General features: G+C 50.4%; 10 protein-coding genes, 2 long non-coding RNA genes and 1 other non-coding gene across 38 annotated transcripts; 2 read left to right on the top strand and 11 right to left on the bottom strand.

The window, feature by feature from the left end:
* Nucleotides 1-1865: 1865 nt before the first annotated feature.
* PRRT1B (proline rich transmembrane protein 1B) lies at nt 1866-3845 on the bottom strand. Its single transcript, XM_054220384.1, has 4 exons — nt 3720-3845; nt 3203-3512; nt 2910-3050; nt 1866-2810 (listed from the first exon to the last, which is right to left on the bottom strand). The coding sequence occupies exons 2-4, from the start codon at nt 3497-3499 to the stop codon at nt 2664-2666; spliced, it is 585 nt and encodes a 194-aa protein (XP_054076359.1). The 5' UTR covers nt 3500-3512; nt 3720-3845; the 3' UTR covers nt 1866-2663.
* Nucleotides 3846-4859: 1014 nt separating this feature from the next.
* On the top strand, nt 4860-11570 carry UCK1 (uridine-cytidine kinase 1). The gene is made up of 7 exons (XM_054221089.1): nt 4860-4977; nt 5091-5250; nt 6122-6218; nt 6344-6486; nt 6585-6679; nt 7806-7854; nt 8255-11570. The coding sequence occupies exons 1-7, from the start codon at nt 4891-4893 to the stop codon at nt 8440-8442; spliced, it is 819 nt and encodes a 272-aa protein (XP_054077064.1). The 5' UTR covers nt 4860-4890; the 3' UTR covers nt 8443-11570.
* A 27-nt stretch (nt 11571-11597) lies between these two features.
* On the bottom strand, nt 11598-25445 carry POMT1 (protein O-mannosyltransferase 1). 7 transcript variants are annotated; one of them, XM_054221084.1, is made up of 21 exons: nt 25326-25445; nt 24493-24617; nt 23662-23805; nt 23260-23366; nt 22620-22670; nt 22140-22286; nt 21041-21152; nt 20266-20331; nt 19540-19633; nt 18941-19096; nt 18199-18329; nt 17853-17948; nt 16388-16480; nt 15296-15392; nt 15112-15204; nt 14500-14620; nt 14122-14219; nt 13500-13613; nt 12863-12989; nt 12010-12187; nt 11598-11780 (listed from the first exon to the last, which is right to left on the bottom strand). In XM_054221084.1, the coding sequence occupies exons 3-21, from the start codon at nt 23781-23783 to the stop codon at nt 11606-11608; spliced, it is 2178 nt and encodes a 725-aa protein (XP_054077059.1). In that variant the 5' UTR covers nt 23784-23805; nt 24493-24617; nt 25326-25445; the 3' UTR covers nt 11598-11605. The 7 variants fall into 7 exon arrangements, with proteins under 7 accessions (XP_054077059.1, XP_054077062.1, XP_054077060.1 ...); XM_054221087.1 differs by having other exon boundaries at nt 24493-24613; nt 25326-25388; XM_054221085.1 differs by having other exon boundaries at nt 25247-25383.
* A 301-nt stretch (nt 25446-25746) lies between these two features.
* On the bottom strand, nt 25747-78148 carry PRRC2B (proline rich coiled-coil 2B). Of its 11 annotated transcripts, none has more exons than XM_054221070.1 (32): nt 77937-78148; nt 63857-64024; nt 62692-62869; nt 62368-62470; nt 61292-61364; nt 56938-57081; nt 56033-56274; nt 55508-55629; nt 54913-55055; nt 54213-54303; nt 53608-53800; nt 52904-53219; nt 52067-52257; nt 49337-49544; nt 48373-48589; nt 45658-47721; nt 43920-44119; nt 42943-43088; nt 41545-41686; nt 40839-40921; nt 39939-40130; nt 39605-39799; nt 39084-39170; nt 38031-38135; nt 37354-37546; nt 35978-36075; nt 35203-35330; nt 34096-34336; nt 32449-32625; nt 31674-31765; nt 30970-31090; nt 25747-30578 (listed from the first exon to the last, which is right to left on the bottom strand). In XM_054221070.1, the coding sequence occupies exons 2-32, from the start codon at nt 63969-63971 to the stop codon at nt 30438-30440; spliced, it is 6741 nt and encodes a 2246-aa protein (XP_054077045.1). In that variant the 5' UTR covers nt 63972-64024; nt 77937-78148; the 3' UTR covers nt 25747-30437. The 11 variants fall into 11 exon arrangements, 9 of the variants coding, with proteins under 9 accessions (XP_054077045.1, XP_054077051.1, XP_054077050.1 ...); XM_054221076.1 differs by having other exon boundaries at nt 30970-31051; XM_054221075.1 differs by having other exon boundaries at nt 39939-40127.
* LOC128917742 (small nucleolar RNA SNORD62) lies at nt 37015-37102 on the bottom strand. The gene has a single exon (XR_008469347.1). It is a non-coding gene; the product is annotated as a small nucleolar RNA SNORD62 (small nucleolar RNA).
* Nucleotides 78149-78595: 447 nt separating the features above from the next.
* Nucleotides 78596-87563, bottom strand: LOC128917627 (uncharacterized). Its single transcript, XM_054220972.1, has 5 exons — nt 87501-87563; nt 84767-85076; nt 82464-82571; nt 80521-80622; nt 78596-80277 (listed from the first exon to the last, which is right to left on the bottom strand). Exons 1-5 carry the CDS (start codon nt 87561-87563, stop codon nt 80156-80158), a joined length of 705 nt encoding a protein of 234 aa, XP_054076947.1. The 3' UTR covers nt 78596-80155.
* A 606-nt stretch (nt 87564-88169) lies between these two features.
* LOC128917673 (uncharacterized) lies at nt 88170-94973 on the bottom strand. The gene is made up of 3 exons (XR_008469321.1): nt 94438-94973; nt 93687-93788; nt 88170-89153 (listed from the first exon to the last, which is right to left on the bottom strand). It is a non-coding gene; the product is annotated as an uncharacterized LOC128917673 (long non-coding RNA).
* Nucleotides 94974-95418: 445 nt separating this feature from the next.
* Nucleotides 95419-109582, bottom strand: PLPP7 (phospholipid phosphatase 7 (inactive)). 2 transcript variants are annotated; one of them, XR_008469320.1, is made up of 3 exons: nt 108976-109582; nt 98753-98969; nt 96131-96268 (listed from the first exon to the last, which is right to left on the bottom strand). XR_008469320.1 is itself a non-coding variant. In XM_054221027.1 (2 exons), exons 1-2 carry the CDS (start codon nt 109424-109426, stop codon nt 95904-95906), a joined length of 816 nt encoding a protein of 271 aa, XP_054077002.1. In that variant the 5' UTR covers nt 109427-109582; the 3' UTR covers nt 95419-95903. The 2 variants fall into 2 exon arrangements, 1 of the variants encoding a protein (XP_054077002.1); XM_054221027.1 differs by lacking the exon at nt 98753-98969 and having other exon boundaries at nt 95419-96268.
* A 5028-nt stretch (nt 109583-114610) lies between these two features.
* FAM78A (family with sequence similarity 78 member A) lies at nt 114611-128962 on the top strand. The gene is made up of 2 exons (XM_054221028.1): nt 114611-116492; nt 124496-128962. Exons 1-2 carry the CDS (start codon nt 116230-116232, stop codon nt 125022-125024), a joined length of 792 nt encoding a protein of 263 aa, XP_054077003.1. The 5' UTR covers nt 114611-116229; the 3' UTR covers nt 125025-128962.
* LOC128917674 (uncharacterized) lies at nt 116413-118924 on the bottom strand. The gene is made up of 3 exons (XR_008469322.1): nt 118629-118924; nt 118117-118262; nt 116413-117610 (listed from the first exon to the last, which is right to left on the bottom strand). It is a non-coding gene; the product is annotated as an uncharacterized LOC128917674 (long non-coding RNA).
* Nucleotides 128963-135480: 6518 nt separating the features above from the next.
* NUP214 (nucleoporin 214) lies at nt 135481-180130 on the bottom strand. Of its 8 annotated transcripts, none has more exons than XR_008469314.1 (37): nt 179994-180130; nt 178400-178595; nt 177435-177586; nt 176980-177184; nt 176417-176487; nt 176014-176077; nt 175186-175289; nt 174485-174591; nt 173790-173856; nt 173083-173206; nt 171035-171196; nt 169475-169931; nt 167899-168074; nt 167091-167182; nt 166407-166496; nt 165885-166034; nt 165482-165640; nt 163196-163299; nt 162483-162665; nt 161906-161991; nt 161720-161803; nt 161138-161383; nt 160189-160350; nt 159126-159234; nt 155741-155816; nt 154936-155044; nt 153574-153679; nt 151446-151516; nt 147888-149633; nt 146538-146611; nt 145865-146021; nt 143616-143765; nt 141366-141724; nt 140660-140831; nt 137062-137204; nt 136297-136321; nt 135481-135636 (listed from the first exon to the last, which is right to left on the bottom strand). XR_008469314.1 is itself a non-coding variant. In XM_054221025.1 (36 exons), the coding sequence occupies exons 1-36, from the start codon at nt 180033-180035 to the stop codon at nt 135603-135605; spliced, it is 6255 nt and encodes a 2084-aa protein (XP_054077000.1). In that variant the 5' UTR covers nt 180036-180130; the 3' UTR covers nt 135481-135602. The 8 variants fall into 8 exon arrangements, 2 of the variants coding, with proteins under 2 accessions (XP_054077000.1, XP_054077001.1); XR_008469316.1 differs by having other exon boundaries at nt 145865-146018; XR_008469315.1 differs by having other exon boundaries at nt 146538-146608.
* A 1421-nt stretch (nt 180131-181551) lies between these two features.
* AIF1L (allograft inflammatory factor 1 like) lies at nt 181552-194303 on the bottom strand. 2 transcript variants are annotated; one of them, XM_054221030.1, is made up of 5 exons: nt 194164-194303; nt 189157-189223; nt 186103-186144; nt 184771-184933; nt 181552-183095 (listed from the first exon to the last, which is right to left on the bottom strand). In XM_054221030.1, the coding sequence occupies exons 1-5, from the start codon at nt 194239-194241 to the stop codon at nt 183008-183010; spliced, it is 438 nt and encodes a 145-aa protein (XP_054077005.1). In that variant the 5' UTR covers nt 194242-194303; the 3' UTR covers nt 181552-183007. The 2 variants fall into 2 exon arrangements, with proteins under 2 accessions (XP_054077005.1, XP_054077006.1); XM_054221031.1 differs by lacking the exons at nt 186103-186144; nt 189157-189223; nt 194164-194303 and adding an exon at nt 185034-185588 and having other exon boundaries at nt 184771-184956.
* A 1152-nt stretch (nt 194304-195455) lies between these two features.
* LAMC3 (laminin subunit gamma 3) lies at nt 195456-215304 on the bottom strand. The gene is made up of 28 exons (XM_054221124.1): nt 214926-215304; nt 211016-211320; nt 210694-210824; nt 209647-209813; nt 209078-209266; nt 208787-208904; nt 208608-208706; nt 208144-208280; nt 206544-206660; nt 206055-206253; nt 205721-205833; nt 205238-205456; nt 203188-203376; nt 202859-203104; nt 202364-202517; nt 202104-202246; nt 201845-202023; nt 201617-201755; nt 200971-201176; nt 200596-200672; nt 200336-200470; nt 199879-200023; nt 199596-199754; nt 199153-199255; nt 198847-199046; nt 198440-198586; nt 198137-198236; nt 195456-197493 (listed from the first exon to the last, which is right to left on the bottom strand). The coding sequence occupies exons 1-28, from the start codon at nt 215296-215298 to the stop codon at nt 197249-197251; spliced, it is 4734 nt and encodes a 1577-aa protein (XP_054077099.1). The 5' UTR covers nt 215299-215304; the 3' UTR covers nt 195456-197248.
* Nucleotides 215305-219974: the final 4670 nt, after the last annotated feature.

The following is a 219974-nucleotide window of genomic DNA, read 5'->3' as shown; positions in this document are numbered from 1 at the left end:
CTGTGCCGAAACGCAGCGTCCGAGCCAGAACTCTTCAAAACCGGTTTATTTTTGTGGCACGAAGAGCATTGGAGCCGTGTGTTGTGTCCGGCCAAGGCTTTGCAATCCCCAAAGGTTTCCCAGCCTTCCACGCAGGAAGTAATGCTTGTGTTTTCCTTTGTAAATAAGATTTTTTTAAAAACCTAACCCAATATGACAAGACTATGAAAAGGCAAATACAGGCGGTATCTGGCACAGGTTTCCCCCCGCCGGCTCCGAGCAGCTCCCTCGGTGCTGGGCCGTGCCCTCGGCTCTCTAGGAGTGCCGTGTGCTGGTGGCACTGAAACCCCGGCCCGTGGCCCCGCTTGCCCCGTGCGGGGGCCATGGGGGTGCAGCGCTCGTGGGGCTGGATGCCACGGGGGCCAGGGGGGTGCGCCTTGTCCCAGCCCTGCCGGGGGGCTCGCCCCCCCTCTCCCTGGTCCAGTTCTTGCCTGCGTGTGGAACCACGAGCCCTCTTACCAGCAAAGGGGGGTCTCGCTCTCCCTCAGCCCCCCCGAGCCGGCGGCTCGGCCCGTGGCGTGGGGACGGGAGGGCTGCGCGGCCGCAGCACCTCGTCCAGCGCGGTGGGGCCGAGCCCCCTGGCTCCCCCCCTTCTCCCCATTGCTCTGCCGTCATCCCCAGCCGAGCGGGGTGTCCCAGCCATGGCTCCTGGCCCGTGTCCCTACCTTGGCCGGGCTTGCAGGGCTGGAGGGGCCCTAACGAAGGTTCCCCTCCCCCAGAGCAGCTTCAGGTTTGCTGACCAGAGACCCCCCCTCCAGGAGCAGCACCCCTGGGGAGCAGAAGCCCCGAACAGCAGCCCTTGGCAAGACCGGCCCTGAGCGTGCTCCCATGTCTTGCAGGCAGCATCCCTGAGGCCGTCACCTCCCTTTTTGGGGGGAGAGAGGGGTCTCGATCCCCTCCGCGCGTGGGGCAGAAGCGATGCTCCCGGTCACCAGCCCCCTGCCCCGCTCCCAGGCCTCCCCCCCAGCCGTGCGGTTGTGTTACGTATTTACCACTAACCCGGTCCTGATGGTGGCATCTTCCTGCGAACATTTCAGACCTGTAACTTTTATATTGAAGACAAATAAACGCCAATAACAAACCCGCCTGATCATCCTGTTTACAGTGCATGCAGCAGTCTGTGGATTAAAGTGACAATCGAATCCGCTTCTGGCGCTGGTGTGGCCTCGTGTTTTCTCATGTGCCCCTCGGGGTTTTCCTCTGCCCGTGGCCCTTCTCCCTTTTATTTTTCCCCTATAAACCTCTTCCTCGCCTCCCAGCGAGATGGTCTCGCCCCAGTACAAGCCCTGCACTGGCCGGGGGGAGGGATGCCTGCTCCTGTCACCTTCCTCCGGGCACCCGCGTCCCCCATCTCGGGGGGCTTCCGCTCCCCAAAGCCCACATTGGCAGGCTCGTGCCCGGCCACAGCCCAGCCCGTGCAGCGGCCGAGGGCCGGGTGGCCAAGGGCTATAAATAGCCCCTGCGGTGGCCTGGGCGGCTGAGCACGCTCCTGCACTATTTCAGTCCTGGACGGGGTTCAAAATTCCTCTGGAAATAATCGGCGTGGGCCAGCTCGGGAGGAGGATGCCCAGACACGGACCGAGCACACGCTCCCTCGCTGGGGCTGCACCGCGGTGCCGCGTCCCCCTGCCCCGGCGTTGTGGGGTGTCACGGCCCCCTGGGAGGCCGACAGGAGGGCAGTCCTCACACGGGGCACATCCGCATCCCCGCTCGGCTCAGAGACCCAGGGGCTCGTCCTCCCCTTCCCCGCAGCAGCTCAGTGGGGCACCCCCACTCCTGGGGCCGCTGCCTCCCCTTCGGCTGTGGGCTCCCCTTCCCCAGGGTCTCCTGGAGCCCTGGCACCTGCCTGCTGGGGCGGGAAACCCTGATTTGACCGATTCTAGGAGAACTTGCCCTGAATTTTGTGGTGGACAAAAGCCACATGGAGGCGGGGTTTGGAAGAAGGTCTTTGGTGTGCACAGAAAACAGGAGCTTTGGCTACGCCTGTATTTTATTTCAATCTGGAAGCAGCAAGAAGGTGGCGATACAGCATGTGTGTGTATTTGTGTGTGCAAAATTACCGTAGAAGCTAAATGAGTGGTTTTATATTTTCTCACATTATTTATTACTGGCGTCTTGCAGGCCTGGAGCTCTGCACGCCTCGGCCTCCCCGTTCTGCCTCGGGCGCTTGCTCCGTCTCCAGCCCCGACTGCAGGATGCTCCCCCTGCGACACCGTCCCCTTTGCAGTGACAGTTCGTGCCAACGGGATTCAACACCCCGCAGCAGAGCCGGGTGCCGTACGTGGTGCTGCTGCTCCCACGCGGCTCCATGTCCAGAGCCGGCTCCAGCAGGGCATGGGACCGGCACCACCATCGCTTCGGTTTGGGTTCATCCTGCCCGTGCTGCAGTTCGTGGGGCTGAGAGCCGGTGGGCAAAGGCACGTACGGCTCTGGAGCGATTCCTCATCCCGCCAGGAAGGACGGATGCTGCCCCTCAGCCCCGAGAACACTTCGTGGTGTGGTCACCTGTTTCCCGCAGCAGCCCTGGTGATGCCACACGGGGGCTGCAGCCTGCCCATGTCCCCCTGGCCGTGGTGAGCCACCAGGAGCCCCCAGCACAGTGTCCCTGGGGCTGGGAGTCCCTGTCATAGGTACAGGGCCACCAGGACATAGATGACCCAGCTGATGGAGGCAAACAACCCGAAGAGGAGGCTGAAGAGCACCAGTGACTGGGCCTTTTTGGATGACACGTTTGCCTGGGCCATGTCCCCGCGGCCGATCGCAGCCCGGGTCTGGCGCGGGGGGAGAAGGGGAGAGGTTAGAGGAGACCCGCGGCACCGGGAGGGGGGTCGAGGTGGGTTCGGTGTGAACCAGGACCGCACCGTCCCTACCTCGTAGGAGTAGACGAGGGCGATGACGCCGGTCAGGAGGCAGCAGAAGATGGTCACCAGCACCGACTCCACCATGTAGTCCTTGGGCAGGGGCTGCCCGTGGCCGGCGGGCGATGGCCCCGTGCTCGGTTGCCCGTCGTACTGCGACACGGAGCGGGGGTTAGAGCTGCACAACCCCCGCCGTGTGTCCCCCAGGGCTGTGGTGCTCCAGCATCGCTCGAGGCGCTGCTTGGGACCCCACGAACCCGGGGTTGGGGGGATGACGGGTGACCCGTCGGGGTGGGGGTACGTACGGTGGTGTAGGGCAGGGGTGCGGGCGGGACGCCGGGGGGCGGGAAGGGCCCCTGCCCCGGCCCCGGCTGGTAGATGACGGGCACTTGCTGGGAGAAGCCGGCCGGGAACGGCGGGTAGAGGAGGTGAACGCTCTTGGGGTCCGGGGGCGAGTAGGGCGGCGGGTCCCCCTCGAAGGCCACGTTGGTGACCGCCGCCACCACCACGGGCCCGTCCCCGCGCTGCCGGGGGGTCCCGGCCGCGGGCAGCCCCCGCTCCGCCCCCTGGGCTGCGGGCCCGGCCGCTGCGTGTCCCGCCATCCCGCGGAGCGGCCTGCGGGGACAGGGAGGCGCTGGGCTGCCCCGTGTCCCCCCCCGGCGGCGGCGCGGGCCCGGGCCCAACCGGCCCCGAGCGACCCCCGTAATTCGGGCCGAGTTCGGGGCTGGGACGGGCCCTCCCCGCCACCACCTTTACCCCCCTCCCTCCCGCCGCGGGACCGCCGAGCCCCCCCCCAGCGCCACCCCCCGTGTCCCCACTCACGTCGGTGCCGGGGGTCCCCCCCGCCGGTGTCTCGGGGCTCCCGCCGCTGCGGCCCCGCCGCGGCCCCGGAGCGCGGCGCCGGCGGCGGGTTAATGATTGACCGGGCGCTGTTTGCCCAGGGCCCGGCCGGGCGGGGGCCGCTCCCGGCGGGGGGACTCGGGGGGGACGGGGACCGGGGGTGTCACCGGGACCCCGCGGGGCCACCGCGGGCGGGGGCGGTGTCCGGCGCCGCGTGCGTCGTGCTGCAGCCTCCAGAAGCGGCGCGCGGCTCAGCTGCGCCTTTACACGTGGTTAAACGTATTTTTGTGTGTGTGGCGTTAGGCTTTATTGTAAAGTATCGTGTTTACATGTAGAAAGTGCCATATATGTATTCTGTCCTCACCTATCGATATACAAAAAGTGGGTTAAAATGTATCGTAGCTGTATCTATTAACGTTTAATGTGTGTGTGCATATTGGGGCAGATGATCCTTGTGGTCCCTTCCAACCTGGCATTCTACGATTCTCTTATTATATAGAGATAGATATTTAAAGATATCCCCATACACATAGTGTGTGTGCGCACTCTATATATGTCTTATACGTGTTTGTATGTCCTTATCTGCTGTGCGTTCATGTTTCTTCACATACATATTTCTGTACAGACACGTATTCGCACACCCCGCCGCGCGCCCACACGTTGGCAGCCGTACGTCCACGGGCACAGCCGTGTGTCACTGGGGATAGAATGAGAATCACAGAATCGTCTGGGTTGGAGGGGACCTCTAAGCTCACCGAGCCCAACCATGAACCCAACACTGCCCAAACCACCACTACACCATGTGCCTCAGCACCGCGTCTGCCCATCTTTTAAATGTCTCCGGAGATGGCGACTCCGCCACTTCCCTCGGCAGCCCGTTCCAATGCTCCACAACCGTTTTGGTGTAGAAGTTTTTTCCTGATATCCGTCCTAAGCCTCGCCCGGCGCACCTCGAGGCCGTCTCCTCTTGCCCTGGCCGCACAGCTGCCCGCGCCCAGGGGTCTCTGGCCGGGTGCAGCCGCCCGCGCCCGCCCCCGCCCCCGCCGTTGCCCGCCTGGGCTGAGGCCGGCCGCGCTCAGCGCACGTGTGCCCGCCCCGGCCCCGCCCCCGGACTACAGCTCCCGTCGTGCCCCGCGCAGCGCCGCCGCCCGCCATGGCCTCCGCCGGCGGCGCCGAGCCCGAGCGGCCGCGGCCCAGGCCCTTCCTCATCGGCGTCAGCGGCGGCACCGCCAGCGGCAAGGTGAGACCCGCCGGCCCGGGCAGCCCGCGGGGCCGGGGGGGAGCCGAGCGGGGCCGGGGGGGCGGCGGCGGCGGGTGGCGCCGGCCCCGTCTGACCCCCCCCGGCCCGCTCAGTCCACAGTGTGCGAGAAGATCATGGAGCTGCTGGGGCAGAAGGAGGTGGACCAGCGGCAGCGGAAGGTCCTCATCCTCAGCCAGGACAGCTTCTACAAGGTGCTGACCGCCGAGCAGAAGGCCAAGGCGCTGAAGGGACAGTACAACTTCGACCACCCGGGTGAGGCCCCGCCGGCCGCGGCCGGAGCCCGGCGGCGTCCCCCCGCTTTACGGCCGGTGGCTGGAGTCGGGGGTTCGCTGGGAGGGCGTGCGGGAAACGACGAGCGTCGGGTAACGGAACGCGCCTTCCCGCCGCCAGACGCGCGGTGGGCTGGGCGGCCTTGGGCTTGGGGTTGGATGATCTTAACGGTCTTTTCCAAGCGAAGTGATTCAGTGCGCGACTGACGCTCGTGCACGTTCCCACCATGAACGCGGCCGGTGGTAACCGCACCTTGGCAGAGAGCGATGCTGGAGAGCATCCCGCTTCCACGGTGCTGCCTCCTCATCCCCGGCCGACGAGAGGCTCTGGAATAAACTGCATCCATCCCCAATCCTTTCCTGATGCGCCTCTTCCACATGAAGAGCTGCTCCCCTTGCGCGGGGGGCTGCTGCGCGTTGCAGTGGGACAGGGACCTGCCCTTGCCTGAAGTCCGGAGCCCGCCGCGGCTTCAAGCAGAGCGGATAATGAAAAGCATGAAAGATGTCTGAGGTTTTCTAAATTACTCTTAGCTAACAGGCTAAAAGAGTTGCACAAATTTATACAATTACCAAGTGGTTTGGTAAAATTATACAATTACCAGCTTCCCATTGGGTTCTTAATTTCGTTGTGTTGTAGTTGCTTAGGAACAGCAAATTCTCTCTTCCTTATCTCTCTAACGAAGTGCAGCAATTATAGCTTGGGCAGGGAGTGTTAGATTGCTGCTGGTAGGAAGGAATAAAGCATAAATTCCCCTTTTCCTGCTGTAATACCAGGAAGAGAGATTTCCCTTCAGGTCTAGAAAATCTGAGGAGAACACTTGATACAGCAGCATCTGAACGCCTTCCTTTTGCAGACGCTTTTGATAACGATTTGATGCATACAACCCTGAAAAACATCGTTGAGGGGAAAACGGTTGAGGTACCAACCTATGACTTCGTGACGCATTCTAGGTAGGTTTCGGATTTGTGTGAAGTCTTGGGGTGTGTGTGGGTGTCCCCAGCCCAGCCTGGGGACGGATGGCTTGACTGGTGTGAGACCCATTTAGCGACGAGCTCTGGGTGTGTTTTCCTGGCAGGCTGGCAGAGACGACGGTGGTCTATCCTGCTGACGTTGTCCTCTTCGAGGGGATCCTGGTTTTCTACAGCCAGGACATTCGGGACATGTTCCATCTCCGGCTCTTTGTCGACACGGATTCCGACGTCCGGCTGTCCCGCAGGGGTAATGCTCGGCCGTCACGGGCAGCCTCAGCCTGCTCGCGTTCCTCACCCACCCTCGGCCAGGTGGTAGAACTCAGGGGCTTTATCTTCCCATCCCAGTTCTGCGAGACATGAAACGCGGGAGGGACCTTGAGCAGATCCTCACCCAGTACACCACCTTCGTCAAGCCTGCTTTTGAGGAGTTCTGCTTACCGGTACGAAACCATTTCACTAATTTGGTTTGTGGTTTTCTGGGGGGAGGGAAGGAGCAGGGACACCTGGGGATTAGCTGCACTGGTGGCTCTTGATATTTGTTTTTCATGAGTCCCATGCTCTCCCCTCTGCCTCAGCTATTTAACCGTTACAAGCTGCTTGTCTAAGGAATGTAAATGGTTGTGTTGCATGAGAAACCCATGGTTCCTTGTGTTGCAGCCATGGAAATCCCTAGAGGCTGTGCTCCTTTTCTCGCTGCTGGCTGCCATAGCTGTTTTGCCGTGGGTCCCTTTGACTCAGACACTCCCACTCTGCATTTATTCTTCAGTCTCGCAGGAAGACGGAAGAGAAGAGCTGGGTTTCCAGCAGATTCGCTCTCAACAGGGAACCCGGGTGAAAGGCTGGGGCCGACCATTAGAGCGTCTGCCTGCTAGGCCGTATAATGCGGGGCCAATTTAGGTGCTCATGTAATCAAATTAATTTGTAAAAAAAACCAAGCCTTTGAGAACAAAATCCTGTACGTGGATTAAAAAATGGAAAAGGCTAACTCAGGCGCCTCTTGCTCTAGATCAAAGCAGTTCTGGGATTGTAAAAGTACTCGTTAGAAATGCTGAATTTTCCAGCCTTTTTATAAGTAGGGGAAAAGAAACAGCAGGGGCCCCTACGGTGGTAAAAATCAATAAAGCGTCATCAGAGGCGGGAAGGAATTTCACACGCACATTGGGTGCTTCGGCTCTCGGCAGAGATTTAGCAGTGGCTTGTGAAATGCCGATCAGAAGCAGCTCTGGGCAAACGGAGCTCAGCCTGGCAGCGGGTGAGCCGTCTGAAGGCAGCGTTCTCTTCAGAAGCGTGAAAACGAGCACTCCACGCGTGACCTGCTGCTGCTACCTGCTGATGCTCTGCCAAGGGGCAGCAAGAACAGCCCCTGACCTTAAATCCAGGGCACGTCAGCCAGTATGACTTCTCAATTCGCGTAGGTGTTACCTAGACTGAGAGCTTTAACTTACGGTCCCGGAGCATGGAACCCCCTCCATCTTTGCTCTCATCTTCCTGGCGTTTGGTAGCTTCTTCCTAGAATACAGCTGGCTTTTCCCATTAACAGTCTCCACAACTGTTTGTGTTTTGCAGACAAAGAAGTATGCGGATGTGATCATCCCCCGAGGAGTTGACAACATGGGTAAAAGGGAGCTGGGTTTTCCGTCTGATTTCTCTGGGGACACCACCCGTGGGGTTGGGGAGGGAGGAGGTGGCACACCACAGCCTTGTTTGCGTCTTCTAAGGAGAGGTGTTCTGCTGGGGGGCTGCAGGGAGGGAGCTGCTCGGAGCCTGACCGGGATGAGCAACTTCAGCCTGGGGAGGGCTGGAAAAAGTGACACGCGATTGGAGATGCAGAGCAGGACGCCAGGGTTAAAGCTGGTGTTAGTGTCGCGGTCTGACCTCACTGCAGAGGGCCGGCGTAGCTTCATTTAAGGGCTTGTTGCTAAAACTTGAGTTGAACAGGGCTGGATGCTCCCCATTTTCCAGATAGCTCGGCCAAGAAAGCCTACATGTCCTCTCTTTCCCGTTCCTCTCTGCAGTTGCGATAAACCTCATCGTGCAGCACATTCAAGACATCCTAAACGGGGACATCTGCAAGTGGCAGCGAGGGGCAATGAACGGACACGGTCGGACCTACAAGCGCCCGTTCCCTGAACAAACAGAGAGCAGCAGCGTGCTGGCGGCCGGCAAACGCTCCCACCTGGAGTCCAGCAGCCGCCCGCACTAACCCCTCGGCATCTGAAGGATTTGCCTCTGGTCCAGCCCAACACTGAAGACCGCTTTGGGAAAGAAGGACTTCAACAGAATGGTTGGTGAAGTGCCCTTTAAATCGTCCTAGCAGCGGAGGGGATACTGGTGTTGAAACTTCTCACAGAGGGGAGAGGAGGGAGTTGGCCTAACGCCCCTCTCCCCTCCAAGACCCCTTCCTTTTCTCCTGGCGATGTCTGGAGTTATGCTGTTACTTGATGAACTGGTTAAAGGCAGTGCTACTTGCCGTTTTTTTAATTTTCAAAATTAGATGTAATGCTGAAGTCTCCCCTGAACATTAAGCGCTACCAGGTGACTGGCAAGATGATACCCCATTTCCCTGATGATGGTCTTCCTTAGCAGGAATATTATCTGCCTGTTTCTTAGAAAGAAAAGCCAGTCTCTTTATCCAAGACTAGCTCACACCCTGTTAACTTCAACAAGCAGGTGCTGTTCTTACTCTTTGCCACCGTGCGTTCTGGCATTGCTCTCCTGCTGGGCAGCCTCCTTTTTAGCAGGGGGGGTTGACCTGTAGAGGAGTCTCTCCCCTGAGCTAGAGATGAAACAGAGACTGGGACAAACGGGAACTTGCAGTTCATCGGGGGGACAGGCCCAAGCAGTTGTGTGATTTTGGTTCCTAATTTCTTCCTTTCTGGGCCCCCAAACAGTTGCTACACTGTATGATTGTTTTTTGTACCCAAATAGTCTCCTTTACCCCAGTTACTGAATGTGTGAGCTCCAACTGGATTGAGTTGCTCATGGAAACAGAAACCTGACCTTGTCAGTATTAGTGTCTTTTGGGGCATGTCCGTACTGCTGGTTGCAGATTCTGCTGGGCGGAATCCGTCCGCTTCCAGAGCCGGGTGGAAAGATCAGCCAGGGGGAAAGCTGTGAAGTGCAAGACCCTCCTGCTGCTGGCACACAGCTCTCTGGCCACGCTTCTGCCCTCACACGGGGCAGATCTTGAGTTTAAACTCAAGAATGTCTGGTTTTCTAAAAAGAGCAGACAAGAGGCTGGAAGTATAAACAGTGATAGCCCAGTTTCTATAGTTTACCCCAGATAAGTGATACTGCAGCAACATGAAGTTTCTGGGGAAAAAAATTTCTGAAATGAAGTGCTGGTTGGTCCTTTGACAACGTCCGTGTGGTGTCCGTCTTGAGTCTGGACTTACAGTGTCATTTTAAGAATGGGGGTGGGGGGAAACATTATTATGAGGAATTTTTTTCATATTTGCTAGTCTTCTAAAAGCCAGGGTCTGGCTGTGTTGGTTGTGGGTGTATTACTTCTTTGGCTAATAATAAACAAACAAACAAACAGTGAGCAGAAATGACCATTTTATATAAAAGATATTTGTGCTGCTTGCACTCCACCAGCACAAAGGTACAGAAAGGAACATTTCTGGAGATAGTTTTATACTCAATAGGTCTTTGTCCCCTTAACTCAGAATTGTTAGCTTTAGTTCTGTAAGGGCTGAAGCTTTAGAGGAAAAAAAGCCCTAAAAAAAAATAAAATCAGTCTGCGCTGTCATCCCTACAGTCTTTTCAACACTGGAACTCGGTAATGGTTCATGCTCTGTGCATGATCAGCGCGGTTCAGGGGCAGGTCAGTGGCACACTGCTGTAGGGCTGAGGAGAAAGCCGTTCCTTCCCAGGGGCTGCTGGGTGCTGCTTAGCTCAGGGTGACGGACTTAGACTATGAGCTACTGCACTGAAGCATTAGCTATCGGGGCTGATTTAAGTAGGAGCAACACAGTCACTAAACCCTACTTTGAATGACTGTGGTGTTTGATCATACCTTCCTCTGGGGGAGGCGGGAGCTCAGAGCCGCCGTGAATAGCGTTCATGAGAGCAGTACGCAACTCTCCAGTGGAACGCACCCTGCTCTGCCCAGGACTGGTCTTGGTCAGCTTCGAGCTGTATTGCAAGATCCTGCTGCTGCAGCCATGTGAAAGAAAACCTCAAAGGTGGCGTAGGTACTATAACCCTTGCTGAATCCCTGTACAGCGCTATTGCAAATCCCCCACTGAGCGCTCCCGGTCCTTTGCTTGCGCCTCCTCCGATCCTGTGAATTCCTCTGGTGGTGCAGGCCCCGGCACGGGCTGCGCTACCTACAGTGTTTGTACCCTGCACCCGCGTGTACGAGTCAGAGCAGGTTTCTTTGTCGGCATGATCAGTTCTACCTTGCTCGGAGTTCCTCCTCCTATGAGGCCTGGGCTGTAACCCCACAGGCCGGTAAATACAATACTGCCATCGCTACTAACAGGCCACAGGCTTCACGTGAACACCGCAGGGCCAAAGGATTCTTCTGGTGTTGGCTGACTTCTTGGCCTGCCTAAAGCTTTGTTTTAGCTTGTTTAGCTGTAACAGCGATATTTTTAATGTCTATTTGTTTTATTTTTGCTTAGCTTCATAAAAATTATGGTTATGCCAAATGATTATACATAGATAATAGTAACAAGTCATTATTCTATGCAGAATGAACTATTTATAAACTTAGCTTAATGCTGCAATGCAATGACAGGGATGATAGCAGAGCATTGAAAGTGCGGGCAAATAATGCATTGTTGAGGAATATCGTCATGGGATGATGCTAAAGACTGCAGGGCCAATTACTGATAAAGATGTGTAAGCTTTAGAGGTGGGAAAACTCAGTTTTTAGGAGTAACAAAGAAACCAGAGAAGAGTATCCGGTATGTTGGAAAGAACCTATAGTAACTTGTAACGTGGAATTGCAGACCAAGATGCTAGGGACCATACAAAACAGCCCCAAGTGCAATGCAGTGCAAGGAAGACCCGCTCAACATCACACTCCCAGGAAAGAAGACAAAGAAACCCTTGCAGCATTCTCTTCCCAGCAAAGGACCTGGGATGCTGTTGACTGAAGTCAGCAATCTTCAGAGCCTGAGAGGCAGTGGAAGGGTGAACGTAACAGGGGTAGAGATGGAGAACTGTGCTCATAACAGCTGTATTACTGTCGAGACCTTTTCTGTAACAGTATTCTTTTATTTTCTCTTTCTGTAACAATTAGATCTGGACAACTCTCAATTATTTGATCAGACTGTTAAGATTTCAATTATACTAACAATAAATTCTTGGCTTTGCATAAAAGGCGTTTCCTTTTGCCTGTAACAAGACTGTAATTGTTACTGTTTTTGGATAAGGATGTTCCAGCTGTCCTTCCAGCGCAAGTCCTTGAGTTCAGTAACGGACAGTGAGGGCTCCCCATAGGTCACAGGGCTGAATGTGCGATAGACAAGGTAAACCGAAGAGAACCAGGCTACGACCAATGCACTGAACATGCTCTTGAGAAGCAGAGATCTGGTACGAGAGAGGGAAAGAGCAGTCAAGTTACATCAAGGCTGGCCACACACTTCATCCAAAAGGAAGCCCTAAATCTGGCCTATCTTTTCTAAAGGCAAACGCCAAAGTATGGCCGTTGCTGGAAAAATCACTGCTTTCCCTGCAGCAGCTTGGCAAGGTGAGAAGCCTGGAGAAAAGAACTGCGGCACTTCTCTTGTGTGTCTATCTAGCTGTTAAAGCCAAATACCTGCAGAGATGATTGCCAAGATGCTGTAATACGATGGGAATCAGGAGAATCTGGAAGGTGAGGGCAGGCAGGTAGTGGTACAGGAAAAGTGTTTTCTCCATCAGGAAGAAGGGCAGGTAATTCACAGCCCAGCCTCCAACACAGATCCCCCCGGCTGACACCCACAGCTGCCATGCATCTGCAGGAGACAGGAGAGACCTCAAAGCACAGGCCCTGGAAACGTAAAGTCTCTAAGAGGTTGCCAACTTGCATGATTTGGTGTGTTCCCCCCCGGCTACCGTTTGTGCTAATATGACGTTTAACTTGACCACACTCACCTGAGGGAAATGGTTAAATTTTGTCACACTTTTATGAAGGACCCATCGAGACAGATTACAGCCAACGTGAAGCAGCTTCACCGCAGGACAACAAAATGTACTGCCAGAAGGGTCAGCGTAAAACTGCCCGGCCACGCAGAGGAGATGGTACCTTGGTTGGAACGAACACATCTAAAATAAACCCCTCCCTACACAGCCAGTACCTACCTCTTTTAAATCATCACAAAAGGGCTCATTAGGATCCAAATCTGATGCCTGGAGATTTCTTAGATCCAGGGAATGATTCAAATATTATGCTGGCTACTATATTGTCTCATAAGGTGATGGTCATGTTACGATAACCATAATCAGTCTCTTCGTGGGCTACTCTAGATGTTTGTGTGTCCCTAATAAAAATTTCAGGGTTAGTGGGCAGGAAAAAGCACTAGCGTAGCCAAGTACAAAGTTGCAAAAATGTGACTTTGGGGCCATTAAAGTATAGCAGACCCACTGACAACCCCCCTACCTCAACACACACATATATAACGGAATCAGACCTTCAGGAATGTCATAAATTTTTCTCCTTCGTCGTATCAAGTACCACAAGGACAGACACGTGTAGACCAGAGCAGCAACATTAGCTGAAGCCCAGGTGACAACATTCCCAAGGAGGTGGATCTGGGCCTGCAGAACAGAAGACGGTCTAAGCCAGAAGCAGGAACATGCTGCAGTTCTTTTAGGTTAGTTTAAATACTGCTTACACAGATTTGCTAAATTAAACTTCAGCATGTGCCTGGCCAGTAACCTCATCTTTCCTGGAACAAAGCAAGCTGATCAAATGTGCTGCTTCAAGACTCTTTTGCAATGATGTAAGGCATTTAAAAGATGCTATTGAAGATGAACTCATCTTCTAAATGGAATCAATAATGAAACCGATTAAATAGCAGTTTTCCTTTACAAAAAAAATCTGCAAGAAAACATGATTTAATTAAAAGCAACTACTGTCAAAGCTGTATCACATGCCAAAAAAATCCCCAACCCTCAGGGAAAATAAATTCTTAATACAGGAAGAGTCCATCCTGGAGCAGCTCCTGGTTGGAACTGCAGCCCTGCTCTCACTCACACTCGTGGAACTCACATCTGAAGTCTGTTTTCTTCACCAGGTTCACATTTACTTCTACCTCTCGTACTTACACCAGAGGTCGGGTGGAGCCAGTAGGCAATATTAGTGTCCATTGTGATCCAGTCAAGAGCAGAGGAGCTGTACTTATGTTCTGTGTCTTCGTTTTTTAATGTGAGTATTTTCCACTAGAAAAAAAAAAAAGTAAACAGAAGACTTTCAGAATTGGAACAATAAGTGGGATAACACAGGTGAACAGCTCCAGATGTAAGATGGCCCGTTCTTAATCTGGGAGTGGAGAAAGATTTTGCGTATCTCATACTGGATACTGAGCAATCCAATGGTTTTATTTTGTTCTCATAGAACACACCTTCCTTAGTGAATTTCTACAATTGGTAGTAAGGGGCATCAACACTACTGACTGCATATACAACACACTACAGTTCAGTTTCAGACAGCTGCTGGGTGCCGAACTGATCTTCCCCCCCTTCTTTTTTTACACAACCACTTTGGTATTCGTTACTGAAGGTAGCACGGGTCTCTAATGCCCTTCTAAGTGCACTCAGAAATACTTTATTTCAGTGAGGAAGCCAATCTACTCTATCAGGAAGGACTAAACAAAGGAGCCTCAGAGTTGCAGAAATGCTCAGGTTCCTGCTCTGTAGCAGGAAAGATGAAGGGAGTAAGAAGACACACCTGCAATTCCGTGAACTTTGCCATGAAGCTGAGGTTTTTACTTATATCCATCTGCGTGGGAGAGTGGAGTTCCACTTCCCTCTCTTTTTGCTCTTGGCCTGGAAGAAAACAGCATAGCTCAGAAATAACCACGTAAAAGGTAGAAAGCTAGAAAGGGGAGAGAGCACGTATGATACACCCCTGGCTCCTCATGCTCCTGGGAGCCCTTCTCCAATACACAGTCCAACTGCAAGAGTGCTCTAAGAGGATTTGTAAGGATTCTGACATCATGAGAAAGCCAGAGCCTGCTGAACACACATACACACGATACCACCTTCCATCTACATGAAGCCTCCCCCAGTCACAGAAACGTGCTTTGAGAACACGGCTGAGACGTACTTTTCCCATATCTGTGCTCTTCCACATTCCACACCATGCTCTGGTGGTAGCCTTTGGACAGCTTCTCTCCAACCACCTCCAGCTGCCGGTATCCCCACTCGGGTAAAGACGCTCCACTGAGCTGAAAGTGAAAGATGACTGTAAACTGAGAGTCCTGCCAATTTGAACCTCAGGCTGGAAGTTCATAGGCCTGCCTGGGCAATGAACTGCTAGAAAGGACGTGAAGAGCCACCACGCAATACTGTCTCAACAAACGCTACAGCCATAAAAAGTCAGTGATTCTGGCAAACTCTGTGAAGAGATTCTGAACTATTCCAGCCACTGCCACATACCACACACAGACTCAGCATCAGGTTCTGAGGCAGTATTTAAGGCCCAGTTGTGCACATTGGACACAACCTCCTGCACAGCTCTGCATGCTGAAAAGGAATAAAGTATGAGTGTGACTACCTGAAACACACACATACCTTTTAACACACTGAGCAAGTTTATTGTTTCCTTTTATTTATTTATTTGGTTTAGACATTTCAGAGCAGAAAGATTAGTAGTTTATGAGATTACGAGAGCTGCATGGAGGAAAAGCTATAGGCAAATAAACAAAAATCCACTTGCCTTTAGCACTGCAGAGGTGTTCACATGAACAAACCTCACTTCTGACAGAATTGTCTTCCACACATCCGTGTCCGACTCCCGATTTACAATTTCCTACAACAGAAAGATGTCTTTTGATCGTCACATTTTCTCAGCTGTCTCTGCTGGAACACGATGAGCTCCTCCATTCTCTTTGACCACTCACCACTCTCCAGAGGTTCTGTGCTGGCATGGAGATGTTATAATCAATATAGCAGGAAACTTCTTGGGAGTGGGGGCTAAGAGGGGCAGCAACATCATGCCTAGAAGACAAGTAAAGTAAGAAAAATCATTTCCCAAAACACTGTTTCCCCTGTTCATATAAAACCAAACCCATAAAGGTATTGAATTGGCTTAGACCAGATTCAGAAATAAAGCAAACCCTAGTAACTCATTTATACAGATTGCACTGTTTACTCTGAAAGAGAACACTCCCCACTACCAAGAGCTGCCAGGAACAGGCTCCGAGGAAGCCAACAACGATGCCTGCTATGCCAGGCTGAAGAACAAGCACTGATTGTGACAAACAGAGACGCTGTTCACTGGGGTTTCCAATAATGAACAAATTAGGTTTGGAAGGCACATAGCAAAAACCTAAGCTCAAAACACCCCGCTCCCTAATCTGAGTACACGCAGACGCCCTTCGGGAAGCAATCAGGAGGCAATTTCATTGCAAAACAGGCAAGAATCCGTGGCAATCAGCCACAGCACACTGTATTCTCCAACACATCTTCCTAACTTTCAGAGCACATCCTTCACACAGGACTATGCCATCGAAGTCAGTGGACCTGACACGCACACAAAATACTAAATATCTTCCTGGAGCAGAGGCAGCGAAGGGGCAAGGATGAAGACTCACCAAGGGGACTATGTATTTAGGAATCTGCGGAATGATTATGAATTGTGAACACGGGTGTAACCATCAGTAGCCCCTCTACAGGCCACTAGCAGGAAGACCAGAAACAGCTAGCAGCCACAACAGTTCGTGATTAGCATCAAATCCCACTGCCAAGTCAACTGCAAAAAATAAATAAGCATACAGCATCCTTTCTCTGGGCCACAGGGATGGCTTGTGCAACTAACCACATGAGGTCCCTCCTAGCCCCACCGTTTTAAAAATCCATGAGTAACAGGCAGTTTATAATATATCTGAATGCAAGGGTCACTGCGCTTCAACTCCTTAATAGTTATTCTGAGAGACACAAAAGTAGAATGAGCCAGCAGGCTCATCAGAGCAGAGGACGAGGACAGGACTTACGTGTTGAGGTACCGAGTCGTAATGCCGTGGACCAGCTGCACGATGTGTCCGTGCCTGACAGGACGGGGTGGGTTACTCACCACCAGCTGCTGCCTAGGGGAGTGACACCCAAGAGGAAGTGGTTAAATTCTTCTTTCTATATAATGCAACCTCGTCATGACCAAACCGTTAGGTTAAGGAGCTGCAGGCAGGGACAGACATTTAGGCAGCAACATGAGAAATTCAAGCCATCTATAGATTACACCAGAATGGAAACGAAGCTCATCAAGGCAAAGGTGAGATAAGGACAGAATGCCTCAGAGAACTGGTAATGGGATACTGATATTGCGGCCATTAGGTCAGTGGTCTGAATCCAGGTCAGTCAGGAGTGAGTTCAGACTATTCCCATCGCACGGGTGTTCGCTGGCTTCTGTGAAATAACTGCTTCCGTGAGGTCTGCCAGGTGTTCGTACTACACTTTTGGCAGAATTATACAAGAGATCAATGGCTATCACCACCATGAAGACCAAACTCTCATCTTGCTTCCGGACAGGGCTACGGCATGTTCCCTCCTTGGCAAGGGGGAACACTGCAGTTCACCTAACTGCTGCCTGTATTTTACTGTTCTACAGCAGGACTTTATATCCTCCAGGGCTCATGCTAGTCTTGAGTTTGAAGAATTTCAAGAATATACTCAGTTTCTGTGGTTCTGGTAGAGTCCCTGTTTGAAAGGTTTGCACTATGGACAAACCTTTCCAATGTGGGTATGATTTATAAAGGCACACAGTCTTTCTGGTAGGACTGCTTATACAGTTGCCAGAGCAATATAAGAAACGTGCAAAAGCAACGTACTTTTTGATCAGTATGAAATATCACACAAGAGCTCTTACTGGCAAAACTGCAAGAACAAAGAGTCCTGCTCTCCACTGACAGTTAAAATGGCAAAACAGTTCAGCACGAACTAGGCCTCTCAGGCATAGGCACCCACCTGGAATCTCTCCCCATGTGGCAGATTCTACAGCTCATCCCACGCTTTAAACACAAAGAAATACTCTTTCTGCAAAAGTGATTTCTACTCTCTTCTGAGACCATTCAAGTTTGACAAAACTCGTCAAGGCACTCTAACGCCATGGCTCACACACTTCAAAAAGCAGAACTTCCCTTTCATGCAAAGCACCTGAAGAGTTCCCACCGGTCTCATGAGTCTTTAAAGTTCCCCTTGGGCACAGCACAGCCCACACTCTGGCAGGAGCGGTTCAGACAGAATTTCGGAGTCCTCGATAATGCTTTTACCATATTGAGGAGGACTGTGCAAACAGCCACCCCTACCAACCCCGGAGCTGAAATTACTTGCTCAGGATCACACATGGCCTCTACGTCCATAAGCAGAGAAGAGTTATTTCCAATCCAAGCCCTGGTTAGGGTATGGAAGCATACAGAAGCTATACTTGCATCAGCTTGGCATTTAAATCTCTTGCATACTCACGTGCCAGGATCTTTGACAATCCACCAGTTGTTCACATCCTTGAAGGGATAACAGGTCACCTGCTGTTGATGGGAACTACCTCGGCCATTCTCATACCTGTACAGAAGGTTAAAAAAAACCCACCGGTGTTTGACAGTACATTTCTGTGCTCAGCAGAGTCACAGCAATACAAACCAGCACCAGATCGCTGGCTCCATTCCTATAGAGCACAGAGAATTTGTTCATCTGCACTGTGCTCTGAAGGATTAAGAGATTGCCAGGGCCCAAACTAAGATATTTGGACTGGCAGGTGAAGAACCAGAGCACACTCTCACCCTAACAGTACAGACCCAAGCAGATTCCTCACCTGATGGGATAAGTATTTGTGTGAGAATGGAGCCAACACTGCACGGGCTTGCCCAACACGTTCCGCAGAGTAATCTGAGAGCCGTAGGCCACCTCTAAGGGCTGACCCTGAGTGATTCGAGCCAGCCCACCCTGAGAAGTATAATGATAGGATAAGTAGAAAGAAGAAGAAACAACCCAGAGGCTGTTTAAATTCTATTAAGAATCAGCTGTCACTTTAGCATAGCAGTATCTTAGCACCATGCTTTCTCATTTGGCTGTATCTACAAAAATCAAGTCTTGTAGCACCATACTCAGTAAATACTCCAATCCCTGAAAGACTACATGATCTTAGGGAATATCCCTAAATCCATGCTATTCTAAAAGACTCTTCTAAAAGACTATGCACTCTTCTACAGAAAATTATACTATCATCCTGTAGTATACAACATCATCACTTAAGAGTTCAGTACTGTATCTACTTCCGTGGGGTTTCCTGTAGGAAGGGACAAACCCTCACCACAAGAGTGAACATATTGTTCTTGGTTCACTGGGATAAGCTTTTCATCCGTTATTAGGATTTCAGTCATTATTGCTTCATCTTAAAGCAGTACTACGGCAGCAGAGTAGTTAAATGGCATAAAAGCAACAAATATACCGGATCAAAGGACAAGACTGCACACCTTTCTTCTAATAGTGAACACAAGACAAATTTCCCCCTCTTCTCCCCTAATAAATCAGTTTCATGACCACTTTTCCTTTACCTCTAAACTGGCTTGAAAAGCACTTGTCATAATCTGGTCATGAGGCCCAGAGCGATACAGAAAAGTCAAGTGAACATAGAAGAAGGACAAGTACATTGCCACTGGGATGATGACGAGGGCCAGTCCCCTAGCTAGAAAATGGCACATCAAGGAAACCTAGAAGAACACAGAGAACTCATTGGTTTCATGCTCCACATATTAAATATATTAAAAATACCAGTGCACTTGGCTTGTTTTGCTTGTCTTTTTTTCAGTTTCCGCAACCACCCTTATTCAGCTATAACTTCGTGGACAGCTGGATAACTTCCACTGAGGATTTGAACTGGAGCCAGCGGGAGGTATGTGAAACAGTATAGGTTTTGAGCCACAAATCACCAAGCCATGGATAAGAGCAGAAAAGCCAGTCACACACACATGCTTATCTTAAATTTAACTCCACCTTCTCCAGCAGCTGAGCTGGGAAACTGCAGACTATGACAAGGAATTTAGTACAAAAAACAGCTACAGACAACACGGTTATCTGTGGGCTTGCAAGGCTCCTAGCTGGCTCCTGTACTGAAAAGTTACACATAATATTTTTCATATATTGTGCTACCTACATTTGACAAGTTTCGGTCTCCTATCATGTGCCAGAAGTGGACTCCTGCGATGGTCAAGAGCAACATATAGGTAAACAGGCCCATATATTTCACTCTGAGAAGCAAGTGCATAAAAAAAGAACATGGTTAAAAATTACACAATTACCTAATACAAGATATAAACATTCAAACTTTCTCTTGAACAGGATGCATTAACAGGATGCATTTGACGGTTGGACTCAATGATCTGAAAGGTCCCTTCCAACCTAGACAATTCTATGATTCTCTGATTAAAGTCCAAGGACTTAGCTCCATGACAAGTTTAGTACAACAACACAAATAAGCCTCAAGGCTTTGACACTAGAAGAAATCATTTGTTTGCCAATTACGTTACAGACACAGTGACAGAGAACCTTCTTGATAACAAGGTGGTAGATCACAGAGTCCCTAAATTTCGACTTAGTGAGGCTTGAAGCAACTAGGAGGGAGGGGTGAAATGCTGATGCTAATTTCTAACATAAAGCCATCTCTGCGAAACACGTTTTGTTCTTCCCAGGACAGTACCCTCTAATGCCTGGTACTGCCCACTGGGAATTGACATCCTCTCTATAGGAACGATCTAAGTCACTAAAAAGTCATGGGGAGGTCTGCTCAGAACAGCACTTCAAAATTCAAAGCCCCCCTGATACCTCTGATGGCAGGCAGGAAAGTCAGTTTATTAAACCAAAGTAAGATGTCATCACTTACCCAACTGCACAAGAACAAGCTACTCCGGTCAACAGAAGCCAAAACCACCAGCTTCCAGAGAAGAAACTTAAATAAAAGGACAAAGGAAAGGATGCTATGGTGAGATCTGGGCACCTTCTTAGAATCCTGAATTCAGGTAATTTAACTTGAAAGAAACTTGCAGGATTCTACTATTCCTTATTCTGCTCAGGGGTAACTCATTTTGAACCTCCCATGCCACCACTCTCAGCCCTGACCTACAGGGTGTTGTTAGTTGTACTTCCCTGTATGCAAAACTGAATGCTACCTGCCTTCTCATACTATAGATAAAATACATGTGTTAAATCACTTGCTGGGCTCAGTTTGAAGATAATTTTATTTCACTAAAGATTATTTTATCCTCTGCAAGGATCAGAGAACATTTGAAGTCAGAAGAAAAGAAACAAAAATCTCTAAATTCAGTGCCTGTAAACAGTAACAAAAGAGTGTTTCTGTGCACAGACGGAAACCTTCCCATAAAAAATCTGGGTGGGCAAAGGAGTGCTCCCAAGGGATTTTATGTTTATTCTAAAATAGAAAAGACAATCTTGCTACCAGTAAAATAGTCTTTAACACTGCTCAGAAGAGCAAACTTCTGGGGCGGCCATATGAGGGGTCAAAGCATTCGATTTTACAGACAGATTAAATGAGTTGCAGAATGGTAAATTGTATTACAGAAAAAAACCCCACACAGTCTGTGACAAAAAAAGAATCACCAAAAGAATATCCAAAAGGATGGGAGACAATCCAGCTTTACCTGTCTCTTTGCAAATTGTAGAACTTCAGGTAGGACAAAACTGCAAGTAGGATAAAAAAAATCAATATCGATTCCAGAAGCATGAACCTTGACTGAGTGATCAAAGAGTTCTCTGTTGGAAAAGAGAGACAGACACAAAATTAGAGAAACTTATCTGTTGGCAAGTGCTACCTCAGACAATCACATCACTATCCACCAGAAGTACCTGCCCCTTTAAGAACAGCAAATTCACTTGCAATCTTCCTGGCTGTAATAGGGAGGTGTTTGGTTTAAAGGGACAAAATCCTTCCAGGAGGAGCAAAGTACATGTCTGTAACTGTTTCCAAGGACAAAGAGGTGGGCAAGTAGTAAAGTCTGGCAGATAAAGGTACTGTGCTTGCCTACAAAGGCAAAAGAAATCAATGCTGGGCTTCTTAAGGCAAGGAGTGTCAAGGCAGTGACCCTGGGAAGCAATGAGCACGATGACAAATCTTCAAGAGAGCAACGAGCTGCTTTGTGCAGGATTCCCTGAGACAGAATCAGGGCAGCTGGTAGCAAGGAGAGGTTTCTCTTATCAGACTGCTAAAGGGCTGTTGAGAGGCCCTTTCCCTTTCAGGCAGCTGCCAGCAGACCCTCAGAGAAAAAAACCACAACTGAGTTATACACACTAGAACAGTGTCAAATCATGGTGCTAAGGACACAGACTGGTTTGCTGCAGATGGATATGAAGAAATTTGATGAGCTCTAACTGTAAGTACGGTCGTCCTGCTGTTAAAAAAATGAGTATGTTGTAACTCATCCTGTAAAACTCTGAGGAAGAGAGTACAGGTCTCCCTGGATACCAGAAACATGTTTTTCTGTGAGGCTGATAAGGCTGCCCACTTTGCTCAATAATAAAATGAACTTCTATGAAGACTCAGCCTAGAACGGCAGCCCCCTGCAGAGCTGTAAGAGAGGAACCGCAGAGACTGACACAGGCCAGGGCTGAAAGTGGGCTCTGCCATGTTGTTAGCATTCTGTGGGGAGATGCTACTCCAGCCTTTTATGCGCCCTAAAAATTCAGAAGGGGAAAAGGGACCTTCCCCTGTGTGAAGAATGGGGCCCAGGGGAATAACCTTACCTAAGAGAATCAGAAGAGCAGCTCCAAGTGCAGCACAGTGGGAAAACTGCAGTTCTATCAAGATCTGGTATGCTAAAGGCACACAGAGAGCACCAGCCAGTGCAGGCAGAAGTCGCAAGGACCAAACAGGAACATTCATGCTATATTCTGAAATAGGAGGCAACAGTGCTGCATAAATTTGGAAACTATTAATTGCAGAGAGTATGGATCAATACAGAACTCCTCATGACTACAAGAAGTTGTCGAATCTAACTCCTATTGTCTGTCTTGTACTCCTTAAACTGTTTTAACCCATTAAAAAATCTGTGCTATGGAATCATAATGCCTTAAACTTCTGTTAAAGATCTGCAGAAGACTTATTTAAGAAGTGAAGGTCTCAGATAAAGTATTATTTCCACTACTTAGGCAAAAGGAATCTGTCAGTCACTGAAATACTGCTTATTTTCTCAGAAGAATGAGACAGTTAAAATCAGCTCTTACCGGCTCCAATCCTGTTCCATAAGAAGTTTCCATCAAAGCCTCCTAAGTAACCTACAACATAAGCAACAACTCATAATTTCCAGTCTCAAAACAAGTATAAAAACTGGTGCTAAATCGGTCCTGGAACCATTTCCCAAACACATAGCTTTTCCACGCATGACAGCCCTCTTTCCCAAAAGGTTCCTCTTTCATACTGTTTTGCCTGCAGCAGTGCTTGATAAGGTGCAGAGGCACGAGGAATATAAATTGGGAACAACAGATTCCCAGTGACAAAGTTACATGTATATTTAATCTCTCCCATACAGATACTTTTATGTTGTGCGTATCTCAGCTACAGAAAGGAACTCAGGCCTGAAAGTCTGCTTGTTGCCTACTATTTCTCATCTTGCCTTTCTCTTTATCCAAAGGATTGGATAACAATGAGGTAACAGATATACGGCTCCATCACCTCCTCAGTACTCAAGCAACAGCCCCCTAACAATACTAAATAAGGGAAATCCTAATTCTTGCTACATAAGAATCTCTCAGCTATCTCGTGCTTTTCACCAGACACAGGATCTGACAACTCATTTCTAACCAGCACTTCTCTTTTCCACAGCAACAGGCAACAGAGACTTCCCAACTTCAGGAGCCGCCCTACCTCCCAAAGCCAGGAGCATATGGCCAAAAGGTGGGCCGCTGTCATCCACAAAGAAGATCCTCTTCATGTAGAGAGAAACAAATTGGCCATAGTAAACTTCATCAAAACTGAAACACAAGAGGCAGAAATATGTCAAATCTAACTGGAAGTATCCTGGAGGCTACAGAGATACTAAGAAAGGAAACACTGATGTGTTGGCAGAAAGCTAAGAACACAGCGAAGCACAGTGACTTTGCCCCTTCACCCTCCCCTTGGGAGTTCCTATTAGGGAAACACTATCACCGTCTTTACAGAGGTTAACATCAGGCAAGCTCTGCTCTTCCGCTCCTGCATTCTTACTCACAAATGTTTAAAAAACAAAAGTCTGTGCTATTCAAGTAGAAAATAAACTATTCTACTCACACTACAGCCCGTGGATAGGAAAGCCCCCAAAGACGGCTTATTAATCCAATCACAGTCAATGCCACAAGGTTCATATTTATCTCCACAGTAACCACAATGGGATTCTTCAGACATCGCAACATCCTGTCAAAGGTCTGTCCAAACCTCCAAGGGCAAAGAGAGAGAAACGCAGCAGTCACCCCTTTGCTCAAAGCTGGCTGAAGATCATTTGACAGAAAGCATGCACCACTATTTGCTGCTACAGTCAGCTCACGGTAACTGATCTTCCAAAGTTCTCTCACCTTCCACGTTTATGTGTTTTCTGCTGTATTTACAGGAATAACTGTAAAAATGAAGTTACTAAAATAACACACGTAACTTTTCATCTGCCCTGCTTCTACATGTGTATGGTTCTCTGTCACCAACAGTAAGCTAGAAACTTTTGTTTATTCTTACACTGGTTCTGCAGAAACACAATAGCTTAATTCAATCAAAATTCCGCTTTGCACTAAGCAAACCCCCCAGCCCAAATTCTGATGTTAGTGACAGGCAAACCACATGCTCAGGCACCAGGCTGCTCAGGTACCAGGCCGCTCAGGTAGCTTTGAAAAAAAAAACAAAGTTACTTCTTTGCAAACCGAGCGTATTTCTTGGTGGGGTCAGCGGGCAGAACCTGTAAACATCCTGTGTCTTAAAAAGCTGGCTACTGGAGCATGGGTGTAAGTGCTGTGGGGCTCTAGCACAGCCTAGGGGGGAGCGCTGCAGGAAGCAGGGCCGAACTCTACTCCTCCAGTTAGAATTGCTAAAAGCTAGGTCAGAAAATAGTAGGGCATCAGTGTTGTATCTCCTCACCTCAATATGACTGAAAGTTACCAGAATAAATCCATCTGCATGGCTTTGATCAGGGGAGAACAAAGCAAGACAGAAAGCACATCACCACCATCAAGCGCGGTGCCACCGTCCTTGTTTCTCACTACCTACAAAACACAAGTGCTGTTCAGCTGTGCACTGCGCCGTGAAACACTTTTGTAAGAAGCCCCTTGGCAAAGCAATGCTCTCCACTGGCACTGGGGACACCACACCACTGCCCCACCTGCCTTCGGGCAATGGCAGGCCACCTCTTGCGCTATGCCATCCCCTTGCATGCCCTGGAACCCCAAAGAACACCCTGCTGGAGAGGACCCTGCTTCTCCCTGCAGCACAGGCACACCTTGAACCCTGGGGCAGGACTGCAGCACCACCTGCCCCCCAAGACCTCATACGCCTCCTCAAGGATGCATTAAGCTCTCTACCAGGCTTTGCATCCCATCCCGTGAGCCTTATGAGGGGGTGGTAGGACCACTAACCACTCCCCGGGCCTTGTTCCCTCTTTTGAGATTTATGAGGGGCAGCAGGACCACGGACCCCACACCCAGGCCTCACCCTTGAGGCTTACAGAGTCAATACGACCCACCGGCCACCCTGTATCCAGCCCTGTACCCTCCCTTGAGCCTTTTTTTGGGGGGGCATAGGACCACCACTAGCCCGCCCCCAGGCCTCCCACCCTCCCCTCGAGGCTTATGGGAGACGCGGGGCCACCAGCCACCCCCCATACCAGGCCTCGTACCCCGTTTCGAGCCTCGGGGTGGTGGCAGCGGCGCCACTAACCCCGCCATCAGGCCTCGCCCCACGCCCTTGAGCCTTACGGAGGGTGGCAGCAGGACGCCCGGCCCGCCCGTGCCCCGGGGGAGGGAGCGGGACGGGGAGCCCCGGCCCCGAGAGGATGGCGAGCCCCGCCCCGCTCACCGGGAGGGCGGAGCCTGGCGCCGCCGGATGTGGCGTCAGGCGCACGCAGCGCCAGGAGGAGCCCCGTCGCGTTGCTATGGCAACGCCCGCGTGTGACCGCCGGGCCCCGCCATGGCGGCCGTGAGGGACCCGCCGCGGCCACCAGAGCCCCGGGGCCGGGCCACAGCCCCAGCGTCCCGCTGTGCCCCCGCCAGAGCACGGCCACGAGCATTGCTGCCGTGGCCACCTCCGGTCAAGAAAGAATTTTTTAAAAAATAATTAAAAAAAAAAACCTTTAAAATCAAGTCTTTCACTGAAAGAACCAGACAAGGTACAAGTGAATTTGAGAAAAGCATAATCTGCCTTAATTTTTTTTATTTTTTTTATTTAAATAAGGAGAATTCTTTCATATGGAAAGAGCTAATACAATCACATATTTGAAAGGAGAAACAATAGGTACTGAAACGAGGAAAAAGGGCAATAAAGAGTGTGCCGCAACTGGCCTGGTGATTCCGTGATTCGAGTTCCGGTCCAAGTAAAAGTTTCCAAAAAATATAAACAGGTTGCACGTTACACAATTATCCATCGTCTGCCCTTTCAAATATCTGGTCTACATGAAAAGACAAAGAGAGGAAAGGCCAAAAAAAATTTACTATACATGTCATGAGGTTAAAAGCTTTAAGGAGTACAGTATCCCCTTGAGAAACAACAAATGCAATTTATACAGAACCAGAGGAAGGATTCCAGCTAAGGACAACGCCTGGAGACATGCTAAAGGGCGAGCGCCTCACTGCCGCTGCTGTGATTCCCAGGGGAACGTCCAAGTTGTGGCTGCAGACATCTTGAGGAGCCGGGACGGGCCACTAAACCCAAGGGGGTGGCTGTGGCCACCAGAAAAATCTGGTGGTCTTTGGATTAAAACAAACAACAACAAAAAGAAAAGCAGTTGGACTGCTGCTGTCTCTTCACAGTCAGCAGTTCCACTGCTTCTGCAAAACGCACCTTTTCTGTCGATGGGCCACAACTAAGTATCCTGATGCCTGTTATAAATTAATTCTTATTCACAAATGCGTCTTCTTACAAGGAAACTGGGCTACTGTATGTCAAAAATAACCTGCGCTACAAGGAATTAACCTGTGCTTAACCAGTCAGAAGCAAAAGGGAAGGTTAACAAAACGCAACAGAACAAGATCTTGGCATGCAGTGGTGCTCGCCTGAAAGTGAATATAGCAGCCTGCCAAAAGGTGAGACGTAGCAAAAATGCTAGGCTTTTTTTTTTTCTTTTTTTTTAATATATATCTATAAATACACAGGAACCACAGAGCAGCTTGTAGCTTTGCAGCATTCTTGCAAGGAAACCGTTAAATGGAGTGCCTCTGCATGAACACAAACACGTATGCAGTCCAATGGGCTGCAAACACATTCAGAGTTACCGACCGCTGCACGGCTGCCACACGGCAGCGCCAGGAGCGGATTATGGAAGATCAACATTAATACCTGTTTCACTGGTGACCGTGCTGCCTCCACTTGTCATTTAAAAATATACTGGAGCACTCTTTCTTTTTTTCCTTCCTTTTTTATTTCCCTAACCTTTTCTTTTTTTTTAATTAAAAGCTAAAAGCAGGGTGGAGAGGAAAGCAGCACTGACTGCAGCTGCTTAGGCCACGAATCACTGCGTGCTAAGAGAACTGATTATACACATGCTTCAGACCTGCAGCTGAACAAAAAGCAGCAAAGTCAGCCTCTGAATATTTCTGCTTCACCCATTGTTGCTGAAAATATGGATTCCACCTCTCCCTCCCCCTGCACCTTTCCTAGCAGAAGGAGCCTGCAATTTGGTAGCTGATTTCCAGTCAAAGCAAAAGCAACTCGCAAAGGAATAGATCATTAGGGCCCAACCGTTCAGCAGTGGAGACGTCAAGCAGAATTATCCCCGTATAAACCGTATCCACATTCTATACATCTCCATTCTCCTCTTCCCCAAGCTGAACTAGTATCAGCACCCCTGGCATTTCTGCACCTTGAAGATCAGAGACTACTTTGAGTCAAGAGCACCACAAACTGCACTAGCCTTCTACTAGCTTTAAACAAACAAACAAAAATATAAGCTAGAGAAGAAGGATATTGCACCTAAGAAACCTGGGCTCTAAAACTGCTTTCCATCACACAAAACTCCATTAAGTGAAAGAGAGTCTTGCCAACTGCAGCTGACAGTCACGCAAAGGTGAGGAATGGAATGAAGCTCACATGCATTTCTTGGCCTTTCCTGCACAGAATAATTCAGACATAATATATAAATAGAGCAGTGAAACAATTACTTTTTCACCTAGACCTACAACATCAAATACGTATAAATAAATTCTAGTGTTTTATTCTGTTGGGGGAAGGAACAGAGGGGTTAAAAGAGAAAGAAGGGTGACCTTTTTCAACAGGAAGTAGTTCTGATGGCATTTACACCAGAGGGACTGCAATAACTCTTATCTAGCAATAACCCAGTTTCTCCAACACATGTGACCATTTTAAAGTCATATAGGTGGGAGGAAAGAGGTTAGTGTCTTTGTAAAGCTTAAGTAGTGTGTCTAGGGTAGGAAAGAGATGAGAAGAGGGGGGCTCGGATAAGTCTCTTTAGCCATTACAGTTAGATTCTGGGCTGATATTAACTAGGGCCAGCTGGGCAGAAGGATAATAAAGAAAAAACAGACAATTCTGTTGTTCATGGTATTCCAAGGAAGAAAACAGAAAGGGAGATGGGATGACTTACTGGTGGAGCAATCTTTGGAAAATGTTGGGAGCAGGACTAGCAGATGAGGATGCAGGTCTGGGAGATGTCTGAAGGCCGGGGAAATATTTGTTGCTAAATCTCAAACCCTGTACTTTAAGGAGGACGCTAGAGAGATGCTGGCACACTCTGCTCTGAAGTTAAAAATCCCTAAAACATGAAGAAAAAAAGAGCTTTTATTTTTCTTAAAGTACCATCCTATCCCTTTCCCTTCGGGTTCTCTGCCATGGTCAATGGGGACACCTGTGGAGAGGGGACATTACTATGTCTAAGTTAGTTTAGGTTTCTAAGCTCTTTAAAGCTACTGTATAAAATTCTTATTTATACTTAGCTTAAAACCTCAAAAGCATCCCTAGAAATTTATGAAGGATCTTTCCTAGAAAGGGGGGGGGGGAAAGCAAACGAAGAAACAAGAACACCTTTCAGATCCCTTCCCAAATACATTCTTTGTTCAAAATATCTTCTTTGGAACCACCAACAAATGACTTGCTGCCACCTAGCAGATGCAGACGGCACAGCCAGTAGCAAGCTATCATGTCTCACAGAAATGAAGTTTTCTTTCCCTCACTTCAGAGTGACCAGCCTACTTTACATTTTGAAACAGCTAAACAACACAAACCAAGTTAGCTGAAAGTAGCTGAGTATACTTAAGACTACTGTCAGCTGAAGGACTCCAAGCACTTTCAGGAACTTGTAAGTCCATCCTAAAATCTACACACACACGCGCGCACACACACGCACATAAACCAAAACCAAACAACCAAAGAAATAAAACCCCAACCCCCTCCCACTGGGACCTTCCTTTCATAGATCATCGAGTATTGGTAAGAAAGCATAAGGTGATGACGCTGTATACACACTATATGCAACTGCGTCAAAAGTAAAGAATCCTTTGCTGCTCATCTGGGGAAGGAGCGTAAAAGGATGATTCCAAATTGCCTCTGTAACCATGCGCTTCCAACACAAAAAAGGAGGTTCCAAGTGTGCTAAAACAGCTGCTTCGCAGAGGGGCTCCCTTACCAATGCGTTTCTACGCAAATTTTACAAAAGGCCATGACTTAGAGGAACAGAAAGCAAGATCTAGGGAAAAAGGAGAAGAGCAAAGCTTAGGAGAGCAGCCCCAAGGGACAAACACAATATAGAACAAGTCTCAGGAGACACAGAGAATTAGAGCGGCCAAGGTAGGGAGCATAAGAGCATCACAACTACAAAAAGTAGTCCATACAGACCCATTGGCTCTAGCCAACTCTTCTGACCCATGTGTGGTAAAGAGATTTTTTCTTAACAGATTCTACAGTTCGTAAATCTATGATTCACATTTTGTTGTGTGTTTGGCAGTCACTAAAAAATCCCAAACCCACAAACAAAACCAAAACCTAGATCCAGATGGGCTTGCAACAGAAATTTGGTGGGTTTTTTTCCTTAAAACAAAAATGCCACTTTTGGTTGTGCACAGGGCACCCCAAAGCTACAGTTAAAGTGGTGCAAGTTACAAGATTAATCCACTGATCTACTATATACCTTTAGTACACATTTACTTCTAATGCAAGCGCTGCTCCTAGCTTAAAACAAAAACACTGAAAAATTAATGAATGCCATAACCGTCCTGTTTTTTAAAATCAAATAATCCGAAAGGCTAAACCATCTGGGGAAAAAATATACCCAAATTCACTCAATTTAGAAGGGTCAAGATTCTCAACGTAGCGCAGAACCATATATAAAACTAAGCAGAGTTTTGTCAGAACATAACTTTAGCTGAAGGAAATTCTTTTCTGGAAGCAGAAAGAAGGGGGTGGGAAATAAGAGAACATATAAAAGTTCTGCTATAAACAAAGATACAGCTTTTTCGTAAAAACCTCAGCTGCCTTTAAAATGAAAAACCTCAAACTAACCCCTCTCCCCTAGTTGCCACTCTGCTGAGACAGAAGTAGGGAAGGAGAAGGATGGGCTTTGCCAAGTGAACGATCACAGCTACCTGTGGATGGGGCTGGAGGGGTGGGGGGGGGGGTGGGAAAAATAAAATGGCTCGAGCCACTTAGAAGTCACACGGTTGGTTTGTTTTAAAGCAAGCAGGTCAATGTCATATCCACTGTTTCAAGCTGCTTTGCTGGGAGAGGGGCTTGGATGATGTCACTGTAGTCAGTCAATGTGGGGCAGGGAGTAATCTGGTGAGATTTTCAGGAGATCCAGCGGGCTCCAGTCTAAGCTGCAGTGCCTCTCAGGCAGCAGGACCAGCTGGGCATCAGACGTGCTCCTAGGCCTTGCTTTCCTCCACTTTGACTGCCTGAGGTTTGATCGCTCCTGTGCGCACTGGCTTCATCTGGTTTGTGGAAGCTGTTTCTTGCAGCTTTACTGCTCCCAGGTTGGCTTTATTTTCATCCACCCGCTGCTTTGCCTTTTGACATACAGAAACAAAGCATTAGCTAGCACAGAGACCTCAAGGCAGATATAAAAAACAAACTGTGACCATCATTCATGCAAGACCTCAAACTTGCTCCAAAAATCAGGTATTTCTTCTATTCTGTCACACTTTGCTGTCCTAAAACACCTCATAAAGCGTCTCACAGGTCCGGCAATGCAAATAACCCATAAAAACAACAAACAACAGGTAGTCCTCTAATCTCTCAGTATAACACCCACCCACCCCCACTGCAGGGAAAATAACAGCTCCCACATACAGCTTCAGTACACATGCCTTTCTGCCACCCCTCTTAAGTCCAAGGCACATGCCTGACAGTATAGAAGAGCAGATATGTTGGGTCAAACAAAGCACTGATCTACAGTACCTGCTGTACATAGTGTCCTTGCACAGAGCCCATACTAACTGCTGGTCCAGCCGGCTTCCCGCTTGGGCTGGCAGAGCTAGGCCTGGAAATCGAAGAGTCGACAATATTCATGGAGTAAATTCTACAATGGAATGAGAACCTTATTCATGTGTGAAAGAAAAAAAAAGAGAGCAGAAAGCAGCAGTAGACAGGGCATGAGTCTGTGCTGTGCAGACCAGTGGGCTCCCCAGACCAAAAGACAACACATAGATTGGTTAGGAGAAAAAATAAAGTAATTCCACGTCCCAAAAAGCTCAATGACCTGAAGGTTTGGTATCTCTTGACATTAGCACCTCTCATCTTGAGAGGACCATGCTGGAAACTAAAACCTTTATTCAATGACCCTCAAATTTTCCACCTTAACAAGGAACACTCAAAAGCACAGACCAATTTCAATTTCTCTTTCAGACTCAGTAAACAAATAACTTCATGCACTTCCCACAAGCACAAAGGCCCAAGTCAGATACACACTAGCCCACACCCAAAAATGAAAGCCATGATCATGGATTTTGATACAAGTATTTGGACTACAGTAAGCACATTCTACACATGAAAACCCAAGTGAATCTTGTACAGGGATGATGCGTGCACCATGTCACTGCAGATGGGGAACACTACTTCTTCCCCATTCTGACTACAGAGGCCAAGTTCTGTAAACATTTTACCTGTACGTATGTGGTGCTGGTACAGACCCTCCGGAGGACATATTCTGTTTACCGTCGGAGAAATGAAACCCTTTCATTTCCATTTGGGAGGACTACAGAGAAAAATGAGAGAGAGAGAGTATCGTTGTTGCATTCACAAATCACTCACTACTTCATATAAACACTTAAACCAAATCTTTGCCCTTCTACCCATTAATGGGCACCCGTTAAAAGAAGAAACATTTTTCAGGTGAAGAAAGTGAGGCTTCTAAGTGAGATAATCTGCTTGTATTAAATCAACAAGCCAGCAGCACAAGCAAATACAGAACCTGGAAATTAACTGCTGTGCTCTCTCTCCTCTATTATAGACAAACTTATGATACAAATCCATCAAACCAGACATGACATTAATATACCTACTCAAATGGACAAGCTTCACAACAGTGTGAAATATCTGGGCAGTATTCCAACTGTGTCTGGAGCTCACCACCCCTCAAGCACTCTGGGGAAACCTGTGTAAACATGTAATAAAACTGGAGACTCCAAACTGGATGAAGGCAGGATGTGGCTCCCTGGAAACAGAATGATGACCAGCAGCAAAACCTGAAAAACTGCTGGCCTCCACTTTGGAGATGAGGGGAAGAGGGCTCCTTCAATTTAACACCAGTCCTTAGCTTTGATATTTAAGGATCCCAAACGAGCCAGTCTCCCCTTTAACAAGCAAGATCAAGGGGCAGAACTTCAATGCAGGAGGGTTAACGAATGCCAAGACGAGCACACAGGAGTTGATCCTTACCTCCCTGCTGGTAGCAAGAACAGAAGGCTGGGATCCAGGAGGGAGGATTCTTCGGGGAGCTCCTACAGGAAGGTTTTGCCCCTGAGGGAGCTGGATGGACTGTGGTAGAATTAGGGGCTGCTGGCCAGAGCCGTAGCGGGGCAGAGGAAGCTGGGAGCCAGGCACAGGCATTGTTAGCTGTGTGATAAGGACACGCAGTTACTTAATGGCAATAAGAGTCTTGTGTTTGACACGTCATCTCCCAACACCCTGAAAGCACAGCATTGCTAAAGGAAGCTCACAAACAGTGCAGTCTGGCACAGAATAAATGCAAATCAGTGTAACAGAGGGACTTTCACACTGAAACGCATCTTCTGGTAATGTTGCCAATACCCTATCAGCTGGGCTTCTCACATGGCAAATTAACTTAACTGCACTCAAGACACAGGGCCGTTCTCCTTGCCTAGAACCTTCACCCAGTTCTTCAGTCCTCCTCATGGTCACTGCATGAGCGCGTTTTCTCTTTATATGATGGCAACGTCAGATAGCTCAGTGTCAGGCATTTTGTTCGCAGCTTTGATACCCAAATCAGAAAGTCTGCTACACATTCATGCCAAAGCATTTTGGGGACTGGAACCTCCAGAGAAAGCGATAGAGACCTCAGACGTATGTCCTGCAGTGAGCTTCAAACTGATGATGGTAATAATTAAGAATACTTTAAAAAAAGTGCAGCTCGGGACTCATGAGCCTCCTGTTCCCTCCGATTCATCTGACAGTTCTCACAGTTTGGGAAGTTCTATGATAACGCTTTGTAATAAATAAAAAAGATAAATCTAAGGGTGACACAAGAGACCAAGTTACTAGTTTATGACAGATAAAACATTTCTTCAGATATTTAGTTTGCCTCTGTATTTTCCTCAGCTAAGTTACTTTCAGGATTAACTCTTTATTTTTAAGTCAGTCACAATGTAAAAATCCCGCTTTAAACAAAAAATAAACCTTAACATGTTGCACAAAATAAATGTAAGATGAGTTTAATGAAAGTATCAAACTTCTCCAGAGACTCAGAACACAGGTCCACACATACAGCTATGCTCACAGTAGGATTCAGTGTCTTTATCTGAACCATGCTTTACAAAAACTTTTTCACACAATGAAATTCTTGCTACAATGACGCCAAACGGATCAGCACAAGTTGTAAGTAAGGCCTGGATAACAAATGAATTGAGAAGACTTATGAGCTTTTTAGTAAGAGGTCCTAGTTACCCTGGAAGCCAAGTTAAACCTGGAGACAATTGTGATTCGGCTCTCAGAAGAGGTACTTTTAGGACAACTATTGCATCACAGCCTCTTATGCATGAAGCACTGCAAGGTTTGATCTGCACAAAACATGTACATCGAGGGCAAGGACTTCCAAGTTACAACATGACATCTCAGCAGGGACAGACAAGTAATTAGCAAGAATCTCATTAAATAAGGTGCTGCACGTTTGAAACATTGCTCCCCAAGAGAACAGAGCCTCTTGGGGAATTCTTTTGCCTCTTTACAAAGAGCTTAGTTTACACAAACACATGACTCGGCACAAATACTAGTTTCAACCCAGTCTCAGAAACAAGTGGCTGTGAAACAGCCTGGACAAGGGGGTGGCTTGCAAGCCCTGCTCCTAACCTGTGTAAGCTGAGAGTCCATCATCTGGGAAGCTCCCATACCAGCCGCCTGGTTTATCTGGCCTTCATAAACCAGCGTCTGGCTTCCATTCATGGGCTGATAGGGGGACCCAGACTGGGTTTTCACCACCTCCAAGGGCTGCATGCCTGGGAAGGCGGAATACGGAGGCTTCAGAGCAGTGCCTCCGGTCAGGACCATGGTGCTGGGTTGAGACAGACTGGGGTGCATATACACCTGAGACCTGGAGAAGAAAGATACACTCAAGTCATTATGCAGAAAACCTTTGGAGACTATAGACACACACACTCTGCCAAACCATATCAGCAAGCAGTTCTCAGACTCTACTAAATTGACAGCTTAGAGGTAAACTGTGATGCCACTTTCCATTTTAGTTACAGCGGTTTTTACTTCCACTCTTAAGCTCTTACAACCAGCCCCTTGTGTTGTAGAAATATTCAACAGAATGACATTGTGTCATATCCAAAATGTATATATCAATATCCTGCACAATAAGCTCTGGGTTCGTAGTAAGGGAGGATTCAGGTTACCAGAAGTCTGCAGCAGTTTTGCAAAGCAAAAAAGAATAAGAAGTTACATATTCAAACAGCTCTAGCAAAATAAGGGGTTTTTTTTAAACCTCAGTGTCTAGGTTTTTGTGGCCTTGAAGGACTATTCTGATCACTCACTCTCATCTCATGCAGGAAAGGGGGTACAGAGTATGATTCCCACAGTCAGCACAACTCTGAAGTGGATGTCTCATTCCTTCAATTCTAGTAAGCAGTTCCTGTAACCAAGTACTGTTGCTGTTAGACTTGTGTTTGATTTCCTAATTTGAATTTGTCAATTTTTTTTCCAAAGTGCAGGTACTTATTCTGTTCTGGTCTTCTGGTTTGTATCTAATAAAAAAAGTTATTTAATTTTGCTATGCAGGTACTCATGCCCCGGGGTACTTATGTGCCCCGATATCTTTGCTCTCCACCTCGGCAACGTTACTAGGGGAAGCAGGATGTCAACAAAGGGGGAAGAGATGAGTGTGGAGTATCTGATCAATGTACATGGCCATCAGGAACAGAAGAGTTCAGACCAGAAGGCAATGGAAGCAGTTACCTGAAGGGCTGTATAGAGCTGTACATCTCCTGGGACTGGGAAACAGGCAGACCACCCCTCAGCCCAAGCTGAGCTTGGGCCTGTAAGGATGTGTGGAGGGAAATGGGAATCTGTTGAGCAGCAGCAGCCTGCAGAAGAAAATAAGATGACTGAGAGGTACAAGAGGAGCCAGAAGCTCTCCCAGGCTGTTAAAAATCCATCAGTTTCCTCCATTAGTCACTCTGTCATGACAATTAGCTGTTCTGCATCTTTACCAAGCCCCTGCATCTTTCGACAGAACAGCAGACACTGGCAGGGGAAGATACTGCATAAACACCCAAGAACGAAGACCAACGCCTGCAAGAGGCATTTGATGGACACATGAGGGGACCAACGTGCTCCACACAGAACAGGCACTGCACTGACAATCCCACCCCTCACTTGCCTGCACTCTTACCTTGAAGGGGCTCTCCCCGACCTTATTAACAACCTATTTACTAAGGCTAGTGAAATTGCTCATCAGTATTGACTGGCTGTGGAATTTACTGAAAGTCACTACCTCATACAGACGCCTCAGCATCTGCTTCAGTTAAGCCCAGTCCAAAAGGGAAAATCCCCCTCAACTCCCTTCAGTTTCACTAACCTGTGACACCCACTGGGAAGGAGCATTCAAGGAACCTAAAGGGAGCCACACCTAAGCTCCTTTGGGCCATCAGAGAAATGAATGACTCCTCATTTCTTAATGCCACCCTGAAGGCTCCTTGAGAAACCACTAGCTAGTTGTACTTTCTCTTACCTGTTGGTAGCTTTGCTGCTGAGGTATTGTCTGAGGGACCAGGCGGGGCTGACTTGCAAACACATGGCCATCCAGATACAGGGGTGGAATATGGTTACCTAAACACCAGAGAAAGCAGGCTGTAAATTCAAGGTACAGGGGAGATACAGACACAGTATGCTGCACAGACCTGCAGGTCAAGACTATGTCCTACTTCTCACAGTGACCATTTCAGCAAGTCAACACAAACATAGTACCCATTCAAAAGAGCCTGTAAAGCTCATGAGTGCACATACCAAAGCCAGCAGCCCACTTACAGCAGCAGGCTTATTAAGAATTAATCACACCTTTCTGTAAGGGGCTACATGTAAACCCAGATTTTCCAGCTCCACAAAGAGAGACAGATACACTAACAGTTCAGGAACCGGTATGCTGCACTCCAAACTGTTCCTAAACACCAGAAACCTGCTCTGCAATCACCTCATCTTTGCAGCTAGGAGGGACAGAAAGCACAAACATGATGTTTGAGACCTTCACTCAAGAGACCATATTCACCCCAAGGGTGGCAACAATTAGAAAGTGCTGTGCTGCTCCTGTGGTTCTGTGCAGATCTGATCTGAACCACGGGATTTACAAGCAAAATTGGGTGTGTGGGGGGGAGATCAGCTGACTCGGAACAAACTGTTTTCCAAGTGGAAGCTACTAAGAGTCACTACAGTGGCCAACTCACTATCGCTTCTGCCCGGTGTATTCCACTCCATCCTTGAATTGGGGAGTGAGAAGGACAGCGCATGCACAAGAGGTTCTTCGGGATCCAGGAGTCAGAGAATCCAAATATATTTGCTTTTTCCAAATGCTCTCCTTAATTATACACACTATCTAACATGACTGAGCTTAAGCTTTCCCTCTAACTGAAGGATAGCCACACCTTCCCATCTCCCAGAGTTTTGCAAACTGTAAGCAAGTTTTTATTCTGCACAAAAAGCAGAAGGTGCTCAGAACCTGCGACTTAAATAGCAAAATGAGCAGAGGTATGGTTGATATTGGGGCTTTTGAAGTCTCTCAGCCATCGGTTTCTTCACTTCCCTTCTATTCTATTGAGCGCACAGTGAAGGGTAAGCAGGATCTATTGAGACATCACAGAGACTTGCTGCTACTACACAGAAAGTTGTCCTCGTGCTAAGTTTATATCAGTCACACTCAAGTAACATTCTCCAAAGCGGGCAGACGGTCCCTCTTTCTATCTTGCCTCAATTGCTGTTAAGAATCTGTTAGATACCAGCCAGACAGTTACTTCACTTGGAAGCCCTTCTCACCATGCTCTTCGTCTACTAGAATCTGAGGATCCTAGATACCAACCAGACAACGCAAACACTGCTGCTGCAGTTTGCAGGTACCTGGAATAGATGCAGAAGGTGCTACGGACGCCACAGGCATAGGAGGCATAGAAACTCCACCAAAAGAGCTGTAGCTGACACCGTTGGAAGCTCCAACACTGGAAGGAGGCTGGATGCCTGAGCCTGCACCTCCTGGGGAGTTCTGTTCTGGTAAACTAGGAGAGTTTTCCCAAGCTTTACGAGCAGACTCCATCTATGGAAACGAAGGACAATAACTACAGACAGTTCAAATAGGGAGGACAATACTGAAGCCTACAGTTGCTCATCTGTGACCTGTTAGTTGAAATTCAATCTAGTCTAGTCATAGCAGAAAGCCGGCAGGTCTCAGGTCAAGGGGTTTCACACCAATTTCCAATGGGCAAGCATCCTTCGCAAACACTCAGTCCCCTTTCGGATTTGCTGAGCTTTTGGGGTGGTGGTGTTTTTTGTTTTGGTTTAGTTTGTTTCTTTTTGTTGTTGCTGTTTGTATGTTTGGGTTCTTTCATTTGTTCTGGGGCCTTTTTGCCCATGTTAAACAGCATATATGCACAACTTTTACAGAAGCTAATTAAAGATTTAGCAGTACTTAACAGAACACTCTGGGAAAGATCTCTCCATCCTCACTACTCTCTCCATACCCCACTACACGGAGACATGGCATCCACACCTAGGACAAACACGCATGCCAGTTTGCTTACCTTAAGGGTAAGGTCTGCAGTGGGGAAGGACATCGGGTTCAGGCCAATGCACCGCTGGAGGTGATGATCTCTTCGTAGAATGGGAATGGACTGCGTTAACCCTGCCTGAGGGGAGATTCGTAAATGGTGAATACTTTATAAACTCTTCCGAGAATGCCATGAGCTACTAAGGCTGAGAGACTCAGCTGGTAGCTCTAGTAACTACACCTCAAAGGATTTAATCCTCAGTGGTACTGCAGGTGTTAACCATGATCCATTCTGCTGTTGGAGTAAGTGAAGCTTCGGTGATGTGCAATGACAACTTCTATGTTGAGTTACACCAGCTTCCACTTAAGCATCAATTTGACCCAGTAACTTCAATTTGCAGAAGAGTTCCCCCTCCTGTCCCATACTTGGAACCTACCTAAATTTCAGACAAAACTTGTTTCTGAAAGAGCACTTCTGAAAAGAAACACCTTTTAAGACAAACCTCCAAAATCAAACAGCCTACAAAGACATTTCAAAAGCAGCTTTGTGAGTTTTCTCACATTGCCATCCACAGCTGAACCACAAGCTGGGCTTTCAGTGTGGTCGCTCTTTCACATATTATAATGAAATACTCAAATGGCTGGAAGAAGCTAGGAAACCTCCCAAAGGACCTGACTAACAAGTTCTCTGCCTTGCTGTGGCAGATGAGACCTTCTGAGGAAGCCATCAGTCTGGGCCCAAACACACCACTATTTGCATCATGTCCATTACCAGTACTCTTTCGTGTCTCACAGGAGGAGAATGGTGATCTCGGAGATCTGCAATACCTCTTGGTTTACACAGGTCACTGAATGATAATGGAGCTAGTCCCCATGTCATTTCTGAGCTAGTGATGCTCATTCTATCACGGTACCTTGAGGGCACAGATTTCCATTATGGATTTCAGTCACATGTGCTGCCTAAGCTTTAAGTGTGAAGTCAACTGCAAAGAAATATGCTTGCTCTCTTTGGAAGCATCTGAGGTTTAACTAAGGAGCATTTCCAATTAATCAATGCCAACAAAACAAAAAAAAAATAAATACTTACATTACTGGCCAAGGCATCCTGCAATTTGGTGACTGGGTTAGCTGCAGTGCCAGAGGCAGAACCAGGTGGCAAGCTGAAGTCAGAGTCCTGAAAAATCAAAACACACAAAATTCAAATCCAGGGCCAAGGGCCACCCGTCTGCTTCTCATGGTTAATGACTTTAGCCTGAATCATGACACTAGAAACTAAAGATTGTCCTCCAGTAAGCCTTGCTGAAAAGAACAAAAAGACACTTCTCAGCACGCAGCAGCAGGCAAACCCCAGAGGCACACAAAGGCTTAGATGGCCATATTTTTGTCCCTCACCTCTGTTACCACCCCAGCTGGTCCCTAGGATAATATTTCCAAAAGGGTATTACACGTTTGCCAAGACATCTTGAGTACCCGGTTTGTGTCAGTAACAAAATCTAAGGCAAATCTACAGCTGGAAGCTTCCTCTAAATAATCCTTCTGCCTCAACCCACCTTTCATATCTCAACAAGCTCAAATCACCAAGAAGATAAAATTAAATTCAATCCTCACTTTAGGATTTACTCCAAATTCAATGGGTGGCACAGGAAGTACAGAATCCACGTGAATTTCCACCCCGTTAACAGGGGGAATATTCCCTTCCAGCCGTTCCGTTCCCTCCGAACCCTTTCTGTTTTTCAGGGAGCGTTCGTTGCCGATTGGTCCAGGCTTGTGTTCCTTGTTCTGTCCTGAGCCTTGATCTGAATCCTTAACAGGAAAGCAGAGAGGCTGAGACACAAAGACTGAATAACCCAATCTCAAGCCTTAAAAACGCTATCAAGAACAGCACAACCACTTCACAAGATCTCTCACTATGTGCTCTGGCTTGGCTGCAAATCCAGATTACCTTTTTATCAGATTGCTTCTGCACTTGCTCCTTCTGGCAGTCAGGCTTTGGGTCGACCAGGCCAGCCCCATTCATCTCCTCTGGTTTGAGGGTGCCATATGGAGAACTGCGCTGAGAGGAGGTAGCGGAGGATTCCCGAGACTCCGCGCTCAAGTCAATGCCACTATCCCCCTGGCTGCCTTTAAAACCCTGCTATGCAAAGCACGAAATGTGTTAAAGCCCCGGACTCCGACCCAGCTCCACAAAGGAGGAAAAAAAATCCCAGAAAACAGCAAGACCATGTCCCCTTTTCAAATCGCATTCTTGGTTAACTGCAAAGGAGTTGGGCCTGACCTGCAGCATCCCTGGGCTGCTGCTTCAGCTCTACACAACTCTGAGACAGGTTAACCAGTGCGCCAACCACACCATGGCTTTAGAATAAGGAAAAAGTGTCCCACACAGCAACCAGGCTGAGATTGCCAACCTCATTTCACTTGTGACCCAAACCAGATTTGAATGCTGGTCTCCAGAGGTGAAGCATTCAGGAACCTCCTCCGCCCTCCCTGCATTAAGGCTACAGCTACACACTGCTCACAGGCATCAGGCACACAAACATGACCTATGGGATTCCACCATCCTCAACCACACTCTGCGTCCAGGTCGGAGCATAACCCTGGAATAGCTCTAGCAGACAGTTACTCCAGATTTATACCCACATGTAACACCAAGCAGCGCTTGGCTCCCTAGGTCAAGATTTGAGCAGCATCAAGCTAAAAGATCAGAATTGCAAAGAGACAGTTTAAAATTGCACAAGCAGAGCTGAGAGTCGCTAGGCACAGATGGAGCAATGAGAAGCATAAGCCACCTATGTTAATATTTTATACACACAATACCTGAAATGGCATACTGGGTGCCACTTACCTCAGTGGTGCTAGATTCAGTACCATTGAAGGTATTTACAGGCTTGCTCCAGGAGTCACTGCCAGGAGACTGAACGGAAAGAGCTGGAAGACAACAGAGAGCAGGGTGCTTAGAACACAACTGTGAGCACATCTTGTATGCTGTGCATGTTACACTATTAACTTTCCATTTCTTGACTTGAGATAGGACATTTTCACCATTGCAGAAAGCTAGTGTTGCCTAATCAGCTGAGACATGATACAACAGAGAGAACACAGGGTATGGAGAGCGAGAATAGAGAGCAGCGAAGAGATTTCTTTGGGAACATGAAAACAACAGGAGAAAGAAAGGGCAGAGATAGAAATGAGGGAAGTACTAGCTATTCAGTGCTAGACGATGAGAAAACAGAGGAAGGCAAAATAAGAAAATGGCTGAAGTAGATCCAGCCCAACAGGCTAGAAAATGCTATACAGTAGGATCTCAATGTTACACAAAGATTCAAGAAATAGATTAGGAGACTGACATGGTCAACAACAGGAGGAGGCTGATTGAACAGTGTAGCTTTGAACAGATGTTACTCCAGATGCCTGCTAGCTCCCCTCCCACTTACAGCATCAACCAAGAGAAGGTTGTCTCCTCTTAAGCACGGACACCCTGTCCTTCCTGCACACACCAGAGGATTCCCTAGCTCTGCAAAACACTTCGGAACAGACAGACCCAAACTCACCTGGACTGTTGCTCTCCCAGATCTCTGTGCCCAGGCTGTTTCCAGACACTGTTACATCACTTTGCTCCAAGCACAAGCCGTTCTGCTTCTTAGCAAATCGAGGAGGAATGCGAGACTGAAGGACACGGGCCTTAGCTGGTGCCTGAGAGAGAAAAGGCACAGGCTGTAAGACCTGTCACTGCACTGGGGTAACACGGCCTGTTCTGGCAAGTTCAAACACTGGATTTCTACATGGTGTAATGTGAGAAGCCCCTAACTCATGTAACAGAACAATACAAAGTAATTCCGACTGCCCCCCCGGCCTTTTTTTTTTTAATGGACCCTGTGGCTACAGGGAGATTCCCCCAGTCAGTGAAAAAAGCTGCCTTCAGCAGCATCAGGTTTTTGTCTTTTGGGGAGTTGAGAGGATAGGATACAAAGCAAAGCAAAATTAACACTACAACAGACTTGCTCTGCTTAATTCCTCTCTTTTACTCCAGCTACAGCAAAATCAATTAATAATTTCACAATACAGAGATGGCTCTTTCACAGAGCCAAGATCTGAACAGAAAGAGAAGCACATACCTGCAACTGCAAGACCTTTCCCACTGCACGTTCTCACATTGTCTTCAGCTGAATTTTAAATATGCCAAGCAACCAGGCTTTTGTAACTTTGCTTGTGAGACTCTCTGAACCAACCACAAGCTCTCCTTGTCAGGAAGACATTTCCAAACAAAGCTTTTCATTTGCATTTAGTCCTCCAGATTTCACTAAGTCTCCCTTCACGTCAAAATATTCTCGTATCCCCCTAGAATTTGCAGTCTTCCCAATATGTGTAGATAAATGCACCCTTCTTAAACATTACTTAACTAAGCTATCGACACTGCAGTCTTAAATTTTTTCTTGTAAATCAACTCCTTTATCCTGTTACGAACATTAAATTGTCAGCGCTGCTTCCAGTTTGTTAAATGCTTTCTGGTCAGGTGCCCAGACACAAACATGACACCTCCGGCAAGGAAGCTACCACACCCTGCTCTACCAATAACCCGTTGTTGACACAGCAAGGGCGCAGAGGTCCTCCACTGCTCACGCTGCCCAATATCCCACCAACTACAGCCAACCACTTGGCTTAGCGAGCCCAGTTGCTTTGGATGAGGATCGCTTTAGAAAACCCTCCTTAACTCACAAGTAACAATTCTGCTAGAAAACAAGAACAGTCAGAAATTTAACCATCCATCCTTTTCAAACCAATGGCCCCTGCCTATCAAAGCCAAAATGTGTTTCCTGGGCCTAATACAGGATTTATCCTGCTTTGGGCAACTGCATGTTTTTCTGATTATCCACTCCTGGGGGCCTGTTCCTCTGGCTGCACTCCAAATAGCTTATCATGTTAAGATTTTTCTGCCTCCCACTCCTCACCTGAGCAGCCTGTTCCTTCTTCCTTCGCTCCTCTTCCAGCAGACGACGCTGCTTTTTAGTAAGAACCTCAATGAAGCCTTCACCTGCCAAAGAACCTACTTCATTCTCTTCCGCTGTGTTCGACACCCGATTATCGATGATGGTACCTGAACAAAGCATATACCAGGAAGAAACTGTGCATATGTGAACGCATATAAAGCTTTATAATTGCACTAATTTAAAGAATGCATTCCAAATGGGATCCATGCTACAGGCAAACCAGTTCAGCCGGCAGCACTGCACCTAAGCTTTGAAAACTAAGCCAGGGTAGTCTGTTGACATGTACCAGTCACTTTATCCTGCAGAGCTTTGCTCTCCTCTGCCTCAATATAAGCATGCTCCAGCTGGGAGAGCTTAGGAACATGAGCTGTGTGGTAACTCGGGTAACTTTGGGTATAGTATCAGTTGAAACAAACCTCACACCTTTCCAAATGCTACTACTAAGGACAAAGCAGGTACAAGTACTTTTGAAAACATACCCATCACCTCTGGATGTAAAACCTCAGTCCTACAAATGTCAAAAAGCTGAGCTGGCCTAATGCTAGCGGTTTCAGACTCATTTCTTGCCTTCTTGCCATGAGCTCAGACTCAAATTCACCACTCCGGATGCTCTTTCAACTTCCTTTGTGCTACATAAGGTATTTTGGGCTTGAAATTTAACACTTTAGAAATGTGGAAAAATCTTACTTTCTCCCTAAAACCAAACTTTCTATAGAAGAGACATTAGAGAGACTGCCGGATCTGGCTGATAGTTTGCGTTTAAAATTTAAAGCCATCTTTGTCTTCCCTGTTTAGATACACTTCAGTTTCTTGCTTGTGTAAATTAATGGAAAATAATCTAACCTGATAGTTAACATTATACTGGATTGAATGAGCCTTGCTCAAAGTTGTCACAATGTACTATCCCTTTTAAAAAACAAATGAACTAAGGCACTCACTTCCGTAGCTCAGTTCAAACTGTGACAAGGCCTCTCCCTTCTCGCTTGCTCTCTGCGCAGTGGATTTGGGCTCCTTCTCTGTCTTTTTACCTGGCCCCTCAGCACTCTCCGAGTTGCCATGGGAAGCCCTATCCAAGCTGTAAATGGAGTGGCTGCTCCCACCACTGGCGTTGCCAAGGCCCCCTCCTTCTTCTGGAGATCTACGAGGAAAGAAGGGAAAGGAATTAGATTTGTCACTAGAAGATGAGTAAAAGTAGCAAGAAGAAAACATATGGGCTGTGTTTTCTTTGCCAGGTTTCTAATCACATCTCATCCTTCCCTAGCTTTTGCTCAACTGAAGCAGACATTAAATTCTGAGCACAAAACCCATTACAAGGATGTTACTGGGCAAGTGGGATGGAAACAGAACAATACCTGTACTCATGAGTCAACCAACGTGCTGCCCCCGCAACAATATATTACCCTAGCTTGTCCCCACAGGGAGAGCTCTGTGCTTCTATACAGTGTCTCCTACCCTCCTATGACTCCGCTCTAACAGATCCCCTGCCCCTCCTTGCAATTAACACGCATTTATTCACAAGCGCCAGGTGAGGGGAAAGGAGACGGCGAGAGCCTGACGACATTGAGAAAATAAAAAAAGTTTTATTTTGTTTCTCCCGTGTTTTTTTTGCTCCTTTGACCACCATCCACCCATAGCTCCCCAGCATGCAACTCACAAGACAGACAGGTTGCGGGGGGAAGCTTCCCCCTTCCTTTACTTTCCCTTTCTACCTGCATGCATCTTTCCATACATCAGCTCTCCTCTCCTTTAATTCCACATAAACTACTATTACTTACTACATCAAGGAATTGGGGGACATGGGTCATAAGAGGACAGAAAAAAAAAACCCAAACAAGTTGGCTATTTCTCAGTGCTTTAAACCCAATACAAAAAGACCCTTTTTTCTTCTTTGCCTGTTAGAGGATAACAAGGAAGCTGTCAAACTGGCCCAGAACCAAGGCCCACCTAACCCAGCACCCTGTTGATCATCAGATTCTTCACAAGACACTTGCAAGGAAACACTTAAATCCCTGGTGTCACAGCTGTTTTAAAATACTCTGAGGAGGAACTCCTCCTACCAGGCTAGGAACACACAGCACTGCTTGCCATCTATCACTGGTCTCCACTAAGGTCTAAGAAAATATTTGCTCAGGCAAAGCTAGGGCTGGCAATGTCACACACTGCACTCATGCCAGAAACACGCTACTAGGAATCCAGGATAGTGATGCTCAGTCTGCACAGCTCACAGCAACTCATCCCAGGAAAACCCAGCCCTCACTTCTGTGCGCTGCTACACTCCACTAGGGACCCATGATAGCAGTGGAAGGACACAACAGCTTTAGAGTAAACGAAGGAAATCCTGGTCCTTATCTTTCATGCCTCTAATGAGAGGCAGTCAAGAGAGTAGAGAGCTGCCTTGGCACAAAACTTATGTCGACAAGAGCAGCACACGTCAAGCCCACAGTGTCTCAGCAACTTCCATAAACCTGAATTCCCAGCACTGAAGCAAAGGCATCACTTGTTTGTAAAACTGACAACGATGAAGCCCTTGGGTGTCATAAGGCTGGATTAACAGTGCTGGAAGTCACCCGCACTACATAAAAAGAAACACAGCCAACAGCTCCTCACCCACAGCCCAGCCCTTCTGCAATCCTCCGATAACAGATGAGGTATCTGTACATCAGAATGCAACTCTACCTTTTGCTTTTAATCAGTGTCCCGTTCTGCTGGCTGTCGTATCTGGAAGCTGCTCCTACACCAGTCCTGACAGACTGCTCCACAAACCCTGTTGGCTCGGTCTTGCGGCTCTGCCTGTCAACAATCGGCCTTTGGCTTGAGAAGCTCCTCTTTGCTAGCTCCCTCTTCTCTCCCAGGCTTCCGTTCCCGAGGCCACTCTCTAGCTGGCCTTCGCTCTCTGCAACTCCATCTCGCCTCTCCCGCCGCTCGCTGAAGTCGCTGCTTTCAGATGCTGTCTCCCACTCCTCATTGGCGTGGTCGGATGAGTTCTGGTAGGACAGCTCAGGAGACCGTCTGCCCGAGATGGTGCTCTTCTCTGGGGTGGTCAGCTTGGGTCTTCCAGGCCACTGGCTGGGCAGCACGTTGGGGACTCCCTCCTCAGGGTTCCACTGGCCGACTGATTCCCTCTCTTGCCTGAGGCGCCTGAATCTTGGTGGTTTGTCCTGGCGGGGGGGACGCCTTCTCCTGAATGGCCTGTTTTCTATGTTCTCCTGATCCGCAGAGTAATCTTCCTGGAAAAAGTGCCTTTTGTCATCCAGATGGCTCTCATCAAAAACCCGGCTAGAGAAGGAATCCACGTGTTTATAAGAATCCTGAATGTACTCCCTGTCGGACTGTTGCCTGCTCCCAAAAGTGTCCGATGGAGAGGTGTGGCTGTACTCCTGCCACCCTGCTCCCCCACTCCTGCCTTGCCACTGGGTGGGCTCCTTACCCATGAAACCCCTTCGCCCATAGCCAGAGTTGCTCAGTCTTGGTGGCAGTGATCTCCCAAAAGCTCTCGGGGCCCTCATCTTAGGATCCAGACTAGTGTGATCATCTGAATAGATTTTGTTGGACCTCCAAGATTCTTTGAAGTCTCCCTTTTTCAAATCGCTGTCCTCCCTGTCCAGCACAGAACCTTCATTGCTGTTCTCTGATCCTCTCTGCCGGCGACGCTTGGGGAGCTCCTCGTATTCTGACCCTTCACTGTGTGTCTCACTTGCAATCCGGCGCCTTGGTTTGCCTCTGGGGAAGTCCTCTGGCTGGTTGAACTCCCGAAGCCCTCGCCCTCGGCTACTCCGCTGGTTGTTATAGACTCCCCGGCTGCCCACAACAGTGCCTCGGCCTCTGAAAGTAAACTCTCTGAAGCCTCTCCCTCGCCCACGCCCCTGACCTCTCCCACCAAAGGCTTGTTCCTCATCAATGAAGATCCAGTTGTTTCTTTTCGTGGGAGGTAGATCACCAGACTCTCTGCATAGCTTGTTCTCCCAGGTTCTTTCTGGCTTCTCTTCCTCCTCCTCTTCCTCCTCTTCCTCTTGAGATTTCTCAGCCTCTCGGGCAAGGCTGGCTTGGGAAGAACCTTTGTCATCCAGCAGATAGCGTGTGGAGTTCAGTAAGGCTGTAGAATCATCTGACTCATTTTCTACTTTCTGAACAGCTGCCTTCTCCTTCAGTGGGCGCGAGGTGTCCTCGCCCTCCAGTTTAACCTTCTCGATCTCCTTCTCCTTCTCTTCCACCTTGAGGGCTTTCAGGACTGGTTTTTTTATTGGGCCTGATCGCCGTGTCCTCCCCATTTGCTCCTGGTGCTGACCACTGGTGTTCCGGTTCTCAGGAGCCCACTCCGTTGTCTCTTCAGCCGGCTGTTTGGTATTGGCTCCTTCTTTCTTCCACGGGTCAGCATTGAATGACTGCTCATCCCTGGGCACTTCTTCAGCAACCTCTGCTGCAGTCTCTGCAGGTTTCTGATGGTGGCTGATATCCCAACCATTATATTCAGGCTTCTTCTCTGCTTGGATAAAATCAGGCTCCAGAGGTGAACACCTCAAGTTTGCATGGCGGTTACCAGAAGTAGAAGTTTCCTGCACGGTCTCCTGATGCTGAAACAGGAGATCTTGGCCTATCCTCTGAGACGACAGGCAGCTGTCAAAGTCTGCTTGGGCCTTCTTGTCAAAAGCACTCAAGTACTCCTCCCCTCTCTCCTCAAAGAGATCTCGCTGGGTGCTCAGACCCTCTGGCCTTCCAGAAGGAGGAGAGTAACTGTCATTCCTGAGAAGGAAGGAAAAGACAAACAAAAGAAAGTCAGCTAACACAGAGGACAGCACAACTCCAAGGCCTCATGCTGGGCACAAGAGGTGGAAACAAATAAATAAATTAGAGTTTGTTCTAAATCATGAGGAATGAGCCTATAAATACCTGAACGCTGGGCAGATCTGCTGTGGCCCCAGGCTGTACTGCCTTCTTTGTCAAATCAACGGATGATAAAGAAGGCAGTTCCTATGATGGGCAGCAAACTTAAGAAATAAAGGGAGATTCAGCCTCCAACATATGTGGAGATTTGAAAACAAGGAACTGATTTCAGAAAGTCCCAAAAAATTAGGAGACGAACTAGAAAGTATCAGAATTTTTGACTTGTCGTTTTCTGTACCTACCCACGTAGGTGACAAGTGCCTCTCTCCTACCGAACAGGCTCCAAGCTGGTCAACCTTGACCGGCATCAGATAGAAAAAACTCTGAATAGCTCAGTCCATAAGCACCTCCACAACTTAAACACTCAAGAGTGTTAAGGGTGCTACCAGATCAGTACTCGGCCTGTTCAGAGGTATCTTTCGGGTCAACTCTACACCTGCTTTTCAGTAGGAGATGACTTATGGCAGCACCTCCCATCGCAGCATGAGGACAGGGGAGTTCTGCACTCACCTGGCATGCAGCCCCTCCATGGTCATGTCAGCCTGTTTTTGATGTGACAGGGAGTATCCTTTGCTCTGCAGAGATGTGTAGCTCTCCTGGCCCCACACTGGCACAGGGTCCAAGGGAGCACTTTTCCTTTCCACCTGCCCTGCCTGACAGTTCTGATCTTCAGACCGACAACTGCTTCCTCCAATGGAGTCCTGCTGAATCATGGGCTTCATAATTCCTGGTCACAAAAGAATTCATATCATTAACACTAGGATCTCGCAGCCAAGAAGAATTAGCAACCTGCTGCTAGCTTGACCCCCCTTCCTTCCAGGGCAGCAGGCAACTGCAGCCATGGAAACCTTTCTGGTAGAGGGGAGACTGTTTGGGAAATATACATCTGGGAAATACACCTGGAGTAATACAGAAGGTGACACAGCTTTCAGAGCCCAGCCTACACAGAACGCTACACACCATCACTGGCTTGGAAGCAAGCAGGTGTGTGAAAACGAACTACAAACTCAAGGGAAAGATTTATACATCCTGATGTTTATATTCACACCTCTGAAGATCAGAAACAAGGCAGGAAGGTGCTAGGAGCACACAGCTCAGGAACTACAGCATTTTTCCATCATGTTTCTTGAAGGGGGTCTATTAAGATTTCACATGATTACAGCAACCCCCAAACTGATCCTTCTCCTCCAAAGGGCAAAATCTGCTTTTACACCCAACTAAGGCTCCAAAGCTGTTAGGGAAGATCTCCCATTGCAGGGCAGGGCAGCAACAGGCAGGTGTCTTCCCTCCCAGCCTCCTTTGTTCCCTCACCAGCCCTCACTACAACTGACTCCTCCTCATCCCTAGAAAAGGTCAGTCACAGCCAGCCAAGATGCAAAGTCTGGACAGAGGTAAGATGGGTAAAGCACTGCAACTTTCCAGACACGGACCAACCGAACAGCCACGGTAAAGGGAAACACTGAAAACACCTTACCTGAAGGGTGAAGGGCTGAAGGGTAGAAATCCACAGGGGCACGACTCTGGGCCATGCGAGGGTCCATATAAGAGGGCATCATCATCCATCGAGGATCAAAGCCAAGCATCTGGGGGTGCGGCGGGTAGAACGTCCGTTGGGGATGGGAATGGGATGGGGGAGGATAGACTTGCTGCTGCTGCCAGTGCTGCATCTTGTACAGCTGCTCCTGCAGGGAAGAGGGATGGGCCATTTGACACAAATGGTCACGGTGCCAGGAATGCCATTTGCGAACTGGCCAGCCGAAGGGGAACACATTCTATGTGTTAGAGGCTCAGAAACAGATCAGATGGGTGGGTAGAGTGGATAAGGGAAATTCGCTACCAACTGGGAACATGGCAGTTGTTCTTATCTCTAAATACCCAGAACAGCCAGAATAAGTTGCAGGCAGAAGTGCAGCCAGAATCTCACACCGGTATGGGCCACGCTACACGGCCATATGCAAGGGATCACCTTCAAGACTGGAGTTTGCATTTTCTCAACACTTCTATAAGATCCAGGACGGTTTTCCAGTCAAACAAATTTCCTAATTGGAACCAAATACTTTAGAAGATGTTCTTCTTTGGAAGAAATGCAATTATAAGTTATTTAGTGCGCATATATTCGTTCTACTCCTGTTAGCTGAACAATTAGATAAGAACAGAGAGCTATTAATATTTTATAGTATTTTCTGCGCATCCTCTAGAGATGGGTGACACCCTCGCATTGTTTCCCATCTCCATGTGGCCAGTCCACCTTCCTTTAGCTGAAGACTGTCATGATGTTAATCTGATTTGACATTTAACTTTTGCCAAAGGTCCAAGAAGAACCTATATTTGAAGGGAACTTTGTGTATCAAAGAAAGCTTTCAAAAGGTAAACAGCTCCAATTAACATGAAATATGTCTATTTACCTGTCAAATTTTCCACCACATTTTCTTACTAAGCTTATAATGGTGTCAGATACTGTAACTGTTTATAAAAAAAGCCAATCCCCTACCGCAGACCAAGAGAGACACCCTTAAATCTGGGCCTGATGCATCATTATGGCAAGACAGAAACTCAGATAAATGCAAAGATTATATCAGAGTTATCTAGTGCTCCAGTACCTTGGAGAAAATATTTCATTAATGGTACCAACACTACTATTTTGTTATTTTCATGGAACCATTGCCACCAAAGCAGCAATACAAGTCACCCAAAATACAAACTGCCTCATACATACTAATGACACAGTGGATAAGAGAAATTAAAATGAAAATTTCATGTTCTTCCAGTAGCAATAACCTGCAGTATTATTAGCACGACAGTAAAGGCATCCAATTCTTTTTAGTTTAAGAGCATCTCTTTTAAAGAGTAACATTAGCAGTGTTTGCTGCTGTACATTTGAATCACGAAAATGTCAACTGCCCAGTAACAAGCACAGGGCAACATTCATAAAAGAGCAATTACTGAGCTTCCAAGCAAAAGCCAAATGTGAGCTCTTCACTAAGGTTTGCAGCATCGTTGATTATATCACATTTCAACTGGTTATTCTATGAAGAATGGCAATTAACTTTGCATTATCTCCAGCCTGAATATTCTGCCCTTTGGTTTGACTCTGCTGCCCTAAGGAGGCCCATTGCATCTAGAAGAAGAGCTGAACAGCGCGTACGGCATACAGCACTGTAAAGCTGGGCAAGATGCAAGACACATAAAGCAGTTCAGGCTGGTCTCTCAAAACCCCAGAAGAGAGTTTTCAATAAAACAAAAATGAAACAGTGAAGACCAAACATTTATGATGCAAAGAGAGTAATGATTTGGAAGAGCCTCACAGAGGAAAACGTGGCTAGACAGAAGATAAGAGCAGATGTAGGAGACAACCACTCAACAAAGGCAGGAGGTGGAACGAGAAGGGTGCTGCTTCACAACCCTCACGTTCAGTCCAGAAGCAGAGTCCTACCACCTGCCAACCTAAGCATAGTTTGCCCCTGGCAAGCAAACAGCTGCCCGCACCTAACAGGGTAAGGGCACAGCAAGTGCAAAGTAAAATGGAAGCAGCTGGTCCCCAAAGGCTTTCCTTTCCCTTGGCCTGCATATTCATCTCCCTGTCACTGCAGCAGCACTGAAGAACAGTGTCTCTCTCATCCTGTGCCAGGGAATCAGAACAGATGTTCACCAGGTTCAGTGCCAGCCAAAGGCATCAGAGACTTCACTAGATCAGGCCTACAGCAAGTACCAAGGTAGCCACAACTGCTGTCTTGACTTTGGACGTGGGAAGGAGAATATCCCCAGCTTCTCCTGCATACACACATTTGCAAAACAGAGCTCTGCTACAAACTACATAGTCCTAAGATTTCACATTATCAGGAGACACTCAGACAACTGTACAAGACAAGTCAACATTTCTGACAGCTGTGTCTATTTTTCTCCCAGGCAAGTGACAAACCTGGCCTGCCCACGCCTCTCCTCAGCCACAGAAAGCCCTAACCACAATAGCTCCAGCATCACAGGGTGGACGTAAAATTCATGAAACATATATAGAGCCCTTTTACACCTGTCAGACAGGATACACGTGTGATCAAATGTACTGAAAAAGGCCAGAGTAAAACCCCCATTTACGACCCCCCAGTCCAAAGACAGTTGGTCAGTGCTGATGGTGTTGAGAACCAAGCAAACACAACAGGTTGGTGGGGGTCCAAAGGAAGAGGGGTAGGAATGTCACACCTATTACCTGCTGCTGTTGCTGCTGCTGCCTCTGGAATCGTGGGGGAAGAGATTTCTGGTATTTGTTGAATTCCTGTGCTGGAGAGGGAGCTTCTCTGAGCTCCTCCTCACTGCTGCTTTGGGCTGTTGCTGCTGGGGCAGGAGTCTCCTCTTCCAGATAGCCAACAGAGACATCCTGTGTGTGAAACTCAGGGGTTGCTGCAGAGAAGAAAATAAGCCTTGATGAGCCCTGCTCATGACAGGGCTTGTGCATGCACCACCACACCACAACATACCCAGGCGTGGGCATGTCCTGACTGCGTTACGTGGTTAACTTTATTATAATCATATATAGTATCCCACATACAATCTCCCTGATTTGCCTTCACAGCTGTAGAGGGCTTTGTCCACCTTGTTTTAGTGGTAAGTTCCAAGATTCCCCCTCTGCCATCAGCCCTGTGTTTAAGCACTGGGGAAAAAAGTCCATTTCCCCTGTTACTCCTTAAACCTACTAGCACTTACTGGTAACTGATATTCTGATCTGTGGCCCATAAGCACTTTCTTAATATCATGAAAAGATCAAGAGACCTGTTCCAACAAGATCTCTGCCAGCACAACTGACTAAGCATGGTTACAGGCAACCAAAGAAGTTTACATTTGTTTTAGTAGGATTTTTTTTTTGAATGAACCTTTATCACCAATCCAAAATACTCTGCAGAATATGTGAAGCAGCTGATCTCTCAAGTGCAACTGAAGTACCCTCTGAACGCTCCCTCCCAGGAATTCCCCCACACTTCCAGTAAGAGATCAGCACAATAACAAAAAAAGCAGCTTTTACATGGCGAGGCAAGCAATGTTTCTGTACCTCTACGGAAGGCATGACTATTCTCCTGCACAGCATTTTTCTCTGTGCTTGGGGGTCGCACATCTTCATTCTCTGTGTGTTTCTGGGTCTCGCTGGTTTTCTGAGCCAGTTTGCATTTCTGATCAAGTTGCTTCAGCTTTGCAGCGCAGGCTGCCAGACGCTCCTCCCTGGCTCGCCGCTCTTCCTCTTCCCGTCGCCTCCTGGCTCTCTCGACAGCCTCTGAGATCTCAGAGTGCACAAACTTCTGTCTCAGTGGCACCTTTTCTTCTTTATCCTCAAGGGACTGCTGCCTGAGAATACTTCCCAGGGTGGGCTTCTGCCAAAGGAAAAAAACATTCCTCAATAAGTATGACCCAAACATCTCCTGTACCTTGAACTTTGCATCCCACAATGAGAAAATCCCCTCCTGACTCCCTCCCCTCTATCCTCATGCACACAAATCCCCCTTTTGGTGGGGAGTTATTGCTATCTGATTCAATAACTCTATTTTCTCACTGTCTGACAATCCCACTGCTCTGGACCAGATTCAATTTCTTTTCTCTAGTGGGAGTGCTATGCAGATGGATTTCTCTCTGGCTGGGTATAAACAAAGAATTGAGAAATTCATCAGCATCCCGTTTTCAATAATATGTCAAACTGGCCTCTTGGGGACAGTGATTCATTGCATCCAGCAGCACAAGCCCACTCACATGAGTTCGGCCTACCTGGTATTCAGATGTTGAGCTCCAGCCATTCAGCTTCCTCGGAGGCTGCTGTGAATCCTGCACCTTCCGGACTGATCGGGACAAGCCCACAGAGTCGCCCCAATTCTTTCCTTCCTCCACAGTGTGTTTGACATCTGCACTGTCTGCAGAGCTCAGGGACAACTGTCGCTGCCTTCTGGGATCCCAGCTGTTCCTGTCATATAAACAGCTTTGCTATTACATTTGCTACTTGACTCAAAAGGCACTTGCAGTCTTATCAAGTCACAAAGGCAACTGACTATAACAGAAAGATCGAAAAAACAGACACCAGAACAAGCAATGCACTATTCCTCTCAAAGTGCTTAAGGATTAACACCACTATTGTGCAGCAGGATAAAGGTAAGACACAGAAAGAGGAGGAGGAAAAAAGCCCAGCATCCTGACACTCATCTTCAAGACCCATGCACACCCTTGAGGCCCACTCAAACAAAGGTCAGTGGAATCAATAAGGTCACAGTATGAATCAGGGGGATCAAACCTCAACCTTTAGAGCAAGTTTTAAAAAGATCATGGTACCATTTACTTTTACTGAAACAACTGTAGGTGTGAATACAGATGCTTCTTACCACTTCTGTCGTCCATCTTTAAGAGTTTCTTCCTCTTCCTCATCTTCACTAAACTTCAGTTTCTCAGAGTAATCCACTTCATCATGAATGCCTACAAAGGCAGGATTGGAGAAGGGATATATGAGAGGAAAGAAACAGGTCCCTTGTCCTGATAAAGCTTATGCCCTCTCTGCCATTAAACCAAAGAATGCACAGGCTTGGCATAAACTACTTAGAAAGCCAGACTTCCAGCACAGCTACTGGAAATGATGCAAGTAGTGTGGATCCACAATGCTAAACAGCTGGGCTGGTCCCAGAAGAGGAACAGCAACCAATCTGGGAATGGGGGCTGCAAATGAGGAGACAGTCACAAAGCTAGACTGTGTGTAATTGAATACTGAACCCATGACTCAAGGGTGGGACTAACTCTCCATCCCAGCAGCCATACTGCTATCCTCCTGCTGTTTGGTGTTTTCAGCTTTTAGGAGTCTTCAGATCCAGTTCCTTGAGCATAGCGTGATGGAAGGATCAGAAGGATCCATTGTGTCATCATTTACACCAACAGCAATTTCACAACTAGACAGACCACTCTTTGCTGCTTCTCCTCCCTTTGAAACAGAGCCACCAGAATATCCTGGCTATTTCATGCTTCAGGGAGGAGTAATTACTTTGCTTCACCTCCTAAGTTCTTGCCTGAAGGTAGAGAAGAGAAGCACTTTACCTGCCCACCCGTCATCTGCATCAGTGTCTAGTTCATCCAGCCCCTTTAGGTTCTCTGCATTGATAATGGTGGGCCGAGGTGCTCTCTCTATTTGCTGCCGAAGTGGACGTGTTGGGCGAGACAGGTTAAGCCTGTTCTCTTTTCTATAGGGAAATACAAAGAAATGGTTAGAAACAGTAAACAGTAAAGAAAAGAACGTAGAGCTGGGTTTGTAACAGTGAAATCAGTCCTTTTCTACCATGCATTTGTATACAAGGGCTCGAAGTTTCTCTCCCTGTCCAGCAAAGTTTCTTTCCCTTGTGTACCTGGTACCTGCTGCCTAGGGCTTACAGATCAAAGCTGCGACCCTTCAAGTCCAGGATCACTACTTCTCATGTCTACCTGCTCTTCAGACACACAGTGCTTACAGTCCTGCAACATTTCAAATGCTGCTGGAGTTAGAGCACTGCTTCTTCGGGTAAAACTCAAGTTTCCTCTGTGGCTGCCTGCAGCTTCACCTATGCCACTGGATCCTTGGCCCAAATTCTTGCATAGCTTAAGGTTCATGTCACACCCTGAACCTGCCTCTCAATTGAGACAGTCACAGCAGCCTTACCCATCCTGGTCATTCATCTGGTATTGTCTGAAAGGTACCCGGGGCTCAAGCCGAAGCTGAGGAAGAGGGAAAGACCCTCGGTCCAGCGATGCAGGGGTCTCAGATGGCTGTTGTGGACACATCTGGAACAAGGCAAAGCAGAATAGTCTGTTTTTTCTCCTTGATACAGGAAGGCTTACCCAGATAAGGTTACACATGAGCACAGTAGCTGCATCCGTGCAAAGGGAAAACAAACATTTCATGTCTGGCTGCCTAACAGGCCACATGCTAATGGTTACCCTTCTCCAGCTCTAGAAGGAAAGCATCAACTTCTCCTTGGGCTGAGCAAGGCTCTGCTACGCTATTCTAGCACAAAAGGGTAAATGCACAACAGGAGAAACTAAAAATAGATCAAGAGAAGGATCCCTGAGCAAGCCCTGGGAACCAATTCAGAGTCCAGGAAACAGCTTTCTGAGATGACTTCAACACACGCATGTACTACAAGAACCAAGGACATCACGCAGCTGTGGGGAAAGGGCAACTTACAAAAGCAGGTAGCATGTCATGGTATGTAGGTGGTTGGTAGACATTTCCCATGAACTGTGAAGCCCCTTTGCGGACAGGCTGAGCTGGGCGGAGAGATGGCTCCTTCGGATCACTGGCACTCACTGAGGAGGGGGCTCCATCTCCCGTGCTAGAGGTCTTGCTGCCCAGCTCAGCAGGGGAGGCGGTCAGAGATGTGGCAGAGGTTATGTTCCTCCCACCGCCCTCCCTCCAACTGGTGACATCTGGAAAGGAGGTTAATAATTATGTTACATTTGTAAATACAGACAAGTCACTCTGCCAAAAAGTCTCAAAGCTCAAATACTCTGGTCAATCCCTAATTACACTGAGCGTTTAGAAAAACATCAGGGACCAAGAAAAGTTTCCAAAAGCGTTTATTTTCCTAAGAGACTAGCAGCATCAGCCATTACTAAGTAATTGCCGCACCAGTGGTATCCTTATTTGTCAATAAGCCTAAATTCCAACCAACTCTGCTCCCCATCTCCACCATCCTAACCCTCCAGAATTAAGGCCAATTAGATTATGCACAAATACTCAAAGAGAAGCCAGGTTACGCCACCCACTCATTTTACTTGTGACTCTCCCTTCGCCCAGGGGAAAGCGGCCTGCTTTGCAACACCACACAGCAATTTTTATGAAACAACGTAGTAGATGACAGTCCATACTTGGCTGTCTGGACCACAGAACTCAGGCAGTGAGCATCAGCACTACATGAGAACCTGTGATCATTTGCTAAGCAGCTTGACACATGTGAGCCCATAAAAAGATAAAAGGAAATGTAGGGATGGAATATCTGATCCTACCGCGAACTGGCATTCCACTGCCCAACAGACAGTCTATGGGGTTATGAGCTGGGGTAAGGCAGAAAGACACAATCCTTAACTTACTCTGGGGGCGGAGGCTTGGTCCTGGCCCATACGACGGATCTAAGGCGCCCTTTTCTTTGCCAACCTTGTCCTGCTCGCCAGCTGCTTTCAGCGTCGGAAATTCCTCGGGAGAGAAGGATAACAGTCGGCTTGAGGCCCTTGAACCTGTCAGACAAATAAGTGTGGGACTAAGAGAGGATCCTTCGACTCTTTCAATTCCCTTATGAGATCAGCCTGAGATCAGGAAACAGGCTTCCTGAGAATCTGGGCCTCCAGGATATTTAAACCCAAATTACTATCGTACCAGCACCTCAGCTCACAACCAAAATGCTCTCAGACACTGTCACCAACACGACAACACATGTCCTCACCCAGCACTCCCACACTCTTAACTTGGGATCTTCATTTAAATTCTCATGTTCAATGAAGTCAGAGTGAACTTTCTCAGTTTCCAATTATTTTTGTGAAGTACAAGATTCAGACTGAGGCAGAGATATTCATTCTGCAAGATCTCTTATAGATGATACGCTGTTATCAAGCATTTGACATTTCTATTCAGACTCTTTCTGCTCAGATCTCTGGGGAAGTCCATTGTTGATATTTCTGGCAATATACTCAGTAAAAGACCACAGATTAAGGACCAAATGCTATACGCTCTCCTCCCTGCTGCATTATTTTTAAGATGCAGATTACTGGCCAGATCAGGCCAGGTTGATTTCTTGTCATTGGCAAATTGTCTTGCTGAATCATCAGCCACCCCAGAATGACAGCTCTCTGTCCATTCTAAAGATCTGCCAGTGACTGCAAAACAAAACACACCAATTCTCCTAAATCCACTGGCAAGATAACACTGAGTAAGAGGAAACTGTCACCACTATTGCACTACTAAACATTTAAAAAATTGATTTTCTGAGAACTGTTTCTTGGTGTTACTTGGCTAACGCTCTTTTTAAAATGGGCATTTCAAAATTACCACGCTGGAAGTATCAGCAATGAGTACTGAGGACCTGACAAAAGAATCTCATCTATCTTTATCCTTCCCTGCCCTAAAAAGTCAAGAAGGATTGCCTTCTTTAAGTCACTTTCACTTTCTGGAACTTGCACACTGCACAAGATCTTCCATCTGAAGATTTCCAGAGAAGACACTGCAACTGCTGCACGTAACATCTTCAAACATTTTGGACAGATGAGAATACACAAGAAGGACATTTCTCAAATACACCACAGAACATCTGAGATGTGCTGAGAGTTCTGATTTTTACTGCATTATTCTACTGAACTAGAATGGCAATGAGAATATTAAAAACACTTAAGTGTCTTTTGGGGAGACCTCCACCTCCCAGGTAAGGCTGCACAATATAACGACTGTTAACGTGCACACATTCAGAGTCTGCACTCTAACCCCAGGCAGCATCACACTGATAGAAGCTTGGTGCATCTTTTTATTTCCTCCAAGTGCCCCTTATACATAAGACGCAGGCATGGAGCACTTCATACTTAATTTACTAGACCATATTTTTTCAGGATACGGCCTCCAAAAAGATTTTACAGCAGTTAATACCTAAAAGAGAGCAAAAAGCAGAAGACTTCCCTCTTCATCGATAATATCAGAGTCTGCTGTATTATCTCAGAAGGAAAAGCAATTGTTCAATGTCACTGGAGAAGAGGTGCGAGGATGGAATGGCCTAAGAAGTTGTTTCAGCCACATTTCTGATGCTTCTGTGTTTCAATTACCTTCTAATTAAGCTGCGCTTAGCCACATATGCAACTCTTTTCTTGGGTTGAGAACTCTATATTGATAAGTGTCACCTAGAATGAGTTTTCAAAAAATCTTTAAGAACATTGTTAGATGACCAGATTTCAAAACAGGAGGTCCACACAGCGACAGTCTCAAAAAAGTACCTATTAACCAAACAAGACAGTTTTTGCGCTGGCCACCAACCTCAGGCAAGCACAAGTCCCCGCTTTAACATTTAGCCTTTTAGAAACACCCCCTCATTAAGGGACTCATTTAATTTAGGATAAGCTTGTCCCCTCCGTTTCTGCAATCTGCACCTGTCTCAATTCTTTCAAGCCTCTCTGCAATTTCACTTGACAACTGAATGGTTCCAGGTCTGTTCACATTAAAGATTCTCACTACGGTTTTAATGGTAGTACTCAGTGCAGCTGGAAGCCACCTCCTGTGTAGGAATGAATGCATCTGAAGACAACTAAACTCCCAATTTACATTAACACTGCTTTGGGATCCTTAGTCAAGCAGAAGCCATTAGTAGCACAGTTACTCAGGGAGACTTAATAAAAAGGCCTCAGCCAAGGTGTAACCGAGTGCATCCTGCAACAGCTTCCCACTGACACTATAATACCCTTGGACCAAGGATGCTGTGTACAGCCTCCCTGAGGTAGTATCATTACAGCCTCACTTTTGACCACCTAATTAGGTGAAGCTCCCCACGCTACTAGCCGTGGAGATGCCTACATTTCCAGCCTCCAATGTCACAGAATCATAGAGTCTTCATGGTTGGAAAGGACCTTTGAGATCATCGAGTCCAACCAAACAACCTACAATCTCTGCCACTAGAGCATGCCCTGAAGTGCCACATCTAGACGTTTCTTAAACACCTCTAGGGATGGTGACTCAACCACCTCCCTGGGCAGGCTGTTCCAGTGCCTGACCACTCTTTCAGTAAAGTAATTCCTCCTAATATCTAACCTAAACCTCCCTGCCGCAACTCCAGACCATTTCCTCTAGTCCTGTCATTATTTACTTGGGAGAAGAGGCCAACACCCACCTCTCCACACCCTCCTTTCAGGTAGTTGTGGAGGGCAATGAGGTCTCCCCTCAGCCTCCTCTTCTCCAAGCTAAACATGCCCAGCTCCCTCAGCCTCTCCTCATATGCCCTGGTCTCCAGACCCCTCTCCAGCCTGGTCGCTCTCCTCTGGACACGCTCCAGCACCTCAATGTCCCTCTTGTACAGCGGGGCCCAGAACTGAACACAGCACTCGAGGTGAGGCCTCAACAGTGCGCAGTACAGAGGCACCATCACTTCCCTGCTCCTGCTGGCCACACTATTCCTGATACAAGCCAGAATGCTGTTGGCCTTCTTGGCCACCTGGGAACACTGCTGGCTCATGTTAAGCTGGCCATCCACCGGCACCCCCAGGTCCTTTTCTGCCGGGCAGCTTTCCAGCCACTCTTCCCCAAGCCTGTAGCGTTGCTTGGGGTTGTTGTGACCGAAATGCAGGACCTGGCACTTGGCCTTATTAAACCTCATACAGTTGGCCTTGGTCCATCGATCCAGCCTGTCCAGGTCCCTCTGTAGAGCCTTCCTACCCTCAAGCAGATCAACACTCCCACCTAGTTTGCTGTCGCCTGCAAACTTACTGAGGGTGCACTCAATCCCCTCATCCAGATCATTGATAAAGATATTAAACAAAACCGGCCCCAAAACTGAGCCCTGAGGGACACCACTGGTGACCGGCCGCCAAGAGGATTTCACCCCATTGATCACAACTCTCTGGGCACGGCCATCCAGCCAGTTTTTAACCCGCGAAGAGTACACTTGTCTATGCCATGATTCGCCAGCTTCTCCAGGAGAATGCTGCAGGAGACGGTGTCAAAGGCCTTACCAAAGTCCAGACAGACGACGTCCACAGCCTTCCCTGCTGTGGGTGGGTGTGTCCAGAAGATGGGTGACATGGTCATAGAAAGAGATCACGTTGGTTAAGCACAGCCTCCCTTTCCTAAACCCATGCTGGCTGGCCGTGATCCCTCGGCTGCCCTGCACTTGCCGTGAGAGCTCACTCAAGATGATCTTCTCCGTGATCTTTCCTGGTACTGAGGTCAGGCTGACAGGCCTGTAGTTCCCCAGATCCTCCATCCGACCCTTCTTGTAGATGGGCGTCACATTAGCGACCCTCCAGTCATCATGTCCTCTCTTCTCCTTTCTTCTCTTCTCCTAAACCAATCCCTCCCCTCTCCCACTGTCTTCTGCACACTGCTCTGGTCTGATGGAGGATTGTTAGGAGGGGACAAACGTTTTCCTTCTCTTTCAAAACCTTCACCTCCCAAAACTCCCTGCTGCTTCACAAGCACATGAAACATTCTGGTTCAAGATGGTGACAGGACACATTCTGTTCAAGCTGTGTCTTGCACTGGCCAACCTGAACAGATGCAGTTGCACCATTCCAGCCAACACACTACGCAGATAAAAAAAAAAGAATCATATGGCCTCACTGCACTGTAACAAAGACAGCTGTGTCCCATTCCGCACCAGTCTAGACAGGGAGGGCAGGAAGAAATGCAGGCGATCTCACCTCATGCCTGTCTGGGAGAAGCAGGCACATACCCAGCTCCATTTCTGTTGGTCATACTCACCACCTTCTTGTCCTGCTGGCTTTCCATTCAGCTGTGCCCATGACTTTGGTCCACCTGGCACTGAATTTGTACTCTGAAAACAAAACAAAACCAAAACCCAACACCCAAAGATCAGTGAAGTCTTATGACTGTTTCTCATTTCCTGGCTGGCACCTGCTACGGTTCAGGTGTCTAGATCACCCAGATGTCACTGGATGCCACAGGTCTCCCCAGCTTCTTGTTGGGACTAACGTCACCCGCTCCCTACTCCAGTGTACTATGATGCTATAGCAAAAATCCTCTTCTCTGCCCTGTCCTTCATCTCTCCTTCGCTCATCTTCATCAACTACTTCCTCAAACCATTCCTCTTGCTTTTCTCCCTCTAATCAAGCTTTCCCTTTGTTCTGTTGCATTTTCCCAAATGGTCCCTCTTAAACTTCTAGATTTGTTCCATGCTACACCTCAGCTTAAAGGCTACCCTATTTTCTCATGCATTAACCACTCTTCTCCTCTTCAAAACATAACTCCTGTCCTGATTTCCCTGAACCTCAAAGGCTGGAAATTCTTTTTAAACTAAAAGTGTGAAATCTGCAGCAAAGAGGGGCCAGGTCCCTGCACTCTCTGGGGATGCTTTCTTACTTGCCAGTAGCTTTTTCAGGTCCTGACACTGGCAACTTCTCCCACATGACCAGATCGCTTGTTATCAAGTCTCATCAGGCTGGGAGCAAGAGCTGGATCTGTTGTCACCAAGCAACACTTGAATTAGACCCAAAGTAAAATAGTTTAGAAGTGCTAACCAGCCATCCCACATTCCAGCCATTCTTTCTAGATTGAAGCTAGAATTTCTGCACACACTTGAAAGGTACAGAGGTAACGCGCACAGAATTATACTCTAACTGCAGCACAGCATTCCTGGGGCACAGTAACTTGAAGTCAAGACAGTCAATTCTACAACTGATTATACAGGAACTGTTCTGTGACTTGCAGTCTGCTGATTCCTACTTGTGCAAGGCAACACAGACAATTAAGAGAAAACCCTCAAGCTGTCTGGAAACAGGGGAAGCAGGATGGCAGTCACAAAGACTGCTTGCACTCACCTCCTGACTGATTGACTGTGTCGGCTTCTGTAAATTGGAGACAGATTTCTGCAAACCCTGCTGCGGCAGCGACTCCTGCAGCTGTGCAGCCGTCGCACTGGAACTGAAAAGAGACAGCAGAGGTGAGATCAAAGGGGAAGGAAGGCAAAAAGACAGACAAACAACTCTAGCAATATAGCAGCGGCTAAAAGATGAAACTAACGTTGGCTCTACACTGGTATGGACAACAGAGAACTGACCACTGTAAGGTCCAACACACAGCACAGCAGTACACAACTGCTGCTGCTTGCGTGACAAAACTTAGCAAAGGGTAGTTCTACTTACCTCTTTTGGTCTGGCTGATCCTGCTTGTTTGCCCATCCTGTACCGTCCTTGGGTACTATAATGATGTTGGGGTCGTTTCCTTTGTTCTCAGACTTCAAGCTAGGCAAGTTTGCAGGAGGTGGCATGCGCCGAGCAGCAGCAACTTTCCCAAGACTCTGTAAGCCATGTCTAGGTATAACTAGTGAGAAAGGAACAACGGCAGGTCATGGAGGGCTATATCCTGCTAGATATGTAACCTTAATTAGCATACTGTGGCTGGGTGCAGTCCCAACAGAGCTGTATGACAAGCAGCACCACTGCTGCTAGGTCAACATACAGGTCATTTCCCACAGGACCATGGTGAAGCAGCCGTCTGTTGTAGCAGCTGGCTACCAGGCAGCCTCCTACCACAATCATGAGGGAGAGAGAAATAATTCTCCCGAACATAAAATGCCCACAGAGTCTTTTAGCTACCTGTGCAGATACTCCTCTTTCATTTCACCACGGAGAAGCAGCATTGCCATTTCACAGCTTGCGGAAATGGCCATCTAAGTCCACCTCTTAGCAGACAGACTGGATCTAACCCAGCAGTCTTGAGGTCTAGATTTTCCAGCTCTATCCACCAGATCACATTTATTAAGCTGGTATTTTATTTTCTTTTGGTTTTGACTCCCACACCAAATCCAGAGCCAGTCCAGGCAATGTTTCATTTTTTCTGACCCCACCATCTACTTTTGGTCACATCTCCACTGCAAAACTAACTCAGGTTCTACCCTAAAGGCCTTCAGTCCTTGACTCCCACCTCACACAAGGTCTGACCAACTTAAGGCACTTCAGTCAGCTTAAATGCCCCATCCTGGTGTAGCCTAAGGCCCCAGTAGGGCTTTCACTCAAGTCTGCGAAGTGACCACTTTTCAGCAAGGATACAGCCTAAATGAAAGGGCCAACAGTCCCCCAGCTGTTTTGCCTTAATTCCTCTAGGTGTCTACAATAACAGCAGCACAAAACACCACAGACATTTTCCTTGAAGTCCTAATAGAACACAGGCTTAGACACCAGCACAAACAGCTCTGCACCCCAGCTGCTTCCCACTGGGCATCCTACCCAGAGGGCCAACAACCTGAATTAGTTCTGCAACAACACTCTTAGAAGACCCCAATAGGACCTTTCTGAAGACATTCCTTACCTGTAGTTCTGATAGCTTCTATTGACTTTCCTTTATACTTATCAAACAGGCTGAGAGTCGAATACTTGCTTTTCCCATCCTTTCCCTTGGTTATTTGCCCCAAACGATCGGACATTGCGATGAAATGTCATCTAGTAAGGAAATTTCTCTGCGCCGCTCCCGATCTGCCTTTTGATGAAAGAGAACCAGGGAAACACCATCAAATGGATTATTCAGCCACAGACAAGTAAGAAGTAAAACAACCTGTAGAACTGCAGATATTCAGTGAGCAGACACACTAAGTTAACAAGGTTTTAAACCCCTCCTCTTTAGTTGCAAGAAGTTTATGGGATTTAAGATTCATAAACAAAATTAAAAGAACTGCAGGAACACACTTGTCACAGCATCATTTTTTTCTGCCACTCCAGTGCTGAAAGAAGTGTGCTTCTTTAATTATGAGAATACGAGAGAGGGTGATCAACATAGTCCTTGCTTTAAAAGAATAAGTCTAACAATAAACAGCTATGCAGAAGAATTCCCTAAAGATAAGTGACATAAAAGCACTATATCTTATTCCACACTGGAATTTACCATTGAGTTTCCTACTGAAGCACCGGTAGCCAGATTTGTAATGTTTAGGATTATGATTCCATGCTGGCCACAGTTAATGACTCATACCGGCAATTAATGCGTTGAAAGTATCACTTGAAGGCAACAGATTTATTTCTTCAGATTCCCTTTTCCCATTTGCTGGCCATGAGAGAGAGTTAATGAGTCCAAAAAACACTGCTCAAATGGAACAGGTTCAGACTCTTGAACCCGTGAGTTCAGGAGTTCTACTAGGAACCCGGAAAACACTTTATAAAAAAAGATTACATTTCTCTGTTGCTGGCACTTTCAACACCTTTTTTAGCTATAAATACACTTTTCAGAATGGATGTAGTTTGTTCATTTTCCATTCTAATCTTTGCTGGCATAACATGCTGTGATTAACACCCTTCATGCAGTCTCTTTACTTTCACTTTTTGGCTCTTGGAGCCTAGGACAAAGCTGAGACATGGGAACACACACACTGTAAAGGTCAATTTTTATGTCAGAAAAGAAACTTTGCTCACTTTCAATGGATCTTTCTTTCATTTCTTTCAAGCATAATTCTTTGTTCTAATTTTTCTCTAATCTAGGAGCTTAATCTAACCTTTTCGCTCATAATTTAGATTTCCAGATTTCTTGTTGTAAAGCCTCCACTTCAAGCCTAAAACTGCTGGCAGCTTTATTATACCATCTGCTAGGTCCCATCTTAGGGTTGCAACTCTGCGCTGGAGTAATAAAACACTACACACATCAGACCTTCCCACCCTTCACTCTTTCTGAAACTTATCCAGCTGAAAGCATGTTTCAAACACAGTCAGAAATCACTCTTTCTGAAAGAAACTGTATCTGACCAGAGGCTACAACTTCCACCAGCAACACCTTATCAAACGTGATTTGAACATAAGAGGATTAGTCCATCAAGCATTATGTACAAAATAAAGCACAGACCACAAACAAGTTGGATACAGCCAGTTTGAGAATGCACTGCAATCTGCAACTAGCTGAGTAAAGCCCATCTAAAGGCTGCTGCCAGGGGGCAAGTTTCTGACCAATAAACCCGGCACCATGCAGAGCTTGTTCTTGCATTGCAGGATATAAATCAGACCTGGCAGGAGCAAGAAGCTGTGTGCTAGGCAGCAAGCAGCATAGTCGGGGATAGAGGAAAAAGGGTATTTTCTGTCACTCAGCAACAGCATCCCCAGGATGCTCAGGAAAAACAGCAGGCTCCACAAAAAGCCCCTCACAGCCACCTTTGCTGGATCACCACACGGCATTGCAGCACGAAGGACTGCGGAGGCGACAGGGCCGGTCAGCATTCTCAAGGCACCTTTTTCTACAGAATAGCAAACAGATCTTTGAGTCCTGTCTGGTTGAATCTTTGCTTAGATGGTCACCATGTGCCAAAGAAAACAATAGCTCCTCCCTCACTTGCCCATTTCCACTGTATTTTATTAGTAGGACAGACATAAGAGAGAAAGGGAGAAAAAACACTGATTAGCACGGATTGGCAGGGACGCAGAAGCTGGACTGAGAACAATGACCTGCTTGAACGAGCAGAATGGTGGGGAGCCCTGGACCAGGGCAAATAGCAGAGGATGCTGCACAGCAGCCCTCAGCTGCACTGGCAAGAGCACAGCCACCTGCTTTCACAGGTACACTGCGCCTTGCAGAGCGAGCCTGGCTCGGGGTCGATCCACATCAATCCTGGACCAACCTCACATGATCCCAAGCAATAAAATCCACTTTGAGGTTTAGAAAACTGGAACCAGACAAAATTAGTAGGCACTAGACAAAAAGAACTACTACCACATGAGGTTTAGGAGTTAGCTGGTTAACAGAAAATCCCCAAGTTCCTGAAAGTCAGCATGCAAACAGCACGGCGGGTAATGCTGCCAAAGAGAAACCCTGACAACCACTTATGTAACTGGGTCTCAGCTGCCTCTTGATTACATCTCATATCATTAAAAGGATGCAGGAGGAATAAACAACCACTTCAGAGCAGAGGAGCTGGGGACATGCCGGGATAAAGCCCCTTTTTGAACTTTCTGGGACAGCTACAACTGCTGTCTCGATAAGTGAAATTTACTTTCAACTCCTTCAAGGCTTTGAAGCTGAAAAGGTGAAACACAGCTCTGTTTGTGTGTTATGTGTGTGCTCCAAAGGGGAAAACAAGTCCATGGAGAGGTGAGGCACTTTCCATTCGGTCACTGTGCAAAGTGGCTGCAGAGGCACTGAGCCCCCTGGGTGCTGTCCCGCAGGCAGGACCTTGCTGCCGGTCCCTCCCGACGGCAGCCACCTGCAGACCTGAGCTAGTCTGTCAGTGCACTGGCCAAAGACATCACTCGGCAACCAGGTCACCCACAGCACTTTGGAGAGGCAACGGAGCCTCCAAAGGCTACTACAACACTGGAGTATTCTCCCATCACACAGTGAAGCAGGGAATCCTGGCAGGGATCATCAAGGCCTTCCAGTCTTGCAGAGCAAAGCCATTTCTGATAAAAATCAAGCTCATTATGAACTGAACTGCCAGCCTACATGCTTATTATTGGGAGAGGTAGAACCAGAAGACATGCCGATGCTGACAACTGAAAACTGACAGCCTCAGCAAAGCCTCTGACCTATGCTCAGGGTCCCCATGTCTCATAGCTGACCCTGAAGAAAGCATTATCCCATTACAGAGAAATAAATAATAAACAAATATATATATATTAAAAAAATAAACAATCACCAGCATTTTTGCAAAGTTTCTCTCAGGATATATAGAGCTCTTTGGGGGAAGGTTCGCTATCAGTTTTAGCACGGAGCTTAGCTCTTCCCGTTCTCAGCACTAGCAATATATCCCGTACCATCCAGGGACAGCACCAGAGCGCAAAATACTGAGTGTCTTGGAGGAATCAGAAAATACTGCAGCATGACCAGCTACATTGGAGGCCCCAGGGTACAAATAACTGCATCAGTATTGCTTCTTGGTCAGAGAGCTCCCCTACCCAGGAGTCTTCATGTCCACACCACGTTGCCCTGGATTTGACATGCAGGCCTTGACCCCATCTGACTGCCTTCTAAAGGGGTATGTTCTAATCCAGAAAGCAACAATGACATTTTAACTTTCAGAGTATGTGAATCTTGGAGATACAACAGGGATCCACTCAGCACGAGGAGCCTGCCCTGTAAAAAGAAAACCTCGAGTTACTGGCACTCAGGAAACCCCCGAGCTGAAAACAGAGCAAAAGGGAGAGACTCCTGACAAACAGGATTGTCTGCAAAGCTCTTTGTAAATCTATGTATGAAGGAGGCTGGGCTGCTGGTGTTTTATTCACAATACTTCAATGGAGCTTGAATATCTGGAAGTTAGCCAGCCTTAACTGAGCAGGGCAAACAGATTTATGAAAGGTAACACACACACTAGAAAGAAGCACTTCAGCTACTCACACACCACTGAGCTCTACGCTGAGCACAATCACCGAGGCAAAGGACCACTGCAGACCCTCACTCCTTGCTCACTTCACAGCAGCGCTCACAAACACAAAACAAAGCAACAGGACGGAGATTAACAGCGAAAAGGCTTTACTCCAGAAGCGGGAAGATTTTTGACCTGAAATTTTAAACAAATTGTCCAGAAACTCACAGGTTGCAAAAGCAAAAGAATAGAGAATAGAAGTAAAGAAGTGAAGTTGATGTTAAACTGAATTCTATCGTGGTTTCTAATGTTACTGGTAACATGAAACCTTTAAAAAAACATAGTATAGTTTTACAGATTAGTGATGTTCACTCTTCTTTAAATACACACAGTCAATTTTGCTGGTACTTCTCATAGCTAAATGTTTATCTGTCAACAGGGAGATACCACCACTTCTCCTGGAACGTGTCTCACCAACAATCTCCTATTTGCGAAACGGTGGCCACTTGTCTCAGTGATGAAAGACACCACTGGCTGCCCTTAGAAGAGCTTTGGTGAAACAGTGTGACCACCTGCCCTCGGGGCTTGGTGCCAGATGCACTTATATCCTGTAGAAGGCCTGCTTGGGCCAGGCAGGGATCATCAGCCTAGCGGGCAAGGGGCCAGATGAGCACTGAGTTCCTAGGAGAGGCTGCTTAGCAAGGAGGGGAGCAACATGAGAATATCAGCATCGAAGTACAAAGTCAATAGGATCAATGAAGAGCTGTGTGTAGCAAGAGTCTAGGCCACAAGAAGCTGACTACTGTCATACTGTTGTACTGTTTCCAAAGGGAGACGCTAAGATTTGTTAGTACACCTGAAAAAGGGCCTGCCGAGATCCTGAATGTGCCGCCAAGTCCTGCCAGACAGGGAGAAGCAAGTCAGCAGTCTGCAGTGCAGAGAAAAGATAGATACCCCATAGCAAAGCTCCTGATTCACAAGGGGGGACCCTCCTTGCTTAGCTGAACAGGTTTATTTGGCACTACCAGTTTGCTTAATTCTGCACAATTCCAGCTTCTCTCTGCGTCTCCCATGAATCCCGAGTCCTTGTGAAAACAGGTAATGGGAGATCAGGATCACATCTCCCATGATTTATTGCAGAGGTATGCTGCTAGCTGAGTAATACCGCTGGAGGCTGTCTGCCAGAAGACTTGCCTGCTGGCCAGCCCCATCATCAGGCCTCTGTAGGCCAAACCACCCTGGATTTGAGACATGCAGCAGGACCATGAAGAGCAGAGGCAGCCTTCTGGAGAGCGTATCTATCATTAACTCTGTGGCGTGGAGCTGTACAGGCAGAGATAAAATATAACAACAAGGACAGAAAGGGCATGTCCTGTAAGATGACCTGACCTCATTTTCTCAGCTCTGCCTTCACCAAGCTCACCTGCTGCCCCCTCTTATAAATGTACCAACAGGCTGGGAATCACAACTGCTGTTACTGAACAACTGCACAGTTCTAGAGAAAACAGATCTCCATAACCTCAGGTTTGTCCTGTGAAATACAGAAGCCTTACCTTTCTGCTAAACAGTTTTCCCAGTGCTGGGAAGGCAGGCAGCAGAGAAAGGCAGCCAGAAAGAGTGGATTTGCAACTTACTGTAAAACAGATAAAGCAGACTGGAGTCTGGAGAAGAGCTCAACTGTATTTACACAAAAACATTAACAAGTTCCGTGGTCCTTTCTGTAAGGGCTGGACAGACAATGCCACACCCTGAAAAGGAGCCCTAACCTCCAGTAATTGAGGATGCAGACAAAGATAAGAAATATTTCATCTTGAGGATGCAAGGCTATGGCATGGAGAGAAAAAAAAAAAAATCCATCCAGAAAGCTTGTCCACAGCCCACAGAAAGTACATACAAGATCCTGTGCTCATGCAACTCCCCCTCCTTTTCAAGCAGCAGAAAACCCAAGGTGTGTAGTAATTTTTCTTGCTTGAAAGGAGTGTCTGTCTACAGCATCACACCAGAGGAACGGAGCCCATTTTCTGCCCATCTGCCCCATCCTGCTGTAAAGAGGGAACTGATGGTGTCACCTTGTCAGGAAGGAAGAGCTGTACCTCTAACCCAAGAAGAAGCGCTGCAGGGCTTTCATACCCCTTAGAATCAGGAACTGATTACCGCAGGGAGGCAGGAAGGTACCTTACGAAGCACCGCCTACCAACATCACACTCGTTGCCCTCTCATCCAGGCCATAAAGGTGTTAAATGAGACCAGCTCCAGCACAAACTGACTCCAATGCCCCTATCTATAAACCTCACCAGACTCTGAAGCAATGACTTCCTCTAGACACTTCTGCAGCAAGACACAACAGAAATAAAGGAGTGTTATTTCTTTGCTGTTTCACATTTCAGAGGCAAAACCGACAGAGTACAGAGCAGCTCAGTTCAGCAAGAACCACCTGTGGCTTCATCAAAACCAGACCCCAACCGCCCTAGTACAAGAGGAAAGGGAAGTGACCTAGTGATCTCTGCGGGCTGCCTGCACGAAGGAGGGCTCACATTCAAATGCAAATCTTTACCCACAAGAGTTGGACTTCAGCTCTGGCTCCTCCACAGCCAAGGCCCAGAGCAGAAGCATGCTAGCTACAGCCTCCAAGGTGATTCTGCCTTCGGCTTTGCACTGTTCAGGTTCCTCTGAGAGCTGAATGTCTGGGGAGAATACACAGATACAACAGCCTATTCCCCCAACACCAAAGCAAGGAGGCTCATCATGAGCAAACAATTTAAATCCAAACACAAAAGAAATCCCTGGCACAATGCTCTGTTGGCAAAACCTGTTCAGAAAGCTCCTGGCAACATTCAGCTGAACTGTAAGGTAAACTGGGCATTTAGGTATCTGAGCAACAACAAGTCTGCCAATAGCTGGTAGGGATTTCCTGTGGGTAACAGGGTTGGTACTATCAGTCCGATTTTACAGTCTGGGTAACCAAGGCAAAGAAAACAACTTGCTCAAGTAACAGGGACAGAGGGCCCAGAGCTCAGGTTTCCATCCCCGGCCACCCAAACGTGCACCACCAAGACCCTCAAAGAAAAGGCAGCTCTTGATCACAAAGGAGCAGAGTTGTAAAGAAGGGTCAAACGAGGAGAGAATGCATTGCTGCAACATCTGCCATGTCTAGAACCACCTCTTCCAGTAGAAGAGACTGTCCGTCCAATAGCACAGAAAGTGGACCCAATCCTGCCCACTGCTTCAGAGGAGCCCACCAGGACAGGAGGCACCTACACAGCATGAACTGTTCTCATGCCCTTCACCAGGTCTTAGGAGTGACAGAGCTCAAAGCAAAGATGCTTCCATCACTTAACAACTAAGCTGAACACTGTACCAACATTTCTGCCACACCGACTTTTAAAAATCATTGCAGTGATGATACCCATGTAACCAAGGTGAGACACAGCAAGAGCAGCATAGGTGAAACACCTAAGCTGGCAGCTCCAGAACCCAAATGTAAGCCTCTGAATCGTTAGGCATCGCTCACCTTAGAGAGCCCTACACAGCCAGGGCAAGGACCAGCAGAAAGACCACGATCGGCTGCTGCCAGAGAAAAGATGCATTCTGAGGAATGACCACAAAAATTCCTCCAGTCAAACATTTCACAAATCCTTCACCTGGTACCAAGCTCAGCAATTTACTCAGTCTCTCGGCAATGAACATAGGTTTTATAGCAAACAGGCACAGAGGAAATCAGAGATGTCACAGCTCCAAGAGATGAAATCAGAGAAAAGCTGGCAGTATTTAGGGTTAACAGTTCTTTTTTCAGGAACAGATACAGCTCTTTCCACACAAATGCCATCAGCTGTTGACTAAGCGGCTCTGTTTTCTCTGCAGTCTCAGGAAGGATCACACTGGAACGGGGAGGTGGGTGTTTACCTTGTGCCAATGAGCCTCACGCTACCAGGTCTGGGCTTCGGTAACACCTCTCCACGCTCTCCGGCTGCCTGCTGACTTCAGGGCCTCAGTTCCCACTCAGGTTATACACTAAAGGTTATCTTCATGAAGAGAAAGACTGGAGAGAAAATCCGATGCTATTGATCGGCAGGCAGTAAATGCCAATCCCTCCCTGCACACCCAAGGGAGAGGGTTCCTGTACACCCCTGCTGAGCAGTTCCCTCAAGTCCTGTTCTTCCACGAGGCGCTGATGTGAGCTCCTCTGGCAGGTATCTTTACTGCCAGCCAGGCCAGCACCAACACACACACTGCAGGGTACAAAGCTGCCCTGGCAAGAGCTGAATAGAACCTTCTCTATCAGATTTCCCACAGCCATCAAGACTGATGCAGTCAGTTCAAACCATTAATAAGATTACAAGCAGTTCAGACAATCCTGCAGTTCATAAACACTGCAGATGATGAAGCTTCCAAGAAGTATTCCTCCAGATTCCCCAATTTTAAAAACACTAGAGCAATGCAGCATTTCACAGTAGCCTTTCATAGAGGAAGCCTATTCATAGGAGCCATTTACACTACAAATGAACGCCAAGGATGCTATCAGGAATCTGATGGGAAAAGGACATGTGTACCAAGTGGTAAGAAACCGCAACGTTACATGCGGTGTGGTTCAGTACACCGAAGAAAGGTGCCTTAGGTATCTTTAGGTATCTTTAGCTTTTCTGGAGTGCTAAGCGACTCAGACTATGCACGAGACATCTGGACTACGCCAAGACGGACAGGAAGTAAAAACATTTCACAGATGCTTTAATTTACATGGATATTTGCAGTGCATAACTGACAAGGTGTTTAAGCGTCATCACTTCTATTTTCCAGATAGGAAAATGATACTGCAGAACTCTGCAGCTATGCTGAGTGGCAGAGCAAGAAACAGACCCCTCATCTCCTACTTTCTGGGGCTGGAAACCACCCTCTGAATCACAGCGCCTTCTTAATGCTGTGGGACCAGGAGCAGCACAAAGCCCTGCTCCAGAGGAGTTCTGGTCTGCATGCCGGGATGGGCAACACTGCAAACACCTCGTAAATGAACCACCCCATACACTGCTTTCCCTGCAACTGGGTCACAGGCATCACTAAAGGCAACATTTTGCTCAGATGCAGAACACTAACACAGTAATAACACTCAGATCTCGTGAATCCACTCCTAAATGACGGTTTGTGAAGTTTCAATTGCCAGGTGTGAGCTTGATTCTCTGGTTATTTCAGAAAAAGATAAACCCATACTCCATACTATTCCAGCCACAAAGAAGCATTTCTTGAGCATGTCCCTACTCCCCTGCCTGCTTCACAGCCCACTCCAAACTCTGAACAAGAGCACTCAAGGCTTTTGTACGGGCTCCCAGCCCACATACAGGTAGGAAGAGCTGAAGAGCCTACCCCACAGCAGAACTCTTCCAAAAAAATCACTATATTCCCACACAAGAAGCGCCTGTGGGAGGCAGTCCCACTGCAAGCTCTTCAAACCTGTCTCTATCCACTTTGTGCAGCACTATCACTGCAATTCCTACCCAAAATGTGTCAACAGCCACCCAGCAAGGATTCCTCCACCAAGCGTCTTCCAACAGGGTGCAAACTCTGCAAATACCATACAGTTCACTCCTCTTAAGTGCTACTCACCTGAAATTCAAAGGCTGTTGAGGATGGTCACAACAGCTAATTGAAGCCCTGTGGACATTTGAAGTACTACAGTCCAAGAGAGTAGTCCTCTTGGCCAGATCCTAGGCTGCTGTTAGCAAGTTCTTGCTTTCTTCCTGGTGTTTTTCCTGTATTTCTTCACACTTAAGCCTGGCTCACCTTCATCTTCTCCTTCACTTTTGCATGTTTCAAATCTGTCCATTACCTTTGCCCTTTCACTCAAGGTATGGTTGTCTTCACCAGTCCTACACAAATTAACACTCATAGTCTCTTAAAGATGTAACAGTGAGCTCTCTTGCCCCTTACAGTTTATCAGCACTTTCCTGAAAATTTAAGTGTTCGGAACCAAAATATAGACACTGTAAGTACGATGACCCGCTGCAGAACTGCACATACACCTTTTAACACCTCAAAACCACCTTCTGTCCTCACAGACCCAACAGCACTGCAAGTCAAGCAGCTACACAACCAACGCCACAGGTAAATACTGAACAACCCAGGACTACTAGACCAGCCTCTGGTCCATTTCAGTTATGGACCCAAAAGAAATCAGGATTTACAGCTATACACATCCAAACAGGTTTGCTCTGAAATAAACAGCTCAAGCTCAAACTTCTCAGTTACTTCTGCGCAGGAAGCACACACACAGAACATCCTGAATACCAGCACAAGTTACTAACTAAAGATAAGCCCAAGTTACATTTCAGTGAGGCTTAACCCCAGCCTAAACCATGACAACATTTAATACAATCTCCCATTTTAGCCCCATTTTTTCCTCCTGTGGGAAAGAACAACTCTATAACCAAACCAGATGGGTTTTGCACATATCTGCAAAACCCCCTTCAAAAGGTGCTTTCCAGGAGCACGCTACGGTAACTTTTATAACAAAGTCACTCAATTTCAGCAGTTACAAAAAGATGTTCTGCAAAGGAGAGAGCTGCACCTCCCCATCCTTTACCTGTTCACTGTGCTTTCACCTCACTGTCTGATACCTGACAGACTCACAGTTGTAGTTCTTCTGTTCCAAATGACAAACTAGTGATAAGGAGCTGTGAAATTATCGACCTATTAGGAGAATGAGTCAGTGCCACATGAAAAATAAAACCCACTTACAAGGCACGATTAGCTTAAGAGCAAGGCCTGATACTGAGACAACACGCTCAGTGCCAAGTCACAGAATAAATGAGGAATCCACTAAAGAAGAGCAGGGACCACCAGAGAGTGATATTCCAGCCCTTGGAATAAACCCTCTCCCTCCCTCCTTCCCTCCCTCCCCTATAGTTACCATCCTGTATTCAGTAAGTTTCTCCTGCCCATATTGCTTCTATTCCTACAACAAGAAAAAACACAATTACAAGTGGAAATGCCACTATAGCAAAATCTCTTTGTGCAGACTATCCTCATAAAAGAAAAAGTAAAATGGCTTACTATTATTTTCAACGCAGCACCACTTAAGAAAGTTAGCCCAGCTCACCCTTAAATACTTCCAATTACTCAGGTAAGTACAATGAAGGCCTTGAGCAACCAACACTTTTGAATCTTAAGTAGGAAGGTAATTCTGTAATGGAGAATCTAACAGGCTCTGTGCTGTACAGCTCAGGCACACTGGAAGCATTACCAGACATGCCAAAACCACCATCCTGATTTTTCCCAGTTGTACCCCAGACGCGAGACTCCGCAGGACGAGGAGGATGCAGTACAGGAACCGGGTCCTTTGCAAATGCATCAGTGCCACATGCATGAGGACTGAGAATTGTTTGTCTTTATACCATCACTCAGTCAGATACCACGGCACGCTGCGTCAGGCACAAGGCAAATACGGACTCTAATGCCACCCCTGCTTTTAGAAGGAGGTTGTTCAACTAAATTAGCCTTTGAAGTAGGTTTTACACAAAGCTTTAATAAAAGGCTTTATTAAAATGTAACCATAAAGTTAAATCATTTTAATAAAAATTCTTTAGGAACCTTACTCATGTTTATTAAAACTAAAATACTTTTAAACCCTGCATCTCCTTTCCAGCATTTATATGGACTATTTACTTACTTTTCCAGCTTCAGCCAGTTGGCTGAGTTTCACTTTTAAGCTCTCATGCACACAAAGAAAAAAAAAGCCCAGAGTTCATCAAAAAATGCACTGTAAGACCAAATAAAAATTCCCTGAATTCAGAAAAAACAAGGCACCAAGGCACTATATAATGACAACTTTGGAAACCTATATAAAACTTATGGTTTATTACTTTCTTTTATTTTTTTTCCATGTAGAAAATGTACATGTACATGTCATGTAGAAATATATTTTCCTATCAGTGAAGACTGCTGAAAGCATCCTAAAATATGTGAGATCTAATCTACTCAAGCCCTGCAGAAAAGCATATCAGACCAACAAGTGAAAAAAAAAAAAAAACAGGAATCAACTTATATTCAATGTACATATCAAATTAAGCACACAACCAAAATACAGCTAACAGCAGATGTACTCATACTGGCTTGAGGAAACATGTAATTTAAAAAAGCCCAAACAAACCATCAATCTCAAACAGTATTTGTTGTTTGTCTGAATTTGATTTTTAATCTGAACTTCCTAACTGTAACAAGAAAAACAGTAGACCATTTCAAAGAGCTCACATGGGAGAGGTCTTGTTTATCATACCCCAAAAATAGACCCTGCTAATTAGGAAGAACCTCTTAGGCCACAGTCCGGAAAGAACTAGCATCGCCCATGACGGACCCACAAAGATCTCGAGGACCCCAGATGCGCTCCTGATAAACGCAGGCCCATTTTACAATACTTCATTTGGAGTGAAAGATGCAGGTACCTATTTCAACTTTTCAGACAGAGATCATCCCGAAACTGTCACTTTCCATCCACTTTCAGAATATGGTCTCAGCCTTCCCCCTTCCCACCTCTTCCAAGTGACCTTACTCCCCAGTCCTTGGCCCAGAGCACAAGCTTTTAGGACGCTGGGGTTTATCTACCCCAATGCCAACTGAACGTGGAAGAGGCAGGTCCAAAATCTTGCCAATTTATATCTGACAATCTACCTGTCAGGAGCTGATTCTCCAAACTTGGGCTATCCAAGTCAGGGATCAGCTATTTATACAGGATCAAAGGGCCTATTCCAGCGGAGGCCCCATGTGCAAGAGCAAGACAAGGCTTAACACAAACAAAACTTCCACTATAAACCTCGATTCGGCCCTGGAAGGGGCGGGATGCCTTCCCCCTTAGCAGACTACAGCAGACCATGCAGACACAGCAATGGGCTTATACTTAAGACCCGTTCCTAGAAAGAAACAAAATTACCAAAGCCCTACACATTTATGTTTATTATATGTTATTTCCCCAAACACCAGTAATGTCAACATACAAATATTTGATGAGTTGATACTTAGAGAGTACCTCACCTTTTGCAGCTTCAGAAGGCAGAAGCAAAACAAAACAACTTTCCTAACAAAACCCACAACTCCCAGCTCATTCAAACCCCCTTTCGCCAGCTTTGATTTTGGGGATTGAGGCGGGGGGGGGCTTCGTAGCCACCTTAGGGGAAAAAACCCTCCTAGTTCACGACCAATGCTACTAAAGAAACGGCCCCCCCCGGAGAAGATGCACACACATGTGTCCCACGACCGGCATTAGGCTTTCCCCACCTTGCAGCCCATCTGCTCCCACCCAGAGACGAAAAACTCATTCCTAAACAAACAAACAAACAAAATTAAAAAGATTATCAAATTATCTTTTCAAACCTACCTAACGAGCTCTCCCAGCAGCAAAGCGTCCAAACTCCATCCTTGCTTCCCCCGGCTCAGCCGCCGCCCCCCACACACACCCCCGACCCGCGTTTCAGCCTCAGCGGCCCTTTTGTAGCCACAACAACAAACCGAGCGAGCCTTCTGGATGCCACCCCCCCGCCCCTTGTTTTGCTGAGACGCACACACACACACACACGGCGCGACAAAAATATCTTTGTGTCACACTCCAGACGATGAAGAAAAACAACCTGCCTTTGCGGCGGGGAGCCCCCCCGCCTCCAAGCCGCTCTTCCTCACCCCCAGCCCACGGAGCGGGGCGGTATGTGGGGGGGTCCAACCCCGCCGTACACAGGGACAGCCGCACAGCAGGCCGCCCCCTCCCTCGCCACCGACAGGAGGCCGGAGAACGGGCCCCGAACCCCGGCGGCCCCCGCCAGGCCCGGAGCGGGGATGGAGCCGGGCCGGCCAGGCCCCGCGGCTGCCCCTGGCGCCTCCATCCCCACGGCGGGGGGGGAAGGAAGGAAAAGGGGGGGGGGTGTCGCACAATAAACACAGCCGGCTACAACAGCCCGCCACGGCGGGGTCGCCCCCACAGCCGGCCCGGCCCCCCACCGCCAGGTCCCCGGGCCTCGCCGAGAGGCCGCGGGGTGCCGCAGCCGCTGGCTCCGGCTCCATTTTAGGGCTGCCTCGTCCCACCTTCCCTCTCCCTCCCCCTTCCTCCTCCTCCTTCCCTCCCCCCTCGGCCCCACTCACCGCCCCAAATATCCGCGGCCGCCGCCGCCGCCGGCCCCCGTTACCCACCTGTGGTGGTGGCGGGGAGCCGGGAGTGCCTGAGGAGCCGGGTGCGGAGGGGCGATGGGCGCGGGGCGCGGCGGATGGCGGCGGATTGCGCGGCGGCGGCGGCTGCGGGGCGATACGGGCTCTCGCTGCCGCTGCCGCTCCCTCCTCCTCCTCCTCCCCCTCCTCCCCCGGCCCGGCCTGTCAATCCCGCGCGGGAGGCCGCCGCCGCACAGCGCCCCCTGCAGGGCCCCGCCGGCGCCGCAGGGGCGGCCCAAGATGGAGGCGGTGGTGGGCGTGCTGAGGGATGAGGGGCAGAGCCGGCGCCATGGCGGCTGCCTCCAGCCCCTCTCGCCACCCCACGCCGGGAGGGAGATCTTCCCTCAGAGCTGAGCCTGGCGGGGTGGCCGGACTCTGCCAAACGCACCCGGCTCCTGTCAGCCCCTGAGGCGCCAGGCTCGGGCCTCACGGTGCTGAGGGAGACCCCGAGCTCACGGCCGTAGGGTCCTTCCCCTGACAGCGGCGTCAGGGAGGCCGCCTCCAGCAGGGTACAGGGGGCTTCTCCCTCAGGTTTTCCACCTCCTCCTTCCTTGGTCATGGCAGCGGGGCGATGGCAGGGCCATGGGGATTCCTGTCCAGCAGGAGAACGACGGTGAAGGCTGCTTGGTACTCCTCCCAGCTTTCATGGGCAGCAGGTTCAAAGGCAACAGCCCCTTGCAAGGACTTCAGTCCAGAAATACCTTTTAATTTGTTCGCTCATTAATGATGATGGACAGGAATGCAGTGGAGCAAGGCAGATGCTCCTATCCCAAAAAACTCTACCCAGACATAAAATACAAGTAGCCTCACGAGGCAAAGGTGGTGTCTGCTCAGGCCAAAAAGAGCTTCAGGCCAACACGATGTGAGCAGCGCTCCTGGCCAGAAACGGGCGCTAAAGAGATTGTTGTAGAAGTCGCTCTGAAGCACAGTTCCTTTGCCCTGGGGATCTTTCATAGCTTGTGAGATGTGGTGGTCTCACATGCAAGGACAGACCCTTCTCCCTTTAACTCTCCTTCCCTGTTCTGTAACAAGCTCAAAGTGATGTCCTTGAGGCCAGACTACAAGTAGACGTGCATGTATTGCTTGGGGACTGTCCAGCAGTTCGCAAAAATGGCACACAGACACATATATATGTGGGATGTGTATAATAGATATGTGGGGCAAGCACCTGGGCATTTGCTGGCCTCGTGCAAGTGCACTCTAGCTTATTCATGGGTCCCCATTCACATGCTGTCACCCTGCGTGTCCTTGCCCACGAAGGGGAGGTGGCTCCAAAGGGATTTTGCCGTTTCCCTGGTGCAGCGTTCCTCCTCAGGAGGAACAGTCCCCACCTCTCCCAGGTTACAGGAACAGCGTAAGGCCTGGCACCTGGATCTCTGCTCATGAGAGATGTGTCTGATCTCAAACAACCATCAAGAGTAATGCAGAGGGAGGAAAGGCACGAACAGCTTTCTGGACCATATGTGATGTTCCTACAGTTGATCTGCACTGCTAGCGAAGTTGCCAGGCACTGAGCTACCAAGAGATGCACCAGCGCTGCTGAAAACCATCATCTGGTTGTCAGATCCCCTCCTTTTCTGGGTATCAAAGCATTACACTCTACTCCTGCCCTTTGGTGTCTCATCTCTCCTTTTCCTGCAGTGTGTTTTTTCTGTCTAGGGACAGCAGGCCAATGCCCTCCACTTCTCTCCTTAGAGCCTCTCACTTGGAGGAGCCCACACTCCTTCCTGATGTGAACAAACTCCCACTCACACCCACTCACCGGGCAGCCAGGGCATTAGTCTGGTGTGTTTGTTTTTTCCTTCTCTGTTGGTCTTCCTGTCAGGCCAGACAAGTACACACATGTGCACGCACACACACACAAATAGCTCTTCTAACTTGCTTCCTGCCTGTAAAAACCTCAATGTCCTCCATGAGAGAAGGTTTCCAAAGAGTACCTCTGATTTGGGCTGCTGCTTTCCACATTCAGCCGCCTTCCTCTGCAGCTGAACCATCTTGTTCTATGTGCTGTCGATGCACAATAACAAGAAGCGCCCAAAGGCATTGACGTTGCCCTTCAGGAGATTGGGCAGTGTGGGATCCCCTCACTTCCAGTGACTCACGCAGCCACCTACAAGCCAAGCCATCAGCAGGTGACTCAGGCGGGCCTGTCCAGGTCAGTGTTCTGCACACCTGCTGCTGTAATAAGCAGTTCTCCGAAGGTCTCTTGTGCATCTCCAAGGCAACAATCCAAGGCCAAGGAAATAGATGCGCCAATTAAAGAAAAAACTAATGCAACCTGTTGTGGAGATCAAAAGGCCAAAGAAAACAAATTAAAGACAATTCTCCATTCATTACCAGGTGCATACACTGCAGCCCCCACAAACTCATGGCTTTTCCGCCTGTGCCCAGCCATGTGCTGAGGCCAAACCCTCAGAGCTTTGCAAGTCTCATGGCTCAGGACTGCATTGGGGCTGGGCTTCTCTTCTCTGTTCAGAGCTGGGCATGATCTGAATAGTGAAAGAAAGTAGTCTGTACCTACCACGAAAGGGAAGCATGACCACTACATCCTGGTCCATGGGGACACCATCAGACCTTGGCATAAGGTGATGAATTCCTCTGCTGCTCTTCAAAAGACCTGCACCTGTACAAATCAAAACAACCGGTGTAAGATGAGAGCTGGTGGGATTAGACCCGCAACAGACTGTGAGATAGGAGTGTCGACAGCAAGAAGAGATTTGGACAGAGACTGATGAACAGGTTTCACTTGGATGAAGTTCAGTGCACACCTCTATGCAGAATCCATTCTGGGAGGACTGCTCGCCCACTCTGAGTTTTGACCTGTTCCAGAGAGCTGAGCAAATTATCCCCTGGACAAGAGAGTCAAACTGTCTTGCAGCAGGAAGAGTTCTGCTTCCCCTTCCCAGAATTAATTACAAGTGAGAGCAGAAACCCTGCTGTGTGCTTCATCCTTCCACTAATGAAGAATCCTATCAAATAGAAAATAACCATTGTAGAGGGCTTACAACCCTAGTATAGAATTTGCATCTACAGAAACATCTTGTGGTCTAAGGCTTCCTAGAAATAATATAATTACTATTATATTCTACAGCTTCCACAAAAATTTGCTCTGAATCTATAAATCCCTGACCATTGGCTTGCGTCACGCAGGGTGATTTACAGTGGAGCAAACTGAAGGCTAAATGCTCTTGTGTCATTTTGGTCCCTCTTGGCTCAGCTGTATATGGCAGCCTGCAGCACAAGACAGGGCCTTACTGCCCTCGTGGTCATTCACAAGATTTCACCATCCCTTTGGAAAAAGCAAAGCAATCCTGCTCTGTTCCCCTTCCAGAGGTCCTGCTCAGGTCACAGTCCTTCTAGTTTTCCCTCTGTCTCAGACAGCAGCCAACATCAGCTGCTACAGAAGAAACACGCAGTGGACAGTTGTGGAGTAACCTGTCCACTGGAGAATATGCTTTCTAATCCCATGAGGTAGGAGCTGGTTTATGCCCTGAAGCATGAAAAATCCATTTCAAATTCAGTTGTGTCTAAATCAAGAATGCCTCATGCCTGTGCTGGCTTCATTAGCTCATCTGAGAGAGCTGCAGGGAAATTCAAGCCTGCAATTAAGTGAACAGGGCCTGAGGACCCAAAACCCAGTCAGCAAGAACATCAATAAAGTTGAGCTGTCATATATGAGAGGTGGGAGAGAAGAGATGAGTAGCTCTGGCAGTTCTCTGTAATCCCATGTAGGATGCTCTGATATCCAAATATAAGGAAATGCTTTGAAAGCTAGACCTCAAACAGAACAAAGGGCCATTGGGTCTCGAATATAAAAAGTTTATTTCCCCCTCTCTGCCGCCCCTCTTATTTAAGACCTAATATCCTTAGAGATGTTTTCATAAAATTTTTTTTGAGAAGAATAAAGAGGTGTTCTGATGAGAGAGGAGGCTGGAGCCTCTCACCTCTCTAAGCTGAAATACTGGGAATGGGAAAAGAGTATGAAAACCCAGGAATCTTGGCCTTTACTCCAAACTGGGTTAAATGAGATCAGGGAAAGCAAAGACTGCAACGCCGCGCTTGCTCTAAACCCACAGCATGGTCCCCTCTGTGCACCTGCTTTAAGTATCCGGTGTCTGGCACTGCGGTTATGATGGCTCTGCTTTCTGAGATGGTTTGTAGTCTCAGGTTTTTTCCCCAGCATTTGTTGAATAGCCGACCAGTTCACAGGGTATCGAATACATCCCTGGCCTTGCGATTGCTGAACCGTTATACGTAAAAAAATGTACTTTACAGGTGGGTGTGAAAAAATGTGCTTTAGTTAAGAGCATCCCATTCTCCCTCTCCACCAAATCTCACCATTGAGGCAGGACAAAGCCACTGACTTCAGGTCCTTCCCACTGCAGAGGAGACTGTGTGCCCCAAACTGTGGTCTTATTTGCTATCTTCCCCCCTCCCCCGCCTTTTTTTTCTCCCCGAATTTACCAGGTGAAAGCAGATTCAAGTAGTTAGTTATTGCTCCTTGTAGCTGCTGGATCAGGTAGATGCTGTTCCTTTTCTTCGTTCCTTTGTGGCCCGTGGGAGTCTCAGGCTCTGTATAAAAACGAGATGCCATTGAAGCGTTTCTGTTTGCCAGACTATTGTTTCTCCTTTTAAAGTCTGCAGACCCACACCATTCTTCATGAGCAAATGCTGGCTGCCTGAAGGACAAACCAAAATGACTATTTAAGGCACTAAAAAAGGAAATCATTTAAAACAGAGCTGATTAAAAGGAAGAAACTATTCTTCCAATGAGAAGTGAATTGCTTTCAGCTGGCTTTAGCACTGAGCTTTGCCTGCAATGAGAACCAAATACCAGTTGCCTGATACTGCAAGTATTTTGGAGGCACTTTGTCAGCCATGACTTCAGTTTTTCCTTGTGTGTGACTGCAAAACAAGACTACTTCTGCTGCTCATCCTGGCTTGGTGATTTTTCCTTTGGCTGTGCAGTTCAGAAGCTAACAAGGCTGTGCTTAGGGCAGCTCTTAAAGCCCAAACTCTTTCTTACTACATCCACTCAGAAGCCCTCGCACAGCCTTGGTTGCCTAAATAGCAAGAGGTGCAAGAAAAATTCAAGGACCACCATGCATCTTTCTCACAATGTGAGTTTGTTTTCTTCAAAGGACTCCAAAGATTGTTGGTGACATGCTGAGTTTTCAGCACACTCAGAAAGGAGGAGAAAACAGGGAGATGGAGGTGCAACTACTAAAGTTTTGCCAGGTGAAGATCTTTTTGTGTTTTGTTTTTTTTTTTTCCATGCAACACTCATCCCAGAACACACCGCTAGAAGCATCTGCTTTTCTAGTTAACACCTTTTAAATCAGCAATTATCCCAAACAACACTAGAGCCAAACCTCTGCAGTGCTGATCCGGATATTTTAGCAACAAGCCCCAGTCTCGAAAATGCCATTTCATTCACTAGTATGTCCAGTCATGAAAACTGCAGCCTACTTTGGGGACAAACTCAGCCACATATTTGAAGCTGGAGTTAGCCACAAGACCTGCACTGGCAAAGAGGGGGAAACCTCCCCATAATGGAAAACAAGGATAGGCAAATCCATACTTTTTTTTTTAAGCTACTTTAAAGTAATGGATTTTGCAATGCCTAATATTTAGTCAAGATTTAAACTAACACCTAATTTTGTTTCCTACCTTGAAACCCTCATAATCACCACAGATGTGGCAGGAATGTAAGTTCACGGAAACATTTGGATTCATGGTTCCAACCTTCAATCCCACCCATCCGATCCCTCTGCTCCACGCCTTGCGAGACAGCTGTTGTTTCGTAGTACAAAAATATCTTGCTTCACGCCGCCAAAGGGAACCATCAGCTGCTTCTGAGCGTGATGAAGCTGATGAGAATAAGTGATTTTGGTAGAACTGCAACCCCTGCTGTAAGTAAGCAGACTCTCTGGCCCTGCCAAGCATGGCTTTGATCTGCGATGGGATGATCACAGCCTGGCCAGCGCGTGAATCCTGCACATGTGCAGAGACAGAAACGGTAATTTGTGATTAACAGGGGTTGCAGGATTCACTTTCAGAGCCCCCAGGCAAAGGCCATTGTTTGGAACGTCTCCAGAGTCACAGCATTTCCTTTTTTTGGGGGGAATTTATGAAATAATGCTAGGCTTTAGTGAGAGGTTTTTCTCATGACTAGATTTGTCCCTTCTGTCTCATGAGATCACACAAATTCCCTTTCTGAGTTCAGTCTCTTCTTTAATTATTAACACAATTCCTAAGTATTTCAGTGGGTGCTAACTATCGCTGCTCAGGAGAACGCAGCCTCATCCCCAAAAAGATCCAGCCACCGAAAGCCCCTTGTTCCCAACACCCTTCTGGGGAGTCCCTTGGGAATAGCTGCAGGGCGCAGTGTGTCACCTCCCGCGGGACTCTCCCTTGGTGTGGGGACACGCTGCGCAGGGCGCAGCTCCCCACGGCAATGACACGGGCACAGGGTGTAACGCAGCCCCGGGCGTTTTTGTCCCGGAGGCTGCTCGGGGTCCCCCTCCCGGGGCCGGGCTCCCGGGGAGCGGCGACATCCTCCCGTTTTCCCACTAGAGGGAGCGACAAATCCAGCCCTGGGAGCCGGCGGCGGGCGGGCTCCAGCCCGCGTCTCCCGGTGCCCCGGGAGCTCCGAGCGCTGCGTCCCGCGGGCAGGGACCCGGCAGCAGCCAGCCCCGTCCCCTGCATCCCTCCCCGGGGGCAAAACGCCTGTGTTTTGGGAGGGAAACACACAGAGCTCAGCTTACCTGCTGCGTGGTAGTCCCACGCATACCGCCGGTACTCACAGAGGAACCCAAGGCATTGAGTAGCTGCTCCACTGTGTGAGAGTGGGTTTTTGGCTGGTGCTGTGGGCCAAAACCCTTCACCCACTGCAGGAATAAGACGTGAGTGGACACGGGGGAAGAGAAGGTAATGGGAAATGGGGGCAAGAAAGCTGGAGGGGATGGTGAAAAAGGGGGACAGCCTTAGGAGAGAAATGAGGAAGGAGAAGGGGATGAAAGAGCAACAGGGAGAAAAGGGAAGGGGCCACACTGTGTTGCAGAGAAGTTCCCTTTTCTATCCATATGGCCTCACAACGGGGCACAGTAGGATGGAAACAGACACATCAATGGTGAGGAGACCAAGTTCCCTGTCTCAGGACATGAAACAGAGCTAAAGTGCTGGGGCAGCCTGGAGTACAGGTGGGGAAATCACTGCTGTCCACTTCCCTGGCTCCAGTCCCAGCTCTGGTCCCTACCAAGGGCAGGGACAAGTCTGCACACTGGGCTCAGCAGGAGAGCAAGAGAGAAGGGCCAAGGATGAAGGAGAAGATTGAGCGGGAAATAAACCATGGGCGGAGCCAGCAGGGCTCTGGGAGCTTCCCATGAGCTGCAGGGCTGGAGAGGACGCAGCCTTCTTCGAGGGAGATGGGCAGGTCGGGGGAGTTTGGGACACTGCTCCTAGTGCCGGGAGATTTACATTGGGGAGAGCAAAGCCTCCACCTCCGCATCGGGGTGTTGCAGAGCAGGTTCCCATCAGGAACGGCTGCAGGATGTGGGGGTCTGTGAGCAGAGAAGGAGGAACTGGAGCAGGAGGGAAGGAAGGGAGAAGGGGAAGGAATCAGTTCTCCAGCTGCAGCCAGGGCTACCCCAGGCCTGGAGGGCAGCTCCCACGTTGCTATTTAAAACCTGCCCAGGGAGTGCTAATGAATCTGGTTAATGAGCACCAGCCCTGGTAAACACAGCCTGTCTCATCCTCGTACCAAATCACCTTGCAAATTTGCTGAGCCCCCTGGGGCCAGGGTTGTCAGTTTAATGTGGAGGGGATGTGGGTGTGCTACAGCCCACCCCGGGCAGGAGGAGACCTGGGCAGCTTTGGTCTGTGTGCCCCAGGGCTGTCAGAGACACCCCACCCCCCACCCCCAGTGCTCAGGGACCCCCAGAAGGCTGCCTGCATCCCATCGTGTCCAAACAGATGTGGTGGTCAGGTGCCACCGGGATCTCCAGCAGCCTGGGGACACCCGGTGTGTCCCAGCCCAGGGAAGGGACAGGCATCAGTACTGATGCCACGGTCAAGTCCAAGCCACCTGCCCTGCAGGTTGGACCAGGGCTGATTTTAGGTACAAGAAAACAGAGGGCCTGGGACAAGGGTGCGATGGGGCTAATTTCAGCAGCACCAGGAGCCTCTCCTGTGCTGGTGGGAGGTGCAGGGGCCTCAGCACCTCTCCAGGCCCCTCCACAGCCTCACACCACTTCTGCCCAGCCCTGTGGGTGGTGATGGGGTGCGGGGGCCGTCGGGAAGGAGCCCCTGACCTTGCCCAGGCTGTGTGTCTTGCCTCACCGTGGAGGAGAGGCAGGCGATGCCAGGGCTGGCAGGCGCCCTGGCAGCAGCACAGCCAGGGGGTTATTAATAACCTGCTGAGTCAGGGGGGGCTCTTGGGTTTCAGGATCACAAGACACAGACGCCGAGTGGCTCAGATGGATCCCCCCCGTTCCTACTTTTTACATTGACAGGGACAACTGGTAAGGTGGGGTGGGGGCTGCAGCTGGAGCTGGGTGCCTTTGGGCCTCCCAGGGCAGCCTGGCCCCATCCTGACGGTCACTGCACCCAGCAGGGACACCGGGCAAGGACTGGGTCTGCGATGTGCCCAAAATGCGAGAACTGCCCTAAAGGAATTAAGCAAGGAGGGCTGGGGCAGGGACACACAGCATTGATCAGCTATGTCAGGATGTAGCAGCTATACCAGCCCCGTTCCCCATCAGCATAATCAAATCACATCATGGGGAGAAAAATGAGTACTGTGGGCTTTGCTGTCGGTCCTGCTCCCCTGCAGGATCCTCTCTGCAACCCCAAAAAGTCTGTGAGTGGGGCTGGTGTCCTGATGCTACCCAAAGGGATGGAGCCAAGGACCTTGCAAGATGCAAAGAGAAGGATCTTGCAGACGCGCACACCACAGCATCTAATTGCAAGGGTTCTGCGAGGCATGAAAAGCTTCAGGGGATGGGTCAGCTCTAGCTAGCATGGGACTGGAGCAGATCTCCCAGAAAGCGCATTGTCCCATCCTGGCTGCCACAGGGTCACCTGTGTTTCCGTTGAAGCACTCAGAATCGTCACACAGACAGGCTGAGGTTTGCTCTGGGATGGTGATTCCTTATGCATCGCTAAGGAAAAGTAGTCGGTGATGTGGAACAGATTAACTTTCAGATGCAGCAGCCCGTGGTAGCAGCATGCATTGCCAACCTACAGTTTCTCCAGCAACTACCGGGCAAGAGCCGCTGGAGTGGCAAGAGCCATCCCCAGGTCTGAGCCTGGCCCTCAGCGGCGCTGTCAGGGCAGGGGAGGTGCAGGGACCCCTCACACATGTGAGTACCCCTTGCTTGCTGGTCTGTGTGCTGTGATCCGGACACTCACACCCAGAGCTTTTTAGGGCCACAGAACCTACTGGCGTGGGGTTGTTCCCCTGTGGTTTTGCCTGACCTGCTCCCCTTTCCCCCATCTTACCCCCGGCTGCGCTGGGACGCAGTTGCCTATCAGGAGGGAGAGCACCCCTGCTTTTGCTGGCATTGTGCTCCCTCCAGGCTGGCACCCAGCACCACCGTCTATTTTTTCACCCAGGACAGTACCAAAATAAACCTGTCTCACCCCTCCCCAGCAGCTGTTACGGACATCACCCCAGCCACGCCGGTTTTCCCTGGCCCCTCTGCTGTCACAGTGTCTGCAATTGCTATTGCTGTAGCTGCCACTCGCAGTGGCTGAAATAAGCAAAGTGCTGAAGTTCTGCTCGACTTCTGTGTCCCCCGAGAGGTCTCATGTCGTCGTATCAGGCTGTCTGAGCAGCTGAGCCCCGTTCATTTCAATTAGCCCAATAGCTCTCAAATCCTATTTACCTTTATGGATGTGGTAGCATCTTGCTGCTTCCCACACCCGGTCCAGATTAAAGGGTGAGCAAGGAATATGTGCCACACGGTATCACACGCTGACTGTTAACCCTCGCTGCACCCCTTGCGAGACCAACCCACAGCAGTGTATTTCCTACGATGAGTAAACTGAGACACAGATAAAGCCGTATCGAAGGGACACGGTGTGAGTGAAGGGACACATCGTACCTCGCAGAGCTGGGAGCAGCCTGCAGCATTAACCCACAGATTAGCGAGAAACCCAGTCTACGCCTTTTGGTTTTAAACAAGCACTTTACGTTTTAGGCGATGCATCTTTTAGCAGATAAAAGACCGAAAAGCCCAGAAAGGCTGTAGTCCCGCAAAGTCTCCTTGTTGATTAGGTGCTCCCTCCCATAGGGACCTGTCCTTAGGTCCATGTACCTCACTTGGATTTTAACAATCATTTACCATCGCAACACATTCCAGCACTTAAATAGGCTCCTTGAGAGGGAGAGATAAGGTATCAGCTTTCCGGTTCATCTTGCCAGTCTGTCTGCAGCAGATAAGCATGTTGGGCAGCAGGAAAAAGGTTATCTAGAAAGGAAGCCGAGCAACGGTTGCTGTTATTGCAGGAGGCTTTGAAAAAAAAGTCACCCCACCAGGAATCCCACAACCTATACAAGCCCTTCCCGGCGGGATATGATTGATGGTCGGAGTCCAGCTGTGCCTTCCTCCTGGGGTGGGAGGCATCTTCCCGTACGGCAGCGGGGAGAGCTGTGGAGATGGTCGTGCTCTCCCAGGGAAGGTCACGATCTGAGGCAGGTGCCCAAAAACCTGTTGCTTTCCCTGTCTTGCTCATCTCTCCTGCCCTGCCCCTGCTCTGAGGAGCTGCAAAAGGAGGGTTTGCTTTAATGTCCCTCTTGCCCCTTCAGCACATTTTGAATGTTTTTGGGCTGAGGAGTCCGCAAGAGGGAACTTTTCTGCCCCAAACTGGGGCACTGCTGTTCTGGGTTGTGCACATGGTCCCTGGAAACCAGCACCGATCTCCCACCCATCACCGAGGAGCAAGAGTGGGAAGGAGTTTCTGACAATCCCCAGCCTTTCCTAATCCAAGTATCACCTTGCTTTTTGGGATGAGAGAGGGGAAACAAGTCACGTTGGGGGAATTTCATTTACAAACTAGTGAAAAACGTGCCGTTCCTTTGGATGGCTGCTCGTTACTTGTCTTCCGGCCTGTGGTTTGTTTGCTTGTTTGCAGGTGCAGAAATGACATCATCTAAAAAAAAAAAAAAAAAGGAGCCATTTTCAGTCAAATTCACAGACCCCTTTCTGCCTTCTTGTCATCACCCAGGGACAAAAGACCCCACATCACAGCAACGCTGGCTCAGGAAATGTCCTGAATCGGGGACTGTAGAACAATAACTGGAGCAAATCCTGCCAGGAAGTGCTCTGAATCTGCTCAGCCACCTTCCCTCCCCTCTGGAGCTCCCAGCTCCCTCCTGCCTCCCCTCCAAGACATCCCCACGGCATCCCTCCACGTGCTCCTCTGTTTTGCTGATTCCCATTAATCTGTGTTTTATATAAGCCCTGGCTTGCGCTGGACACAAAAGCTATGCATTGCCGTGATATTAACACAAATACATAACTTTAGGTTTAGGATTTAAAGCAAATAAAAACCCCCTCGCAGCCAGGGGATGCAAACCATGACAAACCAGTGCTGGCAGCTCCAAGGTGCAGATCCCAGCGAGGACAGGGAATCAGCGCTGGGTGCATCGAAGCTCCTCACAGTGCACCTGCACCCAGACGTCAGAGGCTGATTCCTTAATCCCCATCACATCAAGTGTGTTTAACTATTGCACAGCTCCTTGGCTGGACGCAAACAGCACCAAACGCCCAGAGCACTTCAGCCTCCGGGCAAGAGTTTTGTGAACATCCATCATTGTAGCTCTCAGCTTCTCTTCCCATTGCTTTTATTTTAATTAATCTCTGCAGGTCTGACTTTCCAGCACTGATGGTCCCACACAAGGCTGCTGGTGCTGGGAGAAGTGAGAAAGGCAGAGAGGGTCCCATGGGCGAGGGTGTATCAGAGGGACGGGGACTCTGCAAGGACAGGGCAGTTTCTGGCGAGTGGAAACCAGCTCTGCCTGCTTGAAATTTTTTGGAAAAACTGGCAGAGATCCCTGTGCAATGCCCAGGTCCCCATCTGCCAGAGAGGCTGAGGAACCACAGAAAGGGAAGAGCATTGGCATTTCCAATGGCCCTGAGCCTGCCAGGCGGGGGCCAGCAGCATTTGCCGCAGGGCTTCCCGGCTGCCGAGACGCAACCCTGCCGCTGAGCGCCCTGGAGTCGCCTGGGCACTTGAGCCAATTTGTTCCAACACTACAATTAGCAGTTCATCACGGCCAAGCTGTGAAAAAAGCATCTGTAATGCCACTCAGCCGGAGAGGCCTCCCCTGCTAAGAACCAGCGATTTTCTGGGGGTAACCCTGCTTTCGGGGGGAAACCACTGGCCCCCCCAGGCCATCAGTGTCTCCCCACTGCAGCCAGCTCTGGAGCTGCTCGGGCTGCGAGAGGTTAACGGATTTCAAGCAACTCCTGTGATTAACTTTTCCTAAATCTCCAATTCTTCTTTGCCTTCTATTTTTATAAAAAGAAAAGGGGGGGAGGCGGTATTTACAAGGGATTTCACTCAAATAATGAAATAAATGTGATCAGCCGAGGGACTCTTAATCCGCTTTGACTCTTGCATCCTGTGGAACGAACGTGGAGATCTTTGCTGCCCCCGAGTCCTGGCAAGGCGGGGAACGAAGCAACCCCGTCCCTGCCTGCCTGGGGTGCTGAGCCCATAACACCACCTTAAATCAGGCACTGTATTCAGATAAAAGCACATCAGCCAGGGGCTCCTGGGTTGACACCAGAGAATAACACTTCTTCAGCCACCTGCTCCCACCCTGCAGCCAATGTGTCCATGCCCAGGCCTGCAGCCAGCGGTGCCGAGGCAAGAACCGGCCACGTCTTTTATTTCAGATGGCCAAACACAGGAAAACGGCATCAGCTGCGATCCCGCATCTTCCTTCTGCAGCCTTCCTACTTCTTTAGGCTTTGCCCAATATATGAAACTTTTAGCCTGGAAATGACATGGTTAATTATCACTTTAGTATCAAAACGTAACTGAAAATCACACAGATGATTCTCCCTAACTGGGGAGAAATGTTTGAGTCCCAGAAAGGAGTTTGTGGCTGCTGGGGCCGTCCTGCATGAATTGGTGGTGCAGGGAGCAGTGCCGGGGCCGTGCCAGGAGCTGGGGCTGCTGCGCCGAGCTGCTGGGAGACGGGTAAACCCATGGGTCCCTTCACCCCCATCAGAAACATCCCGAGTGAATAAAAGGGCTGGGTTTGCCCAAGAAAATCCAGCATGGGGTGAAGTAGAGCCACACCTGTGCTACCGCAGGGAGACCTTGAGTAACAGCTTCCTAATTCCCCCCGAGTCCCCAGATCCACCAACCTGCTCTCTGGGTGCCAGCCAGCGCCCGCGCTTCCCTCCCCATTGTCTGCCTCGCCCTGGGGGGTGACATGGGGCCCGAGTCACCCCTTCTTGGGGGACAGCAGAGAGGACCCCCCCCGGCAGCCCCATGGCAGGGAGGGCAGCGCAGCCCTGATGTGGGAAGGGTTTCATCCCGCCTTCATTTCAGCAGAGCCCCAGCCACAAAGGTACAAAACAGCTTGTTGGAATAAAACACCAGCTTAGGCTGGGGAGGGGGGAACTAAACACTCCAGCTGTGATTCCCACATATGCCCAAAGATATAATCCAGATTTGCTGCTTGCCCTGGCACCCTTTTTTTTTTTTAATAAATTAAAATCTCTTTTTGCTGCCGAGCATAATCAGCATTAGGGCGAGGAGAGGAGGAGCTTTTCACTGTACGCAGCAGAATCAAAAATGAAATCACCGCCGCTGCAGGCTGGGACTCTGCCGGCAGCACGGACACACACAGCTGATGGCAGCAGCCCCCAAACCCATGTGCTGCACTTGCCTCCTCTGGGGCATTTTCTTAATTCATCTGTTAGCCGAACTGAAAGGCAGAAGATGCCCCAGTCAGGGGGATGGAGGGGTGTCCTGGCTTGGGAAGGACCACTGCTCCCCGAGCCCCACGTTGAGCCTTGCATGGCTCAATTTGGGGGTCTGAAGGCTGAGGGAAAACAGTCACATTCCTGGGAAAGCCTGAAGGAGCTCAAACCTTTGGCTTTTTGCCTCCCCACAGCCACATAGCCATGGTGAGCATCTGCACAGAGCAGCCCTGGCGTCCTGCTCCGGGACAGCTGGGGCCAAACCTCTGTGTGAGCATCAGCATGAGCTCCAGGGGAGGGGAGAACGAGGCACAAAAATTACTGGCCTCAGCCACTGGCTTACTAGTGACATGCACCCGTAAGACCCACTGGTGTTTCCTACAGCTAAATCTGAGGGCAATGCCTCCAGCACATCAACAGGAGCCCAGAGTCTGGCAGTGCTGCCAGGGCTGAGAGCCAGCCCCATCCCTCTAACGCCCTCCGAGGGGGCAGAACCCCCTCCTCTGGCTGCAGGGCTCTAGGGACAGGGACACCGCATCCACCCTCCTTCTCACAACCAGCAACTGAGGGCTGGAAGGCAGATGGCATTCGCACAGATCTAAAGCCCACAGCCCAGGGAGACTATCCTTACCCTCATGCTGCTGTGCCCTCCTTGCCTCTGAGCCAAAACACTCAGGATCCAGCCCTGGATGTCTGTGAGTGCAGCACAGGGGGCTGATTCCCTCCCCGTGCCGCCTCCTGGCTCCCCAGCACAGCCCAAGGTGCTGTTACGCGGACTGAAAGCTGGGGACAGTCCCTGCAGATTGTACCTTGTCGATGGAAGAGCTGGGTTGTCCTGCCACTGCTCCCCACGTGTCCCCACCCACGCGGCTGTGTCCCCGGGGGGGGCCGGGCTGGGGTCTCCTGCCTCCCCCCAGGAGGCAATAGCTAACCCAGCCACAGCCTGTCCTGCTTGTTGGGTGACAGATATAGGTAGGGACACAGGACACGGGCCAGGCAGCCCCACAGTGGCACCTGCCATCCCTCGTTGTTGCTATAGAGACAGAAGCTGGTTTTCTCCGCAGCAGCGACGTGGTTGTTTCTGAGCAGTACCTTCAGCATGGCAGGCAGCGGGGAGAGAGGGACAAGGAATGCCATGCCATGCCGTGCCACTTGCCTTGCCAGAGGGTCAGGCATGGCCAAGGCAAAGCTCTGACAGGCTTCTCCTGGTGCCTCTGTGTCCAGATCCACACTCACCCTGGGGGGGCTCTCACCAAACCCTCCCTGCAGCGAGCACACAGGCACCGGGGCTCCCCCACTCTGGGCACTGAAGCACTGGGGGAGCGAAGGGGTGCAGGCTGTGGGGGTGGTGAGGAGGAATGCTCCCCAGGGAAACCCTGTGTGGGAGCGAGCCCTGTCCTGCAAACCCCACCTTACCCCCGTGAGTCACCCCAGCTCACCTCTCCCTGCTCTCCTGCCTTGCTTTGCAACCACGTGCTGGGATGAGGGCAGCCCAGCTGATGCTACCCACCATGGCAGGTTCTCCAGCCCACGCTCTCCTGATTACACTGGCAAAGACCAGGAGTAACTCCTCCAAGAGCCATCCTGGACGTACCAGGGCAACACAGGCGCAAGGAGACCTGGACCCAGGGACGTGGCTGTAGATGCATCCAGCCCATTTGCAAAGGTTCAATAAAACCTAGAGCTACAAAGTGCGAGCTTCCCACAAAGTCTTCCACTGCTCCCTGCCTCTTCAGGTACCCACCATCTCCAGGTACACATAGGTGCATACACAAGCCATCAGAGCTGCAGTAACATGCCTCCATCCTTCCTAGGGGTGAGGATAAACTGCCAAGTGTAATAATGCCTGGAAGAAAGAGAAAGCACCATAGCTGGCTTCTTCACAGAAGTCTTTGCAGGAGAAGGAGCTTGGCAAAGAAAATCCCTGATGGAGGCCAGGCGCAGTGGCACATCTCTGCTCCCACCTGCAGCAGCGCTCCCCGTTTAAACAAGCAGCAGCAGGGGAGCGGGGCAGCACCAACCACCCCCCCGCTGCTCTGCCAGCTGCTGCACCAACCCGCCAGCCCGCGGGGAAAACCGGCTCTGCCCTTTCCTGAGCACACTCGGTGACAGCCCCTCCAGAGACACCCTGGCACAGCCCACCCCCGGGAGCTCCGCGGGAGGCTCGTCTTTACAGGACATGGTAGCCCTCCTTATCACGCTTCTGCTCCAGCCTCGGAGCAGGTAGCACGGGAAAGTCAGCATCTCCCAGGGCTCTGTGCCGACATCCCAGCTGGAGACGCATGCCAGGGATAGATTTTCTGTTTAGCTTCTCTTCATATTAATTATCAAAGAGCAACAAATGTTAGCAGCTTGCAGCAGTCATTATCTGAATGTCTTCTCCTTCTCACCAGCAGCCCCTGTAGCAAGAGGCTCCCCAACACCCAGGGACAGATGAGAGCACAAGACCCCGCTGGTTGCTCCCTGGCCTTGCAAGCCAGCTGCGTTTTGCTCACCTGGGACAGAGAGGAGGACAGGGGTGACGGGATCCCTTCATTCTGCAGGATGCATCCAGCCAGGGAAGGTGCTGAGTCTGGCAGCGTCCATCACCTGCCAAACATCAAAGCTCTTCTAAAGACAGAGAAACCACAGAGAACTGGAAGGTTCTGTGCAAAATATGGGATTTTCTTAGACAGCTGTGAGGGGTGATCCATTTCAGAGACACCACGTTGAGCATGGCCATCACCTGGGTAAAGATCAGCCAGGTTTCAAGGCGGCTGCTTGTCAATAATGGGAAGACACAACACCATGTCTGGGCATCAAACTCTATATTCAGTAATCTCAGACCATTCACAGGTATCAATTAGCTCAGCCTTGCAATCAAGGAAGGTCAGGAGTGCTTTCCTCATTTCACACGGGGTGAGACACAGAACCGTTCATAATTTCCCTCTGTAGCAAGGTTACAGCCAGGGGAGCAGAGGCAGGGGTGGGGGCAGACCTGCCTCCCTGCCCTCCGGCTCACCGACATTGCTGGGTGTACCAGAAACCAGTCAATGCTGTACAAGACTTACCTTGGAAATTCACATCTACAGCATCATTTGGCATAATTACAAAATCATGGCTGTGAAGAGATGGGAAAAGACTCTTTGCTGTGTATCTAGACCTGCTTTGCAAAATCACCATGACCCAGCACAATGCCTATTCAGTTACTCCTTATTAGGATGAAAATGGGCAATTTGTAATTGTCCTTTACCAGACCAAACCCCATCCACAGAGCAGAGTTTTGAACAGCAGATGAAAGGCCACCTTCAGCATGCCACCTTCAGCGTCCTCACCACCCATCTAGGTCCATCTCATCCAAAGCAAACCATTTCAGTGATCGTTTGTATCCCCTCGGTCAGCACGGGGGCAAGACCTCCTCCAAGTTGAACACATATCTCAAAGCCACACGGAACTGGCTTTTGTCCCCTCCCTCATGATAAGAACCAAACAGGGCAGGATTTTTATGATTATTTATTATCTGTGAAGTGCCAGCAGTGTCCTGACTCCGTACAAGACACCACTGCCGGGCTTACAAAAAGAAAAAGCACTGTGGCCAAAATCATTTAGCCTCAAAAAAGTTAATGAAGGTGTTCTCAGGAAGCTCTCAGGCGCTGCCCATCCTGAGGACATATCAAGGTGCTGTTTGAACCACCCAAACTAGGCAGACATGTAGCTCGTTTCTCTCACCCGTAAAGCTTAATTAGGTTGCTGTTCAAACACAGTTTGAGAATACGGCCAAAACACAGGCATGGCCCTTGATTGCTAAAACCCAATCCATTGCAAGAAACTTATTGTTTTTTTCAGGTGGGGAAGCAACACTAAAAAACGCCACTACTCATGGAAGTTACAACTGCTTCCAACAAACATGTAGAAAATACCAGGAGGGAGACTTTTAAAGTATCTGCTAGTTTCCAGTGGAAAAGCGTCAAGTCCCCCGTGTTCACCAGATGGATATCAACATCTGACACGTGTTGGAAGACATCCATATCAACTCCACCAGCCTGAACTGTAAGTAGCCAAAAACAAAGCCAGACAGGACATCTGTGATATGGTGCCGTCCGATCATGACACGGGAAAAGCCCACGCAGAGGGCCCAGAGGACCAGCAGGATGCGGAGAGGGATGGCCAAGACTAGGTGGTTGAGGAAGAACTTGGAGAGCATGGCCGCTCGGCTGGCATGCCCGGCTGGAAATGCGTAGGTGTCCATGGTCAGGTAGTCCAACAAGCCAGGGGTGACGTCGTACGGGCCCTTCCGCTTGGCCAGCTTCTGCAAACCAGCCACAATCATGATGTCCAGGAGCAGGGCTACAAAAGGAGAGAAGAAGAGGGAAAGGTCAGAGACAGAAGCAGATTTGAGGGCAATTTTCAAGGCAGAACATTCGAGGATTGTCACTGTCTTTAAATAAAGGTTTGGGTTTGGTTCCAGCCAGGTGTCCATGGTTCAGCTGCACGCAGTCCCCCCATCTTCAGATCACCACCCAAATGTTAATTAACCCTCCCAGTTCACCCATGGAGAAGGTAAGTACCACTATCACCATCTCACAGAGGAGAAATACAAACCACAGAGGCAAGCGATACACCTGGGGAGGAAGAGAGCAACTGGCAAAGCTAAAATTAAAACTCTTTTGGCCCTCAAACCACTGGACTGGGCATCTGTTTCAGTCCTCCACCCCATGCTTTAGAAACCTCCTGCAGCAAGGACTTATCCCTGCCTGAGGTGGTTCTGTGCTGGGGTGACCAGGCTGCAGCGAGCAGTTGGTGGGAGGAAAGGTGCCCCACAGCACTTTCTGGTGTTGTCCCTTGTCCCCTCCCAAGCCCACCACCTCCCTCCTGCCCAGAGCCAGCCAGCGGGATCACACCGCACTGGCAGATTCCACTAAGAAAAGAGCACGAAGAGACAGTGAGCCAAGAGAAAAGCCATGCCACAAAGAAAACAGGCTTCTGCATTAGAAACAACACCTTGCTGCATTGAAGCAGAGGGTGGGCGACATCCTCCTAGATGCCCCCACCTGTCCCTCTCTCCTAATCAGCCAAATGGCTGATTACCCACGAGCCGTTTCTTGTTCCTACTCGCCTCTCGCCACTCACCCCATGCACCCCCTTCCCTGCACAGAATCACAGAATGGTGGGGGTTGGCAGGGACCTCTGGAGATCATCTCCTCCAACCCCCTGCCAGAGCAGGGGCACCCAGAGCAGGTGGCACAGGAAGGCGTCCAGGCGGGTTTGGAAGGTCTCCAGAGACGGAGACTCCACCACCTCCGCCAAAAATGTGGTTGGGGGGGTAACACCTCCCAGCCCAAGCAAACCCAGGCTTGTGGCACAGAGGGACTGTCCCTGCAGCTGCAGGTCTCAACACCAAATCACCTTCTTCATTCACTGCTTCAAAGGGTGAAACCCATCAGCACTTCTCTTCACCACCCTCCTCTTCATCCCACCCCCTTTGCCCCAGCCGACAGGTACTGTCATTTCTATTTCCTAGCATTGATTTTATTCTTCTTTAATCCCTTCATCTGCTTTTCCCCAGCCCTCCCAATTAGTCAGAGTGCTGATTTCAGCTCCTCGCAGCAATGACAAGGAAATATATACCCAGTATCAGCACAGCCTGCTCCCTCGGCAGCAATGCGAGGGGCCGGTTGCTTGGTTCCCGGGCCCTGATAAAGACCGTTCCTTGAGAGCTGACAAGGTTTCAGGAGGATGGATGGGAGGGCGGCGGGGACGGGAAATGAGACGGCACATGGGAGGCAGGCAGCTCCTCCTGCCCGGCACCTGGCAGGGGCTGGGAAGCGAGGAGCTGTCAGGGCGGCTCCTCTCGCCCGCCTCCCACAGCGTGCCACCCCTGCGCAGCCAGCGCTGGCATCGCCCGGGGAAGGAGACGATATTTAGCCTGGCCAAACTCGCTCCTTATGGGAGGGCTATTTTTCTTCCCCATCAGCAGAGCATCTTGCGTGGGGGTGGCAGACAGAAGGATCTCCCTGGACCTCCTGCCCACCAGGTACCACCTGGACCACTGCTGGGCTCTCGGGGCCGTGGAGGGGTGATGGAGCAGAGGGAACGGTGTGGGCACCAACGGGAATGGTGGCACAGGCAGCAGCAGGACTCCAGCTTAAACACAACAAGAACCAGGAGGCTGACATGAAGGAATGGTTCACAGGTGGCATCTGAAACAAGGAGGGGGATTTCAGACCCGGCTGCAGAGCCCCGGAGGAGCCACCCCCATGGTTCCCTGTTAAGGCCGAATGCCCTCAGCACGGCTCGCAGCCACCAGGGCAATGAAGCGCTGGGGCTGCTCGCCATCACGGGGCTCTGCTCGCTCCGGGCTTCCTAAATCACCCCCAGCCTGCCTCCTCACCCCCCCAAGGTGACCCCCCGCAGCCCCCATTCAGCAAAGTGCTTCAGGAGCCGAATTCCAGAGCTCGCTGGCCGCATTGCCCACCAGTCCCATCTCAGCTTGGACAAGCACTGGGTGAGAGCCGAAGCTCTGGGACGCAATCTCGGGAGCCCAGACTCACGCATTCATTTCAGAGAGATGATGCACCAGCGCTGCCAAGAGAAGACTCTGGCCCAAGCTGCTCCTGCTGAAGTCAGCAGCTTATTGCATTGCTGAGGAGCTCCGCCAGGGCTCAGCAACCAGTCCGGGCACCCCAAAGGATCCCCAGAGTCTCCCATGGTGTTCAACACACCCACTACAGACCATTGCCCACCAAACCCGCCCGTAGATCAGTAGCACAAACACTGTGGGCTTTAGCAACACGTGGCGTTCACCATTGCCCATGAGTATTTTACACTTACATGATTTTTTTCCGGTCAAAGGTGATGTCAGGGCAACTTGAGGGATGCAGGCGTGTGCGCATGGAGGTGTTCAGAGAATGGAGAACAAGCCAAAGAGCTGCTTTAATAATCCTTTCATTCAGAAGATGAATAAAATAGGCCTTCAGTACTGCTAGGTTTGATTTTCGTCAAATGATGCACAGAAAGAAGAAAGCCTCGTTTGCCTACATTTCAAGATCTGAAGGCATGACAGCATTAAAACCGGGGGTTAATTTGCCGTTAAAAGAAAAAAACAAAACAAAACAAAACCCCAAAGATCCCTCTGTCTGGTGCTTTTTCTGTCACTTCCCCCTGCGCTTTCTGTTCCTTCCATGAAGCAACTTCTTTACGAAGCAGCCCCAGCAGCCAGCCCTGCCCCGGCCCCTGAGGCACGGGGGGGTCCCACCGCCCTCGCCCAGCTCTGGGTCTCAGCAGGGCCCTGCAAACCCCGGGGAGCTGCGCCGTGCCCCTGCCCCTCTCCTCCTGCCGCTGCTGCTGCCGCCGGCGGGCAGGCGCTGCCAGAGTGAATCAGCACAGAGCGCTGCTGCCGACACTGCTGCCAACGGCACAGCCTGCGGAAACACGTACAGATGGGAACAACGCTCAGCAGCCCCGGCACGGGCCCTATCCCTTTCCAATTTCTTGACCTACATGCCTGCCTGGACTTCGGGTCATAGACTCATAGAATGGTTGGGGCTGGAAGGGACCTTAAAGCCCACCCAGTGGCCCCCCTGCCCTGGGCAGGGACACCTCCCACCAGCCCAGGTTGCTCCGAGCCCCGTCCAACCTGGCCTTGAACCCCTCCAGGGATGGGGCAGCCACAGCTTGTCTGGGCACCCTGGGCCAGGGGCTCACCACCCCCACAGTGAAAAGTTTCTTCCTGCTATCTAATCTAAATCTCCCCCCTTCCAGTTTGAAGCCATTACCCCCCATCCCATCACTACAGGCCCTTGTAATACTAAAAAAGTCCCTCTCCAGCCTTCTTGTAGGCCCCCATCAGATACTGGAAGTCCATCACTCGCTTTTTCCCCTTAATGCAAACCAAATCCTCCCTCCTCAGCTGGGCACATCTGTACCAGCATCATGCAGCTAAGGGGTTAATTTTCTCACAGGCATCCTTGGTGTGTCCAGCTGCAGCTGGGTGTCTCTGCACCAGGAAAGGTGCCTGCTGGCTACCAAAGGGGTTGCATCCGAAGCCCCTTCGCCTTGCACTCCCTAGCACAGCCCCAGCCACCTGCAAACCAGCATCGTCACCTCAGCGCTGTCCCTCCCCTGTCCCTAACGCAGAGATTTGCAAATCCTTCAGGCCGAGGTGACTGGAGGCTGCAGGAAATATAGCCCCGGGGGAGCCCGCAGAAGGGAGCCTGCAGCCGATCCACCAGCCTGCGCGCCCGCAACGCTGCTCTCCGGAGACGCTCGGGGCTCTCACAGGCGTAGCAGAGATGGCAGAGTGCCACCTGACCGAGCGGTGAGATGCAAGGAGCAAGAAATGTTAATTTTAAGCATTTTTTTCATCACATCTTTCCCCAAGATCCAGGTAGCATTGGATTTAAAACACAGGCAGCACTGGATTTAAAATCCAGGTAGCATTGGATTTAAGAGAGCAAAGGAAGGATTAGCTCTCACACATCGCTCCTTTCATGTTTTTCCAAAAAAGATCCAGAATTTCCCCTTTAACCTGGTGTTAAGGGAAACAATCCTTCACATTTCCACTGCAAGACCAGCCGATCACAAAAAGCCCTATTCACATCTAAAACTTCCTTAAAGCGCAAACCCAAAGAGCAAGTCTTCTCTGCCTGCGACAATTTTAGCATCAGAGATCACCTTGGTATTGTAAATAGCCAACATCTGGCATCAGATGCACAGTAAATGAGCTGAAAGTGAGCCCCCTGGGCAGACGTTTTATATCTATTAATAAAAGGAAAACAATTATCTGCCTTGCTCCTACCACCAAATGTTAGGAGCCCATTAAGGGTGGAGGCGAAGGCAGGCAGGGCACAAGGACAATCCTCAAGCATCGCCGCAGCAGAGCCAAGCCAAACCCCAAGGCTGGTATTTCAGGGAAGCCGAAACAGTTGGACGTCCCCTGTCACCATAAGGTCCTTTCTGTCCCCGCGCCCGAGGTGCCATCTCTGCTGCCGTCCCTTACGGCAGGGGGGCCTGGAAGAGACTGAGGATGGGGCGAGCACCCTCGGGGGCATCGCCTGCCCCAGCTCGGAGCCAGGCAGCGTCTCCAGGACGGTGGCAGATTCCAGCCGAGATGTTTATATAAACACGTTATCAAAACCGCAGCTGAAAAACAACCTGGGTGCAGTGCTAGGCACAGCAGGGGGAGGAAAAAAAGGAGAAAGCCAAAAAAGCCCTTGGCCTCGTCTGCTCCTGCAGCCGCGATTCACATGACTTCACGCACGTGGGGCTGGTCGGATGAGACAAGGCGGCTCTCCAGAGCCCAGCCTGCGAGATTGGGACCAGAAACGCAGTCACAAGCTGGACTCGGTCTCCCAGCGCCGCATGTGGGGAGGTAAATGCCCAGGAATGACGAGCGAGCCCATCCCGTGCGCTCAGGAGGCACCCCGGTGAGGGAGCAGATGTGCTTTGGACAACCCCCTCTACCCAGCCCTGGTACCGTTCTAAAGCAGAGACAACTTGGCAATAACTCATTGCCAGGGCTTCAGAGCCTGCTCCGGCCCGGGTCCCACTGTGCTGGAGGCCACACCAACCCCGCTGAGATGCCATGTGTCCCCCACCACAGCTGCCCAGGCCACGTGTAGGGCCAAGGCTGGCTTTGAAGGTCCCATGTTTCCCAGAGTAGCCAGCATCACTCAGGAGTGAGCCCTGGACAAATGCCACCATTCCCCAGAAACAGCTCCTTTTGCTTCACAATTAGAATTATTATTTTTTTATTTTTTTATTTTTTTTTACTTACATGCCCGATCCTACTGTTTCTGAACTTCCCAAATCTCCCGCAGGCATTAGGCTCCCTGACCTGGAAAATGAGCCGTCTGCAGCCTTGACTAGTCAACACTAATGAGAGAGGCACGTTTCAAAAGTCTTTCTTCCCCTTCTCTCCGGTGGAGTCGGTGGCAGCTGGAAGAGCTCCACTCACCTGGAAGTGAACACCTCCACTCCCTTTTCTTCCCCAAATGCAGCACCATTAGGTGTAAGAGCTGGCAAAAGGCACAGATGGCACGACACATTGACAAACCGATGAATCAGACGCTGCGCTGTTTTGGGGGGAGGTTATTTTTTGGCTGAACAAGCAGCAGAGTGGGGTAAGTGGCCACAGGGAGGTGAAAAAATGGTGGAAAGCAGCATTGTGCAATTAATTACAAAAAAAACCCAAACCAACAAACAAAAAAACCCAACCAGCTAAAAATAGACCAGCTATATCCTAGATGATTAGAAACAGCCCCGAGTGCAAACACAGGCTCCCTGGAGTTCTCCCCTTGGAAATACTGTGCCCCTGAGAGCCGGGCAATTTGTATCCCAGCATCAATTAGTGAGCGGGGCTGCCTCGCTGGGGGTCTGTGCAGCCTGGGGACGAGACGCGGGCGAGAGGGTGAGCGCAGCGAGGAGGGCTCGTGCTGATGGGGAAAACGAGCTGAGCAGCGCCCGGGACGGCTCAGCTGCCTCCCAGAAGGGCACCGACAGCTTGCAAAGCCCCTCTGTGCTGTGACAGCAGCACAGGTCACAGCAGCACAGCCCCGAACCGCGCGCCGCAACACGCACAAGCACAACGGCACCTTGCGGGGTGAGCCGGAGGAAGAAAACTGCCCTGGGGCGGTGACCAGCAGCATCGCCCAGCCCACAGATGCCGGGCTTCTCGCTCGGACTCAGCGCTGCTTAGGCTTGCGCTTACACCCCACCGCCTTCGATAAGGCAAATCGGCCAAAAAACAATTGGGGATGAGTCTGTGGTGCTCAGCATGGCTCCAACCATCACGTCTCATGGTGCGCTAAAGACCCGGATGAGGTCTCTAGACCAGCTCCCTCTATAGATGGAAACGGAGAGCGAGACCAGAACTGCGTTCCCGGTGAAAACACGGCGCTTTCTTCCAAGGTGAGGAAAAAGAGACAGTTCATCTGACTCCCCTCTCGCATCCCCATCCGCCATCATGCCTGGCCCGGAGCAAGATACCCAATGGGCTCTCCCTGCCCGCGCTCCTCCCGGCGACCCACCTCACTGCCCAACGCTCCTCCACCTTCCTCTTCCCAACCACCGCTCCTGTCGAGGCGCGTTAGATGCAAACACACTCACCCATTTCTCGGGATCTCCCCTCGGGCCAGAGCCTGGCTCAGCCTCTCCGGCAGGGCTGGCTCTGCCCCGGTGACAACAGGCACCGTCCCCTTTGAGCTCCAGGCAGGGGCACTGGGAAGCTGTTCCCGGAGTGACAGACATAAGGATGACTCATTTCCCATGTTTATTCCCCCTCTTCCCATTCAACAACCCTCGCACTTCTTTTCTCTTTCACTCTGCACTCAGGCTCTGGAACATTTCTCCTGATCGCTCTGCGCGAGGGTTGGATTTCAGCTGGCTGCAGTTTCCCCAGGGGCTGCACGCTGATGGCTGCCGGGCTCGCAGCATCCTCAGCGCCACGCAGCCAGCCAGGAGCCCAGCTCCCCGGGGCTGCCCGGGACCAAGGGGCTGATCAGAGACCACAGGTCTGACAGAGACCCTACGCGGGTCCCTGGAAACACCCCCCCGCTTGCTCCAGCCACAGCCACATGGGTCCCAGCCTGTCACTGACTGCCCTTTATCTGAAGGGACACTGCGGACTCGCCAGCCTGCCCTGCAGTGAGCAGTGTGCATGTGCTACAGAGCAGCAGGCGAGGAAGGGAAGGGGGGCAGGGAAGCCGGGCATCGCTTGCTCTTCAGAGATGCCTGAGCTCATCAGCCGTGAGGGGATGAAGGCTGAGCATGGCACCCACCAAAGGAGCAGGGACTTCAACGGCTGCATCTGGGCAGGACAACAAGAGGCAGATTAGCAGCCTGATGTGACGAAGAGGAAGATTTAATGCCAGGCTGGACCTGTGTCTGGATGCTGGATGCAGGGAGCGGGCATCTGTGCTGTTCCCTCCGCCTGGCACTTACCATGGGTCAGTCATGTTGGGTTACTTGGCATTTAAGCGTTTCCAGCTCGCTGGGCAGATGTGCTGAGATGGCAGCGGGCACTGCCAGGGCTGGGAGGGGAGCAGGACAGGGGCTGAGCCTCCTCCGCGTGCCAGGTTTTACAAGGAGGGGATGGTTCATGCAGGGCGCTCGCTCCCGAGCTGCTCTCCCCATCCCTGCCCAAACGTCATCTGCCCCGTCTGGCTCAGAAAATCCCCAGCCTCACCGTGGGAATATGAAAGGAGGAAAAAATAGACACATCTGGCCCCAAAACCATCTCTGGGGCTCTCAGCTTAGCAAGCCCTGCTGCGTACAGACCGATCCATCTGCCGTACAACGCCCCGGCCCCTCCGCTGGCTCTGGGCTGCTGAGCCCCAGGGCTCCACAGGATGAGCTCGTCTGGGCATTTCATCTACGTTACTGGTGACCTTTACCAGCAACGGGCTGCACTATCTGGGTTTTCACCACACGGACTCCAAAGAAGAGCATGACAATACCCGAAGCACCTCTGTGTTGTTAGAGCAGGTCAGCAGGGTCTCCAGGGGCCGGGTGAAGGCATTTCTCGCTCTCTTTCCTTCCCAACCCACCACTTACCTGACAATCTGGTCTTGCTTGGCAGCTGCCGGGGCGGGACTGCAGAGTCCTGGCCATATATATGTGTTTATAAATGTATATATAAATATATTAAATAAATAATTATATGGCTCAGGATAAAGACACAGCTCCGCAGGGAGCTATGCCTCAGAACATCATGGCTTGGTTCCCAGTGAGACTAAAGCTAGGTCGGTATTCAGGGAGAAGGCTGGAGAGAGCAAGAACTGCCTTCTTGCTGACTTTCAGGAGTGGAGAAGTGACCCTGGGCTCTCCTCCCTTCCTCCCCCTGTGCTGAGCCACCCTCAGCCTGCCGCGCTGTTTGCGACGCTACGCCCGCAGCCCGCGGCACTGCTTTACTCCATGGTGATAAATGCTCAGTGACAGCACCAAAGAGCCGCCTTCCCCCTGAGAAGCGGGATGCAGAGCCAGCCGGTGATGGATGAGGACTGGGACCTGTGTCACCAAGACAGCAGCGGGATGCAGGGGACACAGCGGGCAAAGAGAAGACCAGGGCTTTCTCTTCTCCTCTGAATACCTATTTTAGAAAGCCATGACCAAAGCAGGATCAGTTAATGGCTGGTATTTCAAACCGAGCACAAGCACGTATTTTATGTGCGAGGGTTAACCAAGCAGATACCCTCCGACAGCAACGAACTGAGCAAGGTTCACTGCCTCGGGGGGAGAGATTCGGCTCTAAACACAATAGGTGGGCTTCACCAGAGCCACCACTTTGGGCAGACGACCGCATTCCCTTCCCACCGCAGTAAGAAGGCGCCTGGACCTGGAAAGCCCATCAGTCTTAACGAGATCAATCGGTTTAGCTTAATAAATAGGAGATGAAGAAATTACTTGAGCGCTATCCAAACTATTGAAAGGCAGCAGAGCTGTTGGCTAAAAGAGCTATTCAGCCGAAGAGACGAGGGTACGCGGACGCAGTGGAGGAAGAGGAGAGTCAAACTAAGAGCAAGGCGCTTGTGAGAAATACCTGCCACTGCAGTGATACAGAAACGGTTCTGACAAGTTCACCCTCCCTTGTAATTGTAAATCAGATTGAGTGTTTGGGTTTTTTCCCTTAACAAATTGAACAGGAATAAATTAGGGGATGTGCTACAGCCTGTATTTTGCCGTGGGTTAGATCAATGATCCAAATGTTCTTTGCTGGCTTTGCAGTCAATGAATCACTAAATTTGGATCCACATCCTCACCAGATGGATCAGAACCAGAAACCGAGGTACTGCTTCCCTCAGGGTTTAATGGAGTTTCTGTCTGGTTCTGGAGCAGACCTGGGAATTTTAGTGAAAGTTTTATATCTGTTTTCCCCTTGAAAGCCCGATTACAAGGTTCAAATTATTTTCCAAGCACCTCAGTTTTCCTGAAACCCTTGCGAAAACCTTGTGGTTTTCCTGAAAACCTTGCAAAACCCTGCAGAGAAAAGCTTGAACGGTCCTAAAAGTTCCCACATCGGCAGACAAATAAAATGAACTCTAAAACTGGGGGGTTCCTAAGTTTATGATTTTCTCAATTTGGCCGGGGGACGCAGAGTTTCTTCCCGACTGCCCAACAGTCAGGGCTGGCCGTGCTGAGAGAGTCTTCCTGAAAGCATTCTGGCAGAGGGGATTTTACAGTGGGCACAGATATCTGATTTCTTCCATCTTTTCAGTAACAGGCTGGGACCGTGCTTTGCTGGCTGTTTGGCATTTGCTGGAAAAGATTACGACGAGAAGGAGAATCGATAAATTCCATCACAGATGACAAACATGGAGGGAAAACATTGCTTGGGGTTGCTAATCAACATCTGCAGTTGGGATGGATGGAGCATCCCAGGGTCAGACCCCCTCACCCGAAATGCTCCCGCATGGATTGGCAAAGCTCCTGCCAAGAGCTCCTCAGGCGCGAGTGCCCCCCCCCATCTGCAGTGGTGCTTCTGCCAGGTTCCCAGTCCCATTTCAGCAGTCTCCTGTCTCCTCGCCTTGAAAGCCTGATTGCAAATCCTAAACAAGTGCTCTATGATGGGCTGGCTCCCTGCCCAGAGACTGCATCAGAAATTCTGCTTGATGTATCAAACTCTTGGCAAGCAGGGGTAAGGGAGGAGAGCAAGGAGAGGTAGGGAAGGGGTACCGTAGACAACCCCACCTTCCCAGCTTCCCTCTTCCCAGGAGACCAGGAAGCACCAGGAGGTTCCCTTCCCTTTGACTTGCCCCTACCCAGGAGGGTACACCACATCCTGATGGATCTGAACCACAGGAATAGAGCAGCAAGAGGGACCAAGGATGCCAGATGCAGCAGTCATGCCATACCCTTCCCATTTACTCATGAGACCCCATTTCTCATGGGATCTCTCTAGGTCCACCAGCCCCACGCTCCCCACATGGACTCTTTCCTCCATCAGCAATGCAGGTGTTACAGCAACAGCTACCCGGATTTTCAGGGTTCCTGACTGCAATCTTAGATATCAAACCAAGGCCACGCTCACAGCAGAGATCTGCTCTGTGGGGTGACACAAGTGCTGCTGAGGAAGCTCTGACCAGAGGCTCAGGGCACCTTGGTCAGTCCCACCAGTCAGGGCTGCCTACTCAGAGGGCAAAGTGGAGCTCTTTGTAGGATGCCGGACCTTCGGAGCTGTGAGGTCACCTTGTGAACTAGTCCTTCACACAGTTTAACTACTTTCTTCTTTTTGGCAGGTGGAGAAGAGGGATGGGAGTGGTGTGTCTAGGCAAGGAAGTAAGACTTCAGAAACTCTGTAAGTTGTCCCCGGGCACCACATTCGAGCTCAGGAGGCCTGGAGATGCAGATGGTGGTGCGGGGCTGAACTCTCCCCAAGACCACCTGACACTCAAAGTTTCAAGGCAACCTGGAGGTGTCTTTGCATTTGGCCTCCTTGGCAACAGAAGGGAGAGAAAACCTTTCTTGTTTTTAAGCCAAAGGTGGCATTAGCTTTTTATAAGGATCTCAAATATTTTGGAGTCAGAGATTCAGGCTCAAGTCACAGTTTTCAGGCTCCAAAACCGTCAAAGGCTCTCAGGTCAAGAGACATCTGGAAACTGACGGTTGATATTAGTCACCTACTATTTCATCCTCGTGCCCTTTTAAATGGAGCTTCTTTTCTCAGTGAGAGGTTGACCCAGCGCACCGAGGAGCCCCTGGAAGAACTGCTGACGTCGGCGGGCTCTGCATCACGCCGATGCTATTCTGGCTTCTTCCCCGTGATGGCCTCCCTTCATTAGATGTCACAGCACGAGGACAGTCTCTTTCAAAGGCAGAGGGGAGAAAAGGCAGCTACCACTGTGCTTTTCAAGCCAGTTCGGCAGAATCTTTGCCCTCTCCGAAGGATGAACTTGTGAAAAAAAACCTGGGACCATGTTGCAGAGCCTGTATCATGTCGCAGTTAGCCCCTGCGGACAGGACGTCCCTTTCCTGAGATGCCTCTGAAATAACATGTCCCTATGTCCCCGCAAAAGGCTCCCTGAGAAACAAAGGCCTAATTCCAATGTTTTCAATTTCTTGTACCAACCGAAAGTGGGAGCTTGGATCACTGGGTGTTTTGGGAGTGTGAAACACTAGGGCTGATCACAGTCAGATGAGATTAGTCACAAGGAAAAGTATGATACCTGGGTCCCATGCCAAAGACAGAAGAAGGAGAAGAGCAAGGTCCTCAGGTAGACATGGCCAGGGTGGGTTGAGGCCAGGATCTAAGGCAAGTCACAGCTGGGGCTCGGTCTGGTCACTGGTGGGACATGGGTCCACACGGGTAGGATGGGCCCGGGTGGGATGGGCCCTGCTCAACTCAGAAGGCAACTCCTCTAACACTTCCCAACCTCCAGAAACAAGGACACCGACCACCGCACAAGAAAGGACTAGCAGGAGAGCCAGAGAGATCCCAGCCTGTATGTATGGCCTCTGGGTCAAATTAGCGCATGGAAATGGGGACAGCAGCAAGAAAGGTCCTCAAGGGAAGGAGGATGCGAGATCAAACCGCAGCAGGGAAGGAGACGGGACTCCATCACGTGGTGGCTGAGACATGGAGACAGGGTCTGTTCAAGAAGGTGGCAAGGGGATGGAAATCTTTTTTTTCTCAAGGATATCCTCAGGAATTGATCCAGATATCAAAGATTAAAATCTTTATGTTTTCCCCACCTATCAAACCACCGAGGCAAATGATCATAGCTTAAATAAAACACATCGCTGCTGGTATCCACCTGCGCATCACAGACACTCCCTTGGTCTGACTGGACAACCCAGCCCCACGCAGGACCGGGGACCTGCCCCTGCTCCATGGGTGTCACCAGCTACCAGGATTACTCCATCCCTTTTAGACAACTACATCCATCACCCATGGTACCCAGGACCGAAACGGCCGATAAGTGCAGCATTTGCCCTACAGGTCACTCCCTGCTTCCTGACCACACCGGTGACTGGGAGCCGTCAGAGGAGGAGTCCTGGTGCCACTGCCCCTTGTGACCAGGGCTGGGCTTTCCCGGCGGGGAGGGAGGTTTGCCACTCACCTAGCAGCAGGTTCATGAGGACCTCTTGGCCTGCCAGTGTGCTGCTCTTCACCAGGCAGATGAGGGTGCCCGCAATCCAGGGGATCCCGTGCCCCGTTATCCCCAGGAGGTTAATCATGGAGCGGGCACCACCCCAGGAGGAGGCTCTGTTGGCACACACTCCCAGCCTCTTGGACATGCAGATATCGATGGCCAGCAGGGAGTTGAAGGCGATTCCCTTGAAGGAGGGGTTGAGCTGCATGCAGTCCTCTTCGGGCAGCTGCTGCGACTGCCTCCGCTCCTTGGGGTTGCTGTTCTGGGCACCGGCTGCCCCGGCCTGGCCGCTCTGCTTTCTGCCGGAGCTCCTGCTTTCCTGGTTCCCCTTCAAGGGCTGGTTCAGGGAGAGGAACTCAGCCCTGTTGAGGACATTGTTCCTGTCTCTTGCCCTGGACCGCGGCTGGGATGCTGGCATTGCAGTCTCTCTCTAAGGCAACCTGCTTTGCAAACACCGGGAAAGAGGGAAATTCCTCTTCTCCCGGCAGAAAGCTTCCCCCACTCCCACCCTCACGAGCCGTAAATTTGGGAAGCTACAGAGGTTCCCCCCTGTTGCAGTTGCCCCCAGCACAGACTGCAGCTGTTAAATATAGAGTAAGGAATGCACATGGCTGTTTACTTCATGGGCCTAGCAAGCTTGGAAGGAAAATTAATGCCAGGCTTGGCAGCCACTCCAGTGCCAGGGAAAAAGGTTAAACAGCCAATAGATTGGAAGAAGAGGAGGGAAAAGCGTTGTGCCAAAGGTTGGTTGCTTCTAGCCTGGTCTATTTAAATCTTCCAATTGCTTATTCCCCTGGGCTGCAAGGGAAACTGGGAAATGTAGTTTTTTTTGCACTCCGAGTCACATTTCAATATCAGAGAGTCGGAGCTGGAGGAGATCACGGCATCCCCCCTGCCCACGGCAGCAGGAATTGCTGCCGCGGTGGGCTGTGCCACCCGGCTTTGCGAGCTCCAAGGCTGGGCATGGCGTGGGGGCTTCCCTCCACGGGCTCTCCCCGGGCATCTTCTCCATTTGTCTGTGCTGCAACACCTCACCCCCTGCCAGGGCACCCTGAATACCACCTTCCTCTCCCTGTACGCACACCTTTCAACCACCGCTAGCCCCAGCCTCCCTCCCCGCTCAGGCTGCGCCCCTGCAGCCACTGCCACCACTCACCCTGTTCCCGATCGAGGAGCAGCAGCACCTGCCTCCTGATTAAAAGAGACACGGTGCCACTAATGAATTCCCTGCCCCCAGCGCTGAGCGTGGCCTCAATACCGCACATGTTTCTGCCATGTCATCCAGCATCGCACAGGTCCCGCGCTGAGAGCAGGTGACAGGCAGTGGCCGCGTCCCCGAGCCGCGGGTGTGATCAGGTACCGGCCCCAGGGGAGCGGGCACCATGGGATGGGGAGGAGGAAGGCTCACGCCAGGCCCTGGGGAGTCCTCCCACAGAGGACAGGGAAGACCTGCCGTCCCTCCTGCCACGGCGCCTTGTGCTCCATCACTTCGTCCATGCACGGCTGCCGTCAGCCTCCCGCCTCCCCGCTCCCCACCCCAGCTGGGGTGAACCCCTCTGAGATACCTCCCACCCGCCAACCACCAGCGCTGGCAAGCCCCTGAGAACATCCCGTCCGCGCTCACAGCTCCAGTTTACAGATCTGAACGACCTTGCTACAGTCCCTGACCCGCAGCCGCGTGGATCTAAGCCTCGAGCACCGCTGGCAGAGACCGACCATCTCAGCTCCTCCTGCCCGAAGGACGGCAGCCCGCTGCAGCACCCGCCCGAGCCACATCCACTCGGGCTGCCGTTGCCGAGTTACCTTCCCCGGGCTGTCAGAGCTCCATATCACCCACATGCTCAAGAAACGGGACTATTCCTATGCAAATAGCCAGAAATCCCCCATGGACAGAGAAGTGGAGAAGATGAATATTGCACTGAGGAGCAGAATGGGCACCTCTCCTGGTGGCAGTGACATCTGCCTACACAAATGTCCAGTTACAGAAGTCAGTGTTTGTACAGGTACCCTGGCCCAGGTATCTTTAAAAGTCTTGTCCAAAAGGCACGGGAGAGCTTAAGTGCTAAATGAAAGGTGGGTTTTGGCTTTCTAAGATAATAAGAAAAATTTTGTGCTTTCTTCATGCTTTTTATGCATAGATCTGAAAATCCTCTAGACGAACTGTGCATCCAGACTGTGCCCAGCTCACGGACAGGCCAGTGGCGAGGGCAACGCTTGGCCAAGCAAGTGCCAGAGGTCCTGAGGAGCCCCCGCTCCTGGGCTTTGCTCGTACTTACCCCCTTATGAATCAAAGGAAAATAATACATGTCCATTTATTTCTGAATCACACCCTCCGGGAACCTACCTCTTGTCAGTGACGATGATCCCGGCCAGGGGAGGAGCTCGTCCCCTCCCCAGATGCCCTCACCCAGCCCATAAACTGCAGCCCCCATCGCCTCAGGTACCATTTGGGGCTGCGGCAGCCTGGGAGCGCGCACGGACGCTGCCACATCACCGACACCCACCATCTCCCCCCCGACCGCCGCGGCACAGCGGCATTCCCGTGCTATCGGAGCAGTCAGCGCCCTGTCCCTGTCTGCCTGCCCTCATCCCGCTGCCCGGCTCCGAGGCATGTGGAAAATCTCAGCCCACCTGACATCAGCCCGGGAGATAACCGTCATCGCTGCTTTAACTTGGCTATAGCCGTCACCTCCCCTCCGGATGGCCTCCCTGTCTCTCCTGCCACTGCGTGGGGCTCCTTGCAGACGTCTGTGAGCAGAGGGTTAAAGCACTGGTGGCCAGGAACCTGCAGAAACAGGGAACCTGGTCTGTCCCCCCTGTCCCACCCTGTGCCGGGGATGCTGAGCTACAGCTGAGCACGTTCCTCAGGAGCTGTCATGGGGAAGAAATACCTTGAAAGGCACTAGGAGTTAATTTAATTTGGTTCCTGTCCTTTCTGATGCGGATATGGGGGAATTTCTCTGCTTTAGTGCCGCCCTGGCCTCCCCACGGGACCCAGCCTCGCAGCCCAGCGCGAGTCCCAGCAGAGGGGACGGAGGAGGACGGGCAGCGCGGGACGGAGGCAGTGCCAGCAACCCCCCGCCAAAAGCGCAGCGGGAAAGGACAGCAACGCGGTCTCTCCTGCAGCCGGACGGGCTGTCACCGCCTGTCCCCACGGACAAGCTGAGCTTGGGAGGGAAATGTCCCCGATGCCAGCAGTGAGGACGGGCCAAGCACTGTCCCGCTGCACGCACGGAGGAAGGGAGGCAGCGAGCTCGGAGGAGACACATTCCGCTCACAAAACAGCCACAAACCCAGGGGTTTATAAATATCCCCGCTAAACCTGTAGACAGGCTCCCTGCTCCGGCGGGGCTATTCCAGGCCTGACATCCGATCCAGGCGGGCCATCGAGCGCCTCGGAGACTACCCAGATGGACAAATCCAACATGCTCCACGCACGGCATCCACTCGGTCCCGGCCGTGTCCCCCGCCTGCCGGCCCACCCCTGCCTGCCTGCGGGGCTGCAGTCCCCTGCACTGGGGGCTGCCAGCCACAATGCCCCGCATAGTAGCCACGCGTGCACGGCTTCAGGAGCCAGCACGGCCATGCAGACCATACCGGAGACGCGGGTGGGACAGGAGGGATGGCAACATCCCCTTTAGCCGCTATTCACTGGCAGCTTTGGTGCGCCCCAGCCCCTGGCCACGGCTGGCCACGAAGCAGCGCTCGCAGCCACAGAGCTTGCAAGCAAACCTGCAGCGCTCCCGGGTGGGATTCTTCCAGGGGTGAGAAAAGAAAGCTTAGCCAAAATAAAATACAATATTCTGCAGTATTTACAGCACACGCAGCAGTGCCGGTCAGGCCCATTAGCACACCATAGCATGGCCTCTGGTGGGCTGGTTTTATTTGCCGCTGCTCAGGTGGCGAAGGTGAGACCCTGCCTTTCAGAAAACGTGCTTGGAAGGACTTGGAGGCACAGGGCAGGCCGCGATGCTGGGGGGAGCAATAGCAGGAAGGGAGCATGGCCCTGCTACAAGGAGACGGGAACAAGTCCATCAAACGAGCAGCAGAAGGAAACCCAACTCACAGCATCGCCAGACGCTCCTAACTCTTACTCACCACAGCTTGGCCTCACAACCCCGGCAATTCCATCAGCCAGCACCACGCTCTCGGGCACGGGAACCGTTCTGCGCACGGCTTCATGCACCCGCTCCGGGGTGGAGCATGCTAATGCCTTAATCACTCACAGCAGCACGACAGAGACAGGCACGACCAAAACCCAAAGAAAACTCCAGCTGAAGATGAAAAGCTGATTTAATTAGAATGAGATAATGCAATTTCCTAGTTGACCAGAACACCAGACACAGCCAAGTTGAAGCAAGACCTGGCTAAAGCTTCAGCGAAACTAGAGTTGCAGAATATGCAGTTTCGCCCGATTCATAATGCTCTGAGAAACTGTGACAAGCTTGTTTGAAAAGTGTGAAAGTGTCTTGGAAATGTCAAAGTATTTCAGCACCTTCTGGAGGCTGCCAAAGCAACTGGATATTTCATTCGGAGATGCTCATTTCATTCTTTCTTGTGGTAGCAAGTTCGTAGCTTGAGTGCGTTCTTAGTTCATGTATCTGTTGCAGGGCTAGTGACTATAATTGCGCCCTTCACAGAGATTGTGAAGTTTAAATAAATACTTAGCCAAGGCTTTGAGAAACGCGCAGAAGAAAAACATAACAATATACTGTGTGGGTTTTTTTCCACCTGCTGTGGGTGGAAAGGAGCAAATCTGCCTCCCCTCGTCCTGTGGCGTTCACTTGTCAGGATCACCCAGTAGCTCCAGTCTCTCCGACCTGCCGGAGGGCAGACGGCAAGTGCACAGTGTTGAAAAACACCAGGCACCGTGTGAGCTGATCAAGCCTGCTGGGAGCGCGGGGTGGGAAGGACTACAAGACATTTGCTTAGCTCTGTGCTGCTGTGCCATACCGCAAGTGGCACCGGCAAAGCAATTTTTACCTCTCAGTTCCCCAGGTTTCCTATTCAGAAACAAGTCACGGAGGACACGGGCACCCAGAGCCTGGCGAAACGCTCGACATACGGCAGCCACCACCGAGAACCTGGACACACGTACCTCACCTTCAGCATTAGGATCCTCAGCCGGTTGACGGTCAGCAGGACCAGGCAGCGACGTTACGCCTAAAACGGGCTGTAACAGAAGTTTACAACTTTCCCACAGGCCACTGCTGCCTCAGACGCTTCTCTCTCTCTATTCCAGCTACTCCTGAGTCCCTTTGCTGCTATGGAGAGCTTTGCATTTCCAGTCGCTTGAATCACAGCCCATCCAGCCCAGGGCTACAGGTTTTGCAAATAAGGAGACCGTCCCTTTACCGAATCTACCAACCGAGCTCCAGCTGGGAGAAGAAAATCCTAATCTGAAAAACCAGGAGAAAATACACTGCAGTTAAATAAAAAAAAAAAAAATAATGTAAAAAAGACGTTTCTTAAAAAAAACCCAAAACTACATTACCCACAATTCGCGGAGGCGTGGGAGGAAATGCTGGGTTTGCAAAGGAGGTTTAGCTTCAACAGCTGCAGTTGAAAAGCGAAATACAGGGGGAGGGATGGGACTGGGCGAAGGAGGGAGGACGGGGGGGGGGGTGTGTGCTGAGCCCTGTCGCCGGTGTCGTCCCCCCCCCGCCGGGCTGGCGGAGCCGCTGTCATGCGGCGGTCCCTGCCCGGGCAGCCGGCGGCAGGGAAAGGCTACCAACGACTTTCTGCAAAGTTTGACCCGCTTGCCTTCATTTTATTATTTTATTAATTTTTTTTTTTTTTTTTGATGCTGCGACGGCGACCGGAGCGGGAACCCCCCCGCACCCCCCTGCTCCACCGGCGAGGCTGAGCCCCGGGGGGGCGGGGGGGCCGGCGCCGTCCCCGTATGCATGAATGTATTGCGAGAGAGGAAGCTTGCGGCAGCCAGGAGGCGGAGGCACCGATCCTGCTCCTCTCACCTCCCCGGGCATCTAGCAAAGAGGCGAAGGAAGAGAAAAAAAAGAGCGAGAGAAGCGAGAGAAGGAGCCTCCCCCCCCGGTCCATCCCCCCCCGCCGCACCTCGCCCCCGCGCAGCGCAGGGGAGCCCGGCGCGGTGCGCGGCGGCCGCCGGTGCTCGGCGCTGGTCCCCGCCGCCGCGGGATGCTGTGACATCCCCCCGACCCCCCGGAGGACCCACGCGTGTGCGGGGCAGCCCCCGCCGCCCCCTCCATGAGCCCCGCCGGTTGAGCCACAGCCGGCTCGCCCGGGAGCGGCGGCAGCGGGAGGAGGAGGAGGAGGAAGGTCGGACAAGCCTGCGGAGGAGCGCTCGCCGAGGAGGAGGAGGAGGAGGAGGCGGAGGAAGGGCAGTCGCGGGGCCGGCGCCCCCCGGGCCGGTGCGTGGCGGCGGGATGTCAGGGGCGGCGGTTCCGCGGCGCTGAGCGGGCGCGGAGCGGGGGAGGCTCAGCCCCCGCCTGCGCCACCGGGACCTCCGGCTCGTTCTTCATGGTTTCGGCTATTTCTAAGGGAAAGACTTAAAAAAAAATAATAAATCCCCAAACCCAAAGCCCTGACAGCGCTGGCGGAGGAGCCTCCAAAATCGGAGATTTGCTACTTTTTTTTTTTTTTTGCATTTTCCACCCGTCGTTTCTTTCTGTTATTATTGTAATTTTGTGCGAAAGGAAGTTATGAACAACTGCAAGTCAGGAAGTGGAAATCCACACCGGTTGTGACAAGCTGGGGCTAAAAACTATTTCATTATTTATATAGATGTGTCTATCAACATTCTGCTTTTCATCCAAAGAATAAAGGGAAATACCGGCTAGTCCTATGTTTGACGGTGAATGACAGACCGCATCTGAAGAAAGGAAGGACTAAATATATCAGCTAAGAACACCACCATTATTTATTGAACTCAAGAGACCTTTTTTTAACCCAAAGACTTTGAGCAAGAGACTTAATAGGTCGTTAAAAGGGGAAAAAATAAATCTTAAAGGCCCTTTTGCTTCTGAAGTGCAGCTAACCTCAAAAATACGAGCAGTACTTGTAAGACAGATACTCAAATTAAGGCTTTACATGATGAATTTTCTATCCTATGGATATCAGTTTTGAGATTACAAACCAAGAAGATCTGTAATTGATCTAGCACCAGATAATTTCAATGCCTAATATTCCCCAGGATTGCTGGAGTACCCCAGGAGCTGCGTCGGACTGTACTCGGGGTATGCCATGGGCTGTATTCAGAGTATTAGCTGCAAATCCAAAGTTTTCCGGGAAAGTATTTCAGTGATTGAAGTCAAAGCCTCCATCGATCCCATTCCCACCAGCATCGACGAGTCCTCCAGCGTGGTCCTGCGCTACCGGACCCCTCACTTCCGAGCCTCTGCCCAAGTGTTGGTGCCCCCTATTCCCAAGAAGGAGACCTGGATCGTGGGCTGGATCCAGGCTTGCAGCCACATGGAATTTTACAATCACTACGGGGAACAGGGAATGTAAGTATTTCCAAGAGCGCGTGCGGGTGCATTTGCCTAGCGGGAAGAAAGAGTGGGAGAACCATGGCCTGGCTGGGAAATAATGGATTGAGCTGAAAATTATAGCCTGGTTGGTTTGATTTTAAAACCCGGCCCTTCTGAAACTTATCAGGACTTTCTCGTATGTTTAAAATACAGGAGAGCTTGTCCCTGCCCTTTTAAAGGGGTGGGTGTTCTTCTCTTCTACTGGGAATGTGCCCAAGCCCTAACCCAAACCCACTTGCTCTGTCAGGGACCCAAAAGCAATACTGTATTTGACAACAGCTTTTGAGCAGCGCTAGAGATCCTGAAATCCCAGGTCAGCCCTGCCGCGACGGGCACCCCTGGTTTGGTACGTGTTTTAGGTGAGGGGTTCCCCTGACAGCCAGCTCCTCTCTTCCTTGTCCCCCCCCATCCCTTACGGGGTAAAACTGCGCCTTGACAAGCCCCAGGGACAGGCGAGGGCTGACACTTGTGGCACGGTGCCGTCCCCAGCGTGCGGTGCTGCTGCTGCAGTGTGCCATGGCTGCGAGCGCGGTAGCCCACCGGCTTCGGGAACGCACTTTAACGTCAGAGGAGGAATCCTGCTTGCTTTGCCCACGGGAGCAGGCAGCCCACAGGGAAAGCACAAGATGGATTTAACCCACTGATAATGAAACCCTTTTGCATCACCTTGGAGCAGGGTGGAAATTTCACATTAACCCTCCTTTTGGGTAACGTAAGAGTGGGAATATATAGGTATATATGTAAGGTAGGAGGAACGTGGGGGCTGTTTGCTCACCAAAAACCCCGTGTTACTGGTCAGACAGTCATAGCGAGACAGGAATGAGTCAAATTAAAATGCCACCTCCCTGCTGTGAGAAGTCACCTCTCCCCGGTCCCCCACCAGTTTGTTCCCCAACCCTTGTCGCAGGCTTTGGCCCGCGATTGGATCAGCAGCGGCACCTGATCTCCCGCTGCCTGCACAGACCAGTCCTGCAGCTCTCGGTGCGGGGCAGCACTGGTGCAGCAGGACTCTCTCTGCCCAGCCACGGGGACAAACGCTGAGCCTGCTGCTGGCAGATGGGTTGGTGGCTGGAGGTGCTGATGCTGCCCTGGCGCTGGGGACAAGGCAGAAAGGAGAGGTCAGGTCTAAGCAAACCCTCCCGGCTGCTCATCCCAGGTGCCCTGGGTTGGGGAGATGCCGGCTCAGCCCCTCGAGGGTCATTTTGGGTGGCTTAAAAAAAAAAAAGTGGGTGAGGAGGGCTGAAGGAGGATGGGAATACGGAGTGGGGCTGGAGAACAGGACACACTGACTCGGTGCGGTGCCCTCCTCGAGGCCTGAACATCTGCATGCACACCCCGGCCCTTCTTCCCTGCCTGTAAGCCGGGGTGAGGACACGGGTTCAGCATCGCGGATGTAAGGCAAATCCGCGCTGTAAGGTGTGCAGCAGAGGGAAGGGCACGCCGAGGGGCAGCCGCAAGCGACGGCCTGTCCCACCCCCCGCATCTGTCCCCACGTCCCCTCCCTGCTCAAACGGGAAGTGCCTCGAGAAGCAAACTGGCACCTGGCAAACACCGGGAGCGAGGGAGCAGAGCGGCTTATCTTGAGTTTAAAAGTACTTACAACAGGCCCGATATCTGTAGGCTTTTTGGCTCCGACACCGTCTTCAGCAAGGACAATTTGTTGCTCAGATGTTCCCAATTCCAGGCGTTTGGGATTTGCATGTGTAATTCTCGGGCTCATTTAGAAATCCTGTCTTTGGCGACCAGCTGCAAAGGAAAACAGAAAAGTCCACTGTATATAAATACAGCTCGCATCCACCGAAATAACAAGGACGGGGCAGAGAGCTGTTCTGCCAGGGCTGCCGTGGGCTGCCAACCTCAGCGTGTCCTTTTATTTCTCTGCACCTGAGTTTCCCTGTGCTTAAAATGAGGATTTGGTGCGGTCTTCCCTTGCTGGAATGCTTTGAGACAAAAAAAAGTTGTACCTACAAGCTAAGTGCTGTAAACAGGTAGTCAGAATTTAACACTGCAGCTACGTAGGAGAGCTATTAGCCAGAAAATCATGGAAACAAAGATTTTTTTTTTTCCTTAAGAGGCTTAATGACATTTAACTGATATAAAAATAAGAGTTACCCAAACATAAGCAGGAGCTGGTCTGTTCCTCCGCTCTCTTTCTGTAGACCCATCGCCATCTGAAAGCTATAAATAAAGGCGTTTGGGAGAAAAAGCCTCTTTTAATGCCATTGAAACATGCTCTTGGAAGACCGTTATAGAGAGACAGGACACAAACCCATCTGAAAGGAGGGGCCAAGCCTTTAGCTGGTGTAACTCATTGTAATCCCACTGACCTCCGCGGAGCTGCATTGATTTATGCCAACTGAATATTTGCCCCAACTTTCCATGATGAAGGGACTATTGGAACATACATATTTTTTACCCACTGTGGTGACAGGCAAACAGAAAATAATAATAATAATAATAATAAAAAAAAAAAAATCAGTCAGTCAACCAGAGCGCTAATACTTAGAGCAGGCTTTGGATTAATTTTTCACTTTTATGCTTCGAAGTTGTTAGCTGTGTCTAAGCTGGCCATTACATCGAGGACAGAAACAGCTGAGAAATACTGGAGCAGATGGAGCTATGCGTAACGCTCCTATAGGGATGGTAGCTGCAGAGGGGATAATTTAGACACACACGTTTAAAGTGGTGCTGACAAATTTTGGGGCTAAATGCAGTATTTTTAAACATAAAGGAAAAGTAAAGCTCAGATAACATGGAAAAGCTGGCATTATTTTCCGTGCGAGTCAGCAGATGCTGCTGGGAACATGACAGCCCCCAGCGTGAGGATGCGGCTGTGCTCCCTGACCCCCCCGTCCGTGCGGAACTGGGGCAAACTCCCGTTTGGCCCCTTGGCTGGTGTTAGTGCTCCCCCGAGCAGGGTTTTCCCCTGTGCCCCTAGGGAAGGATGCTGCTGTGCAGCGGGAGGCGGCAGGATCAGGCCATGGACCTCTGGCCTGGGCAGGAGCAGCTGGACCAGGTCCCCGCTGGGATCTCCTGCAGCGGGCGCTGGTTTCCGCACCGGCTCGTGCAGAACCCGGTGGGACCCATGTCGGGGGCTGGGCACCGCCAGAATGGCATTATCCAGCCTTGTTTCTTCATCTCCATGGAGATGTGCAAGAAGCAGTGCAGATGGAGATATGCAAAACAGAGAGATAAATACATCGGAGTTTGCATACGATCAGCCAAGGATCTGGAGAAGTTTCAGGTAGCTATTTCTCCCCTGGAGGACCCGGTGGGGCAGCTGGGCAGCGTCACATCATTGCTTTGCCTTACCGGGCATCTCGCTCTTGCAAGATTAAGTCTTTGGTGCCCTGCAGCAGAGACAGGATGAACTCGAGAAATTGGCTTGTCAAGAGAACAAACCCCCAGCACTCGGGAGGGAAAACACAATCAAAACCAGATTTCACTGAAGAAAAAAAGGTTATGCTTTCCGTGGGAAGTGAAGGGAGGTCAGTTCACCATGGGAATTTACTCCAGGGGTTTAGAGGAAAAGGCTTCACTGCCCGTGCCGGCCCCTGGCCCTTACCTGGGCTGTAAGCACGCACCGTAGCCCGGTTAAACAGGCTCTCCGGTCTGACTTGAGCCTGCTCAGCTAAACCAGCAGAAATGCGTCCCTTTTGCTCAATGCCAGTTTTCTGCTAGTTTTACCCCCTGAACCAGCGCGCGTCAACCATCGCCGCCGGTTCGAGCGCCGAGGCAGGACCCTGCAGCTGGAGGACGGGGGGAAGAGGGACCACAGCAGCGTGGCTCCCACAGCTGGGGAACATCTTTCATTTCCTTCCTCCTCTTCCCTACAACCCTGACTTGAATTGCTTGACATGCCAGAGTAGGTGAGAGAGACACTCGAAAGGATAATTTAGACTTAAGCAGCTCTGAATCTCAGGTTTTCTTGCTGGAAAGGAAGTCGCCAGCGCAGGGAGGCAGGCAGAGGCAGCGATGTGGGATGGCCAAGGTGGCTTCTCGCTGCACCCGCCCCTTGCCCTGGTACCTGCTGGGAGCACAGGCTGGGTCTGAGCAGGGTTTGTCTTCTCCAGGGAGCTGGTGGAGAGGAAGGGTGCCGGAAAGTAGGAGGTTACGCAAGTCCATCTGGCCCGTGACTAATTAGGAGCTTTAAGGAATGGGGGCCGAGGATGCGATAGTGCCCGATGCCTGTCTGAAAAGGTTAACTGAATGTAGACATGTCACCGCTGGGTGCTCGGGGCTGGAGGCTGCTGTGCCTGGATTTGCCGTCCCTGCCCAGGCTGCTGCAGGGATTGCTTGGGTTCGTGCTGTGGGGCGGCCATCTGGAGGGCCAGGGATAAGCTGGGGGCTTCATTTCGTGCGGCAGAACAGGAAGAAACATATCTGAATGAGATCTGGGAGGCTAAAACCTACATAAAGCTGCTTGGCTGTCAGCAGCAGGGCTACAGTTGTGCCACGAGAAATAGCTCAAAGTTCTTCCTCCTGGTGCAAGACAACATTTGTTAAGAGAGGGTTGTTGGCAGCTGCAGTCTTTGGCGACGCCCATACTGACTCTGAAGGTTTCAGAAGCGGCAGAAACAAGCTTGGCACTGTTACAAGCCAGAACCCACTGATTTTGGAGGTGATCAGCTATAGTGAACCCAGGAAACCAGATAGGTTGGTTTCTTTTCACGCCTCTTCCCTGCTATTGTCAGCAAAGTGTTTGCTGGGCACTTTCTGATCTTTTCTTGGCTCAACACCACCGCAGAAAGATGCTGATGCAGCCAAAGATCATTCCACAGCGTTCTTTCCAAAACCATCCAAAAGGGCAGTTGTTGGCGTGTTATTTGACACGGACACGCTGTGCAAGCAAAGGCTGCTCACCTGGCTGGCACGCAGCCTCTGCTCTGGCAGCGGGCGAGGGGCAGCCAGCTCCACCAGCAGCCACCGCGCAGCCTCCACTCTCCCTCCGGTCACGGGACCGTTGTAAGGCCTCATTTCTCTTCTCGTTACCAAGCTGTGCAGATAAAGCGTGACGGTTTTGAAATCCCAGGTTTAACCACACTCGCTAGAATTAGGCGCAGCGTGCTCCACAAAGAAACACGGGACAGTTTCTTCTTCCCCGCTTCTGCCCATGCCTTCTCTTAAGCGGGGCGCTCTTCAGAGCCACCCTGGGCGCAGCCACGCTGCTCACCGACACCCTGCTCACCGACATGCTGGGCTTTGTGGTGGGGTTTCGCAGCCTCTGCAGGCAGCATCCTGCCTTCAGCGACACAACTCCACCTTTTTGTTCTCCTTTAAACCCTGGGCAAGTCCCGAGAAGGTCCTGTAATTCTGTAGGGAGCTGTCTGGGGTCAGATACCTCTGCTGGGAAGGAACACAGGGGCAAATAGATCTTAGTTGAACTGCGGTTCCTGAGCATCCTCTATCTGGTTCTCCTGCCATTTGCCCCCCAGACTCTGACCTGAGTAGGCTGGAGCAGCCCAGGGGGGTTATCAGCCTCCCTCGTAGCATCTCCAGTCCTGGTTTGGCACCTCCGCACCCACGGAGATGCTGTGGCTGCACCTTAGCACCACGTCTGTCACAGAGCAAACCTCCAGGAAATTGTCACATCTCATCCCCCGGTGACAGCTGAACTGAGTGCCGGACGCGGTCTGAATGGAGAGTAATCCTAAACCATCTGCTGGAAGGGAGAGAAAGAGCCCCCAGATGGTGTTTCAGCGCTGGGGAGGAGGTGGGGGGCTGCAGAGCACGACCTCTGCTCATCTGCCCGCCGAGGGCTGAGTTCATCCAGCGTCCCCGGAGCCTTTCCCTTCTCAGCTCTCTCTGACGAGCGCGGGGGGCGGCGAGCCAGGATGACTCGGGTTTAGAGAGCAGAGCGTAGGAACATCTCTCTGGTGGATGGGGGTCCTGGCAGGATTGCTCAGGGATCTCCTTTTGGCTGCCTTCGCTGAAAATTTTCTTCCAGGGAAAGGACTCCCTCTGCCTGCTGGCTGTGAGCTCAAGGAGAGGATTGCTGCAGCCGCCGGAGCTGACAGCAGCCCGTAAATCTGTGTGGGGAGACGTCACCCTTGCATAACCCCCGGCTGCTGCTGCCCCCCCGTCCTGCTGCTCGGAGCATCCCGCAGAGCATCCCTGCATCCCGGAGAGCAGCCCACGTCCTGCCTTGCCCTTCACCTTCTGTGGTCCAGCCAGGCCGTCCAACCTGCAAACCAGCCGTCCCCCGCGCCACGCAGCCCCTTGCCAATGCCTGCACAGGGCAGATTTTTTGCTAGGACTCCCCACTCGCTTGAGAAAAGATAAACGAGATCTTTAAATCCCCCATGGCATCTTCTAGCTACAGCCAGACATTTACAGCTAACTGCTGAACGATCCAGCGGTTACAAACATGGAGGCACTTCACGGTCATTAACTAATTAACAATCAGAACAGCCTTGTGAGACGATCACATTAGTCCTGGCCAGTGGAGAGGAGCAGATTGTCCCAAAGCTGCGTCAGAGCCCGACGCGTGTGTGTCCCCCCCTCGCTCAGGGAGCTATCGTGAGCCGCAGCACTGGACTTATTAAAGGCTTGGAGAGTTCCCCCGACGAGCCCCAGCGTGTCCCCTCTCTCTCCCTCCCAAGATAAGCCGGGTGCCCCGGCCCAGCCCGCAGCCGCAGGGCTTGGGGGGCCAGTCCCCAGCCCAGCGTCCCGGCCCCCCCACGGGGATGACTGCAGGTGCCACAGCGGGAGCGAGCTGGTCACGCTGGCACATGTCCCTTCTGCCACTTGGGCAGCAGGGACGTCGTCTCGGGGTGGCGGGGAGGGCCAAGTTGTAAGCAAGAAGGAGAAGGTGCATTAGAGCCGCCTGGTTTTGAAAAGAATGTCCTTAAAATACCTGCTCTGAGCACGTGGTCTGTGGCCGTGCCATCTTAGTGCCTTTACTCTGCAAATATCTAACCCGTTTTCTGAGATGTTTACAGTAGCTCATTTCTATTGGCAAATCTAATCTTAAAAATTGAATTGGAAGTAATAAAAAAAAAAATAATTCCACGTTGTGCATCAGCATTACAAGGTGGCAGAGGACTGTTTTCACTTACTGTCTCGCCAGAGAGGCTGACCTTTCCGCCCGTCTGGCCGGCACAGCGCAGAGGCGGCGGGCGCAGGCAGTTGTACAAGCTGGCCGACCCCACTGTCTCTGGTTACCGTAACACCATCCCCAGCCCCTGGAACTGGGTCCGTCCTAGGGCTGGAGCAGGATGGGTTACACTGCCAGCGCCAGGCAGCCAGCGGGGAGGGACGTTGGCTCATCAGAGAGAAAATGAGTGTTTGCTGGTAGGGGCTGAAAAGAAAGAACAGCGTAAGGCAGTGGGAACCTTTGGTTCAGGAGGTTGCAGTCAACAGGGAAGCTTTATGGTCCAGCTGAGTCCTTGATCTTCCACTCCTTAGGGCTTTGTCACCTCACCCCCAGGGCCAGCTCTGAACTTGCCCGTTCTTCTGCCCACGCGGGAGATTTTTATGCTGTTGAGAGGAGGAACCTCAGCCCCGAGCCCTGCGCTCACCAGCCCAAGAGGCAGAAGATCCCCCACGCGGTGCTGGAGCGAGTCCTTGTGTTCAGCCGTGCTCCGGCAGCTGGGGAGCTGCAAGAGGAGAACTCCAGTGCTGGATTTTCTCCAACACCGGAGTTTGCTGAGCACCTGCCCTTTGCAGCATCACTTAAAAACCCACATATTTTGAACCGCTCCAGGTAGCCACCGGTCCCTGCAAGGAAAGCCCTGGCCCTGCCGGGTGGTGGTTCCTCAGTGGCGTTGAACAGCAGGATAGACTTTGGTGACCAGTCCTGGAAATCTGCAGACAGTATTAATGGCAGGGATGAGCTTTTTCGGCGGGATGGTGTGAAAGGCACAAATTCCAGTAAAAGCTAAAGGGGGGATGCATTCACAACTCCTTCCTCAAAGTTTGGCATGTTTCTAAACTAGTTAATTAATGCATTATCCTTAATTTGTTGTTGCTTATTGCAGGTCAAGTTGGGAGCTTCCGGATCTACTGGATGGTAAAATCCAGGCCATCAGCGACTCAGATGGAGTGAACTATCCCTGGTATGGAAACACGACAGAAACCTGCACCATCGTGGGTCCCACAAAGAAGGAGTCCAAGTTCAACATCAGTATGAACGACAACTTTTACCCGAGCGTGACGTGGGCCGTGCCTGTCAGTGAGAGCAATGTGGCCAAACTCACAAGCATTCACCGGGATCAAAGCTTCACCACCTGGCTGGTTGCAACCAACACGGCTACCAACGAAATGGTGACCTTGCAGACTATCAAATGGCGCATGAGGCTGGGCATTGAGGTGAATCCCAGCAGACCCCTGGGGCAGCGTGCCAAGCTGCAGGAGCCCTCTGCTCAAGAGCAGCCCCAGGTCCTTAGCAAGAATGAGCCAATACCACCCAGTGCCCTTGTCAAACCCAATGCCAATGATGCTCAGGTACTCATGTGGAGGCCAAAGGATGGACCACCACTTGTGGTGATACCTCCAAAACATCGATAATATACACCTGGCGTCCCGGCACTAAAAGGGAGAATAAAAAACAAAAACAACCTGAAGCAAAACAATCACTTAGGTATTAGAATACACACGTATAATCTGAGCAAAATCAAAATGCACTTTTTAGTCATTCAACAAATGCAACCATTCTACCTTCTCCCATTGGGACGGATTTCACTGTGCTAAAGCTAAAGAGGAGACCTTTGACCGGGGTCTGTCTCGTCACTGGATTCCTAAGGGAAGAAACTAACACTGATGTCTACCCGTAGAGCTTTTGTCTTTTTCTTCCCTACTTTAGTTACTTTTTGAACTTCAGTCTCATTAGCTTGTCCAGACTGCCCAGAACAATAAGAACATTTTATTTGGGATTTAAAGAATCTTTTTTTTTTTTTTTTCTTTTTGGTTGAGAACGAAACAATTTCCTGGAGCAAAAAGTTGACTATTTAAGATAAGGATTATTTTTTTTTTTTCCAAGCTGTAAGGTTCTGAGTTGCAAATCCAAGTCATGCGGCCTTATGTAGACTTTGCTTTGCATTGCCAAACTTTTGCCTTAAAGCTATGTTTGAAAAAAACCAACAAAAACACCACCAGGCAGAATGTCCTTTCTACAGATTTTCTGGGAGAAAGCTTTGGAATAAGGAATAGATTGCCAGCGTGTCATGGGCTGATGGATGAAAAGGGCATGAAATCGGAAGAAGCGTGATAAAAAGAAAGTCTTCCTGGTTTTGAAACCTGGAAGAAGGAAGCATGGAAATAATCTCAGTTTCAAAGCAATGCAAATAACAAACCTGCTGTGGGATGTCTCTTGAGTGGGAGCTGCTAGGCCATCTCCCTGCTTCGCCGGAGGGGCAGCAGGCAGACTTGCACTGCTCACACGTGGTGATCTCAGCCTCCCGTTAGCGTTGTAATACCGGATAATCTCACAGCTGGAGCTGTGGCCCTGGGAGTCAACAAGGATCGAGAGGGCAGGGGGATTTCCCACCGGGTTTGTCTTTAGGACACGCAGGTGTTTGCCCAGCTAGCCCACGGTCTCACCTTCTCGTGGCCCGAGAGCCAACGGCTCGCGCGCCGGCTGTTGTTGGTGAAGCTCTGTTGCCCTGTTTTCCCATGAAATTCAGATGATGGTGCTGTAAGAAGAGCAGGATATAAAAAGGATCCTTCTGAAGTCATTGGAGACGCACGGGTGTAAGTGAGGGCAGATCTTTATCCACCAAGTCTACTCGGCAATAGCCATAATTCAGGAACAGCCACGTCTGAGAATACCAGGCACCCATTCCTAGCAAACACTACAAGCAAAAGCTATGGAAAGCTGCTTTTCCCCCGATAACAAATCACACTGGGGCCAGTAAGTAATTTTCTTCCAAATGGCCTCACGATGTACGTGACTGTCAGGAATGGGGTACAGACAGGACCATGGTACTGTCATGGCACAACCATCTGTGTAATGCACGAGAAGGTGCCAGCAGGGCAGCCCCCGGCCCTCGGGGGTAGATCCTCCGGTGAGAAAGGTGCATTGGGGGCAGGGGGTGGAACCTCTAGGTTTCAGTAAGGGCCAGATGGCTTCAGAGATAACCAGATGCACTTCTGCCGGGGAGGCTGTGGGAGCGGGAGGGGCAGGGTTTGCAGGCGGAGGAAGTTCTGCAGCAGAGGTGGCATCTGGAGGACAGGGCACGGGACGGGGAGCAGAGGATCCGCTCTCTTGCTCCAGCACATGGCCTAAGGCAGATCACTTCGCCTTCCCTCGGCAGCTCCTTCCCCTAGACAGAACACTTCTTCCTCTTACTAAAAATTCGCCTCAAGAGCTGGGACTGAAGAGCACCCAGCGTGCCAGACTCCAGCCTGGCCCTGCTGAGCTGCTCCGAACAGGTCTCACGGCCACACACACGCTGCTCCAAAGGCTCTCCCCTCCGAGAGGCACCGACTCGCTGCTATTGCCATCTTCACCTTCCACGTGGACATTACCAGCAAGAAGTTCTCCTTCCTCACTTCTCCAAAGCCACACCATCTACTTCGGCAACAGGTCCGACATCACCACCTGCCTGGGGAAGGGATGCCCAGAAGATACGCCCACCCCCTTCCCCCCAGCCGCAAACCAGCAAACAAGGATCCTGGGTCCCTGCACCAACCCCCCATTTTTCAGAGGTGCTCGGCCACGGAGCTGCTCTCTCCAACGGGCAGATCTTTGAGGTCCAGCACAACAAGAAGCTTGCAAACGAATGGACTGGATCAAACCCAAATCCACGAGCCAAAGGTTGCCTAAATCTAGGCTTTGGGACTATAAAGGATGAAGCTAGGGAGACTTTGACTTGCACAGTCACTCTCTGTATTAAACTCCATTTTCTTACGTGGATTCAAACCCCAACTACGGCTCTACCGGCACAGCCCTTTGGGACTGGTCTGTATTTTCTCCTAGGCAATACATGCAGAAGAGGACAAGATGTGAGCTGTGGGTGAATAGCCGATAACGCTTACACGCGTCTCGGCAGCCGCGTAGGTGCGCTTCCGGGCAGTCCCGCAGGTGGGAGCAGAAGGGGTATTCTTGTCTGGTATTCACTTTGTCTCCAGGTGCTGAGTACTTACAGTTCTCACCAATGTCAGCACAGGTTGAAGAAATCAGACCCAGTTGTCTTAATTAGCTGCACAAAGGAATTCCAAGGAAAGATTTCTTCTCAGTCACCAAAAACCACATTCAGGGAACACCTACGTCCTTTTCCACTTAGCTGCGTGTTGGACTTAGTCTCCCAGTGCATTAAGTAAATCTGGTCCCTCCTACTCCCTCTACCTGGCGGACTGGATGCATCCATGCAATTTGGTAGTAACCTCCTGGCTAATTCGTCCTGTTGCACTGAACAGACCCAGCTGAGCAGTAAAATACGAAATTCAAATTTCACTTTGGGGTCAGCTTTGCATGGACTTCTTCCTTCCCAAAGAATGCCTTTATCCCGTGCCTAGGTTGAGACGTGCCCCTCCACCTCCATTCACATCACCAGACACGGCGCAGAATAGCGATGCTGCCGCTTTTGAGATTTCACGCGTTGTGATTAAAAATGATGTTTTCCCAATGCTGCTTCATTAGAAAACTGATGGGGACAGACTGAGTGTAAAAGGAAGGGTGGTTGGAGGTAACAGGTGCTACAGACATCACTACTGGCACGGCTGGTTAGTAGCCGTGTGGTTAGAACAGGGATTGATGGGGTCCCAACGGGGACTTAAATGTCTGGGGAGCTGGGGCATCCTGCGGCGAGTAAGGTGGTAAATAAAGCTCCTTCTCTGGCAGCTTTTTGCAGAACCAGGAATGCACAAAGGAGGCGCTGGGGAGGTGATGGGGCACCAACGCGGGATAATGACGTACGTGAGCTTGTCTCTGCCTCACCTCTCTCATCAACGATGCTCAGCTCTTTACGGCCCCGCATGGCAGGGGAGCTGGACCGTCCCTGTCGAAACCCCACAGTGGTCCAGGGTGGGAGGCAGCAGGGTGAGCCCTGGCCGAGACCCTCACCTGCGCCCTCTCCCCGCCCCGGCAGCCGCGGGGCAGGGGCTGGGAGACGCCATGGAGCTTGGCCAACACGGCGAGAACATCGCGGGCCCTTTGGTTCTCCTTTCCTACCCTTGACGAGCGTGGCGAGAGAGGGACGGCCCCTCGGGGAGTCAATAAAGGTATTAAGCAGCGTTGGGGGGAGCAGACCTGTTGAGCTGGCGCAGCGGAGAGAAGGCTGGGTCCAGCACGGGGGTACGGGGGTGTACGGCGGGGGCTGCCCCAGCCCCGGCACCGCTGTCCCCCCCTGCCCCGGCTCCCGGCGCAGCAATAAGAATCGTCCTTGGTCTTGCAGAGATACTGTGAAAACAAAACCAAGATGTACCGAGTCTGGACACCTAACAGAGATGTAAAAAACAAAACCCTGCTTTTATAACGGACAGAGAAATAAAGTGAAGTTTTCAAATGCGTCTGCCTGGAGTCGTTTGGGCGGTGGCTGTTTTTAAACAAATGGCTCCACCACCTCTGCGCTCGCGTTTCAAGGCGGCGATGAACACCCTATTTACCGCGAGTGCCTTGTCTCTCCATGTCAGCATCAGATAGAGCGCGGAGGTTTCTGGTTAAACGTACCAGCCGACATCCTGCATTTTTCATTACCCGGCTGCCGCGTGTCGTGTGGCGGCAGGACAGAGCCGAGCCCGTCGGCGCAGGCAGCAGCCAAACTTCCGCACGGTTGGGTTTCCCGACGCTGTTTGCTTATTTAGCAAAAGCCTGGTCAGATGCTTGCTGTAAACACTGCTGAAAAAGCCGAAACGGCTGGGGAGCAGCGGGCTCTCAGCGCAGCCCCGTCCTTTCCCACCTGGGCAAACGAGAGGTTAAAAGCTGCTGCAGTGTACATCTGGTTTTCAAATACCACGCTGCATTCATTTCATTATTCATCCCCCGCCCCCCCCCCCCCCCAAAAAAAATAAAAATTCGGATTTAGGTGTTGGTTGTTTTCCAGTAAAGGAAACTCAGAATTATTTTGGGTGGGCAGGGGTGGCCCGGCTGGTTTTTCAGTAGTTCTGCTGCTCTCACATCCAACCCGCAGAGAAGCGTGAAGGCGCCTCCCAGGAGCAGCGACGTCTCGCTCGTCCTGCTGCAGGACAATTCTGCCGCACCGGCTCCCGCCCAGCACCCCCGGACCCCGCTGGGGCTGCAGCGGCCACACCGCGCTCGGGGCCTTCCCACCCCCAACAAGGGGCATCCCACACCGCTGTCCCCCCTTCGCCGCATCTCCCTGGGTCCTGCCCGCAGCGAACAAGAGCCTCTCCCAAGCCCTTTATGGCCCTGAACGGTTGTAGCCAACCCTCGGCACGGGCAGCGGGGAGAGCGGGCACCACCATCCACAGGCCACCGAGGCCACCACAGGCCACGTGAGACCCAACAGCCCCATGGCTCAGAAGCTCCACCAGCAGCAACACAAACCCAAACGTTGCAGGGGAAGGGGAGGAACAAAACGTACGGGAGGTCACAGCTCGAGGACAGGAATGTGCAGGGATGGAGGCCGAGGAGAGGAGAGGACAGGTTCTGGGCGGGATTCCTTTCCCCAGTGGAAACTCTCCGGCTTCATCTGTTGATAGCAGGTTAAATTTAGATGTCCTAGTTCTGGAGAGGGAGGGAGAGGGGACACCAGCCAACTCACAGCTGTTTTGGGTGACACCCTGAAAAAGCCGAAAGCACCCGGTCGCTTACTGTCAGCACAGAGCGGCTGGAAAAGCCCCGAGGAGGCAGAGGGGAGGTGGGGAGGACAGCGGCTGCCGAGCCCAGCAGAGCCGGGGCCAGAGCGGAGCCCAGTTCTGGGGCTTCAGGTACCGCCAACGTTCCGCCTTTATTGCGGAGCATTTGTGAACGCTGAGCCCACGCATCAAACTTCACCTTTCTAGAGGTTCTGTCACTTGGCTTCACGATTTTCTAACCTCAGTTTTAAGCAGACTGAGGAAACGGCTCCTTCGTTTGAAGAAACGCCCCCTGGCCTCCACGGTCCTTGCTCAAAACTTTTTGCAGGGACTTCCCTCTGCTGATGCAAATCAGGTTTTGTTTCCCATTTCCTTTATCTCTCATCTTGTTAAGCTGCTCAGCTGCAAACACTCATTTTATCCCTTCATGTTTTCGAGTTTTAAAGCAAAATATTTTTAGCAATGCGCTGAAGAGTCTCGAAGCACCTATTAAAAAAAAATAAAAAATACTGTTCACGTGTTGCTTGCACGTAATTACGACAGAGCTCCTCAAACCATCCGCATCGGCATTTCCAAGGCTGCCTTCAGTGACACCTTTGCTGGGTACAGCGTCCTGGCAAACAGCCCAAACGCGGGAGAGCCGCCCTGGAGAGCCAGGTCTGACCCCACCACCGTCCGTAACCTTGGGGCTGTCCCACGTTTCCCCCTCAAAACAGGGCAAGAGCGTACGTCACCTTTGATGCAGAAGCCATTCGGGCACCATTTAGGCCCAGGGCATTTGAAGCGCCAAAGCTCCCGGCGCCTGCAGAGAGGTGCTGCCAGGAGCACTGAGCCCAGCACCATGCGCCCAGCGAGGGGGTGACGGGGGGTGACCGTCCCTCCCAGCGCTGGGATGGGGTGCTGTGCCGAGGCAGGACGGCAGCCCGAGGCCAGAGCACGCCCCGCAGCTGCGAGCGCCCAGGAACGGTGCCAGAGCACTTCATTTTATCTTGCGTTGGGGGAACGGCCGCAGCGCAGACAGGGCGCTGGCGGCACAAAGCGTGCCCGGGGGCGATAAAGGCACGTATGGAGAAGTCCCGGCTCTGCGGCGGGGGCCAGGGAGATGTTTGCAGAGAAGGAGCTTTGTGACCTACTGAAAGTTGCAGAAAACCGAGGTGGGGGCAGCGCAAGGCAGGGAGGGCGCTGAGCGGAGCAGCGGGGCCCTGGGGAGCAGAGATAGAAGCCCACGGGCACACGTAGGTGTGCAGAGCTCAAGAACGTGCCAACGTGTCCCAGCTCATCCCTCGGTGAGGAAGAGTCGGTGTTTTCTTGATGGCTGCAAGACCCTGGGGCCTCGCTGCGGTGAGAGGGAGGAAGGACGGGGCCGGTCTTGCTGCCGACCGAGGGAAGTTGGGAAGAAATCCTCTGCTGTGAGGGTGGTGAGCCCCTGGCCCAGGGTGCCCAGAGAAGCTGTGGCTGCCCCATCCCTGGAGGGGTTCAAGGCCAGGTTGGACGGGGCTTGGAGCCACCTGGGCTGGTGGGAGGTGTCCCTGCCCATGGATGGTCTTTAAGTTCCCTTCCAACCCAGGCCATTCTATGACCCCCACCGAGCTGCAGCCGCCTCTTCCCAAACCCCGGGGCTCAACACAATGTTTGTCTAGGAACAAAAACTCCCTGGGCGCTACCACACGTGCTCAGGCAGGATTATTTAAGCAAGGCTGAAAGCAATGCACAAGGGCAGGACACATGAAAACTAAGGGAGAAATAAAATGTCACTTCCTCCGGGCGGCTGGCCTGCGGCGGCAGGGATGCGCACACGGGCTGAGGGGGCGAAGGGAGGCACCTCTGCACAGGACAGCTGGCGAGGGGCAGAGCCCAGCGCCGACGAGGCTGTGCCCCACGTCCTGGGCAAATGGTGGGAGGGGAGGTGCTGCTACCGCCTGCCTTTGCCTCTCCACTGCCTCGCTCCCTGCTCCCAGCAGCCGGAGCATGGTCCGAGATGTCCAGCGGTGCTTTTCTGACCTCCACCATCTCTAAAAAGGATCCTGCTCACCCCCGAGACTCACCACACACAAATGCACAGAGGCAGCTCGTTGTTGAGGCTGATAAACCCGTCCTGAGCAGATGGTCACGTCAGAACCGCGTCTGGTTTCTCCCACCGAGCATCACCAGGGTTTTGGTCAGCAGCACGGGATGAACTTCAGCCCTGCCATCACTCCTCGGTTCGACAGCAGAAGGACGCCGCCGGCATTTGTCCTCTGGTTGCCTCTCCCCGCCCCACTGCTGCGGCACAGAAGGGCCCAAGAAATGATGTTCTTCCCTCCCAGGAGACAGATCTGGACCAAGCGGGATGGCCGCTGGTACTCTGTATTCTGGAACACCGAGTGTTATACCATAAAACCCCTCTAAAACAGATTAAATAATTTTTCTCTTTTTGTGCCTCTTTGTGACAAAGCTACCTTTTGCCCCTTTTCCAGAAAAAAGGCACTTTTCTTTCTTGCTCTTTAGCCTTTGAGGAAGCAGCAATCCCTGGTGCGGTCTCTCCATGGATTTGGGGAGATCCTCTCTACGCCTCAGGCTCCCCCCAGGTCCGTAACACCACCACTAGAGCTCGGCCGTAGCGGAGCACCACCAGCACTTGGCTTTCCCGTGCCTCCAGGCCATGGCCCAGTCTCAGGAGGAGGGGGGAAGTTATATTATTTCTTTCATTAGGAATAATTAAGAATCCACCTTTGATAAAAGCCTCGGAAGATTTCTTCCCATACTGAAACGGCAGGAAAAAAAAAGGCCACAACCACATTAGCACAGACAAAAGATCAGCTCCTCCAGAGTAGTCGTGGAACACTTGCTATTAGTTATTCGAGGCCCAACCAGCCTGGACAACACAACTAATGGAACGAGGGCTCCAAGCCCAGGCAGTCCTCGGCTTTTGTACCAGCTCTGCCAAGACAGGGGCTTTCTGTGTCAGTAGCCTTATTCTTTGGTGGACATCTGTCCACAAAAAACTGGACAGAGGCCACGAGATCACAGGCCACCTAACACCGATGACAGACTGTAACAGCTTCTGGCAACCACCGACCCAGCACCACACGCACTTGCCAAGTCCTTGAGTCATCTAATAAAAATGCAGATTTTTCGAAGTTCGACTTTGCTATGTTTTGTGCATATTCCTGTAGGCTTGTGGTCACGATCAGCCTCTCTACGCTGCTCAGCTCCTCCGGCAGCTACTATGGAAACCAGGAGCGGCACCTGTTTCTCAAGGGCAGATAGTTCAGGGGGTTGGGTTGTTTCTGCCATGAATTTGGAAGCACAGCAAGAAAACGCGTGTTTAATCAGGATCTGGAGTGATTCTAATGGTCCTTCACTTGCAGAGGGTAAAGGAGTTAAACAGGTACCAAGCAGCACAGCAGGGACAACCCCCAACTGCTCCCATCATTCCGAAAAAGAAACTTGAAATGGCTCAGCGTGCCAACAGCACATTCTTACCAAGCCAATCTTCTCCATAGCAAGAGGTTTATTAGCTATCTGGGGGAGCACAGCTGATACGGCCTCGCTAGGAGGTGTCGCATGCCACAGCCAGGGGAGATTAATGCAAAGAATTTAAGGTCAATGGTTTGGGCCAGCTGCTATTTATAAAGAGGAAGGAAAGCAGAACAGCAGTATCACCTCTAGGCCTTCAGAAACGTTGTATAGTCCAGGAGAACGTACTGGGAGGGCGCACACGCTTCAACCCACCTCCAGCTTTTCCTTCCACCTCCAAACAAGCACATTTCAGGAAATCTTCTCCTGCATTCTAGCGCTGTGGTCGCAGGACCGCGGGCGCTCGCCCTCTTCCATTAGAGGGAAAGGGAGGTTACAAACAAGCCCCTGACAACGGCGCTATCTCCAACCCGACACGCGGCGGCCCGGGGTTCTCAAATCCAGCCCACACGTAAAAGCCTTAGAGCCTACAGCCCCGCAAAGCCTCTCCGTATCTAAAAATAAGCCCTCCTTGTGCACTGTATCCCCCATTTCAGCGGTCTTCCGTTTTAAAGGGAACCTACCTTAGGCATTGCCTGGAGCAGAGAGAGGAAGGACATCTTCCACAACTAGGACAGGAGTTAGGACAAACGCTAACTTTTTAGGTTGACTAGAAAAAAGCGATTTCTTCAGGAACTGTTGCTAGATGTAAGTATTTAGTTTATAACACCGGACATGAAAACAAGCAGTTATCAACTATTTACAATGGCAAAAAGCGACCACTTGCCCACCAAAACAGAAAATGCCATTTGTCATCATACTGTGTGGTAAAAAGAAAAAAAAAAAAAAAAAAGATAAGTTAGAACGTTTCTACTCAAACGAGAAAAAGCAGAAGTACCCCAAAATGTCCTAATAGGACCAACAAGATAAAGCCATCCAATCTGCATGTATTCAGCTACTACACAAGCCGTTATTTCAACTGCATTTTTCACAGAGCAACAAAACCCCATTACATCATTTAGAGGTTTCATAGAGGTCAGGGGCATCAAATAGAAAAAGTGTTTGTCCAGAATGCCTTCAGGGCATTCTTTAAAACATTTGCTCAGTATGCTCAAGTATAAACATATGAGAATTTCACAAACGTTATTGACCAGAGCTAAGAGCTACAGGGAAAAAGTACAATCTCACACACGTTAGAAAAAACGCAGCCGACAGCAGAATCCAACAGCCAGAGCCACAAGCTGCAAAATCACTAATGCCTCCGGACGGAGGTCACACTTCTAATTCAAGGGCCAGAAGTTTTCCCTATAACCTGAGTTCCATTTTCTGAGTTCTGTAAAATTTACAGAAAGGTAAAAATAGAAGAGCTTTTACTTCCCACCTCTTTGCTGAATGTTACTGCCATGGGAACATGTTCTGCACGCTGCCACTTTCTTCTAATTTCCTATTTCTCCACTAAGCCTCTGGCTCACACATGACTCAGTTTTAGCACTTCAGTGAGATAAGCATGCGCCCCATCCTCTACTTAAAATTATCAGGGCACAAACTTCAGCCCCTTCTTAAGAGCCTGGGATAATCAGTCATTCTCTTCAATGAAAAATGTGCTGGTTTATATCAGGAACTAACTTGAGCTACTCCCTTGCCCAGGCAAGGGATGACCAACAGAAAGCTAAGTCCAGTACGGGGCTGGTAACCACAGCATCCTTCTATTTCTTCTAGATCCAGGGAGATAAACCCTTCCAACACAAATAACATCAAGGCAGATAAAATAGTTTAATATAGAGCGAGAACAAGTGTTGCATAAAAATAAGCAAAATCTTTTTCTTAAAAAAAAAAAAGTCTGGTCTGAGAATTTGTATTTAAAAGAAAAGCCATTTGGATATTGATCATGGAGGTGACTCATGAACGCAGGAGCTTCGGCACAGTTCTACAGGAGAGTTCAGGATGTTCTTAACTTCTCCATCCACTAAATCCAGAGGAAGATCTGTGGAGCAAGAAAAACAACCAGCACAGCAATGAGTGCCAGAGTCTCCCTCAGGCAGCATTAATTCAGCAGATCTCAAACAAACCTCCAGTCTCCCTAGAGAACTGGGAAAAGCACTAGTATTTCCAGCATCTTCTACCTGAGACTGCATCAACACATACTAACGAGACATAATTATGCTCACGCTTTCTCTATTTGACAGGGAAACAAAGTAAAAGAAACTTGCTAGAAGTAATCCCGCAAGCTGGTGGCAGAGTGGGTGACTGAGTTAACCTCAACTCTTAGTCCCGTTCTTTAACTGTAAAATCCGCATCCCAATTCAGCCAGAAAGGTATCAATTTATTTCATTCCCAGTTTCAACCTGGCAAATGGAGTAGATATTAGATTCACACGCACAGCTTCAGCACACACAACATGTGCCCGAGAGGTGGAGAAAGAGCACAATGTAACTGAAAACTCTCTCTTATATGAAAGAGTAACCTCACTGGAAAGCACATATTCAGAGCCTGGACTTTAAGCTCTACGCAGTGCCAGTACAAAGGGAATCAGAACTACTTTGTTACTGCTACTTCCAAAGCTTGCTCTTGTAAACCAGTCAACTCTTCTATTCTGATTCTATTTGGATTTTTAATGAAGAATTAGACACAAAATGGTACTTACGTGTTAGATGATCCAAAACCAAACCCTGAAAGAAACGCAAGATTAGAAAAAACAATTGTTAACAGGTAAAATGAACGCATAAAATTTGTAGCAAAGTCCCCTCCCACACAGAGACTGAAAAACATGTCCTTCCTGCCTTAGGCCAGGAAAGAGCGATGGGCAAACAATGAAAGTCAAATCTCCACCTAGAAGAAAAGTGACTTGCCTTGGTTCTTTAGAGGGCTTTGCTTTCACTGCTAATCAGCTAGGTCCATTCATTAGTAGCAAGTGCATACAACGCCTCAAAGGCTCTCTTCTCAGCCCTGCGTACATCACTGCAGCTTCACGGAATTACATCAGATAAAGATTTGGCTATTGGTGGGCTATTGGTGTTCTGGCTCAATTTTGCAGTGCATAGTCTTTTGACACTAAGTACTTACAGATACGCAAGCATATGGTACTGAAGAGATATTCATTATTTCTCAATATTTCCCTTTGAGAAGAAAGAACAACCCCACAAATAGGGGTGAAAAGCAATCATCTGATGAGGTGTGCAGAAGAAGAGGGATTTACTGACATGCCACACCGCAAATCAGTGAAGAAATTATGAGATAAAGTCTGAGACTTTATCTCTTTTCTGAGACTTTCAAGTCTCCAGGTCATGGTGCCTTCCCTACAGCAGGACCGGGACGATTTCTGACAGGACGCTAAGGAGTCACACCCAAGTTCCAGGAAAAACTAGAGACATGGGACCCGTTAGCTTTACTATATTTTGATTTCTCCTACCTCCTCCACCTGTCCCAAAAGCTGAGAATCCACTGCTTTGTGTGCCGAAACCGGTACCCTGTTGTGACAGTGATCCAAACGTCGGGGTATTCTGATTTGCTAGCGTGCCAAACGATGCCGTATTGTTACTGGTACCACCAAACCTGCAGTTTAAAGAGAAAATTTGTGTTTGCAAGCATCTTCTTACTTACACTGGAAGTTTGTCCCCGTACCCACAATGATAACAGTGCACTCCTTAAACAAGGATACATCAAAAGACTGAGACCACCTGATATGAATAATAATTGTTCATTCTGGAAACTCATTTTCTGGTTCGGGAAAGACTATTGTACACACACACATCTGTTCAGCTCCCATTCTTAACGTAAACCAGGCAGAAAGGCAAATATGTTCATGCTTACACACATCTTCATGCGCTTGGACATACCAACTCCAGCCATGAAGTGGAATATATTAATTTACCCCTGTGTGTAGTTTTTGCCCTTTAAGCTCAAAAGTACAGCATTGTCTCGTGTCACAAAAAGGATAACGAACACAGAATTGGTATGAGCTGCTCGTGGCCAGAGCACAAAGCAGAGCCCAGATACAGAACTCAGACTCCCAACTTTCAGACGGGACCTTACCCTTCAGATGGGCCCATGTAAACCGTTTGCAGATTTCTCAATTCCTTTCTCTCCCCAGCTCATTTTGAACCACACACAGTTCCAGTGCTTTCCTGAAGATCTGCACCTACCTGGCACTTCTCCCCACCGCCTTTGGATTACTTCCCTAATTGCTTTGGGGGCTGAAACAAGAAATACTTTTCTATATGGAAATTGGTCTCCTTTCTCCACCCACTCTGTCCAACCAGGCATTGTAGAGCTACCAGCATGACACACTAATGAGACCACGATATGCATTATGGTTCTCTGCTGCCCTCCCCCAAAACCTCTCCCAATTCTGAGCGCAAGTGGTGCACTCAAAAAATGAGCTTCAAGTGTTTCTCTAACTTAAACTGGGCAAAAATGCAGACACAAAGTTTTCGAATGACAAGCTCTGCTAAAGCTCTGCAAGTGCACGATGCTACTGGTACTAACCCGGTGCCAGCCCTTCCCTGAACGGGCCACGTCAAACAGCGTGGCAGCTTTGCAAGGCTGTGCCTCACGCTAGCTCCTGTCATTTCTGACTTAAAATATGAACTGACAGCACATTAACCCACCGCTCCATCCATCCCGATCGAGACGACTTTAAAAAAACCCAACAAACAAAACACCACATCAAAACACATCGCTCAGATAAAAGACAACCCTTGTAGCAGTGTGACAAACAATTCACCTGCTAAAGGGCATCACCTCTCCTATCCCCGACACTGTCAACCATACGCACTGCTTCCACGTCCAGCGTTAGATACAAGGGCAGGGCAGTGACTGCCTCTTTGGCCCTGCTAACCATCCCCAGTGCCTCTGGTTTGGCTCCTGACCCAGGTACCTCGCAGACAACTTCAGCTCAGAACCACAAATGCGGTTTTCTCAGCAAGGGCAGACCAGGTTTTGTAGTTCTTTTTTAAAAGAAGCAAGATGGGGCGATGTATTCAAGAAGAGATTTTTTACAGAGCTCCATCTCAGGCCTATGCCACTAAACACACAAATGTACCCGGCGAAAGGAAGTGGAGGTGAAAACAGCGACAAGGAAACTTGTGGTTCAAACGGCTTCTTTCAGTTACAACTAGAAGTACCTGCCTGCTGAAAAATACTAAGCACAGTAGGAACAGCTTAAGCTACGGACAAAAGACACGAGATACAGTCATTGCCTAGTAACAATTTAATCAAACCTATCTTGCCCAGATTTTCAGGTCTTTTGTAAAGCTCCTATACAAACCAGAATTGAGGGGCACTCGAGGTTAGTTTATGAAAGCAAAACATTATTTGCTCACAAACAGTCTGAACTGCAGACTTGGGAGAAGTATAGCGGTTTCTATTTTTGATACTTTAGTCATTTAACAAGTGATGCAGATTTTTCAGAACTGAAGCAGCAACGAATCACATGCATTTAAGTTAGCAGCGTTCTCAGGAACTTGGAGTTAATACCGCCCAATGTAACTGGCAAGGAACTTCTCTGGACTTGGCAGAAAGGAAGTCCTGCAAAGGAGCTACATTATACCGCAGAACTAAACTATTGCTCAAAATTTTGTGGTGAGATTTGGGTTTTTGCAAAGCTGCCTGGGAATTTTGCGCACTCTTTTCAAGTTTTAAACTCAAAATCAAATTCCTCAGGCGACTCTGAAAACACCGGACTGAGTCTGCACCTTTCTAAATTCTCAAAACTTCCCACAAGTTAAGGCACTGAATTATCCTTCTTGAGTCTGCAGGCTGCTTATGCAAGACCTCTGTTTGCTGTTCATTCTGAATCCCGTTTTATCTTTAAGCTTCCAGCATTGTCACTGAGCACATCCAGTTTCAGTACAAAACCCAGCAGCACAATGGCTAAAAGTTGGAAGTGACCAAAACATCAGCTGAGTCGAAGCTAAGTCATCCCTACAAGCACATCCTTCTTTGTGGGGATTTAATTAAGCTGCCTCTATTTTTACCCTTTCCAAAGGGCCCCACCAATTTGCCGCCCCAGACGTCAGGCCACAGCAGAAGAACTTAATTGAAGCCTCCCACAGCTCAGGGGTGCCCCGGCAGATGAGTATCTGCCAGACCTCAGGGGGAATGAACAAATTACACTTCTGGATGTTCTAATGTGCTTTATGTAAAGGCAGTTCCCCCTGAAACTGAAGACAAACACTTGCGAAATATGTAAACACTAAGATTGGGAAGACACCCAGTTTCCTCTTTTCACTGGAAGTTTTTATTTTTTTTAATTGGGTCTATTTGGTCTGACTATAATGGTAGGGCACGACAGAGAGTTGCTTGCTGGTAGTGCAATGTTGAAGAAGTACATTTGCTGCCTATTGCAGAAGCTGCTTTGCAGGGTTTGAAATTCTGCATTTGCTGAACAAAACAAGGAATCAAGTGCTGTCTGCTCTGGTGCCAAGCACAAGCTGAAGGGGTAAAGAAACAGGTTAAAACAATCAGTGTGGGATAAACACAAATCGCTCTGGGAGCACAGGCTGTTACAAGTGCTTCCTCCCACCCCCACAGGTGAGAAAACAGACTGAATTCTCATTAAAATCTCTAGCCCAAATCTCACAAGTGGATAAGGTGGCTAGACAGAATCACCAATAATGATATTTGTTGTTGTCTTTGCTAGGCATGGTTTGTAGGCCTAGATTTGAACTCATTCAGTGTGCACACAGAAAATACTCCTGCATTCCCTTAGACACTCGCAAGATGACTCACATTTTCCCCCCATCGCTAAAGATTCAACACAGTAGTTTCAGCACTAAAATGAGATCATACACATTATTTCCTTTGGGGGGATAAAGTCTTTGTTTTATGCCTTTTTTATTTTATTTTTTTTTAAAGAACCAACCAACCAAACAAACCAAGGACACTTTGAGTTTAGCAATCGATCACTGAATACATTCTTTATGTTAAAGCAGAGGTAACTAAGCATAATAGTTTTTTTGTCATGCAAGAACACTACTTTCCCAAACCCTGGACCCTGGTTGGCTTACCCAAATCCTCCAGCGCTGGCCGCTGCTGTACCCTCGCCGAACACTTTGCCTCCCGTTGAGCCCAGAGGGCTTGAAAAGGTTGGGGCTGAACCGAATGCTGGCACCCCTCCGAACCCAGGGGATCCCCCAAAAGTGGGAGGGCTGCCAAACACTGGAGCAGCACCGAAGCCACCTGAGCAAAACAGAGGCAAAAAAGGGACAAGAACATCACGTAAACAATAACGCAGAAAGGGAAAACAAAAATTAGATTTCCAAGTAGATAATTTCCATAACAGAGTTGTTCATCTTACCACATGAACACAGCGTTATTTATAAAACTAATGGCCACAAAGCTTCCAAACTGCAGGGCATTTTGTTACAAAAGACATGGATAAGAAGAGTCCCTGAACGCATGCAGAAAAACCTGCAACTGAATTAAGAGACTGTCCAGAAGAAAACCACATTCTGGGTCTCTTGAATGTTTGAGCACGAGATCAACTCAATCCCCAGAGCTGTACTAAAAGGTGGTAATATATATCGTACGTGCTCGCCCACTGCGAAGGAATCTCTACTTGCTTTATATAGAAGAGACCAGTATCTTAATTGTGAGATAGCAGGCACGCACAATAACCAAGTTCTAGTAAAAGTACATCAAACAGGTGCTAGACTGATGCTTTTTTTATTATAAAAAAATAAATCCATCCATCATAAAACTAGCAGTCCTTACCAGAATAAAAGCTTCGCTTATGCGGTCAGTTTTAAAGCTCTGCTCATCACCATTTAAACAAGTTACTATCCAAAGGAAGTGCATATAACAATGCAAAATGGAAAGCCTCCTGTAAAGGCCAGCTTCGTGAACATTTGCTGCTGTGGTTTGGTGGCAGCGTTTTACCCTGACTTCTAGTCTCAAGCTCTGGAAGGTCATCCAAGTGTCCTGTGGACAGGACGTCACGCACGCAAGTGCTTGAACTCCCCAGTGCAATGGTTGTCTCCCCCACCTCTTAAGATCAGAGAGCAGACAGCAAGCTTGGTTTTTAGGTGCTCCAGTGATGCAAAAAGATTCAGGAGGCAGGGTATTATCTAATCCTGGTGGAAAATAAAATGTAATGGTTAAATGCCAGGTCAGTGGAACTGCGTGATTCCTGCAGGGAATCAGGAACTGACCTCTGCTCTTGGCACTTTCTGTTTGGGTTTTAGCTGCCTTCTGAAGCTCTGAATGGACTTCTACCCAGATTATTTTATTCTATGTTCATCTGCTGATATTATTGGCCCGTTTCTAATTGACACTGGAATGTGAAGGACACCTGCTCTTTTGTTTGACTAGGGCTGAGGACTGGGATACCACCACGCATTTTAATACCCTGGGTGAAATTCCAGTCCATGTCAAGGTAATGGATACTGTTTGGCTGTAAACACAAAAGGTCTGGAAAAAACAAATGCTAGGCTTGAATTATTTAAACACAGATCAGATGTCTCATTACCTCTGTCTCTAGGAAGTTAGCCCCCTCTAGAAGGGGCTGAACCTCTGCTTGGCATACACTCCCTTTTGCATTGCATGCTAGCAAATAGTGGAGAAAGGAAAGTGCAACATTTAAGTAGCAAAACCAGGACAAAGGGGGATTCAAATCAAGTAAACCCTTCCAATTCAGTTGGGAGAGGAAGACACATCATTCATTTTAATACTTAGCAAAAATAACCAGAGGAGGGAAGGATCTGAGGGGCTCTGTGTGAGTGAATGTGCCTTCTGCAAAAACCTCTTGAAAATCCTATCCCAAGAAGAATTTTCAAACCAAGACAACCAAAAGCAAGGAAAGAGTCACTGGGTGAATGAAAGAACAACTTCCTTCAGAAATGCCTTTCTCCTCTAGCAAAAATAACAGATGGGAGATATAGCTGAGACAAAAAGCTCAGTCCGCTACCAAGTGGCATGCAATACTTGAGAGACACCTTACAAACGGCTGCTGGATCCGACAGCATCATCATTATGCTCTCTGCCACTTCACTAGACGAGAGCACAGCTCCTGACAAAGCAGGGAGTGCTTCCTCTCACAGCGCTGCTTCTCCAAAGGTAGCTCTTGAGCACCATCATCTCAAGACAACTTCAAGGATGACCAAGCCTTCCCCCAGGGATGAAGCTTCAAAAGACACACTCGGAGAAGAACACCTGTTGTCTTCAATGTTCAATGTTCACTGTAAGAACGGTCTGAGGATAGAGGAGAAAAACTTTGCTCTACCTCACCCTTTGGGCCTCCACTTTTGCCTGGTAATTAACAAAAGGAACATTTTGCCATTCATTTCTAATGAACATATGACAGTCACCATTACTTTTATGGCTCTTTCTTTGGGCAGATGACAGTAAAAATAAAAGAGTTTTTGTGAAATTTCCAATATTTGATTCAATTAACTCAACTGACAGAGAGAGCAGCAGCTCAGCCACAGAAGAAACTGATGATGACGGGTCAGACTGATTTCAAAAGAGAAAGACCTGAAGCATGTCTGATACGAATTCTATGAGGAAGCTTTCCCATCGTAGGCACCTGTGCATCCATTCACATGAAGAAATGGGGACAAAAAGGGTCTGTGTTACAAAACCCAGAGTGAAGTTTGGAAGATAATATTCCAAGGAAGCAACTAAAATAGGAATATTCAGTTCCATGTTCTGTCCTCTTCATTGTATTGTACATAAAACCAGAACTAATTCACACAGCTCTCTGCTCCTAAACTTCAATGGAAATTTCTGGAATGAACACCCGATAGCGTAGTTTAATGGATGCTTTTCTGCACAAGAGACTGTAAATCTCTGCTTTGAATTTACCAGTTTCGTTCACTAAGCCATTAGTTATTTTTTATTTATTGTTCAGAGACCATTCCTGTGCATGGACTGAGTCCAGGCTGTAGACATCTGAATGGCAGAATACTCTACTAAATTTCTCACAGATAAGCGTGGGTGTTCGTAGTGGGCGGGTCAATAAAGTACCTGCTTTGGTTGGGCTGGAGAACCCAAAGCCTTGAGATGCCACACTTCCACCACCAGAGCTGAACGTGCCTGTAGGCTTCTGCTCTCCAAAAGATGAGCTGCCAAATCCAAAGGTCTTTGCTCCGCTGTTTCCAAATAAGCTAGAAGAATCTGGGAAGATGAAGAATACTCATGAAGCTCATAACAGACAATATTCTGTGTTACACTTCATTAACTGGATCAGGGGAAAGGGAACCCCCGTTTACTTCCCCAACCCCCAAGCACAAAATGAACACACTGAAAACAGCACTCTGCAGAGAGAAGCCGAGTTATCCCCTATTCCCACAGGCCTTTGTAGTTCCACCAAGTTCATTCTGGATCTTATGCACCACTAAGAACCCTTTATTGCTGCAATCTAGCAAATCACAGTGATGGATGATTTGTTTAGTTGCATCCTGCGCCGCAGTTACTAACAGACTGTCCCTCAAGTGAGAAATCACAGCAGCTAGAATCAGTCTCTTGACAACACAAATATCAGTCCACCACAAATCAAAGATTCTCAGCTATTTTGGCAACGGCCAGTATTACTTAACATGACTATGTGATAGGATCTTAAAGTAGGAGCCAAACTTTTCCAGCCTTACTGAGAAAGGACTCAAGTTTTCACCTCTCACTAGGCCACTCAGATTTTTAGCATCTAGTGGCAGGACACAGAATAACCAAAGCTTTTCTCCGGTGAACCATCTGTTTTATTTCATCACAAACCCCAGCAATAAAGGAGGACTAAATTAGCAAGGTTAGAGAACTGACCTCAACCATTAATCCCAATGGATCATTAAAGATGTAATAAAATAAATGGATTTGCTCTCCCAAGACTCGAAGTGCTACTTCTAGCCACTTGCAGCCCATTCTACAGCTTTCCTTTGTTCTTCTACTTTTATGTCTTAGCCACTGCTTCCCTTCCTTTGTGCTTTCTACCTGCTGGACTCCACCTTTCTGCTTTCCCTTTCTGCCAAACCCAAGTCACAAGTGATGAAATAATGAAGCTGGGTAGTCATTTAATAAAAGCCATAGTTAAGAAATCATCACGTAGAGCTTTTGTGACATACAAATGTATGTAACAAGCGCAGAGCTGCGATAGCTGCGCACGAAAGGGACGAGAGAGCCTGCTAGTATTTCAAACGAATTGCAATACCAGACAATGGCATACATGTGTCTCCGCTCAAATCTGACAGTATTAGCAAGACCCACTAGCCCAGAAAACTCAAGACTAATGTGTTCTTAACTTGACCCTGGCATTAAAAAAAAACAAACAACAAAACCAAACAAACATACATTTACACTGATAGTGAGTGATTCTTGCCTTTACAGTTACTCTTTTATAGCAGCTAGAAAAAAAATAAAAATCTAATAGTCCCTTAAAGTCCCTGGTGCAAAGGAACCTGCAGGTAGCTTTAATGTATTCTTAACTACTTCTCATGCCTCTTTTTGTTAGGTTGGTTGGCTGGGCAAGAAGCAACATGTGGGAGGGCTGGTGGAACACCTCACACGCAGATTGATTTAGCTAAAACACACGTGCAGACTGACGCCTTTTAGCTGACAACTGGAGCAAAGGAAAGGGCAAGTGCTGAGTCCCTCCTCCCAAAGAGGGTTTTAACACAATTGCTCTCATCTACCCATCTTTCACAATGCTTGCAAGAGTTTATCTGTGAGACCCTCACCCCGTCTACCAAACCTGGATAAAAACTGATAAAAGGAACTCTCAAATTTTGATAAAATACCTTGCATGTGCTGCATAATGGTAGTCATTTTTAGGACAAAGCTGAGGAAACTACTAGCCATCACACACTTGTTTATTTGGTTTCTCTTGAGGATGGGATTCTTAAGAATTTTTACAGTGTTAGGGCAGATGGGAAATAATGAAAGCTTTCTAACTTCCCACCAAGTTGGAAGCAGAAATTCTGTGACAAGAATTTAGATTATTCAATTGTAAAGAAGCATTGGGCCAAGAATTCCCTACAGAATATGTATATTCTTCACACTCCTTGCATCCGCTTGTTTGTTTCAATGGCTTCCCTACTTGTTTTCCATACACCTAAAAAAAATTCCGGATTGCACATCATGCACACTCTGTCTCCATTACCCCCCTTAGAAGCCTTTCATGTTAACACAGAATTCCCTCAAAGCCGACTAATGGCAGAAAAGCAGATGGGACCCCAAAAGCAGATGGAAATCACAGCACATTCTGTCTTCTTGTTTTGTTCACTTACTCTGGGAAGCTGCAGATCCAAATCCTCCACTGGAGGAACTGAAGGGATTCTTATTGGCTGCATCCTGACTTGGCTTCCCTCCCAAACCACTGAAGAAGCCTCCACCTCTCCCACCACTTCCAGTTCCAAACAAGCCCCCACTGGAAGAAGATGGCTGCTAGAGTGAAAAGGACAAAAAAGGGAGGTAAGCGAAGTTCAAAGCAGCACGTGCCCCCAAGGCTGATTTTCCCACCTGGCCTATTCCTCCTGATGGACGAAGGGGCTGATGAACCAGCAAACAATCACCTTTCAACACATAATGCAATGAAATCTTATTTAAGTCTGTCTTAAACCTTGTCTATGGTACGGAGTAACGCCTTTGAAACTTGTCCTACACTGTCCACTTCCCACTTAGCATGGAACAAAGGCAGGTGACTTACCGCATTTCTACATTATCTTGCACATGATAAAACATTTGTCTCTCCATATCCCTTGGAAAACATTCACACAGATGCTGCTTTGGTGCCCACTACAATAGCAAATATCTTCGGTACAGACTGGGACACTTTCTACTGAGTGCATCAAATTGAATCTTTTTTTTTTTTTCTTAATATATCAGAAATAGGTAGGGAACCCTGAACAACTTCTCTATACATTACAGTCCCTTGTTTCCACAAAAGCAATAAATACTTACCTGACCAAAGACAGTCCCTCCAGTATTAGCTGCCTGCCCAAACACAGAGCCTGTGTTACTAGAACCAAAACCTGCTAAGAAAAGATGGGAAAATAAACCACCAGAACTATTACTAGGGTATAAGACCATTGTTGCTAACAATGTAAAGAATTGGATTTCTGCTAACATTGCTATAATAATGCTGCAAGTCATGAACAAGCACTGTAGCATTCTGATTTCCCTTGTGCAGGGAGGATCTGAGCTTTGTTACCTAAAGATTCCTGTTATAGATAATGAAATGTTTTGATTAAAAAAAGAACTCCCCATTCCATTTCCCAGTTCACTTAAATGTGCATTTTGTAATAAAACTTGCATTTCTATAATTAGGAACACCTTTCTCAAGCAGAGTTCACTTCCCCCAATTTAACTGTTCTCTGTTACTGTAGTTAAAATGAGCAAGCAGTTTGCCTACAGTGCCATCATTTTTAATTAAACGAGCCTAATTAGTTTTTCTTCCTTGGAAATACATGTCCTCTATTATTACTATGTACTTTTCACTTTTCCCTGGGAGCTCTCTGAAGATTATAAAGAGAAAGCTTTGGAAAAAACCCAACAATATATTGTAGCGATGCAGAGAACAAAAGGAGACTGACAAGGTTTGGTCTGTGCAAGTATTCAATTTAACCGTACAGACAGGTAGCTGATGGTCATGTTACTGCTGTATTTAATTTTGAGATGTTTCCAAATGCAAAAGCGGATTTAACAGATTAGTTCCTTAGTAACTCATCACTTTGAGGGCTTAACATTTTTTTGCCATCCCAGATGATACGGTACTATACCTGGCTATACATCCACTCTTGCACGTACTCAGTGCAGCCCGCTGAAGGACGTGCTGCATCTGTATTCATTGCCTTGATTAAGGTCTCAGAGCTGCCTTGCCACTTCAGTGCGACAATTTACACCAACACAGTAGTTTAAGATCTTTTACACTATGCTGAATCCAACCCACTTATTGTACAATAGGCAGGACAATACATACTTCAAAATTAAGTCAAGGTAGACTTGTAAGTATAAAATGAATGCAAGATTGGATTGCAAAGGCTACATTCAGAGGCCTACTGATGAATAGCGAAGCAGAGCAAAAGCTTCTTTGGTCTCCAACATTAGCTCTCCTTCACACACACTGCAGTTCCTATTCTTACTAATGGTGGGGAAAAAAAAAACCACCCAAAAAAACCAAACCAAAAACCATCAAGTGCCATAGGGAGGGGAAAAAAAAAAAAAGGCATTTTCCCCAGGGATATACTGCTCTTTGTACTTCAGCCAGACGGCACCACTGGGAAATCACATCTCCCTGCAGTTTGTTCTCACCTGAAGCTTGGCAGAAGCTGAACCCAGCAGATGATGTTGTAGTAGTAACGGCGGCAGCGCTACCAAAGACGGATCCCGCCTGCCCAAAGCCGGTGCTCTGCCCAAAGACTGGAGGGCTGCTTTGTCCAAACAACCCACCTCCAGTGCTGGCAGATGGCTGTCCAAAGGAAAAGGAGCTGGCGCTGTTGGTGCTAGCCGATGCTCCAAAAACACTGCCACTGCTCGAGGCTGCTGTGGAAGCTGCTGGCTGGCCAAAGGCTGGCATTGTCCCAAACCCGGACTGGCTAAAGGTAAAACCACCTGAAGAACTGCTCACTGGTTGCCCAAAGGTCGGTGCTTGTCCAAAGGCTGGCTGACCAAAGCCCCCGGTAGTGGTGGTGCCGAAGGCAGAAGTACCAAAACCTGAGCTGGCAGCCTGCGTGGTAGCGGTGGTAGTGGACAAGGTACTGGTGGTGAGTTGCCCAAATGGAGAGGATGCTGTGGTACCTGCTGGTAGTTGTCCAAAAACAGGTGGTGTGGAAGGAGTGGCAGCTGTATCACCAGCAGGCTGGCTAAATGCTGAGCCAGAAGAGCTGGAACTCGGAGGCTGAGAGAACACCGAGGAGCCTGCAGAAGTGGGGGCAAACACAGAGGCCCCAACAGCTGGGCTCTGAACACACGTAGTGACATCAGAGGTAGCAACCAACGCACTTGTGGCTTCTGCAGGAGAGGCAATATTTGTTGTAGAGGTTGTCGCTGAGGCATTCTGATCTGGTGGGGCAGATGCAGAGACAGCAGGAGGCACTGGTGCCTTCAAATCACTTGTGGAGGCAGGAGTAGCAACGGCATCAGGGGGAGGTGCTGCCGATGTGGTGACAGAGCCCGCAGAGACGGTGTCCCCGGCTGTGACCTGGGGTAAAGCTGGTTCTTTAATGGACTCTGAAAGCTGTATCTGTGGCTGTGGTGACTGCGTCACTGGAGGTGAAGAGCCAGCTGCTACAGCTTCATTTTCAGACGGCTTTTCTGACACAGTCGGTAATTTGGCATCCCCTGCAACCTTATTAGAAGTTGCAGCAGGGACAGCAGTTTGTGATGAGCTTAAGAAACTTCCAAACGAGAGGGACGTTGAAGCAGAGAGAGTAGAAGGGGTAGAGGTGGACGTGCTCACACTACTTGCTTGCTGAACACCAAATGAGAAGGTGGGTTTATTGCCACTAGAGGCTCCAAGATTAAATACCCCAGAAGACCCTGTGTTGGTTATCTGCACATTGCCAAACAGACTGCCTGTGGCACTAGTGCTGGTGGACGGGGATGCTGTGCCAGCCGACGTGACTGACGTTGAAGCAGCTTCTCCAGCCTTTCCTAGTGACAGGGGAGCACCAAAAGTAAACCCAGCGGGTATTGTAGATACTTTGGTTGACTGTGCTCCTGCAACACTGGTAGATAGTGCTTTAGTGGTGGTCTTGGCACTATCATCTGCTTGACCAACCCGTAGTCCTGAGAAGCTCCCAAGAGTTTCCCCGGCTAGATTGCTCTGAAACAAGTGATCTGGTTTAGATGGAGGAAAGTCCAACTTGCCAGAGGCTGTGGAGGGAGCAGAAGATGTTGTTGCAGCAGGTTTGTTTGACTGGGTGCCATCTGCTGAGGCACCTGGAGCACTTGCTGGCCTGAGGGACCCAAAAGCAAAGGAGCTTTCGGGGACTACTGCAAATTTGGAACCCCCAGCAAGCGAAAATGTATCCGTCTGGGTGGACTCTTTAGCAGGGGCTGTCAGGGAGAGAGACAGAAGTTACGGATTAAGTTACAAATTGAGTATGCAAAGCTCACTTATCATTCTTACAATAATAGCATGCTTTAGTGTTTCACAGATTGTTAGACAGCGCTCTCGCCTCAAACTTATAAAGCCTCTGACCATCAGGTAACTGCCACTTCCATGTGCATTCAGGAGACAACAATGACATCTGAAGCCTTTATGGACAAGGCTGCAGCGACAAAAACTTTCATGTCATAGCCTCCACTTAACCACCCTTCTCTTTGAGTGCAGACAATTTCAGCCTTTGTCTCCGATCTCTTTTTCAACAATTTGATGGTTAATACAAGCCATTTGCTGTTAATACCATTTTCACCCCTTCTTACTTGGTTCAGCTAAACAATTCCTGACATTCACTACAGAACTCTGTTTAAATCAATGGCTCAGAACAGAGTTTGAGTCATAAAAATACTTTCCGGCACTTGGAAAGTCTTCTGCAGAATCAAATCTTTCCTCACAAATTCAACTACTTGACCACCAACCAGTTTCTATGCAGCCTGTTTTCAGCTTTGAAAGACTAGAGACAAGCTCTCAAGTGTAAGTACCAAAGCAGCTCCACTCGTAGGATATACTGCTGTCCAACAGCGTGAAACTGCTGAAGTTGTAAAACCAGTCCAGTCTCACTTATTTGATATGTTGTCATTTCATTTCTGAGCACCAAGCACACACGAATTCTGACTTGAAAACCCTGCATTGGTATTTGGACTATGGGTTGATTTGGACAAAGTATATGAAATCTGCATGGAGATCAAATAACAAAGAGCAAAAGCTTCTTAGCACAGCTGGTATTATCCTTGTGTTTTACCCTGTTAAGTATATTAAGTATATTTAAGTATATTAGCAACTGACACTGAATAATGTAGCATTTGTTTCCTCCGGAGGCACTGAAATTCCTTCTTTTTTTTCTTCCATCACCAGCTAACAGAGGCAAAGGTACTCCTACCGTTTCATGGGGCGGCACGAGGTAACTCCCTCCCACAATGCTGTGGTTCACAAGTCCATCTCCTGCGCCTCCCACGCCTCCCTTAATCAGTGTTATTTACCTAAGCTTTTACGTTAACTGAATCTTCAAGTTTTAAGCCAAGTTAGTTCTCTCTGCTTAATGTCAACAGAGTACTAGTAGCATTGCTGTGGCTGCAACGGCCTAAGGACATAAGCAAGCCAAGATTTTTAAGAAGAGGTGGTATCTTTGATTAGAGCAATCAGTAACATTGGAAATAGTTTCTCACCGTACAACCTCTTTTGCAAGACTAAAACTGGAAGGATAACACTTGAAGAATATTATAAAGCAAATGTATCAGTCCCCCTTTTGCAGACTGGGCAAATGTGGTCTACCTATGAAACAGAAAGGCAGCCTATATATTGTCAACTCAGTTTTAGAAGCAGCGCAAAGCCATCCCAAACATTCCCCTCCCATTACTAAATGCTCATTCCATTTAATGACAGCTTTCTGTGTCAGACCACCTCGGCAACTTTAAATCTACAGATTAAAGGCAGCAGAGGAAATGACTACAGATGTTACCCTTTTCATAAACTAGTACCCTCCTAGATGTTCTTGGCAGCAAATGTTTTGCTTGCTCTTAATTGAAAGGCAGGTGGCCTAGATTTCTGTGCATTACAGGGCATAATCCACCATACATATATAAAGTTATTGCAGCTACTAGACTTTTAATAATAGAATGGCAACATAAAACAAGAACCACACGAATTAGGAAGAGTAAGCGTTCTCTTAGCAGGGAAGAGATGTTTGCATGCTCTGCCAAACTGACCTTGTGAGGAAGCAAGGCCAGACAGCGTCGGTAACGAAGCAGCTGATGTGACACCAAAATTAAATCCAGACCTAGGAGGAAAGAGGAGAAAAGGAAAGAATGACACTTTGCTCAATGCGTTGAAACTTCCAACCCCATGATTAACACAACTTTGAGGCTCAGATTTCCAGTACAGACTTGCACAAAGTCAGGCCCAAGAACAGCTTCTCCAACAACTGAACAGGCAGAGAGAAGCATGCACGCAGACTGGGCTCCATTTGTTTCCCTTCTGACAAGGCTTCTAGAAAGTTAAAGAGAGTCAGAGTTGACGTTCTTTTGACCACCCCTCATCCTCCCATATTCTCTCCTTTCTGCGGTATATTTCTTCCCCATCCAGCTCAGCAGCTGAACACCATGCACCAAATCCCGATAGCTTTCGGGAGACTAGCAAGAGCAGAAGCCACAGCAGCAACTAGAGTTTATCTAAAAGAGCTAAGCGACAACGCATGTGCAGAAGGGAATAACGGGATACTACCACTCATAGCAAGACAGAAATCAAAAGTTTCCACGACTATTTCACGCTAAAAATATTTGGTCTTGCAAAAATACTGAGATCTTTCATAATGAGCACCGGGGTCCTCCAGAAACCTTAATTCCCTGAGGCTTTTTAAGCTTTCTCTGATTCTCAAAGACCAGCTGCTGATATAGAAGTCAGGCCGTGCAACTAGGACATCACTGACAACGGCACTGTATGTAGCATACGGTTTACAGACTGAGGCACTGCAGCCTGGGACAAAGGCAGGGTTTGTTTGCTTTTTGAATCTGTATTTCCATCTCTCAAAAGGCCTATTTTAGCACTTTCAAGAGCACAAGGCGTTGGGGTAACATCCACTTGACAAACTTGCAGAGAAATGGTTAAGACTGAAAGAAAGCAGCCATTTGGAAGTATGAAATACTTAATGTTACCCACTTCATAAAGAAAAATTCACTTGAGTATTACATAGGTAAACATGCAGAATTTCAAACAGTCTAAGGAGTTGTCCCTGTCCCCCAAACATAAGATATGATCAAAGAAATATTTGTCATCCCTGAAAACAAACAAACCAACACCACTCCATAAGAGAGATTTCAGAGTAACTATACGTTCACAACACGCTCCTTGCTTTGTGTTACTGTTATGCAACAGAAATCCCCAGATTGCACTGGGACTCTCTTGTCACCTTCATGAACAGACTACATTTCAAGCCAAAGCACGGAATTTGTTCTGTTGTACTAAAATAAATAACTGATTTGCTGAGTTTGACCATCAGCACAAATTTCAAGTCCTAATCAGAGATTACAGCACTTCTGCCTCTCAAACCCCTGCCAGCATTTGAAACACCTATGCATGCCCAGAAAACCCAACGCCATTCTCTTGGGAATCCATCCTCAGAGGTGACAAGTGTTAATATGACCGTGTTCGCGTTCGTTCTTCTTCTCTGGGAGCAGCAGCTTCCAGTGTTCAACCTCTTTACTGCTGTTGTAAAGCCAAAGTTCATTCACACACGCCTCTGCGCAACTTGCTAGGGATGATTTTCCTGCTACTGCTCTTTGTTCCCTAAGTAAAGAACAAGTTTTAAACTAGCTATGGTCTGCCTCTGTTTCCTCTTCCTTAACCCCAACATACAAGACACAGCATAAATGTTCTTCTCTGACTCTTATGACAAGTGGTGATGTGCGCTCAAGGACAGCCAGTGAACCCAGTGCATCAGACCCTAACTGGGTGCTTTAACTACAGTCATACTGCCCTAATCTCAAATCATCACCTGATGAGAAATACCGGTACACACAGTGTACGGTTTGTTCAACAGGCCACTATAGACAAACCCAAAAGACAACCAGTCATTACTTACTCTTGATTAGTTACAGAATGAAAAATCTCAAAGCAACACGATACTGCGTCAAATTCTCACAGACCTCCAGACCTCACTCAGGTAGGCTTCCACAACAAGGTGGTCTTCCAAGAACTCTGGTGCAAGCCCTGCCCTCCCAATCTAACATTTGCAGATGCCATTTTACAGTATTATGCAGCTTGTAGGTAACACTGGCTGTAACAGCTGATACTCGTATTTAACATCAACTACAAAGAAATGTTAACGTTCATACAGACCCCACAGAAGAAAACGAGAATGCTTTGTTAAGCTGCGCAGTTGTTGTTTGTACTGATGTCACTGTAGAGGACGTCACAGCTGTAACTGTCTTCACTGTCCCTTGTCCTGTAAGTTACAAGAACAAGCATTACAAAAACGAAAAAAGCACCTTGTCATCCAACTATCAGAAGAGGAAGGAATAGTTTGCACACACAGTCTGCGATTTTATCCATTGGAAACAAAGCCTCTTTGCCATTTATACGAAGTCTTATATTTGTACCCAGAAACATTCCTGCTACAACACCAGAGAACACATGAATTATTTCAAAGACTTAAGGCAAAACATATAGCAGATTAGAGCAAAGATAGGTGTCATCATCTTGACAATAAAAATTAAACAATAAAAATTAAATCCTTGGTAAATCCTCTCCTCAATGTATCAAAACACATTTCAAATAAAAAAGGAAGAGCTATCAAATTCAGGAGCTGACATTTTCAATAAACCAAAATTTAAGAAGCATTTGCCAAGTCAAACATGATTCCTAGCTATTTTTACTGCTTCTTACCCCTGGCTAAGACACAACCTACATCCATGGATTAAAGGCAGAAGACCAACAGAGATGGATTTCAGACATTTATGCAAGAGGCTTATAAAACTGTGTCCGATGCAAGCATTATTATCTAGTACACATTAAAAATCAATTCCTTCCTCCCCTAGGAGTTTACTCTTACTCCATTTGCACCAAATGATGTAAACTGAGCATTCCTTTCCTCAGAGGCTTCTAAGCTGTGCGCAACAGACCACAGTATCTGAACTGGCTTTGAAATTAGTCACAGCGCCCAGTGCTCAACAGACCCAGTACCTGAATTAGCTCATTTCAAGTTAGTTCAGGTACTGCTACGGTGCTGCAGCCTACAGTACGGAAATACTTCAGTCAGACATTAATGTATGGAAAAACTATTCCTGTTACTTCAGGATGTAATCACTTTCCTGCACAAATGCAACAACTTTTCATGTTTAAAAAACAAAATAGCAAAGACATCTGCTCTTGATTTGCTGTCAAACCACAGAAGCCTTTGGTAGATGGACTTTCAACATTTCTTGTTAAGTGTTATACATTCCAAATCCACTTTGAATGAGGAATTGTTATCACTGAATTCTAGATGCAGGCACAGAGACAAAACACAGGGCTGTGTACAAAACCACTCTCTTGCTCTTCTGTGCTTTGGTTTTTCAAATTCTCTCCCTCAAGACTGGCACAGCAGCCTCTTGGTTGAGGCAGATCTTTTTTCCTCAGTGTCTTCGTTTTCTGGATCGCGCACCCCGACAGGTGGCAAGAGACATCCAGGCCTTATTTCCATCTCCACTAAAGACAACTTACCCAAGACTTTGTTGCCAGATGATGTTGGACCAGATGTAGATGCCACAGGACAGGGTGCACACACAGAGGAAGGTGGAGTCTGTCCCTTAAGCGAGCTTGTTAGAGGTGTCTAAAAACACAACACCACTTCAGGTCAGTGCAGTCTGTCCGTTAACAAAGGTCCTTCTGACCCTGGTCTGGTATGATGAAAGTCATGCAATGACTTAAGAGCAAACTACAGAAAGGTGGTCAAAGCACTTAGAAGTGCCCTTCAGTCTTGGGCACGTTATGTCTTGGCACTTAAATAAAGGGTCAATACTCAACTTTTTCAACGTCTCTTGCAGAGGCTGGTAAGCCTCGTGGGCAACAGCTCAATGATCCCAGGGGACAGCGTGCTGCATGTTTTTTTGATGTGTGGACAGAAAACCTAGCACCTTGTTGACCAAGAAGAAATATTTTCAGTAGAATAATAGGATAGGTAAACTACTCTCTCCCTTGATTGCCCAGCAGTTTTCTTTTTGGTGAAATTTAGGTTTATCTACGTAACACAGTTTCCTTTGTTGCTAGTTGCAACCCTTACAGCTGCAAGGCTGTGGCCGTTAGAAAGCTGCAAATCTTCGAAAGAAAGAAAATGCAAGACATAACAAAGATATGCCTGGCATCACACCGTGGAGGTCACAGATAAATAAATGGTTTGCCAAGAACGCAGGGCAAGCTGTGAAAAGATATTTTCAGATGACCTGTTCACCAACAATTATACCCCCAAACTGTGCTGAGCATGCCCTGGCACAGCATTCCACAGGGAAAGGGTTCTACATCAAGATACCTGTTTAGCTTGATTTGTAGCAACAGCTGCCAAAACTTGGTGGACTGCCTGGGCTGCAGAGTGAGGTACAGATGATCTTAAAAGGAAAAATTGAAAGGTTACAATGAATGACTAGCCTAAAAGAGGACTTCCTCACCCCTCAAAAACACAGCTTCCAGAAATCTTGAACAACCACCGCTATTAAAGATTCCACACACAACTCCAAACGAACAAATCTGATTAGGGAATAAACCTCTTAAATGAATCAGCCACATTTAACAAAGGAAGTCTGCAAATGTGTTTAAAGCTCTAGACTTAAACGATCAAGTCTTCTTCACACACTCTTGTCTCTGAAGAGAGTCCGGCCTTTCTATTTTACAGGGAGTTGATGAAAAATCAGCAGGTAAGGGGATTACAATTTTATGCCTAGTGGATAACAAATTTAAGAAGCTTCCTTTATAGTGTGGAGCCAGACAAGTACATGCAACTCTCAGAAATGCTGAGCAAGGAGACAAAGCTGGGGGTTGGGAGGAAGCACTTCATGTATAAACATTAACACAGTCATGGCAAGAACCAATAAAATTAAACTATATTCTACATTATAGGCTTGGGAATTTTCACCACGAAATAAATTGTACATCAGAGCCCACAGACAATTGCTGCAGAAAAGCAGCTACTTCTGGGGTGAAGCTTCCTACTTACAGGCTCCGGGCCATTAACACACCAAATCTAACTTGGGAATGGCCATTCAGTTTTAGCATCTCCTCAAGTCTGTGGCTCACCAGGTTCCACAGTTTAAATGGCCAATACTAGAAGCTTTCAGAAGCTTAAAATCAACACGGATTGCATTCTCTTGGTGCCAAAGGCCAGCTTTCTCTTACCCTAGCAGGCCCTTTCCATCTTGACTCAGGCCAGGTAGTTCCCTAAAGCAATAAGCAATCTCTACACTACAGAAAGGGCTGAGGCTGCAAATCCCAGACAGCAACTAAACCTGGGCATCAAAAGTTGTATATCTCCTAAAGCATAAAGAATCTCTAACTGTATTTACTATTTGGTCAGCTACAGCCCAACTCACAGAAATGTCCTACTATATTCCAAAGGAAGGGGACATGTGCAAGAAACAGTAATTCTGTACAGCCATTTGGTCTTGGATAGAGTTTTATGCCTTGAACAGCTTTGCATTACTAGTTAAGTCCTTCCTTCCAGCAATGTGTGCTCTCGCTATGTTGCATGGCCTGGATTTGCCCTCTGCCCAGAGCAAAAGTAAAGCAAACAAGGAAAACTTCAGATTCGCACTGGAAAGAGTTCATGTTGGGAAGGTGCAGCTGTAAAATTCGGACTCATACAAACACTGAACAAAGAAGAAAACAATGGAAAAATCTGTGAAATTCATGATAGGGTAGGACCTCTTTCCCAGAAAAGTCTAAGATTAACTTGACCCACAGCTTCTCGGACAAGGCTTTGAAAATGCTGGGTTTGATTTCAACTATGGAGAGAGGGTTTTTTTTGCACCGAAAACTATGTACGAGTAACTGGACTGGGACCACCAACACACCTAGCCACAGGCCATTGAACAACTGGTAACAACTGAAAAATCATTACTGCTTAACAACCCGAAGAGTGTGTGCTGTGGCAGCAAAAGAGAGGCAGGATGTCTGAAGTAGCAAAAACTGACGAATTAACTTTGCTGGGTGAATGCCCTTTATTTTAGTGCTGAATCCGACTGGCAGGCACAGGTTCATTTGGGTAGAATTTTTAGAGAGTACACTTTTACGAGGTCAGTTATAAAATAAGACTGTAAAAAGCCTTCAAGATCTCAGACTAGATGGTGCTCTATAAATTAGAGAGATCAATCAATACTGCCAGTCTGAAACGATGTGAAAGTAAGACAGGTCTTTAACTACAGTTCAAGTGAAAACCAATCTCGGATATGTATTGCTCACTCATGTCCTTGTCTGTGTACAGACAGTACTCTATTTTTTTCAAACACAATTTTGATGAAACAAAGGGTGGAGAACTCTTCCCAGTCCTAATACTGCTTTTAGCAAAATTTCCCAAGCAGAGCTGTTTGCAAATATTACTTTCAAAGGATGTAGCACTGCCTTTTCCCCACCTCAGTTTATCACTTTTAGGAGAAAATAAAGTAGTAAAAAGCTCCCAAACTGTTTCCCAATTAAAACGCAGAAGAAACCATGATGTAATTTTCAAGGTCAGCAGCTGAGTACCACCACCGTAAGACGCTGTTCCCTTTTTGAAAAGCTGCAAAGGAATTTTACCTTTTTTCTTCGACAGTGAAACGTATACACACATCTACGAAAAACAGAAGGGATGCAACAACAGAAATCGTTCCAGGAGCTGCACATATAGCCCCTGGTCATATGGATAAAGCATTTGTAACTCCACGTGGACTTATGATCAGAGGTATGTGGTGAGTTTATCCTGCTTTATGCAGTAAGCCCAACTTTGCTCACTTTTCAGTAGTGACCTTGCCTCCCCAGCCCAGAAATGGCCATGCGTTATCTTGGTCTTCAGCAGCGGTAGGAACATCGAGCAAAGACAGTTTCAAGGTTGTTACGATGACAGGGAAAAGGACTAGTTCTCTGGCTGGTGACAGAGCCTGGTGATAAGACAGAGATCTCTGGAATGAGCTGAGCTGGCTGTTTGTAGGAGGCAGAGAAGTAGGAAAGCCGAGCGTTACAGCTAATTCACGAGAAATGTTAACACATTCAAGGTTAAATACCAGAAGATAACATTCATAATTTACTCATAAGGAAGACAGCCTCGCAGCTCTGTATTATTCCAAAGTGACTGGATCCTACTGACACCCAACCCTTCAGTCAAAATTCTGATGTCAAAAAATTTGAGACAAGTTTCCAGAAAAGCCAGAGCACAGTTCTCCCACCCTAATCTGGGAACAGACAGAAGAGGCATAACTCCAGAGAAGGTCTTCTCTGTAACGGATGACAAAATAGAAGGAACAACATCTGGACAGCTCAAGGCCACAGACCACACTCAGCGGCAGAGGGGTGCACTTCCCTCACGGAAAGACGCAGAACAGAGGTAGTGACTGGAGAGATACCAGATCCAAAGTACATATCAGCAGTAAAACCACTGGATCCCAAAAGGAAAGGATGCACTAAAATGCATTTCACACACTAATGGAGAAAGAGGTTAATATAGATCTCATCGTTTGTTCAGGACAAGCCATTAGCAAATCCTTGAATGACCTGGAAAGAAAATATTTCTTCCTTTCACTGCACAAACCTAATACTCTTCTCTAAATGCATCCACTTCAGGTCTTACGTAGTCGGACTATGTAAAATACTCCTACTGCTCCCCATCGGCAGATGTGCTCTATTGCAAGTGCTCCTGAAGGCTACCAGAAAGAAGGGGAGTATCCACTCACCCTATTACTGCAGAGACAGCTGGGGTCAATGCACCAGTCTTGAGTTCTCGCACATTCACCACCTGAGGAACATTCTTCAGAGTTGATTCAGTCAAGGAGGTGCTTACAGCTTTAAGAAAAAAAAAAAGGGGAAAAAAAAAAAAAAGAGGTATAGATGATCTCCATATTAAGCATTTTATTCAATATGGTGCCTATGCATAACTCCAGAAGAAATCCACCCAAATTTCTAGAAGGTATGTGGTGTAACTGGCCCAAAATGTTTGGCATCCTAGCCTTCAATGGATAGCTTTCTATATAGTTGGTACATTTTTCATTGTTAGCTGACCAAATCTAACTGTTCTTACAAACCTTCCCTTACCCACATTGTAACATCTTAGGTTAACGGAAACAACCTTCCTAGTTACACCCCGGCCTCTGCCAGAATTCAGCAGTCCACTTTCTGCACTTATGCTCTCTTTAAGCTAGGGAAATAAACTAATCCAATTTCTGTACCAGTAACTGAATTTTGTTTCTTTTCTGCACTGACACTGCAGTACTGGGGAAGCACCAAGAAATGTCTAAAACCAAGCAAGAAAAGCTTAAATTGGGGAACCTTTCTCCTGTCAACTCAAAACCTTCTCTACAAGCCAATCTAAGGCTTAACTCAACAGTTCACCTTTAACATTTCAATATTAAAATTGTTTTACACTTCAGATCTTTAATTGCATAGCTAATAACGAAGAGTTATTAACAACGGCTAGTGACAGCCTTTCTCTGCTCTCCAGCAGTTTCCTGCACACAGATCAATTGCCATGCCAGGATCTCCTAAGAGGTATTGACATTTCTGCCACTACAGAGATGAGAGGGGCACAAAGAAACCTGAGGTAGGAATTTCTCAGACATTTTGCACTAGTATCTTACAGGAAAAAGGAAGACAACGAAACACTGGATAGCTCAGAGGTGCAACAAATACAGATCGGCGTCACATTTTGTTTGATGATCTTCTCCTTTGAGAGCACTAAATTCCTGTGAAAGTCACATTCAACTGCTCAGAGGTCACTTGGGCAATTAGCCATCCTTTTACCTGGGGACTGGTTAGCCATCTGCCTCCGCAGAGCTGCGGCAGCAGCTGCTTGTGGTGCTGGAACAGTGACAGAGGGAGCAGGGGCCCCATGTTTCACAGTCTTTGTTGCAAGCATTGTACTGTCAGCCCCTTGCGGTATGATTCTGCTTGAAGGTGCAGGCGCTAAAAAACAAATGAAAAAAATACTACAGACCGCTGGATCTCTACAAATCAGGGAGACTTGAAAGCCTTTGCTGAACTAGTTCCCCTAAGTACACGGCTTCCTTCTGACAAGACTGACACGCAGGCCTTTTAAACAATCAACACAATCTGTCCCTGGCAGTTTCTGTATATCCCAATGAATTTAGCAAGTAAGTCTCAATAGCTGTCATTTCAATGCATTAGATGACTTTCAGTTTGCTGTTACAGACGCTTCTGCTGACACCTTATTTTTCTCTCTGGCTACAGAGATTAAAAAAATCCCTCTCTCACACAAGGAAAACTGAGTGTATGCAAATATAGTTCTTACTGTGACTCACTGGGCTCAGAAGACAGGTCTAACCTTGTGAGTTAGGTGACCTTGTGAGAAGGTGAGTCTTAACCTTGGCCAGACCAACCAAATGCAGTAGTACTTCAGTTTACTGGTCTTTGGGCATTATTTTAAGAAGTAACGTCATACGCTTAAGGTAAATTACTAAAGGAAGACAATGCTACCTATGCACAGTACTATCTGAAAGAAACAGGCTATCCAAAAACGACAGTCAATGAGTCAAGATATTTTAACACTTTTAGCTCAAGTTCATGAGATCACACCACCACTCTGCTAACTGCTTCTGGCAACTTGGCAGTGTAAACCCGCATGCTGCAATCTCATTTCTCCAGGATCTGAAGCACTGGCAGTGGATGAAGTGGTTAAAGATACCGACAAGAACACATGCAGAATAAGAGAGACATTGGAAAAACAACTCACACAAAGTACCCAGGGAGAGGGGCTGTTTCCCAAAGGACGGAGACTGAGCCATCAAACCAGGCTGGATGGAGGGAGTACGGACCACAGGAGCATGACGAGGGACTTGGACTGGAGCAGCCTCTTCTTCCTGATCCACTGCCTGTGAATCCTCATTCTCCAGTGACTGGGAAACTGAGGATGTTGAACTGACTTCATCCAAATCTTCGTAATATCTCATGGACAAGAAGGCAGATCGGGACAAACTTGCTGCAATAACAGAAACAAAATCTTGTGTGTGTGTATTAAGTTGAGGGAACCATCCAGCCTAACAGCCAAGACAGAGACACTCTATTTTAGGATGCTCTTCTACTGCCTTGTTTTAATCCTGCATCGATAGGATTTGACTTAACCGCCAGGAAAGGCAGCCTTCAACAAGACAGTAACTGAATGAAATTCTTACTGAGAGCAGATGGGGGAACAGGAAATCAGAAGTAGGGGCTGAGAAGTTACAAGCCAAAAAGCTAACTTCAGGACTGATTTTCACAGCAGGTAAGTCACCCTCCTGGAAAGCATTTTAGACTTCTACAGTAAGTAAAGGTTTACCTGGAGCTGTAGACCTAATTGGTGGAGTTTTCCTCTTGGCTAGGAAATTCCTCAACTGTGCCTGTTTCACGGGGGATAATTTAGCTGGAAAACAGGAGAGAGAGTTATTAGTCTATAATCAAACTGCAAGTCAAAAAAAGTAATTCACATTTATGGTGTGAATGCCAGGAAGAAAGACTAAATTACCAGGTACTTTGGGCAGAGGTTTGGCATGTGATTCCAAGGTAGTTTTCATCAAGGCATTGCGCAGGCTTTCAAGGTCACTGTCAAAACTAGGACAAGGCAGAGCAGTGAAAAACCATGATCAGCAGTGAGAAACCAAGCAAATCAGGAAAAAAGGGGGCCAAAGAAGCCACTAGTACCTTCGGCTTATCTGGAAGAACAATTGACTTTTCTAGATACTGTGCTATTTAAACACATGCATCTTTAACTGATTTGGAAACTCTAAGAGCCATTCACTTCTTCCCTTGTATTCAGACAGACAACCAGCAGTACCTCAGCCTGGCAGCTCTATTATCCTGTTTATTATAAAAAACCATAACTTCTAGGGGAAATTTCTAGTAACATCAAACAGTGTTTCACAGAATATAAGCAATGAGCTTCTGTGTTACCCGGGCATAGTTTAGTATCATTTCTAGGACATCCTGTTCTCCTAATACCACGTCCACAAAACATCATTCTTTGGAGGATGCACCCTTGCACATTGCTGGGGGCAAGAGAGAAGGAGTGTCAACACCACTTAGGAACTCTTTGTTTCACATACCTTTGAGCACTGCTAAGAGAAGATGTATCACTGGGAACACTCCACTGAGATGTCTGATTATACAGTCGGAGCTGCTGCAAGCTGTTCACAAGCTGATTTAGTCTCTTTCTCTGCTGATTGATTATTTCCCGGTTATTAGCCAGGGTGTTAAACAAAGTCTCTCGCTCGGGGACTATCAGACGCCTTAAGACGACAGATCAAGAGACAGGAATAAGGACCATTCTATATATCTGGCCACAAGCAGGCATGCACACACGAAGCAGTCTAGCGGTTCTAGCTACTTAAACTCCGTGAGGTCAAACATGGTTTGGTTTGAACACCAAAGCAGTTCAGTTCATCTCAAATGCTTATTTCTCCTTTGAATATGCTGCAAGTTTATTCATTTACTTCAAGATGTTTTCTTTATTAGAAAGGTTTCACTAGCTACTACCAATGGATGCATTTGGATTCTACAAAGCTTATTTTACAGGTTTTTCTATAAGCACTATTTACACTGTACACAGAGATGCAACAAGCTTGTAACACATATGAAGCCAAATAGTCTGAACCTATGGCTCCCATTAGGTGTCTTAGTCAAGCTTTATTCCTAGACTCCCTTGAAAAAGCCTTTTTCCATTTAACAGTATGATCTTTTGTCTGTTGATTAGAGACTAATGCACAATTCATTGACATGCTCCTCTCAGTTGTTCTGCGTTCTAATTTCAGTTACTTACTTCTGCTTTCTCTTCTGTTCCAGGTGCCGATCCCACTCCAAATCCAGAACGTCATTCACATCCTGAACAGCAAACTTCACGTACTGGTGCAAGCGTCGAATTTCCTACCATGCAAAGTAAAGTCAGCTTTTAATTCACTTCAGAAAGCTCAGTCTCGGGTGAAGAAGCTGAAGACACTTTGGGCTCATTCAGTCCAAGCCATGCAGCACTTTCCCACATTTCTGTCTGGAAAGTTTTATCAGCACAACAGAACCCAACACAGTGAAAATCTACTTATTAATCAGTGGGGTACCCACAGGGCTTGGCTTGGGCATTTTATCCCAGCTCTCAAGTAGAAACAATACTTCCCATAATGTTTGCAAAACATTGCCAGGTCTTTACTGAAAGGGTTTTACAAACATTAGGCATTATACGAAACAAACCTTATTTCAAATCTCATCTCCAGAAAGTGAGTAATTTGCTCCCATTTTACAATGTTGAAACTTCTAACAATTATAGGTGATCAAAGCTTTGCAGGCTATTCACGTGACTCTAGGAGACCTGCGTTCACAGACTATGATTTATGAAAGCATTCACAAATGCTCACAACTCCCACTTTAAGGCAAGGAATTAACTTCATTTTTATAGGTAGGAAAAAAAAAAAAAAGCAGAGAGAGTAAAGTGACTTATCCATGACCACATAGTTGCACAACTGGCATAACTAAGCCAGAGACCTCTGGCTACAAGCCCTGCTCCCTAAACAAAACCAGCGTTCAGTCTCATTATCATCATCCCTCCAGCCTGTCATGGCACGAACACACCTTGAACTCCAATCTCGTAAAATGGAAATGGAAACTGCAGCTGGTTTCAGCTCATGTTAACAGAATGCTCACTTAAATACAATGATGAAGCACTCAAGTAACACAGATTAGGAAAAATTCCACCGCAACTGTTTTCAAGATACAGCATGAAATTCTAACGTGTCATACCCAACCTGAAACCAAATCCAGTCCTTACTGTGGGCTTACTGTTACACACCAAGCACAGGTTTCCTCTCTCCAGCAACTATGAGCATTATACAGCAGCAACTCTCTGGAGAGCAAATCAATATGGCTGGACATCAGAAAAGCCTCAGGATCAGGATCTTTAAAATTTCATTGAAAACTAATCCATGAAGTTGACTAAGTGAGCTTTTCTCATTCAGGAGAACGGGGATGACATAGACTGAACAAAATTTAAGAGTCAGACTAGAGCTGTCTTGTAAACTTTCAGAAAGTTGACCTGAAAGCTCTCTCCTTATGTTCCAGTCCACTTCCACTTCTCTCCCACTCTGTTATTCTTTCCTCACGATCCTCGCTCTAGGTCAGTGAAACAAGCATTTCAAGATTATCATCTTTCTGAAGTCACAAACATAAGCTTGAAATATCATGGAGACATACTGGCCATCAAATCAGGCATACAATTAAGACTGTGAATCAATCTACAGAAGCCGGGCGAAGATTAAGAGATCAGACCAAAAGAAGTTACTTCATGTCAGCTGATTTCTAGAAACCGTGTGCACAGTCTTGATACCTACTGTAACAAAGACAACATTCAATTATGTCTCAGCCTGTTAGCCAAACTTCTTGAGAGGAACTTATCAGTGTACAGAAGACCAAGTATCATTTGTAGGGCACATTTGCTCTATTTTGCTTAGGGTTAAATAGCCCCCTCGTCACCAGAGCTGTAGCAAAAAGAGCACTTCACCCCTAGTTTCTTTCATGTCTTTGAAAGCCTCTTTATGTACTGCCAGTTATTTGCCTTTGTGCCCCAGCTTTCAGAACATCATTTAGCTTTATGCTCCGCCATCCATGAAATTAACCACACAATTCTGTAAGTCATAATAAATCATCAAATTGTTCCATAAGGCACTTGCTGAAGATAAAAATAATTCCAAGAACTCTTCTACAAAGTGTTGGAAAAAAAATTCTTTTAACTGAAATCCCTGAACAAACACTACAGGCTGAGAAGGAACAGGATGTCAAGAGTCACAATCTAAGCTTAGAATAGACTTGGATCTCAGGTGAACTACTTCCCTTTAGCAGGGGTTTTGAATCATCACTGCAAATGGCAACAACACAGAGGAGCTTTGGGAGAGGATTTTCAGCATGTCTTGCAAATTCATGGAAAACAAAGCTCATCACACTTCTACTGGACTATGTTAAAAGAGCAAATACCTAGGGCAGAACACAAGTGCTGGGCACCTGCAAGCCTCAGTTTTATTTTATTTAAAACTCTAGATTAAAAGTTGGCTGACACGCTTCATACCTGAAGCTGTGCTTCACTCTTGGGATCCAAAGGTTTCTTATAGAGCAAGTGTAAATACCCCGAGCTATGATTCCGTTCGTTCTGTTCTCTAGCCTCTTCTACCCCTGCAAATCCCTCCAGCAAGGTTGTCTTCAGAATACTAATATCTCCGTGAAGTGACTGCAAATAGAAATAGAACAGATGGAACAAAGTTCAAAGTAACATTTTTTTCATTGCCATCTCGAGCACAGGGGCTTCCGCAAGTGTCTGCCTGAAAGCACAAATACAAATGTCATCCCCCCATTAAAGCAGCATAGTCAGATGTTCCATCTACATCAGTTCAGCTTTAGCAGGTTAAGTAGGAATATCAGATGAGGAACAGCCATTGCTGAGGAGCTAAACAGTTTGAAGATACTCTGCTCACCTCTGTTGTCTCTTTAATTTCCAAGAGGAAGGTGTGAAGATCATCTGACTCAGTTCGCAACATCTTCATTTCCTCTGGAGTACCAACCTGAAAACAGGCTTTGGAAGTCCGGGCCTTCAGTTCCTCCATCTCCTTTTGAAAATGTGCAATCTACAAAGTCAAGCGGAAGAAAGTGCAGCCACTGAAACATAGCAGGGTCTGCAACAAATGTCTCAGCTCTTGGATAATGTTTCTAATACACCATAAACACCTGTCACTTTGCAGCCAAAGCAGGAAATTTTTCTTGAACATTAACAGGAAAGAATACCCAATTTTTCCAGCACAGTGACTGAAAAGTGACTGAACAGGCACACAAACAACAATTACAAACCAGGCTGATTATCTTGGGAAAAATTTTAATTCTGATTCCTAAACCATGGACAGACCCCAACAGAACATACATGAATTGAAAATAAGTGTCTGTGTACCTATACAGTTGTCTCATAGCTTCTAAAATGAAGAAAACTGCTTGAAAAATCTCACCTCCTCTCTGATTCCTGCTATGACAGGGTCCGAATCCTTCCACTGGTGGGCCTGTTTCTCTAAAGCTGTGCTGGGGAGTGCTGATTTGCCCTGAAAAACAAGCCCAAAAAAAGGATATATCCTTAGCAACAGCGAACTTAAAATATCAAAAAAGGCCTGCTGTTAGAAACTCCATTAAGACCAATCACCAGGGAGACAACTGTCATAAGCATAAATACTGGTTCCACAGTAAACTAAGACAGGTACGTGAATGTTTGAAGAAGGACTGTGAACTACCTGGAGATATGTGGCTAAAGCTTTATGAAAGCAAAGGAAATTTTTGTGTCTTCCTCTATATTACTGCTTTGATTTTAATATCCAGCAAACTTGGAGTCTCTCTTATTAATACACAGTCAAGGCATCTCTTGATTGCTTACTAGCTAGGAAAGCTGTAAAACCTCATTTCCATAACAACAGGAAGAATTAGTTTCTACATCTCTGATTATGACAACATACATCAAAACACAGCTCTCTAAAGACAGGCAAAGAACGTAGTTTTAGTCCCACAGATTTGCTACTATTTTAATGTCAAAATCTAGCTAATTCTTTGACCTGAGAACAGTCATTCAGTCCACTGAATTCTAAGCAATTCATGGGCCATGTGAAACATTCACCCTTTAAAGAATCCACTCAAGTTCCCATTACCTGAGTAGAGCTTGGCTTTGCTGCAGATGGGGTGATTTTGGCTGTCTTCTGTAGTAAAGAAGCTGAAGGCATATTTTGAGCAGGACGTGCCACTGGAATTTAAAAAGAGGAACAGTAATTTATGAACTTACACAAAGCTTGAGAGAACAGGTTGCGATCAGACACAACCATAATCACTGCTGGCACATCCAAAAGCAATAGTGGTATAGGGGCCAGTGCAAGAACACACTTTCTTTAGGTGCTGTTTAACTCCCATCCATCTTCTCTGCTAAAGCCAATAACCATCGCTCTCAAATATCTTCTCTCTGCTAACAGCAACAACTGTCACTCTCCAATATCAGGCTGTATCACTCCTGAAGGGCCTCAAGACTCCCCGTCACATAATCATTTGAGACATAGAATATTATTCTGCTAACAAATGTGCGCTAATTTAAACTTTTTTGAACTCTAGTCACTCCAGATGCAAGATAAAGGTACCGATTTGTGTGACTGCCCAGAAACATTCATAATCGGAGCTGTATTACAGAGCACTGAAAATGCCAGAGCTTCTGGATGAATTTCATAAGCTGAATGTATTCAGTTCACATATGACTCTCTGGGGAACAAAGTGCACAAACAGTACTGAAACTGAAAAGTTTTTCCAAGTCCATCACATCATTATGGTGTGCAAACCAGGAGGTCCACTGCATCAGTAAAAGAAGCAGGAAAAACAAGGAAGAAATAAGCCAAATGAAGCTCACTATGTCCTACAACTTTTAGAACATTGTTTATAATGCGTTATTCCCAACAATATGCATCAGACTCCTACCTGCAGCAGGCACAGGGGTCGAAGTCTTCAGTGGTGTGGTAGGAGAGGCTGCAAGGGGCATGGACTGGCTCAGAGGACCTCCAGAAGCAGTTTTTGAAGTGGTTGAGAATGAAAACATTGTGGAAGTGCATTGACCACTGCTGCTAGTGGGAGAAGAGGTGTCTACAGCAGAGAACCTGCAACAGAAAGCAGAACATCTTTCAGCTTTGAACTGGTCCTGGCTGTTTCCCTCCATCCAAAATGAAGCACTAAGTTCTAACGAATCAGCATCTCTGGGATCAGCAACAACTCAAGCTCCACTCACAAAATTACAAGTGTAGCTTCTGGAGATAGTGAGAAGGAGCCATTCAGGATCATTTCTGAATATACGGAACCACAAAGACTGCTATCATAGACCCAGTCACTGAGCAAAACCAAACATCAGCAAAAAGTACTACCCTGCTTCATGATGTACCTCATCATTTTGCACCAAAGGACCAACTGTAGCAAATCTGAGCTGCCTTTCAGTTTCATCCTTGCAGCAAGGCTTAAACAGAAATTCTGCAAGAAAATATGAATTTCTATTCATCTGCAAACTCAGCTCCTCAAGGCAGCCGATTTAAATATTCAGCCAATTCACAAGCGTATCATTTGCTTTATATACAAAATATAAAATTTAAAAAGCCATAAGAGCTACCATCAGATCCTGGTGTAGTAAAGATTTTTCTAATTAAAAAATAATCATTTGAACCACCAGAAATTTCTTATGATGCATTTATATGAAAGTTGCTCTCCATAGAGAGCAGCTCCAATTAACACAGCTCTGTTTTTAAACCATTCTTTCTAAAAACAGAGAGTAAGTCTCAGGAGTTGGAGGGAAGAGTGGGTATATGAAATCTGAGAACGTTCATCACTCAAATCCATTTTACATAGTTTCTAATTAATACTAGTTTTCTTTCAGCTGGCATGAACAAGCTTTGAAGATTTCAGATCCTGTGTTCAGTGACCAAGCATCCATTTAAGAACAAACCCAAAAGGTCTGGCACCTTCTCCACTGAACACAGGAGGGGAAAAAAATCCAGCAGCTATGGACACTGCTTCCTCTTGGCTCTGCGAGTTACTCTTTAGGTTGGAGGTAAGGAACCTTCAACAAACAAAGAAATTTGTGCTATCACCACCACACGAAACCAGTCCCAGACATAAAGGCTTTAAAATCCCAGTGTTCCCCAAGAGTCTTTAACCATGATTTGCATCTAACCAAGGCATGGAATTACTGTTTAATGCCTGTGAAGGAAAGGTACAAAAAAAACAGGCCTCTGGCAATTTTGCGGATTATCAGTCTAATTTTTGGCATCGTCACTTGACTTATATTTTGCCCATGAACATAACCTGTAGTACGGGAAGCACTGAGGGTTTTCACAGTTAAAACAGCTGCGTCTTGGATAAAAAGAGACTTCCTCAGTGTTTTCTTGGGAGCATGGGGAACAGCTGTCAGGGCAAAAAGCCAGAAACCATCTTCAGAACTACCATACACTGCGCATGCCCAGAGCAATTTAACAAGTATCCAGTCACTGCATTAACTACTGTATCTATTTACTTCTCATTGAGGTTCACTTTGACTGAAGAAGCTGAAGAGGCGAAAGACGACTTCTGTGCAACAGGTGTTGTGGAAAGCAGTGGCCCAGGTGAGCTGTCTGCAGCTGGTTTAAAGTTCATGGATGCAGACGAAAAGGAGGTGGTAGTAGCTGTACTGGTGCCTACAGAAGGAGCAGGAGTCACGGATGCCTTAGGAGAAGCAGAGGAGAAAGAGAACGTTGCTGCTCCAGTCAGACTGGGAGCCAGGGATTGCTTGGAGGCATCAGTGGCAAAGGGGTAAGGCGGAGGATCACTGCCCACAGAGCCAGGCATCTTCACAGTTGAAGACATAAAGGAAAAAGCAGCTGCTCCACCCCCTGCAGGAGGCTGACTTGAGGCAGGTGTGGCAGGAGCAACACCTGGTCCTGTGTCAGGCTTTGAAGAAGTTGGAGGAGTGGTTGGAGTTGTGGCAGTACTTCCTGCAGAAAGACAAACGGGGAAGGGAGAGAGTCATTTGGCTGCATTGACTAATGGCAGAAGGTATTGCAAGGCCAAATGTTATTTCATGTGGACAGTTCAGCACTATCTCTCTCACTGGACAGACAGTACGGTGAGGAAGAGAAATGGCAGAGTCAGGCTTGCAGTCCTCAAACCCAGTAAGTGATAGAGAAACCGCACAAAGTCCAAGCCACAATCAATGCTATAGTCTAGATTAATGGTGTCTGGAATTTCCTGTGAAAAGGCTTCACCTTTCTCCATTGATTTTGATGAGGTTCCTGCCATCTCATATAAAACAGGCTGCCAGCATGCAAGTCAGCCAGTGCTGCAGAGAGGCAGGCTGCCAAACAGAAGCATTCTGCTTGGAGAAGGAGAAGCAAATTTGGGGTTAGGGAATAAAATGGTGGGTTTCCAGTTATTATTGCATGCATGCAGACAAGCAAAACAATCAGCTTGCCTGCCTACTCCAGCATAGGAACCTGCCTACTTCACACCCCATATAGGAACACATATATACCTCAGATAAAACTACTACTCTTCACCTGCTAATGTAATTTTCATAGGGCTGCAGAAAGCTATTGTTTAAATAAGCTTTTGCTGCAGCCAAACACCTTAGTTTGTATCATGGCCTCCTGCGGCAAAATATATGAAAGAAAAGCATCACCTCTCTGCAGCATGGAGACCACGCTCTGGGTCTGCACCATACTTGATCCTTGTCCCCAAACAGAACCTGCAGTCCCTGCTGCAGTTCCAGTCGTATACCCCGAACCTGGGCAAAGGGCCTCCCAGAATTGCTTTGGCCCTGTTCCCTAAAGGCTGATTGCACAGTAGAGTCTAAGCACAAAGTCTACAAAGTGCTTGAGATCCCACATATTGAATAGAACTAGATAATTTCACACTGATGTGCAAAAGACAAGAGAACAGCCCTGGGAGCACAAAACACTTCAGAACTGCTCCCCTTTAATCATTATAAAGAAAAAAAATTATTTTCTATGACCACATACATATCTGAATACCGAACTCACAGATGAAGATGACAAAGTCCACAAATGCAAGTGTTTCCCTAATCCACTGGAGTACTTACCTGCTGATTTTGGAACTCTCTCCCCTACTAACAGCAACGGCTCTGGGGTCACAATAAGCGACCTGACGCCCGGGTTTTGGTTGATCATGTAAAACGGGCAGAGCACACCATCCGTAGAGAGCAAGATCAGAACTGGAGCTGGAGCAAGGGTCTTCTCGTCACCTGTCAGAGACCACATATATAAGTCCTGCAGCCAAAGCTTCCTGTTCAGCTCCTGCTGGCACTTGCAACTTCATGTGACTTGCTTAGCACAATATTTCTTACATTTCTTCCTCCTTGCTTTCATTTGCATCTTTATTCCCTTGCTTCTCCATGAATGCCCTGTTCTCTTTTTTCCCTTCTTTATTCCTGACTTCATGTTTCATAAATTCATAGATGAAGGGTCATTTTGACAATCAAATGCCATCTCCTGAATGACAAGGCTCAACTTTCACCTGTGAATTCCACTGCCAAGCTTTTTCACATTTTTATTCACCTGTACGCTGCTCTCTCCTTCAATCCGCTATGCCTTTCAGCAATCCCCACATTCCATTGGGTCCTGTCACATCATTAACATTCATATACATACAGTACAAAAGAGAATTGCTAGATAGGAAGCTTTTTAACTTTAAAGAGAGCCAACATCAAACAAACATCCTGATGATCTGAACCTCTGATATAAAATACCTGAGTTTTGTGCAGCTGCAGCTTTGAACCTAGAGCCTGCTTCATTCAAACATTCTCAGCAGAATTAAAGGCCCCAAATCACTCCTTATATTTCTAAAAAAAATTTCTATAATGGTTTAACCATGCTTAATTAAACAAGAAAAAAAACCCGAAAACAAATCCAGGCTGCATGAAAAATCTGCTATAATCATGGTGCTTTGTTTGTTGGGCAATGCAGTGGATGGCTGTGTTTGGTTCTTTGAGAAAACCATGCTAGGTAATGTTCCATGCAGTTTCCACATGGGAACAAGCTCCAGGACAAATGAGGTTTCTCTGCAATCCAAATTTGCTGTGAACTGCAAAGCCAATTAATGCACAGCCAAAACCAAGCTGATTGCACTCTGTGAGAATACAGAGAATCTGTTAGCAAAAAGCTCCAAAAACTTTTCTAAAAACTCTAAGGCAGCACAACCTCCGCTTAAAAAAAGCTGTCCTGACAGATTCCTTAATCCAATAACCGTACAGATTAACACAGAAAATGCTTCAAATTCAATTTTGCATTCAAGTATGAAGTTTGACCTCAATTCTCTTCTGTAGGTTTTCATTCAGGTAAAGTTCTCAGTTAATCGGCACCCTCCTGTGCTCTTCAGTAACCCTTGACTGCAGTACCTTCCACTCTGCCTGAAGGCATCTCTCTTTCAATCTGTCTCTGGGTTTCAAGGGAGAGTTTTCAGAATTCACTAAGGTACAACACAATAGCTCAGATGCATCCTCAGCTTCCACCTCTGACAAGGTGCTTTGAAGAGCCTTCAGGCAGCACAGAAGGTACAGCAATAATGCAACTGGCTAGATGTAGAGCACAGCAGGGTTCAGTCAGTACAGGCCCTGTGCTTTAATGCAGAATTAAAACCTACGCATTCACCTCAATGATCTTCGCTTTTTCTGGCTTCGAAACTAACCCACTTTTCCTTTAGATCAGTGCAAATGTACTTCGTACACAGCAGTTCTGCAAAATGACATAAGCTACAAGAATAAAGAAAACCTCACAGGCAGCCTGAAATCCCCAGTGCTAGAATATGACTCCTTTAAACTCACTATCATCCCAGCCCTGTGAAACACAGACGTAACTCAGGTACTTTGTTTGCCATGTCTGTTAGTGTGGCAACCCAGCCTGCCGAAAGCTTTGAGGAAGAACTGTATTTAACACTTTGCCATTAGAATCCTTACACAGAAGTAAGCCCACATGTGCAGTGCGCTTGGTACAAAAAGGCAGAACAGATTCCCTGTGTCGGTCTCCCTTTCAGAGCGATCTCATACAGCCCCAAGAACCAGGCTGCCCCTCAAAAATGTCTCACATATTGCTATTATCGGACTATTCCACATGAAAGACTAACAAGACTTACTGATAGGGATAGGCATGTTACTGGTGTAGTCCACAGCAACGCCAACAGGCAAAGTGTCGTCGCTTTTATCTGTCACAGGAAGTTCTGCTCTGCTGGAGTCCTCCAAAACCCACGATTCCCAGTTCTGCAAAAAGTAAGATTATTTTTTTTTACTCCAGCTTTCCTGTGATCAGTCTTTTTCAGAACTCTAGCCTACTACAGTTGAAAGATAAGATTACAAAAAAGCTAGATAGCATCTACTTAGATTTGCCAGATTAACAAATGCCAGAATTATCAGGGTCCTTCACAGATTTGTGTGCGACTTCCCACACATTGTTGCATGTCCGAGTTAAGGTCAGACAGTTTTAATGTTTAACTTGAACTGATGACCTCATATGAATCACTATTACAGTGAGCTTGACCAAATTTTGAGACTGACAAGTGAATCATGAAAAACAGACTTCCGGTATTTGGTTCACAACATGCTGCGTTTCTGTTTACCCATTCTCTTGTGTGTCATTTGGATCTCTTGTTCATTTAAGAATTACGTTTATCCTAAGATTCTGCAGAACTCATGTAAAAAGAGAGGCTTTTTGTTTTGTTTTCGGGTGTTTTTTTAAAAATACACCATCTCATTTTACTCCAGGTCTTACACTGGTTGTGCTCGCTTAGATTTTCAAGAAAGAGGAGACACATATGCACAAATGCAACAGGAACAAAAATATTACCTGATCCCCTTGCCTGGCAAGAATGCTGACTTCTGTGGAAGCTGCTGAAGCTGCCAGAACTAGATCCCTGTAAGCATGGATGCAAATTGGTTACAACCAACATGAGGATCCACAGCAAAGTCCCCAGCTCCACAATTCATTATTATCTACACAAACTGGTAACTAGCAATACAGTTATAACAATATGAAACTGACTTTTCCTCCCAAGATGAGGGAAACACGATTTGCTACATCACTGCAGAACATTTTTTTTTTCTTTAAAACTAGTCACCAGGGCCTGAAACCCTTTGACAACCAATGATTTGACAGCCACTGTATCATCATAAATAACGACAGTCCAAGTCAGGTAGCTGGAAAGTTAGGAGCAGCTTCTTCACACAGATATACAATCAAGTAAAACAAAAGGTCATGCTTTACCCAACCTCTGACTTACAATCTCAAGGGAGATTGTTATAATAGATTTTAAACAATAATATGTATTGTCACCAGACAAATGAGTATGTTGGCATGGTGATAAAGCATGCAGGAGAAATTAGCTGTACTTACACATAGCATTTTTAAAATGACGATTTCATTTGTCTCATATTCAGGTATTATATAGTTTACAAAAGGCAGGAACACAACACCCTGAGAAGCACAGACCACTCAGACATGCTTAACAAGGAAAAGACTTTGCCGTGATTCCTGCCACTCACCATTCCTCAACATAGTTGAGGAAGTAATGATGCTGTCTCTCTGTGCAGCTCCCATAGCAAGGCTCCATGAAATTCACAAACTTCTCTGGTCGCTTCTCTTCCTTTTTCTGCAAGACCAAGATTGCTAATTCACCTTCCAATGCAGAAATCAAGTAATCTCCCATAAATATGACTGCATCATGGTACAGCAACAATTGCCACATACTTCAAGAGAGAACAGGCAGTCATGAGACCACTTGAAAAACAAAGAACAAAGCAAACAAACCAGACTCCTCCTCTAAAAGATAAAGGGACAAGAAAGAAGATACCAGGGAGTTTAGGTATCACAATCCCCCTAGCAATAAATAATCTGATACTAAATAAGGGCATATCATCAGGCCTAAAAATTTCCCTAACCTAAACAGAAAAAGGCCATCAGAACTCTACATCAAGTAAGGTTTTCTTCCCAAGTGTTTACTTCAGAGGCTGAAAGTCTTCACATCATAATTTGATCTCAGCAGAGAACAGGCTATTGATTGGTTTTCAAGTGGATACCACTTCCTCCACTCAGTCCCCCCAACCCTAAAACTATGATTTACAGTAGCACCAAACTCGAATTCTACATGATGCCAATGTGAATAACAAAAGCAACTTGCCATTGTAAGAAACCAGTCAAAAATAAGCAACAAACATTTCTGTCATCATGACTTGCTGGCACTTACAGGCAATATGGCTATGACCACTTCTGGAGGCGTTTCCAGTGTCCCATCAGCTGCTGCATATACGATAGTAAAGACATAGGTGCCAATCCACAGTACATCCAAAACTGAAAGAGAAAGAAACAAATACCTCAGCCAGAAACATTTCAGAATTATACTTCCTTGTATCTTGATTTTAACTGTGCACAGCACACAAAAGTAAACGATGAACAAACAAACAAAGAGTCACTAACTTCTAAACTATCAAGATAACGAATTTCAATGATCTGTCTGCAGAACATCAGTCTTATTAGGGAGAAAGCCATTTGATCCCAGAAATTTCAAACACAAACCAAAAGAATGTATTGATTGGCTTGACGATTTCACGGGCAAGACAATGCCAGTGTTTCCAAACGTGGATGATGTTCTGGCATATCCAAATGAAGTGCTTCTGCTTTTCTAAACTTACTACTTTGACATTTTATTGAAGAGTTAAAATGATGAGATGAAGCTCACACCGAATATAAGAATGGAATTTATATCCAGAAGTCTTCATGCTAAAGGGAGATTACTTGTGACAGTACTGCCTAGCACACCAGTGAGCGAAAAACGGCTTTTAAAATTCATACTCAAAATATTCTAGAAATAGACAAGGACTCTGGCCAACTGGTATTTTTTCTACACAGCCCACAGCTAAAGCATGTAACTATTTTTTTCCAAATAATTAAAATCACACTGCAATTATGTAACCAAATGCAGTATAGGGCTGCTATAACTAAATATAACATGAGGAGGAATGAGTAAAAATATTTTACAAGAGTAAACAAGTTAAAAAGAAATAAAAAGATGTACCTTTAACAGGATTGTCAGAGTCATAAAAGGGAGGACAAGGGATTACCTTCTTCTCCTGCAGACTCTGCAAATAAAACCACTCTTAAGTACAAAGAAAAAGACACCAAAGCAAGCCAATTGCAAGTTCTGCAGAAAGCCCAGAGAAGTGGTTTAGAGCAACTCACCCACTCTTTAATACTCATCATGTGCCACTCAAATCATGACATTTAAGTGGCAGGTGCAAACCTTAAACTAAACCCAGCACTGGTCTAAGACATTTTAATATTACTGCAGCACTTGGACAACTTCCTATGGCTCACACCATGTGCCACTTGACCAAATTCTTTAGCTTGCGATGCAAAGAAAATAAAGCATATTACAAACTAGGGAACAGACATAAGGCCTTACTAGCAACAATACTTACAGGAAGATATTGAACCACAGTGCCATTTTGCCTCCCTACAGCCAGTTGCTTTCCCTTTGGGCTCCAACAAACTAAGCAAAAAAAATAATTTCATTAGCACTAAAAAACGGGAGAGTTACAAGGCCCCACAAACACAGGACCAATAAATTAAAACCCCTTATTTTTGCCTGGCAAAGAAACATGAATCTGAATTAAACAAACAGGGAGTCATTCAGTCACTGACAAAGCAAGACTGTACAGATGAAAATCCAACAGATGATGACTCTTATTTGCATGCTTCCTTAGAAATAACAGTAAAGCCTAAGACAGCACAAACCACAGGTGGGCATATTTGACTAATCCAGAAGATGCAGCCCCTCCAATCAACTGGGAAAGAGTAGTTACGTTACAACACGTTTTCCAAGTCTTAGGGAGTTTAAGTCCTTCCTTTTTGTGAAGATTTTTTTTTTTTTTTTAAGAAACCACCTCCCCCAACAAATAGCCTGTCAATTTTTTACACCAATCAATCTGCTTCTATTTTTCAGTGTCCGACATTCTGTACGCTATCCGAGGCTGCCACTCACCAGATGTAACAGCTACAGAGGAAGGCAGCGTGGCATACACTTTCACAGAGTCTGTGACCTGCAGGACAGAGATGCTGCCATCGGACAGGCAGATGGCCACCATGGCGGGACTAGTGGGGTTCCACTTCAGGTCATTAACCATTGCTGTACTTCCCGAGTCCTTGGCCAGTTTGTGATAAGCAAATGCACGTTTCTGCTGTTTTGCCTTTTAGGAAAGACAAATACATGAGACATTTGAAGCTGAGCACAAAACAAAGTTCTCCCAAAGTCATAATCCAAAGCGGTTTTGACCTTCCTATAAATTAATGACTGATAAAAATAGGAAGCAGATTTTGAATTTACTGAACAAATCTTTTACAAGGTATTTCCCATAGAGACAAAATCCCACCCAAGGCATGCCTCTCCTCCTGTTGTAACTCGAAAAAAAATTAAAAACCACTTTGCATATGCTTTACCTGATTTAAGAATGTGCGGACATCAAAGAAGCCAATGAAGGAACCAATCTCACTGGACATCATACAGACGGACAGCGTGAGATTATCACAACTCAGAGCCAGGTGCTGCACAGGAAACTTCATGGGAACTAAGGTACTCTGAACATTCTCCACTTAAAACACAAAAGGAAAGGAAGACAGAACAGATGGGAAAAATTTAAATAGCAAGAACTGTTCTTGTAAAACAATACCATTAGAACGAGTTTATGCAAAAATCACCAGTCCTATTAACAGCAGCTGTCAAAGCTGACAGAAAAACTGAGTGACAGCAAACCCCTTCATCTCTATCAATACAGTCTCAAAAGTTGCCAAATTCCTAAGAAAAGTAAATTCCGCTTTCCTTCCTCAGTAACCTGGAGGAAAAATAAGTGGACAGATTTTTGGTTTTACTTACGTATGCACATGAATACCTCAGGTACATTACTAAGCACAACGGGAAAACAAAAACCCTTTTGCACTTTGGTGTTATTTTGCACTTGTGTGGTGGAACAGCAATTGCCTTCTCCTTTGCAGGACAGTATTTTAGCCAGAGTGGATGACTCAGTGCAAGAACTCTCTCCCTCCACTCAAATGCATCCCTGATGCACAGTATCACAGCTCAAAGACTGGCTACCAAGACAGTACATGGCTGCAAGGAGAGGGGCAGGAAAAGTCAACCTCACCATATGGCAGTGAACACAAGTGACCAAACCTGAATGACGCTTGAACAAAAGCTAGCACAGAGCATCCTGGTGACGTGCTCCCAACTTCATTTCAGCTAAAGGTACAGCAAATATTGTTCCTGCCTTCTCATGCAAGAAAACTTGGTAATTTCAAAACGCATGAAAGAGCATGACAAGGACTGTATCAGAAGCCAAGAGCTCCATATCATAAAAACCCATACAAAGCTGTCTCTGCAAAGACCACAAGCCGTAAGTGTGCCTTACCGATTTTATTGGGATCTTCTCCCAGCTGGTTTTGCATGAGAAGATTTCTAGTGTGAAAGATCTGCAGGCTGGTTCCTCCACCAGCAAAGACCAGCCCGTATTTGTTAGAGACTGCAAGGAGACTGGAGCGCTCTTTGGGAAGATCATCCGGAGCATCAAAGATGCGGACCTTCTTCAGTGCTCTGAACTGAAAATCCTGTTGTAAGAGAGTTGGGAGGTAGCTATACATATGCTGGCAAAGGGGAATAGTTTACTCCAGTTTCTCTAAGACAGTAAGTTGAAAAGCCTCTCCAACGAGAGCTGCAAAACACTTGCCATGGCAGAGTTCACACCCACGCTGTCACTGGCCATCCCATCACATTTTCTGTCTCATCTAAGAAAGACTGAGATCACAACACATTTTTTCCATTGGCTGAATCTCCCTCTACCCAGTGCCTATGTTCATAAAACCTGTAGGGGCTGAATCTGTCCGAGACATCTAACCTTCTCAGAAATATACCAAAACTAGCCAACAGATACAGAAGAAAAAAGAAAGAAAAGGGGAAAAGTTTCTCTCAAAATTTACATTGTCCTTTTGTAAAAGGAGGAAAACAAAAATAGCGTGAGAGATAAAAACTGTAAAAACCAAACTGAATTAAGAAACAGCAGTTGCACTATTACCTGCAAAACTTGAGGTTCCCCTTAGGAATGAGTCTCTCTTCCCAAGGTGACAACTGTTGAGCGGAGCACTGGATCTAATGCCAGTAACTCAAATCAGCCATCTGAATTTTATTTCCAAATTATTGCCAAAGCACTGAGTAAGTATGTTCCTGCAGCCTCAGGAGGCTGTAGAAACTCAGACACTTTTATAAAACAAATAGCTCAACTGCCTTGGTTTTGAAGGTGCCTGAGCAGAAAGCAGGTGCACAAAGATCCACATGGGCTTCAGGAATCCATCCCTCCGTGTCCCTGCTTATACAGCCTCACAGTAACACCCCAGGAGACACAGCAATGGGCTCGGCTGGCACCACACAGCGAGACTCCAATTTACACTGTCCCACAGCAGACAACCACACACGCTGTTCCCAAAACCAGGAGATTCCTAGCACAAGGCATGCTGCCAGGAGAACTAAGAAACACATCACTCCTCTCCCAAAAATAAGGTTCCTCCAACTGACACATTCTACCTCTCCTCCCCCAGGTGTTACCAAGACCCCCCTCCATCACAGAACGTGCCAGCCTCTCCCACTTCCACTCCACGGGCTTGTCCCAGACTCTACTAAAAAGTCCTCAGGTGCTTCACAAGCCCTGCACGGATCCCTCAGAAGGCCCCCGCCAACACCAGCACCCCCACTGGCCTGTCAGCCCCACTGCCCAAACCAAAACCCCCTACATAGACTACCACCCCCCACAGCCCAGGCCTAGCCGTTCCCAAGCCCCACTCCCCTCACGGCCCGAGTCAAGCCCCCACCACGGCCTGCCGCCCCCCTCCAGGCCCAAACCAACACCCCCGGCCCGAGCCAAACCGCCTGTCAACTGCCCCACCGCCCGAGCCCACCCCCCACCACCGCGGGCTGCCCCCTCACAGTCCGCCTGCTCTCCCCTCGCCGCTCACCTTCATCTCCCGCTCCGGGATCACGTCCATATCGTCCCCCATGGCGGCGCCGGCAGCCCCGAGGCCTGCGGCCCCCGCCGCCCTGCGCACAGCCGGGAAACCCCCGCGCGCCCGCCAGTGCGCTCACTTCCGCTTCCGGCGGGGCCGCTCTAGCCCCAGCTCTCGGTGCTCCGTGGCGGCCTGAGGCGGCGGGAGTCCTCCAGCGGGCCCCGCCTGGTCGGCGCTCGGCTCCGGCGGCGCCAGGGGGCTAAAGGAACGGAGGATAAACGCCAGCTCCTCACGGCAAGGCTGAGCAACCGGCTGTGTTTAATAAACCCTTTTTTTCTTACGTTCTGAGGTGGGGCCTGAGCCGGTCGCGGTGGGTGCTGCAGGCTGCACTGTCTCAGCCCCGAGGAGCACCAGCCCGATGGGTCTGCCCCCGGAGACCCTGAGGGGACGGGCCGTGGCTGCCAGCAGGCCAGCTCTCCCAGCTGTGCCATGGTGGAGCATGTCGTGTCCCTGCTCCACCCTGGTAAGGCGCTTTAATGCTTTCTCCACAGCAGAGGTCTAGTGTCACCGCAACTCTAAGCAAAACCCCACTCCCTTAGCATGGGCTGCAGTGGGAGCACACAGTTAGTGTGAGTGAGCTGAAACAAGGAAGCTCTGTGGGCAGGGACAGCCTTACTGTACTCCAGGGCCATGCAAAAGCAGCCTGTGTTTTCTCCGTTCCAGCAGGACCTGCGTTTCTTCCCTTGTTCCCTCCTACCTCAAGTTCAGGGGGTTCAGCCCCCACTCAGAGTGCCAGCACTGGGGGTGCATCACCTGAACACTTATCCCTGTGGGGACAAGGACACATTGAGAAAGGCTGTTCTTAGCTCTAGCAGGTTACGCTTCTCTTTTCCAGGACCAGAAGGACAAGGATTTCCACAGACACAAAAGCAGTGATGGCTTTGGGCAGTGACCTGAACTGTGGCAAATCACATCCAAGTTTCCCTCGTGTAATATGCTCCCTTTATTTTCTAACCGAACAGCAGCTTTAACACACATAGCCCAGAAAAGCAGGTGCGTTCCCGGGGGCTAACAGGCAGCAGAAAGCAGACACAGGGCTCTGATCTAAGGGCAATTCTGTCCTTTTGAGGAACACATGGAAAAAGCGTACCCAGTCATTCCCCGAGGAAGCCTGGTCTCCATTTTGATACATCAGACAACAACCTCAGGCAATTGCTTCAAGAGCAGAGAGGTTAAAGAAAAAAAAAAAACCAACTCTTTGAAGAGAGGCATTGCCAGTGCCTACTCTTGATAAACAAGTTATTCCTTAAAACAAGCACAGCCACCTGCTTTCTTTCAGTAAGTCAGGAAAAAAAGCTTTCAGGAGGTGGCCTCTGCATTTCCTAACACCAACTCCATGGCATTCAGTCAGTTATTACAGATAAAGATCAGATCAGGGCAGTCCAAACCTATCTCCAGGATCTCTTTAAGGGTTTATATTAACAGACTTGGAAACCAGCTCACTTAATCTGCAACCAATCATATGGACCGAGCTTCGGAGGGGCTAAACTAAATACACTGGCACACAGTGTAGCTTCAGAAGATTTATTTTCAGTCCTTAAAGCAGACTAATGCTGCTTTTGCTTATAATTTTTTCCTCTCCATTACAGTTTTGGTTTTCATGCAAACAGTAGTAAGAATGTTTTGGTTTTTTTATTTAAAAGTGCAGCCTTTGGCAGGAACAATCAGCCTAGTAGAGTTAATCATCTGTATTTCCTTTAAAAAGTTTATTTATTAAACCATGATTTAAAAAAAGTTAAAAGCTGCCAAGAACATTTAAGAAAAGAGTAGGGAAAGGGCAAAGAGCAAACATCTGGATTCCAGAAATTGTGCGTAGAGCAAGAATCCCCGCAGTAGGCAGAGCGCGGATAGCACAGGCCCAGCTACATCTGGATCCCAGCTCATACTCCACACTTGCAGCCATTCTTATTTTGCAGACTTGAGGGCTTATCCCTCAGGGAAACGCACCCGGTGGCCCAGGGGACCAAGCTGAAACACATACAGGGAGGTCTGCAAAAATCAGAGGGACAGAGCAGCTGCGTGAGGACAGATCGTCGTCTGCAACTGGTCTGGCAGGGCTCACAGTTGAGTCACCCAGCTTCCTTTCACCTGAAGGTTTAATTTCCCCTAGACCTTCCCGAGGGGCTGTGCAGGCATAACAGCGGGCTCGTTCCTACGCTCGATGGGCAGGACAGACAACGACCCCTTCAGAGGTCAGGCTCCCGATCGGATCCAAGTAGAGATTTCTCAGGAAGGTGGCCCCTAAGGCAGCTTTAATCATCCTCACCTGCAGTGGCTGGTGTTGGACCCACTGAGATCTGACTGCAGGATGAACCCACGGAGCAGACAGAAGCTGAACCCGCAGTCAGCCATGCCCACCTCCAAGCTCACAGGCCCTGCAGGCAGACCTCTGGTGTCCATGCACACCTCTGGTGTCCGTGCACCTTCCCACGGCCACCTAGCATGCGACAAGGCCACAGAGGTGGGAGCCTGACTCCTGTTTTCGTGAGGTCAGGAGGGGAAGGACTAGTCCAAAGTCAGAAGGCATAGGATGGAGCAGAGAAGGCACTTATTTCTTTGCACCCATGAAGCCACTCTCAGGGGCTTTGCCAGAGAAGCACTCAATGTCTGGCAGCAAAGCCTTTTAGGAACCTGTGGTGACAAGCACAGCTCTGAATCCATACGCTGGGAGAAAAGTAGCTCCTCATCTGAGAAACGCGGGAAGGGCAGAGGAAAGAGTAAAATCACAAGATTTTTTTTTTTTGGTCTCACATTACACGTGGTACTACAGCTTCTGTCTAACAGATCACATTGGCTAAGGGATGCAGCAGAAAGACACGAGCTGAGCGCCTCCAGCTTCCCTTGCTGTTCCTCTAAGGCAGGTTAGTTGAGAACTAGGACTGTCCACAGTAAAGAGTAACAAAGCACAGGTAATCTCTGTTACAGACCAGCAAAGCAAACGGTGCCAATGTTTCAGCCTGTCCTCTTCAAGGCAGGCTGGCTATGTCTCTCTCTGGAGGGGGACCAGAAGGTTTTGGGTTGCTTTCATTGGCTTTTCCTTCAAACATCATGACCCTGCAAAACACAACAGGTAATACCAATGAGAAAAGCAGGTGCACCTTTACTCATCATCGGGAATGGGATTATTTTATCTGCTGAAAAACAGCATCTCCCTTCTATGCAAGGGGCACCCAATAGTTAAGAGAAGGGAAAGCCAAGAGGGGGCAGTGCTGCCAGCCTGGCAGGCAGCTCTGCTTCCCAGCAGCTTCCAGGAGTGGGTTCCCAAAGCCTCTGCTGGTTTTCCTCTCAGAGCCCAGAGGATTAGCACGTTTTATTTACACAGCCACTTCCGAAATCCCCTGGGAACACACTGCACGCCAAGTGCTCCTGATGCGTAAAAACAAATAGCATCCCTGGCCCACCTTGTACATAACCACAGAGCAGGACATTCAAAAGCCAACATCAAGCAAGCGACAGCAATTACAGCCAGGGAAGAGGGCAGAGACAAGGCGCAAGGCACTGGCTAGAAGAATCCCAAGCATTTTGCAACCACCAGCACTGTCTTCCTCCCTGAGGACTGCAGCTACGCTGGGAATGCCAGCTGCCATGCTGGATCAAAGGACTGCGCTGCTCTCGGCACGAGTTTTACATTTCTGCTCCTGCTCTAAAGAATCCAGCAGACAATGGGGCGTCAGTTAGCAAGAGAAGGGACCCATCTGTGAAAGCTGCTGCAGTTGGGAGGAAGGATGGAAGATACGGGACAGGCTGCAGGCTCAGCCTGCTTCTGTGGGGAAAGAAAGGAGGAGCAGGGATGCCAGAAGTCTGTGTGTGCTTGGAAGAGGAGCATCCCAACACGCAGACACAGGGCACTCAGTGGGGAGAGGTGAGACTCATCACCAGCAAGCACGTACCAGCTGAGAGGGACCATGTGAGAGGTGGAAGGCAAGATCCTTCCTCCCAACCTGCCCTGAAAGCTGGCTGTGCTTCTAAAGCTGCCTTCAGAAAGGGGTACGGGGGATGGAGAGGAGCCGCTCCTATTCATGGTGGTTACAGACAGAAAAGCAGGGCCAGCCTCTGTGGCTGTGAAAGGAAAAGCCAGGCTTCAATGGGGTGGAGATGGAGCCAAGCAAGTGTTCGGAAGCCATTTGTTACAGCAGGACTTTCAGAGCCCTGTCGAGAGGGCAGAGGGGGCCGTGGGAGGCTAGTGCTGGCAGCCTGTACCGCAGAAAACCTCTCCCAGCACAAGCCAGCTGTTTCAAGCATGTGTCCCGTCTCCATCTACTGCCCGTCTCTCCAAAATCAGGCAGTGAGGGAGCATCCTGCGGGAAACAGGAGCCAGCCAACTGCTGTTGGCAGGACCACCATTTACTGCTCAAGTTCTGCCACCATTCGGAGGGAGCCTGTGTCCCCAAAGGCAGCAGAAGCCACAGGGAAGAGACGGGAAGAAGCCCCGCTGTGCTGAGTGCCTGCACACCCTCAGGAAAGGGGAGAATCGGAGCACGTGGGAGGAAGCCTGTGCTAACACACAGCAGGCAGCTCCGCTGTCAGCACTCACACTGCTCAGCCCAGGCATGGGCTTATACACCCCCGCACGTCTCTCTGCAAACTCCCACTTCACAAAGGCCCTCATCTCCCCTCCAGGAACACCAGGCATGCACAGCTCCACCTCCACCAGCCAGAACAGCTTCTGCTCCCCCAACACGCCAGCTCAGGTCCCATGTCTCCCCAGCTCCCTCCCAGGGACACTCACAGTTTAAGCACAGCAGAACGTTTCCCAAGCATCACGTTGACAAAGTCCTGGTACGAGATGGTCTCGCTAACCCCTCCAGTCACCTCAGAGATCATCTTCTTCAGTTCTAGGTGGGTCTTTGGGGCCCCCATCTTCTCCATCATCCTTTTGACAGACATCAAATCTGCAAGAGCAAGGCAATCGGTGCTGTCGAGAGGTGACCACACTGAGTACAGACCAAGCCCAGGGACACAGGCATGGGTTCCCATCTTAGACCAACTCACCTGCAGATCCCGAGTCTGACAGCACTAAGCTGTTGCTGAAAGCCAACAGAAGCCTTCCAGTACAGCCCGCTGCTGTGCTGCCCAGCACAGAGCATCACTTCCCATTTTTGCAGCTCAAGATAAAAGCACCAGACACACAGAAGAAGGACAGCTCTCCAAGTGCTCCAGACACACTGCTCTCTAGCTCAGAGCATGGTGCCAAGAATCACAAAGATTGGGAGGAGGGAAGCAACGCCGGGGCTAAAGCTGGAGACAAACAGGCTGTGGGGAGCGGGTGCCCCTGCCCATCGCCACAGGCCATTTCCTTCCATTGCTCTGCTGCCTGCTGAGACCTGCGGCCCCTTCCCTCCCGGAAAAGGCAGTGCAGCCCTGAGTCAGGCCCCCTCCCGCTCCCCACAGGCTTTACTTCAGCGCAAGGACTGACGGAGGAGGGGAGCGAGGCAGGAGCCTCCTGGAAGGGTACAGCGTACAGCGATTACACTTCAGGCCTGGAGAAGGCTGGATCTTTGTGTAACCGGTGTTTTCTGGACTCAAACCAGGGCTGCTCCGCTGAGACAGACTCACACCCAAGTCCCCTGCTTCCCTCCGCTCCCCTCCCAGCAAAGCAAAGAGCTTCTTTGCACTAGAAGTGCTCGTGGGTTTATACAGTTTCTGCCTCAAGCCAGGCAAAACCCAGGATTGTCCAAGCCCTGCAGCTTCCCAGCCCTGGAAATGCTGAGGATTGAGAAGGCGGCCTCAGTGGAGAAACAGGGAGAAAATAAATCAATAAATGAATTTTTATAAAAGGCATTTAGAGCAGAAAGAAGTGGAGGAGCTAAGCAGACTCAGGAGGAGAACAGAACTGAGAAGAGCTTAGATCTTGAAGCAGGTGAGGAGAGACTGAGAAAGCTGAGAGGCAGGGGATGGAGAGCCAAGGAAGCCCCTGGCTGGGGATCAAGAGCCGAGCGAGGCTGGAGACAGGAGCAGCCCATGGGTTTTCCGCCTCAGCAACATGAGTGCTGAGGGAAGCAGCAGATACAGCAGCAGCCACCGCAGGCTGTTGCTTTTCCAGCATCCCCAAGTCACTCACCGATCTCGCCTTGGTTGTTCAGGTCAAACTCCATGTACTTCTCTGGAAGAGACCGAGAAGCAAGTTAGCAGGATGCTAGAGCAGGGTGTATGCAGGGCTTTGGAGTGCTGCCTGCTTAGAGCAATGAAAAAAAAAATAAGATTGGGGAATCAGATCGCTATATTGCTAGACGCAAACAGTTCAGCCAGGGAGACCAACTCAAGACCTTTGTTTTAGTGCCCTTATCTCAATTCCAGGGCTCTAGAGTTAAGTGCTCTTTAATTGTGGCTGCTTTTCATTTAAGCTGAAGGAAAACACTGGCATGAGAACAAGGTATCAACTAGCCGTGAGTAGCGTTAAACGGTTTCCAGCCAGAAAAACAAAGCTCTGGAACAGCCTCCCAGAAGGAGTAGCAAGGAAAACAAACCCTGAGCACTCCCAAGATGAAGCTTGATCGGATTAGGAGGGGGATTAAATGATGTAGTTGCCTCCAACAGCAAGGGACAGACTCTACAGTCCTCCCAATGCTGTGCTGCGCTCCCAGAGCGGCGCCTGCCAGCAGAGATGCTCAAGGGCCACATCAGTAGGGCAAAGCCAAGAACACGCCTACGAGCAGTTACGCTGGAGCGGGTTGTTTGCCCTTCCAGCCTGCTGTCAAACACTGCTGAATCAGGCAAGTCCAGCATCCGCAGAGAAAGGCAGAGCCTGCTCAAGAAGGTCTGGTTAGCTTTGAGGACAAAAACTCACATGCTGTAACAGACAGCACCGATTTGAGTTAGAAAAATCAGGATTTCAGTCCTGTGCTGCTTCTGACCTTTGAAATGGCACACCTGTGTGCTTCCTACCCCCCACCCCCCCTTGCTGGCTGTTCCCCATTTAGACTTTAAGGTCTTCAGGCAAGGATTTGTCTGTCTTACAGACAATACAGCTCCTAGCGCCGCAGGGGGCCCCCCATCATCTCAAGTTCTGCTAACTGAGAAAAGCAAGATGCCTGCTGCCACCGTCCATCCACGCTGAGCTGGAGAAATCTCCACTTGCCCTGCAGTTAGCACTCACTCCCCGGAACAGCCTCGGAGGGCTCAAATTAAGTGAGAGCTCCCAAGCTGCTCCTTTCCCCCAAGGAAAAGACCTTTTGCCTGTGCTCCAGGGACAGCAGCAAGCAGACGAACGTGAACAGAGGAGTGGCAGGCAAATTTAAGGAGCCAAAGGGAAGAGGTGCTATTTCACACATCGGAGCCTTCCCGGGACCTGTGCTTTTGCAGGAAAGTGCTGGGTTAACTGGACTGATGGGCAGCTCCAGGCAGGAGGCAGAGGAGTGGCTTGGCATGTCTTCACCTGGGTCTCAGCTGGTGGATTAGGACTGTCACGAGCTGACCAGGACAGACCTACGGACGTAGCAGGTACAAGCCAAAGCTGTTCATGCTTCAGGCAGGAATAAGTGTCTTCCTTCAAGCGTTAAGCAACCAATCCTAGACAAAATTGGGGCTGTCACACATGAGCTTAGGGGCCAAAGCGATGCTTGATGTGGAACTGGCTCTCCCCACGCTCTGCCCCACCATAACGACCTTGTGCAAATGAACTGCCGCCTCCTTGGGCAGGGGTCAGGCACCTCGGCATGTGCTCGGGGACACAAACCCTGCTCTGCCGTGTCCATGCCCAGCACATGTTTTCTTTTCTTCTCAGCTGACACTTAGCCAAGTGCGCAGAGAACAGAGGCAGCTTTACATCATCGCACTCTGAGCCTCAGCTCGCACATTCATCCTTCCCTCCCATCCCAGCTGCAGGGATTTGGTGGGGCAAAACCACGCATGGTCCCTCCCCTCACAAACGCGTTTACACAAACACTGCACGGGGGCTCCCCCGGCCCGGATGGGGAGGGCAGAGGGAAGGACGGCAGAGAAGAAACGCTCCCCCATCATCACACAATGAGCCGATTGTTGGAGGAGCCGGAGGAGGCGTTGGAGAGTGGGACAGGCCACGGAGGCAAGCTCACGAGGCAGCGGGAGGAGATGCCAAAGGCTCTCGTTACAGGGAATTCTGCGCCTGTGACCTACAGTTGCAATGTTTGAAGAGCCCCAATTGTGATGGGAAAAATAATGCGGGGCTGCAGCCAAAAGCCAAAGCCATACAAAAGGCAACAGAAAAAGGACGGGGAGCACAGGAGGCTCCTCTGTGCCCAGCAGGGTAAGGGACCATAAATACCCAGCCAGCTTCTTCCACGCTGGATTGCAAAGCCAAAATTCAAAAGGGACATAGCAGACAATGTCTGAAATGGAAGCAAGGTCAGGCTTTATTTGGTTAGAGCCAGGCTGACGACAAACCTTGAGGGCACTGTGATGCAGAAGGTGTTTTCTCAACTGCCTTCAGCCACTGCTTGGAAAGCAAGCGGATGCACCCAGACCAGCCCTGCCAAATCTTGTCCTGTAACCACTTTGGGGACAAGCTGCAGAGGACCCTAGGCTTTTTCCTCTATCCCCCATTCCCAGCAAATGGGCCAAACCTAAGCCCCAGATCTGCTGACCCACGGGAGTTAGGCTTTGGCCAGGACTAGAGACACATTACTGCTTCTGGTACCGAGGGGCTTAGGAAGGACCAGGTCAGACTGAAGAAACTTTTGGGGAGAGAAAGTCCCCAAGTCCTTCAGGAAGCAGCCAAGACCTCTGCTCTGTGGGAATTTGTCCTCCTCCTCACTGTAAAAAAAGAGTTCAGCTACTGCATCGTCCATGGCACCAGCTAGCTTGTCTAGGTATCTAGACAGAAACTATCCTCCTTTGCTGCTCCCCTGGGTTTTGCCCACGCAGCAGGTTTTGCGGTAATAGCAGCCTCCAGACAGAATGTCTGCAGGGTGACATGTCCCTGCCCCGCAAGTGGGGGAAGCACAAAGGCTCGTGTGGGAAAACCAGCTCTCCAGGGAGTTTCACTGAGTCCCACAGGCAAGGGGGAGGCATCCATCCCAGCTCAGGCACTTGTATTTGGCAAGGAGTCTCAGGCTGGTAAGATCCAAGTGCCGAGGAAAAGAATCCATTCAGAGCAAAGAGTCAGTCTGAAAAGACAGGGAAACCCTCCAGTTCTCACCTTTGAACACTGCCAACTTCGTCTCTAGATCTTCTTCATCACTGAACTTTGGGTCACAGAGAAATTCCTAAAACATAAGGAAAAAAAAAAAGTATCCCAAGGTTAAAGATATCAAGGAAAACACCCTATAGGGCATGTACAAATGGAACATTACCCAGAAGACGTATGCAATTCCCAGAGAGCCACATCTGAGCAACAGTGCCAGGAGACTTGAAAATGGGTTGAATCCCTCCACACCTTGTCACTAACGTTCCAGTGCAAGGGGAATGCCTCTGGTGTCTCACATTCACCATCAACAGCTTGAGGGAGGACTGGACCCCACGTGCCTTTGGAATAACTGCATGAAACCCTCTCTTCTTGCTCACCCAAGGTTTCAGCTCCTCTCATCTCTGCTTAAGCACTCACAGCACATGGATCAGGCACCTATTCCCAGCAAGGGCTCCCATTCCTTGCAGAAAGCACTCTGATCTCAGGGATTTCGAACTCTTGGATAACTCTCAGGGCTGGCAAACAGAACAGGCAATGTTTGCAGAACATCATGTACCCAAGAGAGGATGGCGGGGGGAAGGAACAGGGCTCCCACTCTCTCGAACTCTCTATATATTTTCCCCCGCTACCCTACTCAGGCTGGAGAGGAAATCCTGGGTCAGTTCTGGTCACTCGTCCCTAGCGCCACCTCAAAAACCCTCAGGTACCAGAGAGAACAGACCACAACTTGCTCAGCCAGCTCCACCACTATGCCCTGCCAATAACACCCCCCCGCAGCTGTGAGCGACGGGGTCTCGCTCCCGTCTCTGCCCTCCCACCCCGCCCAGCTCCAGCGAGCCCAGCACGGCTTAATGGCTCGATCTGTGTTCAGCAACAACACCACATTCTTCAGCGTAGAAATCATTAACATCTGCACGGCTTATGCATGGCCTGTCCAGGATAAAAACCCCTCCAGGGGCTACAGTGGATAAAGGGCTGAGGCATGCGTTCCTCACCACTGTTCTCCATGCTCAGAAGGCAGGCAGGAGTGGGTCGCCAAGAGACTAGGATCTCTGGAACTGGTAGTACTGGGGCAGCAACACTTGTGATTGAGACCACATCCCCCAGAGAAGCCCTGTCTCCAGGCACTAGGGCATCACAGCTGCAGGAGGTCCACACAGCCACCAGTAACCCAAATGACCGTCAGCCTCCAGAGCATGTTCTCATTTCTTCCAGAAGGAAGACTGAAACCAGCTGTCCCCAGGTGTGATGAGCTGTGCCAGTCCAGCTGCTGGGCCAGCTCCAGCATCACTGCAGCCCCAAGCCAACGCCTGGTTCCTGCTGGGCAGCCCCTGCCTTTCCCGCTCAGTCACCGCCTGCCACCCTGACCCTGCAGCATGTGCTCCGGTCCCCTCCAGCCCACACGCCTGGAGTGGCTCCCTCCTTCCTCACCAGGACAGGGGAGCCTGGACCTGCCCAAGGAGTCCAAATGCCTCAAACCTTCACTGCCAGTTAGACACCACTTGGGCAAGTCCTTTCTGTGCAGCTGAACTAAGGTTTTGTAGGAAGCCCACTAGGACAGAAGTGACTGTCATCCCCTCCTCCCATCTCACAAACTCCAGATGGGACACCAGAGACCATGCCCACTAAACCAGCGTGACACGGACTTCCTTTATCACCATGGACACCAACTCAAATTGAGAACTGTGGTGAAAAGCAATGTTCCCAGTTCCTCCTTTCGCTCTCCTTTGCCAACTCAATTTCATTTATCTCAGCTATTTCTACCCAGGGGTATCGTTTGCCAGCCCGACACAAAGGGCCCAATTCAGCTTTGAGACCTGGGCTCAGCCAGCAGCAGAAGTCACCAGAGAGGGGAGTAGTGTTACCTACTGCCACTGAAGAGCCGCTGGAGAAGGAACTTGCCAAACATTACCGAGAACCAAAACAGGGCCAGAGCATCTCCTGCCACCAGGTCACAGCTTCGTTCTGCCCTGCAGGAACAGCAGACAGCTTCCTCCTACCAGCAGGACAGGGGATGTGAAAGCAGAGCACTGTATTTCTCTGGGAGCAAGTAGCAGCACAGAAATGGAGAAGACCAAAGGGAATGCTACATCCATACAGGATGGCTGAGGGACCTGTGCCCGGGGGTGCAACAGCCCCTGGCAGCGCAGTAGGAGAGCAGGATGGGTGACACTGCACACACCCAGCATCCAGTCCCCTTGCATTTCAACTGGAGGGGAACTGGACAGCCCGCCAGCGTCACAGCTCTGCTCCAGACTGAAGGAAGCAACAGAGGAGTGTATTTCAAAGGCATTCCACCCTCCACATTGTATGCAAGCCGGGCTGTGACTGCGATAAGGCAAACACTCATAATAGGCACAGGAATTCAGTCCCCAGGGCCAGTGACTCAGACTCAGCCCGAATGGCTGAAGTTCCTCTTTAGAGCCCTTTGCTAAAGCTCCCTTTTTAAGGGGCATGTTCTATTAATAAGAACTGCTTAATAAGCCCCAGCCTCTCCCCCGCTCCTGCCCTGAACAGCCATTCTTGGGCAGAGAGACTTTTCTAAGCCAATAAATTCAGCCACGCAAGTCCCAGCTACCTGCAAGACAACATGAGCAAAGCCAAATCCTTCCTTCCTCCCCAAAAAGGCAGCTCCAGCCGACAGGCCAAGCTCTCACATGGCTGTTTAAGCCCCTGACACCAGCCACCCTGCGTGGAGGGGCTGGGAAGGGGCTGAGGGATGCTCATGCCTGCCCTGGATGGGAGAAGCAGCACCTGCTCTGGGGCAGGCTGAATTCCTTCCCCGCAGCCCAGCGCATTACAGGGTAAAACTAGGTTGAAACTAATCTGTGCTGGATTAGACTCGCCACCTTGATGCACGAGGCTGAACAATGTGATCACCGTTCCCCAGAAAGAGGGGAACAGCCAAGAGGGGATCCCAGAGGAGCGTTTCAGGCTGGAAGAGAGAATTCAATAGCAGGACTCAGCTGTCCTTCAGCAGCATGTGTGCACTTAGGACACTGCCTGCCAAAGACCCTTATCCCATCGAGAGCTCTGGGGTAGAAACCAGCCAGGAAAACAGGGCTGGGAGGGACCTAATCGTTAGGATGAGACAATGAGATTAAGCCTGATAGGAATTTGGCCGGATAGGTTTTATCAGCAGCACTTTACTGCTTTGCAGCGATGGGACTCTTCAGGGCTTGGGAAACCCCCTCCCTGGCTCCAGCCACAGTATCAGCCTGGGTTTAAGTATCAGCTGCGTGTCAGAGGGAAGCGTGAGCCGCTTCCCTGCATGCCTGCTCACAGCAAACTCCCCCATCATCACCATGCAGAGCAAGCGAAGCACAGCAGCACTGGGTTTGCTGCCCAGAGCTGCTACAGCTCGATGGCTGCTCAGGATCCGTGGGCAGCCACCACCCGTGCTATCTGCAGCTTGATTTCTAGCTGCTCAAATCCCTTCTCCTAGCACTGAGCCAACACATGGGCTGCAAGGATGTGAACAAGCAGCTCCCACCTCCATCAGCAGGATGTAGCTTGTTTCATTTTTTATCATCCAAACCTCACCCAGAGAAAAAGCTTGCCTGAAGTGATGGCTACTTAGAGGAGAGATAGGAGCCTGCCCCCTGCATGGGCGGAAGAAGAGACCCAGCCCTGGGGCACAGCAGTGGCACATCAGAGCAGTGTCTCTACAGCTCCTACCAGCTGAAGTATCCACCCCGTGCCTGAGCGATGCTGGAGGACGGCTCTGCAGCAGCAAGAACTGCAGCAATAGGTACAACACACTGCCTTCCTCCCCAACCCAAGGGTCAACACCACCTTGGCTATAGGGGACACTTTAGACCCACCTACGCACCTCCTTGGCACAGGGAGTCGTGCCTGCCTTCCAACAGCAAGTTTCAAAGGCTCCCTTTTAGCCACATCCTCTTATTCTTCACCTTACTCCACAGCACCTCTTTTTGCACAGCACCTCCTGGTTTCTAATCACGTAATTCCCTCTCCAGTGACCTACATAAACTTCACCTCCACTGCCTCACCCCTGCCTAGAGGAACATACTGGCACTTTTCACTGCTCAGTCAATGCGAGGGCAAGCCCACCCCTCGTCTCCTGCAGGCTCTCATCTTGTGCAGCTCTTTGATTTCCCCACCTGTAACACCAAGGTGTCGCTGGCTGTATCAGCAAGTGACCACTGAACCCACCCAGAAATCCCATCGTTGATTGTTTCAAGGTTAAAACCTTCTTTCCACCCTCAGAACCACCCTTGGCCGGGCGGGATGCCAACAGAGCTGCCCCCACAGGCCATGCCAAGCAAGGGACGGGGCAAGCCAGAAGCTCTGGGGAGAGGACCTTGCCTGACCTCAGCATGAAGGGCACGAAGCCCAGCGTACTTTGCACTAATCCAGGAGCTGCCATTCCCCCTGCCCAAGGCTTGCGAGACATCCAACCGTCCTGGGTGTCCCATTCACCCGCTACAATTAAAAAACTAGAAAGGCTAGAGTCAGCTCTCCTGAGCAGCAGGCACTCCTCACTCCTGGAAGAGGAGATCGAAGCAGTCGGTACAGCGGAGGGGAGGTTGAACCCCTCCAAGAGAACAATAGCTCCTTTTCTTGCTGGACCACGTTCCCCAGGGGCCTGTCGTTGCAGCCGGCCACCAAGCATCCACAGCCCCCGGACGCTGGAGGGGGAAGAGAGCCGCCTGCGGGGGCAGCCCCAGGGCGGAGGGGATGGAGAGCAGCCCCCGCAGAGCCACCGCCTGCCTCCTCCACCCGGATTCCCCTCCGAAGGGGGCACAGACAAACGGGGGGGCAGCTCCACCTGCCCCTGCCTTCTCCCCTTTCTCCCCCGCCCCAGCCCCCGTCCCCACCGGGCGTCGGGTCAGCGCCGGCGCGGCCGCCCCCGCCCGCATCCCCATCCCCATCCCCATCCCCATCCCCATCGCCATCCCGGAGCCCTCCGCCCGCCCGCCCCCCGCGGGGCCGCCCCCGCAAAGGTCGGGTCCGGTCAGGAAGAAAGGAGGGGGGGGGTGTCGGCCCCAGCCCCACCTTGTTGATCTCCTCCAGCCGCCCGTCCTGCGGGGCCCGCCGCAGCCCCCCGCCGCTCGGCCGGCGCGGAGCCGCCATCGCACGGAGCCGCCCCGCCGCCGCCGCCGCCTTAAGTAGGGGCGGGCAGGGCCGGGCCGGGCCGGGCCGGCCGGGCGGTGCGCGCCCTCCGCCCCCGCCGTTAACCCCTTCCCCGCCCCGGGATGCTCCTGCCGGGGGTGGGAAGGTTGGGGGGGGCGGCGCAGCCCGGTGCCCGCGGGGTGCAGCCGCTCGGCGGGCTCTTGCTGGGGAGCTGCGAAGTCCAGAGCAAGGTGGGGAAGCAGCGGGGCGGCCCCGCTTCCAGCCGCCGAGTCCCCCCGCTCCCCGCGACGGGAGGGACGGGAAGGGACAGTCTCCCCCTAGCGCGCAGCGGCTGCGGGGCACCGGCGGGAGCCGCTCTGCGGCCAGCTCGGGCAGGGGCACCCCCCCGGCACCGCCGCCCCGGGGGTCCCCGCTCGAGTCCCCGGCCCTGGTTGCGGTGGCGGGTTTGCAAGGTGCTATTTGGGAGCAACTCCGTGGTGTGACAAAAGCACAGCCGATTGCAAGTCGTTATGGCTGGAAGAGGCCTTTAAGATCATCAAGTCCAACCGTTAACCCGGCACCGCCAGGTTACTACTACCCCGTGTCCCTCAGCACCACGTCTACCCGTCTTTTAAATCCCTCCAGGGATGGTGACTCAACCACTTCCCTGGGCAGCCTGTTCCAGTGCTTGACAGTCATTTCAGTGAAGTTTTTTTTTCCTAATACCCAATCTAAACCTCCCCTGGCACAACTTGGGGCTATCTTCTCTTCTCCCATTGCCCGTTACTTGGGAGAAGAGACTGACCCCCACCTCGCTACAACCTCCCTTCAGGTAGCTGTGGGGAGCGATAAGATCTCCCCTCCGCCTCCTTTTCTCCAAACTAAATCGGTGCTGGGTGAGCCCTGGAGCATGAGCAGCAGGACAAAGCGTCTACCGCGGGATGGACAGGACCAAGCTGATGCGTGTCCTGGCCAGGCTCTAATGCAGGCGGTTGCACTCAGCGCCCTCGCTCCCCCTACAATCTCAGCGAAACACTGTTTTTTAAAGAGCTGTCCTAAAAGTGGATTTTGGTGGGAAGTGTCAGGCAGTTCCCCACACCACCGCAGAGCCAGCTGCGTTTCAACCCCGGGTGCAGCTCCTCCTGCTCTTTGAGAAAGCAGCAAGTGCCGGTACAGCGTGTGCCCCTCCTGCTGCCATGCACTCAGGCAGATGGGCAGCTATGTATTATATTAAGAATTTTTAATGGATACAGCTCTAGGCAGGTGTCACCAGCTAAAAAAGCAGAGTTCCAGGGAGAGCAGGAGGGAGGATGAACCACATCTTCAGCAGCAGGCACAAGGCAGAGGCTTGACATTTCTGTAACAGCAGCAAATTTGTGTGTTGATTGGAGACGTATAATTGTCTTCCCAGGGAGATGGTGAGTGGCCGTGGCTCCCTGCCTCCCGGCCAAGCCGAATCACACTGTGCTCTTGCTGCTACATGGTTTTGGTTTTGCTATTGCTGAGCTGTCCTTGGGCAGCAAGACATTACACTCCTGCAGCACTGCAGCTCTGGCACCCCACTCCTTGGGCAGCTTTTGTGCAGAACTGGGAGGGAGATGGGTTTGTTCACGGTAGAAAAGTCCTGCGTCACTTCCAGACTGCTGGACCCACTGGAGATCACACGGGGGTGATCCAAAGTCTACAGTTTTACATACAGTATTACAAAAAAGACTTTAGCAAATCTGATTTCCAGCACTGCGAGCAGAAGAGCACAGGTAAAATAGGTTAAAAAGTGAAGTGGGCTCCAGCCTGGGGACTTGTTTCTGGTCTTATGGGAGTGACCTCAACTGCTACCTGGTGTCTCGGCACAGCCAGCACAGGGCGGGCTGAACAAGGACCTGGCTCAGCTGCCTGTGTGGCCTCACAGACCAGCCCGCATGGGAGCAGGGGGTGACTGCACATGCCTTTCCTTTAAAGGCGATCCAGCTGCCGACCTCTGCCACCCCGAGGGAGTGACACTGGCAGGAGCTGGCTGTGTCCAGCTGCTCCCGTCCAGCCCACGCTGCCTGCACAGCCTGGTGCCACCGGCCAGCTCCTCTCCAGTGGGGACATGTGCGGGTGCCAATGTGGGGCTGCGGGTGATGAGAGCCCCAGTGCCAGCTCTCCCACCTCCCTGCCCGGTTCATTGCCATGCCACCCAGCCCCTGGGACTGCCAGCAATTGGGCTGGTTTGTAGCCAGACCTGGTGACATCCAGCAAGCCAAGCAGGGATGGGACAGGACGCAAAGACCAGAGCTATGGGCAGCGGCAACCTTGCACTACCCTGGAGCAGGGGAAGAGCAGGAGCAGAGCTGCTCCTACCCTGCAGCAGGCAAAGGATGCTTGCTCTGCCTGCCAGGAGCTGGTGAAGAGTCCAGCTTTGCTTCTGCTTGGCCCCAGTTTAAGCCCTCCCTGCTGTGAGCTCCCTGCTCCTGGGAAGCAAGCAAGCTGCGTGCCCTCCGGTGAGCAGCTCTCTGCCTGGCTTCACCGGGGTTCATCTCTGCTCTTCTGTGACCACAGCATGTGAGCATGGCACTGCAGGGTGCTGTGCAGCACGACCAGCTTCCAGCATGCGTGAAACAGCCTCTCTCATCTCCTGGGGCAGGAGGCACCACGGGGTGTTACAGCTTTGGTACGTTACATACTTGATAAGCTGTCCCTCCCTGGTGGGATGGAAGGACATATCTAGCATGGAGGAGATCTGTGACAGTTCTTCGTTCACTCCATGCAGCCTGTCGTGGCTCCGTCTCCTGATCAGCGGTCCCTGCTAGCTGGTTTTCCCCCTGCCCCGAGGACGGAGCTGGTGGCTGAAGTCATGCCACAGGGTGCTCAGGATGCTGAGCCCAAACTGGTGCAGACAAGGACCTGGGGTGTGATATTGTATGGTGGGCGGTGTGAAGAGCAGTGGGAGGGATCGATGCCAGTGAATGCAGGGTGTCCTTTGCTCTGCTGTTCCCTGTGCAGGGGGGCATGGAGGTGATGGGGCAGTGGCGGGGACCTGTCACTGTCACTTTGAGCAGCCCTCAGGGAGGTTCCGCAAAATGTCCTCCAGATTCTTCTTATCGGCCCGGATCTCAGCCAAGTCGCTGTCAAACGCCTGGATCTTCTCCTGCTGCCATGCCGCCTCTTGCTGCAGCAGGCTGAGCTGGCCGGCCAGGGCGCCCGGCGTGGCCAGGCGCAGCCAGAGCCGCTCCAGCTGCAGCTGCCCGGCGCTCAGCACAGCTTCCGCCTGCACGGACTGCTCCAGGTCACCTGGGCAAGAGGGAGAGGACATGGATGAGAGGCAGAGCGCCAGGCAGGAGATGTTCTGGACATGCTCCAGGGGCTCAGACCCTCGGCACAAGGCAAACTCTAGGGAGTGGGTGCAGTGGGGCATGGAGGCATTGCAGCTTCCCGGCGATCACAGATAAGCAAATAGGACTGTGGCTCCAGGCCGGGCCTGGGCACATCTCTCTTACAGATGGGTGATGATTTCTACCCCTTTGCAAAACTTCTCAGATGCGAGAGTTCTGTAGCCCTCAGAAATGCACCCAGATGATCAAAGCAAGAGGAACTGGAGCAAAACCAACCAGCAACCATGAGCAAACCCAGCCCAGCACATCCCTTGGCTCCAAAGGGCCTGAGCCCTTGGTCCAGCCATGCTCCTCCTGGAGATGCCAAGGGAGAACAGTGTCCCCACACCAGACATAAGCACACACGTTCAGCAAGCCCTAATTCATTCTGCACGAGGGCTTTCCTCGAGACATGAGCCCTCAAGAAGCTTTGCCAAGACCCTGTGAGATCTCAGGCAAAGGGCACCCAGCTCAGCCCAGATGGCCAGTGAGCAGGAGAGCCTCAGGCCCCAACAGCCTGGCCCTTCCCTGGGACCCGCACCCCACTCCCGCCCGGGTCTCACCTAGGCTGCTCAGCAGGTTGTTCAGGGTCTCGATGTCCGAGATGAGCGAGCCCTGGGCTTCCTGGAGACTTTTTGCCATCTCACTCACCTCTGTCCCCACCTTCCAACACAGACAGACACCCACATCAGGGACACCGTTGACCCTTGGGCTAGACGGGAGAGGGAGGAGGATCCCAGAAACATCCCCAGGGCATTCCCCATACAGTAAAGCCCAAAGCTGGGATGGTCCCTATGCTTTGGGCTGTGGGCAAAGCCCCTTCCAGGCTCTGGAGGACAAAACCTGCCCAAAGGGACCTGACTCACCTGGTGTGCTTCCTCCAGGTGCCCCCTGAGCTTCTCAGCCACGTGCTCCTGCCGGGAGAGCTCCCGCTGGGTTTCATTGGCACGTGTGGCGAGCTGGCTGGCACGCTTCTGGGCCTGCTTGCTCTCCTGCAGCACAGCCTGTGCCCTCTGCAAAGGGATGGAGATGGGGACAGTCACCTGAGGACACGCGGGGGGACAGCGTCGGGGGGCTGGAGCCCTGGTTGGGTGCATCCCCCTAGTCTGCAGGCAGGCAGGGGTGGGCTGTGCTGGAGGGGCAGCAGAAGATGGTTTGGGAGCTCTGCAGCCCTGCGTGCAACAGCCTGGGCTCTGCCTGTGACGGCTGCCAGCCTGGTTGTGCCCCACAGCCCAGCGTGGGTTCCCCGGACCCCATGTCCCTCTGCTCAGACCTTGGCGCTTTCCCGAGAGACTTGCTCAGCCTCTCCAGCTGTCCTCCGGGCTGCGGTGGAGATGGACAAGGAGTTTCCCAGTGTCTTCTCTGCCTGTTTAATCCTTCTCTGGGCCTCCACCATCACCCTGTCCTGCACAAGTGTCATCCTCCTGCTCAGGGCAGCCTGGCCCTTCCGGTGCCCCAGCACCTTCCTCATGCCTGCGGGGACAACCCGGCTGTCACCGAGCCATCCCTTTCTCCCCTTGGCACCCAGAGCCAGCGTGGTGAGATCCAAGCTGTGGCCAGGGATGCTGGTGCCTTTTACCTTCCAAGCTGGCCAGGAGGGACTCTGCATCGGAGAGCATGGTTTTCCCATGTGAGACAGCTGAGGTGGCCATGCCGTGGGCAGAGTGAGCCCGGTCCTGCAGCTGGGGAGAAGGGAGCAGGAGTGAGGGTGGGGAGGGGGCGAAGAGCTGCACCCGGCTGGGAAAGGTGGGACCCAGCCCGCTCCCGTTTGGCGGGCAAGCTTCTTGGGAGATCCGGGAGCCCGAGGGGAGACGGGTCCCAAAACATCCACTCCCGACCCCCTGGCTGCAGGCATGGTCCCTCCGGTCACTGGAGCGGCGGGGATGGGACTCACCCACCGCCCTGTGCCCTGGGTGGGAGGCAGGAGAGGGATGCACCCAGCATGCCCACAGCTCCGGCTGCAACGGGGGGTCCCCATCACTTATTTTGCAGTGACACCCCACGCAAGTGAGCAGCAATTACCTGCTCGAAGCCACGAGTCTTCTGCAGCTCCAGGCGCAATCCGGCTGCCAGAGCGCGGGACATCTCGACAGCCCGCTGAGCCGATGGCTCCTGCGCCTCTGCTGCCTGCTCCAGCGCTGCCAGGTCCTGTGCCAGGGCTCCCACCCGCGCTGGCAGCGCCTGCTGCGGGGTCAGGGATGCCAAAGGCTCTATGAGAGCATCTCCCGGTGCAGGAGGCAGCGCTGCCCAAGGGGCAAAGCAGGGGTAGGGTGCAAGCAGGAGCCTTAGCTGGGACGCTGCTCACCTGCCCCAGTGCAGCCACCTGCAGAAGTTTCTCGTCCATGTCTGCGTTTGCCTGCTGCACGGCTGCGAAAGCTCTCCTGGCCTCCGCTGCCACCTCCACCATGCCAGCACCCAGCTCCTCCCGCGCCCGCTGGATTTCCTCGTACCTATGTGGACAGAACGCTGCGGTCACCCAGGGCCCTCTGGTCCCTCGAAGGATGGAGATGGCAGCTTGGGAGCTGGCCTCAGACACGGATGTAGGGGGAAACGATGGAGGAAAGGGCCTGAAACATCCCCAGCATGGAGCACCCTGGCTTGCCGCTTTACAACACTGTGGTGCAATGAGTTTGATGGGACTCAGTCATGTCCCTGTTGGGCAGGTGCCAAACCACCGTGATCAAGTCCTGTAACAGGGACCTGGCCAGAGACAAGGGGTTGCTGTTCCCTCCTATCCCCCGCCCTTGCTGCCATCACCTCACCCGGCCTCCAGCTCACGCTGCGCCTCCCGCGTCGCATTCCCCTCCAGCAGGCTCTGCAGGAGCTGGGAGCTGGCGTTGGAGGCACGCAGGGCTCTCCCGACCACCGCCTCCACCTGCGCCACGGCATCCTCGTGGCTGCAGGGACAAGGGCACCCAGAGAGATGATATTAGGATTGGCCTCCTGGGACAGGAGCGGCTGTCCTGCGCGCCCCCAGTGGGCAGGCAGCCTGTGCATGCCGGGATCACACTTGCAAGCGTACCTCTCTGCCAGTGCCCGTGCCTCCAGAGCCCAGTGGCTCCAGTTCGTGGGCTGCTGAGGGATTTCCTGGGGAATTTCCTTGAAATGCAAACGGCAGCAATGAGATCCCAGCGGGGACCAAGGACCCCTGGGCCCCACCAGCCCAGCACCAACAAGAACCTCCCAAAGGACTGGAGGACCTTTGCAAACAGGAGCGAGCGAGGGAAGTGGCTCCTCTTGACTCAGCTGCAAGGAGGGCTACGCCCACATGGATCCCAGGCTTTCCCACTCACCCGCAGTGCTGGTCACATCCCACCCCACCAGTCCTGCACATCCCACTGCCCCCCAGGATGGCCACCAGCCTCCCCAGGAGCCTGGGGCCAGCAGGAGCCCTCACCGTAGTAGCCAGGGTGTCGGCAGCACGCAGGACCTCCCGCTGCGCCGACTGCAGCGTGGCCCCGATCTCCGACAGCAGGATGCAGGTCTTGGGGAGTCCATGGCCAGAGCAGTCAGTGGCCCAGCTGGCATTGCTGAGCCGGCCTTGCGCAGCGCCCAGTGCCCCTGCCAGCCGCCCAACCTGTGCCAAGAGGGCAGCCCGGGCACCTGCGGACAGCACAAGCAGCTGCTTGTTGCCCACAGAGGTGCTCAGGGCTCCCCACTTGCCTGTGGGGCTGCCCCATGGCCAAGCACCCCCCGCTTCTGCCTGCTAATGAAAGGGGAAGAGAGTCCCTCCTGGGTGCTCAGGAGGGACCCAGGGATGCAGCACCCAAAAGGCACCCCGCGTGCCGTTGCTCAGCCCCCAGTAACGCCCATCACCGGCTGCTCCAAAACCTCCCGGTGCAAGCATCCCTGCGGTGCTCTGTCCTATACCGATACACATGGTCCCCCGGTGGTCCCCTCTTCGTCACCCCATCACCCACGCTGAGCCCATGGGACCTCCTTGCACCTACCCAGCATGTCACAGCACCCTAAGGGAGCCGAGGGTTCCCCAAGGGGTGATGTGGGGCTCCCCCCGCAGTGGAGGGAAGGGTTGTCCCCTGTACCTTGCAGGAGGTGAGGGCCGGGCAGCCCGTCTCCCCGGGGCGCATCTCCCAGCATAGGGGACTGGTCCGGGCGGGCGTCGCAGCCTGGGTTTTGCAGCCATTCCTCCATCTCCTGCAGCCTGGCCTTCAGCCGCTCGGCCTGTGGGTGAGATACGGGGGGGACAGGGGGTCGGCGAGGCAGCAGGGGGGCCAAGGCGCTATGCCACCTGGGCAGGGCACGGGCTGTACCTCGTCCTTCACCAGCCCGTAGCAGGCAGGGCACTGCTGGCAGCGGGAGCTCGGCGGGTCGGGGAAGAAGTTGGCCTGGCACCGGTCACACTTGTAGCCCACGAAGCCAGGGCGGCAGAGGCAGGTGCTGTTCTCGTGGCACTGCGGGGTGACGGAGCCCAGCGGGGAGCAGTTGCAGGCTGCAACGGTGGCAGAAAGGTGTCACGCCATGGCTGCCAGCCCCGACTGTGGGACCTAGGTGCAGTCCCCATTCCATTACCTCGACAGCCCCGGGCTGAGAAGCCGAAGAAGCCATGGTGGCATCGGTCGCACTGCTTCCCCGTGACGCCCGGCTGGCAGGAGCACTGCCCCGTCAGCTCGTGGCACCTGCTCTCCCGTGACCCCGTCGGGTGGCACTCGCAGCTGGCATCGAGAGGTGGAGGAGGGTGATGAGCGAGCAACGTATGCAGAGAGCAGAGACCAGAGCTGGGGACAGAGCCACCGCTGTCCCCCCGCAGCCCCACGCTGTGCCCCACATACCTCTTGCACCCCACGGCAGGCTGCAGGCCGTAGTAGCCGGGCTGGCAGCGCCCGCAGGCTCTGCCCATCACATGTGGGAGGCAGCGGCACTGGCCCGTGCTGGGATCACAGCCCTCCTGCCCCGGCGCTGAGCCATCGGGGTTGCAATCACAAGCTGTGGGAGACAAAATACCACTTGCATCCCAACACGGGGCTGGCAGATGGGACTGTGGGAATGGGGCACTGCAGCTGAGACCCCATAACGTGGAGGGCTGTGTCCCCCCATCAAACAGGGCCCCAAGAGGCTGAGCCCCTGCAGACCAGGGTATCTCCAGGGAAGGACGGCAGTGGAGAGAGGGAGCAAACTCTGTTCCTGAGCATTTCAGGCCACTCTGGATCATCCATCTGATGGATCCATCTAAACCCACTGAGCATCCCCCTTCCACCCTCTGCCAGGAGGATCTGGGCTGCAGTGGATCCCAGGGGAGCAGCGCCAGCCCCCGGGGCCGTACGTACGTGCACACTTCCCAGTGGGGTCGGGAGCCAGTGCGTCCCCGTAGAAGCCCGGCCGACACCTCTCGCAGTGCTTGCCCGTCGTGTTGTACAGGCAGCGCAGACACTGGCCGGACACGGGGTCGCAGTTCCCCACAGCATTGAGATCCACGTTCCCGTGACACTGGCAGGGGACGCAGGGATGCACGGGACCCCTCTGCCCCAGGGGGTCCCCGAAAAACCCATCATCGCAGAGCTCACAGCGTTTTCCTGGGGAAGGCAAAAAGGTGGGGAGGGGTCCGCCTGTGCCCGCAATGCCCGTGGCCACCATACCTGCCCACCCACAGCCTCACCTCTCTGCCCTGGGGGGCAGTGGGTGCAGACCACCTCCCCACTGCCGGGCACCTCGGTGCAGGGTGAGCGGCCGGGGCAGGGGCACGGCTTGCAGTCATCGGAGTGCCCTACGAAGGGGTTGCCATAAAACCCGGGGCTGCAGCGCTCGCAGGAGGGACCTTCTGTATTGTGCAAGCACCGGCATTGCCCTGCGAGGAGGAAAACGGAGCTGAAGGTCTGCAAAAACCCAGCCCCAAGCAAGAGCGGGGATGGCGGGAGGGATGGAGAGCTAAGTGCCGAGCGTGGCACAGCGTGGATGCTGAGAGGGATGTGCAATTCCAGCCAATGGATCGCGCTGGGATTACACATCACCAACCAGGACTTGTAACATTTTCCCTCCCTGTCCCTTCCTTGCTCGAGGGAGGTTTTGGAGAGGATGCCGGGGCCCCAGCGCCAGCCCCACAGTCCCCCGCGGCGTGGGGACGAGGAGGTGCTGGCGCACACAGCAGCACCATCACCGTGCACGGAGTCTGTCAGCGCCTGCGATAATCGACAACACATTTCCGAGCGACAAGGCACATCGTTTCCAGCCTGTCATGGAAAACACAAGCAGCTGACCGGCACCCAGCGGGGAGCGAGCGTCTCCTTGCGAGCCGAGCCGGTGAGTCACGGCCTTCCGAAATCAGCAGGGAGAAGGAGGAGGAGGAGGAGGAGGAGGAAGGATGCTCAAGCACCCCCTCCACCTCCAGGCAGATGCTCTGCTTGACTGGAGACAGAGAAGGAGCCAGGGGGAGGATTTTTCCCTGTGATTTGTGGGGTCAGGTCATACCAGACGGGTTGCGCAGGAGGGAACGGATATTTTTCCGTTTTCCCCACATCTAGGCGGAGCCGGATGATGGAAAAGACAGGAAGGAGGGAAAAAATAAACAAAAGGAAGCATGCGGGCTGGCTCGGGCTGGCAGCACCAGGGCTGGGACATCAAAAGCCTGGCCCCGTCCCTGGGGATGGTGCGGTCGGCGGCGCCAGCCCCGGCTCTGGGAGACGAGGGGCGAGTTTGCAGAGTTTCCGCCGGCAGAATGGGGGCACTTGCTGGCACAAACACCTCTTCCAGCCCGTTCCATCCCAGCCCTACGCTATTGTCGCTCCTCGCTGAGGGGAGCCGCCCAGCGAGGAGCCCCAGGGGCTCTGTCTGGGTACCAAAAGCATCCTCTTATTTCCAAGCTCTTACCACCGATCGGAGCTGCTGCTTTCTGCAGGGGTGGACGGGGAGCACGGCAGCGTCTCACAAGCCCCTCATGGCTGGGATGTGCCTTTCGCCGGGGCTGGCAGCAGCGAGGCTGGTGCTGGAGTCACGCAGCCACCTCGAGCTCCAGGGCAGCGGTTTGCAATCCTGTCCCCCTTCCCTCACCAAAGCCATCCAGACACTTTGCCTGGCAGGAGACGGGAGAGCCAACACCCCGCCAACCACCCCACACACAGCCACGCTGCCCCGAGGACTTTGCTTTTGATTTTTCCTCCCTTCAAAGCCACAGTCCCTGCTACAGTCACGCACCTCTGAGCTGAGACCGGAGGCAGAGCAGGGCTTGGGCTGGCAGCACAAGAGCTGCCTCCTCTGGTGCCTTCCCGCACGCCTGGCACTGCTGTATTTTCCTTCTTTTTTTACTTGTTCCTCTGCCCAGGTTCACCCCCAGTTTGCAGGTGCTCCGCTCCTTGGGTAGCGATGCTGCCTGCAAGACCCATCCTGGCAAAACCCTCTGCCCCTCTCCTGCCCTCGCCCCTGCCTCCCCACTCCTCTGAGGACCAGCACCTTTCCTTTCTCCTCCTTTCTGGTCACAACGCACCATGAAAGGTGCCCCTTTTGTTATAAATTACCACTGGTTTTGAACTTCATTAATTATCTCTGTGGTTATGAACCCAGTCCCTATAACCAGCCAAGCGATTCAATGTGCAGGTTTTGGGTACCGCAACCTCACAGACGGTTTCCAGCATCCCTCACAGACAAGCCAAGTCCTGGATTTGTCACCCGTGCACACAGTGGTGGGGTGAGTCGGGGGGCCAGGGGGTGCGCACCTGTGAGGGGGTGGCAGTCCCCGTGCTGGTTGCAGGAGCAGGGCACGCAGCTGACGAAGGGGCTGCCGAAGGGGATCTCCCGCTTGAAGCCGGGTGTGCAGGACTGGCAGAACTGCCCGGCGTAGCCCGGGGGACACGTGCACTCCTCCACCCAGCCTGCCCGCGCCCCCGGCCCGGGGCGAGCGGACGTGAGCTGGACCTCGCTCAGGGACAGCCTGCCTGCGAGAGCGGAGCGCGGCGTGAGCATGGGATGGCACGGCCCCCGGCCCCCCTCTCTCCATCCTGCCTGGAAATGCTCCAGACAGGGATAGGAGACCCCAAAATACCTCCCGGCGAGCCCAGGGGCATTCACAGAGAGGAGCCAGCCCCTGCCCCAACGCACCCCCTGCAACGCCTCTCGTCCCCAAGAGCCTGATGCTGCCCCAATGTCCCCAGCCCCATCCCAGCTTGGTCCCCATGGGGACGTTGCATGGAGCCACCCACCTTGCACGGGGCCACGGCTCACGCGGAGGCGGAGGGCGGTCAGGTTGGAGAGCAGGCGCTGGAAGCTGAAGGCCGACAGCAAAGGCTCCGCACCCTCCTCTGCCTCGTGCAGCCTGTTGGAGGAGGAGCGTGGGAGGAAGGACAGGGCCAGCTGACAGCCACCCACCGCAGGACAGCCCAGCTCAAGACCCGGGCACAGCGATGGGGGCACAATTAAATCCCTGAAGGGGGCAAGGAGTGGGGCTGAACCCCACAGCACAGGGCAGCCCGGGCAAGATCAGACACGCTGTGTCCCAAACCCAGCCGAGGTTCCCCAAAGCACCACGACAGGTACCTGAAGGTGACAGCCTGCTTTCCGTGCTGGGGCTGGCTCTCACTGCTGGACATGGTGATCTCCATCCCCTCGCCCTCCAGCACCAGCTGGACCCGGAGCAGGGACACCCCAGTCTCCATCCCTGTCCCATTCCCTTCCGCTCCCAGCAGCAGGGTCAGGAGCTGCCCGTAACTGAGACGCTGGTTCTGCAGAAACTTCCCTGTGAGAGGAGAGAGGAGCAAAGTCTGTAGGACATGGATGTACCCCGGCACAGTCCTGTTCCCACCAGCATCACCAAGAGCCATGGTCGCACTCCTAGAGCAGGGCCAGCTCCAACCTGCCCTCCCAGGGTCCCAGCCCACCACCCTGATCCCCCCCACTGCCTCAAGTTATCAAAACCAGGATGGAGCACAGCGATTCATGCACCAGCTTGGAGGTGGGATGTCCCATGAGAGCACCAGGGGGTCCTCGTGGCAGAGCAGGACCCCAGGGACCCGGCACACATGATACCTGGTGCAAGAAAATCCACCGGTTCCTCTCCATCCCACTCGGTGACGATGTCCCCGTCAATCCAGCGCAGAGACAGGTCCGCGGTGCCCGGAGCCGCAGCAGCCCAGCCCTCCAGCCCTGCGTGAGGGCACACAGCGGTGGTGCACAGGCAACGGGAGCAGCAACCAGCCCAGCATCAGCGGGGTGCTGCTTTTGGGGGCTCTGTCCCTCCTCCCGAGACTCTCCAGGGTCTTGTAAGGGGCTGATGCTTTGTAACACCCTCCTTCACTCAGGCTCTGCGCTCTCACATGCTAGAAAGTGGCCCTAGCTGCCCCCCCATCTGTTTATTTTCTTAGATTTGGAGGAAATTATTATCTTTAAACTTTTGCCCCCCTGCCTGTGCTGCAGTTCCAACGTTACTGTGGGCTGGAGGGGCAGGAAACCCAGGGAGAGACGGGGCGTAATTGCATTAAGTTGGTTTCCTTCGGAAATCAGTTAAACTCCCCCCCCACTCCCCAGGGTTAGTTATTTCTTCCAGCCCCGGGTGCCCGCAGGACAAACACTTGGAAATCCCTCCCCAGCTCTCAAGTGGGCTGCGCTCGATTATCAAATCATCCCGAATTTGGACCCTTCCACCCAGCACAGGAAACTTCCAGTTGATCCAGCTCAGCTGTGGACTGGGGAGCGCTTTGGGGAGCGGGGCTTCAGGAGGTGGGGGCTGCCCCCTGCCCCGCGCTGCCCGGCCGTGCTGAGCCTCGTACGACCCAGCCCTGGCTCTGCCAAACCTGTCCCCAAGGGAGCAGCCCCAGACCGGCTGCACGAAGGGTGGAAAAAAGACTCTGTTTAGAGCCTGGCTGCGTTTCAAGGCCGTGGAAGACATTACGGCAGCACAGCAATTGGCAGCGTGGATTAAAGGCAGCCAGGACAAACCCGCGCCTGGCGTGTTCGCCTCCATCTGCTCGCTGTCGGGCTACAGGCGAGGCAGAGCGCCGGCTGCCCGCCATGGGTGCCCGTACCCTGCCGGGGCGCAGGCGGGGGTCCCGGCGAGCCGGGGGCCGCGGTGTGCCCGCAGCCGGGGCTGCACACGTCGGGCTGTGCGGCAGATGGCAGGGTTTCCCCGAACATCCCGCACACATCCAGCCCTGCCACGCACAGCCCTGGCTGCAGCCGGGCAAGAGCACCCCGTCCCGCTCCCCCGGCCCCCCTCCGCCCTGCCCCGTCCCAGCCGAGGTGGGGGAGAGGAGGGAATAAGGGGGAAAGTTCCCAGCAGGCTCCATCCTTTTGGGTTTTTATCTTTCTGAGATGATTTTTAGCGCTCCTGCTGTCCCTGGTGTGGCGGAATGGCTGTGCCCGGCCCCGCCGCCCCCCCCAAGCCATGCACAGCCCCAGGAGCAGGTTGGCATGGAGGGATGCCACAGGGAGAGCCCATCCCCACGGAGCTGGGGGCAAAAGCAGAGGTTTAACAGCAAAATAGGGGTGAGCCAGAGAAATCACCCTCCAGTCTCCACCAGTCAGCCCCAGGGAAGGATGCTCAGCCCCAGCCTTCCCAAACTGCCAGAGTTTTTTGGCTGGAGTTGGTGTAGCGTGCCCTCCGTTTCACCCGGGGCTGGGGGGTTGGTACCTTGGCTGAAGTCGGAGCGGACGTGGGTCACCTCGTAGCCGTCTGCTGCCGTGCAGGCGGTGGAGTGGCCGTAGCAGAAGCAGCTGGTGCAGCCGACAGGGTTGTGGGGCTGCAGGTTAAACCAGCCCGGCTGGCACCTGGGCATGGGGAGGAAACAGGAGCAGGTGGCAAGGGATAGGCAGAGCTACAAGGGACCACAGCAGTGACCCGAGGGGGACACTGGTGGCAGCTCCGAGCGAGCCCAGTCCCCCTGACCTCACCAGCCTACCATGGCCTCTGCAGGGAGCAACCCTGCAGGACTCCCACTGCAGAGCCCTGCGAGGGGTTGTGTCTAGGGGCTGGGGAGCAGCAATGCCCTGTGGCAGTAAAGACGCCTGCCCTGCACTGACCATCGAGCCCCGGCACTGATCCCATCCTGGAAAGGGCCCACGGTCCCATCCCCATCCCATGGCCGCGGTGCTTACCTGTTGCACAGGTGCCCCTCCACCTTCTCCTTGCAGGTGCAATGCCCCGTGTTGGGGTCACAGATGCCCACGCTGCCCGCGGGGTTGCAGGCGCAGGGTCTGGTTGGGGCGAGACAAAGGCATGACGTGAATCCCAGTTCCATCCCGCGGCTCCTGCCTGGGGCCGGGCTCCTCCTCACCTGCAACCACCTTCGCTGAGGCTGTGGTAGCCGTCCTTGCAGCGCTCACACTTCCAGCCCGTCACGTTGGCTTTGCAGAGGCAGGTCCCCGAGCTGTCACACTGGGGCTGCAGGGAGCCTGCGGGGAACCCAGCCAGCCCTGAGACCCTGCCCCAGTCAGGGAGAGACACAGCGGGGGAGATGGGGAGATCCCGGGCAAGGGAGGACCGATGAAAACCATCCCTCCCAGCCAAGCCCTGGCTTGGGCGGGGGTTTGGGAGCCGGAGCCCGGCTCGGCGCAGCCCCACGCACCTGCAGGGTGGCAGTGGCAGGGCTGGCAGGCTGCCCGCTCCTCCCAGCGATAGTGGTTCTGCCGGCAGCGCTCGCAGTGGGGACCGTCCGTGTTGTCACGGCAGTTGCGGCAGTGGCCCCCGTGCCCGCTGCGGCGGTACAGCTCCCGGTCGTAGAAGCACTCCTCCGAGCGGCCGCTGCAGTTGCAAGCTGTTGGGGAGGCAGGAGGGGTGGTCGGCAGCTTTGGGGCACGGGGCTTATCTCCCCACAACCTCCTGGGGGGGCTGGATGAGCCAGAGGGCCTTTCGGCAATGCCTCTGCCATTGGAAACGGAGGTGGGTGCAGCACGGAGCAGATGGCTGCACCCATGGGATAAGGAAATGTCAGGCAATCCTCAGGGTGATGCTGTGAAGGGGGCCCTGGGGTGGAAATCCTCCCTCCCTGCCCAGAGCAGCTTCACAAAGTGGAGCAGGCGCTTTCTCTCCGTGCAGGAAGGGCAGGAGCTGCCGGAGGAGCCAATGCAGCCCCAGCGCAGCCCATCGGGGCCGGCTGCACACCGGGACCGCGGGGCCAGCCCGGGTGATACTCACGGAGACACTCGTTGGCGGCCTCGGCGGTGCCGCGAGCCCAGGGCCGGTCCTGGTAGAAGGGCTGGCAGCGCTCGCAGTCGGCGCCGGCCGTGTGGTGCTGGCACACGCACACCAGCCGCCCGGCATCGTCCGGCGCACACTCGCTGGCATGGCCATTGCATTTGCACCTGCAGAGAGACACCCGTGTGGGGATGAGCCGCTCTGAGCACCGGTGTGGGCAGCAGCCAGCTGCCGGGCTGGCTCGCCTGGGGTGGCCATGGGGCGAGGAGCAGGGTAGAAAGCAGCAGCTTGGGCTGTGCCGGCCTTGAGGACGCCCACCATGTCCCCAGGGCGCTCCTGTCCCGGCAGCTGGAGGTCACACGTTGAGGGTGGCCCACAGGAGATGCTAACCAGCTCCAGCTGCTGGGCCCAGGGGGGAGACGGCAGCAACAGGGGCTGCCGGCCAGCTGGGAGCAGCCCCAGCCCCGCTGTCTGGAGGAAAGCCGCCCCCACCGGGATGGAGAGATTTCCCACTCCCCCCAGCTGGGGAAGGCCACATGCAGCACAGCCCACGGCCAGCACCAACTGGGTGACACCAATATCTCTGTCCCACATCAGCTTCCCCCTCCCACAGGCAGCCACTCTGGCTCTTCTTGCCAACTCCAAGCTCCACCAGCCTCCGTGGCTTCGGGGCACCTCTCCACTGGCACACCGGGACACCTCTTTCGCTGTGCCCGGGGACCAAGCAGTGCCACAGGAGCAGCAACACGAGCCCCAGCACCATTAAAAGCCACAGTGCTGGGAGGGGGCAAAGCAAATACAGCTGGTGGCTAATGGAGAGGGCTTGTGGGGGAAAAGACCTCCTTCCTGCACAGCTGGCAGGGCTCCAGGTTTCATCACCCATCTCTGCACTACCAGCTCCAGTTTACACACAGAGGAGGCCACACCTGAGCAGTTTGCCCCAAAACCACAATTCAAACAAGACGGAGGAGGGGAGCGGCTGCCCCAGCCCCACAGCCCCGGGAAGGTCCCCCCTGCTGCCCGCACCCCGGCGTGGCTGCCCCTCACCTGCCGCCCACAGAGAAGTCGGAGATGGCGTAGTAGTACGACTGCAGCACCTTGGGGTCCTTGAAGATGTCGTCTCCGAAGGTGTTGAGCCGGTTCAAAGAGATGAGCAGGTCGGTGACGGTCACCCACTCCTGCAGGGCACACGGGGAAGGCGCCTTGGCGAGGGGTCCGGGCCACCAGCTCCCCGCCCCGACCGGAACGCATCCTGCCCTTTCCCTATGGGGGTGCAGGGCATCACCGGCGCATTTACCCCGGGTGGCTGCATTAGTGCACCCGCTCCCGGGGGGACCATGCACCCGCCCCACTCCCACCCCAGCAGCACCTGCAGCGCAGGGCTCCCGTCAAAATTGTAGGCGCTGGGCCGTCCCTCGAGGGTGGAGAAGGCGACGTTGCCCCCGCTCAGCGGGGAGATGTCACTGAATTCGTCGGTGCAGAAGGCCACCTGCTCGTCCTCCCCCGGCCGCAGGTAGTGCCGCTGCCGCTTCCCGTAGGTTTTCTCGCAGGACGCGCTGTAGTACTGGAAGGGCACCCAGGGCCCCTCGGCGCGGCTGCGCTTGTAGATGGCAAAACTCTCGGGCCGGCTGGTGTGGAACTTCAGCCGCACGTAGGTGATCTCGTAGGCTTTGCCTGGGGACAGACCCGCCACGCTGTCACCCTCTCCTGGCCGCCACCACAGGGCTGAAATTATCCCGGTGCCCTGTCCTGTGTGGCCGTCGGCATCCCCATGGTGCACTGTCTCGCTCTCCCCGCCACAGCTAAAAACAGAGTGGTTTTGTGCGAAGCAGGAATCCTCGTCCAGCTGCCCTTAACCAGCTCCTCCTCGCTGCAGCCCAAACCCCATCCAGCCCCAAATCTGGCCCCACAGCAGCCGCCCACCCACGGCACGGGTGCTCCGGGAGGGTGGCACGGGCAAGGAGCTGCCGCAAAGCCAGGCTCTACCCACCAGCCCACGGCACGGAGCAGCATCCCCGGGGCAGCGGTGCCATGGGCATGGGGAGGTGGAAAGGGTCAAGGCCGGTCCCTTCCCGGGGAGCCGCGTGCCAGGACCCGGCATCGCTGCCGACTTTGCCGGGATGAAGACAAAGAGAGGCCACCAATCCCCGGGGCAGATGGCGCAGCTCTGAAAGCGCTTGAAAGAATTAGCAAAAAGAGGGAAAGAAAACACCAAAGTGAACATCAAAACCGCTTAATTGCCAGAGATGAAGGACCAGCTCAAAGACTGGATTGCTCCACAACAACACTGCTCCTGACAGCGCAAAACAATTAGCTGCAAGGTTTTGGCTTTATTTGAAAAGATAATGAGTTGGGAATGTTAGAGGGGTTATTCCGGGACTAGGAAAACAAGCCTTTAATTGGGCCCATATGAATACTGTCACATATGTGCTGCAACTTTGCTGCGGGGGAGCCGAGGCAGCCCGGCTACCGGCACTGGGAAAAGCAGCTGCCTCCCATCAGGGATACAGGGAGCGCCCGGAGCAGGGGGACGGACCCACTCGCAGCCCACCCGGAGGTGACGAGGGCCGGGAAGGGGCTGCAACCGGGCTGTCCCACCGCCACCATGCTCCCCCCAAATTCACCTCCCTCCGGGACCCCTCCGGGCTGGTGAGTGGGGGTGTCCCTGCCCTGCACCCCACGGCAGAGGGGAACGCCCGGCGGGCGCCGGTTCCCAGACAGCACGGTCCCGGTGGGATGTCTACCAAAACAGCGAGGTCGGGGCCATCGCCTCCCAGAGCAGTTTCCTCTGGGAGAGGAAGGGAGCTCGGCGCTGTGTCAATAAACAGCCCCTGCCCCAAGCGGCCCCGTGCCGGGGGGGGTGTGTTGGGCTGGGGGAGCCCCATCGTGGTGCTTCCAGCTGGGGTGGAGGAGACTCGCTGCCCCAGGGAATCATCCCAAGGGAACGCGTGCTTTTCCCCAAACAGGCCTTTTAATAAGCCAAATTCTGCTCAGGGAAAAAAAAAATAATCCAGAAAATAACCCGGGCTGGCTGTCTCCCTTTTCCCGCTCGGCAAGGTGTGACATGTGCCAAAGCCGGGTGTGCCATGGGATGGGGACACCAGGGGGGTGCGCAGGTGTCTGAGGGTGACAGTACCAGGGTGACCCCTGGATGCTCTCCCAGCTGTGCTGTCCCCTGAACAACGTGTTCACCCGCCTCCCACAGAGCCCAGACTGCAGCTCGTACCTCACCAGGGCTCCAGGCGAAGGAGTTTGGAGAGGAGCGAGGAGCATGCGGGACGGTCACGTCACCTACGTGTCCCCAGCCACCTCCAGCTCCCCCGAACCTTAGCTCCAGGAGCCTGCCACAGGCTCGCATCCCACAGGAAAACCAGCGTCGGAGTCACAGATGCAGACACTGCCTGATCTCAACACTCTGACATGAGCCGATGGCACTCGGAGAGCTGCCGGCGGAGCCCCGGTGCCTGGTGCCTTTGCAAGCCCACAGATATTTTGGGTTCCTCCCTGACGTCTGACTGGGTAAATGCAACAGCCACAGGCACTTGGGATTATCGATCTGCTCCGAGTCTGATGCACTGTAACGGCATGGCTGAAACCTCGCAGAGGAGATTTAAAGGAGGATAATCTAATTAACGCCAATCAACACCATGCAGGTAAACACAGGTCTTGTCCAACTCATTCGATATCTTATTTAATAAGCTCCCCAGGTGACAACACTGGAGAACCTACAAGACATCTGACTCAGGACGGAGGAGGAGGAGCAGGCTGGCAGGGACGTGCTACATGGGTTAAAAACCCAGTTATTTGGTGAAGCTCATGAACGAGGACTCAAGGACTCATCCTGGGCCACGTCCTGGGGACCTGCAGGGTCCAGTTGGGCTTTTCCTCCATAACCCAAGAGAAAGCATTAAGGTAGCAATAAAAAGGTCTGCAGATGGGACAAGAACAGGGCCCGGCGGCTATGCAAAAGGTCAGACAGCAGTGTGCTGGGCACCAAAATGGCACTTTTTAGCATGGCAAGATATATGAGCCATGCAGGAACAAGGGTACGTTTGCAGAGGGATGCTCCAGCTCAGGAAGGGTCCCAGGGACCTGGGGTGGAGGCGAGCTTGGCGCAATGTCACAGAGGTTGCATTCAGGTTGCCTGCACTCCACGTCAAACACAAACTGATTTGTGGCAAAACGACAGCCTGTGTTAGATGGGTGAGGGGCCGCAGGTCCCCTCCCGCAGGGCCGGCAGGAGCAGCGAGCAGGGATGGCAGGCTCCTCCGGCATCGCTTCTCATGCCCGGCGGGGAGCCCAGCCCCGGCCCGGGGACGAGGACCAGATGTCCGCCCACTCGCAGGGGGCTGGGAAAGCAGTGACCTCCGTCCCCCTGGGCAGCTCTGCGTCCCTGCCAGGGCAGGCACAGACCCTCCGCCGTCACCCCGACGCCAGCCTCTGGGTCCCACCAGCACCGCTCCCTGCCACACCAGCGCCCAGCTGTCCCCAACCAGCTCCAACCGCAGCCCCTCCGCTAACCCCCCTTCGGCATGCAGATGGCGGGAGACGTCAGAGAATGAAGATTTTACAGCGCTGGTCAATAGCCAGGATAGTTTAGATGGCAGGAAAGTGTTAAAAATCCTTTTTAAAATGCCGGGCATGCCCCATGGGTTTAAATACGCTCCAAGCGGGCGCCTTGCACAATATTGAAAACGTAGAAGGTTGGATCCCAGCTGGGGAGGCCTCCTGGGGCTACACGGTGTGTGCAGAGCTCTGTCCCCCCCGCACCACCACCCCCCGAGACGTACCGGGCACCCCCAGCAGTGCACAGGGGCAAAATGGCACGGGCTTGGCACCCACGGTGCTCACCCCAGTGGCAAGACTTTCACGGGGGGAGGTGGTCTGTGCCTCCCCCTGCCTCCCTCCTGCTCCAAAAACTTGCATAATCAGTAAAAAGCAGCCCCGGGGGAGCAGGAGAGCAGGCCCCCCAGGCACGGCTGGCTGGGAAGCGGCACAGGCGGGTGCAGACACCAGCATCCTCACCCTGCAAGGGACCGGGTGCAGCTGATGGACAGGGCAGACCCTCCCCAGGTCTTTCCAGTGATCTGCCCTTTGCAGAGGGCATCCCCCTCCTCCCACCCCCTAAAAGCCCTGGGGAGGGCTTTTAAAGTCCTGTCTTTAAACCAAAAGGAGCACCAAGAGCTGTGGGGTGCAGATGCATCCACCCCCCCCGCCATGCACCCGGGTCTCGATGCACTCACTGCCCGTTTCCCTGCCGGCACCGCGGGGGCACTTACCCAGGTGGAGGGTGATGTTGACGGAGTTGGGGTACTGGATGCCGAAGGCCATGGACTGGCTCTGCCACCAAGTGCTCTCCTCCTGGCTGTGGAAGTCGGTGAGGAAGGAGGCGTTGTGGTGGAGCCGGGGGTCGGCGGCGTCGCAGCGGTGGCACAGGGCGCTGGCGTGGCGGGCGCCCATCTGCAGGCAGTAGTCCTCGGGGGGGGAACCGCACGTGTTGGTGGCCTCTGCAGCCCGGCCGAAGGCGGCGTTCTCAAAGACAGGCATGCAGCGGCGAGGCTGGCCCCGGGGGTCCCAGCAGGCGGGTGAGCCCCCCGTCCCCAGCCCCAGCCCCAGCAGGGCCAGCAGGCAGAGCCCGGGAGGCCGTGCCATGCCGGGGCTCGCCTGGCCGGACTCTGAGCCTCCTCCGGATGGCATGGCGGGAGCAGGCGGGACGGGATGGAATGGGATGGGATGGGACGGGATGGGATGGGTCCCCCTACCCGGCACCTCCTCTCGCTCCGAGGTCCATCTTGTGGAAGCTGCTGGGAATGTCGAAAGCTTGGTGTGTGAGCCCGGGCTGCGGGGTTTGGGCTTCCTCGGGCCGCCCTGGTCCCCAGGCCACCTGGTCGGGCAGGACGGGACCCCCGCAGTGGGGTGCACGCCGGTCCCGTTGCTTCGGGAATTGGGAAAGGGAGGTTGCACCTTTGGCAGCACAGATGGAGCTGAGCTCCTCCATTTCTCAGCCCCAGGGACGAGCTCGTGATGATTCATGCCCCACATGTGGGTTTTTCTGCTTAAATCAATGGGGGTCACCAATTTTCTCACAGCCCCAAAATCAAGACGGGGTGGAGGAAAGGCAGACTCAGCACCACCCCAGCACCCTCTTCTCCCCCCCACCGCTCCCCCACTCACAGCAGCTGGGCCGTGGGTCTGTGACACCCCCCCGGTGCCTCCACAGCAGCACCCAGGGCTGGGGGTCCCATCCCTGACTACTGCCATGGCGCAGCCGAGTCCCCTGGACCAGGGTGAGAGCAGATCCCTGTGGAGGCATCTCCATGGGGTAGCAAAACCAGACAGTCACCAGACCTCATTAGCAGCTTCTCAGGTAATGCTAATTGCAGTCTGTGCCAGAGGGGATCCCTCTCGGGACTGTGGCACCCTCCGGATTTAACCCATGGGGACAGGAGGGGGACAGCAAGCAGGGAGACAGGCAGGCCAGCAGACCCTGACACCCCCCAGCCCTGCTCTGCAGAGGGGAGTCTGCAAAAATGGGGTGCACGAGGGACCACCGCCTCTGCCCCCCACACTTCTCAGCCGAGCTGCCCACAGGAGCCCTGGAAACTTAGTCCTCATTTATAATTTAAGCTCCCTTCCCCCCCTTACCTTCTACTCTTATTTATTTTATTCTCCTTCTCCGTGCACACTGCAGGGAGAAAGCACCAGAGGGGAGCTGTGAATCAGAGCCTTCGGCAGGGGCTCCCGCAGCAGCACCGTTTCAAAGCCCCATTACCATATATTGACCTGGGCTCTGACAGCCGGAGCCAGCTCCGCTGGGAAGGGCGAATTTCCCAGCACGGAGGAGATGTGCATCAGCTGCCTGGGAGCGGGCGGCCAGTGGCAAACCCACTGTCAACCTCCGGGGAGAAAGAGAAGGGTTTTCAGCTCAATAATTGCTTTGCACATCTCTGCCACCAGTTTTAAGGGGATTTGCATCCTGCAGGGATGAGGTTTTCCAGGTGGTTTGCTTTCCCTTGCTACTGAGGCTGCAAGCTCTGGGCAGGAGAGGCTCTCTTGTGTCATGGGTTTGTCACCTCCTCCTCGGGGTGTTACACACACCCAGGAGACGATTTCCCTGCCCGGCCCGGCCCCTCTTGCAGAGGGGTCCGCGTTAGGGAGTGATGAGACCACGCAGCCAAGGCTCGGTGGCTGCTCGTGGGATACACAGTGCATTCAGGCAAAGCTGACGAGTATCCCAAACCCTCCTCCAGCACAGCCTACCCAGCATGGGGGGATATCCCACGGGGCCAGAGCTTGGCGGGAATTGGTGGTGACACCACTGTGCCCAGCAGTGGGGATGCTGGAGCTGGTGTGGGAGCAGCAGGTCCCCAGATTGATTCAGCTGCATCCCGGGCTGGCCAAGCCCCTCGCCAGGCTCCTGCTGGGTACAAGCCCTTGCTTGCCTAAGGAGATGTCCTAAGCTTGCTGAGCATGGGATGGGTGCTCTGGGCAGGATCTGGCCCCAGCTCATGGTCTGGTACAGCTCTAGGAACGACCACTGCTGGTGACTCAGACTGAAGGCCAGCTGGAAAAGGTCAGCTCCTCTCCCATGCACAGAGCACAGAACAGCAGTTCCCCCAGTCAGGAATCCTTGGATCATCTCTGAGGGCAAACTGGGGAGGTGGGAGACCCCATCTCTGCAAATACCTTCCCCAGTTCTGGTGACTGGCAACCACCCTGCTGTGGCTTGCAGGAGGAGGAAGATCAGCCAAGGGTCTTGGTCCGACCCTTTTCCCTGCGAGTGCCCACCAAGGGCGAGGAAAAGAAACCATCACATCTAACAAGAGAAGGGCAGGGGTAGCCCCTTTTCTCCGAGAACAAGACGCTGCGATGCCTACCAGGTCTGGAGGGTGGCTTTTTACAGAGAAACCGTCACACACAGATGCGTCACCTTGCCATGGGTGAGCTTCACCACTGGGCGGGATGAAGAGCTAAAGCTGCCTACAGGAAACCTCTTATCTTCCAGGGACATGGACAAGCTTGAACAAGGGTGCCCATAAGAGCGATCAGAGCTGGGATTTGCCCCTAGCACCACTGGTGGAGGCAGGGCCCAACCTCCGCTGAAGTCTTCTGTACCTAGAGAGACTTCACCCACTACCCTAGAACTTTGGTGTGAGCGTGGTGACCAAGGCTGTGATGGCACCCTAACCTGCCGTCACAGCCCAGGAGCCCTCTCCTGCCCTGGCACAGACCTGGCACCCCGCAAGGGTTAAGAGCCGTGGAGGCGGTGAGGAGAAAACGTTCTTCTGATTTGCTTAATGAACGTTAATTAAGGAGACAGAAGATAGCAGATTCCTTCAGGGTAGAGATGAAAGGCCCGTTAATTAAATCTGGAGAGCGAGCGCAGGGCCGACTGATCCTCCTTCTGATCAGACCTGACAAGGCAGGGACGGGGCGGGAGCGAGGTGAGCGAGAGCCCACAGCCCCCGCCTCCCGCAGCCCAGCTCAGGCCTGGGACCATGGCCAAGATTCAACATGGTGCTTGGGCCTGGGAATGGGTGCCACCACCCGCTTACCTGCCTCTGCTACTCGTGGGTGGGTGCCCCTGACTCCAGCTGCACCCCGGGCGGGCACACGCTTGGTTTCCAGCGGGTCCTTCCCCAGGGATGACGTCTCCCTTGGCCGACTCCAACCTGAGGAAGAGGAGGAGGAGAAGGAGGTCTGGCCACCCAGCTCAGCGGTTTGCCCCATGTCCCACTGCCAAAGCCTGGGCATGGGTTAAAGGCTCCCGGTGCCACTTTGTGCATCCCCGTGCCAGGAGGGGCAAGTCTCCGGGGCCAGCTGCAGCCCACCAGGATGGACCCCTGGTCCCCATCCCAGGTTTCCGCGCACGCGCTGCCTCGCCCTCCCGGGAGTGATTTGCTGAAAGGGGCTTTTCTGCCCATAGCCGAGACCCTGGGACGCTGTCGCACGCTAACAGGACTCTGCTAGCAGCCTCCTGCCTCCCCTGCTCCCCACCGCCCTGCCAGCTTTCAGCCCAGGCTTTTTTTTAAAAGCAGAGCAGCCGAGCATCCCAATTGCCCCCCTGAAACCGCAGCAGCCCTACCTTCCTGCCCTGCCTGGAGCGGGGATTAGAGGCAGGTTCAGCCTCTCGACGCCACGAGCATTTCAATGGGCACAGCCACGGCGCTCTGCCGCTCTCCTGGCACGTGAGGCGCAGAGATCTCCAGCCCCGAGGGCTTCGCAGCAGGGCCACGGGATGCTCCTCGCTAAAGCTGTGTCCCTTTGGGCAGAGGGGACCACCCCAGGAGAGGGCAGCCGGCAGCTCCCCCCTCGATTCTGCCCACCCCTGGGTGAAGACCCCATGGAGTGGGAAATGGCACGTGCAGTGTAAATAACGTCTGGAGCATCTCTTCTGCGCGCTGGCTTATTTTGTAAACGTGAACTTTGCAAAATGTCACGAAACAGAGAAATGGGAGACCTGGGATGAGTAAATCTCTATTAGAAATTCCCCCCGGATGGCGGGCAGTCATGTTCTTGCTCGGTGATGGCACATTACAGCCCAACCCCGGCCCAGGGAGCGGGGTCATGCGCAGCACTGATTGCGGAAAGTATTTAATTAACATTGCCGTAAATACAGCGCTAGCGATGCCAACCAGACCACGACGGGGCAGGATGCTGCCGAGCTGTGTGAGGGTTTGCCAAGGCAGACAGGAGAAGACGAGGGAGCGCACAGAGAAAATACGGCAGATTTTGCTCTCTGCCTTGCCCCAGCCCTTGGGGGCCTCGGGGGGGGGGCGAGAGGAGGATGGGACAGGGACACTGTCCCCTGAGAGGGTGTCCCCTGAGCAAGAAGGCTTCACCATCAGCACCCAGACAAGTGAGGAAACCCCACAGCTGGGAGATGGGCTCTCTGGGGGCAAGATGCTCCCAGAGAAATTGCCAGGACAGCCATCCCCATCCTCTCCCCTGACACACAAGGAGTCTGGAAGCCACCTTTTTAGAGCTAATCATACCCAAATTTCCTCAGTACCTGGCAGACAGTGAGAACAGGGACATTGCAGCTTCACTCATGCATGACCACAAGCTCATCATCTCACAGACGAGCTGAAGGACACCAGACCTGACCCAGCCCAAGGACAACGGGGTGACAGCTGAGCTATCGTGCCCCTCGGACACACGCTTCACCCATCTCATTGGGGCTCAGGAGGTCGGGGACCACGACAGGAGGAAGAGCCAGGTCAGCATAGGACCAGCCGGTTTCAGGCACAGCCAAAAAGTCCCTTTCCCCGCTCCTGAGCTCATCAGTAGCTTAATGATACCCGCTGAAAAGCTTCAGAGTCCCTCAT

Source organism: Rissa tridactyla, chromosome 14 (assembly GCF_028500815.1).
Source record: "Rissa tridactyla isolate bRisTri1 chromosome 14, bRisTri1.patW.cur.20221130, whole genome shotgun sequence".
NCBI classification, from domain to species: Eukaryota; Metazoa; Chordata; class Aves; order Charadriiformes; family Laridae; genus Rissa; species Rissa tridactyla.
The sequence above is the reverse complement of the archived record's forward strand: the minus strand, read 5'-3'. Positions and strand labels throughout refer to the sequence as shown.

Coding starts and splice junctions, on each gene's coding strand:
- PRRT1B (XM_054220384.1), bottom strand. CDS start 3,499: ATGGCGGGACACGCAGCGGCCGGGCCCGCAGCCCAGGGGGCGGAGCGG. Junction 3,051..3,202: donor CACCCCTGCCCTACACCACC/GTACGTACCCCC, acceptor TCCGTGTCGCAG/TACGACGGGCAACCGAGCAC. Junction 2,811..2,909: donor CCCTCGTCTACTCCTACGAG/GTAGGGACGGTG, acceptor CCCCCGCGCCAG/ACCCGGGCTGCGATCGGCCG.
- UCK1 (XM_054221089.1), top strand. CDS start 4,891: ATGGCCTCCGCCGGCGGCGCCGAGCCCGAGCGGCCGCGGCCCAGGCCC. Junction 6,487..6,584: donor CGTCCGGCTGTCCCGCAGGG/GTAATGCTCGGC, acceptor TTCCCATCCCAG/TTCTGCGAGACATGAAACGC. Junction 7,855..8,254: donor CCGAGGAGTTGACAACATGG/GTAAAAGGGAGC, acceptor TCCTCTCTGCAG/TTGCGATAAACCTCATCGTG.
- POMT1 (XM_054221084.1), bottom strand. CDS start 23,783: ATGTTGCGATGTCTGAAGAATCCCATTGTGGTTACTGTGGAGATAAAT. Junction 17,949..18,198: donor ACAAATACTTATCCCATCAG/GTGAGGAATCTG, acceptor CCTTCTGTACAG/GTATGAGAATGGCCGAGGTA. Junction 16,481..17,852: donor ATTGTCAAAGATCCTGGCAC/GTGAGTATGCAA, acceptor TCACTCCCCTAG/GCAGCAGCTGGTGGTGAGTA.
- PRRC2B (XM_054221070.1), bottom strand. CDS start 63,971: ATGTCCGATCGTTTGGGGCAAATAACCAAGGGAAAGGATGGGAAAAGC. Junction 55,630..56,032: donor ATGACATGCTACCTGCTTTT/GTAAGTTGCCCT, acceptor GCCTTGTTCCAG/ATGTGTCCACAACAGCCATC. Junction 38,136..39,083: donor AGGATGCCTTGGCCAGTAAT/GTAAGTATTTAT, acceptor ATCTCCCCTCAG/GCAGGGTTAACGCAGTCCAT.
- LOC128917627 (XM_054220972.1), bottom strand. CDS start 87,563: ATGCCAGCAAAAGCAGGGGTGCTCTCCCTCCTGATAGGCAACTGCGTC. Junction 85,077..87,500: donor GCGTCCCAGCGCAGCCGGGG/GTAAGATGGGGG, acceptor CCATATGGATAG/AAAAGGGAACTTCTCTGCAA. Junction 80,623..82,463: donor CTTGAATCTGCTTTCACCTG/GTAAATTCGGGG, acceptor TGATTTGTACAG/GTGCAGGTCTTTTGAAGAGC.
- PLPP7 (XM_054221027.1), bottom strand. CDS start 109,426: ATGCCAGCATCCCAGCCGCGGTCCAGGGCAAGAGACAGGAACAATGTC. Junction 96,269..108,975: donor CCTCATGAACCTGCTGCTAG/GTGAGTGGCAAA, acceptor CTCCTTTTGTAG/CCCTGCTCCTGGACATCATG.
- FAM78A (XM_054221028.1), top strand. CDS start 116,230: ATGGGCTGTATTCAGAGTATTAGCTGCAAATCCAAAGTTTTCCGGGAA. Junction 116,493..124,495: donor CACTACGGGGAACAGGGAAT/GTAAGTATTTCC, acceptor TGCTTATTGCAG/GTCAAGTTGGGAGCTTCCGG.
- NUP214 (XM_054221025.1), bottom strand. CDS start 180,035: ATGGGGGACGATATGGACGTGATCCCGGAGCGGGAGATGAAG. Junction 175,290..176,013: donor CTCTGACAATCCTGTTAAAG/GTACATCTTTTT, acceptor TTTCTCTTTCAG/TTTTGGATGTACTGTGGATT. Junction 168,075..169,474: donor AAAGTGAACCTCAATGAGAA/GTAAATAGATAC, acceptor TTTCTGTTGCAG/GTTCTCTGCTGTAGACACCT.
- AIF1L (XM_054221030.1), bottom strand. CDS start 194,241: ATGGCGGCTCCGCGCCGGCCGAGCGGCGGGGGGCTGCGGCGGGCCCCG. Junction 189,224..194,163: donor GGCTGGAGGAGATCAACAAG/GTGGGGCTGGGG, acceptor CTTATGTTTTAG/GAATTTCTCTGTGACCCAAA. Junction 186,145..189,156: donor GAAGTTGGCAGTGTTCAAAG/GTGAGAACTGGA, acceptor GGTCTCTTCCAG/AGAAGTACATGGAGTTTGAC.
- LAMC3 (XM_054221124.1), bottom strand. CDS start 215,298: ATGGCACGGCCTCCCGGGCTCTGCCTGCTGGCCCTGCTGGGGCTGGGG. Junction 200,471..200,595: donor GCACGGGCACTGGCAGAGAG/GTACGCTTGCAA, acceptor TTGTCCCTGCAG/CCACGAGGATGCCGTGGCGC. Junction 199,755..199,878: donor AGGTGGCTGCACTGGGGCAG/GTGAGCAGCGTC, acceptor ACCCCGCAGCAG/GCGCTGCCAGCGCGGGTGGG.